The sequence below is a fragment of the Heterocephalus glaber genome, unplaced genomic scaffold, assembly GCF_053883595.1.
Source record: "Heterocephalus glaber isolate CG9 unplaced genomic scaffold, H.glaber_assembly_v1.0 deba00001719, whole genome shotgun sequence".
Taxonomy (NCBI): Eukaryota; Metazoa; Chordata; class Mammalia; order Rodentia; family Bathyergidae; genus Heterocephalus; species Heterocephalus glaber.
In genome coordinates this window covers 2070037-2313829 of record NW_028258432.1, presented here as the reverse complement: position 1 = coordinate 2313829, position 243793 = coordinate 2070037, and the positions used below count along the sequence as shown (strand labels likewise).

Below are 243793 nucleotides of genomic sequence, written 5' to 3'. Positions count from 1 at the left end.
TAGCTAGGGGAAGGGATTATTTTGTTCTTAGTTGCTTGAAGTTGTAACATATTAAGTAGAATTATTAATTTATAATTGTGTTTATTTGGAGATTAAATATGGTTTAAGGAGATGTGTTTGGGTGTCAAGTTGACAAGGGGTAGGATTGATGTTTGAGCTTAATTGTGTCAACCTGATTGTCTTGGAAACTAACTAGGGGATTAGTAAAGCATACTTCTGGTGCATCCAAGTGGGTCATGAAGGTGTGACTTCAGGTACTATATATGGCTTCTTGTTACTTCCTCTCTAGTGATGTTACCCTGCTCTACCATGAACTAAGAAACTTTGCTCTGCCACACCCTTCCAGCATGACATTCCTGCCTTGGAGCCATCCAACCATGGACTGAATCTGGTGAAACCATGAGCCAAATTAAACCTTTCCTCCTTTAAATTGTGGGTGTCAAGTATTGTGTCTCTGTGATAGGAAGCTAACTAATACACTTCCCTCTGTCTCCTTTCCTCTCAAGTCAAAGTTCTACAAATGAGGATAAGCTGGTTGTGTTTAGGTCAATATTCCATGTTCTATAAACTAGGGAGCTCAAAGAGGGAGTATCTGTTCCCTTTAAACTTCCTCTCACCTATTTAGAGAGTCTCCTGAAATGGAAAGTGTGTTCAGATGTTGGGCATATCAAAATGATAAATGTCCACGATACCTCTTCTTGCTTTCCTCATTGGCCCATCCTGCCCTTGCCATATTTGAAATCGCTCAAGCCACTAGAAGATCTCATAACCTCTCTCACCTTCACACATGCTAATCCTTTGCCCTCAAATGGCCTGTCCTCCAGTCCTGGTAGGCTGGCCTGCCCTTCCTACAGGTAGTTTCCCTAGTCCCTCTATATTAGTTTGTGAGAGGTATCATTACAAACTACCACTGACTGGGAGGCTTAAACAGAAATTAACTTTCTCACAGTTCTAGAGGCTGGAAATCCAAGATCAAGGCGTCAGCACATTTGGTTTCTTGTGAGGCGAGGCTTTTCTCCTTGGCTTATAGATGGCTTCCCTCTTGCTGACTTTTCAGATGGTTACCTCTCTGTCCAGGGTATCCCTGGTATATTTCTCTTAATCTCTTCTTTTTCTAAGTCAGATTGAATTAGGGCCCAACCTAAGGACCTTATTTTCCTTTTTTTTTTTTCTTTTTTTTTTGGTACCGGGGATCGAACTCGGGTCCTTGCGCTTGTGCAGCAGGCAGCGAAACCCCTGAGCTAAATCCCCAGCCCGACCTTATTTTACTTTAATCACAGTAGTCCCCTTTATCCGGCCTTGCTTTTGTAGTTTAAGTTATCAATAGTCAGCCACAGTCCAAAAATACTACTTTGCAGTGAAGAATTAAAACATTTTGGAGGGAGAGAGACCACACTCACATAACTTTTTTTCACATTACTTTTATTACAGTGTATTGGTATAGTTGTTATATTTTATTATTAGTTGTCAATTTCTTTCATGGTTTATATCTGGAAGTCCCCCCAAAGCTTCATGTGTGCAGAGACGGGGCTTGTGGAAGGAGATTAGATTATTAGGAGCACTGTAGTAGCTTGGTGTGGTGAGTTGAGGCCTGGTCAGAAGAGGCAGGTCACTGAGGCATGACCTGAAAGGGTGGAAGGGTGTCTCTCCCTTTTCTCTCTGCTTCCCAGAAGCATGATGACTTAAGCAACTTTATACACACACACACATATATATATATATATATATATATATATATATATATATATATATATATATAATTTGTTGGTACATTTTAGGAATAAAATACATTTACATTTATCATTGAGTGTTTGTACCAGAACATGATGTATCTTAGTTCTTATTTTTTCTCCCATTACCTGTGCACCCTTCACCCCCTCCACCCTTCCCTATTTACACAGAGTTTGATGCCATTTTTTTTCTCATAATTTTTCCTTTCCCTTCATCCCTTTCCCCTTCCCCTCCCACCATCCCCAAACCCTTGGACCTTTTCTTATTTCTAATTATCATTTATTCATTTTAATCATTTTCATCCTTATTTACACTTTCAATTTCTCACACTAGAGAAACTATTTAGTATTTACACATGTGTGTCCTATTTATTTCACTTAAGAGTATGGCCTCAATATGCATCCATTTAGCTATACATGTCTCAGTTTCTCATTCTTTATGGCTGAGTAGTACTCCATTTTATTAAAAAAACACATTTTCTTTATCCAGTCTCCAGGTGATGGGCATTTGGGGTGTTTCCAAGTTTTAGCTATTACAAATTGTGCTGCTATGAACATGGGTGCACATATATCACTGTGGTATGATCCTTTTAATTCTTTGGGGAAGATACCCCGCTGGGAAATAACTGGGTCAAATGGGACTTCCAGTTCTAGCTCTTTGAGGTATCTGCATACTGATTTCCACAGTGGTTGCACCAGTCCACACTCCCACCTGCAGTGGAGCAGGGTTCCTCTTTCCCCACAGCCCCACATTATAAAAAAAAAATAAAGAAAAGGCCCAAATCCATGAAAATAGGAATGAAAAGGGTGAAATTACAATGGACCCAGCAGAAATCCAGAGGATCATCAATACCTACTCTGAGAACCTCTATGCCAATAAGATGGAAAACACAGAAGAAATGGACAGATTTCTAGATACATATGAATTACCAAAGTTGAACAAAGAAGACGTAAAAATGCTAAACAACCCAATATCAATCAATGAAGTTGAAACTAAATAAAAACTTACCAATGAAGAAAAGCCTGGATCCTGATGGCTTCACCGCTAAATTCTACAAGACATTTAGAGAAGAATTATTGCAACTATTGTTTAAACTCTTCAGTGAAATTGAAAGGGAAGCAAAACTCCAAAATTCATTCCTGGAAGCAAGTACCACCTTGATCCCCAAAGCAGAGAAAGACCCAACTGAAAAAGAGAACTATAGGCCAAAGTCGCGAATGAACAGACACAAAAATCCTCGATAAGACACTGTCAAACTGAATGCAGAAGATCATCAAGAAGACCATACAGCCTGACCAAGCGGGATTCATCCCAGGGATGCAGGGATGGTTCAACATACACAAATCAATCAATGTAATACACTATATCAATAGAGCCAAGGACAAAAACCATATGATCATCTCAATAGATGCAGAAAAAGCATTTGGCAAAATCTAACACCCATTCATGATAAAAAAAAAAAAAACCTACAGAAAATTGGAATACATGGTCTTCATCCCAACCTGATAAAAATCGTGTATGAAAAATTAAGAGCCAATATCATACTAAATGGTCAAAAACTGAAATCCTTCACACTAAAATCAGGAACAAGACAAGGATGTCCACTATCACCACTCTTGTTCAATATAGTTCTGAAAGCATTAGTCACCACAATTAGGCAAGAGAAAGAAATAAAAGGAATAAAGATAGGAAATGAAGAAGTCAAATTGTCATTATTTGCAGATGACATGATACTCTATATAGAAGACATCAAGAATGCCACCAAAAGTCTTCTAGACTCAATAACCAATTCAGTAGAGTAGCTGCATACAAAGCACACAACACAAACACACAAAAACAAACATATAACACAGAAAAATCAGTAGCCTTCCTGTATACACTCACTGAGAAAGGAACTGGAGAAATATCTCCTTTCACAATTGCATGTAAAAAAAAATGTAATACCTTGGAATCAACCTAACAAAACAAATCAAAGACCTCTATTTTGAAAACTACAGCACTCTGAAAAAAGAGATTGAAGAGGATATCTGAAAATGGAAAAACATCCCACAGTATTGTTCAATCCAGCAGGGCTCCAGAGAAAGTTCAAAGCAAGAGTGATAGTAAAAAGAAAGGGCAGAACAGTAATGAAGATGATAAGAACATGTGGGGTGGTAATAAAGGTAACCAGAATGTGCAAAGTGATAATGAATGATAAAGAAAGTGCAGAGCAAGAATGGCAAGAAAAATTTTTGGAAGAAAATAACCTTTGGCCTGAAGAAGGAAATTGTAGAAAAGCATCAGTGTGGTATTTGTGCAACTGATCTGGCCATGGAGTAAAAGATGGTGAAGTCAACAATCTTGACTATTTTGAAGAGTATAGATACCATCAGAGAAGCAATGTTAACCACGCAGAGGACACAAGGGCTGGAAAAATTTTTGTTAGTGTGGTTGAATGGCAAACAGCTGTCAGGTGATAGTGTTAGTGAAGCTATGACCTGTGAAAAAGCCAGGAAATATCCCTCTACAAGTGCAACAGGTGCTGAATTTAAAGCCAGTGGAGGGTGATTTGATAAATTCCACAAGAGAAGTGGCATCCACAGTGCGATAAGACACTGTGAGGCTTCCAGTTCTGACAAGGCTACTGCAGAAGACTGCAAGAAAGAATTCTCGGAATTCATGAAGACAGAAGGACACATTGCTCAACCAATGTTCAACTGTGATGAAACAGGGCTCTTCTGGAAGAAGATGCCAGACAGATCCTATATCATGCAGGAAGACAAGGCACTGCTGAGGCACAAGCCCATGAAAGACAGATCGACCCTTTTGCTGAGTGCACACGCAAGCGCCGATGTGAAGATTAAGCCACTTCTGGTATACCATTCCCAGACCCCTCATGTATTTAAGGAACAGAATGTGAACTAGGCCAGACTGCCTGTCATGTGGAGGGCAAATTCAAAAGCTTGGGTCACAAGCAATTGTTCATGGAATGACTGCATGAGGTGCTCGCACCCACCATTAAGAAATACTTTTCTGACAGCCAACTACCTGAAAGGTGCCTTCTTCTGATGGACAGTATCCTGGCAACCCTCCAGCTTTGATGGATGATATGGATGCTGAGTATGAACATCACGGAGGTCAAATTCCTACCCTTCAACAAGACACCTCTTCTGCAGCCCATGGACCAGCAAGTAATCTGCAACTTCAAGAAGCTGTACACTAACCCTAACTCTGAAAGAGTTCTGGAAAAAACACTTTCATGTCCTCTACTGCATCAGCTTCACTGACATAGCCTGGGAAGATGTCACATAACTGACTTTAAACTCATCCTGGAGGAAACTCTGACCAGAATGTGTCACTTAACATGACTTTGAAGGGCCTGATGCACAGATAGTGGAGGAGATTGTGTCCATGGGCAAGAGTATGGGTCTGGATGTCGATGGTGCAGACATAAAGGAGCTTGTTGAAGACCATAAGTAGGAGCTGATGATGGAAGAACTTGCTGAACTCTAGAGTGGGCAGCAGAAAACACTTGTTTCGGAGCATTCCACTGAGAAAGAGAAAGACAGGGAGGAGGTTAGCAGTGATGTGATAAAATCCATTACGGAAAAATGGAATGAGTGCCAGGATTTCTTTGAGAAGCACCAGCCCAACATAACTGTAATGAACAGAGTGGTGAATCAGATGAATGATGATATGGTCTCTCAGTTCTGGATGGTTATGCAGTGCAGGAAAAAACAAGTGACATTAGACAGATTTTTCATCAAAATTGACCCTGCAGCTAAAAGATGAAGAGAGGAAACACCTGAAGGAGATCTCCCTGATGTCCTTACGGAGGGGGACTCTCCCTCCAAACAGTATCCCCTCCTCGCCCACCTGCTTGTCCTCCACACTAGAATTCACCACCAGTAAGTTTAGTGTTCTCTCTCTTCATACTGTACTGTACTATACTGTACTTTGTTTCATATTTTTGTGGTTCAGAATGGACTAACCTTATTTACAGTGAACCTTATGGGAAATTTGATTCAGCTCCTGACCAATTCAGCTTCACAACCAGAATCGTGGAACAGATTAAGTTTGTGAACCAAGGTACCACCATATTCATTTACATTTTAGTCTAAGTTCAAAAGTGAGTGACATTACTCTCACTTTTAAGAACCGATAGACTGGTGTAGATTTAAGGTGATCCATCTATATTCAGTGTGAAAGGAGATCACTTAATAAAACGGGAAGGGGGGCAGAGGGGAAAAACGTGGAACCTACTCTACTAAATGTTCAGGCCACTTTTACCGATGGAGAGCAGCAAAAACTGGCCTGTGGTTCCCTTTAACTGCTGCCCACATGACCCTGCACGGACCACAGCGAGGATACATGGGGGTTTCCTCCACACGCACACATATGTCCCTTTCATGAGCCTGCACACTGCGCCCTTGTTGCAGCTGAGGCCCTGCATCGCCACAGAGCCCATTTCTGAAAGGGCTGTCTGTGCAGCAGAAGTACAAAGTAACTTTCCATTGCTCTGGCTTTCCTTCTGCTTTTAGAAGTGCTTGCTTATAAAAAGTCTTGTTCTCTAGTATAACACGCCCATTTTTTCCTGCTTTCTTGAGTCAGTAATTAAATAAGTTTCATCATAACACATGTGAATTTAGCTTTGCAATTTGAAAGTAGGATCCTGAAGGCTGAAATGTGGTTTGGAAATAAACCAGTCTGTCCTTTCCAACCCAAAGGAACCCCCGCCTTGACCAGCTTCCAAAATCACCAAAATCTGGGAATGTTCAAACAATCAAATGAACATTGTATGAAGAACTCTAATGATAAGAAACTGAAACTGGACTGACTAGGGGTTTAGCTCAGTGGTGCAGTGCTTTCCTAGCATGTACAAAGTCCTAGGTTCCATTCCTAGCACTGCAAACACAATGCAAAAGGCAAAAAACAAAACCCCAGGGAAATTAAGTTCATAATACTTTTGGTATTAGTCAGTTTATACACAAGGTCTAACAGTAACATGATCACTTAGCCATCCATTCATTCATTTATTTGGAGTCTCACACATGGATTAGCCAGAAAGAAGTTCCTGGCAGACAAAGGAGCATGTACAAGCTGTGCTGTCCAATATGACAGCTGCTAGCCACAGATGAGTAATCAACATTAAAGTTAAATTAACTCAAATTGGAAGTTCAGTTCCTCAGTCACACTAGCCAGAGTCAAGTGCTCAACAGCCATGTGGGGCTAGTAGTTGCTATAGTCAAGAGTGTGACATAGAACATCTCCATCAGCACAGAGGGTCTACTGGACAGTGCTGCCACAATGTGACAATACTAAGCACCTGAATACACTGTTGGTAAACGATTTTGAATCAGCCATCTTTGTAATCCTCAAATCATAGTCTGAAGAATCATTAGTGACCTGACAATATTTTTAAGAGATTTGTGAGGTAATGTCTTCTAAAGGCCTATGATAGGGCAATACAGAATTTTGGGAAGTGAAGTAATGTATTTACTGTGGTTTCAGAGAAAGAACTTAGATGCCTCTTTCACCTCTTTCAAAGTTGTTACTAGATAAATTTTCACTAGAAATTAAAAAGTTTGCTTTTTCTCAATATATATACTTGCCTTGGTTTTTAAAATAAAGAACAGTGATTCTAGGGCCAGGGATTTAGCTCAGTGGTTCTGGCGCCTGCCTTGCAAGCACAAAGTCCCAAGTTCAATCCCCAGTACCAAAAAAACCCACAAAAAAACAAAAAAACCAGTGATTCTTGAAGTAAGTGAACCATCCCAAAAAGACAAAAGGTACAGTAATGGTGTAAATGTGCCCTCCCCCAATCCACACGTTGGGAACTTAATCCCTAGTGCAACAGTGTTGAGAGGTAGAACAGTAAATACAAGTACTTTTCAAAATTCTCATGAAGAATTAGATCTCACTTCTTTGAAGCATTCTTAAGACTCCCTATTCATTCTGATGGTGTGAATGTCTTTAATTCCAGGGGAAAGTGGGAGTGTTTGGGAAGATAGTAGGTGTCTTAGTTTGTTTTGTGTTGCTTAACAAGAGTACCTGAATCATGGTTCTGGATGCTGGGAAGTCCAAGGCTGATGGCTGCATCTAGTGAGGACCTCCTTGCTGAGCCATCCCAGCCTGGCAGGCAAGAGGGCAAGAAAGGGTGACAGAGGCAATAAAGGCACCTGAACTCATTCTTTTATCAGGAACTCACTCCTGGCATAACTAATCCACTCCCCAGTATTGTCATTATCCATTCCATGAGGACTCCACCCTTATCACCTAATCATCTCTTAAAAGTTCTACACATGTGCGCGCGGGCACACAAACACACACACACACACACACACACACACACTATCGGAGATCATCCCAGGTGTTGATCTGAATTTTTGTCTTTCCTTGAGCAAAATTACATGCTTCTTGACAGCTTCTCAGCTTCTAATTTGGGGAAATTTCAAATTCAAGATCTCTATCACTCATTCCCATTCTTGTCTTCCTATTACTCCAAGAATCCTGAATGTAGACAAAGATAACATCCACAAATGCCATCTTCTCTAAGTAAATTGAGGAATCATCTGGAAAGATGCTACAGTATTTATGAATGGTTATTAAAAAAACTAATTTTCTGACAAAAAGTCACTATCTGTACATAGGTATAGTCAAGCACATCAGTTTCCCTAGACAATATGTGCATCAGAGCTTCTGTCATGTACGGTGGTATGGGTTGTACTCTGTACAAGGAAGACATATCTAAGGAGGTCTTACATTATAGACATTGAAGATTTGGTACTTATAATCATAATAAAAACAAATTTCCTGAAGGTGGCAGTAAAGTATCTTGTTTTCTAAAAGATTGAAACATTATGACAGTTTTCCACAGATTGGGATTATAGCATTTTAATGGAGCAGAACCTTCTGGAGATTTACTCCGAAGCATGGTGGGGCCTGTCACTAAATGACCCCCACAAAATCAAACCATGGAAATATATATATTATACTGTACTGAAGTTCTGTCTTCCAAAAGGCCAGAATTAATAATAACATTAATATTTTCTGTGTGTTATATAGTCTGTTAGTCCATTCAGGCTGGCTGACTTGTAAGCAACAGATACTTAATTGTCACAGTATCAGAGCCTGGAAGTTCAAGATCAAGGACTGGCAGTGTCTGAGGAGGGCTAGGTTCCTGATTCATACATATCTATTGTCTCAGTTACTTTTCTGTCATTGCTGAGACAAAATACCTGACACCCAAAGTTAAAAAGAGGAAAAACTTATTTAGCTCACAGTTTGAAGAAGTTTCAGTCTATACTTGGCTGGCTCCAATGCAGAGTGGCACATGACAGAGGGGCATTAGCTCATGGCAGACCGAAGGTAGCAAAGCAAAAAGGGGAGAGGGAGGGGCCCTCGACATCATCTTTCTGCACCTTTTATGCAGATTACTTAGGACAGGTAACACTCACACCTTCAAACCTAGTGCCCTTGAACCTAGCAATACACCATGAATCAATTCCAGAAAAGCCCCATCTATGACTGCACGAACAATTGGAGGGACATCAAGACTCAAGTCCTAACAGCCATCTTCTTACTGTGTCTCCTCACATGGCAGGAAGGGCAAGGGGATGTTTCTTGGGCCTCTTTTATACGGGCACTAACCCTATTCATTAGGTCCTTGCCAGCCTTTGGCCTTCAAACTAAACACATTCCAGAAGCCCTACTTGTAATAATATTGTACTCCACTGTCAAGGGGCTGTGCAGGTGTTTGCTCCTTGACTTCATACTTAGAGGCAAAGAGGCCGAAACAGGCACAGAGGATTAAGGGTTAGCAGAGAGACTAGTATTTGACTCTTGCCCAGGAAATCTAAAGACCATGAAGACTGGACAGCAAGAAATGGGCCAAATAACTGCTTTGTCCATAAAACCAGCAGATTGCTAGGCATTGGCCAAAACTCAGAATTTGTTTCTTATGAGCACAGATGTGGACTACTTTGGAGACCACTGGGGTGATTTGACACCAAATCAAGAGGATCAGTCAGGCCAGCAGTACTTCCACAAGGAGAGGCTGTGTGGGGCAGGCCACCAGGAAACCTGAGCTGAGGACAGGGCAGCAGAGGAATAGAAGGGACTTCCCCAGTCCGGCAATTTACAGTTCAAATGACCCAGATAGAGTCCCCTCTGATGATTCCACGAGAGCACCCAGGAAAGAAAGTCTGCTTTAAATATCCCTGACATCCAGAAATCCTGAAAGCCTCTTAAAACAGAACCAGTGGAATGAGAATCTTCTGCTTCCTCCTCAACACCCCTTCTTGCCTTCCAACCCCAGAGGAGTAGGAAGGCCACTGTGAGAGATTAGGAGGGGTAAATGAGGAACAACCTCATTTGGCCACCTTCAGGAACATTTAGCTACCTAATTAAGGCTGTATTTTCCACTTTATTTATCTTTCTGCCCTATCTGAGCTGCAGCCCACAGGCAGGTCCAACACACGGGGCTTGCCTGGGCCACTTTGAGTAAAGAGGAATTGTCTTGGGCTTGTATAAAATATGTAATATAATTAGTATATACATAACAAAAGTTCTTTTACCTTTAAACTTTTTAAAAATTATAACACAGGCCTGACCAACCCGTGGGTAGCAGTTTGGACAGAGTAGGATCCCCACCCTAAAATGTGGTGGAAAAATTAAGAAAAATTAAGGGCCCACTTGGGCTTTGCTTAATTAGGGACAAGGGTAGCACTTTTTCAGTGCATTGACTAGTTCTTGTGGGTTTTGTTTTGTTGTTGTTTTGTTTTGTTTTTGTGGTGCTGGGGATAGAGCCCAGGCCTTGCACATGCTATGCAAGTGCTCTACCACTGAGCTCCAATCCATCGACCCTCAACCTCCTCAACTGACTAGTTTTTAAAGCAGGAAGAAACAGAAATAGAGTTGGGTTTTCATATCCCTTGAGTTGTTTTTTTTTCCTTCAACATACCTTTATATATGCTATACAGAGTTCTTTATATTACTTAAGTAGTTAATTTCTATAAATGGATTCTATAGTTTACTTTTTTTTTTTGGTACTGGGTATCGAACTCGGGTCCTTGTGCTTGTGCAGCAGGCGGTGAAACCACTGAGCTAAATCCCTGGCCTATAGATTACTTTTTAAGTAAAAACAACCCAAAATCTTTTTGGGGGGGCAAGAATGGGGATTGAACCCAGGGCACTCTGAGCTACATGCTCATACCTTTTAATTTTTATCTTAAGAGAAGGTCTTGCTAAGTTGCCCAGGATGGGTTCAAACTTGTGATCCTGTGGTCTCAGCCTCCCAGAGTACTGAGATTATAAGTACTATGCCTGACTTTTTAAGTAAAAATCTTTTATTCATTAAGTTTATTGGTACATTTAGGTATACAATATGATGACATTCATCATTGGGAATTTGCACCTTTACATGATATATCTTGGTTCTTATTTTTTTCCCCAGTCCCCTGGCCTCCCTTCAATCCCTCCCTATTTACAAAAACCTTGCTCTGTTTTATCCTTTTCTCATATTTATTCCCTTCCCTTCTTTCCTTTCCCCTAGCCCTCCCACTTCCCCTTCCCCTTTGGACCTTTTCTTCCTATTTCACATTATCTATTATATATTTTGATCCTTATTTACATTTTCAGTTTCTCACACCAGAGAAACTATTCTGTATTTACACGTGTGCCCTATTTATTCCACTTAAGAGTATGGCCTCATTGTGCATCCATTTAGCTATAAACGTCTGTAGTTTCTCATTCTTTGTGGCTGAGTGGTACTCCATTTTATAAAAAAGCCACATTTTCTTTATCCAGTCTCCAGTTGATGGGCAATTGGGCTGTTTCCAAGTTTTAGCTATTACAAATTGTGCCACTATGAACATGGGTGCAAATATATCACTGTGGTATGATTCTTATAATTCTTTTGGGGGGATACCAAGCAGGGAAACAGCTGGGTCAAATGGGACCTCTAATCCTAGTTTTTTGAGGTATCTCCATATTGATTTCCATAGTGGTTGCACCAGTCTACACTCCCACCAATAGTGGAGAAGGATTCCTTTTTCTCCCTCAACCCCACCAACATTTGTTATTGGTTGATTTCTTGATAGCAGGCATTCTTTCTGGGGTGAGGTGGAATCTCAGCATTGTTTTCATTTGCATCTCTTGAATGACCAGTGATGTTGAACATTTTTTCGTAAGTTTATTTGCTCTTTCTACTCCTTTGCCTGAGAAACGTCTCTTTATTAAAGAGGCTATCTTTCCTCCAGTGAGGGTGTTTGGAACCTTTGTCAAAGATGAGGTGGCTGAGTGTGTCTGGAGTTATTTCTGCATCTTCTGATCTGCTCCACTGGTCCTCAGGTCTGTTTCTTTGCCAGTACTAAGCTGTTTTTAATCACAGTAGCTTTGTAATATAGTTTCAAGTTGGGGATTGTGATACCCCCTGCCATGTCTCTGTTGCCTAGAATTACTTTTGCTATTCTAGGTCCCTTCTTGTTCCAAATGAATTCTCAGATTGTTTTCTCAAGGTCTGTGAATTATGCTGTTGGAATTTCAAATGGGATTGCATTGAATCTATATAGCAGTTTTGGAAGTATGGCCATTTTCACTATGTTGGTTCTTCCTACCAAGGAGCAAGGGATGTTTTTCCATTTTCAGATATCCTCTTCAATCTCTTTTTTCAGAGTGCTGTAGTTTTCAAAGTAGAGGTCTTTGATTTGTTTTGTTAGGTTGATTCCAAGGTATTACTTTTTTTTTTTTTACATGCAATTGTGAAAGGAGGTATTTCTCCAGTTCCTTTCTCAGTGAGTCTGTTGTTTGTATACAGGAAGGCTACTGATTTTTCTGTGTTATATGTTTGTTTTTGTGTGTTTGTGTTGTGTGCTTTGTATGCAGCTACTCTACTGAATTGGTTATTGAGTCTAGAAGACTTTTGGTGGAGTTCTTGATGTCTTCTATATAGAGCATCATGTCATCTGCAAATAATGACAATGTGACTTCTTCATTTCCTATCTTTATTCCTTTTATTTCTTTCTCTTGCCTAATTGTGGTGACTAATGCTTTCAGAACTATATTGATTGAGAGTGGTGATAGTGGACATCCTTGTCTTGTTCCTGATTTTAGTGTGAAGGATTTCAGTTTTTGACCATTTAGTATGATATTGGCTCTTAATTTTTCATACACGGTTTTTATCAGGTTGGGATGAAGACCATGTATTCCAATTTTCTGTAGGTTTTTTTTTTTTTTTATCATGAATGGGTGTTAGATTTTGCCAAATGCTTTTTCTGCATCTATTGAGATGATCATATGGTTTTTGTCCTTGGCTCTATTGATATAGTGTATTACATTGATTGATTTGTGTATGTTGAACCATCCCTGCATCCCTGGGATGAATCCCGCTTGGTCAGGCTGTATGGTCTTCTTGATGATCTTCTGCATTCAGTTTGACAGTGTCTTATCGAGGATTTTTGTGTCTGTTCATTCGCGACTTTGGCCTATAGTTCTCTTTTTCAGTTGGGTCTTTCTCTGCTTTGGGGATCAAGGTGGTACTTGCTTCCAGGAATGAATTTTGGAGTTTTGCTTCCCTTTCAATTTCACTGAAGAGTTTAAACAATAGTTGCAATAATTCTTCTCTAAATGTCTTGTAGAATTTAGCAGTGAAGCCATCAGGATCCAGGCTTTTCTTCATTGGTAAGTTTTTATTTAGTTTCAACTTCATTGATTGATATTGGGTTGTTTAGCATTTTTACGTCTTCTTTGTTCAACTTTGGTAATTCATATGTATCTAGAAATCTGTCCATTTCTTCTGTGTTGTCCATCTTATTGGCATAGAGGTTCTCAGAGTAGGTATTGATGATCCTCTGGATTTCTGCTGGGTCCATTGTAATTTCACCCTTTTCATTCCTATTTTCATGGATTTGGGCCTTTTCTTTATTTTTTTTTTCTAAGGTTGGCTAAGGGTTTGCCAATTTCGTTTATTCTTTTGAAGAACCAACTCTTGGCTTCATTGGTTTTTTTGTATTGTTCTCTTAGTCTCCTATTTCTGCTCTGATCTTTATAATTTCCTCCCTTGTGTGAGCTTTGGGTTTGCCCTGGTCTTCTGTTTTCAGAAGGTTAAGGCTCAGCCTCAGGTTGTTCATTTGAGCTCACTCTGTTTTCCTGAGTATTCACTGCTATAAATTTCCCTCATAAGACTGCTTTCATTGTGTCCCATAAATTCTAATATGTTTATTGGGATTGTTTAATTGTAGAAACTGTCTGATTTCTTCTTTAATTTCCTCTGTGACTCATTGGTTGTTCACAAGTGTGTTGTTCAATTTCCTTGTGTCTATGAAATTCTTGTGGTTTCTTTTGCTATTGATCTTCAATTTGATTGAACTATGATCTGATAATATACAGCAAATAATTTCAATTTTTTTGTATTTATTTAAACAGGTTCTATGAGCAAGTATGTGGTCTATTTTGGAGAATGAACTGTATGAAGCTGAAAAGAATGTGTATTCTGATTTTTGGGGACGGGACACTCTATGAACATCTCTTAAGTTATTTCTTCAAGATTTTGGTTGAATTCTTGTATTTTGTTATTTTTAGTCTAGTTGATCTATTTGTGACAGTGGGGTATTGAGGTCCCCCACTACTATTGTATTAGTGCTTATTTGATATTTCATGTCCGTTAAAATTCATTTTATATAGTTGGGTGCAGTAGTATTTCGTGAATATATATTTATGACTGTCATCTCTTCCTCTTGGATTGTTCCCTTTACAAGGTTTTAGTGGCCTTCTTTGTCTCTCTTAATTAGTGTTGGGTTGAAATACATTTTATCTGCAAATAGGATAGCTACTTTTGCTTTTTTGTGGGTTCCTGTCATGTGGAGTATTGTTTTCCACCCTTTAACTTTAAGTCTATGAGTTTCTTTTTGAATTAAGTGTGTTTCTTGTATGCAGCATATTTTTAAGATATTGCTTCTTGATCCATTCTGTCAGTCTATTTCTTTTGATTAGTGAATTGAGACCACTGACATTGATGTTTATTACTGATATGTATTGACTTATTTTTGTCCTGACCTTTTCCTGTTGGATTCTCCCCCTTTGCATTTAATTTCTTGTCTTGCCTGATAGATTCATTCTGCTGTGCCTCAAGGGGTTGCAACTCTCATTGTCTTTTCCTAGGATATTGTTTAAAAATTTTTGGAGTGCTGGTTTAGTGTTCATGAAGTTCCTCATGTATTCTTTTTTGTGAAAGTATCTTATTTCTCCATCAATTTTGAAAGATAGTTTTGCAGGGTACATCAATCTAGGTTGGAGCTTGTTTTCTTTTAAGGCTTGAAATACTTCACTCCAGGCTCTTCTTGACTTGAGGGTTTGTGTTGAGAAGTCTGCTATGATTCTGATGGGCTTTCCTTGTATGTGATTTGTTTCTTTTCTCTAACTGTTTGTAGGATTTTGTTCTTCTGTTGGGTTTCTGGAATCTTGACTATTATATGCCTAGGTGTAATTTTTTTTTTTTGATCAAGGGTAGTTGGAGTGTTATATGCCTCACATATCTGTATGTCAAGTTCTTTTCCCCTGCTTGGGAAGTTTTCTGCCATTACTTCTATGAACAGTTTTTTATGTTGTTTGCACTATCTCCTGTTTTTTCATTGACTCTGATCAGTCCTATATTGTTCTTCTTTGCATCATGTAGCAGTTGCTGGATTGATTTCTAGTTGTCCCTTGCTATTTTTAAGAAATTTTTCTTTTCCTGGTCACTAATTGCAATCCTGTCTTCTATATCTGATATTCTGTCCTCACATTGCCTCATTCTGCTATGTAAACTTTCAATGGAGTTTTTAATCTCCTGGAAATCTGTTTGCATCTGTTTTATAGATTACATTTGTATCCTATGCTTGGATTCCCTCATGTTCTTCAGCTCCTCTAGTTTTTCATCTGTGTCTGCTCTAGAGTTATTAATCATGTCTTTCACAAAGGACACAATCTCTGCTGTTTTCTGAGAAATTATTTCTGATTTCAGTTTTTCCAGATCTTCTTTTGTTGCCAGTTCAGGGAGTCCAGGTGGTTGAGTTTCAGATTTTTCCATCTTGTTGCCCCTTGAAGTTGCCTTTGGTGATCTGGAAGCCTAGTTTTCAGTGCTGTTTAGGTGTCTTCTCATTTCAAACAATGCAGTCTGCTGCGCCTTTATTGAGGTGACTCTTTGCTCTCCCAGTGTGGTTCAACTGTCAGCAAGCCTCAGAAAGGCCTTCTCTCTGCTGCTCACCACTATGCCAATTCTTGAGTTCAGAATGTTGCCCTTCTGGATCCCCATGCTGGGGTGTTGTCCTAGCAGGATTCTGGCTGCAGCCTTTGGACACTTACTGATGATATCTGAGTGGGTCTCTGGCTGGGCCCTGGGTGCCTGTGCACCTGTTTTCCAGGTGTTCCTTTGGCTGGGGCCTGTGCAACCAAGCTGCTGGTGTCCAGGTGAGCTTCTGGCTGCTGTCTCTTAAGTAAAATTTTTATCATTATGAGAAAACTCCATAAAGCTTGAAGTTCTCATAATTCCATACCTCAAGTCTAAATTTTATCTGATATAAACAATTACATTTTTCTAATCATTTAAAAAATACTATGATGCATTAAAATGGGGTAATATTTTGGTCATATAATCTTTTTGTTCCTATCATTCTTAAGGCAACTATTGTTTCTAAAATAATTTCATTCTTTGTATTTAAGCCGAGCCCTGACAATCAAGTTTTTGTCCATCATTTTGCATTTTATTTTAACTTGTTTTTTGTTTTGTTTTGGTACCAGGGATCAAACTCGGGACCCTGCACTTGTAAGGCAGGCAGTGGCATCAGTGAGCTAAATCCTCAGCCATTAATTTGTTTTGAACGTAATGTTCTTTGCTCTTTTTCGGCTTCTCTTATTTCTGTTAGATATTCTGCTTTTGGGTTTGTTGGTTTGGTTTTGCAATCTATAGGGTGGGGGTGCTGTATGTTAGTTTAACATCTAGAGATGAATTTGGAATCCATGCTCTGATCCACATAGAATTAATATCAAACTGCCAAAATAAATATACTAGGAGAATGATGTGTTCTTTCCCTTGCTTTTGGAAGTAAGCAGAAGAAAGCTTCTAGATTATCATTAGTTTTAGGAATAAGCCTGCTATGTGCTTCATAAGGGAAAATGAATTATTGGGCCTTAACCTTACGTTTGTAACTTAATTGATGACTAACTATTAGGCATGTCCTAACAGTGACTTATGCAATAAAAAGAAACAAAACTGAGTAAATGAATGACTCAGTGAATCTGAGGGCTGCACCATGCAGTGCTGAAAATAAGGACACTAGGACCCCACATGAAAGCGCAGCCACCATGGCTGTAGTCATAACTGCAGAGAAAGTGGGGCTGTGCTATTAAAAGGATAGGAAGTTTCAGATAATTTGTGGAGAAGACAGCATAGGATTTGGAATGGCTATAGGTCTGTAGAGCAATTTGAATATCTAAAAATCTCACCTTGTAAAAAGAGGCCTTTCCCAACCATTTATTCCAAAAAGCATCTCCCTCACCCTCATCATTCTCCATACCCTTACCCTGTTTTATTTCCTATATGACACTTATCATGACCTGAATTTTAATTTTTTTATATATTATGCCCCTTATCTGTCTCCTTGTTTAGTTCCTGTATCTTTTACAAGCTCCATGAGGCTTGAGGGTTTTATCTGTGTTGGTCACTACTTTGTCCCCTCTTTCTAGATGAGATATCTAATAGAGTAGCCATGTCGCTACTTAAATTAGAATTAACTAAAATAAAAAGTAATTTCCTCAGCCATGTCAGCCCTATTTCAAGTGTCAATAGCCACATATGACTGGTGGCAACCATATTTAAAAGTAGGTCAGTCAGTTTTCCATCACTGTGAAAATAATTGCTGAGACAACCAACTCAAAGGGAAGAACATTTCAACCATAGCAGAAAGTTATCTTAGCACTGATTTAGAATAATGACTAGTTCACAGGCCATGCTCAACCAATATTTAATGAATGAATGTTAAATAAATGGAAGGTGTTGAATTTACCTTTTTTAATCTCTTGTTTTCTGTAATATGATGAAAACAAATATTGTGAGGATTCACAAATGTGGTTATGTAAATAGGAAGGACTCAGATTTCACTGGCTCTCCTCCCATCCCACATGACACACATGGCTTTCTTCAGACCCTTCCTTGACAACTGCCACTTGGAGACCCCTTATAGGCCACTTCTACCAGTGACTAACTTGGCATTGATGACAATCAGCCGACCAATGTGTCTCCAAAAGTATTCAGATTCACAATTAAAAAAAAAAGTCTGGAGGTCAGAATTCAACCAACATCAAAATGTCTATGGGACCCTAGAACACTTTGGTTGATTTTCTAGTCTTCATGGAGTCCCATACCAATTAATAATGTTCTCTTTTCCAGGTTTGGCCATGTGGGTAGCTCTCTGCCCTTTGGAATTCCTCAGGAGCACCTCTCTGTCACTTTGCAGCTGCAGCTACACCCACCAAACCTCTGGCCAGATGAAAGGCCACTAGACTGAGTCCTTCTATTACTGGAGGTTAATATCCTTATTGACCCTTGCTCCTTAGAAACATGGGAGACAATTTTTGATGGAAAGAATGGGTTTATTCAATGCTAGCACTGAAGGAGACTAAGAGGCCTTTGCTTCAAATCTCTGTCTTCTTGTGTTCATATGTGAAAGGGCTTGTATTGTGGGAAAAGTAAAGTGGAATACAACAAAATAATCCAGGAAATTCCCACACCATTTCATCTCCTGGTCATTCTCAGATTTCTTTCTGTCTTGTTAAAACAAAAGGAGAAGCCAGGTGCACTGGTTCCAGCACCATGGGACTCTCAGGTAAGAAGATCACAAACTCAAGGCCAGCTTGGGCAATTTATTGAGACACTCTCTTGCGAAAAAAAAAGAAAAAGGACTGGGGATGTAGCTCAATGCAAAGGCAAAAGCACAACAAAAAACAAAAAAAACCCAGAACAAAGCCAATAAATACCTCCTCCCCAAACTTCAGCCTCCTTCTGCCAACATCCACATTTTCTTTTCAAATGGATACAGTACTTTCTTGACAGATGTGTTACTTCTCCATCTATTTATCTGAGCTGAGGAAGTGATGGGAGTGGCTGTTTCAGCTCTCAGTCTGGGGAAGTTGGAGAAGTAGCTATTTCTTTAAAAAAAAAAATCCTAATTTTTAAAGATCCATCTCAACCTCTTGGTTATACTTCATGCCCACTTCACACCATCACACAAACTTCCTTGGCCTTTGCTTTTGCCTGTACAAATTATTTACAGGAATAGCATTTTCAGATTACAGACCCCATCAGTTCATTAGGCATAGCCCAGCCAATGGGCTTCAGTAATACCTCATCTCCAGCTTAGCAAGGTCTTTATCTTACCTGTAAATAACTTAGGGTACAAAATGGATAGCTGCTGATTCATTTCTTCAAATCTTCACCTTGGACTCCATTCCCGATTGTGCAAGCTGGCAAGGCTGAAGAAAGCTGAGTTGAGTGTCCTCACTGTGACTGTCTGGAGGTGGGGGAGGCAGCCTGGACTTGGGGTCCAGGTCTCCACTTGCTACAGGGACCTGGCTCTTTCACCTGGTCTTTTCTGCCTAGTTTTACTTCCTTTAGGCTGGAGAGCTGGACTGGATTCAACACTTTTTTTCTTCAAGCTCTTTCTGATTAAAGAGATTTACGGTATCTTTATCTCAAAGGCACTTCTCAGGGTTTGAGAACTTATCTTCTGGATTTATCCTAGTTTTCTACCATTGATAGGAGTTTGTGGTCATTTTAGTATATAGAAAAATGATTCAAGAACTCATTTTTTATTTAAATGATTATTATTCAATTTATTAAAATTATAGTACCAACACCTTTAGATTTTGAAAGTCACTGGCAAATCATGTATATTTTTTAAAGTACAGAAAAAATGTTAACAATCACCTTTAAGGGGTATTGGAATTTACTAAATTAATTAAACACAGGGTTTAGAAGATTTTTGGTTTTTGCAGTGCCCAGGATCAAACCCAGGACCTATGTATGTCAGGCAAGTGCTACACCACTGAGCACCCACAGTATTTTTAAAGTGCAACTATAAATATACTGCATTAAATTTCCTCTTTGTGCTTTTCAACTAGTCTGACTTAACAAAGCTCCTCCAAATACAAATAAGGCTTGTAATCTAATAAAACTTATAAATGCTATAAAAGTGATCTTAAAGTTCTCTTTCATGTTCCAAAACTATGCAAGATATTAGGAAGATCTAATTTAAAAATACTAAATATTGTCAAGTCAGTTTTTCAACTATACATTTTGTGGAAAACTGACTAACATCCATCGTATGAATGTATCTCAAATTGTTTTTCCATTTGTCAGTTGAATGATTGCTAGGTGTTTCTATTTTTTTATTATAAGTAATGCAAACACAAACATTTGCATACAGGTTTTTGTATAACCTAAATTTTCATTTCATTTGGTTAAATAATTAGGAGTAGGAGAGAACCAAAATAGCAGGGTAGTAATCAGCAGCAAAATTTAGCCTCTCTAAGACCCAGAATTTTAACCCTGAGAAGTTTAAGCTCAGACCTGGGGTTCTGTCCTCCACAATGAGAAGCCTGGACTAGTTAGTTATGTACCTCTCAGAAGCAGCTCGGTCGGAAAGTGCTGGCATTCAGTACAGCAGGCTGCTTGAACCCTTGCCCTATTACCTACATCCAGCACAGTTCAGAGATTTTATCTCTTCCTCCATCTACCAATGTGAGAAAGGACTCATCTTGACTTAAATTGTTGCCTCAACCCGGGGTGAATGGACAGAGGGCCCTCTGTAAAGCTAGGTGGAGAAAACCATGACTTGCTGGATTCTAAGACTATGGGTCCTGGAAAGAAACCACTCTTTCAAAAATATAAAGAATTTTTGTTTCTTTTTTTGGACTCATTTTTTTCTCTTTTGTCTTCACTGCTTTTTGTGCGGGGTGGGGGGTGGTTTGAGGAATTTTTTTTTCTTTTTTTCCTTTTAACCATTGCTTTTTCATTCTTTTTTCTTTTTCTTCTTTTTCTTGTTTGTTTTTTTCAGTTACACTTATATAATTCTATTAACATTCTTCTACTCCTTAATAGGATCCTTTATCTCACTTTTTTCCTCCTCCTTCTCATCTTCCACTGACTAATTTTTCAAAATGTTCTCCTTTCATTCTCCATGAAAGGATCCCTAATAGAAATCCAAGGCTACTGAAGTATGGGCAGCAGAAGTGACTAACGTGAGGACAAAGTGTCAGAACTAAAAGACAGGGCTGCTGTTGGAGACCAGTTATTCAGAGATACCTTAAAAACAACCACAGAACTTGAAAAATGGATCCAACTGGTGCTAGATGATGCAAAGAAGACTAAGATTAATTGGAATTAGTAAAAGACAGCACAAACGACATAAAAACCTATTTACAGAAATACAACAGTACCTCAGTTCATAAACTTAATTCTTTCCACCATTCTAGTTGCAAACCAAATTGGTCACAAACTGAATCAAATTTCCCCATAAGGTCAACATTGAACCTAACCATTGAATCTGATTTGGTTTGCAACCAGAATCATGGAAAGAATTAAGTTCACAAACTGAGGTACCAGTGTATAGCAGAAAACTTTCCAAATATAGGGAAAGAATTAAACATACAGATAAGCGAGGCATACAGAACCCCAAATAGTCATGATTAGAAAAGAACCTCTCCATGATACATTATAGTCAAAATCCTAGAAGTCTAATATAAGGACCAAATCATACAAGCTGTTAGGGAAAAGCAATGCATCATTTATAAAGGTAAACCCATTAGAATTACAGCAGACTTCTCAACACAAACTTTATATGCCAGAGAGCTTGGAGTAAAGTGTTTTAAGCCCTAAAAGAAAATTATTTCCAACCCAGATTGGAACTATCTTTCAAAATTGATAGAGAAATAAAGTATTTCCATGACAATGAACACTTTAAGGAATTCATGACCATCAAACCAGGACTAGAAAGAATTTTCAAGGATATCCTAGAAAGAGCCAATGCAGCCAATAATGACAAAAAGTCTTATAGGATGAATACACCTAAGGAAAGGGGGAAAAAACTCAAGGAAATCAGCAACAGGAAAATAATGCCATGACAGAAATAAGTCAGTACCTTTTAGTAATAATGTCAGTGATCTCAGTAACCCAATAAAAAAACACAGACTGGCATAATGGATCAAGAAACAAAACTAAATGATTTGCTATATACAAGTAACACAATTAGTCCAAAAAGAAATTCAGAGACTAAAAATTAAAGGTTAGAAAACAATGTTTCATGCAATGGGAAGTCCCTAAAAAGCAGGAATATTCTATATTCAGACTTCCAGCCAAAACTGACTAGAAGAGGCAAAGAAGGCCACTACATGTTGGTTAAGGGAAAAATTCAACAAGAAGAGATAACAATTATGAACATATATGCACCAAACACTGGCAAGCCCAACTTCATAAGACAAAAACTGCTGGACATAAAAATCAGATAAACACCAACCCAATTATCACAGGTGACCTCAATACCCCAATGTCACAAATAGATCAATCAGACATAAAATCAACAAAGAAATATCAGAGTTGGGCCAAAACATTGAACAAATAGATAATAGATATCTAAAGAGTGTTCCACCCAAGAACAACAGAATACACATCCTTCTCAGCAGCACATGGGACTTTCTCCAAAACAGATGCCATGCTAGACCATAAAGTGTGCTAAAAGTAAATGTAAAAGAATCAAAATAATCCAATGCATACTATCAGATCAAGGTGCAATGAAACTAAATATCAGTGGCTAAAGAAATCACAAAAACCATGCAAACACATGGAAATGAAATAGTACCCTCTTGAATAATTAATAGGTCATAGAAGAAATTAGACAGTTCTTAGAATCAAACAATAACACAAGTACAACATACTATGACCTATGGGATACAATGAAAGCAACCCTAAGAGGGAAGTCTATACCTGTGAATGTCCACCTCAGAAAAACAAAGTGAACTCCTTTAAACAACTTAATGATGTACCTCAAGGTCCTAGAAAAACAACAATAATCCAAATCCAAAGCTAATACAAGGAAAGAAATTAAAACATCAAAACAGAAGTTAATGAAATTGAGACTAAAATTACTATAAAGAATCAATGAAAGAATAAACAAAAATAGACAAATCCCTAGCTAATCTTACCAATCAAAAGGAAAGGACCCAAATCAATGCAATTAGAAATTTTAAAAGGTGAAATTACAATAGAGATGATCAAAATCAATATTATTAGTGACCGCTTTGAGAACTTGTACTCTAATAAATTGGAGAAATCAGAAGAAATTGATAGATTTTTAGATACATGTGAATTACCAAAACTTACCATTATAAAAATCCTAAAAAATCCAATAATAAGCAATTAAATTAAACCTTTACAAAAACTACCAACTAAGGAAAACCCAGGTCCCCATGGATTCACTCTGAATTCTACAAGAATTTGAAAGAAGACCTAATGCCAACAGTCCTCAAAATAACAAAATTGAAAGGGAAGCAGTATGCCTAAAGTCATTTCTAGAAGCTAGCTTTACACTGATTCTGAAACCATAAAAGGATCCAACCAAAAAAGAGAACTACAGGCCAGTCTCTTTAATTAACATAGATGCAAAAACCCCTAACAAGACACTAGCAAACAGAATGCCAAAATCACCAAAAAGATGACCATCATGACCAAGTAGGATTCATCCCAGGGATTTAGAGATGGTTCAACAACCACAAATCAGTAAATGTAATACATCACATAAACAAAAACAAGAAGAAAAATTACATGATCATCTCAATTGTCAAAACCCTTTGACAAAACCCAACATTCACTCATGATGAACACCCCAAAGAAAATAAGTATAGAAGGACTTTACCTCAATCTAATATGTCATTTATGACAAACCAATAGCCAATATAATATTAAATGGGGAAAAGCTGAAAGCCTTCCCTCTAAAATGAAGAATACAGTATGTCCAGTATCACCACTCCTATTCAATGCAGTTCTCAAAACATTAGACAGAGCAATCAGGCAAGAGAAAAAAATAAAAGGGATATGTATAAGAAAGAAAGAAGAGAAATTACTGTTATTTGAAGATGACATGATCCTTTACATAAAGGACCAAAAAATTACACTAAAAGACTCCTAGAATTAGTAACCAAATTAGCAGGATACAAAGTCAACACATGAAAATGAACAGCACTCCTTTACACCAGTAATAAACTCATAAAGAAAGAAATTAGGAAAATAGTACCATTTACAATAGCATCAAGACAAACATTGAACTTAGACCCATATATCTCACTATGTACTAAACTAAAATCAAATTGGATCAAAGATCTCAATGTTAAAACAGAAACACTTAATCTGCCAGAAGATAAAACAGATAAAACTTTTGAAGACCTAGGCATAGGTAAGAACTTTTGAACAGAACTCAAACTACGGAAGAAATAATACCAAGAATTAAAAAATTTAATAATATCAAATTAAAAATTTCTGCATAGCAAAGGAAACAGTCAACAGAATGAAAAGACAACCTACATAATGGGAAAAAAATTTGCCAGCTATTCCCGACAGAAGACTAATATAAAGAACTAAAAAAAAAAAAAGACATAAAAAACTAAAAAAAAAAAATTAGACTCCCAAAGTAAAAGACCCAATCAAAAAAATGGTCCAGTGTAATGAACAGACACTTATTAGAAGATGTAAAAATGGCCAATAAATACATGAAAAAATGTTCATCATCTCTGGCCATTAGAGAGTGTAAATTATAACATTGAGATTCTATCTTACTCCAGAGAGAATGGCTATCATCCAGAAATCAAATAATAACAAATGCTGGTAAGGCTGCAGGGGAAAAGGAACCCTTCTACAATGTTAGTTGGAATGTAAACTAGTACAACCACTATGGAAATCATTATGGAGATTCCTAAAAAACTAATAGTAGAAATTCTATTCAACCCAGTTATTCCCTTTCCAGGTATCTTCCTGAAAGATTTAGAAGACATAATATTACAGTGATACATGCATACCCATGTTTATAGCAACACAATTCATAGTAGCTAAAGCTTGGAAGAGATGTGATGAATAGATAAAGAAAATGAAAATAAGGTATTTATACACAATGGAGTACTACTCTACCACAAAAAAGAATAAACTTGAAACATTTGTAGGCAAGTGGATTCACCTTGAGACCATAACGTTGAGTGAAATAAATCAAACACATGAACTAAATATCACATGGTTTGTGCTGTATGAGAAACACAAAATATAAGTAAAGATCAGAATAAAAGAAATAATTGGAAGCAGGGAGATAGATCTTTTATAAATGGGAAGGAGACCAACAGATGGGGCGGTAAGAAAACAATTAAGATGTGTTGTATACATGTACCGACTCCCCATGAGGAATGTGATCATTATGTACTACAAAGATGTACAAATAAAAAATAAAAGTTGAAGGAAAAAAAGAATAGTTCTGGGTCACTGTGTATGTATAACTTTATAAGAAACTGCCAAAATGTTTTCCACATGGGATGTGTTATCCTACATTCCTAACAGGAATGCATGAGTTTCTGTTGTTTTACATTCTCTTCAGCACTTGCAACTGTCATTTTTGCTTTTTTAAATTTTAGCCACTCCATTAGGTAGGTAGCACATCGTGATTTTAATTAGCACTTCCCTCATAACTAACGATATTGTTTGGAGTTTTAAAATCTTGTTATTTCTTGATGGCAGCCATCTTAGTGGATATGACGTGTCATCTCACTTGTGTTCGTCTAATGATTAGTGACACTGAGCAATTTCTCTTATGGTTAGTGACCATTTCTGTATCTTCTTTGGAGAAATGTCTAATCAAGTTCTTTGCTCATTTTTAAGTCAAGTTGTTTTTTGCTTTTGTTGTTCATTTTTGCCATTTACTTATTTATTTTTGTGGTGCTGGGATTGAATCCAGGGGCTGACACACATCAGGCGAGAACAGCACCGACAATATTCACGTCTTTGTTTTGGTCATTTTAAATCTTTTTCTATTAAGAAGGCTTTATGTACTTATCATACAAGTACTATAACAGATGTCGTTTGAAAATATTTTTCCCAGTTTGTGGCCTGCATTTTTACTCTGTTGTCTTTGCAAAAGAGTAAGTTCTTATTTTTGCTGAAGTCAGATTTGTCAACCTCTCCAATGTTTATGCTTTTGGTAGCACATCTAAAAATATAGTGGTTTATTATAAGGTCACAAAGTTTTCTCCTATGTTTTATTTTAGATGTTTAGTGGTTTTAGGTTTTATAGTAAGTCTATGATACATTTTGAATAAATTTTTGTATATGGTGGGAGCTAAGGATCAATGTGATATGATTATTGCCTATGTATGTCCAATTGCTCCAGCAGTGTTTGCCAAAAAGACTAGCCTTTTCTCATTGAATTATCTTTGTATGTGTCTTAGTTAGCTCTGGCTGCTATAGCAAGTATCCACTCTGGCTGTTGTGGCTTATGACCACTAGAATTCTATTTCTCACAGTTCTGGAATCTGGAAATCTGAAAACAGGATATTAACAATGTGCAGGTCTGGTGTGCTACATGGGAGAAAGAGGGAAGACAGCCCCTTAGGGTCCCTTTTATAAGAGCACCACACTCTACTACTCTCAATACTTCACTTCAGACAACAGATGTGTGTGGGTTTCTCTCCCACAACAATTTAATTCATTTCTTCAGCAAACACTGACCAAGTACCCTAAAATTTAACTCAGTTTTGAAACTCAGTGTCTGGAGTCAACACAGGCTGAATAGGTTAAGGGCTTAGTCCACAAACTGCCCCTACTTCAGACAACAGTCACAAGGGTGTGAGGCACTCTGGCCAGGAACACAAGACAAAGACCAAATACAGTAGTATCCTGATATTAGCCCATATTCTATTGGTGTAACATATAGAAGCTGGGTGCTTTGTAAAGAAAAGGCTTATTACCTTAACAGTTTTGGAGCCGTGAGTATATGGCTGCATCTGTATGGCCTGAGCCCTCCAGATACATCACAGTATGGTAGAGAAGCAGGAGTGAAGGAGGACCGTGCAGACATGGCTGACAGAATGGCCTCCATTTACAAAAACCCCCTCTTGTGACAGTCAACCAGGAACCCTAGAAAACGACATTTATCCCTTGTAAGGGTGATGTCCTCAGTGCCCTAACCACCTCTCACTAGGCCACATTTCCACAAGGTTCCACCCACACTGCCACACTGAGAATGAAGATTCCGGCACATAAGCCTTTGGGAGACAAGCCACATTCTAACCAGAGCACCCCTTCCTTACTCACAGGATGCATTCATTCCCAGATGCCCATGGAGATCTGAAACGAGAGAGTACTGAAGGGCTGGGGATTTACCTCAGTGGTTCCAGCGCCTGCCTCACAAGCGCAGGGTCCTGAGTTTGATCCCTGGTACCAAAAAAAAAAAGACAGTACTGAACCCTACATATGTTGTTTGTTTCTATATATGCATACCTCCGATAAAGTTTAATTTATAAATTAAGCAGAATAAGATCAGGAATAACAATAATAAAAGTATAAAAATATACTTTAATAAAAGTTACTTAAAACATGCATTTTTAAATTTCTTGAACTTTGCATTTAATATTTTCAGACTGCGGGCAACTGAAATCATGGAAAGCAAACCGACAGATGAGGCTGTACAACTGATACATTTCTAAATTACAGTATCACAGGCTTGCAAAACTGAAACTTTATACCCACTAAACAGTAACTCCCTCTTTCCCCCTCTCCCTAGTCTTATGCGTATTTTCATACCACACTCTCTTGATTAGTTAGCTGCATGGAAGTGTTGATATCAGAGTTCTAAATTTTTTCCCCTAAAATCATTACATTCCTTTAAATACGATTGGATTTTGGGATGCAGTTAATTACTTGGCATCAGGCTGGTCCTTCTGAGGCTTGCTTTTAATCTTTCTTAGGGTGAAATCCATATAAGTTTTTAGGACTAATTTAGCCCCACTACTAAGGCAACATATTTCTGAAAATTTTGCTGAAATTCTCTGTCTTATGAGGTCTTCCAGATGGCTGGTGGGAACACAAATCTTTTTGGCCTTGTAGGAGCTCCGGGGATTGTTCAACCCACTGCTTTCTGGAATTATCCTGTGATCAGTTCCTCTCTATTCAAAGATCGATACTTAGCTGAAGGCTAGAGGGGCATGTTCTACAGAGCCCTGGAGCCCTCTCCTCTGACCATTCTCCTTCTGTTGATAATAGGCCCTGCAAATTCTGGTCATTTGGCTTTTGCACCTGTTACCCCACCTTGGCCAAAAGGAGATGCTCTCTGAAAATGTCATATTTAAACCCACTGCTCATTTGTATATATTAATCATGTTTTCAATATTTTCTATTAAAACTATGCTGAAGTAAGTACAGGATCTGAAAGACTGGCCTCAAATTCTTATGCTTATGTGATCTTCCTGTCTCAGCCTCCTGAGCAGTGGGGACAATGGGCATGTGCCACCTCTCCTGTTGCAGGCCTAGAACTTTATTAGCAAACAGAAAACATTGCAGTGGGCAGGAAATCATAGGGTTTTCATTCTGTGGGGCCTTGACCTATTTCACTGCCCATATGTGCAGCTACAGAACCAGCTGCACAGCCCTGGGGTGTGGAGCCCTCAAGCAGAACGTGCAGGGATGCTGGGGGCGGTGGTGAGTCCTTTCTCTACAAGACTATGACACTTCCTCAGGGAGGTCACGCAAATTTAAACCTGTCTTCAGTTGTGCAGAAAGAGTTGCACTGAAGACTCTGCTGCAGAAAAGGGAGTATTATCAACCTACTTAATTTAGCCAGTCTGGTAGGTGAATGACGACTTGTGCTTATTCTGTTACTTTTCATGTAAGTGAGGCTACCTTTTCAAATGTTAAAGTTTCATTTGTTAAACTGTTCTTTAAAACTCAGCCTCTCCTACTGAGGTTTCTCTGTCCCTAGCACTGGCTCTGGAGAAACGAAGGAAGAGCACCACCCATGTTTTGGCTGTCCCTGCACTGGAGAGTCCCAGCCTAGGCACTTATCATCCTGCACTGAAGGACTGTGACATTGTGCCCTTTGCTGTGCCGTGTGGACAGACTCTTATCATGCAGTATTAAGATCCCGTCTCCTCTCTTCCCGGTTCCAAAAGGGCCAGGTGTCAGGGCACGAGGGGCATTTCTTGGAAGGAGAAAGGTTTAACAGGAAGGAGAGAGAGGGAGGAAGAGGAGGGTGGAAGAGGGGAAAAGGGGGGAAGGGGGGAAGGGAGGAGGGAGAGGGAGGGGGTGGGAGGAGGAGGGAGGAGGAGCAAGTACAACCTACAATTGCTATTAGCTCAGCAGCCAGAATTCCACGTCCTTCCGCTTCTCAAGGCACCGCATCTGGCGGCTGCCGTTTCTGCCAGTCCAAAGCTCTGTGAAGCGGGGCCGAAGGGACCTTCCTTGGAAACGAGTCAGGGGGCAAACCCGGCAGCTGCTGCGCTTCCTGCCTGAGCCGGCGTGCGCTGCACAGCGCTGAAGTCTGCAGACGCGATAACTCGGGAACTTCTTCAGTGTTCGCGGCCGTGCCGTGCCAACCTGGCAGGGCCCTTCGAGGGCCACTGACTTTACAGCGCACAGCAGAGACAAACACACGTAGGACTGGAGTCCGAGCTTCGGCTTCCCAACCAGGCCCAGCGCCAAGCTCTTCACCGTAGCGCGCGCTCGCCGGGACCCACACCCCGCCCCGCTGGCGCGTGCGCAGTCCTTCGGCCCGGACGCCCCGCCCCGCCCCGCCCCGCCCCGCCCCGCCCGTAGTCTGGGTCTCCGCTCGCCAGGGTCCTCCCTGCTTAGGCTCTGCTGCTCGCGCTCGCGGCCATGGCGACATCGGCGGTGGGTGCGGTGGTGATCGTCGGCAGGTAAAGGGCCCGACGCGCGCTGTGCCTAGGCAGTCGCGGTCTTCTCGAGTCTCCGCCCCAGCCCGGCCGGGCCCCTCGTGCAGAGTCCGCCGCGTGCGGCGTAGCACCGGCTCCCCGCCCCCAAACTGGCCGGCAGGTGCGGCTCCGGCCCGGGCCCGGGTCCGAGCTATGCGAGCCACACGCCTCTCTGGGCATTGCCAGCAAACGACCTGCAGGGGTGCTGCGAGTGTCCTCATTCCCGCAGTTCGAACGCGAAAATGGATGAAGCCAGGGTCCTAGTGAGGGATGGAGTCCTGATGGCCCAGCAGGGAGGGTCCTTGGCAGCGGTTTCTAAAGTGTGCGCCCACGCCCTGTTATTGTTTGGAGTTTATTATTGCTACTGTTCTAAGTTTTTAAAAAACTGAGGTTTCTGTGTATCTTTCCATCAGCTAGCTATCGTGGCATTTCTAGCAACATGCTATACTTGCCATTGACGGTTAACAACACCTTTTGGCAGATAGCTAGTGATCCTGTGTGCCTTTGAGGCCCCCTGAAATCAGATCAGTTCACATCCCTGTCTAGAAACCAGGTCCAAGATCAAGGTTTTCCTGCAGAGCCCATGGGAGGAGAGCACTAGAACGATAGGTACCAGCTTAGTTTTGCTGACAGAGCAGTGGAAATGCCCTGGGCCTTTGTCCTTTCCAGGCCTGTCGGTGCCTGTGGTTGAACAGTGATGGGATATAAAAGTGCACTTTGCACTCTAGGCGTAATTCTGTCTGCCTTTCATTTTACTTAGAGAAGGTCCAGAGTTAAGAGTTTTGCATGTCTTCCCTCACACCTTGGAACCCTGTTCTGCCAGGATCTAATGGATGTTAACTACATTTGTGGATTAGACATCTGGCTTGTGAGTGGCACAGAGTCTCCTGAGGAGCTGCAATGGGCAATCAGTTTATTTCTGATTCCTTGAGGGGATTTGATGAAGAAGTGAAAGAGGGTTGGCAGACTTTTAGGATGACAGGAGTTATCCAAGCCTCAGCTTGTTTCCTTCCTTCATTTGAAATTCCTGTTTTTCCTTCACTCTCCACATCTCCACAACACCCAGCTCTGCTTCTGGGCACGCTGGTTTCTTGTGGTTGTCCTTCCCATTTCCCCTCCCTTCCCTTCCAGTCTCCTCCCCTTCCCAACCTTTCCTCTTTCTTGACCTTGACATCTGTCCCTCCTTCCCTCCCTCCCTCCTTGCTCTTACAATCTCTGTCTTTCTTGGCCAAGGAACACCTACTGTATTTAACAAATGGTGCTCAGAATGTAAATTAACTCCTTAAACCCTGGTTGAATTTCATTCTTGATTTCAATACACTAAAAAATATAGATTTCAATTTCAATTTATTGGGCCCTGAATTTCCATTGTATCAGTTTCCAGACTCTTTAAGTATACTTAATAGAAACAGTCTCCACTTGATTCTTTTATTCTTTTCCATTGTGTCCAACCCCGCCCCCCCCCAATAGGGCCAGCCACTTAATCCTACAAGCATCCCCAGTGAAGCACTTACTTGACTTGCTTGACAGAGAAAGAACGGATTTTGAGGAAAGGGCCGGTTACAGGGTGGTTTCTTTAGAAATGGTTCGCCAATCAAAAGTATTCCAGGTTCTTCCTACCTCAAACCAAGAATTGGACAAGACAAGACAATAATGGTGCCAAAAAGTTTATTTGAAAAGTGCAAGGGGCTGGGGATTTAGCTCAGTGGCGCCACACCTGCCTGGCAAGTGCAAGGTCCTGAGTTCGATCCCTGATACTGGAAAAAAAAAAGGGCAGGGTAAATGGGTATAGGAGAAACCAGCTTTGCAGAGCAAACTTGGGCTGAATAAAGAGATACAGTAAAAGCAGAAATAAAAGAGTACATACCACATTCAGACATGAAGGGGGCTACCATCCAAACTCAAAATAAAAGTATACACCACATTTAAATGTGGAGGGGGCAAACTCATGGATGATAGCTGCTTTCTGTGATGGCTGCTGTTTTTTCATGCTGTCCGCTTACGTGGGAGCTTGGGAGAAATCCTGCATACTGGGTCCTCACATTGTCTTGGGATCTTATAATTGACAGGTCCTGATCATTTCCCCAGCATCTTTGCCACGCCCTGTCTCCTATATCAGGCCCTTGGGTCTAGGGCTGCGGGAACAAAAAAGAGGGAAAATGACAACTGTTAATAAAGGCAGTAGAAATATTCCCTCAAATTTGCATTTGAGTAGTGTTCTGGCCTTTATTGTTAGCCTTACCTTGAAGAAAATTTGCGTCCCATAAAGTTTCTTATAAAAAATGTACATAATCAGGTATGGTGGTGCATGTCTATAATCCCAGTACTCTGGGAGCCTGAGGCAGGAGGATCATGATACAGTTCACTGTACTTGTGAATCACTAAAATTGGAGGTCTGTATTCATTTACATGCTGCATTGTGTTTATTGGGCCAAATTTTAAGCTTTGAAATTCTTTAAAATAGAAACCTCTCTGGGAGAGGACCCGCAATGTGCCTGTGCCTGACATTGCCCCTTCTAATGTTGCCCTTTTTAGGGACACATTCCTTCAGGGCGCAGCCCAGGGATCATCTTCTCCAGGAACAATTCTTCTAGAACCTTCCTCTTGGGGTAGAAACCTTATTGATTCGGACTGTCTTTCCACCACAGCTGATCTCAGTAGTCAGAGAATATATCTACAGTAAAATCTAGGTTTGTGAGCATAATTCATTCCGGAAACATGCGTGTAATCCAAAGCACTAGGATAACAAGGTGAATTTCCCCATGAGAAATAATGGAAACTCAGATGATTCATTCTACAACCCAAAAATATTCATAGAAAAATGATTACAGTTCTATAATATACTTCAAAATAATCAAGAAAATACAAAATTAAAGAAAAATAACTTTTCACTTACCTTTGAAAATGTTCCTGGCTGGTGTGAGGGAGACGAGCGAGGAGGGTCACTGTGCAGGACGACTTTCACTAACGGAATCACTGCTCCCTCTTGGCTCAGTGGGATCTTTTCCTCTTTGTGCACCCTTTGACAGAACACCTATCCAATGATACTTCCTTTTGACAGTTTTGCAGAAATGGGATATTGCCTTGTTATTAGGTTCATCACTCGTCCTGCTACAACCTTATTCGGTGGTGCTTTTCTACAAATTTTGCACTGTTTCTCACGTTTTACACATCTACCAAATCTCATTTGAAGTGAGGGATTCCTCTGCCTTTTTCTCCTTTTCCTCTGCAGAAGAGAAATCCTCTGTAACTGTAACCTCTTGATGTTGAGAGACAAATCACCCGCAACCCTGCAGCAAGGGGGTGGGGTGGGGAGGGGAAAGAAGTGGGAAGGGGGGGGGAAGAACTGTTGGCTTAGTTGTGATCATGTGATGTTTGGTGTCACATACTACTGGTATTGCAAGATACCATTCATTTATCAAGTTAAATTTTATTCTCCTTTTGCAGGACACTAGCAGAACAAGTTACTCATAGTCCAAGATTTTACATGTATGTATTTGAAGTGTAGTGTAAAGCTTGGGGAAATTTTTTTTTCCTATCAAGCAAGGTATCCTATACACTAGTGTCACCTTCATTTTTTTATTCCAAAATTTTGCTTTGGGGTGACTATGTACATTTTTTTGGTACTAGGGAATGAATCCAGGGCCCTCACACTGAGCTACATCCCCAGTACTTTTCTATTTTGTGACAGGATCTTGCTAAGTTGCCCAGGCTGGGCTCAAATTTGCAATCCTCCTGCCTCAGCCTCCCAGAGTGCTGGGATTACAGGTGTGCACCACCACGCCTGGATGACTATGTACTTTTTTTCATAAGAAACTCTTTAAGGCATGCGTTTTTTTCAAAGTGTTATAAAATACACACACGTGTGCCCGCGCGCGCGCGCGCGCACACACACACACACACACACACACACACACACACACGGGGTGGGGGAACCCTAGAATGTTCTGGTTGCTTCTTAGTCACCTCGAACACTAATGTGTCCTTCCTAGGAAATATTTAATAGCTTGCATTGGCACATTTTTCATAGCTGATTTAAATGAAAAATGTAGTAACAGTTTTACTGTACCTTTTGCCTGATAAGTAACTGTAGCATAGAATATGGTTGTCTTACTTTTCTTGTTGCTGAGAGAAAATACCAGACACCCAAAGTTAAAGGAGGAAAAGTTTATTTTGGATCACGGTCTGTAGAGATTTCAGTCCATAGTTGGCTGACTCCGTGGGAGGTGTCATGGCAGAGGAACATCACAGAGGAGAAACAGTTCATGGCAGGCAGAAGGCAGCCAGAACAGCAGGTGACAAGCCTAGCCCATGACCACAGCTCTTTCTGTCCCTTGTATTTCACCCAGGCCACCCACCGTTAGGGTGGGCAGCACTCACACCCTCAATCCTAGCGTTGCACCGTGAATCAAGCCCAGCATTATGTCCTTGATCCCAGCAGCACAAACCCTAGATCCAGCCACCTCCAAAAGGTCTCACCTATGACCCCATGAGACTTCGGGGGGCATCTAAATGCAAGAGATAATAACACTTTTCTAAGTGTTTGGAGTGGCTTTATTCAAAGCTAACTGGCATTAATATCAAAACTAGAATTGAACCAACTTTATTAAATTGTTTCCCTTCTCTTTTGCTCTAACTGGGTAACAGGGTAAATATCATCTGCACATTATCCTTTTCTAATAATTGAGATTTATAAACTTTTTTCAAATTTTTATTTATATTATACAGGTTTGCAATACAGAGATACATGAATTTTGAAGCCTTAAGGGATAAGTGAGTAGAAGAGACTTTAAATTATCTTTATCACTGGCCCTCAGTCTATGGTTCCCAGGTATCAGAAAGGTTAGTAAGATGTCACAGGTTCTAAGGATATGAAGTTAATTATATTTGGGTACAATATAAGGTAGTATTCGGGACAAGAAAGCTGAAGGAAACAAAGGCAGGGAACATTTCCTTTCTGGGGTGATGCCCTGTTGGTCAGTTGATCAGTCCTCTGATCTGCCTAGAGAGGGGTGTGGTGAGGGATAAAGAAAGACAAAGAAACACACTTTTGAAGTACGTGGGGGGCTGGGAGGTCAATGCCACAGTGGGCAAAGACAAGGCCCTCTGAAGTACCCACTGTTTATTGGGTGTACACAGTAATCAGAGGGAGTATTGGATGACTCAGAGGGCAGCAGTAATCTTATGTTGATGAGGATCTTAGTTTGATGAGGATCTTCGGTTGTTGAGGATGGTGAGATGGGCAAAGCATTCTTAAACTAGTAGGTGGGATGAGATAGCAGGCTAATAAGAAGTTTGTCCTTTCCCCCAGGCAAAACCCATTTTTTAAAATTACTACTCAGTTCTCAGGGAACCAGGATGTCTTCAGCTGATGTAATCTGGCCCTGGAGCGTCACAGCATCACAGGACCCTTGGGAAGCCTCAGCTGTGACCAGAGGCGCATCTGGAGTTATATTTCCCCATACAATAGTGGACTTGAAGGCAAGAAGACATGAGGCTTTAGATGAGCCCTAACCACAATTTAATTATGAAATGATTTTTTCCCCCAAATTATATAGAATGCCTCTCGACAGTGCCCTCCGATCTTTGTACCTCTCTGGGGATTAGTCCTCTGTAGAGTCCCCCTTGCTGTGCCCCTTCATGTTTCCTCTCCCTCTGCTTTATCTTGCACATGGCTGACAACCCTAACATATAAGCTGTCAGCTACGGTCTTTTACTGACTTACTGTAGTCTGTGTATTTTTAGGTTTGGGTTTCAGGAAAGGGAGTCTTGATTGGCCAGGCCCTCTCAGGTCATGGGTGCCAGCGGGCCAGTTGATTGGCTGCTTTGGGTCCAGTGTCCACTTCATGTCCAATCGTTAGTGACTGAGGGTGTAGGCTGTAGCAGATGGGAGGGGGAAGGAAAAGGACTGCAGCACTTTCCCAGAAGTTGGCTTTCTGCTGTTGGTTCTCCAAAAGGCAATACTATAATAAAAGTAAACCTGCTTTTCCATAATGCCTGTTAAATGTAACAGAACTAATTTTCTCCAACATTTTATTATAAAAATCCATAAGCACACGAAAACACTGAAATTGTGGAAGATTACCCACATACTTACCTCTCTATTCAAAAGTTGTTTAAAAATTTTTAAAAAAATTTTGCCGAGCTAGTTGATCATCCCTGAAAATCTGCAATCTGAAGCACTGTACTTCTGATCACTGATATGATGTTGTAAGTAGGAAAACTTCCATACCTGACCACAGTCACACTAGGTAATTTTGTATAAAATTATCTTCAAGCTGTATCTAGAAAGTGCATATGAAGGGAAATTAATTTTATGTTCAGATTTGGCTTCTATTCCCAAGATACCTCATTATGTATATGTAAGTATTCCGAAAATATGAAGCAATCCCAAGCACTTGGAGCAGTATAGGGTGTGTGTGTATTGTAGTGTATTATCCCAGGGCTGAAATGAATAAAAGAGTATGAGATTCAGTCAAATAAAAGGGAAAATAATACAATCCAGAGAAGGGGTAAACACTAGATAACATGAGGCTAGTGCCAACATGACACAGCATAACGTAGAAGGAATACAGTCTAAAGTAACAGCGAAAGGCATAGTAAGTTCATGAGCTAGTAACAATCATTATTATCAGGTATGTTCTGTACATAACTGTGATGTGCTTTTCTGTAACTGCCAGTGCAGTAGGTTATGCAGTCATGGACTGTGCTGTGACATAAGTGACATTAGGCAATAGGAATTTTTCAGCTCCACTGTAATCTTATGGGACCTCTGCTGTATGTATGATCTGTAGTTGACAGAAACATCACTGTGTGGTGCGTGAGTATATAATTTAACTGATTCTGAATATTAGATGGTAAGTTTTTAATTTCTTGCCCATATAAATTATATTTGTACATTGCCCATATTTACCTAAGATAAATTCTAGAAGTTCCTAGGTAAGATATTATGAACACTGACAGTTTTAATACAGCTTGTTTGACTGCCTTCCAGGTACTTATATTATTTTTTTTGTATGCTTGTCATGCGTTAATTTTTTAAATTACCATAAACAGAGTGACTAAAATCAGTTAATTTATTTGGCAACCAGTCTTTAAGCATGAGGACCATGGTGACTTGGGCATTGTAAAATGTTTTTAATGGAAAGATTGGAAACTACTGCTTTAATGTAAATCTCTCTGTCCCCCAAACCTCACCAAACCTGCCCCATTTGTAGATATGGAGAATAGGACCCTCTTGGGCATGTGACTAACTTCTGTAAGATCATAGTAGGAGCATAGCTGGGGATAGAACTTGATTTCCCATACCAAATCAACCATACACTAAGCTAAAAGATTGAATTATAGCACTACATAATTGCTTAAGTTACCCTGCCCATTAGAAAAATGTCACAAATGCAAGCCACGTATGTAATTAAAAAAAAAATGTTCCAGTAGTTGCATTAAAAAGTAAAAAGAAATAGGGAAATGAATTTTAGTAGTGTATTTTATTTAACAATATTTTCAGAGTGTTAGTTCAATAAACAGTATAAACTTTTATTGATGAAAAAGCATTTTTTGCATTGTCTTCAAAATGCAGCATGTATTTCACACTTGGCAGCACATGGCTGCCACAATGGCCAGGGCCTGTTTGAACAGTGATAGAACCTTTGTTAATCAAGAAGGCAGGCCATCAGCAAGCTTCCTTCTGTCCCTTTTTTTGTGGCTCCTCCTGAAAGGCAAACTCCTCTAAAAAGCACTTATGGGGCTGGAGAAGGGGCTGTGTGGGACAGTGCTTGGCTAGTATGCATGAAGCCCTTGGTTTGACCCAGAATACCATAGAAACAAAAACAAACAACAACAGAAAGCCAGAATGCACATCAAGCTACGGCAAGTCAGACTGTTGGAGGAGATGAACTTAGTGAGATGAGCCTGTTTTCTGGTGGGGAGTCTTTGACCTTCACCTTTCACAGACTAATGAAAGCCTCCGCCCTCTACCTTTGTGTGGCTGCCAACCCTTTCTGCTCCCCTCGCCTGGCATCTGCAGCCCTTTCCCCTCTGACCCCTCTCATTTTCACTGTACAGCAGGCCCAGAATGGAAGGGGACACAGTACCATGTATAGAGAGGTCTGCTTTGGGCTTGGGTGCCTGATCAGCATGTAGTGAAGGCTCTTACCAGTGGAGAACAGATAGGCCATTTTGTGGGTTTGTGATATTTTCTTCAAACTGGAAAAAAGAGAATGTTGAAAATTTTCTTTGTTTTCTTGTGCTGGGGATCAAACTCAGCAGTGCTGTACCACTGAACTGCAATCCTAGCCCTTTTACTTTTGTTATTATTATTATTATTATTAATTATTGTTATTATTATTATTTCCAGTATTGGTGATTGAATCCAGGTCTTTCACACTGAGCCAAATTGCCAGTCCTAATTAAACTTTTAAAAATTAATTTTATTGGTACATTTTAGACGTACCTAATGGTAACATTCACCAAAGGGAATGATGTGCAGGATGTATCTTAATTTTTTCCCCATGCCCCTCCCCGTCCTTCAGCTCCTCTTCCCCTCCTTATTTACAAAAGCTTTGTTTCCATTTTTTCCTTCTGCTCCTTCTTTTCCCTTCCTTTCCCCCTTCCCCTTCCCTACTTACCCTTCCCATTAGAACATTTTCTTCCTATTTCGCAGTATCTGTTATACATTTTGGTCTTTATTACCCTTTCGGTTTCTCACACCAGAGAAACAATGTGATATTTAAACCTATGTGTCCGATTTATTTTGCTTAAAAAGATGGTCTCAGGGTGCATCCATTTAGCTAGAAATGTCTCAAGTGTACTCTTCTTTATTGCAGAGTAGTACTCTATTGTATAGAAAAACCACATCTTCTTTATCCATTCTTCCATTGATGAGCACTTGGGCTGTTTCCAAGTTTTAGCTATTACAGACTGTGCTGTTATGAACATGGGCGCACATATATCGCTGTGATATGATTCTTATAATTCTTTTGGGGAGATACCCAGCAGGGGAATAGCTGGGTCAAATGGAACTTCTAGTTTTAGTTTTTTGAGGAATCTCCACAGTGATTTCCACAGTGGTTGCATTAGTCTACACCCCAACAGCAGTGAAGGGTTCCTTTCCCCCCACTTCCCTGCCAGCCATTCTTTCTGGAGTGAGGTGGAATCTCAGTGTTGTTTTCATTTGCATCTCTCGAATGACCAGTGATGGTGAACATTTTTTCATGTATTTATTTGCTGTTTCTACTTCTTCATCTGAGAAATGTCTGTTCATTTCAGATGCCCATTTTTGAATTAGTTCTTTAAATTTGAGAGGTCTGATACTTTCGAGTTCTTTGTATGTTCTCGATAGTAGTCCTGTGTCTGAGAAATAGCTGGTAAAAGGTTTTTCTGTGGGTTCTGTGAGTTGTCTCTTCACTTCGTTGGTGATTTCTTTTGCTGTGCAAAAGCTTTTTAATAAGATGAGATTCCAGTTGTTGATACTTTGTGATATTTCCTATGTGATCATGGTTCATAAAGTCTTTGTCTATACCAGTTATCTTCATGAGTTCTACCTGTTCTCTCTTCCAGCTGGTTTAGTGTTTCTGTTTTAATATTTAGACCTTTGATCCATTTCAATTTTAGTTTAGTGCATGGTGAGAGACATGGGTCTAGTTTCAATCTTCAGCATGTGCACAGCCAGTTTTCCCAGCACCATTTATTAGAGAGGCTGTCTTTCTTCCAGTGAAGGGGTTTGGCCCCTTTGTCAAAGAAAAGGTCAGCGCTTATTCAACTTGCTTTGAGTCCAAGTCTCACTAAATTGCCAGGTTGCCAGGCCGAGCTTGACTCTAAGAGCCTTCTGTCTCAGCCTCTGGAGTACCTGGAATTACAGGCATGTACAGCTCCTTTCTTCCCCTCCTTTCCTCCCTTCCTGTTTTTTTTCTTTTTCCCAGGCTGGCCTTGAGCTTTGGCGCACTAGTGATCCTCCCACCTTGTATTCCTGAATAGCTGGGACTACAATGAGCACACCTTTGCCTGGCAAGAATTTTCTTTCTTTTTTTTTTTTGGTACTGGGAATCAAACTCGGGACCTTGCACTTTCGAGGCAGGCAGCGACACCACTGAGCTAAATCCCAGGCCCAAGAATTTTCTTTTTAAAAAACATTTTTATGGATTATGTTATACATACATCAAAGTGCAGAAACTCTAAGTACACAGCTCAGTGAATTACAGAGTAAATGTACTACAGTAGCCCCACAGTAGGAATATTTTTTAGTCTATAGTTAGGCCACAGTAAGGGCTTTTATGATTACATAAGTCACACCATTGCAAGAATAGCAACAGTGAATAAAAGTGTATAAAGGTAGTGGCTGACCTGTTGGAGGCAAGCACAATGCTTATTGGCCCACAGGTATCCCTGGGTTTTCATGAGGGGTTGGTTCAAGAGTCCCTGTGGATCCCAAATCTGTGGATATTCAAGTCCCTTATATGAAGTGGTGTATTCTCATAGAAACTACACACATCCTTCCCGTATGCATCATCCCTAGGTTACTAATACTATCCAATGCAGTGTAAATGCTGTGTATGCAGTTGTTAGGGCTAGGGGTATAGCTCAGTGTAGAGTGCTTGTCTAGGCTTCATTCCCAGCACCACACACAGACACACACAGTTGCTGTATTGTATTGTTTAGGGAATAATGACAAGAAGTCTGTGCATGTTTGATACAGACACAGTTTTTTGTCAGTATTTTCCATGTGTGGATATAGAAGGCTGTCTCCATACCCTTACTGTCCAAGGTGGTAGGTGCTGTTTCATGTAGATAGTACTTGAACTTATCTAGCACTACTAATTAACTGGACTTGACCTATGTTTCATTGTAATTAATTTAAATTTAAAAAGCTATACATAGTTAGAGTCTACTATATATTTTTTTTTTGTACCGGGGATCGAACTCAGGTCCTTGCACTTGTGCAGCAGGCGGCGAAACCACTGAGCTAAATTCCCTGCCCCATATTTTTTTTTTTTTGCTTAAATTCTTTTATTGGTACATTTTAGGTATACAATATGTTTACATTTATCATTGGGTGCTTGTAGCTGTACATGATGTATCTTGGTTCTTATTTTTTCCCCATTCCCTGTGCTCCCTTCACCTCCTCCACCCTTCCCTACTTACAAAGACTTTGTTTCCATTTTTTCCTTTTCTCATAATTTTTTTGTACCGGGGATCGAACTCAGGTCCTTGTGCTTGCGCAGCAGGCGGCAAAACCACTGAGCTAAATTCCCGGCCTCTCATAATTTTTTCTTTCCCTTCTTTCCTTTCCTCTTCGCCTCCCAATTCCCCTACCTCTTTGGACCTACCATATTGATCAGTGCAGGTCTAGAACCCTGAGAGCTTAAAAAAATCGTATGTATATACATTTTGCATTAATAGTAGAAAATTGCAGTATTGCAGAATAGGGAATAAAAGCCAGGCAACCATACTCTCTTATCCAGAGTTTGAGTAGAAGTGATTTTTAACTGCATTCACAACCAGTGGCTTCACTTGAGATACTTTGAAGCAAGATGGTCATCCTCTCTGTGACCCCTTAAATATATTGGACACTTAGATCAAGTGAGCATTGTGTGAGAGCTTTGGAGGCTGGCCAACACTTCTGTGGCATTAGGGGCTTTTCAAGTCCACAGGAAGCTCACCAGGCTCTTCCTTCAGCTTGGGCCAAGCCTAACAGAAGCTTTGGTCTCTGATACGAGGCTGTTCCTGTGCCCATGAGTGCAAGTGTGGATTAGCTTGACAGGAGATGAGGTGGGGATGATAACTTCTTGGAACGCCCTCCTGGCATGACTGCTCTTGCAAAGAGCAGCTTCTATAGCTGCTGGACTGTCATTATTCCCTAAACAATACAAGCTTGCCTTCTCTCTTCCACTCTGATGTGTACTGTATACTTGCATGCTAATAACTTAGCTACTGGTTGCTTGCAGAGGGCGTGAGACTTCTGGGTCAGAGACAAAGGACTTCTCTTGTAGCAGAGCAAGTAGTATAAGCATCTTGTAGACATACCCCGTGTTACTGTGCTTTGTGGAGGTTGAGTTTTTTAGAAATTGAAGGTTGTGGCAGCCTTGTGTGGAGCAAGTCTAATGGCCATTTTTTTCTAGCAGCTCATATGATTGTTAATACTTTTTATCAATAAAGTATATATTTTTTTCTTGAAATGTGGTTTTGTGAGACCTAACTAACTCCATTTTAAAGTTTGACTCCATCTTAAAATAAGATAGTAAAGTGGCCTTGACATGAATTCCACTTCACTGAAGTCAACTATTCCCCTAGTCTCCTTTGTGCCCATAAAATAATGATAAAATGTCCTTGCTGTGGGACAACAGATAAAAAAAGGACACAGCTCCTAACTCAATCCTCTGTCTGTCCAGAAAACAGATGCTCCCAGGCCCATTATCTATAGAACATTCTGTCAACGTGCTGATTGTTCCTTTTTCCCATAAACTCTACATGCAGCCACCCCTCAACCCCCCATGCTTGCTAAATATCAACCAATCATGTAACTGCTGAATGGAACATCCCCAAACCTTGCGGTAGCCCCAGTAAAAACCCTGCTGATTTGGAATTCGGGGCTCTCAATCCTGATCCGCTGCGTCGGTGATGGTTGAGTGCCCCTGCTCGAGCTTGAATAAACGACCCTCGTGTGTTTACATCGGAATCGGCTCCTTGGTGGTCTTTGGGGACTTTGCGATCTGGGCACAACAGTTTCACTATGTTGCCCGAGCTGTCCTTGAATTCTTGGGTTCAAGCAGTTCCCCTTATCCTCCCACCTTAGCTTCCTGGATATCTGGGACTACGGGTGTGTGCTGCTGTGCCCAGTTCAGTCTTTTAATTAAGGGCCACCAAAGCTGCTCTTACCATGGCATGGTCCCAGCCCGCATCCATCTGCTAAACCCAGTGGCCCATTCTTAGTCCAGATCTTACTTTATCATCCACTTTTGACCCCGCTGGGCACTCTCTTCCTGCTCTTCTTCAAGGCCCTTCCACTTTCCTGAACCTCTCATCGGATTATTTTTTACCATAAGGGTTGGACTATTCAAAGACTCAATTTGTATTCCCCCCCTCTTTCACTTTCTCTCTCTTTCATACTAGGAATTGAACCTGAGGCCTTTGTATTGAGCTACTTCCCTAGCCCCTTTGATTTTGAGACAGGATCTCAGTAAATCACTAAGTTACTGAGGCTGTACTTGAATTTGCAGTTCTCCTGCCTCAGCCTCCTGGAATGCTGGGATTACAGGTGGATGCCACCATGCCCAATTAAAGTTTTAATTCTGTAACTGTCATTATTTACTTCCTTAGCTCTCTTACCTCTCTCATACTTCTAAATGCCATGTCTTACACAATATATAATTATCACATTAATATTCCAGAGCAGACATAGCCCTGAGCCAAAGACTTCTATCCAGTTGTTTGTTAGACCTAATTATCAGACACCTCACACTTAAAGGGTTCCCCATCTTCTCTCCTATGGTCGTTCCCAGTGAAGCTAATGGCATCTCCATCCTTCTTTGCTTTTCAAAAGAAACTTGGCATCATCCTCAATTCTTTTTCTTTTCTTTTTTTTGGTACCAGGGATCAAACTCGGGACCTTACACTTGCGAGGCAGGTGGCGGAACCACTGAGCTAAAGCCCCAGCCCTCAATCCTTTTTCTTTTCATACCTTACATGGAACCTGCCAGCTGTTATTTTGGGGCATACTTTGAAAATGCTGTATTTTCAACCCTCAGCTGACCATTTCTCACCATCTCTTCCATTTTCATCCTGGTGTAATGTACCATCATATCCTGCAGCAGGCTGTGGATTGCTAACTGGGCTCCTTCCTTTCATCTTTTCCTGCCTCCAGGACAGATGTACCTTGACTTACTGTGGGGTCATGTCCTGACAAATCATCGTAAGGCAGAGATATCGGAAGTGGAAGTGGGCTCTGTACACCCAACCTATTGAATATCCTAGCATTGCCACACAGCACACTGTAGAGTGTTGGTTGCATCCCCCATGATTCTGGGGCTGGTGGGAAGCTGTTATTACTGTTTCTGTACTGCCTGACATCTACAGAGCTCATTGGACTGCCTAGTGCCAGCCCAGGAAAAATCCAAATTCAAAATGCCATGTATGGTTTCTACTCAGTGCCTATTTTTCTTGCACCATCATAAAATCAAACCATTTTAAAATCGAGAACTGTATGGTCTTAAGAAAGCAACTACAACATTCCTTTTAAAACTTAAATCAGTTCGGGCCGGGGATTTAGCTCAGTGGTTTCGCCGCCTGCTACGCAAGCGCAAGGACCCGAGTTCAGTCCCAGGTACCAAAAAAAAAAAAACCAACAAAAAACTTAAATCAGTTCATGTCTTTCATTTAAAACCTCCAGTTAGCCACCCGTGTCGCTCAGAAAAAGCCAAAATTGTTCGTGGCCTCAAGGGCACTGTCCCCGTAACTAGTACTTCCCCATCGTCCCTCTCTGGCTTTGTCCCCCAGCTGTCCCTCCACTTCCGCTCCAGCCTTCCCGTCTTGTCCATGTGGACCTTGCAAGCACGCTCTCTCTGCTGGAGCCCTTTTCTCCCAGAGACACGGGTCTCCTCGGTGCTTTTGTGGCCAAGCTACTTAGCTCTTTCTGCCCTGCTAAAAAGTTGCTTCCCCAGCGAGACAGTCCGTGGTGTGCACCTAAGATTTCTTTGGTTCTCAGTCCCCGCTCCCTCCTCCCTCCTCCTCCTCACTGTCCCTCTTCCCTCTTCGTTCTTTTCCTAGCACTTTTACTTATTTTCTTTATTGCCTGCCTGACAACGGTAAGCCACGTGAGGACAGAAACTGGAATAGTGCCTGGGACATAGTAAGCACTCTTCAGTATCTCTTCAGTGAATCATCCTTGCCCTCGCGTTAACCCCGTGGGAAGAGCCTGCAGGCCATTCATTATCTTGTGTTTGTCACCAGTGCACGTCAGCGTTTTTTTGTTATCAACAACTAACATTTACCAAACTCTACAATGTGCCAGAAATACAAAGGTGAGTAAGATAGTTCTGATGCATAGAGCTTACCCTATGACTAAACAAAGCATAGATTAATACAGCCTATAAGCCTTGCCTTTCCCCTACTTCCCTGTGCAAATTGACTGTGGTTTTATTCATGCACTTAGATGTCCACTATGAAAGATATAACAGTTCGCAACAAGCAAGAGACGTGTTTAACCTCCCAGACCTAGAGATTAAGATGGAAGCAGGGTTTTGCATTTGTTACTTGTTTGTCCAGTGCCTCCGCTCCCTCTCATACGTACCTGCACATATGAGATAGGCAGCATAAAAATTTGTCTAGGATAGTCCCAGGGGAAAGACTCTTACCAAGAGGGAATGTGGGTGGACCAGGGTTATCTTTTGAGAGCCATCCCCAGGAGAACAAAAGGATGGGGAGGAGAGTTGGAGAGGACCACTGGAGCTGAGATCCAAAGAATGTTCAATCTGTGTGTTTTTCCTCGTCAATAAGAAGGGGCCCAGTTGCCTGCTGGTGGAGTAAGAAAACCTTGCCCAAACTCAGAATCAGCCTTTTTCAGGATGAGTCAGTTATTCATTTATTTTAAAATGTGCATTTTAAAATTTTTTTAATGTGGTAAAATATATATAGCATAAAATTTGCTGTCTTTTTTTTTTTTTTTTTTTTGGTACCGGGGCTCGAACTAGGGTAAAATTTGCTATCTCAACACTTTTTATTTGTACAGTTCAGTAGTGTCAGGTACGTTCATACTGTTGTGCAACCAATCACCAGAACTTTTTCACCTTTCGGAACTGAAACTCTGTACCCATGTCACGCTCCCCTCAGCTGGCAGCACCCTTCATTCTACTTCCTGTCTCTATGAACTTGCGGTCCCTACTCTAGGTCCCTCATAGGAGCGGGATCGTACAGTTTTTGTCTTCTTGTGACCAGCTTATTTCATGTAGCATCATGTCCTCAAGGCTCACTCCTGAGATGGCATGTGTCCTTCCTTTTAAAGGCTGAGCATCTTAGAATTTCTTAGAATGTGAGGTGCTGCATGTATACGGCTGTTCTTTGCATCTGTGCTTGAAGATGACCTTACATAACGTCACGTATGATACCTCATTCTCTTTTGCCTTTCTTTCTTTTCTTTTTTTCTTTTTTTTTTTTTGGTACCAGGGATCACACTCTGGACCTTGCCCTTGAGAGGCAGGTGGCGGCACCACTGAGCTAAATCCCTGGCCCCTCTTTTGCCTTTCTACTCACCCACGTTTAAGTCTTACTGCTTTATATTTGTGTAGCAGTTGGTTTTCAAAGCATGTTCACATTTATTATTGTTGTTATTATTATTACTATTACTATTTTGCAGTATGGAGAAAGGAATCCAGGGCACCACCCATGCCGACCAAGTGCTCTACCACTGGGCTACATTCCTGCCCATGCACTAGCAGTTTTATTGAGATTTAATTCACAGTGTGGTTTTTAGTATGTGCAGCACATAGAATTGTATGCCCTTCACCACAGAATCAGTTGTACAGCATTCGTATCACCTCGCCCTCAAATCTGCTAGCCGTCATTCCCCTCTCTTCCTCTCCCAGCCTTGGGAAACTGCTAATCTACTTTCTTTCTCTGTGGATTTGCATATTCTGGACATTTCATGTAAATGGAGTCATATAATTTGTAGACCTTTGTGACTGATTGCTTTTACTTAGCATGATGTTTTCAGCATTCATCCATGTAGCATGTATCGGTTATAGGTGGATAACTTGGCTGTAAGAGTACACACCATTTTATTCATTCATTCATTAGTGCAAAATTTGTGTTTTTATATGCATTCATGTACAGAATTTTTTTTTTGGAGGCGTGCTTTGATTTCTGTTGGGACATACATAGGAGTGGAATTGTTGCTACATACATTCGTTTGAAGTAAAATGATTTCTAAAATATGTTTTAGATTTACTGAAAATTGTGACTGTGTTAGTAGACAGTCCCTATATACTTCCTCACCCAGATTTCCCTATTGTTAACTATCTTACTTTCTCATTGATGGGACAGAATACCCAACAACCAAAAGTCGGGAGGAAAGGTTTATTTGAGCTCACAATTTATAGAGGTTTCAGTCCATAGTCAGTGGCTCCAAGGCAGGGCAGCATGGTAGAGGGGCACGGCAGAGGAGAAACAGTCCATGGCATGGCAGGCAGGAAACAGCAAGCCATCCTTCTTTCTCATTTTATTCCATCTAGGCTACAAGCCTGTTGGTTGGGTGCCACGCACACCCAGAATTGTGCTAAACTAATATTATACACTGATGATTCGTTTACTCCCAAAAGCCTCACCTATGAGCACATAGGCTTTGGGAGAACATTAATATATAAGATAGAACATTAATATCTTACATTAATATGGTATAATTTCTTATAATTAATGAACTAATAAATCATCTATTAATAATATTGTTCATTAGTGATTAATAATAGTATTGACTATTAAAGAACCAATATGTTATCATTCTTATTTCCTTCATTTTTACTCAATGTTCATTTTCTGTGCTAGGATCCCATCCAAGATACTAAGTTACATTTACTTGTCACTTTCTTTTTTTTCTTTTAAAAGTTTTATTTTATTTTTTATTAGTACATATTTGTAGGACATAATATTTAAATTCCTTATGGGGAAATGGTACGTGTACATAACACACTTTGATTCCTGTTTTCATTCCCTTTCCCTCTCCCTCATTGGTTGATCTCTTTTCCCTTTTAGGAAGATCTACCTCCCTACTTCCTGTCAACTATCTTTATTTATATTTTGGGTTTCTCATATAAGAAAAACCATGTGATATTTGAGCCCTGTGTGTCTGATTTATTTCACTTAACATTATGGTCTCAAGGGGCATCCATTTTTCTATTAATACTCAAGTGTATTCTTCTTTATGGCAGAGTAGTACTCCATTGTATATAAATACCACATTTTCTACTCATTCATCTGTTGGTGGACATATAGGGCACTTCTAAGATTTATGTATTATGAATTGTGCTGATATAAACATGGATATGTATATATCACTATAATATGATGTCTTTAACTCTTTTGGGATGATACCTGCAAGGTGAATACCTGGGTCAAATGGAATTTCTAGTTTCAGTTTTTGAGGAATCTCCATACTGACTTCCATAGTGGTTGTAGTAGTTTATATTCCTACTAGAAGGGTGGTGCAGAAGGGTCCCCATACCCCGCCAGCATTTGTTATTTGACTTCTTGATGACGGTCACTCTTTCTGAGGTAAGTGGAATCTCAGGGTTGTTTTAATTTGCGTTTCTCTAGTGGCCTGTGATGTTGAGCATTTCTTCATATATTTGTTGGCCACGTCTGTGAAGTGTATATTCATTTCACTTGCCCATATTTTGATTGGGTATTTTATTTTGGGTGTTCTAATTTTTTGACTTCCTCATATATTCTAGATCTATATCTCTGAGGAGCTGGCAATTTTTTTTCCCCATTCTATAGGTTGTCTTTTCACTCTACTGGTTGTTTCTTTTGCTGTGCAGAAGCTTTTTATTTGATATAATCCCATTTGTTGATTCTTGGTACTATTTCTTGTGCAACTGGGGTTCTGTTCAGAAAGTTCTTACCTATGTCTATGGCTTTGAGAGTTTTATATATATTGTCTTCCAGCAGGTTAAATGTTTCTGTTTTAACATTTAGTTCTTTTGTGTGTGTGTGTGTGTGTGTGTGTTTTAAAGATTAAATTTATTTCAAAAGTACTTATAAATGAGTGAGACATAACTAAAGCATTTACAGTGAATTTTTCAAATAAATTCATTTTAATACCTACCTCTTTATAGGATAACAATAGCATTACTGTGGTAGTATTTATTTTGTTTTTATTAAAATCAGTTATTTTCAAGATTGATTATTACTAACAAATAATGAGTTTTAGTACAAGTAAAGTATCCTTTATCCAAAAGACTTGGGCCCAGCCAGGCATGGTAGTGCTCACCTTCTAATCCCAGTACTCGAGGGCCGAGGCAGGAGGATTGCTGTGAGAGTGAGGCCAGCCTGATCGACTGCAGAGCGAGTTCAAGGCCATGCTGAAGTCACAGCGAGACCCTGTTCCAAAACACCAAACCAAACATTTAGTTCTTTGATCCATTTTGATTTATTGCATGGTGAAAGATATTCAGTCTTCTGCATGTGGACAGCCAGTTATCCCACCACCATTTATTAAAGAGGCTGTCTCTCCTCCAGTGTATGTTTTTGGTCCCTTTGTCAATGATCAAATAGTTGAATGTGCTTGGGGTTGTTTCTGTATTCTGTATTCTTTTCCATTGATCCTCACGCCTGTTTTTCTGACAGTATCTTGCTGTTTTTGTCACTGTAGCTTTGTAATATATGTAACTTCAAGTCTGGGATTGTGATGTCTCCTGCTTTGCTCTTTTTATCAGTATTGCTTTTACTATTCTGAGGCTCTTCTGCTTCCATATGAATTTTAGGATTCTTTTCTCCAGTTCTGTAAAGAATGCTGTTAGAATATTGATTGGGATTGCATTAAATCTATATATCAGTTTTGGAAGTGTGGCCATTTTGACTATATTGGGTCTTTCTATCCAGGATCAGGGGATATCTTTCCACTTTCTAATGTTCTCTTTGATTTACTTTTTCAGAGTCCTATAGTTTTCCCTGTACAGGTCTTTCATTTCCTCAGTTAAACTATTACCTAAGTATTTAAATATTTTTAGTGCCATTGTGAATGATATTTTTTTCCTAATTTCTTTTTCAGTAGGTTCATTATTAGTGTACAGGAATGCTATTGAGGTTTTGTATCCTCTTGTATCGCTGAATTTGGTTATTAATTCTAAGAGTCTTTTGGTGGATTTTTTGGGTCTTTTGTATAGAAGATCATGTCACCTGCAAATAATGATAATTTGACTTTTCCCTTGCCTATATATGTCCCTTTTATTTCTTTTTTCTGCCTAATTACTCTTGCTAGTGTTTGAGTACTGTATTGAACAGGAGTGGTGATAGTGGACACCTTTTCTGGTTCCTGATTTTAGAGGGAGACCTTTCAGTTTTTCCCGCTTAAAATGACATTGGCCGTCATAAATGACTTTTATCAAATTAAGTTCCTTTTACACCTGTGTGTTCCTCAGCGTTTTTATCCTGAAAGGATGTTGGATTTTGTCAAAGGCTTTTTCTGTGTCTGTTGAAATGATCATGTAATTTTTGTTCTTGCTTCTGTTTATGTGATGTATTACATTTATTAATTTGCATATGTTGAACCATCCTTGCATCCTTGGGATGAAGCCTGTTTGGTCATATGTGTAACTTTTTGATGAATCATTATATTCTGTTTTACAGTATCTTGTTGAGGATTTTTGCATTTATATTCATTAAAGAACTTAGTCTATAGTTTTCTTTTTTGGTTGGATCCTTATCTGATCTTGGGATAAGGATAATGATACCTTCCAGGAATGACTTTGGGAGTACACTTTCCCTTTCAGTTTCGTTAAAAAGCTTGAGGAGTATTGGCATTAGAACTTCCCTAAATTTTTTGTAGAATTTAGCAGTGAACCCATTTGGACCTAGGCTTTTCTCAGTTGATGGGTTTTTTACTATTGCTTCAATTTCATTGACTGTTATTGGATTAGTCAGGGTTTTGGTTTTTTTTGGTACCGGGGATCGAACTTGGGTCCTTGCGCTTGCACAGAAGGCAGCAAAACCACTGAGCTAAATCCCCGGCCCTAGTCAGGATTTTTAAAGCTTCTTGATTTGGTTTTGGTACTTCATATGTATTTAGGAATCTATTTGTTCTAATTCACCAATTTATTGGCATATAGTTTTGTGAAGTAGTTGTTAATTATCTTTTGATTTTTGCAGTGTCCATGTGACTTTACCTTTTTCATTTTAATTGCATTGATTTGAGTCTTTTCTCTCCTTTTTTGGGTTAGATAAGCTAATGATTTTTCTAATTTGTTTATTCTTCTGAAGATCCAAGTCTTCAATTAATTAATTCTTTGTTTTCATTTATTTATTTATTTTTGGTCTCAATTTGATTGGTTTTTGCCTGTATATTTATAATTTCCTTCTTTGTAGTAGCTTTGCATTTGTATTGTTCTTGTTTTTCTAGGATTTGAGGTACATTGTTTATTTATTTGAACTTGCTCAGTTTTTATGATGTGGGCATTCACAGCTATAAACTTCCCTCTTAGGACTGATTTCATTATGTCCATTCATTCTGGTACGTTGTACTGGACTTACTGTTTAGTTCTAGAAACTGTCTTATTTTTTCTTTGATTCCTTCTGTAACACACTGTTTATTTAAGAGTGTATTATTTAGTTTCCATGATTTGGAAACTTCTGTGTTTTTTGGTCACTAATTTCTAGTATCATTGTGCTATGATCTGACAATATGCATGATATAATTTCATTTCTTTTACATTTACATAAGCTTCCTTCATTGGCTTCATTTGCTACTGAGAAGACTGTTGTTGAGAAGAACACTACTCTGTAGATATCTATTAAGTCCATTTGTTTGAAGGTTTTGTTCAATTCTGATATTTCTTTGCTTTTTTTTGTCTAGTTGATCTGTCTATTTGAGATAGTTGGGTATTGAAACCCCATACTATAGTTGTGTCTTTGCTTATCTGGTCTTTTATGTCTAGTAATACTTGTTTTATAAAGTTGAATGTTCCATTGTTTGGTGGATATATGTTAATAATTGTTATTTTTCTGTTGGATTTTTCCCTTAACCAACAGGTAGTGCCTTCACCTCTTTTGATCAATTTTGACTTAAAATCCATTTTGTCTGAATATAGGATAGCAACATCTGCTTTTATTTAAGTTCCTGTTGCATGGAATATTGTTTTCCATCCTTTGATTTTTAGTCTATGTGTTTATTTTTAGATTAAATGTGTTTCTTGTATACACCACACTGTTAGATTTTGTTTCTTGATGCATTCTGCCAGTCTGTGTCTTTTGATTGTGGAATTGAGACCATTTGCATTGAGAGTTCTTACTGATAGGTACTGACTTATTCCTATCATTGCCTTATTTTCCTGTTGCTGATTCTCTCTTTCCCTTCTATTTAACTGCTCACCCTACCTGGTGTATTCATTCTATTAGAACTTTTGTCATTGTTAGCTTGTCTTTTTCTTGGGTATCCTTGAGAATTTTTTGGAGTGCTGGTTTGGTGGTCATAAATTTCTTTAGAGGGCCTTTATTATTAAAGTGTCTTATTTCTCTCAATTTTGGAAGTTTTTGTAGGATATATTAACTTGGTCAGAGATTGTTTTCTTTTAGGGCTTGAAGCTCTTCACTCCAAGGTCTCCTAGCCTTTAAAGATTGTGTTGAAAAGTGTAATCTAATGAGTTTTCCTTTATAAGCAATTCATTGCTTTTCTCTAACCACTTTTAAGATTCTATCCTTATGTTGTACTTCTGGAATTTTGACTCAGATGTGTTACGGAGAAATTTGTTTTTGAATGTGCCTATTTGGGGTTCTATATGCCTCATGTATCTGTGTGTTAAATTCTTTTCTCCTTATTTGGAAAGTTTTCTGCTATTATTTCAGTAAATAACTTTTTTAATGCCATGTGTGTTATCTTCCAATTTTTCACTAGTCATAGTTAATCTTGGATTAGTCTTCTTTGTGATATCCAGGAGCTGCTGGATGCGTTGTTTTTAGGGTATTAATTGGTCACTGACAATAGCCCTGCTTTCTAATTCTTATGCTCTATCCTCACACTGGTCACTTCTGCTGCCCATACTTTCAATAGGATTTTTAATCGCCTGAATTTCTATTTGGAGCCTTTTTGTGACCCTAATTCTTTTCTATACTGGTCATGTATATTTTGCATTGTTTTGTTTAGCTGTTCTATCTTTTCATTAGTGTCTTCTTTAGACTTGCTGATCATTTTATATCACAGTGTCATATTACTTATATCTTCTGTGAGCTGCCACATGCCTTACTTATCTGGTTTTTTTTACTTTCCCCTGATACCATTTCAGATGTTTTGTGTGTGTGGCTTTTGGTGTTCCCCCTTCACTGCTGCATGGATCAGCTTTGGGGGAGATGGGAATTTTTGTTAGGCATTTTGTTGGCTTGTCCTCTCATGTTTCTGTGTGTGTGTGTGTGTGTGTGTGTGTGTATGCTGAAGCTTGTGGGTTGGTTGTAGTAGAAAGCTTTGTTTCTAGTATGGAGACTTCCTTAGTTAATCCCTACCTTTTGGTGGTATCTGAGCATGGCTAACTATTAGCCTTTGCTTCTGTCCTGGGATCCAACCATTTCCAGTGAACAAGAAAGAAAAGAAAAAAGATAAATACAGAGCCAAAACACGAAATAAAGGTAAGAAGGAAGAGAAAGTTGAAAAGGAAAAAGAGAAAAGGCAATAAAAGAAACTAAGAGGGAAGAAAAAGGGCAAAAACCCCCAAACAAACCCCTAAACTCCCAGAAAACCCAAGGAAGGAAAGACAAAAGTAATATAAAATTTAAAAATCAAAAAAAGAGACTGGGTCAAAGAAAAAATTCCTATGTTATTGATTGAATGGTTTCCTCCCAAGACCTGCAGTCTTCGGATCCAGCCAGTCATGATTTTCTATGCCTAGCTTTAGGGGCTATAGGCTTTTGAGGTGCCCTCGCTGTTCCAGAGGGCCCCTCTGTTCGTCCTCCCACATTATTGTTACTGTTCAAGCCAAGTTGTGTCCTTGCACCTATTAGTAGACGGGTAATGCGATCAGTCAGCCCTCTGGTCTCTGCTGGATGTAGCCCTAAGGGGGTGGGCGTTTGAGTGGACTGCTGGACTTAATGTCCACAGTTGAGGGGTGTGGTTGCTCCCTTCTCTTACCAGTTGTCCTCATCCAGGATTAGATCGGTCTGTTAGTCCTCACCTCCGCTTCTGGGGGAAGCAAAATGTAGGGCCAGCTTGGAGTTGGTGGGTGGTGGTGCCCTTGATTCCGTGGGTTGGGTACTCTGCTCCAGGGAGTATCTGCTTGCTTGTGTGGGGAAGGGGCGCCACTCCTCCCACATGGATCTCTTACTTTTGTGACTTTCTGAGATGAAAAGCAGAAGACTTCAGATTTTTCACTTCTCTCTAAGGGCGTTAGCCTCTTCCAAAGTCAGGTTGGTCAGTTGGTAGCCTCCTGCAGCCCAGGCCTGAGCTGTCCAGGGAGGATGGAGAAGCATCCACTGCAGGGCAAATCCCTTCTGGAAACACCTTAAGAGCTGACCTTCCTGATGTCTGTGGGTCCTCTTCACCTCCTTGTTTTAGGTTCAGTGCTGGTTCTCCAGAGACTCTCTGGGAAGGAGCAAAACCCAGGACACAGGAGTTGTGCATCCAAAGCACAACACACAGGCTTGCAGGAGGAAAATGACTATTATTTCTCTTTTGACTCCTCTTGACAGAATAGTTTCTCATACCTACCTTGTTTTCAGTGACCTGGATAGTTCTGAGGAGTTCTAGTCAAGTAGTTTATTGACTGTCCCTCTGTTGGGCTTGTTTGATGTTTTTCTCATGATGAGACTGACACTACAGGCTTTTGAAAAGACTACACAGGGAAATTGTCATTCTTATTATGTATCAAGGGTACATACCATCAATAGGATCACTGGAACACCTGGCTGAGGTAGTGTGTCTCAGGTCTCACTGGAAGGTTACTCTGATCTTCCCTGCCCCATTTCTATGTTGGACTCTTTAGAAAGAAGGAACTCTGCAGAGCCTGCATTCAAGGGCTGGGGAATGACACTCCACTTCCCTGAGAGAAGATTATCTGAATAAATTATTTGGAATTCTTCTGAAAAAGAAATTTAGCTTCTCCAGCATTTATTTATTTGTTCAAACATTTATATCACTCTGGACTGATAAGTATTTGTTTCTACACTTTGTCTTATAACCCCATACTACTTTATTGCTGAAGTTGTTTCAACTTTGGCTATTGGGAGCTCATCTAGTGGGCTCCTATACACCTGCAGCATGCTGTCAGTGTAGGTTCTTTGTTTGCTTGGTTGAGGTTTTTTTTTCCCCTTCCTTACTCCCTGATTTTATGGAGCATTACAGGCTCATCTTGTGTTATTCCTGGCTCAGCCCTATAATTAGTCATTTTCCAGGGAGTGCTGCTTCCTTTTATTGGAGGATGGTATTAGAAACAAATTTAGACTCTAGATGTTTTGTGTATTTTTTAAATCTCTTTTGAGCAACCCCATGTAAACTCTGATTTTATCTTTTCATTTTTTAGTAAGTCCGAAACAGTGAGTGAAGTATAGGGCTTAAAACTAAGAACTCAAGAGTCATGGGCCAGGGATTTAGCTCAGTGGTTTTGCCGCCTGCGCAAGGACCCGAGTTCAATCTCCAGTACCAAAAAAAAAAAGAGTCAGATCTCTTGGCTTCATCTCCTAGCTTTAGAAAGAATAGCGTCTGTGGACTTCATCCCTCGCTGCCTCAGCTTCCCCACCTATACAATGGAACTTGAAAAGTGTTTAATGGTGCCTGGCACCTAATCCATGCTCACATGTGAAGGGGATGACAGTAATTATTTGAGGCCAAAGAAAATCCTTCTGTATTCCATAACCCTGCAGGTAACAAAATTCATGGATGCTCAAGTCCCTTATATAAAATGGGTAGTATTTGCCTATAACCTATGCACACCTGTATACTTTAACATGTTCACAGTGGCCGTAATTCATATGTCTTGCTGCCAGGTGGCTTGAACCACCAGTGGTACATGCATGACTGTCCCTTCCGGCAGCCTTTTATTAATTTTATTAGTCAAAAGACTGATAAAAGCGATTAGATCTGTTTGTACCACCGGTGGTTCAGGCTGTCCAATGAGACAGTTATGCATGTGCCACCGGTGGTTTAAGCTGGTGGGAACATGTTAAATCATCTCTGAATGACTTATAATACATAACACAATGTAAATTCTTTGTACATAGTTGTTAAATTCAATTGTTCAGGGAACAGTGACAAAAGTCTGTTCATATTCAGTACGGATGCAATTTTTCTCCCAAATATTTTCCATCCATGGTTAATTGAATCCCCGGATGTGGAACTTGCAGATACAGAGGGCCAGTTCTACTAGTTCTATAGCTCAAGTCAAGTGACTTCCTTAAGGCAGTCAAATGGGGCTTCTCGGGTTCATTTTCCTTGTCATCCTCTGAACTATAAAGTTTTGTTTTAGTTTTGAACTAATGATGAGTGTGCCTGATGTGTCACTGGTTCCATGTGGAATATTAGTGCTTACCCGGGAGTTGCGGGCTCAGGAGCTCCTGGTGGGAATGGACAACATTTTAAATTAATACATTTATCAAGGTGTGTACTTTGAAGAGATTATCAAGTATTTTAAGAGTGATGTGTTGTATGGTTTTTAAGTTTCTTTTGGATGAGGAATAAAAAGCTGTTTGATATTAAGTTGAGCCCTTTCTTAATTTTCTCTTTAGTGGACTCATTGGACGAAGCTGGGCTATGCTGTTTGCCAGTGGAGGCTTCAAGGTGAAACTCTATGATATTGAGCAACAGCAGATAACAAACGCCCTGGAAAATATCAGGTGGGTCAGCTGGTGCCTTCCTGGAGGAATTAAATGGCACTATTTCTCTTGCTTGCTCTTTTCTATCACATACTCAAGGCTGTAAATATTTGTGATCACACATTTCATTTGATGGATTTTCCAGTGTCTGGACTTAGAAAGAGCAGGGCTAAGGTGGCTGGAACATGAATTCAGACTACTATAATTATCTACTATCCTCTTGATAAATACTGTAGCTTTTTCAAGTTTTGGGCTATTGTAAACAATGCTAACATGGTTATATTTATTTCTCCTCTTAAATAAGTTTAGGAGTTTCTACAGATCATACTTTGCAGTGAAACTGCTGGATTTGTTTCACCAGAAGAGATTCTGATGGCTTAGATTTTGGTTCATCTCTTTCGACTTTTCTATCTTTTAATCTCTTTATGTTTTCTTTCACCTTGTGTTTTTAGAAATATATTCTGGTTACATTTTTTAGATTTTTCTTCTAGTTCGTCAGTTCTCTTTTTAGTTGTATTTAATCTGCAGTTTAAGCGATTTACTGAGGTTATTTGAATTATTTGATTTTTTAAAAGTTTGATTTGCCTCTTCTCCAAATATAGTGTTTATTTACATAGTCTCTTCTGATTTACTTAGGCTTTGTTTTTCCTTGTTTTTCAAATCATTGAATAGTTAGTACACAGTTGTTTTGTATTGTATCTGACAATTCCAGTACTCGAGGTTGTCTTAGATCAGATTCATGACAATCAGATCCTGAAATGAGAATTCCTGGGCAAGTGATTTATTAAGGGAGCATTCCCAGGAGAAACCAATAAGGAAGTACTAACGATAGGATAAAGATGTGGAAGAAACCAGCTAAGGATGTGGCTTCAGAAGTCCAAGCCTCTGCATGTTTCCTTAGGAGTTCTGGAGGGTGTGCTTCGAAGTTGTTTCTCCTCAAGGCAAAGGAGCCAAGCCTTTGTGTTTTTATATCCACCGTTGACATTGCGTCTCCCTGGGTGGATATAAACTCCCAGGCATTTCCAGATCCCTGGTTTGGTCCAGAGAATATTCTGAGGAAAGGCGTACTCTGAGAAAGACTTTCAGCCTTTGGCAGTGTAGAACTATAACACCTGGTACTGGTGAGAAGGATCAGAGGGTTCTGGAGCACCAGTGGCCTTCACTATCACACTTTGCCACTAAATTGGGGGCTTTAAATTAAAATTTTATATTTTCCTGTATCTAAAAATACTAGCTGACCACCTACTATGTGCTGGGCATATTTAAGCACTGGGGATTAAGCACTAGACACAATAGAATTAAGATCTCTGACCATGAAGAACTCATTCAGTGGGGAAAGGAAGGGTGGAAGAGTAGGGAATACAAAACAAATCACTCAGATGCATGATATGTTAGAGAATGGGCTGACAAACCATGGCCAGGTGGTCAGATCTGGCCAGTGGTATTATGTATTGCCTTTTCAGTTTTTAGGCTTTTGGGTTTTTGAAAAGAGCTTTTAGTTTTTAGAGCACTTTTAGGTTTACAACAACAAAGAAATGTATAGAGATTTTCTACAGAACTTCTGTCCCAATAAGTACCTAAGTAGTATATATTTATTGAATAGCACATTTGATATAATAGATGAAATTCCACTGACACATCATTGTCATTCAGACTCCACAGTTTGCATTAACAGTCACTCTTGACATAATGTTCTGTGGGTTTTGACAAGTTCATACCGACTTGTGTCCATTGTTGTACTGTAGTATCATATGGGACTTTGAGCCCCCTAAAACTCCTCTATACTCTTTCTAGTCATCCTTTCTGCTATGGCAATCATTATTTTTCTACTGTCTCCATAGTTTGACCTTTTCCAGAATGTCCTATAATTGGAATCATATCGCTCATATAGATTGGATTCTTTCACTTAGCAATGCATTTAAATTTCCTCCGTATGTTGTCGTGACTTGATAGTTCAGTTCATTTTGGTGTTCAGTCATATCATGTTGGCTAGAATACCCCATTTTATATATTCTACTGAGGGACACTGTGGTTGTTCTAATAGTTGGCAATTATGAATAAAGTTGCTATGGATATTTGTGTGCAGATCTTTGTGTGGACATGCTCTCAACACTTTTGAGTAAACCCTAAGGATCATAATTGCTATATTGAATGGAAAGAACATGTTTAGTTTTATAAAGAACCGCTGAACTGTCCTCCAAAGTGCCTGCACCATGTGCACTTTTACCAGCAATGAGTGAGAGTTCCAGGCGCTCCACACCCTTGCCAGCATTTGGTATTGTCATTGCTCTAGATTTTAATTAGTCTAGTATCTAGTTTTAATTTGCTAATGATATATTAGCAAATCTTTATATTTTCCTTGATTATTTGTGTGTGTGTGTGTGTGTGTGTGTGTGCACGTGCACGCACGCGCTGAGGATTGAACCTAGGACCTTGTGCATGCTAAGCATACACTGTATCATGGAGCTATACCCCAGCCCCAAGTTCTTCTGTTTTTAAATTTAAAAATGTTTTTGACCAAAGGAGGAACCTTGAAAATTTTCCTTACGTACTATGACTCCTTGATGCATAAAAACTATTCAAATTCGGGATCCTTCAGTGATTCTTGTTCACCATTGTGCTGAGAGTACAATGAAACAGCCAAAACCAGGCATGGTGGAGCATGCCTGTAACCCTAACACTAGTGGAGTCTGAAGCAGGAGATTTACAGGCTAGGCTCAAACTTAGTGAGATCCTGTCTCAGTAATGGGGTTGAATCCCCATTACTGAGAAGAAAAAAAAACCAAAAGCCAAAAGCCATACAGTCCTTCCTGTTGTAATTTAGGAAAATATATGCTGGTACCTTTGAAAGACTACTGATTAAATATGAAAAAGAAACTGTGAGGCAAAGGATTTCCTCAGGTCAAGTAGAGTGTTTAAAAAAGGTATCAAGATAGGAAACATGGTGATACAAACAGTTTAACATTTGGCTTAATGGAGATTCTTTAAGGAGCACTAGAAAATAATGTATCGATAGTCAAAAAAACCTTTAGGGGGAATAAAACTGTAAAGAACTTTAAGGAATTCATGGTATTCCTAAATAAGAAAAATTATATTTAGAGTTGTCTCTCAGACTCTCCCTACATGATACCAAAATCTGCAAATCCTGAAGTCCTTTATATGAGTTGGCATCATATTTGTGTAGAACCCCTGCAGTCCTCCTGTATATTTCACATCTCCTGTAGAGTACCTATGTAAGTATTTATTGTATTGTTTAGAGATTAATGACGAGAAAAGTCTGTACTTATTAAGTACAGATGAAAAAAAAACTTTTTCATTTATTTTCCATCTGTAGTTGGTTGAATCTGAGGATACAGAAGCCATAGACAGGGAGAAATATCTGTACTTTGTTAAAATTCATCTTTTCCTCCCACATTAAGTAGATTATAGTAAGAGCTTTGCAAATGCACTTTGGAAATGGTTGGTAACAAGTCCATGCCTCACGCCCTTGGATGGTGACCCTGGCTTGTCAGCAGGCCTGGCCCTTGCCCTGGGTTTCTGGTGAAGGTGTTTGTGGCCAGCAGGTCAGATCTCAGCCACATCAGCCTCAGAGCTGGCTCAGTATTGGAGGAGAGGGCAGCTAGGGAAGTGGAGACCGCCAGTCTCTGATTAGGGAGCTGGCAAACTTTCTGTAAAGCCAGAGAGTAAATCTTGTAGGCTTTGGGGGTTATATGATCTCTGTCTGAACTTCTGGTGTTGAGTGAAAGCAGTCACACATAACCTGTAAACAAACAGGCATATCTGTGTTCCAGTAAAACTAGTTTATGGCATAATAACTGTGCCTTCATGTAATTCTCACGTATCTCACATTAATCTTTTAATATTTAAAGACCATTTAAAATTGTAAGACCACCCCTCTCTCACGGGCTGTAGAAGAATAGGTAGTGGGCCAGGTTTGGCCGTGGGCAAATGGGCTTTTCAATTCTATCATTGTTTCATCTTTTAATTTGTGAAACCAGCTCCAACTCAGCTTTTCATTCGGGTTTTTTTGGGGGTACCGGGGATGAACTCAGGACCTTGTGCTTGTGAGGCAGGCACTAGAACCACTGAGCTAAATCCCCAGCCCTCCAACTCAACTTTAAAAAGAGAAAACTTCAAGATTCCTAAATTGAAAAGTCCTTCATTTTATTTCTTGGGGTATTTGTATTTTAGGCCTTATTTTTGGATATATTATTAAAGGGTTTGGTTACTTTTTAAAGTCCTTTTAGGCACCAAGGAGTCCATGAGAGATTTCTTTTTCTATCTTTTTTTTTTTTTTTTGGCAGGGGGTGGCAGGTGCTAGTGATGGAACACAGAGCCTTAGGCATGATAAGTAAGTGCTCTGCCACTGAGCCACACCTCCAAATATATCTTTTTTCTTTTAAAAATGATGGGCCATGGATTTGGTTCAGTGGAACCACTGCCCGCCGTGTAAGCACAAGGTCCTGAGTTCAATCCCCGGTACCAAAAAATAAATAAAATAAAAATGAGATTAAAGGCTTTCCTGTTATTCTATTTTGCTTAATTAAGAGCTATCTCTTAGTATTATTAGTGCCTAGTTATATTGAACTTTTACTTACAAGTCTAAGATTTTTGAACCAGAGAAACCAAAACAATTTACTACTATTAGCAGCCATATTATAGAAGGAATAAATGTACGGAATTGTTTATGTAACTGAGATTTTTAAAAGGGTACACACAAAATTTTCCTCAAGGGCATTACCTTTATTCTCATAACCCACATGCATTTGAGCTGAATTAATGTAAATAGGCAGAACTGGTTATACTTCTTTGGCAGGAAGGAGGGATCTTAGGTATCCTGTGACCTACCACTTCATTCTTCCCATATATTGCTAGCAAAGCACGTGGAGCTGTATCATATTGTCCCACCACACATACAAGGCACACTAAATTCTTGGTCTTGAGGGACTTTTAAGTAAAACTACCTGCGTCCTTTCTTTTCTTTTTTTTTTTTTTTGGTATGGGGGATTGAACTCAAGACCTTGTCCTTGCAAGGAAGGCCCGGTGCCAGTGAGCTAAATTCCTGGCCCTGCCTTCCTTTCTTGAACCACAAGATGTTCAGATATGCCATTCCTATATAGAGAGATTAAGTTAAAAGCACAGATACCACGCCTTATTTTTGTGACTATTTTGGTCAGTGTGATAAATTTTTTTCAGCCAGGGAAGAGTTATTGCTGCTTCTCTCGGTAAGCACACTGTGTCAGGCAGCTGGTTAACAATGACTGTGTGTGTATTCAGTAGCCATATCACTAGATGTTTAGGAACCTAGGGCATAAAAGTTCCTGACCACCTTAGGCAATGCGAACATAAGGTGAGCTGGGTGTGTTGGCACATGTCTGTAATCCCAGCCACTTGGGAGTTTGGGACCGTGATTTTGAGGCGAGCCTGGATGACTTAGTGAGACCCTGTTTCAACATAAAAACTATAAAGGGCTGGGGATGTAGTTCAGTGGTGCAGTATCCCTGGGTTCAGTTCTTAGTACCACACACACAAAAAATAGACCCTGGAACCACAGGTATTGTAGTACTGAACCCTGTATATACAGTTTCCCTCCCATATACTCATATGTACGATAAAGTTTCATTTATAAATTAAGACAAGTAAGACATTAACAACAATAGTAGAAGAATATTGTAATAAGAGTAAAAGTTAGGAGAATGTAGTCTCTTTGCAAAGCGTGAAGACAAGTATTGATATTTTTGGATTGTTGACTGCAAGGAACTGAAATCACAGAAAGCAGAACCTTGGACACAGGAAGACTGCTGTGTCCAAAATGTATCCTTGGGATGAAGCGACTGCTGGGTCAGAAGCGTGCGTGGCCAGTGGGCATCCTTCCTAACACTGCTCTGTGGTCTCCATCTACTGCTTTAGGTTTGGGGACCCTGAGGTCGGAGACTGCGTCACAGTCTCAGTAACCCTCACTGTTGGATGCCATATGATTTCTGGACTAGGCATTACAGATGCAGAAATAGGCACCGGGCATCCTTCTTGTCCCCTGAGCCTGGAATAGAAGAGTACTACCTCAGTAATTGTTTTAACTGAAACGCAAGAAAGTTCTGTAGAGTCTGAAAGGTAATTCTCCTGGCCATATGTTCATAGGGCCCTATGTTCCTGTGATCTGACCCACCCTTGCAGTTTGTTTCACTTCCCATATTCTAATTCTGTTTGACATTTCACAGCAGAAAATATGTAGTTGAAATTTTAGTACTTCTCATAGAAAAATCCTGTATATGTTGACTGCTAATTTTTTTCAGTATTTGTGACTGGATCCAGGGCCTTGCACATAGTAGGCAAGTTCTCCACCACTGAGCAACACAGCCAGCCCTTTTCAGTATTTGGAGGCAGGGTCTCACTAAGTTGCCTATGTGGGACTCGAACTTGAGATCTTTTTGGCTCAGCCTCCCGAGTAGCTGGGATTATAGTAGAAATTATATCTTGATTCTGAACTTTTAAAAAGTGAATATAAACTGGGTGAAGTTGATGTTTTAAAATATTAGGGCCAGGCATGGTGGTGCATGCCTGTAATTCCAACACTCTGGCGGCTGTGACAGGAGAATCACTGCAAGTTCGAGGCCAGCTTAGGCCACATAGTGAGTTCAAGGCCAGCTTGAATTACACTGCAAGACTTTGTCTCAAAAACAAAACAAAACAAAACAAATTTAAGACATTAGGAGATTAAAGAAATTATCCTTACAACTCATGTTATGTCAAAGAATCTCAGGGAATCAACAAAATAAAAAAGCTGTCATTCAAGACTAATCTTTTTCTAGCAGAGCAGTACAATGAGAAACTTAAAACTTAGTATGTTTACATCTCATACTAAAAGGGCAGTTTTGCCTGTGGAAGCCCTGTTAGCAGGTGCTTTTCTGCTCTTTTTGTTCCCTATCAAGTGCCCAATGTTTGGCATGTATTACGTCTTAAGTTATTCTCAGATGACAAAAAGAGGCATTTAAAAAAGAAAAACTGAAATCAAGTGAACAAAATTGTAACATGATGCATAGACCTGGATTCGGAGCTGGTCTTGTTTCCATTTATTGGGTAGGCCATCCTAGCCCTCACGGGACCAGGACATTCTGACAGAGACCTTGTGAATGTCTCGGTGACCAGCCACCCCACCCCAGGGATGAACAAGCTGCCATGTCTGGCTTGAGTCCCAATCTGAAATCATCATCTCTGGTGTCCCTGCTGCCATCCCAGTTTCTCTCCTACCATGTTTCGACTAGCTGGAAATGGTCACTCTGGTACTCATCTGTTTGACAATGACTCAGCTTTTTAAATTGGCTGGGAGTTAATAAACCACCAGATGTGATCTCTGATATAAGGTAGCTGCCCTGTACTTCGTCTCTTAAGTAACTGAACTGGCCCCTGAACTCTGATGTTGCCAGTGACCACGTCTCTTGTTTTTAACTTGTCACCTTCCTTTCTGCCCTGGCCTAAATTTTGTCTTGAACTCTGTTTTGATCTGGATGCTGCTGACTTAATTCTGTTCTGCTTTGAAACTTACTTTGTTTTCCCACATATCTTTCACCAGAGTAACTGGAACAATGGACTATAAAATGGTGACAGATCACTCCCCTCTCTGTCTGCTGTCCCCTTGGCAATGTGATTTTGCTGCTTTTAGCCACAACCTTGCCCTGGCCGTGGACTTGCACTGGCTAGTGGGACATTAATCAGAGTGACTCTTCAGGAACTGGAAAAGTGAGATCCCCTTACCTGCTGTTGGAAACTTCCTCCCACCTCTGTCTAGCCAGCCAGAGACATGAGCTCAGCTGCTGGCCAGCACCAACCAACATGAATTACTAGACAAATAAGCGAAGGCCCCAAACAACTGCCCTCTGACTGCAGCCACATGAGTGAGTCCTGCTGAACCCAGCCAAGTTTACCAGCCCTCAGGACTGTGACTAGGAATGGTAGGTAACTGATACAAGGATCCTTGGCTGGACTTCTAGGGTTTGGAACCACCACTGTGTTCTAAGGTTTGGGGTTTTCTGGATTTTCTTTCTACAGCTTTTGTTTCACTGGGGGCATTCCACTTCTGTAGAAAGTCAAATGGAGCTTTCAGTCCCAATTCTTGTCTTAAAGGAACATGCAATAAATAAAGTTTTATTGAGACACACCCAGTTCCGAGAAGTAGATCAGTGACATGTAAGTAATAATAAACATACTGTCAGATTTTAGGAGAAGTGGAACAGTTTAAGCCACACTGATTGTGGAAAGGGCGGATCATGGAAAAGGCCATGTTTTAACATAGACTTTGTAGTTAGGGTGAAGAAAACATGCCAGGTGAAAGAAAAATAAATCAATTGTATTTCTATACATTGGTAACACACAATTAGAAAATGTAATAAAAAGTTTACTACAATTAACAACAAAAGTAAATAGGCATAAATATAAGGAAAATGCAGAAGACATTCATGGAGAATTTTCTTCGGATTTATGGAAGGACAGACAGATACCCCCTTCTCGGGCAAGAGCCAGACATTAGTAGTTTGATTACCTGGAAGTAGGGTGCAGCAGCTGATGACTGGATTGGGGAGTTTAGGAGTAACATGAAGTTGTGTGGTCAGAAGTTCAGGCGGTGGTCACGGGTTTGGCTGGTCATTCAACCCGACCGATCTGTGTGTTCACAGATTCTGCTGTCACTTGGCTGTCATTAGGACAGTTCAAATCATTGCTTCATTTCCTTTATTTATCTTTCTTCACAAACAGAAATAGATTTGCCTTATCTGATTTGTGAAAGGCTTTTTTTTTTCTTCAAAGAGAATTTTAATGTGAAAAGCAGCAGCAGAGATTTGGCCTTCACAAGAGTCTAACAAGAGTGTCCCAGCCTTTTCAACAGAATATACTATACATAAGGGAAAACACTTCAGCTTCATCCGGTAAAAACAGATTCTGTGGTCAGCTTACAGGCATCTCATCTAGTTGGATTTCTAGTGTATTTGAGTTAAGCTAATTCCTGAATACATGCTTCATAGAGTATGACCAGTGACACTGTTTCCAAAGGACCCTGCTTCATATTACTTTATTTTGAAGCCAGAGTTCTCAGATCTTATATTGAAAAAAGTTGAACTGTTTGAATTATGTGAACTAGTCATAGAAACATCCTGAATTGGATTTTGGAGAGGAGGCAGGGAACAACCTTTAGCCAAGGAGTAAAAACAAATTGCTCCCTAAGGACTTTCACACAAATGTGGCCTGTGGAAAAATGTGAAAGTCTTACTACTAATTTGTAAATGCTTGTGGGGCCCGGGTAGGGGGCTGAGAATCCTTGGCTTTCACTAGATGCTAGGTTTAGGAATGACTTCCGCTGAACGCTTTGAGGACATATGCTTCTGTCCCAGCCTTTTGTACTTCCGTGCATATTGCTTAGGTGGTATTAAGGATGTGGGCTTGAGAATGGAATGGATCCTGCCTCATCTCATTGCCTGTGTCATAGTCTGTATTGTGATTCTGTATCAAAATACCTGAGAATGGATCCTTTAATAAAGAAAGGTTTATTTAGCTCACAGTTTTAGAATTGAAAGTTCAACATTTGGTTGACCCCTGTGCTCTGGCTTGGGTGAAGGCCTGTAGCTATGCCACAAATGGCAGAGCATGTCACATGGTGGGCAGGAGAGGGGCTGTGTCACATGGCAAGACAAGAAGTGGGAAACTGGAGAGGAGCCAGGCTTGCTCTTTTGCAACTGGCTCCCATGGGAACTGATCCTGCAAGACCTAGCCCACTCTTGACACAGCATTAATTACTTCCTGTAGGTGCTCATGACCCTGTCACCCCCCTGCAAGCCCCACCTCTTACAGGTCCCACCACCCAAGTACCACCACACTGGAGGTCAGGCTTCCAGCCCATGCCTTTTGGGGAGCAACCGAGTCTCCCTGTGAGGTGTCTGACAGTGACACACGAGATCTCACAGTAGTACTTCTATTAACTGGGCTTGAAATGGCGCTCAGAGGGCAGGCAGACCAAGGAAAAGAGCGCCACTCAGAGAATTGAAGGGAAAGGCAGGTTTATTTGCTAGCTAGTGGGCCCAACAGAAGTCACCTTCCAGAGTCTGGGCCCCATTTCTAAGTTTGTTCTCATATTTATCATTCTTTAGTCAGGGCAGGGGAACAAGCAGAATTTTGTAGAAGCAGAACTAAGCAAAGGGTAGGGAGGTGGAGGTAATGTTGCTTCTTACAGTTTACCTCTAAGACCTAGGGAGGTGGGCAGCTCTGTTTCCGCAGTTCATCTTCCAGGAACAATGACCTTCATGGGTTTAGCAGGAGGGGCAAGCCTTAGACTGTCAGCCTTGAGACCGTCAGTCTCGGCCAAGCCTTGAGACTGTCAGTCTCTGCTCTGTCTTTTGTTTTTCCCATTTCAGGCTGGTGCCTGAGACTTTAAACTTTCATAGAATTGATTACCTGAGGCTTCTGCGGTCCTCTTCTCTGGGTTTCCCCTGCCCTTCTAACCTCAGTGTTCCCACCTGCAGGGAGAAGTCAGGGTGCCCAAAATAGGAAAAGGGAGAAGGTAAGAGGGTGCAGCCCCTGCCAGTGGTCAGATCCACCACCCTCCTGTAGTTCGGATAGAGGCTGTTTTCGCTAAGTTCCACACCTTACTTAGAGGTCTTCAGGTTCTGAGGGCTGGGGTTGCTGGGCAGGTAGTGGATATGAAGAATTTGGTGGAATGGAGCCCTGGACAAACTGCAGATAGTCTTTGGTGGAAGACCTTCATGACATAAAAAATACTGTGCTGCCAAACGAAGTCTGGAGCTGCTTTTTAAAAATTCTGTCTTTGTCTGCCATTTCAAATATTGTAGTATGATTTGTTTCTGCTGTGCCCCTGTAGTATATGGGCCTCACTGTTGGACAGGTGTTCCCGTTCTCTGCTTTGGCTTTGGAATAGTGTAATGAAGTTGTGGAACATCCACTTTTCTGCCCTTGTGTAGACAGAGAGATCCATGAGGCCCTCAGCATGTGGGATGAAATCATGGGCGTCATCTTGAAAGCAAGTGGCACAGCACATTCAGCTTCTGAGAAAGAGATGCCAGCCTTTCTCTTTCTCACTGACCTCTGTGTTCTAGAATTTCTGTGGCTCCCTTGAACTTAATCTTATTCAGTGCTCCACGTCTGCCCCCTTGTCCCTATATAGCTGTCTCAGATCCTCAGGACTTAGGGGTAGGTGGGAGGTGACCGTCCCGAAATTCCCTTGGGAGTTCATGATAGGGGTACTGAGCTTCATAAAAGAAATGTAAGCTTTGACCTTTATTCATGGGAGCTTGCATTTTATGCCAAGACGTAATGTAGATAAAAAGCAGGGAGTAAAGTATGAAAGGAAATCAGGGGAGCAGAGTGAGTGAGGTCAGTGTAGCTCAGGGATCAGATCACAGGCATTAGAGTCAGATCTGATGTGACCCTTATTACTGTGTCTCCCTTTCTTCCTCTGGAATATTGTACTGATCAGCTCAGTGTTCCTATTAGGAAATGTCTGAGATACTTAACTTTTGAGAGAAAACGTACTTTGGAGTTTGAGTACACGATTGAGTGGCCCCAGTCTTTGGGCCTGTGAGATACCAGATGGCAGCAGCAGGGAGTGTGTGGTGAGGAAAGCTGCTGACGTCAGAAGGCTGGGGGCGGAAGAGAAGAAGAAGCTGTCCCGCAGCTCCCTCCAAGGCCGCGCGGCCGGGGACTTACTGAGCCCCACGTGGCCCTGCTCGTCAGGGTTGCACCACCTTCCACTGGCATCATCCTGGGGACCCAGCCTTTGACACGTCAACATTTGGGGGACACTCCACATCTAAACGATAGCAGAAATGGAAACGTAATAGTGCCTTCCTCCTAAGGTCACTTGAGAATTAAGTAAGATAACACCTTCAGAGTGCTGAGTTCTTGATCTATGCCCACTTCAGTTCCCAGGTGTGCAGGGAGTAGGAAGAGGGTGTCAGCCTTGAAGAGATGAATTTTGATTGGGTACTGATGTTTGTGTGATGTTCACATTGCCTCACAGGTAAAAAAGAAGGATAGATAGACGTGAGCAGGAGACTAGGAAGCAGCATGGCTTATTTGGGCGATCAGAAGAGCACCTGGTTGGAAGGAGCACACACCTCCAGGCAGCATTAGGAAGGACTGTGCTAAGAAAGTAGGCTGGAGTCACCGGAAGGAGACTGTGACTTCTTATCTGCTGTGGCCTGAATGATGGTGCCCCATTCAAAACTCAGGTTGGAACTTAGCTCCCAAGGCAACAGCATTGAGTGGTGGGACATCATGGCATCAGCGCCCTTACACAAGGGCCCAAGACTGGAGGAGCACTCTTAGGGCACTTCCCCTTTTCCACATGTGAGAACACATCTCAAAAGCGTTCACTTTACCCTGGAAATGCTTACTCATTTGAAAGATTATTTTGCCAGGTAAGCACCATGCTTGGTCTAAGTGATGTGAAACCTGTGATCCCTTTTGTGTAGGCTGATAGCATGATGTGGAATCTTATAGGAAACATAGGTAGACTGGAAGAGAGATAGAAGCCACCACTTAGAGGTATAGGGTAAGATGCTGCAGATGGCAGCAGTGAAGATAAAGAGCAGCATCGAAGACCCTGGCCAAGAATCTCGATCTTCGGCAAGGCAATACAACACAAGGTGAAAGAAAGACGTAGAAACAAGACTTAAACAGAAAGTGAGGACCTGGGATGGACCACCTTGCATGTGGTGAGAACCCCAAGCAACCAGGACCATCGGTATTTTTTGATTGCACAAGCATGGGTAAGAATAGGGTGGGGGGGATTCATGTGGCTTCCAGTGATATCAGCTGACACTAGTAAGGCTCTGTTCCTCTTGCGAAAGGAACAGAACTGACCAAAAGCCAGTAGTGGTTAACTAGTAAGTCACTGAAACAGTTAAGGGAGGATTAGCTCTATGAATAGAATGTGGTTTGGAGCCATATGGTCCTCAGCTCAACTGTGATATTGTCTCACTTAGGAGCCCTGCAACTTCACAGACCGAGAGACGGGAGACTTAGGTCCCTCACAGCCAATGGCGGGGGTGGGGGAATGGGGTTGGGGAGTGGGGATTAGGGGTTGGGTGGGGGGTATGTTAGCTCATGTACTATTCAGCATGCTCCTGTGAGTCTTGCAGGCCTAAGTCCGGTTCTGAATTCCAAATGCAATGTGGCCAATTATAAGGAAAGAATGCCTGCTCCATGTTACAGCCTGCTCTGACTTTGGTCAGGAGGGTCTGCCACAAAGTAGGGATAGATGGAAGTGCCACCTTGAAGGAGGAGTAACTAGGTAGCGATAAGACAAGGAAGGTGTCAGGATGCAGTGTAGGTTTTAATCGGGGTGCCTAGGAGTTTGGTGCTAGCAGTGATACAACTTGAGATGTTAGGAGGAGTGTCTGATTGGCTAAGAAAGTACTTAGGTTTGGGCACCTGCGTATGGGTTGTACTTTACTGTTTGGGTGTCTGATTTTTTTGTTGTGTTGAAAACTGGAGTTTAAAATAATACAATGTTGCCACATTAATGTTGCCCTCCTCCCGATGGTCATCATTGGTGCTATATGCTTTTTAATCATTTTCCTAGATTACCTCACTGCCTCGGGTGGCTGCTGGGATACCGGAGGAGTCGGGTCCCGGCTGGACTCAGTCCTCCAGCCGCCCGGGGAATACCTCTAGTTCTTCCTGCCTCCTCCGCCCGCCGGTCCCCTTCGCCCGGCCCGGTCTGCGCCGCGCATCTGGCCCACCGGCGGGCCTGCTTTTCTCGGGAGCCCCCACCCAGGCGCATGGCTCCATGAAGCAGGAGGAGGAGGAGGCAGAGCTCAAGAGGTCCTGTCCGCTCCGGCCGCATCTGGGCCAGGAGAAAAGGTTCTGTAGCGTTCCAGACCAAGGGCACCGAATCAGGATGGGAAAAAGACGTTGTGTTCCTCCACTCGAGCCCAAGTTGGAGGCAGGCTGTTGGGGGTCAAGAAGCCCAAATTATCTGGAAGTGGAACGCACAGTCACGGGAACCAGGCCACTACTGTCCCGGGCTCTAGTTCAGGACCTCTTCAAAACCTCCAGCATGTGGACAGCAGCAGTGGACGGGAGAATGTGTCGGACCTAACTCTGGGACCTGGAAACTCTCCTATCACATGAATGAATCCCGCATCGGGAGCGCTGAGCCCTCTCCCCCGGCCCAGTGGAACTGCCAGTACCACTGAGAATTTGGTGGTGACTGCAGAGATGTGCTGCTACTGCTTTGATGTACTCTACTGTCACCTGTATGGCTTCCCACAGCCTCGACTTCCTGGATTCACCAGTGACCCCTATCCTGTCTTTGTGATGTGGAAGACAGGGTGGGACAAGCGGCTTCGTGGCTGCATCGGGACCTTCTCAGCCATGAATCTTCATTCAGGACTCAGGGAATACACGTTAACCAGTGCACTTAAGGACAGCCGATTTCCCCCCTTGACCCGAGAGGAGCTGCCTAAACTTTTCTGTTCTGTCTCCCTCCTTACTAACTTTGAGGATGCCAGTGATTACCTGGACTGGGAGGTAGGGGTCCATGGGATTCGAATTGAATTTATCAAGGAAAAAGGCGTCAAACGCACAGCCACGTATTTACCTGAGGTTGCTAAGGAACAAGACTGGGATCAGATCCAGACAATAGACTCCTTACTCAGGAAAGGTGGCTTTAAGGCTCCACTTACCAGTTAATTCAGAAAAACAATCAAACTCACCAGGAATAATTACCTTGCAGTGGAGGAGTGATTACAGTGGGAAAGAGACGGCTCTGGGTACCGAAGTGAGAAGGTGACAGTCAGCTATGCAGAGTATATTACTTCTCGACAGCACTGTTTCCAGAATGGCACTCTTCATGCCCTGCCCCTCTACAATTATTACGCCTGACACACGGCTGCATGACCAGTCCCACCCCCCTGTGGCCACCAATGGCTCTGACATCATTGGAGCAGATGCCTCCTCTTCCTGGTCCAGTTACTTCTATTCCTGCACCATTTTATGATGCCAGCTTCCCTTGGCAAGGCTGCCTCCCACTGACTGAGGGTTGTGGGGTTGCACTGAATGAAGCAGGACTTGAGGGTCCAAGCCTTATCTCAGCCTTTCCTCAGTATGGGGTTCCGTTGGACAGGGCTTCTCCATGACTAGTGAGAATCACTGTGTGGGTGCTGAAGACCTTGGTCTGGTGATTTGCCACGTGTGGTGGCCACACACTGGGATTAGAGTTGATGATCCATGGAGGTTTACCACCCCCCCCCCCTCAGCCTCCCAGATCAAATAGGTGTTCCCCTGGTAGTCTGGGCAACGGAGACCAACAAGAAACATTTTTAGGTTGTTTTAAATTCCTTTTTTTAAACTTCCAGTTTATTGCATACCAAGAGTTGATCACAACCTTCATGCTTCATAAGTGGACGCCATGTCAGGGTTGAGCGTGGGCACCATGAGTCCTCTGAGGCTCTTGGACAGAGACCCACACCAAGACCGGAAGCCCTTCAGATGGCGTTGCAGATTTCATTGCTCAATAAGCTGCGAAGGTTAAAATTCTCACCCCACTCTCAGTTGGACCGTCTGGCACTCTTCCTGCAAGAAAGTCTCCTGCTGTTACATGGAGCTCTGTGGTGTGGCCTGCGGAGGAATGGAGTGGAGATGCCCGTGGGAGGTCCTGGTGTCATCGCTATGTGAGGTGTGAAAGGAGAGAGCTCTTCCTCACCCCCGGCTACCTCACTCCCACTGGGAGCAGCGCCTATATAGCTGGATCTGGGTTCTCAGAAGCACAGGTGTGCAAATGGGTGGCTGGGATGGGCTCATTGTCACTGAGAATCCAGGGTCTCTGAGCTGGTTTTCTTTTCAGGCAAACATCCTGAGGGACCTTTAAGCACGCAAGTTCATTTTTCTAGTTTGCCTAAAGTAGGAAGACTGTTGATGTTTCTGTCCTTTTATAAGACTCTAGAGCAAAGCTGTGTAATTCAACAAGGTGAATCTTTATCTTGCCTACCATGCTGGGAGTTTTAACCCCACCATGGCATATTTCCAAATTGTACTTTTTCCTCTGGGTCACTTAAACTTTAATGTGACTTTTCCCTTCTCCTTGTTTGCTGATTTCCAGATAGCTGTCATTTAGTTTTTCTGTCTTGCCTCTTCACTCATTTGGTGGCAAAGTTCATAGAACTCGGGGATTTGGCAGAGGCTTTGAAAGCACTGTCTCAAAGGCACTGCTAGAGTGACTCACAGGAAGAGGTGGCCAGCTGAAGAGAGGGTGACCCTGAGGACAATACACTGGTTCCCACAACATGCTTAGGGAACTCTTGAAGTGGATCAGGTGTCAGCCCAGTGAACACGTATTTTCATTTAATTTATTTTTTAGTTTATATGTTGATGATGTGGCTTTCTAAAATGGGCATATATTCAAGTTTAAAGATCCTTTGAGCTTTCTTCTGCCAGGAAGTGAGGAGGCAAAGTGGGACACAATCTAAGAAGGCGTTGCCCTCCAGTTTCTGGGAAGGAATCAGTCAGGGAGAGCAGGTTTGTGCTGCTGGCAAGGACCTGGGGTACATGGGAAGACTTGGATGACATCAGGGTGCCCAAGCTGTGCCCCCCTCATTTCTGTGCTGGGTTGCCATGGCCTGCCATGATCCCCTTGCAGTGTAGATGAAGGTGAAGGGGTCGTCTCATTATGACCTGCTCCTGAGGATAATGTCCTGTTACAGATGTGACAACAGATACTCTTAGGTGCCATGGATTGATGTCAGGGTGGTCAGTTCTGGACTAAGCCACCCGCCTCCAATTTGTACAACAGTATTGATACCTAGGGCTACACTGATTACTGTTCAAGCGTTCTATGTTAAAAGTTGTGTTTGATTTCTAAAGATTTTAAAAAGCAAAAATATTGGTGCTAAACTTTCACCCCTGAGCACGCTGAGACTGGTCATGCAAGCATTTACAATGCCATGCTCCTCAAGCCTATTTTTCTTGTAGAAATGTTGCCCTATTTGTCTTCCCTGATGTATAGTATGTATTTTATTTTATTTTATTGAGGGTGGGGTAGGATACCTGCCATTTAAGAAAATAAAAAATTTAAACCCCCCAAATGGGGGAGTAAATCAGTGCACAAGAATAGGGCTGGTGAAGCCCAGCATCACACTGAAGCAGGCTCAGTGGTTTTGGAGCGAAGAAGCCTTACTCCCTGCACATTCCCTCATGCTCCCAGCAAGTCCAGCAGTGGAGATGTGTGAGCTCCTCTTGCCTTGTCAAGGGAGTTCAGAAGTCAGCCAAGGGAAACTACATGGGCCCTGTCAGAGTCCATCCTGAGCAGGGCGTAGTCAGGAAGCGGTCTGGAAGTGTGTGGTCACAGGGGCCTCATGGACACGTGGGACTGGTGGCTCAGGAAAAATGCTGAGTCTTGGGTCAGCCACGCAGCAGCTTTGCATCGCGAGGTGACTGACCCAAGACTCCGCATTCCACTTGCTTGACCAAAGCAGTAACAAGGGTGGCCGGTACATGCAAACAAGTGGGAAGTGGAGAGAAGGGGTGCTTCCTGCCCACTGTTTCTTCCATCCTTGGACCACTGAATAGCAGGTAACCACTGTTGTAAGGAACCAGCCCAACTTCCTGGCTCGGTTTGGAGTTTGTTTCATCCCTAGCTGTGAGTGCCTTTTGGTCTGGAAAGTTGACTTGTCTCTTAATACCCACAGCTAGGACATTTTTCCTGTAATTATGAATTGTCCTTGTTTTACTTTAAAAGAGAGTGTCTTTGATTACTAGAGTTTGTCAGTGTTGGATTATTTCCACTGTGAGGTTCTTAAACTTTTTTGCTTCATAATATTGAAACAGCTCATGTTAGATACCCTTTCCACATGAAAGGTTTGTACTTAAAGCATTATATATATTTTACTGTTTATAATAAAAACCATCTATACATGGGGGCCGGGGATTTAGCTCAGTGGTTCCGCTGCCTGCTGCGCAAGCTCAAGGACCCAAGTTCGATCCCCGGTACCAAAAAAAAAAAAAAAAAAAAAAAAACACACCCATCTATACAAAAGAAGTCCTGGGTGTTAATTTTAATATTTTGCACAAGATCTGTTTTCCATATGTTAACATCTACAATTTCACTAACTGTTGATGTTGTTTTCTATCGAGATTTCTGGAGCCTAGGGATCTACTTGTTTTTGATTATTTTTGTTCTTATTTCCCTGAAGCAAGAGACTGTATGGCCTTCAGTGCAAAGATTTCAGACCAATTCTTTGTATTACACTTGGTTGCCTCTTGGCTATATAACTTCTTGAGTGCAAATCATTGAACTCTTTAATGAAGTATTGTAGAGAATAAATCATAATGGGTAAAAAAAAAATAGTTTTCCTAGACTGATTCTGCAAAGTGTATATTCTTGTTAGTGTGTGGCCCTGAAAGCTCTCCTTGCTTCGTTCTGTGTTCATCTTATAATTATACAGAGTTCCTGAAAAGCCTGGAACACGTGAGCCTTGTCTCTGTAGAGGTCGCTGCAGTTGTATGTAGGTAGGAGTCCTGGCTCCCGTGGGCAGTCTGCAGCTCTGCCTTGGCCTCTGCTTCCTGCTGGTTCACAGCCTGTCTCAGCTCTCATGGATGCGTACAGCCCTGAGGGATGTGGCCTTCTCAGTGCTCCAAAGCATATCAAAGCTTTTCAGAGCTCACTATAACATCCCATTTCTCCCTCCTCCCTCCCTCCTTCCTTCCCTTCCATTTCTTGAAGGGGTGGGGGTGGGGGTGGGGTTCTTGTCAGCCCCAGCTCGGCCAGCTGTGATGTTAAACAGTTGTCACTGGCTGTCATTTGTGACAGACACTGTGGGATCGGCCCATTCAGGCAGTCTGAGCTCCAGTTGTGCCAAATAAAGACTGGCCCCATGAGTCCAGCTTTTCTGTGGACTTGCTAGATCACAGCCACGGTGTTCTGGAGAAAGGGCTTTGCAGGAATTCCACCTGGGAACTGCCCCCTCTGGAGGCTGCTGGGTCACTGATTTTCAAGCCTACAAGTAGGGCCAGAGAGAAGAGGATAAGGGCAAATGTGGCTGTGACAAGTTAGAGACCCACACATCTGTTCTATTGAGCGCCAGCCATTTTGCTTTCTTTTCTTTGTTTCTTTTTTTTTTTTTTTACCTTTACATGATACATCCTGGTTGTTATTTTTTTTTTTGCACTTTATTAAATTCTTTTATTGGTACATTGTAGGTATACAACACAACTACATTTCTCACTGGGAATTGTACCTTTACATAATGCATCTTGGTTCTTATTTTTTCCCCATTCCTAGCCCACCCTTCACGCCCTCCACCCTTCCCTATTTACAAAGACTTTATTTCCATTTTTTCCATTTCTCATCATTTTTTCCTTTCCCTTCTTTCCTTTCCCCTGCCCCTCCCACTACCCTTACCCCTTTGGACCTTTTCTTCCTATTTTGCATTATCAATTATTCATTCTAGTAATTGGTACATTTTAGGTATACAATATAATGACATTCATCATTAGAAATTTGCACCTTTACCATAATCTCTCTTGGTTCTTATTTTTCACCCTTGCCCAGCCCTCCCTTCAACCCCTCCAGTCCTCCCTATTTACAAAGCTTTTGTTCCTATTTTTCCATTTTCTCATATTAATCCCATTCCCTTCTTTCCTTTCCCCTAGCCCTCCCACTTCCTTCCCCTTTGCCCCTTTTCTTCCTATTTCACATTACCTATTATACATTTAGTCCTTATTTACACTTTCAGTTTCTCACACCAGAGAAACTATTCGGTATTTACGCATGTGTGTCCTATTTATTTCACTTAAGAGTATCGCCTCAATGTGCATCCACTTAGCTATAAATGTCTCTAATTTCTCATTTTTTATGGCTGAGTAATACTCCATTTTATATTAAAAAAAAAAACACATTTTCTTTATCCAGTCTCCAGTTGATGGGTATTTGGGCTGATTCCAAGTTTTAGCTGTCACAAACTGCACTGCTATGAACATGGGTGCACATATATCACTGTGGTATGATTCTTTTAATTGTTTGGGAAAGATCCCCAGCAGTGGAATAGCGGGGTCAAATGGGATTTCCAGTCCTAGTTCTTTGAGGTATCTCCATACTGATTTCCACAGTGGTTGCACCAGTCTACACTCCCACCAGCAGTGGAGCAGGGTTCCTCCTTCCCCACAGCCCCATCAGCATTTGTTATTGGTTGATTTCATGATAGCAGCCATTCTTTCTGGAGTGAAGTGGAATCTCAGCATTGTTTTCATTTGCATTTCTCGAATGACCAGTGATGTTGAACATTTTTTCATGTATTTATTTGCTATTTCTACTCCTTTGTCTGAGAAATGTCTGTTCATTTCAGATGCCCATTTTTGGATTGGGTCTTTAAATTTGGGAGGTCTGATCTTTTTAAGTTCTTTATAGATTCAAGATAATAGACCTTTGTCTGAGGAAGAGCAGGTGAAGATTTTTTCTCAGATTGTGGGTTGCCTCTTCACACTGCTGGTGGTTTCTCTTGCTGTGCAGAAGCCTTTTAATAAGAAGAGATCCCACTTGTTGATTGTGCAGTTCACGGGCAACTGAGGTTTTGTTCATAAAATCTTTTCCTACACTGATGTCTTCAAGGGTTCTACCTAACTTCTGTTCCACCTGGTTCAGAGTTTCTATTGTAATATTTTGATCTTTAATCCATTTCGATTTTAGTTTAGTGCATGGCAAAAGATATAGGTCTAGTTTTAATCTTTGGCAAGTTGAAGCCCAATTTTTCCAGCACCATTTATTAAAGAGACTATCTTTCCTCCAGTGATGGTGTTTGGCTCCTTTATCGAAGAGGAGATGGCTGAGTGTGTCTGGCATTGTTTCTGCATCTCCTAATCTGTTCCACTGGTCCTCAAGCCTGTTTCTTTGCCAGTACCATGCTGTTTTTATCACAGTAGCTTTGTAGTATTGTTGCAGGTTGGGGATTGTGATACCCCCTGCCATGTCTCTGTTACCTAGAATTGCTTTTGCTATTCTGGGTCTCTTCTTGTTCCAAATCAATTTTTGGATTGTTTTCTCGAGGTCTATGAAGTATGCTGCTGGGATCTCAATTGGAATTGCATTAAATCTATATAGCAGTTTTGGAAGTATGGCCATTTTCACTATATTAATCCTTCCTACCCAGAAGTAGGGGATGTCTGTCCATTTTCTGATATCATCTTCAATCTCTCTTTTCAGAGTGCCATAGTTTTCAGAGAAGAGGTCTTTGATTTCTTTCGTTAGGTTGATTCCTAGGTATTTCAGTTTTTTGGATGCTATTGTGAAAGGAATTATTTGCCCTATTTCTCTCTCAGTGAGTCTGTCATTGGTGTAGAGGAAAGCTATTGATTTTTGTGTGTTGACCTTGTAACCAGCTACTTGACTGAATTTGGTTATTAAGTCTAGAAGACTTTTGGTGGAGTTCTTGGGGTCTTCTATATAGAGTATCATGTCATCTGCAAATAATGACAATTTGACTTCTTCATTTCCTATCTTTATTCCTTTTATTTCTTTCTCTTGTCTAATTGCCATGGCTCCTGTTTCCAGAACTATATTGAACAAGAGTGGTGATAGTGGACATCCTTGTCTTGTTCCTGATTTGAGTGTGAAGGATTTCAGTTTTTGACCATTTAGTATGATATTGGCTGTTGGTTTTTCATAGATGGCTTCTATGAGTTTGAGGTAGAGACCATCTATTCCAATTTTTTGTAGGGTTTTTATCATAAATGCATGTTGGATTTTGTCAAATACTTTTTCTGCGTCTATGGAGATAATCATATGGTTTTTGTCCTTGGCTCTATTGATATAGTGTATTACATTGATTGATTTGCGTTTATTGAACCATCCCTGCATCCCTGGGATGAATCCCACTTGATCAGGGTGTATGATCTTCTTGATGATCTTCTGCATTCTGTTTGCCAGTATCTTATTAAGGATTTTTGCATCTATGTTCATTAGTGAGATTGGCCTATAGTTCTCTTTTTCAGCTGGGTCTTTCTCTGCTTTGGGGATCAAGGTGATGCTTGCTTCCAGGAATGAATTTGGGAGTATTGCTTCCCTTTCAGTTTCATTGAAGAGTTGAAACAGTAGTGGCAGCAGTTCCTCTCTAAATGTCTTGTAGAATTCAGCAGGGAAGCCATCAGGGCCCGGGATTTTCTTAGTTGATAAGTTTTTAATTACATTTTCAATTTCATTGTTTGATATTGGGTTGTTCAGAATTTTTAGGTCTTCTTCGTTCAACTTTGGTAATTCATATGTATCTAGGAATCTGTCCATTTCTTCTGTGTTGTCCATCTTATTGGTGTATAGGTTCTGGAAGTAGGTATTGATGATCCTCTGGATTTCTGCTGGGTCTGTTGTAGATTCACCCTTTTCATTCCTAATTGCATGGATTTGGGCCTTTTCTTTCCTTTTTCTGACAAGGCTGGCTAAGGGTTTGTCAATTTTGTTGATTCTTTCGAAGAACCAACTCTTGGCTTCATGGATTTTTTGTATTGTTCTCTTAGTCTCCATTGCATTGATTTCTCCTCTGATCTTTATAATTTCCTCCCTTGTATGAGCTACCAGCCATTTTTCTTGAATCAGTGCTCCCTGGATTCTTCCAAGCCTTGAGTTGATTTCTAAAGTTCTATAAGTTAATCTTGACTCCCCTTTCCCCCCAAGTTCTCATTTCTTTTATGGAGAAGTGGATGTTTGGAGGTGCTTACTTTGCCATTCTGAAAGTGATCTCTCCCCTAGATTATTTTTGAAGCAAATCCTAGACATATCAGTATACAGTTTTCTGATAACACAACAGAGCTAGATAGACTTGCCCCCCTCCCCTCCCCTGGAGGAGACCGGCAGAGCCTCCTGCACCAACCACTAGTACATGGAGTCCTGGTTCCTCCCCAGTGAGTGATCAAGGATGGAGTAGGAGGCAAGTGTGGTCCTCGAGCACAGATCCCTGGAAGGAGAACCAGCAACCAAGGGAAAGCAGTTTCCATCTAGATTCCCACCTAATGTTCCCACTGGAGTAATACAGAGTAAAGGAAGGACTTCTATATGGCAAGAAACAGACAAGAAGCCCAGTTTCTTATATTGAGAGAAGTAGTAAATAAAGGAAGGCAGCATGTATAGGTGGATTAGACATTAAGCAGGGAGGAAGGAAAACGGATGCTGAGAAGGTTTGAAGATGGTGCAATCATGTGCTTATTGGAAGAGAAAATAAAAGTTCGTCAAGAACAAGTGATAGGAAATTATCGTAAAAATACCTCTGGATAGTTTTGAGGGGATAGGATCCAGGGATAAACAAGTATTGACTTTAGAACAAAAGAAAGCTGCTTTAGTCTGTCATCCTGTTTCATATCACATTTCAGTATTGGTGTGGTGAAGATTTGAGACATGCGTCTAGGTATTGGCTCATGTGTACAGTTTAAATTCTTATTCCTTCAGCTGGGGTTTAGGAGCTTTCTTAATATCAGGTGATACTAGAGTTGACTCACATCACTGCAGTAGAGTCAGTTGTCTTCTGGGATTATAGGAGAGAGTCTGTGTGACATTGTAGATAGGACATTGGTGCTACTCTGAAAGAGTACTCTGGTTGGGCTAAAGATACAGGGTGTTATACAGACTGAGTATCTCTTAACTGAAATGCTTGGAATCAGAAGTATTTCAGATTTCAGACTTTCTGGATTCTAGAATATTTGCAAAATTCATATCTATGTATATTTCTATCTATCTTTGAAGCAGGACCCAAGTCCTGACATGAAACTGATTTATATTTCAGGTATATCTTATATGCTGACAGTTGTCTAACACAATAGTTCATGTAATTTTGTGCATGAAACAAAGTGTCATGGTGTGAAATTTTCTACATGTGGCATTATGGCAGTCTCAAAACATTTTAGATTTGGAGCATTTTGGATTTGGGAGTTTTAGATGGAATGTTCAATCTGTATTTACATTTTAAAAAATTAAAGCAGTACTTGCATAAAGATAATGATCACTGTGAGGTTTACACCCTAAGCCTGCAGCCTCTCACTGGCTCTCTCAAACATCAGTATCTGTGTGTCTCCTTTCTTTGACTCTTCAGTTTCTCCAGAAAAAGAATCTGCTAATCTGTCTACCATTCCGGCTGTTACATTTCCAGGCCTGGAGTAGGTGTGTGTGTGGTCAGTGCTATGTTTATGTGGTATAGTGTGGTGTGTGGCGTAGTGCAGTTGGTGTGTAATGATATCTGGTGTGCTATAGGGTGTGCATATGTGGTATGTGGTGTGTGGCAGAATGTGTGGTGTGCATACATTGTGGTACATACTCTGTGTGGTGGGAAGCATAGTGTGTGTGTGTGATGTGGGGTGTGGTATGTGGTAGTAGTGTAGTGCCTGTGCAGTAGGAATTGTATGTGTGCACGTATTGTGTTTATGTGATGTGCTATGTGATATGTGTGATGTGTGTAGTGTGTGGAATGTGGTATATATGTGTGTGTGTGTGTGCTGTGCCTGGAGGGGCCTCCCCTTTTGCTATTACACCTTATCTTACACCTCTTCTGTGCCCTGCAGCATGTCTGGCCTGTCCAGGTGTAGTTTCTGTAGGAGTGAATGGGCGGGGCTGTGCGGCTCTCAGCACACACTGCCCAGCGCCTGCCCGCACTCACTGTGCCCATCCTGTCTGGCTCCTGTGGCTTCTTCCCTGCCTGAGCTCTGGGGAGTTGCTCTGACTTGCTCCTCCTTGGTGCTTTCCTGTCTCCAAACTTCCCCTTCCACCATACCACTTTGCACTATTTTTCATCTTCCAGACTATTAACACCTTTTGTCTGTTTTTTTATAGTATCTTTGACCTGGTTTTAAGGTTTCTGGAGGGAGTAAAGATAAATTCATGTGGGGCTGGGGATTTAGCTCAGTGGTTTCGCCGCCTGCCTCGTAAGCGCAAGGACCCGAGTTTGATCCCTGGTACCAAAAAAAAAAAAAAAAGATAAATTCATGTGTATAAATAAATATATTTACCATGTGTAAATAAAGTCCAAGGCCTAGATTATTATGTGAACCAATTGGAATATACTAGCCAAATTGATTTTCTAACTCATTATTTAAATATCTATGAGCAGTTATTCCCTAAATCAATTAACTTCTGAGTTCTCGTTCACATGGAGTTTTACCATCTTGCCGCTTTTAAGTGTACAGATTGGTAATGTTAAGTACATGCACATTGTTTGGCAACCAGTTTTTGGAACTTTTTCATCTTCTAAAACGGAAACTGAATGCATTAAATAACAACGCCCCATCTCCCCTTCCGCCCTGCCCCTGGTAACTACCATTCTGCTTTCTTTTCTATGAATTTGACAACTCTGGGTGTTTCATGTAAGTGAAGCTATGGAGTAGTTGTCGTTTTGTGACTGGCTTCATTCACTTTGTGTGGCAGCTTCCAGGTGCACCTGTTGTGTCCATGACAGGATCTTTTTCCTCTTCAGAGCTGAAGACTCTTCGATGTGTGCATGTGCCATGCCTGGTTTATCCATTCATGTATCTGTGAACACACAGGTTGCCTCCATCTTTGTTCTATTCAGAGCAACACGGCTGTGAACATGGGTATACAGATACCTCTTGGAGATTCTGCTTTCAATTCTTTTGGATACATACACAGGCCAATGGTAGATTTAGTTTTAGATTTTTGGGGAACCACTCTACTATTTTCCTTAGCAGCTGCACCATCTTTCGTTCCTACCTTCAGTGCACAAGGGCTCTAATTTCTCCATAGCCCTTCTCTTTTATGTATTTATTTTTTTGCCCTTCCCTTTTAAATGAATAAATGAACCTTTTGAATAAAACTTCAAAATGGAAATATAACACCATTCATGCGTATTCTACCTTACAGTGAGAATTGTAAACATTTTTTCCCTTTCATTTTAAATAGAAATTTAATTTTGCTGGGTTGCAAGTGCAGTACTGTATTCTGCGTTGTAGGGTTAGGCTGACCCCTAGAGGTAGAACTGGCATATCACAGCCATTGATCAGCACGCGCTCATCTGTTAATGTTAGGGCAGCAGGCACTGCAACTTTCCAGGGTGTGTGCAGCTTTCTCTCACCTAGAAAAGTATTACAAAAGCAAAGACAAAACAGATGAACAAAAAACCCAAATCTCAGCAAGAGTGTAAAGAAAAAGGAACTGTAACGCTGTTACTGGGAATGTAAACTAGTATAGTCATCAGGGAGAACAGTATGAAGATTACTTAAAAAGCTAAAAATAGATCTGGCATATGATCTAGAAATTCTACTTCTGGGTATATAATCAAAGGGAATGAAGTCAGCATACCAGAGAGCTACTACATGTCAGTTTATTGCAGCATTATTTACCATAGCTAGGTGTACATCTGCAAGTGAATGGATATAGAAAATGTAGTAAAAATATACACAGTGGAATATTATTCAGCCATAAAAAGAGTGAGACGTTATCATTTGTAGCAAAATGGGTAGAACTAAATGTCATTATATTAAGTGAAATAAGCCAGACACAGAAAGACAGATGTACACATTCTCATGTGTGGCAGCTAAAAACAGTTGACCTGAATATAGAATAATGGTTACCAGAGGTTTGGAAGGGGCCAGTGAGAAAAGGGTGGTTGGATTGATTTGTGCATATTGTATTTATGTATAAGAATATCACACTGAACCCCATTAATATATGCAATTAATGTGTTAATAAAAAGTGAATAAAATCCCATTTGATGGTACTCTATTTTCCAGATGATTATGTATGTTTTCTTCAATGCTCAAGATAGAATTCCTCCAAAATACTCAATAAAAATTGGAATTAGTGTGACTAGGACAAAAGATGGCCAAATGGCTGGGTTTGATGTGTGGCACATAGATTTGACGAATTTGAGGAGAACACGGGGGTCTGTCTGGATCTGTCTGGACCCTCTGAACCTTCATGGGGTTTCCCTCAGGATGCCTGCATCAGGGTCCCAGAGTTGGCAGCCATCCAACAGTAAAGCCACATGGCTGGCGTACCGAAGCTCGGAGCAGGCCCGGGGAGCAGGCTGGCTCCAGATGTCGATGTCCTTTCCCATCCGGTTGCCAGGCCTGGACCTTTAGAAACACTGTGTGGGCTGAGACTGTGGCCGCGTGGTAGAGCATTTTCCTGGTACTCACACGCCCTGGATTGGATCCATTTTGCTGCAAATGACAAATCTTTGGCACTAAATAAACAAATGAATGAATGTAAAGTTGCTATATGAGTTCAGTAGAAAGATGTGAGGCAGAGTGGTGGCTAAAGAATTATCTGTGATGTTGTATTTACTCAAAAAATGACAAGAAGCAAATATGACAGGATTAATGGTGGGTAGCTCTGGATGGTAGAAGTAGGCGTATGTTTCTATGTTTTTGTTTCTAAAAACATGAAAAGAAAATAGTTCTAGTATCTTGAATATTCAGATCTTAAACCAATAAATTGTGCCGGTCAGTCCTATGAGTAAATCTCATTGGAAAGGGTTTTTTTTTTAATGAGAGAGACAATGTGGCTCACTAGGCAGAGTAAGGAAGTAGAGGTTCCTATTAACCATGCTTTAAGAGAAAGATGTTTTTTTGCCCCAGTCCTTCTCCTGGCAGCTCATATCCTTGGATGATTGTGTCACCCATGGACTGTGCTTTCTTGGGCACCAAAATGAATAGGCAAGATTGAAAAAAAAAGAAAAAAATAAATTTCTTTTTGTTTTGATGTATTTCACAAGTATCTGTAGTTATTTTTAAAGCTAAGTTGATTAGATTCAGGAGGAGTTGGGTATTGCTTTTCTTTCTTTCTTTTTTGTTCAAATGGCAAAACTGGGTTTCAAAAGAGTTGGCCATAGCATTGACAACCGTTAAATCAGCAATGGTTTCCTTCTCTGTACATGTTAACAAAATCCAGGATGTAATTAATTAGTTAATACTTGTGTGCTATATATTTATTTGAATTGTGTAAATCACGTAGTCACATTGAATAACTTATCACGAAAACTTTACTTTTTCTATAAGATATAAAACCTGCACTGTATCTAGGAATATCAGACCTTAAAGTCTAGATTCTAGAGTTCTGTTTCTGGTAACATGGCAAAGTAAGTATCTTGAAAAACCCTTTCCACTTCAAAATACTTGAGAATACTGGGCAAAAATATGTAGTAGGCTTTTAAAAATAATGCATAGCTAATGATACTGAGTATTTTTCATATATTTTTGCCATTTCTATTTGTTCTTTTCTTTTTTTCAGTTTTTATTTTGTATTAGTACATTTTGCAGTACATAATGATTACATTCCTTGTGGGGAGTTGGTCCATGTCCATAACACTGTTATGGCTTGTGTTTAAACGTCCCCAAAAGCCTCTTGAACTCCTAGGTGGGGCTTTTCAGAGGTGGCTGGATCTAGAGTGAGTGATGCTGGGATTGATTTAGGGTGCAGTGCCAGGATTGAGAGTCTGAGTGCTACTTGCCCTAAGGGTGGGTTCCCTGGCTGAGATACACGGTACAGAAATAGGCTTGTCGTGGGTCACTGGCTCGCTTTTGCTGCCTTCTGCCTGCCACGAGCTGCTCCTCCTCTGTGGCATCCCTCTGCCGTGCCACCCCGCCCTGAAGCCAGCCTACGTTGGACTGAAACCTCTGCAAACTGTGAGCTAAAGAAACCTTTCCTCCTTTAACTTGTAGATATTGGGTATTTTGTCTCCGCAATGAGAAAAGTAACTAAGACGAATACATGTTAATTCTTTATTCGTTCCCTTTCTTTTTTTATCCTTCCCTCCATCTTGTCCCTCTTTCCATTTGTATTAGTTCTTTTGAGAATTGTCTATTCATATCATTGTTTCATTTTTGTTTTTATTTTGCAGTACTAGGGGCTGAACCCAGGTTCTTGGTACATACCAGGCAGGTGCTGTATCACTGAGCTACATCCCAACCTCATTTGCCCATCAAAAAATTGAACTTTTATTTGCTAATTTTTTTTTTAGTTCCTGATATATTCTGGATATTAATCCTTTGTCAAATAGATAGTTGGCAAATATTTTCTTCTATTTTGTAAGTTATCTCTTCCCTCTGTTGATTTTTTCCTTTGCTTTGCAAAAGATTTTTAGTTTAATATAACCCAATCTGTTTATTTTTGCTTTTGCTCTTGTGCTTTGTGGTCATGTAAAAATCATTCCTTATATCAACATCTTGAAGTATTTCCTCTATGTTTTCTCATAGTGTGTTTCAGGGTTTAGATTTAGGTCTTTGATCCATTTTTGAATTGATTTTTGCACAGAGTGAGAGATAGCAGTCCAGTTTCAGTCTTGTGCATGTGGATACCCAGTTTCCCCAGCACTGCCTGTTGGAGAGGCTGTCCTTTTTCTACTGTGAAGATACAGTGATTGAGAGGTTGTGTTAGTTAAAGTGATGACTCCTTAGATTCTGGAAAAGGAAAGTATCCCAAGCAAGGTGAATAAAAAGTCTGTCTGTCTACCTAGATACAGCATGGTGAAACTATGAAACACCAAGAAACAAGATACAGGTCATATATGCTTCTAGAGAGAAATGACAGCATACTTATAAGGAATGACAAATTTCACTACAGCCAGCAGAAGCCAGAGGAGGATGAAATGATATCTACAGAGCACAGAAAGTTTATCATAACTTAATTACCTCATGGAGGTGGCTTTATTAAATCCTCTTATTGTATAAGCATAATTTTGACAGTAATTTATACAAGAATTCTATATACATTACATGTTCTATTTGTTCTGAAGGCTTTTAAAAAATGTATGTCAAGCAGAATGATGGCTTCCCCAAAGATGTCCATGTCTCCTTGCCTGGAATCTCTGATTATGTTACCTTACAGGGTTAAAGATACAGTTAAATTAAGGATGACAAGATGGGGAGATTATCCTGGATTATCTAATGTGTTAGTCAGCTGTTCATCACTATAACAAATACCTGAGACAATCAGTTTATAAAGAAGATTTTATTTTGCCTTGCTGTTTTGAAGGTTTCATTTCATGAAGCCCAGATGCTTTTGCCTGTGTTGGCACAGCATATCTGGGCAGGGGTCATGGCAGTTGGAAAGTGAAAGGGAGAAGGAAGGGCCTTTGATCCTATTATCTTCTTTGAGGATATACCCACAATGACCTAAGACTGTGCTCCACCTCTTCAAGTTTCCATCCTTCTTTCCTTCCTTCCTTCCTTCCTTTCTTTCTTACTCTCTTTCTTTCTTTCTTTTCCTTCCTTCCTTCCTTCCTTCCTTCCTTCCTTCCTTCCTTCCTTCCTTTCTCCCTTCCTCCTTTCTCCCTTTTCTCCCTTCTTTCTCCCTTTCTCTCTTTCTTTCTTTTTTTTTTGGCGGGGGATTGAACTCAGGACCTTGTGCTTGCAAGGCAGGTGCAGCACCACTTGAGCTAAATCCCCAGTCCTTCACTATTTCTTTTTGTACTGGGATTGAACACTGAGCTTTTGCACTGAACTACATACTCAGCCCTTTTACATTTTTTTTTTATTTTTGAGACAGGGTCTTGCTAAGTCGCTAAGCTGCCCAGGCTGGGCTCGAACTCATGATCTTCCTGCCTCAACTTCTCAGAGTGCCGGGATTACAGGCATGCACCACCACACCTGGCTAGTTTCCACAGTTCTCAATAGTACCAAACTAGACACTAAGCCTTTAACACATGGGGCTTTGGGGCACACTTGAGACCTAAACTGTAGCATCCAGGTTGGCTCAGTATATAATTACAGAAGCCCTTATATGGAAAAGGAGGAGGCAGGAGATGGAGGAGCCCTAAGCTATGGAACGCAGCGAGCTTCTGGAAGCTGGAAAGACAAAGAACAAACTCTTCCTGTCAGCCACTAGAAAGAGCTCACCCTGCCCATCAGATGTTAGCCTAGTGGAGATTTTGATCTCCAGAACTGTAACATGGTACATGTGCATGTGTATGCCACAAAACAAGTTTCTGGTAATTTGTTCAGTAGCCGTAGAAAATTAATACAACAGCTTTATTCAAATGTAATTTCCATACCATACAGATAATTCATTTTAAAGTATGCAAGTTAGTGTTTTTATTATATTTACAAAGTTATATAACTAAATGTTTTTGGAAGATGAGTCAGAAGTGTTCTATGAAATGAAAACTAAGCGCTCTTCGGGTCAGGGAGAGCTCTGTGCAGGGTGCTGATACCGCTAACCAGTGCAGTCTTTGTCCGCAGAGCTTTGTGGCCCGCACCTAATGTCTGCTCACAGGACTGCTGCAGATAGTCAGCTTTGCCTTTTCTTTCTATCTTCGTGGGGGAGCCTTTTCTTGTGACCTTTTTTGTTGTGTTTCCCTCAATAGTATTTCAAATATGTATTTACTGGATTTACCTCAAACTGGTTCTTCCTTGATTTTTAACTGTTAAACATATAAGTCTCTAAATTTGAAATCTGTTGCAAAGATGCTGCAGAGCCTGTCCAGCTTAAATAAACAACCTGATAAATGGATAAGAAATATATTTTTTGTGCATTTTTTTCATGAACTGGCTTTATAACCCTCTGCTTCAAGAAATCTGTTCTATATGAAAAAATAGCTCCACATTGGGGTGGTGGTCAGGGATACTCAGTAGGACTACTGTGAGTTGTTTTGTGTGTGCTGACATCTGAGGAGCACTTCTGGTCCTTCTGATCATCTAAAATAAGCCATTTTCTGGCCTGTTTTATTTTTTGTGGTGCTGGAGGTTGAACACAGGGCCTCACACATGCTAGACACGTATTCTACTACTGAGCCACATTCCCCTTATCCCATTTTAACATTTTAAAGTGTACGTGTATATAGATATAGACCCCTATCTATATATCCTACACACACACACACACACACACACACACACACACACACACACATCTTAGTTGATATACTACAGATCTTCCAAATGACTTATATGAGAAATATCTAATGCTTTCTCTCCCTCCTAAAAAATTCCAGTCCACATCACCTGCCTCCCAAGCACAAGGTCCTGAGTTCAATCCCCGGTACCAAAAAAAAAAAAAATTCAAGTCCAAGCCCCATTGACCTACCTTGTCTTTGCCCTTAGGCAGGAGACACTTTGCCTGGTCAGTGGGGGACTCATGATCTTTTCCGCAGATTGTTTTTGCTTAAGATAATGGAAACTCATTCATACTTTGGCATGTCCCCTTTTCAGTAATGACAGTGACCCCTGTTATACTGAAAAGCAAACACAAATGCACAACAGTAAGGTAGAGAAGAAACTAAAACCAAAAGGAAGAGCATCCTTGTCTGTGCCATGGCGGTCTGCAGAGCCTAAGTGGCCTCACAGACCAGCACCTTCAGACACGTTGGTCTAAGCTATGACAGGAGACAAGCAAGGCCATTTCATAAATCTAAGCATGGGCAAAGAACAAGGTCACTGTGTGACTTATAAATACTAAACACCCCTTTCTGGGTTCCAGCTTTGTCTTGTCTAGCCTCCCTTCCATCTGGAGAAGATTTAGTGAGATACTCAATATTCCAGTTGCCCTTACTTTCTGACAGTATCTCAAGCAGTGAACCTCACTTCTTCTGGTCTCTTGTTGATTTCTCTGCGAGCCCATGTCTGGTGACAGGTCCTCTCTGGCACCCTCTTCCTGAGAAGCCTTGCTGAGAGCCCTGTGCACATCTGCCTGACTCTGTAGATCCAGTGTCTTCTCCTGGCTTTTGGCTGAAGGACATACACAGTTTTAAGAAAAACCATCACAGGAAGCTAAGCATTAAATGGCCTCACTCTTATGAAACAATTGTTGTCATAGAAGTCAACAGAATGGCAGTCACGAGAGTCTGGGGAGAGCGGGAGGCGAGAAGAGAGGCTGGTCAGCAGGTAGTGAGTTGTACTTAGAAACAAGAAGATCTGGAGTGCTAGTGCATAGCAGCGTGAATACAGATAACATATTGTATATATTTTTTAAAGCTAGAGGGATTTTGAATGTTTTCACTGAAAAGAAATGATAATTGTTAGAGAAGATATATTTATGCTGATTTGAACATTTCATATTGTATACATGTACCAAAACATCACATGATACCCCATAAATATGTATAATTTTATCTATTAGTAAAAAAAAAATGTGATGTGAAATGATGTAAAAACTACTTGGCTTACTGATAAAAAATCCACTGAATATTTTGGAAGGCACAGCTGTTGTTCCTTAGGTAACTGTGTATGTTTGTGTACAGATTCTGCCTGATTTATTTAGTGCTTCTTGAATTAAAAGCAGAATTGGCTACATAATTTGTGTCTCAGTGCAAATTCCAATGTGGGACTCCTTATTCAAACTTTATTGAGAACTTTAAGATGGTGACAGCAAAATATTAATCCAGCTGGGCCATCTGAGCACAGGCTGTGGGTGACTGCATTAGTCACATACCAGGAAATTGGCGCTGATTATGAGACGCCCTCTGTCAACTCTTCCATTCTAGGGGACTGACCCAGGGATGAGGACGAGGAACCAGTGTTTTCTGGTCCTCTTAGCCCTACCCAATGGGCCTTGTTTTATCCTTTATTTTTTTTTACAAATTTAAACAGTTTTAAATTGTAGTAAAGTACATATAACAAAATTTATAATCTCAACAATTTTTAAGTGCACAGTTGAGTGGCATTAAGTACATTCACATTGCTGTGTAGACTTTACCACTGTCCATCTTTAGAATTTTTGGTCTTTTCAAACTGAACTTCTGTACTCATTAAACACTAACTCTCATTTCCCCAAACCCTCTGGCCCGGGAAACCATTATCCTACTTTATTTCTCCATGAATTGGACTACTCTCCATGCTTTTTATATATGTAAAATCATACAGTATTTGTCCCTTTGTGTCTGACCCTTTCACTCAGCATAACATCCTCAAGGTTCATCCACACTGTGGCATGTGTCAGAACTTCCTTCCTTTTTAAGGCTGAATAATATCCCATTGTGAATATATACAACATTTCGGTTGTTTTCTTTTATTTTGACTGTCCATAGACTCTTACAGTGCTCCTACTCTTGACTGTTGTTAGTTGTGCCGCTGTGAACATAGGTGCACCAGCGTCTTTTTAAGACTCTGCTTTTGGTTCTTTTGGGTCCATACCTGAAGTAGAGTTTCTGGATCATGGGGTAATTCTATTTTTAACTCTTTGAGGAAACTCCATAGTTTTCCATAGAGGCTGCATCACTTACAACTGCACCAACAGTGCACAAGGGTTCCAGTTTCTCTACATCCTCACAATGCTTGGTATTTTCTGGGGTTTTTTGGTTTTGTTTTTAATAGTATCCTAATGGGTGAGGTGGTATCTCACTGTGATTTTGATTTGCATTTCCTTGATAAGTAGTCACATTGAGCTCTTCTTCTAAATTTATTTTTGATTACTGACAACAACTACTCTATTTCTCTTTCCAAGAAAGGAGATGAAGTTGCTGGAGCAGTCCGGTTCCCTGAAAGGCACCCTGAGTGTGGGACAGCAGTTGTCACTCATCAGCGGTTGCTCCAACATTGCAGAAGCAGTAGAGGGAGCCATGCACATTCAGGTGAGCGAGGACATTGGCACCCATTCTGTGGGGCTGAAATTGCTTCTGTCCTATCTGGAAGGACCTGGCAAGATAAAAGGGAGAAGGTGGTGTGGACTTTGTGAGCCCTCAAAGTCAGAATTTTGTTTTGTGTGACAGGAAGCAGGGTCCTCAAAACATTCCTCATAGAGGTTCTCAGCAAACTACTATGATAAGGTTATATCTTAGAGGTGTTATAATTTTGAGCAGAATTAGATATTTTGGACTGATGATACTATTTTATTTTGTTTTATCAACTTCAGAAATGAAAGATTATATTCTTGTTCTCCCATATAATTAGATGAAAGCTTAAAAAAATCTAAAAGCAAACCTTTCATTTGTGTTTAGCCTTTTCAACAATTTTGCTTAAATAAAGAGGAATCCTCATAAGAACTGTTACCTGGGCTGCAGGGGAAGCTGGGATAGCTCTGGGGGCTGGGTTGGAGCTTGGTGACCCTCCCAGGAATCTATCCTGCAGATCCTATGCCCATAGATGTCCCTGTCCTGTCTTAAGAACCCAAGATATAACATTGTCTTCTGGAAGGGTACAATCACTGCTATAGGGTTTAAGTAAATTTACCTAAAGCTCAGAGTCATTATTTCCAGTATCCTTCCTTGATATTTTATATTCTGAGAGTCGTACATTTCATGTTGTTCTTAGGATAATATTCTAACTGAGAATTCAGGAGCAAACCAAAAAGGCTCTGCATGTTTTATGGTCAGCTGCTGTTCTGTGATTGAGGTCAAAATAGAGGAGATAGAGGTTCTAGATCTTTGTGGCTCTAAAGTTTCTCTAGCCTCTTTAAGAAATATGAATAAGATATGGTCAAGATAGAACATAAGGCAAGGACTGTGTTTTAATTCCTTTTGTCTTTCTAGTACACAGCAGTAACCCTTATCTGTATTGACCTACAGTCAATGCAGTCCAAAAGTATTATATGTTTTGACTCTTTCAAGAAAGAGACCACATTTGTATAACTTTTACAATAATATATTGTTATAGTTGTTTTATTACTTATCATTATAAATCTTTTACTGTTTCTAATTTATAAATTAAACTTTATCATGAAAATGTGGTATGTGTAGGGTAGGTACTACCTCCAGTGTCAAGCCTATCCTGGAGGTTTAGGACACGTCCCCTGTGGATAAAGGGCTAGCGTCCTGTCTTTCCACTTGGTGAAGGCAGCATGAGACTGTAGGCCCCTACAGGGGATTGGAGGGCTCCGTAATGTGACCTTTCAGATGCGCCCATTCCCACATCACTGAAGTCGTGGTTGTGGCTTTCTGGAGAGCACAGGATCTGTCCAGGTCTGGTCTGGGCAGAGAAGCATCTTCACATGGGTTTAGCTTTTAAGGCAAGTGTACTCTTCTTACATCAGGCCACCAGGGGCAGTGGCAAAGGCAAATGGGCATCCCTTCCCCTGGAGCACGTGTTCAGACCCGCTCTCACATCAGGTGGGCTTGGGGCACTTTGCGTTTAGCACCTGTGGGGCTTTGACAAGCTTCGTACCTGGTAAGACTCCACCTCCTGATCTGTAAAATGAACTGATAGCTGCAGCCGTGGGATTTCCATCAGGGCTCATATCTAAGGTGACTCTCTTGGAAGAAGCCTCCATTTTTCCAATTTTTTTTTTCCACTACTGGGGATCAAACTCGTGACCTTGCACTTGCCAGGCAGGAGCGGTGCCACTGAGCTAGGATTTTTATAAGCTCTATTAATGGTTAATTGGATACAGCCACCCTCCAGTACCCAGGATACTAAATCAGATGCTCAGGACCCTTACGTAAAATAGTGTAGTATTTACATAGATCCTATGCGCATTCTCTTTGAATAATCTCTAGGTGAATTATAATACCTAATCCAGTGTAAATAATTGTTAGTACTGTATTGTTTAGGGAATAATGACAAGAAAAATTGTCTATACATGTTCAGTACAGAGTCAATTTTTTCCCTGAATATTTTCCATCCATGGTTAGTTGAATCTGTGGGTACAGAACCACAACATGAGGGGCTGACTGCATATATTGAAATGATAGAAGTGGAATATATGTATATATATGTCTTGTTTAGTTATGGAGTGTGGTCTGAAATACAAATATGTCATGAATTACTGTAATATTCACAGGATACTTTGGTTCAGACTCTAGTCTGGCCTCTTTAACTCATTAGAGTAGTTTCTTGAGTCTCTCTGAGAGAGGGACCCCCTCCCCCATTTTAAAAGGCCTTCAGAAGTCATGACTACAGCTACTCTGTAAGTTCACAAGAGCATAATGGTTTTGGAAAGCCCTGCCTAAACTTCCTGCCTACCCCAACCACAGTCTCTGCTTGTATAACCTTGCCTGCTATTTTCCCCTCCAATAAGAGGAAAGCCCCATAGAAACATAGACGCATAAAAATGAAGCTAAACTTCTGTTCATTGCTCTTGAGGCAATATAAATCCCTGTTGAGCCGCCAGCAGTAAAGCTGCTTTTGCTCCTGCTTTGTGTCTCATGGCTCTGGCTGGGTATCCCACCTTTTCACCTGCTTCATAACCAGTTTCTCAGAGCAAAAAGTCTTTACTTCCTCAGAGATACTCAGTACATGGGGTTTTTTAATCCATCAGTGATGTTGGCGTTGGGAATTTTATCCATATTCTTAATTACGAACGCTCAAATATGTAGGTATATTTTTCCTTCGGTAATAGGATACCTGTGGTTCCAAAACATGACAGTTTGCTGTGCTGATGACTTTTTTTAAAAGTCATTTTTATAAAGCTTATTTACAAATTTTCTATCACTAGCAGGTGTGAAGTCATGCCCCAGGAATAATGAAAATATCTGTGTTAGTTTTTTTTTTTCTTTTGAGACAAGATCTTGCTAGGTGGCCTGGGCTGGTCTTGATCTCTGGGCCTCAAGTGACCCTTTTCCTGCAGCCTCCAGATGCTGAGACCAGAGGCATATACCACTATGCCCAGGTTATGTTAAATTTCTTTGCCCTTCCTATTTTTAAAAAATAGATTATCAAATGATTTCTGTAAACATCTAAATTAGCATGATTGAATTAGTTTAGGTTAATGTGTCTTCCTCAAATAGTATATTGTTTTTCAAAAAATGGAAAACCTTCCATAATGAGAGAACATCAAAATGTCTTGAATATAAGGTGAATCTTTCTTTTAAGGGATAATTTTAGAGGGGAATATGCTACTTTATAAGGTTTTGAAAGTGTTTAGCACAGTACTTGGCACATAAATGGTCATTATTTTATGATATGGCCTTTTGTGTAGAGTTTTGGTAATGAACAAATGTTTTAGTAATGAACAAAATAATGGTGTTTCATGCACAGTAGGGGCTGAAAACTGTTTAAGACCTGTCTCTGTTTCATAGGTTAAGTGAATGTGCTTACATATTGAGCTTCCATCTGTTATGCAGAACAGCACTGAGCCAGGTAGTGAGAGAGGAAAGAAGAGAAGGAGGGTGCAAATTCTACTAGGTTAGTGCCTATAAAAAATTGTGCTCTACAGAAATTGCTCTCTACTACCATAGAGAAGAATGGGGACAGAGGAGCAGTTCTGACCCACAAGATTGGTAAGGTTTAATAAGTGTAGGATTAGAGCTTGCCTTGGCCTTTGGCTGGTAGATTTGGGGGAGTGGAAGAGTGACAGACGTGGGCACTATGTCTCAGATGTGAACAGGGATGATGAGGGACCTGTGCATGTGTTCTACGTACCTTAAGAAGATCAGCGAGGTTAAGGGTCAAGCCCACTAGATGGAGGAAAAAGACTGTAGCTAAAGGGGGAAGCTAGTTCAAGATGCTTTGAATGGCAACCCAAAGGGCTACATAAATAAAATGAATTAATATTTACAAAGTGTTTAGAGTAATACATGACACATAGGAGCACTATTGAAGTGTTTCCTAAAAGAAATTGTTCAGCTATCAACCTGTATCCTGATTAGAATCCTCCAAGGAAGGAGTTCAGCCATGAGCAGTGTTGCTCTGCAGCCTTGGTAGTATCAGTGTGGGCTTAGCCCATATTTTTTTGAGACAGGGTCTCACTGTGTAGTTCAGACTGGCCCTAAACTCACTGTATAGCCCAGGCTGGCCTCGAACTTGACCTCCTGCCTCATCCTGCTGAGTGCTGGGATTACAGGTGTGCACCACCACGCCCAGCTCAGGTTTACGCATTCTACTGTGTATGTAAAAATGTGTCTTCTGGGCTTGGTGGCACTTGCTTGAATTTGGGGAGATAAGGTAGGAGGAGGCAAGTTCAAGTCCAACCTAGGCAGCTTATCAACTCAGCAAGACCCCGTCTCAAAAGAAAATGTAGTTAAGGGCTAGGGATAGCTCAGTAAGAAAACCCTAGGGTTCAATTCTTAGTATCATAGAATTGTTTAAAAAAGTTGTTTTTCCCATTTCTGAGTTTTGAGAGTGCTTTATATATTATGGATAAAAATCTATACTAGATACGCATTTGAAACATTTTCTCTCAGTATTTTTATGATGAGATTTTGCATCTGATCTGATCTTTGAAAAACAACAATTTAAACGTTTTTTTTCTTTTTTTTTCTGTACCGAGGTTTGAACTCAGGACCTTGTGCTTGCAAGGCATATGCGTTACCGCTGAGCTAAATTCCTGGCCAGCTCAGTGTCACAGCCAAGTGCCACAGCTCTGGGTCAGGTCTATCACAATTTGAAGACTCGAAAATCTGATGGTCACTTGAAGGGGTGTAGAACCTTTATTATGCCAGAGGGCTCAGAGGATTTCCTACTCTGAAGGCTGAGCAGCTCACCAGAAATGAAAGCCTCCTTATATAGGGATCTACAGGGTAGGTGAGCATGCTCACTGAAGTAGAGGGGTGGAGTTACAGAACATTCCTGAAAGGCATAGTGGGTGAGCATGCTCACAGAAGCAAGGAGGCGGGGTTACAGAACATTACTGAAAGGGGCAGAGCTGACGGAACATTCCTGAGAGGGGTGGAGCTAACAGAACATTTCTAAGAGGGGCGGAGCTAACAACCTTCCTGATAGGGGCGGAGCTAACAGAACATTCCTGAAAGGGGTGGAGCTATCGGAACATTCTTCAGAAGGGCGGAGCTAACAACAGTCCTGAGTGAGGTAGAGCTAACAGACCGTTTCTGAGAGGGGCAGAGTTAACGGAACAGTCCTGAGAGGGCACATTCACACAGTTACAAAACATTTTGTTACATTGGACAGGAGCCCTGCCAAGCAGCACAAACTGTTATACTTCTGGAACAAAACATTCTGTGGGGAAAAAAACATGGAGGCAAAGCAAGGACCTGCCTTATTGTTCTATGAGAATTATGCTTTTTCTGACCTATCTTTGGAATATTTGTCTAACCCAAGGTCACAAAGATTTTTCTCCTATGAAAGAGATCGAATCTGTAAGCTTTGGATTTTATACAAGGTAAAAGGTCATGATATAGTCACTGTGTTGTTTTGTAAAAAGGTTGTCTTTTCCTTAGAAGTGTTGTGAACATTTGTTAAAAATCAATTGCCCATGTATGTGAGGGCTTCTTTCTGGATTGACCTGCATGTCTATGAGACTTTGTTTACAGTAAATCTTGAAACCAGATAGTGTGAATTTTCCAAATTTGTTGTGACTATTCTAGTTCCTTTGCTTTATGTTTTAGAATCATCGTGCCAATTTCTAAAAAAAAGGGGGGGAATAGTTCTTGCTGAGATTTTGATTGGGGTTCCAGTGAATTTATAGATCAGTTTAAGTGATAATTGGCATCTTCAGAAAATTGAATTTTCTTTTTTTTTTGGGTGCCGGGGATCGAACTCGTGACCTTGCGCTTGCGAGGCAGGCACTGGAACCACTGAGGTAAATCCCCGGCCCAAATTTTCTAATGAACATATTATACCTCTCCATTTACAGTAGTCTTTAAGAATTTCTCTCATTGTTTTATATTTATACAGATCTTGCCTGTATTTTGTTAGATACATACATATGTATTTAGTGATTTTAATAAATAGCACAGTAAAAATAGTCAATTTCCAGTTTATCACTAGTATATAGAAATACAATTAAGCTTTGTATATTGACCTTGTATCCTATAACCTTGCTAAACTCACTCATTAGTTCTGGTGGGTTTTTTGTAGAGTTTTTGGATTTTGTATATAAACAGTCATGTCTGTGAATGAGTTTTATTTTTTTTGTTACAATTGATATGACTTCCATTTATTTATTTAGCTTATTGAACTGGCTAGGCTGTCTAGTGCTATTGAAAAGGAATATAAAATCAAACACCAGCCTTATTTCTGATTACTACAGGAAAAGTGTTCTTTTCACTGCTGATTGTGATGTCAGTGTTCCTTTTTTTTAATGCCTTTTATCAGGTTAAGGATGTCCCCTTTAATACCTACTTTGTTAAGATTTGGTACCATGAATAGACGTTGAAACTTTGAATTTTGTCAAGTGTGTTTTCTTTGTCTACTAAGATGATCATATGGTTTTTCTTCTTCTGTTGTTATGGTAATTCTTTTCTCCCAGGTGGTTGGGATCCAACCTAGGCTCTTCCATATATGGTGAATATTACTGGCTTATTCTAGAATCTTGAAACAAGCCACACCCAGAATCAACCTTATGTGATCATGATGGTTTATCCTTTTTGTATTTTCTGGGTTCATTTTACCAATATGTTTATGAGAGATATTGGTCTGAAGTTTTATTTCTTTGTCATTTTTTCAACTGGTTTTCCTATATGACTGGTCTTACATATGAGTTAGAAAATATTATTTCCTTTTCTGTCTTCTGAAAGAGCTTGTGGAAATTTATTTTATTTCTTTTTAAATGTATTGTAGTATTTACTAGGGAAACTATCTAGGCTTCAAATTTTATGAGTTAGAAGATTTTAATGAATTCATTGTAGATGCAGCACTGTTTGAGTTATCTATTTCTATCTGAGTAACCTTTGAAAGTTTGTATGTCTCAAGGAATTTTTCCATGTCATCCAAATTTTTTAATTTATAGGGATAACAATTTTTAATGTCTAGAATTTGTATTGGTATCTCTTTTTTATGCATGATATTAATTTGTGTTTTCTTTTTTTCCTAAAGTAGTTTATCAGTTTTACTAATATTTTCAAAGAAGTAGCTTTTGGTTTTATTGATTTTTCTCTAATATATATATATATTTCACTGATTTCTCTAATATATATGTATATTTCACTGATTTCTGGTATTAGCTTTATTTTCTAATATATATATATTTCACTGATTTCTGGTATTAGCTTTATTTTCTAATATATATATATTTCACTGATTTCTGGTATTAGCTTTTTTTTTCTTCCTTCTGTTTCTTTTGGATTTGTCTTCCTTTTATAAGGTGTAACCTGACAAAGTTTTATAGGTTTGAGGCCTATTTTTTTTAATATAAGCATTTAATATACATTTCCACTTTGGAGCTGCTTCCTACAAATTTTGATATATTACTTTTACTGTCATTGAATTAAATGAACTTCCTAATTTCCCTGTGACTGACTTACTCTTTTACTCATGGAAAACCTAGAAATATATTAATTTATAACTTTTGGGTGCTTTCCAGATATCTGTTATTGATTTTTAATTTATGGTCCAAGAACATGCTTTATATTGTTTCAATTCTATCAAGTTTGTTGAGGTGTGTTTTATAACCCAGCATGTGACCTATCATGGCGAATATTCTATGTACAGTTGAAAGCAATGTGTATTCTGTTGTTATTGGATGGAGGAAACAATAATATCTAGTAGGCCAAGTTACTTCATAATGTAGTTCAACATTTTCTATCCTAATGGATTTTCTACTTGTTTTATGATTGAGAGACAAATGGTGATGTCTTCAGCTATAACTATGGATTCATTTTTCAGTGAACCAAAACCAGGGATGTAGTTGGGTCTTGATTCTATATCCAATCTGACAGTTTCTGTTTTTAAATTAGTATTTACTTCATTAAGTTTAATGTAATTATAGGTTAGGTTTGATTAAAACATACTATCTTGCTTAGTGTTTTCCATTTTTTTTTAAAAAAAATCACTAGTGCAAGGTCCTGAGTTCAATCCCTGATATTAAAAATAAATAAATAAATAATAAATAAATAATCACCCCATTCCTCCTTTTTGGCTAGATTTTAGATTGAGTATATTTTATCTTTCCACTGTATTTTATTGATTGACTTGTTATTTATACCTCTTGATTTTTTTGAATGATAAAAACCATAGGGTTTATAACATTATTTTTAAATTAACCACAGTCTCCATGTGTTACATAAGAACCTTACAACAATATGCTCTCAATTTCTTCTATATTTTGTACTAGTGTTATCAGATTCTCCTTTTACGCATGCTATAACACAACATAGTTTTTTTGACACAGGCAACTTTTAGCACAGTTACAATTAAACTTTAGGGCTGAGGATTTAGCTCAGTGGTTCTCTCGCCTGCCTTGCAAGTGCAAGGACTGGAGTTTGATCTCCGGTACCAAAAAAAGAAAATTAAACTTTATATTTAGCTGCATTTTCACCATCCCAACTTGCTTTTTTATTTGTGTAAATTGAAATTTCTCTTGGCATATTCCTTCTTCCTGAAAGACTTTACTGCTTCTTATAGTGCAGGTCTGCTTATAAAGAATGCTGTTTGCTTTTGTTTAAGAAACAATTTTTCCTTCATTTTAAAATGACTTTTTGCTCTGTGTGGAATTTTCTGGTGAAGTTTTTTTCCTATTTCAGTTCTTTAAAGATGTCACTGGATTGTCTTCTGGTTTGCATAGTTTCTGACAAATTTGCTTTAATTCTTATCTTTATTTCTCTGTATATAATGCATCCTTTTTTTTCTGTCTCACATCAAGATTTTCATGTTAGGCTTTTAGCAATTTGAATGTCCCCCCCTCCTCTCCCCTCTCCCCTCCCTCTGTGGTATTTGTCCTGCTTAGTGTTCTTGGATGACCTTGTTAGATTTGTAGATTTGTTTTTGTTGGAAATAATCTCTTCAAATTTTTTTCAGCCTTATTTTTTCTTCTTCTGGGATTTCAATTACGTATATATTTGCATATTTATATTTGCTGAAACCTTTGGATGCTCCATCACTACCTCCCTTGCTTTCTTTCTTTTTTTCTTTGTGTTTTGGTTGGGTCATTTCTATTGACCTGTCTTCATTTTTGTTGAGTCTTTCCTCATCTCTGTAGTCTGCTAATGAGCCTGTGTGGGTTGTTTCTGTGTAACAACATACTTAGTGGCTTGAAGTGACAACCTATTTTATGTTGGGAATGTCTTGATTGAGTTGGTCTGGCTTTAGGGTTTTTTTGTTTTGTTTTGTTCTGGTTTTTTACATTAATGCTTGCCAGGACTGCTATTAATCCAAGGCTTGGTTTGGCCAGATGGACCATTCTCAGGATGAATCCTTCAACTGGCTACCAGATTAGTAGGTGGGAGTTCATGGCCCCACTCCTTGTGGACCTCTCCATAGGTCTGGAGCTTGTGGTCCCAACCCCTACAGACCTCTCCTAAGGATTGGATCTCATGATATTGCCCCCTGTGGACCACTGCATAGATCTGCCTTAATGTCTTCATGACATGCCCACAGATGAATGACCTTGGAGAACACATGGCAAAAGCTGCATTGTCTCCCATGACCAACTCTTAGAAGTCATAGGGGTCATTCCTACAGTATCCTGTAGGTTACATTAATGAGGCCAATTCAGCACTGCAGGGACATGAATTTCAGGAGGTGAGGATCGCTGAAAGCTATCTTGGAGGCCAGCTACCACACTGTCAAACCAGTGTTTATCTTTCCTACTGGCATTATCATTTCCTGCATTTTTGTTTGATTTTTTTCTTATACCTTCTATTTCTTTACTAAAACTCCCTGATTATTCACTTTGCCACTAGACCACTTAATGCATTGACTTAATTACTTGTCCGATAGTTTTAATGTCTGAGAACTTCTGAATCTAGTTCTATTGATTGTTTCATTTCCTGACAAAGGATAGTTTTCTTGTTTGGTTTATTTTTTGCATTTCTTATAAATCTTTATCAAATGTTGACATTACTTTTCCTGTTAGATTGTTCATGTTGGGGACTGAATCAGTCTATTTAAAATGTTTTTCATGGTTACTGTAGACCCCACTACTGGCTTCAGACATTTCTGTATTATCTTGTGCTTTGGGAAGGCAGGATTGCTGGAGAGTTCTCATTATTTCTGTTCTCTCAGCTTCCTTTTTTTCCTTTGCCATCACCGCATAGAAGGGATCTCTACCCTGGCCCTTATTTCTCCCCAAAGGGAGGGTGCTGCTGCTTATTGATCCAGCTTCTGTCTTAGGCAACTACTGTATGCCTTGACTTCTGGGGTGGAGCCTTCTTGGTAGTTCTGCCTCTTCTGTCCATGAAACCTGTCTTAGCTAATTTTCTATTGCTGGATATAATACCTGTCACCTACAACTTAAAGGAGAAAAGGTTTATTTTGGTTCAAGTTTTAGACAATGTTCAGCTTCTTCCAAAGCAAAAACGGGATGGGAGAGGAGTATGGCAAAGGAAATGTTGGTCAGTCTGTGGAAGCCAGGAAGCAGAGAGAGAAGAGAGGAACTGGGATAAGAATATACCTTTCCAAGTCACATCCCCAGTGACCCACTTCAACAAAGGCCCAGCTCCTAAAAGTACATTTAGCTACTGAGCTAATCAGTAGATGAACCTACTGATGAATATAGAACCCTCATGACCTAATCACCTTCTGCACATGTGGGACTTTTGGAGATATTTTAGATCTAAACCATAACATTCTTCCCCTGACCACCTAAAAGACTCATTTCCATCTCATCATACAAACTGGATTTGTTCTATCTCTAAGAGCACCAGTCTTAACAGTTCCATCATTGCTAAAAAGTCTAAGTCCAAAGTCTCTTCTGAGACACAAGGCAAACCCTTAGCTGTGAGCCTCTGTAAAAATCAGAATGAAAATTAAACATTTTCAGCATATAATGGCACAGGGTAAACAGTCCTATTCCAAAAGGGAGATAGAAAAGAATGAGACCAAAGCAAGACCAGCAGGACAAACATTAAATCCTATAGTTCCATGTTCAGCACCTGGTGCAATTTGGAGTGAGGTGTGAGCTCCAAAGGGCTTGGGTGGTACCACCTCTACAGCATGGCCAGTTATAATCCTCATAGCCTCTCTTTTAGGGTGTCTCCACTCTTTCCCTGTGACTTTTCTCAGCTGATGTTCCACATTACTGGCATCTCTAACTTCCCAGAGTTTCTACTCCACTTTTGACTTCATTTGCATAGCTTCACACATTGCCCTGTCAGAGGCAAATTGCCTAGCTGCTTAGGTCTTCTCAAATCTGGCTGAAAACCTTCCTGACCCTCCAACTCTTGCATTTTATATTCCTGTAAAATCAGTACCACATGGATGATGCCAAAGTCAGCTGCCAGCTCAGGCAGTAGCTTGGCCACTTTGTCTCCGAATGCCTGCTTGTCAAACTCCAAACTCCAAGAAATTCTTTCCTGAATGAACTGGGCTTCCTGGGTGTTTTTCTCAAAGTGAACTCTTTCACTTCTACACCTTTGAGCCTGCAAAGGGTGATGTCTTGCTGATTTCTGAGATGCCCTCAAGCCATCTTTTCTATTGTTCTGTATGTGGCTTCTTTAAAAAGCTAATCTTTTTTTAGCAGCCATGTTTGCCATGGCCCCAAATTTGCAGGTGCTTCCTTTCTGATGAAATTCTACACCTTTACATTTGCTTTGTGCTTCTGATTGTCACTGAAGATCTGGCTAAAAGCAGCCAGGAGTACCCATATCACAGCCTGAACACTAGGCTGCTTTGAAATTTCCTCTGCCAAATTAGTCGCCATCTTTAATCTCAGTCTCCCACAAAAGTCTTAGGATATAGGCAAAATGTAGGCAAATTTTCTGTGAAAGCATAACATTCATGGCCCTAGTTCAACTGCCAATTGAGTCCTTGTTCTAAACTGAAACTTCCTGTACCTGGTCCTTACTGACTGCACTTTTATGAGCATTCTAGTTTTCTAAGCTCTGACCAGAATTTCCTGTCAAGCTTAGTTTACAACATTCTAGGGCTTCTCTAGCCAGCATATCCAAAACTCTTCTAAACTCCTCCTGCAAACCACTTCCAAAGGCTTCTGAACCACATGGCCAGATACACCTCACAGTATTGGCCCTTCTTCCATATCAAAATCTCTTAGTTACTTTCCCATCTCTGGACACAGTACCCAACACTCACGACTTAAAGGAGGAGAGGTTTATTTTGGTTCATAGTTTTACTCTATGGTTGGTTGGCTCCAAAGCAAAAAGAGGATGGCAGAGGAAAAGATGCTTAACCCATAGTAGCCAGGAAGCAGAGAGAGAAAGGAGGAGCCATGGATAAGAATACACCCTTCCAATTTATACCCCCAGTCACCTACCTCCTTACATCACATTTAGTTACTGAACTAATCAATAGATGAATCCACTGATGAGTATATGCCTTTATAATCCAGTCACATTCCATACAGGGTTTGGGGGGACATATTAGATCTAAACATAACAGCAGCCAAGGTCTACTTCTTGTGTTGGGTAAGTCTTGTACAGGAGAAAGTTTCTTGTCTTACCAGCAGTTAGATTTATCTTGACTTCAAGAGAGACTACATTCACATAACTTTTATTACATCATATTTTTATGATTGGTAGTTGCTGCAGGTTGAGCCTGAAGATGGCCCTTCACCTAATCCCTACTCCCTTTGTCCTCTATAGACTAGATAGTTAAACAGACACAAAATTGTAGACCCTGGATGGCACAGCCCCAGGAGACAGTTACATTATGTATCCTTTTACCTTGTTCCCTTTCTGCGCATGCCCCGATCAGAAGGCAGTTATGCTAACGTTCAGCCTAGGCCACATAGCCCACATAGCACTAGTTACCCTGCTTTCTGTTCCTGTGTGTCTTACACTATAAAGAGCACACTGGACTCCAGGTGGCGATTAGCCCACCAGGCTATGGTTCCATCTGGTCCCAGCTTTCAAGCATAATCTTGGTATGTCTTTCTTGTTTCCCAATTTTCTCCACCTCTCACTGCTCTGCCCAGCTTCAGACCCTTCGCTCTGCAGGTCGCAGCAGATAGTTGTTATTATTATTAATATCTTACTGTCCTGAACTCACGGGAGACAGCAGTATGTATGGGGTTTGGTATTATCTGCAGCTTCAGGCATTCACTGAGGATCTTGGAACTTATTCTTTGTGGATAAGGGAGAACTGCATTTGATTTTTCTATGCCTTCAGCTCTAAGGAGTTAAAGAAAAGTTGTACTTTTGTAATTTATCTGACTTTTTCTTGATTTCAGGGTGGGGCAGTGCTCTTCCATGCTCTCTATATCCAATATTGAAATAGAATCCTATGGGTTCTTTATTATCTTTAATTTTATAAACTGGAACATAATTTCCATATTTAAAATACATAAGGCATTCAAACATTTTACTGTCTTAAGAGTTCCGAAAATGGTTGAAGATGTTTAAAAAAGTAAAAGATGAAGTACCTTTTTCCTTTACCTCCCATTTTCAAGGTGAACACTGTGAAGAATTTGGAGTTTATTCCTCTAGAACTCTTACAATATTACAGACTTACATATATGAATAATAAGAATCCTATAATATATTTTACAACTTAAATTTGTATTTAACAATAATAATAATAATAGTAATGTTATAACCATTTTCTCCATGTCACTACATACTGATTTATGTATGTATTTCTTTAGGTTGGGAAATCATTTACACACATACCACTCAATTATTAGCTAAAGAATATACATTTACAGCTGAACATTAATGCCTAGGAAATAAAATCATTTAACATATTGAGATAATCTTTATGATTTGAAGACTAACAATGAATTAAGATAGTATTTGTTGGCCTATAAATGTTTGTGTATTAAAATAACTTAATGGGAACCTGGGCTTCTATATAAACAAAATGAAACAATCTTAGCCAATCCTAAAGGGGCACTGAGCATTAGTTATATACTCAGAGACCTTCCACTGGAATAATCCCAATAAAGCAGGTGCTCAAACTTTAACCCAATCAAATTATTTCATTAATCTGCTTCTGTGTTCATCTTATAAAAGCCTTCCTTTCAAACTCCTTGGTTGGAGCCTTGAACATTGTTTGGTTAGTAAACCAAACATTGATTCATGAATTGCCTTTTGCTCAAATCAACTGTTTAAATGTTTAATATGCCTCAGTATATCTTTTTAAAATTAATTATATTGGTACATTTAAGGTATACAATATAGTGACATTCATCATTGGAAATTTGCACATTTACATAATCCATCTTGGTTCTTATTTTTTCTCCAATGCCCTGGCCTCCCTTCAACCCCTCCACCCCTCCCAGTCTACAAAGACTTTCTTTCCATTTTTTCATTTTCTCATAATAATTCCATTCCCTTCTTTTTCCCTACCTCTCCCACTTCCCCTTCCCCTTTGCCCCGTTTCTTCCTATTTCACATTATATATTATACCTTTTAGTCCTTATTTACACTTTCAATTTCTCACACTATAGAAACTATTTGGTATTCACACGTGTCCTATTTATTTCACTTAAGAGTATCGCCTCAATGTGCATCCATTCAACTATAAATGTCTCTAGTTTCTCGTTCTTTATGGCTGAGTAATACTCCATTTTATTAAAAAAAAACATATTTTCTTTATCCAGTCTCCAGTTTCCAAGTTTTAGCTATCACGAATTGTGCTACTATTAAAATGGGTGTACATATATCACTGTGGTATGATTCTTTTAATTCTTTGGGATAAGATACCCAGCAGGGGAATAGATGGGTCAAATGGGACTTCCAGTCCTAGTTCTTTGAGGTATCTCCATACTGATTTCCACAGTGGTTGCACCAGTCTGCACTCCCACCAGCAGTGGAGTAGGGTTCCTCTTTCCCCATAGCCCCACCACCATTTGTTATTGGTTGATTGCATGATGGCAGCCATTCTTTCTGGGGTGAGGTGGAATCTCAGCATTGTTTTCATTTGCATCTCTCAAATGACCAGTGATGTTGAACATGTTTATTTGCTGCTTTTACTTCTTTGTCTGAGAAATGTCTGTTCATTTCAGATACTCATTTTTGGATTGGGTCTTTAAATTTGGGAGGTCTGATTTTTTAAAGTTCTTTATAGATTCTAGATATTAGACCTTTGTCTGAGGAACAGCAGGTGAAAATTTTTTCCCACATTGTGGGTTGTCTCTTCACACTGCTGGTGGTTTCTCTTACTGTGCAGAAGCTTTTTAATAAGAAGAGATCCCACTTGTTGATTGTTTGTGCTAGTTCACAGGCTACTGAGGATTTGTTCATAAAATCTTTTGCTACACCAATGTCTTCAAGAGTTCCACCTAACCTCTCTTCCAGCAAGTTTGGTGTTTCTGTTTTAATATTTAGATCTTTAATCCATTTCAATGTTATTTTAGTGCATGGTGAAAGATATAGGTCTAGTTTTAATCTTTGGCAGGTTGAAACCCAATTTTTCTAGCACCATTTATTAAAGAGGCTATCTTTCTTCCAGTGAAGGTGTTTGGCTCCTTTGTCAAAGATGAGGTGGCTGAGTGTGTCTGGAGTTCTTTCTGTATCTTCTATTCTGTTCCACTGGTCCTCAGGTCTGTTTCTTAGCCAGTACCATGCTGTTTTTATCACAATAGCTTTGTAGTATAGTTTCAAGTTGGGGTTTGTGATACCCTGTACCGTGTCTTAATTCCCTAGTATTCCTTTTGCTATTCTAGGTCTTTTCTTGTTCCCAGTGAATTTTTGGATTGTTTTCTCCAGGTCTGTGAAGTATGCTGCTGGGATTTCAATTGGGATTGCATTGAATCTATATGGCCATTTGGAAGTATGGGCATTTTCACTATGTTGATCCTTCCTACCCAGGAGCAAGGGATGTCTTTCCATTTTCTGATATCCTCTTCATTCTCTTTTTTCAGAGTGCTATAGTTTTTAGAGAAGAGGTCTTTGATTTCTTTTGTTAGGTTGATTCCTAGATATTTCAGTTTTTTGCATGCTATTGTGAAAGGAATTGATTGCTTCATTTCTCTCTCAGTGAGTCTGTTTTTTGTGTACAGAAAATCTATTGATTTTTGTGTGTTGAGCTTATAACCAGCTACTTGACTGAATTTGGTTATTAAGTCTAGAAGACTTTTAGTGGAGTTCTTAGGGTCTTTTATATAGAGTATCCTGTCATCTGCAAATAATGACAATTTGACTTCTTCATTTCCTATCTTTATTCCTTTTATTTCTTTCTCTTGTCTAATTGCCCTGGCTAATGTTTACAAGACTTTATTGAACAGGAGTGGTGATAGTGGACATCCTTGTCTTGTTCCTGATTTTAGTTTGAAGGATTTCAGTTTTTGACCATTTAATATGATATTGGCTGTTGGTTTTTCATAGATAGCTTTTATCAGATTGAGGTAGGGTCCATCTATTCCAATTTCTTGTAGGGTTTTTATCATAAATGCATGTTGGACTTTGTCAAATGCTTTTTCTGCATCTATTGAAATGATCATACGGTTTTTGTCCTTCTTTCTGTGAATATAGTGTATTACATTTATTGATTTGCATATGTTGAACCATCCCTCCCTGCATCACTAGGATAAATCCCACTTGGTCAGGGTATATGATCTTATTGATGATCTGCATTCTGTTTGCCAGTATCTTATTGAGGATTTTTGCATCTATGTTTATTAGTGAGATTGGCCTATAGTTCTCTTTTTCAGTTTGGTCTTTCTCTGCTTTGGGGATCGAGGTGATGCTTGCTTTCAGAAATGAACTTGGAAGTATTGTTTCCCTTTCAATTTCCTTGATGAGTGTGAAGAGTAATGGCAGTAGTTCTTCTCTAAATGTCTTGTAGAATTCGGCAGTGAAGCCATCATGACCCGGGCTTTTCTTAGTTGGTAGGTTTTTAATTACATTTTCAATTTCATTGATTGATGTTGGGTAATTTAGAATTTTTAGGTCATCTTTGTTTAACTTTGGTAATTCACACGTATCTAGGAATCTGTCCCTTTTGTCTGAATTGTCCATCTTATTGGCGTATAGGTTCTCAAAGTAGGTACTGGTGATCCTCTGGATTTCTGCTGGGTCCATTGTAATTTCACCCTTTTCATTCCAAATTGCATGGATTTGGGCCTTTTCTTTCCTTTTTTTGATATGGTTGGCTAAGGGTTTGTCAATTTTGTTGATTCTTTTGAAGAGCCAACTCTTGGCTTCATTGATTTTTTTTGTATCATTCTCTTAGTCTCCATTGCATTGATTTCTGCTGTCATCTTTATAATTTCCTCCTTTCTGTGAACTTTGGGCTTGTCCTACTCTTCTTTTTTGAGAAGCTTGAGGTTCAGCATCAGGTTGTGTAATTGAGCTCGCTCTGTTTTCCTAATGTGAGTATTGACTGCTATGAATTTCTGTCATAAGACTGCTTTCATTGTGTCCCACAGATTCCCATATGTTGTACTGACATTGTCATTTAGTTGTAGGAACTGATTTCTTGCTTAATTTCCTCTGTGACCCATTAGTTACTCAGAAGTATGTTGTGCAGTTTCCATGTGTTTATGAAATTCTTGAGGTTTCTTTTGCTATTGATCTCCAATTTCATTGCACTATGGTCTGACAGTATACAGGGGATAACTTCAATTCCTTCGCACTTACTTAAACATGTTCTATGACAAGTATGTGGTCTATTTTAGAGAACTACCCATGTGCAGCTGAGAAGAATGTGTCTTCTGATTTTGTGGGGTGGAACACTCTGTAAACATCTGTTAAGTTCATTTGTTCAGGAGTTTGATTGAGTTCTAGTATTTCGTTGCTTATTTTTTGTCTAGCTGATCTATTTGTGAGAGTGGGGCATTAAAGGTCCCCCACTACTGTTGTATTAGTGCTTATATGATTTTTGATGTCTGTTAGTATTTGTTTTATATAGTTGGGTGCACTAGTGTTTGGTGCATAGATATTTATGATTGTCATCTCTTCCTCTTGGATTCTTCCCTTTACAAGGATGTAGTGTCCTTTGTCTCTCTTAATCAGTGTTGGTTTGAAATCTACTTGATCTGCCAAGAGGATAGCTACTCCTGCTTTTTTTTGGGTTCCTGTTGCATGCGGTATTGTTTTCCACCCTTTAACTTTCAGTCTATGAGTTTCCTTTTGAATTAAGTGTGTTTCTTGTATGCAGCACATTGTTGGATTTTGCCTCTTGACCCATTCTGCCAGTCTATTTCTTTTGATTGGTGAATTGAGACTGTTAACATTGATGGTTATAATTGATACATATTGACTTATCCTTGTCATGACTTTTTCTTTTTGTTGGATTCTCCCCCTTTGCTTTTTAATTTCTTGTCTTGCCGGATGGATTCCTTCTACAAGGCTTCCTGGGCTTGTGATCCTCATTGTCTTTTCCTAGGATATTGTTTAAAATTTTTTTAAGTGCTGATTTGGTATTTGTGAAGTTCCTAAGGTGCTCTTTGTCATGAAAGTATCTTATTTCTCCATCAATTTTAAAAGATAGTTTTGTAGGGTACATCAATTTGGGTTGGATGTTGTTATCCTTTAGGGCTTGAAATATGTCACTCCAAGCTCTTCTTGCCTTGTGGTTTTACACTGAGAAGTCTGCTGTGATTTTGATGGTTGTGATTTTGATGGGCTTTCTGTTGTGTGTGATTTGTTTCTTTTCTCTAACTGCTTGTAGAATTTTTTTCTTCTGTTGGGTTTCTAGAATCTTAACTATTATATGCCTATGTGTAGATTTTTTTTTTTTTCATGGCTAGTTGGAGTCCTATATGCCTCACTTATCTCTATGTTAAGTTCTCTTCCCTTATTTGGGAAGTTTTCTGCCATTATGTCTGTGAACAGTTTTTTAATGTCATCTGCACTCTGTCCTGTTTCTTTCTTGACTCCAGTCAGTCTTATCTTATTCTTCTTTGCATTGTCTAGCAGCTGCTGGATTGATTTCTCTTACTTTTCTGAAGCAATTTTTCCTTTCCTGGTCACTAATTGCAATCCTATCTTCTATATCTGGCATTCTGTCCTCGCGTTGGCTCATTCTGCTGCATAAACTTTCAGTGGAATTTTCAATGTCCTGGAAATCTGTTTGCATCTGTTTTATGGATTCCATTTGTTTCCTGTGTTGGGATTGCATCGTATTCCTCAGCTCCTCTATTTTCTTTTTATCTGTGCTTGCTCTAGATTTATTAATCATGCCTTGCATTATGGGCACAATCTCTGCTGTTATCTGAGAAATTATTTCTGATTTCATTTTTTCCAGGGCCCCTTTCGTTGCCAGTTCAGGGAGTCCAGGTGCTTGAGTATCAGATTGTTCCATCTAATTTCCCTTTGGGGTTGCCTTAAGTGATCTGGAAGTGTGGTTTTGAGACTTATTTGTGTGTCTTCTCATTTTAACAGATGCAGTCTGCTGTGTCTTTGTTGAGGCAACTTTTTGCTCACCCAGTCCTCTTGAATTCTCAGCAAGCCACCAAGCAGCCTTTACTCTGCTGCCCACCAGTACACCAATTCCTAGCTTCAGAGTAGTGGCCTTCTGGATTCCTGAGCTGACCCATTGTGTGGGTGGGCTTCTGACTGGGGCCTGAGCACATTTGGGATGGTATCTAGGTGTGCCTCTCACTGGGGCCCCTATGTAGCTATTGTCTGGGAGGGCCATTGGTTGGGGGCTGTCCACCCCAGTTTCTGTTGTCTGCTTTGGCTTTGGCTTTGGCTAGGGTCTCCTCACACTTAGCAATGGTATTGGGGTGAGCCTCTGGGTTTTGCTTGTGTACCTGTACATCTCTTCTCCAGGTAGGTCCATGGCTGTGGCCGATGGTATGGCAAGTTTCTGGCTGAAGCCCGTGTGCCCATGCACCCCCTTTCTGGGTGGGCCTTTGGCTTAGGCGGGTGTGCCTGAGCCTCTGAGGTCCGGGCAGAGCCCCAGCTGGGTTCCACCCAAAGCTGCAGTGCCACATAACTGCTCCCCGGAACCTGCCCACACTTAGGGATGGAATAGCAGGCCTCCAGTGGGAGCCCGCATGCCCCCAGTGGGAGCCCGAGTGCCCGTGCAGCTCCTCTCTGGGCAGGCTCCTGGCCTGGGGGATGTGCCCGATCCTGTGGTATCGGGGCAAACCCCCAGGTGGGATATGCCTGCAGCCTCACCGGTCTGGGCCACAGTTGCTCCCTGGGATCTGCATGCACTCACCGATGGAACGGCGGGCCTCCTGCGGGAGTCCACATGCCTGTGCAGCTCCTCTCTAAACTCCCAATTCTTAAGACTTGATCAAAGTCACACAATAAATGGCAGAGTCAGATTTAAACTAAAGGATTCATCATTCTTAAACTCCTCTTTCCTCTGTACAAATATGCTTCTGTCATTCTGGATGATCTGGTTGGCCCGACTGGGTAGCTGGCCAAGGACACTTTCTGCCAGGGGCTGGATCACTTAAAGCCAATCTGAAGGCAGTGCCTTAGTATATCTTTTAAAGTGCGAATAAAACTTCCTGTAAGACAGGGTCAGCAAACCTTTCCTATAAAGTACTTGATCATAACCAGTAGTGCATAGTCTTATTTGTTCTTAATTGTTTGTATTTCATATTCTTTCAAAATTATAAAAATCCTTGCTAACTTGTGAGCCATACAGAAATAGGACATGGTCTAGATTTACCCCAGGGGTCATGGTTTGACCCAGGATCCCTGCTCCAGTGTGTTGGGTGTGCTATTTTTTCCCAGCACTCTCTATACTCTGTCATGCCCTTAACAACTCCTTTCCAGTTCACCACTTTTATTATATATTCATCATGAAAAGTATAAATTCTGGTGTAAGTCAGTAGTTATTAAGTTACTAGAGTACCTTGACCTCTATGCAGAGGGTTTGATTCACTAGTCTGGACACCCAGTTTTCAAAGTAGGAACAATGTCTACAGTATCATTTCTAACAATGCAAACAAGTAGAGAATGAGGAATTCATTTTTATTAATAAATTACACCCTCAGGAGTTATCACCAACACCTTAGTATAAAAATGTTCAAGTTATATACTGACTTACACCACTCCCATTTCCTTATGCTGTATATTTGTGGCCTACAGTGTTACATGTTATTTATCAAATTGTGATTGTTTTCTTGTTAATGCCAAATGTTAACTGCCAAGCTTGGAGTGATCTGAAGCAGTTTTTAAAAGCATGACTAGATTTACTTGAAGATAAATTCTTCTGAAAACCAAATTTGAAAAGCCACAGTGTTGATTGTTATAAAATGACATGCTGCCATTCTTGTTTGCTAGAGCTTTTGTCAGCACTTTGGATGCAAATGAAACTATGCTCTATTACATGTGCAAAGCTTAATAAATTCTGCCTATCAGTAGTTAAAAAAAAAAAAGTATAAATTCTGGCTAGGAATTTAGCTCAGTGGCACTGTGCCTGCCTCGCAAGTGAAAGGTCCTGAGTTTGATCTCTGGTACCTCCCCCAAAAAAACTTTTAAAAAGTGTAAATTCTGATCCAGGAGGGGTGGCACACACCTGTAATCCCAGCACTCTGGGAGGCTGAGGCAGGAGGATTGCAAATTTGAGCCCAGCCTGGGCAACTTAATGACTTAGTGAGATCTCATGTCAAAATTAAAAATTAAAAAAGGACTGGGAATGTAGCTCAAAGAAGAGGCCCTGGGCTTAGTCCCCAGGATGTAAGAAAAAAAGGGGAAGTATAAGCTCTGGAATTCAGGTCATCTCAGCCCTCCCACTCAGTAGTGACCTTTTCCTGGAACTAACTTCTCTGCCTTTCACTTTCACCCTCCTAAAATAATTATGCTTTTATTCACTTAAAAATTTTATTTTCTTTTTACAATACTGGGAATTGAACCCAGGACCTTCTCATTGAGCTACATTCCAACCCCCCTTTTTTATTTTGAGACAGGGTTTCACTGAGTTGCTCAAGCTGGGATAAAACTTACAGTTCTCCTGCCTCAGCCTCCTAGGGTATGGGGATTACAAGCATTTGTCACCACCCCATCTATCGAGAATATTCCTGGGCTGGGGATTTAGCTCAGTGGTTCCACCGCCTGCCTCACAAGCGCAAGGACCCAAGTTAGATCTCCAGTACCAAAAAAAAAAAGAATATTCCTAATAATCTATTACAGTTATTGCTCAGCATCAGTGGAAAACTAGTTCCATGACCACTTACAAATACCAAATTCCAGGGGTACTCAAGTTCTTTATATAATATTTGCATAGAACTTTTACGCATCGTCCTACATACCATCTCTGTATTTAAACCATTAGTAACAAATAAAATGGGAATACTATGTAAGTAGTTGTACTGTTTAGGGAATGACAAGAAATAAGTCTTTACATGCTCAATATGGACTAGTTTTTGTTTTTTTCAATGCTGGGGATTAACCCCAGGGGCTTGTACATTTTAAGTAAGTGCTCTCCACCACTGAGCTACACACCAGCCTTGTGTATTCTTGATCCATGGTGACTCCATGGATGGGAAATCAAGGACTATAGAGGGCTCTGGCTTGTGAAAACAACCTCTTTTAGACAAAATTATTAAATATGGAATATAGTTGAATGCCACAGCAGAGCAGCAAATATCTCCCCATGCCACTGATGCAGCTTCTTCTTGGTGAGTTTTGATTCTGTGAGATTGCTCTGATTCCTAGGTGAAGCTTAATTTTTCTAGGCATTATCTTTCATGTATCTTTTAATATGAGGAAAAGTTCTGCTTGTTTGACCCTTCTGAATTTGTTTCCTCCAGGTTTAGGACTGATTCAGATGAACTGATGCTGGGAGGGTGTGTCTGAGGAGTTAGGCCTACACTGTGTGGCTAGAAAGTGTCAACACTGAAAAGGTACAACAGAAAAATATATCTGCAAGTATAGGAAATTTATTCAGAAATGAGAAAAAGGCTTTTAATCCATAGGAACACCTAAAGAGGAGAGGGTCAAAGGGAGAAATTTAAGTAAGCTGCTTGGGTTTCAAGTCATTGGTTTTGAAAAATAAACTTTGTTACAGAAATCTGAGGGTGAATCAGGCAAGGTGGTGCACACCTGTAATTCCACCAAACTAGGAGGCTGAGGCAGGAGGATGGTCAGTTGGAGCTCATCTTGGACAACTTTGCAACTTAGTGAGACCTTGTCTTAAAATAAAAAATAGGCTGTGGTTGTAACTCAGTGCAAAGGCCCTTGCTTCAATCCCCATTTCGACCAAAAAAAAAAAAGAAAAAGAAATCTGAGCATACTTGGAAGGTAAGCACAGCATGGGGAGGGGGGAAGCACTTTCTGGTCAGGTGTTTGAGCCAAGTCCTTTGAGACAGTTCTTATTCTAAATGGGAAGGACATGTTGTCGTGTCCTGTCCCCAACACCCCCCATGCCTCCTGGGCTCTGAGGCTGCCTAAGCAAGGCATAGCAAATTGTGAGGTGCTGCGCTGTGTGCAGAGGGCTCGGAGTTGGGGCTGAGGTATTAGGGTGCCACCCTCTATAGGTAACCAGGTACACTGAGGCTTCAGAGGCATGTTGTGATGAAAGCCACTTCAGGGAAGATGGTTCATTTGGCTTTGTTGTGCATCATAGTTTGGATATGATGAAAGAGGGCAGTATTGGGTTTTGTGTTGGTGGTTGCTCTAAATGGTGGAAGAGGGTGATGGTAGAGAGCTGCTGCTAACCGCAAGTAGCCCTGGCAGCTCTCGGAGCAGTTGCGTCTCACAGGGCACAAGGTTCTAGTCCTAAGGAGCTGGGATTCCCCATGGGCTGGGTGCACCCGACTTGTGCTCACAGGGACATCTGGAAGCAGGCAGTTTCTCTGTTTTTACTTGAAAAGAGTGAAAGCATTCTTTCCTTCTTCCTTCTTGCTATAGCCCATACTTTTCTGATGGTCCCCTCCTGCTCACAGACAGTATGTTTGCAAAACTGGGCAGAAGGTTGTATTTTTTGTTTCTGTGTATCTGCATTTTTATTTGCTTATTTTCTGGCATGTGCAGCTTCAAAGATATAGTACAAGCAAGGAATGAGATATATTACATTGCAGAGACAGGCAAGTTTTTCTTTTAATCTGTAATTAAGGTGCATAGTCATATGCTGTATAACATTTCAGTCAACAATGGATTACATACACTAAGATGGTAGTACTCATAAGATTATAAAGAATTGAAAAATTCCTGTTGACTAGTGATGTGGTAGCTGTCCTGACATTGTTAGTATAGTTTGTTACCTGTTTATTACTTGTGTTAGTATATAGCTCTTTATGTGATGTTGTGTAAACACACCTCCTGTATTGTCAGTCATAAAATGTATAGCACATACTATTCTGTACGGTATGCAGTTCTTTTTTTTTTTTTGGTACTGGGGATCAAACTCGGGACCTTGCACTTGCAAGGCAGGCGGCAGCACCACTGAGCTAAATCCCTGGCCCTATATGCAATTCTTGATCATGATAATAAATGGTTGTGGTAGTATTTTATGTATTTACTGTATTTTTTATCATTTTAGAGTATATGCATCAAAAAGCTCACTGTAAAATCATACATGTGACACTAGCAGCAGCCTCATCCATGTCCTGTTCATTCTTTTTTTTGGTACTGTGAGTTGATCCCAGGCCTTGTGCTTTACCCCCGAGCTGCACCAACCCTTACCAGGTCTCTTGATCACATTGAGAAGCCCAAGGAGTGTTGGACCCTGGCCTCTGCGTGTGTGGAAGTGCACTCGAGGATGCTCACACAACCATGGAATCACCTAACGGTGCAGTTCTCACAATATATCCCTGTCATTGTGACTGTATTACACTTTTTCTCAATAAATAGATTTGAGAATGTGATAGCCAAAACAAACAAATGTAAAGAAACTAAAATCAAGTCCTAGACGGGGAGGGCGTCTCATTGCATTCTGTCTGATCGCAGGAAGGGTGCAAAGACCAGAGTGGCCAGCTCCCTCAGAGTGTCGGACATGTAATCATCAGCCTCCCAGGCCCCACAGCAATGAAGGAGGCAGGGACTTGCCTGTGTCCCAGAATTCAAGGGGTCTGCAGGATCATCAAGGAAACATTCTACCTGGTCTGTTCACTTTGGCCTCTGCTTTCTGGGGTGGAGAATATAGTTATATATGCTGGGGCCAAATGTCAAAGGCAGCAAGCTTTGATCTTAGCCAGAAAACCTAGTCTAAGGTCAGCATCACCCTGAATTTTTACTTTACTTTGGCTTTTTCCCTTCATTGCAAACTGCAAATGTGTGTGTGTGTGTGTGTGTGTGTATTTTGGTTTTTTTGTTGTTGTTCTGGGGATTGAACTCGAGTCCTTGCGCTTGCGAGGCAGATGGCAGAACCACTGAGCTAAATCCCCGGCCCTGCAAATGGTATATATTAAACATATTTAAAAGTTAAACATTGTTTTCTCATAGGCACAGGTAAAGATTTTCCAAACGAAGCCCAAATTATATAAGAAATAACATAAAAAATAAACATAAGATATCAAATTTAAAAGCTTCTGCATAGCAAAGGAAACAGCTAACAGAGTGACAAGGCAACCTACAGAATGAGAAAACATTTTTGCCACTGTCCCTCTAACAGAGGACTATCTAGAGTATACAAAGAACTCAAAAAATTAGACCTGCAAAACAAAATGAAAAAATGGGTGACTGAAATGAATAGACACTTCTCAGAAGAAGTACAAATGGCCAATAAATACATGAAAAGATGTTTTAACATCACTAGCTGTCTTAGAAATACAAATTAAAACAACACTGAGATTCTGTCTTAGCTCAGAAAGAATGGCTATCATAAGAAATCAAACAATTAAAAATGCTAGGGAGGCTGCAGGGGAAAAGGCACTCATGTGCAGTGTTGTTAGGATTGTGAACTAGTACAACCATTATGGAAATCATTATGAAGATTCCTCAAAACACTAAAAATATAAATTCCATTTGACCCAGCTATTCCCCTTTTAGGTATCTTCCCAAAAGAGTTAAAGACATCATATGACAAGGACACATGCATGCCCATGTGTACAACTCATAATAGCTAAATCTTAGAAGTAGCCTGTATACCCATCAACAAATGAATAGGTAAAGAAAATGTGGTATATATATACGATGGAATACTACTCTGTCATAAAGAAGGATACACTTGAATCATTTGTAGGAAAATGGATGTATCTTGGAGCATAATGTTAATGAAGTGAAATGAATCAGACATACAAGCTTAAATATTGTATCACTTCTCATATATAGTATAAATAATTTAAAGAGCAAAAGAGATAGACAGTAATAAGAAGGGAGCTAGATCTTTTGTAAATGGGAAGGGGATCTAGAGATGTTGGAAGAGGAGAGGAAGGGGAATTTAAAAAATTAAGATGTGCCATGCCCATGTAACCTACTTTCCCCACTGAATGTAATCATTATATATTACAGACATGTGCAAATAAAAACAGAACAAAATAAATGTTGTCTTTTCTATTAAGGTCTTTAAGTCTAGAGGTGGGGACCTAGCTGTGTTTTGACTGTAAGACTTTAGGGCATGGCTGTAGTAAGGAGCGATGGTGAGGTAACCTGCTAGTGGTGTCAGGGAAGCAGGGGTCTTATCATCTCCTGGGCCTGGGTCTGGGAGCAGCTCAGCATTCCTAGGACCAAGCGGCCAGTGTTCTTCCAGGGTGCTTTAGTATACAAATTATCCCTTTAAAAAGCATTAATTAGGAATACAGCATTAACAAAATTCAGATGTGAGAAAGGGAAAAGCACACTAATTTGATTATCCCAATACCCATTATTCCATTTTACATATTTACTTCCTGTATCTTTTCACATATAATTTTTTTTTTTTTTTTTTTTTTGGTACTGGGGATCGAACTTGGGTCCTTAAGCTTTTCACATACAATTTTTATACTTGTAATCATGATGTGTTTTTGTAGTTTCATGTTATGCTTGTTTTACCTAACATGTAATGATTTTCTGTGGGAGGGAGTAGATGTATCTACTAAATCAACTAGGCTATAAAGATGATATTCCTTGGTGCTGTTTGCTAGATAGCAGGTAATATGTGCTTACTTGCTCATCCCTGTGCATCATTCTTCCAGGTTTTGGATTTCTGTTGTTTTGTTTTGTTATACTAGGGATTGAACCAGGGCCTTTGTACTGACCTGTATCCACAGCCCTTTATTATTTTTTTATTTTGTGACATAATCTCCCTAAGTTGCACAGGGTGGGCTCGAACTTGTGGGTCTCCTGCCACAGCCTCCCAGAGTGCTGGAATTACAGGCATTCACAACCACATCTGCCTCCACATACCTGTTTGGAAAGGACCTGCAAAACTCTTTTTGAAGGGTGGGACAGGGATTTTCTGACATATACTTTGACTTTGTATTGTTTGTATAGTAGGTCTAGATCAAAAACTAATTATTTCTTATGGTTTAGAAGTTGTAAGTTGTTAAATTAATGCCTGCAGTGAAAATAAGCAGGTATCCAACATAAGCATTTTTATTTCTTGTAAAATCTATGCAATGGAGCACATAAATAAAAACTAAGGAAATAGTTTGGTCATATCACTAGTTTGAAACATAAGCCCATTTGAAAGTAGGTATGGCATATATATTTAATGCTTAGAGACAGCAAATACTTTAGCAACGATAATATTTGCTTCTAGTTATTTTTCCCAAAGTATTTTCACTCTTTGCTGTGCTTGGGGATGGGTGTTGCTGATCAAGACCATCTGATACTGTGTTCTCTGCTGAGTGCAGCATGGAAACTGCCTTTTAAAATTTGTTAGAAGGGAGATTAAGGAGGCTATGTGGGGATTTAATATTAATAACAAATAAGGAGCCCTGGGGTGGAACTCAGTTCTGGGCCAGGCCTTGGTCCAGTGTTGGCGTGAACTGGGGCATCATCCCTCCCCCCTCACCAGTGGGCTGCCCCTGCTTTCAGGGTGGCGCATTCCTCACCCCATGGCCTCTACACCCTGGGAGTTGCATCTGCTGACTGTACTGCCTTGGTTGTGTTTATTTTCATTTGAAAGTCAATGCTCAGAGACTTGTTGACTGCTAGATCTGTTTGAGCCTCTAGGGAGAGGGGTGGTGTCACAAAGCTTCTTTTAAGTTGGTGGCTTCAGCCTTTCAGGAGTGGTTGTGCCATGTCAGGCCGGCTGCCTGGTGGAGGCCTTCTGTCATTCAGGAGTCCTGGCCATTAGCCAGCACAGAGTTGCATACATGTAGGAGGATGTGTGTCTAGAACAGGAGTAGCGGTTACCTTTCCTCCGAGGGACAGTGTATGAGTGAGGTGAGGTGTTGACACCTGCCTTGTCCTTTCCAGACAGTGCCAAGTGCAGAAGTGTGGGTGATGCAGGCCAAGATGGGCCCTCATGACAAAGCCTGTTTCCTTACACCACTGCCCTGGCTGAGCACATTTACACAGGGTCCCTGGCTTGGTGTGTTCATGTGCTACAGGGATTTGTCCAGGTGTTTATGTTGTCTTGCTTTGCTTGTAGGTTTGTATGGATGCCCTATCAGGAGTAGGAATCTTCCTGCTCCTGGGGCTCTTCTGGGGTGGGGTGGTTTGACATAGCAAGCCACGAAACCCAGAGGGACTCACCTGTGTTCCCAGGTCTCCCCAGGGACTGCATGGCCCTTTTTCATACATACTAGTGGCCTGCTGCTATTGGTAGCTACAGTGTGTTGGTCCCTTTCCACGTGCTGGGTCCTGTGCAATATACTATGAATCTGTGAGTAGATTCTTGTTATTTATTCTGTACCTGTACACTCCCTACACTCCCATCAATTGTCACCTCCATTTCTCAGGAATATTTTTGATTGTTGTATTTATTACTATTGTTTCCTTAGCAACTAAAACAGTACCTGACATGTGGCAGGAACTTAATCATTTTCTGATGGCTGAATGGATTATCTGCTCATAGACAAGAGGCTTAAAGTCTGTCCTAACAGCCTGCAGGTAAGACGTGGTGGGGACAGAATCTAAATTCAGGTCGTGTGGACTCCCAGTGGTAAGCTTGATCCTTCACAGCTCCTTCCAGGGGTGGGAGAGGAACTTGGGAAGACCCTTCTCATTGGCCCTTCTTTCTCCTTGTCTGTTTTGTGCTCTTTCCCCATCCCCTAGCCCAGGGCAGGCTATCCAGGCTGCCAGACAGAACTCGTGAATTAACACTCTGTGAATTAAGCATAGTAAGAGAACTTTGCTGCCGCTTGCCTTCTTTGTTGTGTGCATTGGAGAGAAGACATGCTTGAAGCAGCTGGAGAAAGCAGAGCAGGGGCTCTGAAGCGGGGAGGCAGTGTAGAGAACCTGGGCTTCCCTCTGAAGGTTGGTGATCAAGTCTGCTGGAAGCAACAGACCACAAGCAGGTTACAGGACTGAAAGCATGTAGGTTTAAGGGCACATGTGCATGGGAACCACAAAAACATGAAAGTTGGAGAAAGCCAGATGGTCAAAGGGTGTTGAAACTTTATTAATAGAGGAGAGGGGGTGGGGGAGACCTATAGGCAGTTTCCAATGGGTGGAAGATGATTCCAGGAGAAGTGAATGAGCCTGGAGAACAAGCAGTAGACTGGGACAGGTTCCTCTTGGCTCTGGGAGAAGTGGTGACAAGTTATGGGAAGGTGGGAGGTCTGAGCTGTGCAAATCAGTCTCTTAGTCTCTGGGAGCTGCTGTCAGAAGAATGGGTGAGAAGTCAGCCTACAAGGGTAATGACTTCTGGTCTCTTCTTTCCTTGTTATTCAATGAGAGTCTTAAGGGAGATTTAGACAGTTGAATTTCTCTTGGAAGAAGATCCTTCAGTCTGATAAGGGACCTTCAGAGAGCTCTCTCTGTACTTGGAGGAGAAACAAAGGAAGGTTAGAGAGACCTGGATTCAGGGGCAGCATCTAAAACCTTCCAGTTTCCTTTAATTCAATGTGTTCAGCTTTCCAGAGCACCATATTCTGGGGTATAGTTTTCTGAGCCCCATCAGTAGCCTTGGGTCTTTGGGAGCTTACTAACAAAATCCCATAGTTGAGGAGATCCAGGTGGTTGAAAGAAAGCCAGCTCCTCCCTTTACCACACAGGAGTTGGGCAAGCTGAGGCAGAGGTTTCTCCTGCAGACCTTTCTGGGCTGGGGTGTTGGCTATGAGTGACTCAGGAGAAAGTGTTCCCATCTGGGGCAGGCTGAGCCGTAGCTGCCCCTGTTCTGAGAAGCCTGAGGACACCACAACATCCACGGGGCCAGGAGCATTTATTCCTTCTCAGATATTCCTCTCATTCTTTCTTCAAGCCAACCCTGGACATGCTTTATTTGGCTGTAGAAAAATATTGCTAGTTATAGTCACTTACATGATCAAGAATCATTTGCGGTAATTACAAGTATTGTCAAACATGGGCTGGGCTGGCTCTTGGTAAGCCCTTCAGTTGCAGCATACATTGAGCTCTTCATAGGTTTTTTGCTTTATTAATTTGTTGCCCGTGGAACATGTGTTGTCCTCATAACTTACGCCTTAGAGGGAATACCTAAGGGGAAACATTTCGTTCCTATGTCACTAAGAAGGGGCCCAACAGGGCAGATGGGCACTGTGGGGCCACCCACTGCTGAAACCAGCACTGGACTTGAGATACCTAGTGAGCACTTTAAAAGTTACTAGTATGGCTGAAATTGGAAGAAATTATGAAAAAATGTATTGTCACTACCTCAAAACTGACTGTGGCCTGCCTTTATGTGGAGCAGTTTTCTGTAGCTATAACTGATATCCAACTGTGCTTTTCTGTTTGTGCCAGATATTTTTATTCAGTGTCTGCTGTCTCCTCACCCTACAAGTAGGGAATCCCCTTCCTTAGAGATTAAGAATTGGGAACTGATACCTTTCATTAATAACCATTGTGAGTGATCAGAAAAAATTACCCCGTTATTTCCACTTCATTGATTTGTATTTTAGGTACTTTCCTAAGATGTTAAAATAGGTGAGACTCATTGCTTTATTGTGTAAGCAGTGATAAAATGCAAAATGAAAAATGAGTTATCGAGTCCTGTTGCCCTCACAAATCACCTGTGTGTAGTTTTCCTGTCTTTTTAATCTTTATGGGCTTTTACATCATTTTATATTGTGCTTCCCATCCTTACCTTAGCCAGGGTGTCATTTGGTGGCATGTTTGTTCTTTTATAACAGAGACAGTGTTATCATGCTGAGAAGGTGGCCCTACAGGCCTGGGCAGTGACCTCGCCAAGCATTCTGTGCTACTCCCCCTGCTACCAAAAGCTGGGGCCCATGAAATAATGAGGACCCTTTAGCCCCCCAGTGTAGGGCTAGTTCAGAGGTCTCTGGCTGGTACCAGAGGCTGTATTTGCTTTCTGGCCCTCCCCAGAGCTGAATCTTGGCCCCTCCAATCTGAACACTGCCAGAAAGAAACAGCCCAAGACTGAGGGTCCACGTCCCAGTGCTATGCACACAGTGCTCCAGTTCCTTGCCAGGGTTCCTCCCTCTTCTCTTAATCCTGAAATTTTTCAAGTGCTTTGTTTCTGCATGAACCCAGGATCTGTATTGTCCTGCCTGCTTGGACCTGGGAGACAGAAAGCATTCTTGTTGAATATCCCTAGGAATAGATATCAGCATCCTCCTCACCGCATCTGCCTTTGTGAGCCAAGAACATGGCTTGAAGGACCCAGCTCTGTCACTGGTTCTACCAGAGCCCTCTCCTTTCATATGCAGGCAATGGGGAGGACACTTCCCAGTTGGCCACCCACTCACTTGTGGATATACAGCACGGCCAGTAATTGTGTAGGAAGCTCAGAAAACAGACATTTTCTCACCTGTAAAAGGTAGATTGTAGTAGAAACTACCCCATAAGGCTGTAGTGAGGAGGAAATGGCTACCACATCTCAGAGCTTAGAAGGGTATGTAGATACTGCTACCCTGTGAGCTGTGGTTGTCCTTGTATTATCCAAGGTGGGAAGGAGCACTGAGTGAACTTGTTTCCTCCCATAGCTGGAGCATCTGTGATCTAAAATGCTCACATTTCAGACTTCCAGGTTTTTGGATTAGAGATTCTTAACCCTGAAAGTCTATATAAATATACCCCAAATCCAAAAATCTCTGAAATCCAAAACACTTCTGATCCCAGCCACTTAGGATAAGAAATATTCAACCTGTGTAACCATTACTTTTAGTTTTCAGTTTCTTTCTCTCTGTCTCTGTCTCTCTCTCCTATTTGTGCAGTTGTCATCAAAGTGAACAAATTATTGAATGTAAGTGATTTTTTTTGTATTTGTATTTAGTTGACATCAAAGTAAAATTTATTGAATTTCAGTGTTCTATGTTACTTGATAATACTCACGGCCATGTGATAATATTCTTTCGTGGTATTTCCCTCACACAACTATTACAATACTGTGGTACATTTGGTTTGATATTTCACGATTATGACACCTTTTTGGTACCTGAGACAGTTTCTGTGTATTGAAGGTCATTATTTTGTTTAGGAATGTAGTGTTTGTATTTGCCTCCCTAAAGTGAGACTATTGACCCAGATGATATGAGCTCTTATTTTGGAAAAAAAAACCCAAAAAACCTCTTTAATCCTGTTTGCTTTTCAAAGGGGTGTGTGCAATGGTTTTATTGTTTTTGCCTTAGGACTCCAGGAGAAGTGAAGTTTGAGGATTAATGGAGTTATTCAAAGTGTTCTTCTCCTTCCTTTCCATTCTTATCTGTTAGTAAGAACAGTGAATTGGCTTTTTGTGTCAATCCTGAGGAGGCTGCCAGTGTCATTGCACTCTGAGAACTGGATGGATTATTCCATGATCACAGCTTTTGCTCACGGCCACTGAGGACCTTACGTGGTCATCCCTCAACCTAGACAGCCGCCCAGGCTCGTGGAGGCACACTGTGTGCACCGCAGTAGACCAGCACTCCAGCCTGTGCTTAAACTTGCATCTAGGGCTGTGCCTCAGTTGTACCACTGGGAGAGGCTTCCCAAGTGTCAGAAGGGAGGTCTTAATGCCTTTCCTGAGGCCTTTTTCTTCTCTCTTGCTGCTGCATTCAGTTTTGGCAATAATCGGCTGCTGAATATATTTGTGTTCTTTAGCATATTTGAGAGAGGAAGAGAACACTGATTTAGCTTCATATCAAAACTCTAGGGCATCATGCTATTGATAGCTTTCTAGACATCCACTAGGTATAAGAGATCGACCTTGATGTGTGTGGCCATCCTCTGGCAGGGGTTTGAAGACGATTTGCCCACTCTAAAACGCATGCTGAAATTCAGTCCCCTTTTCTCATGTACTAGGATATGAGACCAGGTAACACCTTGAAAGGGTGACTAGGGCTCTGTCTTTGTCCTCCTGGATGGACTAATCCCTTCATCGCATTCATGAGTTACTTAGTTATCTTGAGAGGGGTCTGTTGCAGTTTGGCTAGGTTTTGTACCCGCCCCTTCTTGCCATGTGGTACCCTGTGCTGCCCTGTAGGTCTGCCATCAAGAAGGCCTTGAGGGCGGGGAATTTAGCTCAGTGGTGCTGCTGCCTGCCTTGCAAGAGAAAGGTCCTGAATTCCGTCCCAGATACCAAAACAAAAAAAAGGAGGAGGAAGAGGGGGAGGGGGAGGAGGAGGGCCTTGACCTTGGAACAGAGCATTCACTGAAATAAACCTCTTTCCTTATGACTTCTCTAGTCTGTGGTACTATGTTACTAGCAACAAAAGATGGATGCAGACACCCCTCAGCGTCCATTTTACCTCACTTTGTTCCATTGGTATAAAAGGAGTAGCTTTAGCTGTAGGGATGGGACTTACTTGGTCTCTGCCTAGCCAGGAACCTTGTCAACCTTGCCACCTCTTTCCTGTGGGGCCAGGTGTTGGTGCCAGGAACACAAGGCTCAGTCCAAACCTGGACGGGTTTCAGGACTTTGGGTTCTTTCTTCTCCTAAGAAGGGCATGGGAAGAAATGAGATATTATCACGCTTGCCATGAGGATAAGGAATATCACAGCTATCTTGCTGCTGACCTTGAGATGAGATAGAAGGAAGAACATACATAGAGCCATGAAAAGTCCCAGCTGCTATGTGAATTGAACCCTGAGCCTCCCCTACTGTGGCCTTTGCGTGATATGAGCAAATCCATTTCTCTATTGTTTAAGGCAGGTTGAATGAGGTGTTTGATTACTTGTAGCTGAAAGCGTCTTGACTGGTAAATATGATAAATTACATGCTGACCTGGACTTGAACTTCTGAAGGCTTCCTGGTAACTCTTGAAGCCTGACTGTAGGTTTGGAGGTATAAAACATTGCCTGTTTCATCAGCAGATTCATATGAAAAGATTAAAGTTGTATTTGTAAATACCATTGGGCCTGAATTTGAATGATGTAAATAAAGGAAATGAGAAGAAAACTTCTAAATTTGGACTTGCTTTTTCTCCTTGACATCTCCATATATGGTTCATCTCTTCAAGAAATGACATATTAATTTTAAGACTTCTACAACTTATTTTAGGCAGAAGGCCCCCCAAAGCCTCAGAAAGTAGGTTATAGTTATGTGTCTGATCAACATTAAGAAAGTCAGGTTAAGAAACCTGACTATGGACAGAATTATAATAGGGAGGCTGTCTATGGGAGTAGAGTTTACAATCAACAATCACATCTTCCCTTGAAGTTTCTGGAAGCCTAGGATGTTACTCTCTAACTCATAGCATGCTAGAAACTGGAAAACAAGGGAGAAGAGATATTGATGTCTCTGGAAAGGTTTATTTGCTCCATCCATGGAGTGAATCCTGCCAGTGGCAGTTGGTTTATTTTAGGGAAGGTTGGGTAGCTAAGTCACAACTTCACATAAACACTGAGTTTTGAGGAGAAATAGGAATCAGAAATGTGCACTTACTGATTACAAAACTAGAAAATAACAGGCATCTTTAATTCTCTCTTCAAAATTCAAAGAGTTAACATGTGTCATTGTAGATGAAAGAAAGCACCCAAGTCAAGGTATTGATGCCTGTCTTTCCAAGTATATTTAAGATGAGTCTTGTATCATTTTTAATGAAATATTTTAGGTGTACAAAAAGATAATAGAATATAATGAAGACCTCCCCTGTATGTCTACCGAATTTAAGGGAACCCCCTCAAATTCACAAATACAGATCCCCTGAAGTCATCACTATATGTAATTAGTTATTTATATATTTTATGTGTGTGTCTGTGTGTGTGTGTGTGTGTGTGTGTGTGTGTCTGTTTTATTGCAGTGCAGGGGATCAAACCTAGGACCTTGCACATGCTAGGAACTCTACCACTGAGAAACATCTTAAGCCCCTACATGTACTTTAATTACATGTTAACAGTATGTAGTATTGTACTGTATGATTTTGAACTTTATTTAAATACTTTTCTCACTGTGTGACTTGTGCAACTGGTCTTCATTCATCGTTATGTTTAATACATATATACCATAATTTATGCATTGGTGCCACTGTTGATAGATGTATAAATATTACCAACAATCATTACATTATAAAGAATTCTGCAGTATTCATGTGTGTGTATATATGTGTGTATCTTCCTATATTTGCATGCATAGTTAGGACATGTAGTTAAGCGCAGACCCTCTGTCTTGTACAGCAGGTACAACTTCACCTTTACATGTGTGTGTGCAAACACACACATACACACACACACAGCTTTCCTAATAATGTACCAATTTATTTTCTCATCAGAACTATCTGAAAAATACTTAAATTTTTGCCATGTGGTCAGTATACAGTGATAACTTGTGCTTTCGCTTACATTTTCTTGATTACCTAAGAGGTTGCATATTTTTGCTGCTGCTTTTTCTTTTATTCTTTTTTGGAAGTGTGCAGTACCTGTTATACACTTTTGGCTGTCTTTGCCCATTTAAACACTCTTAACTTTCTTTTAACTGATTTATAGCAATTCTTTCTAAATTTTACATACTAAATCTTGTTTTTTAGGGGATTGTTTTGTTTGTTTGTTTTTTGTTTTTGAGTCGGGGTCTCACTATGTGATTCAGGCTGACCTTGAGCTCACTATGAAGCTTGAACTCGAAGTGATCCTCCTGCCTCAGCCTCCGAAGTGCTGGGATTACAAGCATGCCCCACCACACCCAGCTAAATCCTGTTTTAATGTTTGATCACATATGGCAAGGTATCTGGCTTTGTTTATGGTATCTTTTTATACATACTTTTTTAAAAAGTTCAGTGCAGTCCAAATTTTCAGTCTTTTCCTTGAGTTTTTGTGCTTTTTGACAATTGTTTAAGAATTCCTCATCCCCTCTACAGATGGGGCATCCAAGTCCAGCTGTGCCTGTGGGAAAGCACATTGTACTGTGGCTGCCAGTGCTCTGGAAAAGTCTGTGTACTGATGCCTGGTCTTTACCAAGCAGAGGATCTTCAAAATAATGCTGCACAGTAGGAGGTGATGTGAACCCATCCTCTTGGAAGCTGCAAAGCTGGTTATGACAGATGCCTACCATTTCCTCTGACTTTTGCTCAAGGTACTAATTGTTGTCCCCTCTGAGGTACAGCAGTGATGTTCTCCAACTGCCTTGCTTGTGGCTCTTGCCTTTCATAAGGGAGAAAACAAAACCCAACCTACTGAAAAGCCCTAGCAGCTCCAAGGAAACCCTTGACACCTTCTGTTTTAGTTCATTGCTAAATCACTGCGTGTTTGTTTCTGTGACGCTCAGGGGTCCAAAGAGGTCCAGTGACTTGCCTGAGGGGTCACACAGCAGGTCAGCAGGGAGTAGGAGGTAGTTAACAGGTTTCTGTGTCTTCTGGTTTAGTTTTTTGCTTCGATCAGGCTATTCCCTGCTGTGAAACCTTGCTTATTTATCCTTTGAGCCACAAAGCTTAGTGAATAGTTGGAATATTTAAAAGTCTGATTTCTTTTAAGTTGTGGATACTGTCCAGTCATAAAATGTTTGTAACGGATTTTTAAAGAAATTATTCTGAGGTGGGCATGGTGGTGCACACCTGTAACCCCAGCTCTCAGGAGGCTGAGACAAGAGGACCACTGTGAGTTTAAGGCCAGCCTGGGCTACATAGTGAGTTTAAGACCAGCCTGAACTACATAGTGAGACCCTGTCTCAGAAAAATAAACAACAAAAAAAGAAATTATTACGCTCTTGTACATAATCTACTAAATTGTTGGTATAGGTCAGATACCTCGAATCCAAAAATATAAAATCCATAATGCTCAAAAACCTAAAAATATTTGACATGATGCCCTATGTGGAAAATTCTCCTGTATGAAACTTCATGCTCAAAATTATTTAAAATTATTTTTACATCATGTGTAGAGGGTGTATGTTAGGCAGCTTTTTGTTACTGTTGCAAAATACCAGAGGCTATCAACTTAAAAGGAGTTTATCATGGCTCATAGTTTCAGAGATTGCAGTCCATGGTCACCTGGCCCTATGGCTTTGAGTTTGTGATGGTACAGTGCATCATGGTGGGACTGCGTGGCAGAGGAGGCTAGTTTACTTCGTGGCAGCTGGAGAACAAAGAGGGACAGGAAGGGTCAGGGATCCCAGAATCCCCTTCAAGGGTAGCTCCCCAAGACTCACTTCCTCCCATGAGGTCCCACCTCCAGGTTCCACCACCTCCCAGTAGTGCTACATGAGCCTTTGGGGGACACTCTGGATGCAAACTATAGCAGGGTATTTATGAAACATAAAGGAATTTAGACTTGGATTCCATCCTCAGGATACCTCATCATGTACATGTAGTTATTCCAAAATCTGAAAAACCCCAAATCCAAAATACTTCTGCTCCCAAATATTTCAGATGAGGGATATTCAACCCATATATCTTTTCTCTAAATAAGAGCAAATTCAGTGTGAAGAAACATTAAAACCCTTCTAATTACCTAAAGGCTTCCTATGGAAGGACTTCTTGCATCATAAAGTTTTTTGAAAAAGGTAAGGAAGTTTTTTTTTCAGGGCTCTGGCAAAGGTGGCATCAGGAGGGAATTTCTGTTCTGAAAAAATGTTCTCATACTCTTAAAGTTGTCTGGATTTTCTTAATATGAAATGGAATCTCAAGCAAATGTGACAAATCATGTTAGATTAAGGCATTTCTTTGAAGCAGATGCTAAGCAAAACCAGAAAGCAAATGGCAGATTTGGAGAAAATTTATAGCAGTAAAACATTTTTGGATTAATTTGTAAAGAACTACTATAGTAAATAAATCTCAAAACCAGACTTCCAGATCACCTACAGCAACCACAAAGGGAAATGAGATGGAGCACTCTGATACTCAACCACCTGGACCCACTGAACTGGCAACAAAAGGGGATCTGGAAAAAATGAAATCAGAAATAATTTCTCAGGTAACAGGAGAAATTGTGCCCCTAGTGCAAGACATGATTAATAAATGTAGAGAGGAGCTCAGGAACATGATGGAATCCCAACATAAGAAACAAATGGAATCCATAAAACAGATGCAAATAGATTTTCAGGACATGAAAAACTCCATTGAAAGTCTACACAGAAGAATGAGCCAATGTGAGGACAGAATTTCAGATACAGAAGATTGCAATTAGTGACCAGGAAAAGAAAAATTGCTTCAAAATTATAAGGGAACATGAGAAATCAATCCAGCAGCTGCTAGTTGATGCAAAGAAGAATAACATAAGACTGATTGGGCTCAATGAAGAAACAGGAGAGAGTGCAGATGACATAAAAAATCTCTTCACAGAAATAATGGCAGAAAACTTCTCAAGCAGGGGAAAAGAGCTTGACATACAGATAAGTGAGGCATATAGGACTCCAAATAGCCTTGATCAAAGAAAATCTACACGTAGGCATATAATTGTTAAGATTCCAGAAACACAACAGAAGGACAAAGTTCTCCAAGCAGTCAGAGAAAAGAAACAAATCACATACAAAGGAAAGCCCATCAGAATCACAGCAGACTTTTCAACACAACCCATCAAGGCAAGAAGAGCTTGGAGTGACATATTCCAAGCCCTAAAAGGAAACAGCCTCCAACCCAGATTGAAGTACCCTGCAAAACTATCTTTCAAAATGGATGGAGAAATAAGACACTTTCATGACAAAGAGCACCTTAGGAACTTCGTGAATACCAAAACAGCACTCCAAAAAATTTTACACAATATCCTAGGAACAGACATTGAGGATCACAACCCCAGGAAGCAAAGCAGAATGAACCCATGTGGCATGACAAGAAATTAAATGTAAAGGGGGAGAACCCAACAAAAAGAAAAAGTCGTGGCAATGTCAAGTCAATATGTTTCAGTTATAACCATCAACGTTAATGGTCTCAATTCACCAATCAAAAGAAATAGACTGGCAGAATGGGTCAAGAAGCAAAATCCAACAATATGCTGCATACAAGAAACACACTTAATTCAAAAGGAAACTCATAGACTGAAAGTTAAAGGGTGGAAAACAATACTGCATGCAACAGGAACCCAAAAAAAAGCAGGAGTAGCTATCCTCTTGGCAGATCAAGTAGATTTCAAACCAACACTGATTAAGAGAGATGAAGAAGGACACTACATCCTTGTAAAGGGAAGAATCCAAGAGGAAGAGATGACAATCATAAATATCTATGCACCAAACACTAGTGCACCCAACTATATAAAACAAATACTAACGGACATGAAAAGTCATCTATGCACTAATACAATTGTAGTGGGGGACCTCAACACCCCACTGTCACAAATAGATAGATCAACTAGATGAAAAATAAGTAATGAAATCCTAGAACTCAATCGAACTCTTGAACAAATGAACTTAACAGATGTTTACAGAGTCTTCCACCCCACAAAATCAGAATACACACTCTTCTTAGCTGCACATAGGTCATTCTCCAAAATAGACCACATACTCACACATAGAACATGTTCAAGTAAGTGCAAAGGAATTGAAGTTATCCCCTGTATATTATCAGACCACAGTGCGATGAAATTGGAGATCCATAGCAAAAGAAACTCAAAAAATTTCATAAACACGTGGAAATTGAACAACACACTTCTGAATAACCAATGGGTCACAGAGGAAATTAAAGAAGAACTCAGACAGTTCTTTCAATTAAATGACAATGACAGTACAACATATCAGAATCTGTGAGACACAATGAAAGCAGTCTTATGAGGGAAATTCATAGCAGTGAATACACATATTAGGAAAACAGAACGAGCCCAATTAAACAACCTGATGCGGAACCTCAAGCTTCTAGAAAAAGAAGAGCAGGACAACCTCAAAGCTCATACAAGGGAGGAAATTATAAAGATCAGAGTAGAAATCAATGCAATGGAGACTAAGAGAATGATACAAAAAGAATCAATGAAGCCAAGAGTTGGTTCTTCGAAAGAATCAACAAAATTGGTAAACCTTTAGCCAACCTTGTCAGAAAAAGGAAAGAAATGGCCCAAATCATGCAATTAGGAATGAAAAGGGTGAAACTACAACAGACCCAGCAGAAATCCAGAGGATCATCAATACCTCCTTCCAGAACCTATACGCCAATAAGATGGACAACACAGAAAAAATGGACAGGTTCCTAGATACATATGAATTACCAAAGTTGAACAAAGAAGACCTAAAAATTCTGAACAACCCAATATCAACCAGTGAAATTGAAAATGTAATTAAAAACTTACCAACTAAGAAAAGCCCGGGCCCTGATGGCTTCACTGCTGAATTCTACAAGACATTTAGAGAGGAACTGCTGCCACTACTGTGTAAACTCTTCAATGAAATTGAAAGGGAAGCAATACTCCCAAATTCATTCCTGGAAGCAAGCATCACCTTGATCCCCAAAGCAGAGAAAGACCCAACTGAAAAAGAGAACTATAGGCCAATCTCACTAATGAACATAGATGCAAAAATCCTTAATAAGATAATGGCAAACAGAATGCAGAAGATCATCAAGAAGATCATACACCCTGATCAAGTGGGATTCATCCCAGGGATGCAGGGATGGTTCAATATACACAAATCAATCAATGTACTACACTATATCAATAGAGCCAAGGACAAAAACCATATGATTATCTCCATAGATGCAGAAAAAGCATTTGACAAAATCCAACATGCATTTATGAAAAAAACCCTACAAAAACTTGGAATAGATGGTCTCTACCTCAAACTGATAGAAGCCATCTATGAAAAACCAACAGCCAATATCATACTAAATGGCCAAAAACTGAAATCCTTCACGCTAAAATCAGGAACAAGACAAGGATGTCCACTATCACCACTCTTGTTCAATATAGTTCTGGAAACAGTAGCCATGGCAATTAGACAAGAGAAATAAAAGGAATAAAGATAGGTAATGAAGAAGTCAAATTGCCATTATTTGCAGATGACATGATACTCTATATAGAAGACCCCAAGAACTCCACCAAAAGTCTTCTAGACTTAATAACCAAATTCAGTCAAGTAGCTGGTTACAAGGTCAACACACAAAACTCAATAGCTTTCCTCTACACGAATGACAGACTCACTGAGAGAGAAATAGGGCAAATAATTCCTTTCACAATAGAATCCAAAAACCTGAAATATCTAGGAATCATCCTAATGAAAGAAATCAAAGACCTCTTCTCTGAAAACTATGGCACTCTGAAGAGAGAGATTGAAGATGATATCAGAAAATGGACAGACATCCCCTACTTCTGGGTAGGAAGGATTAATATAGTGAAAATGGCCATACTTCCAAAACTGCTATATAGATTTAATGCAATTCCAATTGAGATCCCAGCAGCATACTTCATAGACCTCGAGAAAACAATCCAAAAATTCATTTGGAACAAGAAGAGACCCAGAATAGCAAAAGCAATTCTAGGTAACAGAGACATGGCAGGGGGTATCACAATCCCCAACCTGCAACAATACTACAAAGCTACTGTGATAAAAACAGCATGGTACTGGCAAAGAAACAGACTTGAGGACCAGTGGAACAGATTAGGAGATGCAGAAACAATGCCAGACACACTCAGCCATCTCATCTTCGACAAAGGAGCCAAACACCCTCACTGGAGGAAAGATAGCCTCTTTAATAAATGGTGCTGGAAAAATTGGGCTTTAACTTGCCAAAGACTAAAACTCGACCTGTATCTCTCACCATGCACTAAACTAAAATCAAAATGGATTAAAGATCTAAATATTAAAATAGAAACTCTGAACCAGTTGGAACAGAGGTTAGGTAGAACCCTTGAAGACATCGGTGTAGGAAAAGATTTTATGAACAAAACCTCAGTTGCCCGTGAACTAGCACAAACAATCAACAAATGGGATCTCTTCTTATTAAAAGGCTTCTGCACAGCAAGAGAAACCACCAGCAGTGTGAAGAGACAACCCACAATGTGGGAAAAAATCTTCACCTGCTCTTCCTCAGACAAAGGTCTACTATCTTGAATCTATAAAGAACTTAAAAAGCTCAGACCTCCCAAATTTAAAGACCCAATTGGAAAATGGGCATCTGAAGTGAACAGACGTTTCTCAGACAAAGGAGTAGAAATAGCAAATAAATACATGAAAAAATGTTCAACATCACTGGTCATTCGAGAGATGCAAATGAAAACAACGCTGAGATTCCACTTCACTCCAGAAAGAATGGCTGCTATCATGAAATCAACCAATAGCAAATGCTGGTGGGGCTGTGGGGAAAGAGGAACCCTGCTCCACTGCTGGTGGGAGTGTAGCCTGGTGCAACCACTGTGGAAATCAGTATGGAGATACCTCAAAGAACTAGGACTGGAGGTCCCATTTGACCCCTCTATTCCACTGCTGGGGATCTTCCCCCCAAAATTAAAAGAATCATACCACAGTGATATATGTGCACCCATGTTCATAGTGGCACAGTTTGTAATAGCTAAAACTTGGCAACAGCCCAAATGTCCATCAGCTGGAGACTGGATAAAGAAAATGTTGTTTTTTAAATAAAATGGAGTACTACTCAGCCATAAAAAATGAGAAATTAGAGACATTTATAGCTAAATGGATGCACATTGAGACAGTACTCTTAAGTGAAATCAATAGGACACACATGTGTAAATACCAAATAGTTTCTCTGGTGTGAGAAACTGAAAGTGTAAATAAGGACTAAATGTATAATAGGTATTGTGCAATAGGAAGAAAAGGGGCAAAGGGGAAGGAAGTGGGAGGGCTAGGGGAAAGGATAGAAGGGAATGGGATTAATATGAGAAAATGGAAAACTAGGAACAAAATGTTTGTAAATAGGGAGGACTGGAGGGGTTGAAGGGAGGGCTGGGCAAGGGTGAAAAATAAGAACCAAGAGAGATTATGTAAAGGTGCAAATTTCCAAAGATGAATGTCATTATATTGTATACCTAAAATGTACCAATGATTAGAATGAATAATCGATAATGCAAAATAGGAAGAAAAGGTCCAAAGGGGTAAGGGTAGTGGGAGGGGCAGGGGAAAGGAAAGAAGGGAAAGGAAAAATGCTGCGAAATGGAAAAAATGGAAATAAAGTCTTTGTAAATAGGGAAGGGTGGAGGGCGTGAAGGGAGGGCTAGGAATGGGGAAAAAATAAGAACCAAGATGCACTATGTAAAGGTACAATTCCCAATGAGAAATGTAAATGTGTTGTATACCTACAATGTACCAATAAAAGAATTTAATACAAAAAAAAAAGAACTACTATAAATAAAGACAGAAGCATCCCAGTGGTGAGATGGCTAAACATTATGAATGGCTGGATCTTACAAGCAAAACATACACAAAGGGCAACAACTGTGAAAGTCTGTCAGTGTTTTTTGCCCTATCAAATTAGAAAAATGAAAGGTTGATGAAATAGCTTTGGTATATATTTAGACAGTCTGGATGACACTGTACTGGTAGGGGCGATTAGGGCTGATTTCCCCTGTGTCAGGTCCCTGGGGCTGTCATGAAGAATTTACCACAGATTTGGTGACTGAAAACGCAGAAATGCATTTTGTCTGAAAGTTTGCAAATTGAGGTGGCAGTAAGGCTGTGCTCCCTCTGCAGCTGTAAGGAAGAATCCCTGCTACCCTTCCCGACTTCTGGTGTGGCCCTCCATAGGAGGCATTCTGTGGCGGGCAACCATACTGCTTCAATATACCTCAGTCTGCATAAGGCCTCTTTCCTGTATGTCTTCTGAGTCCGAATCTCCTTCTGCTTTCTCATATGAAGATGCCAGTCGTTAGATTTAGGGTCTGCTCTGACCCATGACGACAGAAGCCCTGTACAAGGCCTCATCCTGACTCTGTTGTGCAAAGGCCCTGTTTCTGAATAAGGTTGCATTTACAGGTATGAGGATAAGGACCTTAGTTTGGGGGGGGCACAGTTCAACCTACAACACCCCGTTTGTTTTAAATGTGCCCTCATTTTAATCTCATCCCTAGGGGTTCTGCTGTATATAAATAGTCTCCATTTGCACAAAAGTGTACATGCTAGAATGTTTATCACAGCATTGTTTGTAATGGCTAAAAAAACCTGAAAACAATCTTAAATGTTTTCTGAAAGGAGAGTTGGAAACTTCACATACTAGCATATCATACGGAAGGAGGTAGTCCCATCCATACTGACTTAAAAATGTCACTGAAAAGTGACATTTCAGAGAGCAAATTACAGATCTCCATCTGCATCTCTGTATCTGTCTTCTTGGTATGTCACTGTTTAAGGCTGGACAACTACATGCATATGTGTAGGTAGATATGGTGTGTTATGTTTGACCACAGAAAAAAAATGGAAAAAAACACTCCTTATGATTAGAAGTAGTTAACTCTCAAAATAGGATGAGGAACAGGGCCAGTTTTTATGATGTTCTTACCTGACCTTCCATCAGACTTGCTTTATAGAATAGGTTGAGAGGCTTTCTATATTTTTGTCTTGAGATATTGATATGATGAAGAAATTATGTTTTGAAGGTATGTTAATTCTCATCCATAAATGCTTTATTTTACCCTAATGTCTATATTTTTTCATAAATTACAAAAAATTTCAAAAACAGAAAAGTATAAAGAATGATGCAGTTTCCACATATCTACCATCTTGAACTAACAAATGCCAACATTTTTTTTTTTGCTCATGAGTCCTTTATTTCATTAAAACAAAACGCTGTAAATATAAATGAAGTTCTCATTGAACTCCTTGCCAATACCATTTTTCCTTCTTCCTCTTTAAAGGCAACCATCACCACAAAATTTAATGGGTGTCCTTTCTGTCCATACGTTTATACTCTTAGTACATATTTCTGACCATCAGTAAATAATGGCAGTGTCATTTTGTGTGTTTGAAATCTTAAATATTACATGTAACTGCATATTCATATATGCAGAAATGTACATCATATTTTTGAAATTTGCTTTTTTCATTCAGTCTTTTGCTTTTGAAATCTATTCTTACTGACATATTAACTGCTTTTTATTCATTTTTTTGTCAATTGTTGGATTGTAATGTATACAATCTCCATTTGATAGACACTTAGGTTTTCCAACCTCCTATAGCTTTTATGTGGACATGCCAGAGACATGCCATGTATGTGCTTAGAGTTCGTATAACTAGCTGGGAGGATTGTGTGTTTTCAGCTTTCATGGATGTCATCCTATGGCATAATGTCATATTGTTGTAATGTCCAAAATGAGTCATTTTATACGTTTCCAACTGTACTAACTTTTCATTTCTCCACATCTTCTTAAACGGATTCTTTAGTTTTTGCCATTTATTGAGTAAGAAATGACAGGCTTTGGTTCTAATTTACATTGCCATGGTTAACACTAAAATTAAACAACCACTTCTTATTCAAGGAAAGGGTAGGAGTGGGCTTTCAAGGTACCAAGTGCTTGGGTAGCTTTTGTATTTGAGAATCCTCTACCTCCCTTAGGAAATAAATAGGATTTGAGATCAATTTATGCCTGACTTGGAAAGGGGATGGTAAAATCCCTCCAGCCTGTTGGAGGCTGAAGTAAAAAGCTGCTGTTATTGAGTCTTTATACTAATTGATGCCCTTTGCAGTTACATACAAGAAAGAGGGGGAGTCATGTTTTTTTCCTGAATAAAATCAAGCACTTCACTAAACTTCACTTCAAGTGAACTGTTGATGCCACAATGATGGGAAAGTGGCAGATTAAAAAGGTGTATGTACAGTGACCTGTTTTTCCAAAGAAAAACACTGGGAAGAAAACATGGGTCTTTGATGAGTAACTCATCATGGAGGTGGAGTTTGGGTGAGTTTTGTCTAAATTTTGCACAATGAACATAGATCACTTTTGTAGAGATACAAGCATGCTTATTTTTTAAAAGGCTTCATGTGCAGGATGCCTGGCAAGTGTGAGTGACATGCAGGTCCCTGAAGTGCTGGCTGCATTGATGGGAAGTTGGGCAGTGCAGTGGTCCAGATGGAGGCTTGGGCACCAGACAGGTGTGGCTTCAAGTTCCATTCCTGTTTCTTCCTTAGGTGCATGAGCTTTCTGAAACATTTCTCATTTACAAAGCATGGGAAATAGAAGCATGTGGTTTACATTAGCTTTCCATTACTATAACAAATACCTGCAGCTTACAAAATGAAAGCTTATTTTGGCTCAGAGTTTCAGATGTCCCAGTCCATGATCAGCTGGCCCTATTGTCTTTGGGCCTGTAGCAAGGCAGAACATCACAGTGAGAGTGTATGGTGGGCAGGGAGCAATGAGGAAGAAGAAGCTACATCTCACAATTTCCACTGAGGGTATCCCCTGGCAACCTGAGACCTTTCATTAGATCATGCCTCCCCAAGGTTCCACCACTTTCCCAGACCTGGTCTGAGCCTTTGATACACAGGCTTTTGGGGGACATTTCAGACCCAAACTCTATCATGATTCCTCTGAAAATTAAGTAAAAAGACACGTAGAGTACTTAGCACATGCCAAGTACTGCGAAATGCTTGAGAGTGACTTAGGCCAGCTGTTTTATTCTTTTTCATGTTTCAGTGCAACTTACATATTTTTGACTATGTTTTTGATTATGAAGGCTACATACAAAGGCACATTTCCTATAAGAATTAGGAAAACTACACCCTAAGCCCATTGCTTTGAGAAGGATTAAACTCAGTACTCTCTTTCCCTGTAGTTGACCAGAATTCAAAGAACTGCCAAAGGCGAGGCTCCCTTGCAGTGAGACCCTTGGGTGGAGGCCATAGCCACAGGCCCAAACAAAGCCCAGTGCTTGAAACGTATGACCTCTCCTTGAGAATGTGGCCAAGAATGAAACAACTGTCTTGATATTATTTTAAATGTGGGCTGCTAAATGGTTGGTTCTGGTGTGTAATGGCTTCCCAGGTGGAGGAGGTGCCAAGAAAATTTTCACACCGGAAAGTCATCAAAAGTGTTCTCTTCCTGAGAGAGGCCTGGCTGTGTTCCAGAATTTTCTTTAGGGCAATGCTCAAACGTGTCATAGCAAATGTTGTAGTTTTCAGGCAACAGATTTGGTCATTGCTTTTACTTTTTAAGTGCTGCAAATGTGTCCTGATATCCACCTACTCAAAGATATTCATCTGCATCCTGAGTCTTGAGCAACTTCCAGGGTCCCATCGCCCTCCAGTTCACATGAGCCAGTTGTCTGGGAGTTGACCTTGGCTGCAGACTCCCTGCATCCAGCCAGCCACCCTGGCATGACCCTACTGCCTGGACTAGTTATGGGTCCAGTTTCCTCTCTCTCTTTTACCATCAGCCATGCTGATTCAGTCCTCCACAGTTTCAAACTCTTTTATCTTTCCCCTATTGATAGGACATAGGGTGGGCTCCTCAGCATGGCACTGCATGCAGCCCTCTGAGAACTGGTCCCTGTGTCACTGTATCTTCTCACAGAACTGAGCTCTGGGAGCTGCGACACAGATCCATGTTTGAGTTTGATCTTCTGTCTTCAGAGAGGTCCTATACTTTCTGTGAGATCTTTTTTGTCAGTTTTAAACAAAACTACTTAATAATAGTAAATGTGTGAATGGTTAATAGTGAATGGTTTCTAAACAGCATTTTATATTTTTTAAAAAGCAAAATTTTCTCTACTTAGAGACTTGGGAAAAGTCCATTCTTATTGTGTTTACATACTTTTAAAACAAATCAGGTTCTATCCCACCACTAAACTCTTTCCATGATCTTGTTATGGGATGGATCTTGCTATGCTGTGATAAATTGTTAGCTGGCTGCTTCTCTGCTTGATTCTGAGCTGCCTGAGGGCAAGCCCAAGTCTGCTTGACATTAGTAACACCAGTATTTTCATAGTGCTGAAGCCAGGTGTATAGAAAGAGATAGGTATCCAGAACTGCTAGGTCTTTTTAATAAAGATTAATACACTTTACTGTGTTTTTATGTAGCTAAGAATGAAAAACTAAGCACAAAATAGGTTAAATAAACATTTAAAAACACTCAAATCTTCTGGAAGAAAGGATGGTTCCTGCATTTTGGAGGTAGAAGAGATTCACAAAGTGAGATCTAAAGCCAATGGACCAGAAGAACAAATTGTGGGTTTGTAAGGATTAAAGTTCTATAAGGCAAGAGACACTGTGAACTATCAAAAGCTAAGCACCAGATCAGGTACAAAAATACTTGCAATGACTAAATCCTGTTAAAACAGTATAACTCAATGAGAAAAAGACAACCCAATACAAAAAAATGGCCAAAGGACAGGAACAAGCAATTCACAAAGAGGAAAACCAAAGTAGTCAGTGAACATAAAAAAGGTGATAAACCTTAAAATATTCAGGAAAATGAAGACTAAAACAACAGTTGACTGTGAAGGGCAGGCCAGTGCCCCATGGTGGGTCTGGGGGAGATGTCCATGTGAGGCAGGTGAAGGGGACCACATGGTGCCAAGATGACTCTGCTGATCACACTCTAAGAACACATATGGCCTTACACTCATTATGTATACACTCTACTGTACATATGCTACTCTTCAATGCATTGTTGAATTGACAAACTGTTAGAAAAGAGAGAACAGTTGCCTAAGGACGTAGTGAAATGGGCATTCTTTACAATGTCTTTGGGAGGGTAAACTGGTACCACCAAGTATCTTCCCAAAAGGAAGGGTAATTTGGGAATGTGTAATGAAAAAATAAACTGTGCTCTAGCCATCTGTGTTGCAAAAAATTCTCCATGTATATACAAAGATTTAATCACAGAATTATTGGTGATAACAAAAAATAGGAAACAACCTAAATGTCCACAGAGATGCTTGTCCCAATACATCCACCCATGAGGGTCCATATAGCTGTTAAAGACGTTTAGGGATATTAAAGGGTGGGAGCAAACTTCTGAACAATATATAAAGTAGATATCATTTTGCTAAAAGGAAAAAACTCCATTTTTATATGTGTATAAAATAGAAGAAATCTAACAAAAATGTTTTCAGTTTACACTTTTCTAATTGTTAATGGTGAGAGTCTTCCCATGTGCTTGACATCTATCTAGTTTTTGTAATGAATTTTCTGTTTAGATGTATTGTCCACCTTTTACAAACTTGACTGCTTATTTAACTGGTAAGTTTTGAGAGGTCTTTATGTATTCTAGACACAAGTCCTTTGCCAGAAATATGATTTGCAAACATTTTCTCCTAATTTTCTGTGATTTCTCTCTTCATTTTCCCTCTATATATAGAATATATTCCTTTTCAATTTCATTGATTAATATTGGGTTGTTTAGAATTTTTAGGTCTTCTTCGTTCAACTTTGGTAATTCATATGTATCTAGGAATCTTCCATTTCTTCTGTGTTGTCCATCTTATTGGCGTATAGGTTCTGGAAGTAGGTATTGGTGATCCTCTGGATTTCTGCTGGGTCTGTTGTAATTTCACCCTTTTCATCCCTAATTGCATGGATTTGGGCCTTTTCTCTCCCTTTTCTGATAAGGTTGGCTAAGGGTTTGTCAACTTTGTTTATTCTTTCGAAGAACCATTCTTGGCTTCAGTGAGTTTTTGAAATACCTAGGAATGAACCTAACAAAAGAAATCAAAGACCTCTTCTCTGAAAATTATACCACTCTGAAAAGAGAGATTGAAGATGGTATCAGAAAATGGACAGACATCCCCTGCTCCTGGGTAGGAAGGGTCAACATAATGAAAATGGCCATACTTCCAAAACTGCTATATAGATTCAATGCAATCCCAGTTGAAATCCCAGCAGCATATTTCATGGACCATGAGAAAACAATCCAGAAATTGATTTGGGACAAGAAACCCAGAATAGCAAAAGCAATTCTAGGTAACAGAGATATGGCAGGGGGTATAACAACTTGAAAACAACTTGAAACTACACTACAAAGCTACTGTGATAAAACAGCATGGTACTGGCAAAGAAACAGACCTGAGGATCAGTTGAACAGATTACAAGATGCGGAAAGAACTGCAGACACACACAGCAACCTCATCTTTGAAAAAGGAGTCAAACACCCTCACTGGAGGAAAGATAGCCACTTTAATAAATGGTGCTGGAAAAATTGGGTTTCAACTTGTCAAAGATTAAAACTGGACCTATATCTCTCACCATGCACTAAGCTAAAATTGAAATGCATTAAAGATCTAAATATTAAAATAGAAACTCTGAACTGGCTGGAACAGAGGTTAGGTAGAACTCTTGAAGACATTGGTGTAGGAAAAGATTTTATGGACAAAATCTCACTTGCCCATGAACTAGCACAAACAATCAACAAGTGGGATCTCTTCTTATTAAAAAGCTTCTGCAGACCAAGAGAAACCACCAGCAGTGTGAAGAGACAACCCACAATGTGGGAAAAATTGTTCACCTGCTCTTCCTCAGACAAAGATCTACTATCTCGAATCTATAAAGAACTTTAAAAAATCAGACCTCCCAAATTTAGAGACCCAATCTGAAAATGAGCACCTGAAATGAACAGACATTTCTCACACAAAGAAGGAGAAATAGCAAATAAACATGAAAAAGTGTTCAGCATCACTGGTCATTCAAGAGATGCAAATGAAAACAACGCTGAGATTCCACCTCACCCCAGAAAGAATGGCTGCCATCATACAGTCAGCCAATAACAAATGATGGTGGGGCTGTGGGGAAAGAGGAACCCTGCTCCACAGCTGGTAGGAGTGTAGACTGGTGCAAACACTATGGAAATCAGTATGGAGATACCTCAAAGAACTAGGACTGGAAGTCCCATTTGACCCAGCTATTTCCCTGCTTGGTATCTTCCCCCAAAGAATTAAAAGAATCATACCACAGTGATATATGTGCACCCATGTTCATAGCAGTGCAGTTTGTGACAGCTAAAACTTGGAATCAGCCCAAATACCCATCAACTGGAGACTGGATAAAGAAAATGTGTTTTTTAAAAAATAAAATGAAGTACTACTCAGCCATAAAAAATGAGAAATTAAGAGACATTTATAGCTAAATGGATCCACATTGAGGCAATAATCTTTTTGTTGTTTTGTTAAATTCTTTTATTGGTGCATTGTAGGTATACAACACAATTACATTTCTCATTGGGAATTGTACCTTTACATAATGCATCTTGGTTCTTATTTTGTCCCCCATTCCTAGCCCTCCCTTCACCCCCTCCACCCTTCCCTATTTACTAAGACTTTATTTCCATTTTTTCCATTACTCATCATTTTTCCTTTCCGATCTTTCCTTTTCCCTGCCTCTCCCACTACCCCTACCCCTTTGGACCTTTTCTTCCTATTTTGCATTATCGATTATTCATTCTAATCATTGGTACATTTTAGGTATACAATATAATGACATTCATCATTGGAAATTTGCACCTTTACCATAATCTCTCTTGGTTCTTATTTTTCACCCTTGCCCAGCCCTCCCTTCAACCCCTCCAGTCCTCCCTGTTTACAAAGATTTTGTTCCTATTTTTCCATTTTCTCATATTCATCCCATTCCCTTCTATCCTTTCCCCTGTCCCTCCCACTTCCTTCCCCTTTGCCCCTTTTCTTCCTATTGCACAATACCTATTATACATCTTAGTCCTTATTTACACTTTCAGTTTCTAACACCAGAAAAGCTATTTGTTATTTATACATGTGTGTCCTATTTATTTCACTTAAGAGTATCGCCTCAATGTGCATCCACTTCGCTATAAATGTCTCTAATTTCTCATTTTTTATGGCTGAGTAGTACTCCATTTTATTAAAAAACCACATTTTCCTTATCCAGTCTCCAGTTGATAGACGTTTGGGCTGTTTCCAAGTTTTAGCTATCACAAACTGTGCTGCTATGAACATGGGTGCACATATATCACTGTGGTATGATTCTTTTAATTCTTTGGGGAAGATCCCCAGCAGTGGAATAGCAGGGTCAAATGGGACTTCCAGTCCTAGTTCTTTGAGGTATCTCCATACTGATTTCCACAGTGGTTGCACCAGTCTACACTCCCACCAGCAGTGGAGCAGGGTTCCTCTTTCCCCACAGACCCGCCAGCATTTGCTATTGGTTGATTTCATGATAGCAGCCATTCTTTCTGGACTGAAGTGGAATCTCAGCGTTGTTTTCATTTGCATCTCTCGAATGACCAGTGATGTTGAACATTTTTTCATGTATTTATTTGCTATTTCTCCTTCTTTGTCTGAGAAATGTCTGTTCATTTCAGATGCCCATTTTCAGATTGGGTCTTTAAATTTGAGAGGTCTGATCATTTTAAGTTCTTTATAGATTCGAGATAGTAGACCTTTGTCTGAGGAAGACCAGGTGAAGATATTTTCCCACATTGTGGATTGTCTCTTCACACTGCTGGTGGTTTCTCTTGGTCTGCAGAAGCTTTTTAATAAGAAGAGATCCCACTTGTTGATTATTTGTGCTAGTTCACAAGCAACTGAGGTTTTGTTCATAAAATCTTTTCCTACACCAATGTCTTCAAGAGTTCTACCTAACCTCTGTTCCAGCCAGTTCAGAGTTTCTATTTTAATATTTAGATCTTTAATCCATTTTGATTTTAGTTTAGTGCATGGCGAAAGATATAGGTCTAGTTTTAATCTTTGACAGGTTGAAACCCAATTTTTCCAGCACCATTTATTAAAGTGGCTATCTTTCCTCCAGTGAGGGTGTTTGACTCCTTTATCAAAGATGAGATGGCTGAGTGTGTCTGGCATTGTTTCTGCATCTTTTAATCTGTTCCACTGGTCCTCAGGTCTGTTTCTTTGCCAGTACCATGCTGTTTTTATCACAGTAGCTTTGTAGTATAGTTGCAAGTTGGGGATTGTGATACCCCCTGCCATATCTCTGTTACCTAGAATTGCTTTTGCTATTCTGGATCTCTTCTTGTTCCAAATCAATTTTTGGATTGTTTTCTCCAGGTCCATGAAGTATGCTGCTGGGATCTCAATTGGAATTGCATTAAATCTATATAGCAGTTTTAGAAGTATGGCCATATTCACTATATTGATCCTTCCTACCCAGGATCAGGGGATGTCTGTCCATTTTCTGATATCATCTTCAATCTCTCTTTTCAGAGTGCCATAGTTTTCAGAGAAGAGGTCCTTGATTTCTTTCATTAGGTTGATTCCTAGGTATTTTAGCTTTTTGGATGCTATTGTGAAAGGAATTATTTGCCCTATTTCTCTCTCAGTGAGTCTGTCATTGGTGGAGAGGAAAGCTATTGATTTTTGTGTGTTGACCTTGTAACCAGCTACTTGACTGAATTTGGTTATTAAGTCTAGAAGACTTTTGGTGGAGTTCTTGGGGTCTTCTATATAGAGTATCATGTCATCTGCAAATAATGACAATTTGACTTCTTCATTTCCTGTCTTTATTCCTTTTATTTCTTCCTCTTGTCTAATTGCTGTGGCTCCTGTTTCCAGAACTATATTGAACAAGAGTGGTGATAGTGGACATCCTTGTTTTGTTCCTGATTTGAGTGTGAAGGATTTCAGTTTTTGGCCATTTAGTATGATATTGGCTGTTGGTTTTTCACAGATGACTTTTATCAGTTTGAGGTAGAGACCATCTGTTCCAATTTTTTGTAGGGTTTTTATCATAAATGCATGTTGGATTTTGTCAAATGCTTTTTCTGCATCTATGGAGATACTCATATGGTTTTTATCCTTGGCTCTATTGATATAGTGTAGTACATTGATTGATTTGCATATGTTGAACCATCCCTGGATCCCTGGGATGAATCCCACTTGATCAGGATGTATGATCTTCTTGATGATCTTCTGCATTCTGTTTGCCAGTACCTTATGAAGGATTTTTGCATCTATGTTCATTAATGAGATTGGCCTATAGTTCTCCTTTTCAGTTGGGTCTTTCTCTGCTTTGGGGATCAAGGTGATGCTTGCTTCCAGGAATGAATTTGGGAGTATTGCTTCCCTTTCAATTTCATTGAAGAGTTTACACAGTAGTGGCAGCAGTTCCTCTCTAAATGTCTTTTAGAATTCAGCAGTGAACCCATCAGGGCCTGGACTTTTCTTAGCTGATGAGTTTTTAATTACATTTTCAATTTCATTGGTTGATATTGGGTTGTTTAGAATTTTCAGGTCCTCTTCGTTCAGCTTTGGTAATTCATATGTATCTAGGAATCTGTCCATTTCTTCTGTGTTTTCCATGTTATTGGTGTATAGGTTCTCGAAGTAGGTATTGTTGATCCTCCGGATTTCTGCTGGGTCTGTTGTCATTTCATCCTTTTCATTCCTAATTGCATGGATTTGGGCCATTTCTTTCCTTTTTCTGATAAGGTTGGCTAAGGGTTTGTCAATTTTGTTGATTCTTTCGAAGAACCAACTCTTGGCTTCATTGATTTTTTTTTTTTTGTATCATTCTCTTAGTCTCCATTGCATTGATTTCTACTCTGATCTTTATAATTTCCACCCTTGTATGAGCTCTGGGGTTGTCCTGCTCTTCTTTTTCTAGAAGCTTGAGGTTCAGCATCAGGTTGCTTAATTGGGCTTGTTCTGTTTTCCTAATATGCGTATTCACTGCTATGAATTTCCCTCATAAGACTGCTTTCATTGTGTCCCATAGATTCCAATATGTTGTACTGTCATTGTCATTTAATTGAAGGAACTGTCTGAGTTCTTCTTTAATTTCCTCTGTGACCCATTGGTTATTCAGAAGTGTGTTGTTCAATTTCCACATGTTCATGAAATTTTTTGAGTTTCTTTTGCTGTGGATCTCCAATTTCATCACACTGTGGCCTGATAATATACAGGGGATAACTTCAATTCCTTTGCACTTACTTGAACATGTTCTATGTGTGAGTATGTGGTCTATTTTGGAGAATGACCCATGTGCAGCTGAGAAGAATGTGTATTCTGATTTAGTGGGGTGGAAGACTCTGTAAACATCTGTTAAGTTCATTTGTTCAAGAGTTCGATTGAGTTCTAGGATTTCATTACTTATTTTTCATCTAGTTGATCTATCTATTTGTGACAGTGAGGTGTTGAGGTCCCCCACTACAATTGTATTAGTGCATAGATGACTTTTCATGTCCGTTAGTATTTGTTTTATATAGTTGGGTGCACTAGTGTTTGGTGCATAGATATTTATGATTGTCATCTCTTCCTCTTGGATTCTTCCCTTTACAAGGATGTAGTGTCCTTCTTCATCTCTCTTAATCAGTGTTGGTTTGAAATCTACTTGATCTGCCAGGAGGATAGCTACTCCTGCTTTTTTTCGGGTTCCCGTCACATGGAGTATTGTTTTCCACCCTTTAACTTTCAGTCTGTGAGTTTCTTTTTGAATTAAGTGTGTTTCTTGTATGCAGCATATTGTTGGATTTTGTTTCTTGACCCATTCTCCCAGTCTATTTCTTTTGATTGGTGAATTCAGGCCATTAATGTTGATGGTTATAACTGAAACATATTGACTTGTCATTGCCATGACTTTTTCTTTTTGTTGGGTTCTCCCCCTTTACATTTAATTTCTTGTCATGCCAGATGGGTTCATTCTACTTTGCTTCCTGGGGTTGTGATCCTCAATGTCTGTTCCTAGGATATTGTGTAAAATTTTTTGGAGTGCTGTTTTGGTATTCACGAAGTTCCTAAGGTGCTCTTTGTCATGAAAGTATCTTATTTCTCCATCCATTTTGAAAGATAGTTTTGCAGGGTACATCAATCTGGGTTGGAGGCTGTTTTCTTTTAGGGCTTGGAATATGTCACTCCAAGCTCTTCTTACCTTGATGGTTTGTGTTGAGAAGTCTGCTGTGATTCTGATGGGCTTTCCTTTGTATGTGATTTGTTTCTTTTCTCTGACTGCTTGGAGAACCTTGTCCTTCTGTTGAGTTTATGGAATCTTAACAATTACATCCCTATGTGTAGATTTTTTTTGATCAAGGCTATTTGGAGTCCTATATGCCTCACTTATCTGTATGTCAAGCTCTTTTCCCCTCCTTGGGAAATTTTCTGCCATTATTTCTGTGAAGAGTTTTTTTATGTCATCTTCACTCTCTCCTGTTTCTTCATTGACTCCAATTAGTCTTATGTTATTTTTCTTTGCATCATCTAGCAGCTGCTGGATTGATTTCTCATGTTCCCTTATAATTTTGAAGCAATTTTTCTTCTCCTGGTCATTAATTGCAATCTTATCTTCTGTATCTGAAATTCTGTCCTCACATTGGCCCACTCTGCTGTGTAGACTTTCAGTGGAGTTTTTCGTGTCCTGGAAATGTATTTGCATCTGTTTTATGGATTCCATTTGTTTCCTATCTTGGGATTCCATCATGTTCCTCAGCTCTTCTCTAGATTTATTAATCATGTCTTGCACTAGGAGCACAATTTCTCCTGTTATCTGAGAAATTATTTCTGATTTCATTTTTTCCAGACCCCCTTTTGTTGTCAGTTCAGTGGGTCTAGGTCATTGAGTATCAGAGTGTTCCATCTCATTTCCCTTTGTGGTTGCTGTAGGTGATCTGGAAGTCTGGTTTAGAGACTTATTTACATGTTTTCTCATTTTGACGGGGGGGGGCTGGGGGTGCTGTTGGTGCCCACTCAGATTGCCTCCTCTGAGCTGGGAGAGGTGGGACAGGGGCCAGGAGCAGCAGTAGGGATCATGGCCCAAAAGCCCTTTCTCTGGGCTGGAAGCAGGGGGAGGGATGGTGGCCGGTAAGCCCCTTCCTCTGGATCAGGAGCAGTGGGACGGCGGCTCAGAAGCCCCTACCTCTGGGCCTGGAGCGGTGGGACCCAGTACCGTTTTCTGGTGGTCCGATGTCCTCTGCTCCTTTGTAGTGTGGAACCAGGTGGCTGTACAGAGGAGTGGGGGAGGGGGAGGTATGCAGTGGATTGCTGCCGGGGCGTGGACTGATTCGGTGTGTTCTGCACTACTTCTGACCTTGGTAGGGCATCTGCAGACCTGCCTGTCTGCAGCGGGCTGGAGGCAATAATCTTAAGTGAAATAAATAGGACACACGTGTAAATGTCAAATAGTTCCTCTAGTCTGAGAAACTGAAAGTCCAAATAATCTGTTAGTCAACAGATATAATAGATAATGTGAAATATGAAGAAAAGGGGCAAAGGGGGAGGGGAAGTGGGAGGGGTAGGGGAAAGGAAAGAAGGGAATGGAATTAATATGAGAAAATGAAAAAAATGGAAACAAAGTCTTTGTAAATAGGGAGGGATGGAGGGATTGAAGGGAAGGCAGGGGAAGTGGGAAAAATAACCAAGAGAGATTACGTAAAGATACAAATTTCCAATGATGAATGTCATTATATACCTAAAATGTACAAATAAAATAAAATTTTAAAAAATGAATATATTCTTTTGCAAATAAGAATATGTTCTTGTTTGAGCATCCATTTATTTTCTCCTAAAATAATTTTCTATCCCTTAAGTTGCCTACAACCTTCACCTCTGTCCCCAATGAAGACAGTGTAGAAGCTTATAGCTCTCACTGTGTTTTTGTTGTTTTGTTTTGGTACAGAGACTTGAACTCAGGACCTTGGGCTTGCGAGGCAGGTGGCAGCACCACTGAGCTAAATCCCTGGCATCTTACTGCGCTTTTGGATATCCATTTTTCTTTCCTGTGACGATGCCATGCACATAATAAATCTGTATTCTCTTAAATACTCTAGCTTTATAGTAAGTTTTGAAATTAGATAGGGAATCATCCAACTTTGTTGTTTCTCAAAATTGTTTTGGCTTTTCTGGATCCTTTGACTTTTTTCCCTCTAGTACTGATTGAACTCAGGGTCTTTTGCATGCTAAGCAAGCATTCTACCACTGAGTTATATCATCAGTCCTTTTTATTTAATGTTATATTTTGAGACAAAGCCTCACTAAATTGTCAAGACTGGCCTCAAATTTGTGATCCTCCTGCCTCTGCCTCCCAAATAGCTGGGATTTACAAGCACATGCCACCATGCTCAGCTCATTCCTTTAACTTTTCTTTTTCCTAAATTTTTATTTAAGTTGATACATAAAAACACAAAAATTGTGCATATTTATGAGGTGCCATGTGATGTTTTGATATATGTATATATTGTGTAATATTTAAGTAATCTCTTGACAGCACCTCCCAGGAGAGATGGAAGAGCAATCTCCTGATAATGAGCTGTATCTTCTGCATCTTATAGTATGATCAATGAAGAATGAATTTGTCACTCATTATTTCTTATGTGTACATGACTGTATTTGGCACCGCTAGACATCCAGCAGCAGCAGCATTAATCATGGGCATGTGAGCAACAGCTCTGGAGAGGACATTGTGCCACTTCAGAGGTCACTCTGCACCACAGTAGTGTGAGCGCTGTCTTTACACACTTGATGGGTTGCCTGCATGGCATCTCCACTTTACACACAATGGGTTCCTGATTGTTGCTGAACTGAATCGTGCATTAAAGTCTCCTTGATACAGTTGCTGCCCGAGTTGGAGCATCATTAAGGCTCCTGGCCTGGACTGTTGGAGCAGCCTCTCACCATCTCCAGCCTCCCTGCCCTGCGCTCTCCCTGCACAGGGTCAGTCTCAGTAGTTCTTGGTTCATGACCTGCCCGTGCTCCTCTGTAGGACCCAGCCCTTTTCTCCATGTGCCTCTACTCTGCCCTCTTCCACTCATTGTACAAGCAAGCATGAAAAAACTAAGCACAATCTGGGTAAATATTTTTTAAAACAGATAATCTAGAAGAAAGCACAGTTCTTACAACTTATAGGTAAAAAAGCCTCACAAAGTGAGATATAAAAACCCATGAACCAGAAGATCCATAGTCTATTGGACTAATGTATTTTGACATGTATCCATCATTCTAATGTCATTTTTCCTGTCCCTCTGTACTTGTCTATCCATCTTCCTACCCCAAGCTCTGTTTTTAGGTGCATAAACATTTAGAATTGTTTTAGTTCTTGAAACACTGGCCCCTTTATCATTATGTTTGTTCCTCTCCATCTCTAATAGTATTCCTTATTCTTAGGTCTGCTTTATCAGATATTGAAGTAGTCAGTGCAGGTTTCTTTAGTGTTTAGAAGGAATGTGCTTTGTATTAGCTTGTTTCCCATTGCTATCACAAATTACCAGAGTCTGGGAGCTGTGTGAAGAAAAGACATTTAGCTCACAGTTTTAGAGGATGAAAGTCCAAAAAGAATTGCCCTGGTTCTCGTGAGGGCCTGCTTGACTGTGTCACATCTTGGTGAATGACATCAAGGCATGCGTATATGTGAGAGGGAGAGATCACATGAGAAGATAAGAAGCCAAAGAGAGACCAGAAAGAGCTATGATTGCCCTTTTAAACAACCTTCTTTTGAGAAGTAGCCAGGGTCTCGTGAGAGTTCTGAGGGTATGCTACCAGCGACTCACTTACCTTGCACTAGGCTGTGCTCTGTAGCCCTCCAACACCACCACACTAAACACTTGGGAGTCACGCCACATCTAAACCATAGTGGTTTTCCCATTTTTTAAGCTTTGGACCTAAGACTAAACATTCAAAGTATATATATCTTAGATAGTTTAGAGTTGAATCTTAGTGTTTTATCCAGTCTGAAAATCTATGCCTTTTAATTGATGTGTTTAGACCATTCACACGCAATGTGATTATTGATTGAGATGGCTTAAATATAACACCTTGTTAGCAGTTTTTCAGTTTATCTCACCTAAAATTTTTTTCTTTTTCCTGCATTTGTGTTAATTGAACATTTGCATGATTCTGTTTCATCCCAACTATTCCTTCATTATTTATGCTTCCTAAAAAAAAAAACCTTACTAGTGTTTAAAGTATACAGTTTTAGTTCCTCAGAGCCTGCTTTCTAATATTACTATACTGCTTCACATTCTTTGTACCATGTTATCTTATATTTACTTTTACACGTGCATTTATAATATATTGCAACTATTTTAGCTTTGGCTTATCAGTTATATTTTAGAGAAAACATTTGTTTTACCTTTAATCATTCTATTTCTAGTATTCTTTGTTTCTTTATGTTGATCCAGTTTTCTGTCTGGTGTCTTTTTTTCCTTTTGCCCATAGACTTTCCTTTAAACTTTTTTTTGTAGCTGCATTAACCATGCTGAGAATGAGTTCCCTAAATTGTTTGTTTTCTCTGAAACATTGATATTTCTTCTTCATTTTTGAAAGATATTTTTACTGGGTATAGAATTTTAATTTGACCATTTTTTCAGTCTTTATTTTTATTAATATATACTTATTTTACATAATGATACCTTCCTTGTGGAGAGTGGTTAATGTACACATATATAACACATCTCAATTCTTTTTTTTATCCCTTTTCCTCCCCACATTCCCTCCATTTCTTGATCCTTCTCCTGTTTGAAAAAAATGTATCTCCCTACTTCCTTTTATCCATCTTTTATTTTGCTCTTTATATTTAACCATGGTATATTTAAGCTTGTGTGTCTGATTTATTTCACTTAACATTATGGTCTCAAGATGCATCCATTTTTCTACAAATGACTGAAGTTTATCCTTTATGGTAGAGTACTACGTACACTATTGTGTATAAATATCACATTTTCTGACAGTTTTTTCTTTCCACACTTGAAGATATCAATCCATTGTTGTCTATCTTGCATTATTTTGAAGAAAAATTCTATAGAATTCTTACCTTGTTCTTTTATATATGTAACTTTTTTTCTCTAATTGTCTTCAGTATTTCTCTTTGTCTTCTGCACTCAGTAATTTCAATATAATATACCAAGGTGTATGGGAGTTTTTAGAAGGGTATAATATTTATCCTCCTTTGTGTTGTACTAACTTCCTGGATCTGTGACTTGGTGACTTTCATTAGTTTTGTAATATTCTTAGACATTATTTCTTTTAATTTTTCATCTGATCCATTCTCTGTCTCTTCTCCTGGGATGTTAATTACACATGTGTTAGATTACTTGATTTTTTTAATGGTGGTTTTAGATCCTCTCTTCATTCAGTCTTTTTGCTCTCTGTTTTTCATGCTGGATACATTCAGATGACTAATCCAGCCTTTAAGTTACAGATTCTTTCCTCTCCTGTGTTGCCTCCATGGATGACTGGTCAAAGACATTCTTTATGTCTGTGACTTTGTTTTTCAGATCTAACATTCTCCTTAGTATTTCCTAAAGTTTCTGTTTGTCTGCTGAAATTACCCACATGATTTTACATGTTGGCCACACTTTTTATTAGTGCCTTTAACATATTAATCGTAGTTATTTAAAATTTACCATCACATTGTTCCAATATCTGATTTTTATCTGAGTCTGCTTCTGATGATCACTTTGTCTTCTGAGTGTTGTTTCTTCTTGCTCTTTCCATATACCTTACAACTTTTTTGGTTTTGAATCCCAGCCATCCTGAGCAGGACAGTAATGCTGAGGTAGAGTTTTTAATGTTTGAGAATTGTCTTGGCTTTCCTTCTGCTAGGCTTTCATTGTGGGGATTTGAGTTAATCTAGTTAGAAGTTGGGCAAGGTTTAAGGTTTGTGGTTGCTATGGTTACCCTAGGTGCATTAAAGATTTCCAATACTGTGTGTTTCAGATGAGGACTGGTTGGCTAGAGCATCTTGTGGGTTTTTCTCCCTCTAAATGAATTCTACCTTTGGCTTTTGGTTTTCCCTTTGCATTTTCCTCATAGAGGATCTTGTTCCATGCTCTCATTCTCTCCCACTCCCAGAAGTATTCTACAGTTACGTAATACATACAGTACTTGTCAGCCTGGAGAGAGGTCTGGTTTAGCCTTCATCTTAGGCAGGGATCCTCTCCCTGGTGCTTCAGAGTGCCCTCTTCAGTGCTCTGGATTTCCTGGGGCAAGTAGTATACACACAGGTGTACAGGTTTTTAGTTCAGTTCCCTTTATTTCAGCTCAGTAAAGAGACTTTTATTTGACGCCTGTCTCCGGTCACGTCAGTGAATTAAAACTCTGGTATTTATACTACATATTGAAAGTTAAAATTTGAGTTGACTTAATTCCTTAATGTCACAAGGAACCTCTTTCGTACTTAGTAGTTTTTCCTGTTTGAGTATTGTATGGCTTTTGATAGCAATACTAAGTGGACTAGGAAGTCACTGGGCCTCATTCTGTACTGGAAGGGTTACCTGTGGCCAGGGTAACCAGTCTGTCCTCAGCACCAATAGCACGTGAAACATAGAACAAAACACTTCAGCTGCTAGTTGTCCTTCTGGAATATGTAGCACCTAAAACAAATGATCATTAAAAATATTTCAAGCTGTGTTATAAATGGTTTTGCCATTCAGCAAAGTCTTCTTTCTTTTTTGAACTTCACAGTTAATTTTTAGCTGGCTTACCATGGGAGTACCAAGGAAGTTTTCTGGCACTTATTGGATTAAATGATGGGCAGATGTGTGGATATTAACTTACCAATTGGTCGAGTCTTTGAGCTTTCCTAGAGATCTTCAGCCAGTAATATTGCTGAGTGAATGCAATGAGACACATGTAACTACATATCAAATTCCACTTGTATGCTATATGAAGCTTCAAAGCAACTTGGTTTGCTTCTGCCTCCCAAAAAGCTGGGATGTGGGCACATACCACATGTCCAACTAGTTTACTAATCTTTAAACCAAGAGCTTTTAGTAGATTTTGTTATTTTCATTTTTAGTCCTGTAGTGGACTGGTTTGATGATGTACATAGCTGGGAAAAAGACCCTCAGTGATTATATATTTGTACTTGTACATGTTTGAAAGAAGAGAGATTATTCTTTGTTGAGGGAGTTGAGCTCCCCAACTTAGCAGAAATATTAGAACTAACTAGACTAGCAAATGAAGTGATGACCAATGGCAAGGTAAAAAGTTGCTGACACAAGTTCTCAGTTCTCAAAATAGAACTCATCCTCTTTAAAGACTTGTGACTCATGGCTTCAGAAGTTGTTGTATTTCTAAATCTAGGGTTGTAATTTTGTTCACCTAGAAGCTCTGACTAATACATACCTGTAGGTGGGGTATGTGTTCTCAATTGTTTTGCCAGGATGAGCTTTGCATTGATTAGAGTGAGCGCTTGGAGAAACCCTTCAAATCCTCAGTGGGAAGGAAGTGCTTTCCTTCCTTAGACTAAAGATTTAGGACTGTCATAGAATTTTAGTTTATCCTCAAATTTATCTATGGGCCAAGACTATCATTTTTTTTTTTTTTAGTCTACCTGGGTAAAAGAGCCTAGAAAACACTTTTTCTCAGGGACATGGAGGGCTGGCTGATTGGAAGCATGGCATGATGGTTCTTCATAGTGAGTCTTGGGTTTCTCACTCTTGTGAGCAGAGGTGCTGACTGTACTTTGGTTTAGGACCATCTTTTCAGGGATGTTTGTGTAACTAACAGCCTTAGAAGACAAGCTCCTTCTGGGCCCAAGGGCAGGTGGGTTTGCTTATAGTCAGTTATAAAATATCTGTGTTCTCTAAGCTCAGAGTTCCTTAGCCATTACACAAACCCAGGATCTCCCTTTCACATAACTCCCATGGGATTTGGAGATGAGGGAAACTAATGCGAATGGGAAACTCATGCTGCTCAATACCCTGTACATGATAAAGCCCTTGGTCTCAGACCCCAGAGTCCCATGATTTCTCCCATGATCCATAATACTGTGGCAGGCTACCCACCTAGCACATAGGTAAGATAGAATCTCAAGCCCTCCATTGTGTTTGACACTGTTCTTAATCATTGCCCTGCCTTAAGGTTAATATAAAAAGTATTGAAAAACAAGAAAAAATAACTTAATCTCATCATTCTAAGACTATTTTCTTGGTAGTTTTGGGTACTTCTTTCCATTCTTTTCAAATACAATGGACCCTTAAATTTTGACCAGCCTGACATATGAACAAGTGGGGTTAATCAGATTAATGGAAGATTCATCTGCCTCTTGTTAGCTACTGTGTAAACATCCAGGTACACATCCAGATTGCAGCTGTACTGATTTATAACCAACTTGAGTTACAGCCAGCCCTTGGGAACCAATTGAGTTCATAAGCCAAGGGTCCACTGTACAGTCAGTCCTCTGTATCCATAAGTTACACATCTGATGATGCAGCCACAGATCAGAAATACTTGGGAACTACAATGAATGTTACTATTATGCATGCCTAAAATGTACCAATAAATATTTTGCTATTAAAAAAAGAAATAGTTGGAAAATAAAGTGTGTCTGTGTAACAAGCTGGATTTGGATTGTCATTCCCGAAACTATATAATATAATAACTATTGGGGGGGGGTACTGGGCATCAAAGTCAGGACCTTGCGCTTGTGAGGCAGGCTCCGGGACCACTGAGCTAAATCCCAGCCCTATAATATAATAACTATTTTGATAGACTTTACATTGCATTAGGCATTATAAGTAATCAAGAGGGCTGGGGATTTAGTTCAGTGGTTTGGCCGCCTGCTGTGCAAGTGCAAGGACCCGAGTTCGATCCCTGATACCAAACAAAACAAAACAAAACAAAACAAAAACAAACAACTATTGTAAGTAATCTAGAGATTATTTTACACAATAGGAGGATGTGTATAGGGTCTATATAAATACCAAGCCAGGGCTGGGAATTTAGTTCAGTGGTTCCACTGCCTGCCTCACAAGCACAAAGTCCTGAGTTTGATCCCCGATACCAATAAATAAATACCAAGCCATTTCATAAGAGGAAACATTCACGGATACTGGTATCAATAGGGGTGCTGGAACCCATTCCCCCATGAACACTGAGGAGTGATTCATAAAATTATGTACTTTAACATAATTTTAATCTTTCCGTAATACAAAATCATATCCTGCTTTTAAAAGTCAGCATTTTTTCTGATTGTGTAAGTAATCAATGATAATTGTAGGAACTTGGAAAATTGAAAAAAAAATAAGGAAAATTATTAGTATACCTATTGCCCAGAGATGGAGCCTCTATTACTATTTTGTGTATTTTCTTCTAATATTTTATGTATATTTTATAAAATTTTAAGGAAGACTATTATATTCTATATTCACCTAACATTGTGTCTTGTGTACTTTCTCATCTGTTAAATACTGAATAGGTTGGCTGGTTTTAATGACCACTATATCTTATCCTCTGAATGGTTAAGTTCTCATATTCATTTTACAATAATTTCTTTAATCAGTTTTGGAAATTATCACTTCATTGCTTCTATTCCATTCTCACAGATTCATAATATTGCTGTCTTTCTCTTTCCCCCTCGACCTCATTCCCTTTCTCCCCCCATGCCTTTCTTTCTCTGTCCTTCCCTCTTGCCCCTTTTCTAGGATTGCACTTACTTATATATTAGAACTTCTCAACACATCTATGTGTTTCTCATGCCCCTTTGTTTTACATTCTTTCGTCTCTCTATTCTTCAATCTGAGTATTTTATCCTGATGTGTCTTCCAGTTTATTATTTCTTCAGCTAAGTCAAACCTGCTTTGAAGTTCATCTTTTAAGTTACTTGTCTTTCTTCAGAGATACTCTACAGGAAGGCAGGTGGGCTGGGAGCATAGCTCCTTAATTCAGCTGTGAGTGAGAAGTGTTGAGGCTGGGCTCCGTGCTTGGGAGGACAGATTTGTGTCTTGTTATCTTTATTCCTAGAGCAGAGTCCATGACATTGGAAGCCTGGAGCAGTTCTCCGGCCTGGAACGCTAAACATTCCTCCAACACTCAGAATACATTAAAAACCAGCCATTTTAACCATTTTTTCTATGCCATTGCCTCCAAGGGAGAAGTCAGGCAAGGCTTATCTGTCTTTGGGTTTCCCTGCTATCTGGGTCTTGGCTCTGCAGTTTTTCACTGTTTTTGATGCTTTATGTAAATTAATTTTTACATATTTTCAGTTATTCCCAGCAAAAGGATTTGTCTAAAACAATTTAGTCCTCCACTACCAAAAGCAGAAGTCTGTGTACAAGCACTGTGCTCTATACCCACTGCTGTGTGCAATGCCAGCCCAGGCCTGTGGAGTAAATGAGACCTGTCTGTTGGAGACACTTGAGTTCCTTCTATTACTGTTGGTGAGAATTTTTTCTTCCAGAAATTTTACTTGAGTTATTTTTGATTCGATGTTAGTCTTCTAGGTGAGACCAGAACTCATTCTAAGTTAGATGAGTGTTAGATGAGTGTTGCTGTCTGGCCTTCTCTTACTTTTGTTACAGCACACGGTGCCTGCACTGTTACAGTGACTTGTCCTGTGTGTAAGTAACAGCCCCTCAGAACATGGTTCTTAACAAGCAGAGTGTGGCTTGTTCATTTGACCTGGAATAGTTCCTTGGCATATGAATGCATGTGTTGATGCCAGGGTTGGTGTTCTGCCTGTCTGTTTCAGACTCGGGCCTTCTCAGGGTCTATTACTGAATCCATTTTATATGCTCAGGTCAGTGGAAACACAAGGTAAAAGAACAGACTTTCAGTCCATGGTAAAGAAGAGTTTATTTTAAACATGTGGGTTCAGGATTGGCTGGGAATACCCTGCTGGCTGCTTGAAATCAGAGATGTGTCTCATGGTTCTTCCTCCAGCTGACTTTAGCCATTTCCTCTAAAATAATGTCATGGTAGAGGAGACTAAATGAATAAAGTGAGCAAGTCTAGGAGCATTGCATGAAACCAACTGCTACAATCACAGAATTTTTCATTAATTAATTCATTAATTGATCCGACAAGTGTGTACTGAATATCTTGTGTCAGTTGATATCCTGGGAACTACAAATATAGCCACAAACAAAAAATATATATATAATTATGTATTTGAATTCTGTTTTATAGTACTAGTGTTTTATTATATCTAACCATTTTCTTCCTATCAGTTCTAAATATGGATTATATTATACTCATTTATTTTTTGTTATGCTGTACTAGGGATTGAATCCTACATTCTGGGAAAGTGCTCTAACTCTGAACCACACCCATGGCCCTCTGCTAATATTTTTATTTTCTATTGTATATGAGATAGAACCTTTTAAAATACAGAAATAGAAAACTTCTCCAGTCCTGGCATTTGTACCATGTTTATTCATAACCCAGTATACCATACATGCAATCATACTTTATTGGGGTAGCTAATGACCTTAAGATAGCATTAAGTATATAATAATCAGTAAGTAAGCAGAAAAATGATTTTCAGTAAAAATGTGTTGCTTGGCATTAAGATGATAAACTCCATATTGCTGGTTACAAGTTTTTAATCTCATGACTTTAATGTATAAACATTTTACAAAATGATGAGACTTACTAGTACAGGCCTAATATTTTGTGGGCAAAGGACTAGAATTATAGTGTTGTTTTCTTGTAGGTCATTAAATTAATACAGTACTTAAGGGTTTGCTTTCTCTATTGGGAATTTTATATACCAGGTGGTACCGGAAGTGGGCATCGGGTTAGGTAAATTCGAGGTGCCTGTGAAGGATCTCCATGAAGACAGTCTGATCGAGGTCGGTCAGTGGTTTAAACCACAGGCTTGGTGGAAATTTCCCAGGGAGAGAGGAGAGTGGAGGAGAGGAGCAGCCTGAGACTGAGCTTCATGAGACTCCTAAACTCTGAATGGCTAGATGGAGGATGCTTTTCCAGAGATTTGCCAATCTTATTAGTCTTTTTAAAGAACTATGGGTAATGATCCCTTGCATATGACATATATTCTTTTGATTTCTGCTCTTCAAATTTTGATAAACAGTATTTTGATTGTTGTTCAGTTATAAGCATATTTTAATTTCTAGGATCACCTTTGATCCATGAGCTATTTAGAAGTTTATTTTTAAATTTACAAGTATAAGGGATAATTTTTAAGTATTAATTTCTGTCTTAATTGCATCGCGGTTATAGAGCCTGGTTTGTGTGATATGAATCTTTGAAATTATTGCAGTCTGAATTATGCCCTATTATAAGCACTCTTTATAAATATGCCTTGAATTCTTTTTTTTTGGTACCAGGGATTGAACTTGGGACCTTGTGCTTGCAAAGCAGGCGCGGGAACCGCTGAGCTAAATCCCCGGCTGCCTTGAATTTTTGAAAGGAATATATTTCTTAGTAGATGGGTCACAACTCTTTCTATGTCCAGTAGCTCAAAGCTCCTGTGTTCTTCATTTTAACCATGCACTCACTGAATGCTTCTATGCTTATACTGTCAATAATTACGGCATGTTAAAATGTTGTACTGCAGTGATGGATTTCTTTGGCTCTCCTTCTTGATAGCAGTTTTTACTATACATATTTTGTCTTTGTATAGTTTCCTTGACCCTATTTTCTAGTTAGTAATTTGTTCTTCAGCTATGCTTTTTCAATTGATTAACCTATTAAATTTTTAAAATTTCAGTGACTTTCATTTCTAGAATGTTCTAATTAGTGCTTTTTCTAATCTGCATGTCTTCTGGGTTTATTCCTTTTGATATTTTTTTTACTCTAAGACTCTCCCTTTCTTTATAGCTATCTGAAGTTCTTTGTAATCAGATCCTATCTTTGTTCTGTCCAGGTGGTTTCATAATTTTGGTCGTGTGTTTTCCTCAGTGGGGCTCTTACTTTGTGAAACTGAAGAATGAAGTGGCCTCTTTCAGAAATTATCCCTCTACAGTCCGAGTTTGTGTCTACTAAGCATGTCAGTAGCCTGAGAGCAATTTTTGTGTTACTTTCTTGACTTGGGAGTGTCCAGGCCCCGTGTGTAGTGTAACTCTGCATGCCACACTGGGTCAGATTCAGGCACATATCTTAATTTACTCCTCCTCTACCCTGTGGCCTTCCCAGGTGGAGCTCAGATCTAGACCAGCTCGTTCCACCCTCATCGGGTGGGCTGTCTGTTTAAACTCCTGGACCAGCTCCTTGAAAATGCAGTGTTTGGAGGGTCCGGGGTGTGTCCTACAGGTCTGGTTCCACTTCCTTGAGTCGTGTGACCCATGGTTTCAGCCCTTCCTGAAGGCTTTAGATCCCTTACCCAGACACTGGAATCTCCTCCCTCTCCAGTGGCCCTAGCATGGCTCTCAGGCTGGCTGCTTTGGTTTTCAGCTTCCTTGTTTACCCACCTAGTGCTTTTCCTTACTTTTCCTGACAACTCAGCTCTTCATTTCAAAAGATGACTTGTTTTATACAAAAGTATCCAGCGTTAGTAGAGGGAGAACTTTAGTTTTCCAGTCTGTCCTAGTGCTAGAACCAGAAGTCGCCATCAGTTTGTGGAAGAAAATGTATTAGCGCACTCTGCCTCTGCTGCTGTCTCTGTCTCTCTCTGCTGCTGTGTCTGTCTCTGTGTCTGTCTCTCTGTCTCTCTCTTTCTCTCTCAGCATTCATGTGGAATTGCATGACCACTTTTGTTCTCAGAGTCATATGCATTTTCTCTTTTTCATAGCCCGTGGTAACCTGTGGGGAAAGCTGGTAAAGTGCTAATTCTAGCTAAATTCTATTGTAGGCTAAAGGTCAGTTCTCAATAACTTTCTTTCTCTAAATTTATCCATTGCCTTTCCTGATGGGAAGTGAAATATCAGGACTGTTGTTAAACAGTATAGTATCTGTCACAAACAAGGCATGTGTTTTTCCTCTGCTCTCAGGGGGCAGTCACTGCTCACTCCAGATGTGCCCTGCCCCAGCAAGCAGTCCATACTGCAGCAGTACGGGAGATGCCAGCTAGTGCCTTCTCACCTCCATCAGGTCTGACACTACCTACCCAGAGGCAGCGTTCAGCCCCGGGGTGGATGGCTCAGTTCCCCAGGCCCGTGCTCTGCTGGTCCCAGGTCCAAGTTGTTTTTACCTGAACCAACTGCCTACATATCTGGGTTCTTACACCCCCTCTTTAGAGTTTATTAATTAGCTCAATACCTCATAGAATTCAGGCAAACACATTGACTGGCTTATTATAACGAGTGTCACAAAGGAGGCAGGTGAAGAGATGCACGGGGTGAGGTGAAGGGGGCAGGGAAAACATGCAGAGCTTCTCCACCCTCTCCAGATGGTCCTCCTCCAGGACACTCCCCACATCCCACTGTCCAGACGCTCTCTGAACCCTGTCATTTGCACTTTTAGGGTTCATTGTATGGCATCATTGGAGCATGAACAACCATGTAAAAATGTGATCAGACAAAAAGGGTGTGATCCCATGCTACCAGCCTTCTGCTCTGCCTCCCTGTTTGTCCCTCTCCCTCCTGGGCATGAAGCAAGACCCCACTGGGATGAGAAGGGCCTTGTGACCTAGAATCAGACAAGGTAGGTCAGACAGTTTCTTTATGGCCAGCTCAAGGCAGGGAAAGATTAGTTTTTATGGCCTGCCTTGCAGGAGAAAAATTCTGATTTTTACAACCTTTTTTGGGGAAAGAGTTATGGACCAGGAACCGGTCAAAATTCAAAATGCTTGCATGATAATGTCACACAGAGCAATGCCACAGAATCCCAGATGCCTCCGTTTTATTAGCCCATGTAAGGCACACCTTTGAGTGGGGACCCCACCTTATGTGTCCTTCAGCAGACTCTGTGGTTTCAGGGCAGGGAGGACTCAGTTAAGTACCTTGGGCAGTAGATTGTGTCTCTTCATTCAGCCCCTGGTATAGAGGAAGAACAGGAAGGGGTGATCAAAATATCCATTAATTCACTTATGACCTCATGAACAGACTCATATTGCTGCAGACCAGAATCATATTGAAAATTGAAGGCTAGATTGTTTGTATTAGAAACTCTTGACCTACAGAAAAGATCAAATAAGGACCATTAAAGAAAAGTCAACTTGATTGCGTTTTATAAGAAGAAAACAATTTAAGATAAAATGAAACAAATGTTTATTGTAATAGGCAGAATTAAAAACCTCTTTTTAAAAAGGACAGCAAGAGTTTGGGTTTTTTTTAGTGAGATGGATAAAGAAAGACTGAGCAGATAAGAAAAGAATCAGGAAAAGAGGAAAACATAACATCTCACTGTCATACCTAAATAAAACTAATGCTGTGGTTAAAAAGATAATTATGTAGATTTTTTCAAATAATGGAAATAGCTAGAATGTCTTCTAGAAAAAGCTATGAAATTTCTACCTGAAGCCTGTAAGTACGGCTAAGCCTGAAAATCTCAATACTTAAAATACCAGTTTTCCCTTTACTGCAGACTTCCTATCCCAGCATCTAGAGAGAGTGTATCACTTTAAAATGAGGAAAACTGCCTTTAGAGTAATTTTTAAAAAATAAAATGTTGCACTTTTGCGACTATAGGCATAAATGGATTCACTCTTCTACTGTGGACAGATGGACTGAAGGTACATACAGCTATTGACTTGAAGATGTTATTCTTGTGGAAAATAGGGTACAACTTTTTTATGATTATTATGGTTGCAAGTGAAACTAGTGTTATGGTACCAGTACTAGAAAACAAACCTGAGTTTTCTTATCCTAACAAAATACTGTATATCAAATACAAACAGCTGTTTTATACAAAGCAATCATAAGTTTATTAAGGCTCTGAGTTTTGGCTAAAAACACCTAGTTAAATTTCTCTCAATGAGAAGAGTGTCTTTTTTTTTTCGGTACCGGGGATCAAACTTGGGACCTTGCGCTTGCAAGAGGAGAAGAGTGTCTGTTAATTTCTGTTTTTCTCCCCAAAGCACAAGCAGCTCACCCTGTGCTCTTTGTAGCTTTGTGACTTGCCTTACCATGAACAGAAGTCACTGATGGAAATACATCAGCCTGCCCAGTCTAGAGATAGGAAAACAAATCACATAAAAATAACGAGTAACCCTCTCAGCGTCTCAACTGCCAACCGCAGCTCAAAGCTGTTGCTCGCTGAGAATAGTGATGACTGGCCACTCTTACCAAAATCCTTCTCCTTCTTAAAAATCCATTCCCTATGTCAAGAATCTTTCCCAGTTTTGTGTTTCATGCTATTCCTCGCACTGTGTTTAAAAGCAAAACAACCCTGGCTTTAAAAAAAATGTAACTTCTTTCTCAGAATTATTAGAAATTCAATAAAACTATATGATGATTGCAGGCTTCAGTACACTATTTTAATTCTGTTATTATTTTGTGTCAAGCATTTAAAGTCTAAATAAATTATTTCACAAAAGATACAGACATATCTTTGGAATGAAGATGATATCCCAGAATATCATTGAAATGAGGAAAATATGGTGGGATAGTCACATAAGCAGGTGGCATTGACACCTGGGCACACTGTCCCTTGTGGTCCCTTGCGGTCACCGAGAAAGGGCTGCTCTGGAAAGCTGATGGCAGTGATCCCCCTGGGCAGAAGGCCTAAGCCTCGGGAAGTCAACTCCTGAATACACTCAGCACTGATCTTTGGTTCAAAAAGGGCTCTATTTTTCCCCTTAAATTCTTTTATTGGTACATTTTAGGTATACAATAGGTTTACATTTATCATTGGGTGCTTGTACCTGTACATGATGCATCTTGGTTCTTATTTTTTCCCCATACCCTGTCCTCCCTTCACCCCCTCCACCCTTCCCTATTTACAAAGACTTAGTTTCCATTTTTTCCTTTGCTTATAATTTTTCCTTTCCCTTCTTTCCTTTCCCCTTCCCCTCCCACTTCCACTGCCCCTTTGGACCTTTTCTTCCTATTTCAAATTATCAATTATTCATTTTAATCATTTTCATCCTTATTTACACTTTCAATTTCTCCCACCAGAGAAACTATTTGGTATTTACACATGTGTGTCCTATTTTTTTCACTTAAGAGTATGGCCTGAATATGTATCCATTTAGCTATAAATGTCTCGTTTGTCATTTTTCCCCCCATTAAGTTTATTGGTACATTTTAGGTATAAAATACAGTTACATTCATCATTGGGATCTTGTACCTTTACATGAGTATCTTGGTTCTTTTTTTTCCCTCTTCCCTTGCCCTCCCTTCACTCCCTCCACCCTTCCCTATTTGCAAAGATTTTGTTTCCATTTTTCCTTTTTTCATATTTTTTCTTTTCCCTTTTTTCCTTTCCTATACCCCTCCCACTTCCCCTGCACCTTTAGACCTTTTCTTCCTGTTGCACAATATCAATTATACATTTTTAAAATTACCATATCAAGATCTAGGAGACATTACCACAGATTTTACAGAATTTAAAAGGATATAGAAAGCATATTTCAAAAATCTGTTTTGAAATAAATTTGACAACTTCTAAGAAGTACCTTGGAAGACAAATTAATGAAACTAACTCGGGAGGAAATATACAATTTGAATAGCACCTATTAAAGAAAGTATATTCCTAGCTTGAAAACCTACCTATATGACAACAGCAGGCTCATATACATTTTAACTGATAAATTATATCAAAGCAGAAAAAAGAAGGAACAGTTCTCCCCTCATTTTAGGAACTCAACATTGTGCTAATCCTGAAACTGGATAGATAATAGAAGAAAAAAGTATGAACATAGATAGAAATTTGTTTAACAAAACAAACTATTAGAAGTCAGATCTGGCAGGATATAGAAAGTGGTTTTGTTACAGGGATGGCAGAGTTGGTTCAGCATTGGAAGATCCACCCCCAAAAGTCATCATTTTAACAGAGGAAAGGGAAAAGCCATATGATCCTGTCACTAGTTGGAGAAAAAGTATTGGACTAAATTCTACAGCTATTCATGGTAAAAGCTATCAGGAGACTAGAAGTAGAACAGAACCTTCTCAACAGATTAAAGACGTGTACTCTGTACTTCCAGCAAAAATGCCTTATTTGAATGGAGAAGATACAATGCTTTCTCCTTAAGGTGGGGAACAAGGGCAGATATGCTTACTCTTTATCTGTCCATTAAACTTTGAAACCTAGGCCCCACCAAAATAGTCGGGCAATAAAAATGACACAATTAGGATAGGATTGGCAAGGTAGAAGCAAAATCTTTATATGGAGATGAAATGATCTTCTACAGAGAAAATACTAAGAAATCTCTAGGAGGCCCTAGAACTTGTACTTGAATTTAGCAGCATTAAAAAACACAAGGTATATATAAAAATTCAGGTCTGTGTATACTTGCTATAAATGAAGAATTGGATATTGAAATTTAAAAGTTATGTAGGAGTACAAAGGACCTAGAAAAGTTAAAAAAAAAAAAACACAAAAAACAGTGTTGGAAGATGTTTAGTACCTAATTTTAAGACTTCTTCTAAAGCTACAGTAATCAAGACAGTGTTGGTGTAAGGAAAGACATATAGATCATTGGAATAAAACAGAGAATCTAGAAATAGAACCACACATATATGGTCCACTGAGTTTTGAAAGATTATTTAACATTAGCATTTTATAGAATATAAACTCAATTCAAGAGCTGAGGAAGAGATAGTGTTTTTAGCAAACAGCACTAGAACACCTGGTATCCATATATAAAAAATTAACCTCAACCCTTTATTTCCATACATGAAAATAACTTGAAGGGATCTATGAACCTAAATAAGAAAGCCTAAAAGTATAAAACTTTAAGAAGAAATTATAAGGGAAAATGTTTATGAGTTCAGGGTAGGCAAGAACTACCTAGGATACAAAAGACATGATGTATAAAAGAAAAATATTGATAAATGAGATTCCATCAAAATTTAGAACTTTAAATGACATCATTAAAATGAAAAGTAGTCCTTAAACAGACCATATTTACAATGTATATAACCTATGACCAGAATATATAAAGAATTCTTAGAGCTTATTAATAAACAACCCAATTGAAAAGTAGACATAAGAAGATGATAAATAGCCAGTACAGCACAAGGAAAGGTGTGCAATTCTAGAATCAAATACTAATCGGTACAATAACAAGATTGAATTATACACTCATTAGGGAGATGAAGTCAAAAGTTTTAAAAGCCTTGTCATGACTTTTTCTTTTTGTTGGATTCTCCCCCTTTGCATTTAATTTGTCATGCCCAATGGATTCATTCTGCTGGGTTTCCTGGGGTTGTGATCCTCATTGACTTTTCCTAGGGTATTGTCTAAAATTTTTTGGAGTGCCCGTTTGATATTCATGAAGTTCCTGAGGTGCTCTTTATCATGAGAGTATCTTATTTCTCCATCAATTTTGAAAGATAGTTTTGTAGGGTACATCAGTCTGGGTTGGAGGCTATTTTCCTTTAGGGCTTGAAATACATCACTCCAAGCTCTTCTTGCCTTGGGGGTTTGCATTGAGAAGTCAGCTGTGATTCTGATGGGCTTTCCTTTGTATGTGATTTGTTTCTTTTTTCTCACTGCTTGTAGAATTTTGTTCTTCTGTTGGATTTCTGAAATCCTAACTATTATATGCCTATGTGTAGATTTTTTTTTGATCAAGGCCGTTTGGAGTCCTATATGCCTCACTTATCTGTATGTCAAGTTCTTCTCCCCTGCTTGGGAAGTTTTCTGCCATCACTTCTGTGAAGAGTTTTTTTATGTCATCTGCACTCTGTCCTCTTTCTTCATTGACTCCAGTCAGTCTTATGTTATTCTTCTTTGCATCATCTAGCAGCTACTGGATTGATTTCTCATGTGCCTTTACAATTTTAAAGCAATTTTTCTCTTCCTGGTAACTAATTGCAATCTTTTCTTCTATATCTGAATTTCTATCCTCACATTGGTTCATTCTGCTGCGCAGACTTTCAATGGAGTTTTTAATCTCCTGGAAATCTGTTTGCATCTGTTTTATGGATTCCATTTGTTTCCTATGTTGGGATTCCATCATGTTCCTCAGATCCTCTATTTTTTTATCTGTGTCCTCTCTAGATTTATTAATCATGTCTTGCACCATGAGCAAAATCTTTGCTGTTATCTGAGTAATTATTTCTGATTTCCTTTTTCCCAGATCCTCTTTTGTTGCCAGTTCAGAGAGTCCAGGTGGTTGAGTATCAGATTGTTCCATCTCATTTCCCTTTGGGGTTGCTGTAGCTGATCCAGAAGTCTGTTTTTGAGGCTTGTTTATGTGTCTTCTCATTTCCACGGCGGAGTTGGGGTGGGGTGGGTTCTGGCGCCCGTGCAACTTACCTTCTCTGCCCTAGGAGCTTGGGATGGCAGCAGGGAGCTTCCTTCCGGGTGCGCTGGGACCGGCCCAGCTTCTCTGCCCTAGGAGCTTGTTATGGCGGCGTGGGAGCTTCCTTCCAAAAGGTGCTGGGACCGGCTCAGCTTCTGTGCCCTAGGAGCTTGGGATGCTGGCCAAGTTTGTCATTCTTTATGGCTAAGTAGTACTCCATTTTATTAAAAAACAAAAAAACAAAAAAATCACATTTTCTTTATCCAGTTTCCAGTTGATGGGCACTTGGACTGTTTCCAAACTTTAGCTATTACAAACTGTGCTGCTATAAACTTGCATACATATATTTCACTGTGGTATGATTCTTTTAATTCTTTTGGGAAGATACCCAGCAGGAGAATAGCTGGATCAAATGGGACCTCTAGTCCTAGTTCTTTGAGGTGTCTCCATAATGATTTCCACAGTGGTTGCACCAGTCTACACTACCAGCAACAATGAAGAAGGGTTCCTTTCTCCCCACACCCCCGCCAAGATTTATTATTGTTGATTTCTTGATAGCAGCCATTCTTTCTGGGATGAGGTGTAACCTCAGTGTTATTTTCATCTGCATCTCTAGAATGACCTGTGATGTTGAACATTTTTTCATATGCTTATTTGCTGCTTTTACTTCTTTGTCTGAGAAATGTCTCTTCATTTCAGATCCCCATTTTGGAATTGGGTCTTTGAATTTGGGGGGTCTGATTTTTTAAAGTTCTTTCTATATTCTAGATAGTAGACCTTTGTCTGAGAAACAGCTGGTAAAATTTTTTTTCCCACATTGTAGGTTGTCTCTTAGCCCTGTTGGTGGTTTCTTTTTTAGTGCAGAAGCTTTTAATAAGATGAGATCCCAATGGTTGATTCTTTGTGCTAGTTCCCATACTACTGAGGTTTTGTTCATAAAGTCTTTTCCTATGCCAGTGTCTTCAAGAGTTCTACCTAACTTATCTTCCAGCAAGTTTAGTGTTTCTGTTTTAATATTTAGATCTTTAATCCACTTCAATCTTAGTTTAGTGCATGGTGATAGATATGGGTCTAGTTTTAATCTTTGGCAGGTGGAAAGCCAGTTTTTCCAACACCATTCATTAAATAGCCCATCTTTCCTCCAGTGAGGGTGTTTGGCTCCTTTGTCAAAGATGCGGTGGCTCACAAAGAACGAGAAACTAGAGACATTTATACCTAAATGGATGCATATTGAGGATATACTCTTAAGTGAAATAAATAGGACACACATGTGTAAATACTGAATAGTTTCTCTGGTGTGAGAAACTGAAAGTATAAATAATTATTAAAATAAATAATTGATAGTGGGAAATAGGAAGAAAAGGTCCAAATGGGTAGGGAAGTGGGAAGGGTTGGGGAAAGGAAAGAAGGGAAAGGAAAAATTATGAGAAAAGAAAAAATGGAAACAAAGTCTTTGTAAATAGGGAAAGGTGGAGGAGGTGAAGGGAGGACAGAAAATGGGGAAAAATAAGAACCAAGATATATCATGTAAAGTACAGGTACCCAATGATAAATGTAAACGTATACCTAAAATGTACCAATAAAAGAATATAAGGGAAACAAAAAAGATGAAATGTCTGAGTGTGTCTGGAGTTGTTTCTGCATCTTCTGATCTATTCCACTGATCCTCAGATCTGTTTCTTTGCCAGTATCATGCTGTTTTTATCACAGTAGCTTTGTATTATAGTTTCAAATTGGGGATTGTGATACCCTCTGCCATGTCTCTGTTACCTAGAATTGCTTTTGCTATTCTGGGTCTCTTCTTGTTCCAAATGAATTTTTGGATTTTTGTCTCCAGGTCTGTGATGTATGCTGCCGGGATTTCAATTTGGATTGCACTGAATCTATATGGCAGTTTTCGAAGTATGGCCATTTTCACTATGTTGATTCTTCCTACCCAGGAGCAAGGGATGTCTTTCCATTTTCTGATATCCTCTTCAATCTCTTTTTTCAGCATGCTGTAGTTCTCAGTGTAGAGGTCTTTTACTTCCTTTGTTAGATTGATTCCTAGATATTTCATTTTTTGGATGCTGTTGTAAAAAGAATTGTTTCCCTAATTTCTCTCTCAGTGAGTCTGTTATTTGTGTATAAGAAGGCTATTGTTTTTTGAATGTTGACCTTGTATCCAGCTACTCTACTGAATCTGTCAATTAAGTCTAGAAGTCTTTTGGCAGAGTTTTTTGGGTCTTCTCTGTAAAGGATCATATCATCAGCAAATAATGACAGTTTAACTTCTTCCTTTCCTATCGTTATTCCTTTTATTTCTTTCTCTTTTCTAATTTCTTTGGCTAATGTTTCCAGAACTATATTGAACAGAAGTGGTGATAGTGGGCATCTTTGCCTTGTTCCTGATTTTACCATGAAAGTTTTCAGTTATTGACCATTTAGTATGATGTTGGCTGTTGGTTTTTCACAGATAGGCTTAATCAAGTTGAGATAAAGACCTATTCCGATTTTCTGTAGGGTTTTTATCATGAGTGGGTGCTGGATTTTGTCAAATGCTTTTTCTGCATCTATTGAGATGATCATATGGATTTTGTCCTTAGCTCTGTTACTATAGTGTATTACATTTATTGATTTACATATGTTGAACCATCCTTGCATCCCTGGGATAAATCTGACTTGGTCAGGGTATATGATCTTGATGACTCTCTGTATTCTGTTTGACATTATCTTGTTGAGGATTTTTGCATCTATGTTCATTAGGCAGATTGGCCTGTAGTTCTCTTTTTTGGTTGAGTCTTTCCCTGGTTTTGGAATAAAAGTAAAACTTGCTTCCAAGAATGAATTTGGAAGTATTTCTTCCCTTTCAGTTTCCTTGATGAGTGTGAAGAGTAATGGCAGTAGTTCTTCTCTAAATGTCTTGTAGAATTCAACAGTGAAGCCATCAGGACCTGAGCTTTTCTTTGTTGGTAAATTTTTAATTACATTTTCAATTTCATTCATTATAATTGGGGTGTTTAGAATTTTTATATCTTCTTCATTTAACTTTGTCATTTTGTATGTATCTAGGAATCTGTCCATTTCTTCTGTGTTTTCCATTTTATTAAAGTACAGGTTCTTGAAGTAGGTATTGATGATCCTCTGGATTTCTGCTGGATCTGTTGTGGCTTTACCTTTTTCATTCTTAATTGCATGGGTTTGAGCCCTTTTTTTCCTTTTTTTGATAAGGTTGGCTAAAGGTTTATCTATTTTATTTATTCTTTTGACAAACCAACTCTGATTCATTGATTTTTTTTTTATTGTTCTCTTAGTCTCCATTGCACTGATTGCTGCTCTGATCTTAATAATTTCCTCCCTTGTGTGAGCTTTGGGTTTGACATGCTCTTCTTTTTCTAAGAGCTTGAGGTTCAGCATTAGGTTGTTTATTTGAGTTCTCTTTGTTTTCCTAATATGGGCACTCACTGCTATGAATTTCCCTCATAGAACTGCTTTCATTGTGTCCCATAGATTCCTGTATGTTGTACTGGCATTATCATTTACTTGTAGATACTGTATAATTTCTTCTTTAATTTCCTCTGTGACCCATTGGTTGTTCAGGAGCGTGTTATTCACTTTCCATGTGTTTGTGGGGATTTTGCAGTTTCTTATGTGATTGAACTCCAATTTTATTGGACTATGATCTGATAATATACAGGGGGTAACTTCATTTCTTTTACATTTACTTAAACATGTCCTATGAACTAGCATGTGGTCTATTTTGGAGAATGACCTGTGTGCAGCTGAAAAGAATGTGTATTATGATTTTGTGGGGTGGAACACTCTGTAAACATCTACTAAGTCCATTTATTCAGTAGCTTGGTTCAGTTCTGGAATTTCTTTGTTGATTTTTTTTGTCTAGATGATCATTTGTGATAGTGGGGTATTTAGGTCCCCGACTACAGTTGTATTGGTGCATATTTGGTTTTTCATGTCCATTAGTATTTGTTTTGTATAGTTGAGGACATTCGTATTTGGTGCATATATACTTGTGATTGTCATCTCTTCCTCTTGGATTGTTCCCTTCACAAGGATGTAGTGACCATCTTTTTCTTTCTTAATTAGTTTTGGTTTGAAATCTACTTTGTCTGCAAATAAGATTGCTACCCCTGCTTTTTTCCGGGTTCCTGTCACATGGAGAACTGTTTTCCATCCTTTTACTCTCAGTCTATGAATTTCTTTTTGAGTTAGGTGTGTTTCTTGTATACAGCATATTGTTGGATTTTGCCTCTTAATCCATTCTACCAGTCTATTTCTTTTGATTGATAAATTGAGGCCATTAACATTGATGGTTATAATTAATAGATATTGACTCATCCTTGTCATGATGTTTTATGTTGTTGGCTCTTTTATTGTTTATTTTTCTCCCTTTCCCTTTAGTTTCTTGCCTTGCCTGGTTGGTTCGCTCTGTTGGGCCTCATGGAGTTGTGACCTTCACAGTCTTTTTCTAGGATATTGTATGGAATTGTTTGGAGTGCTGGTTTGGTGTTCATGAAATTTCCCGGGTGTTCTTTGTCGTGAAAGTATCTAATTTCCCCATTGATTTTGAAAGATAATTTTGCTGGATACAACAGTCTAGGTTGGAAGTTATTTTCTTTTAGGGCTTAGAATACTTCACTCCAGGCTGTCCTTGACTTGAGGGTTTGTGTTGAGAAGTCTCCTGTGATTCTGATGGGCTTTCCTTTTGTATGTGATTGTTTTCTTTTCTCTAACTGCTTCTAGGATTTTATTCTTCTGTTGGGTTTCTGGGATCTTGACTATTATATGTCTAGGTGTAGAATTTTTTTGGTCGTGGCTAGTTGGAGTTCTACATGCCTCACTTATCTGTATGTCCAATTCTCTACCTCTGTCTGGGAAGTTTTCTACTATTACTTCTGTGAACAGTTTTTTTTATGTCATTTGTACTTTCTCTTGCTCTTTTGTGGACTCCTATCAGTCTTATGTTATTCTTCTTTGCATCATCTAGCACTGCTGGATTAATTTCTCATGGTCCCTTACTATTTTTAAGAAATCTCTGTTTTCATGGTCACTAACTGCAATCCTGTCTTCTATGTCTGATATTCTATCTTCACATTTGCTCAATCTGCTATGAATACTTTCAATTGAGTTTTTAATCTCCTGGATATCTGTTTGAATCTGTTTCATGGATTCCATTTCTTTTTATGTTGGGTGATCATGGTTTCCATTTGTTTTTTTATGCTGGGCATTCATGGCTTCCAGCATATTTCTGAGCTCATCGATTTTATCTGTTTCTGTTCTGGAACCTCTAATCATGTCTTTCACTCTGCTCACCATCTCTGTAGTTATCTGGGAAATTATTTCTGTTTTGAATTTTTCTAGAGCCTCATTCTTCTGTTTTGTTACTTCCTGTGCTCTCAGGGCAGGGTGTCCAGGTGGTTGATTATCAGACTTTTCTACCTCCTTTCCCCCAGAGTTTGCCTTTGTTGGGGTGGAAGTCTGGGTTTGTGCCTTGCTTAAATGTCTTCTCATTTTTGTTTTTGGTACTGTCCTTGGTTTAATTCCTGGGCTGATACTTTGAATTTGCTTATTGTAAGTATCTTGTGTTGCTTGTATTTAGAACCCTTATGGAATGATTGCCTCTCAGAGGTGTCTTCCAGATATAGGTGGTCTTTAGGTTTTGAGTCTCTAATGACTCTGAGGCTATCTCATTTTCATTATACCAGGAAGGACAACTAATTAGATCAATCACAACACCTTAGCCCAAGTGATACAATGACCAACACCATAGCATCAAGCACAGCTTAGAGAATGACAGTTTGCGGTACTTATTAATCTATCACCTTTAACTGTGTGAATTAAATCAAAATCGAGGACCAGCCCAACATATGTTTATAGTGAATAGACTCTTCAATATAGCAACTTTACCCTTTTGGATGGGGAGGGGGGCTAAGTGGGTTGCTTGGGGGCAGGGCTTGGGCAGGAGGGAGCCCCTTTCCAGCTGCCAAGGTCCTCACCGTCCACTCGTGGGTCGCAACCAAGAAGTTCTCTCTTGATTGGGTATAATTTGTTCTGAATATCTGTAGAGTTATCTTTAGTGTTTATAATAGGTTTTACAGGGCCAGGGATTTAGCTCAGTGGTTCCGCCGCCTGCCTCAAAAGTGCAAGGTTTCAAGTTCAATGATCCCCAGTACCAAAATAATAATAATAATAATAGGTTTTACATTTTTTAAATTTGATTTTTAAGGAAAGAAAATGAACTTATAGTTCAGGTATGGTGCCACTGATTACCTGTGATGTTGAAAACTAATGTATCCTCTCCCTTTCTTTTTTCTTAACACATTATACTCTTTCTTCTGGACCAGAATGGTCCCTTCTTCTTCTACTTCCTCCCTGCTCTGCTCCCCCTCCCCTTAATGTCCAGTCATAGCAGTCTATTAATCTGATAGAATTTTAAGATTGTGCTCTTAGGAGAAACTTTGAAAAGGAATGCACAATGTCAATGAGACAGATTGTGGTCAGGGATTTAGCTCAGTGGTTCCGCCATTTGCCTTGTAAGCGCAAGGACCCGAGTTCGATCCCTGGTACCAAAAAAAAAAAAAGAGAGATTGTTATAGAGATTAGGCTAATGGAGGCTGTAATGCAGATTGCTTTCATCCTCTACCTGAGAGCGAATTTCCTTCTGCTATGATTGCAACAAGAGTATAGCTTTCCTTTCCTTTCCTGCCATGTCTTCCTCCCCCTTTAAAAACTGGCCACTAGAACCTCTTTGCATTTTGATGCCTTAAGCACTGAAGTCTTCCAATTTGGGTTTTCTTTCTGGACAGCACACTGAAGATAACTTCCAGATATTTTGCAGTGAATGTAGATTTTCTAGTGATAGGATGCCTATTTAAAATGCCTAGATTGATAGTAAGGGCTCAACACATTTTTTTTTTCCTTGGTACTGGGGATCAAACTCATGACTTTGCGCTTCCAAGGCAGGCGTGGTGGCACTGAGCTAAATCCCTGGCCCCCATACAATTTTATTTTTACCATTTATTTCATACACTTTTGGAAAATATATGTTGGTTAGCAAGCAGGTAAACTTCCAAAGTGTTTCCTTAATCTGGGGATGAGTAAGCTGACTTGCCATAGCTGCACTGATTTTCCCAAGCAGAGTCCTTATGAATTAAAAACTATATGGGTACTTTTAATAAAACATGGGCATTTATTTATGACTTACTTTTTAAAAGTTAGAATTAATAGTTATACTTGTCATATCATCATTAAGTTTCTTTCGTTCTGGAGGAAGGGAAAGGGAATGTGTTGAAATTTAACCTCACGTGTTAGCTACTGCTCCTGCTGAGCCAGTGAGAGGGAGGAGGAAGCTCCTTTTCATACACATTAATACTTGGGAAATTTTGTTGTGCTTTACTTCCCAGATCTTTGATTTGCTTGTCAAAACCTGGTCATGCTTGCGAAGGTAGTTGCATGTGTTGCATCTTCCACCCCCAAAACAAAACCTAAGCAAGCGAACAAACATCAGCGCTTTGGGAAACACTGCTGAAGTTTAAGGAGGTGAAGGCAAGCTGACTGCTGCCTGCAATAGCTATTACCAATGTCTCACACTTGGTGGCTTTCTCAGGTAAGGGCTCCTGAAAGACCGTTGAGATGAGAAGACAGGTGGATTCCCAACAATGGGTTAGAGAGCCAGAGCTGCACTGGTCTCCAATCTTTGTGTCTGCTGTTCTTCCTGGCCGTCCTCCCAGGCCCTTAGGGACAGAGAGAAGGACAGCTCCCTCTCCGCACTGAATGATGTACTGCCGGCCAGGGACATGGTTCTGATTTGTGTGGCAGACAGCCATTCTCAAGCAGAGTACCTGAGTGAAAAGTAAGGAAATGACCTCAAGGTGTGATGTGGAGAGGCATGACAGCCCTGGCCTGGCACATCCCACACAAGTGGGTTATCCTTAAAAACAGCAATAGGAACAAGCAAACTGCATGCCAAAGTGCTACTGAAAACTCTTACATAATTGTAGCAGGGTTGGGTTTCCTCTGGTTCAAGTTTTCTTGCCTCATTGATAATCAGACGATCTGAAGAAAAGCATAGTATTTCAGGGGAGAATCTGCATGACAGCCTCACAATGAGGCCATTCACCACTGCCCTTTCATTAGCTCACATGCGATCTGCATCGTTCTCAGACCCTGGCATGGCTACAAGGCTCCATTTAAACTTAACCCAACTTGCAGACTTAACTGATCCAGGAATGACTCAGTACGTCCAGCCAGCTACTGTAGCTCTTTTCCTCTCTTGATAAGGGAATTTAACACAATGGGCTTTACAGTTCTTAAATGACTCCATTTTTTTCCTTGTCTTTGAACTGTGGTGCTTATGTGACCTTTTGTTTTTAATATAATTTCTCTTGGCTTGATTATATTTTTTGAAAGTCTACACAAACATGATATTGACCACCTCTCCTTTGAATAAATCTTTTAAAAAAATCTTACAGGTGATATAGACGTAAATTCATATGTCCTACATCCACATTGCTGGTTTCACTATGTTAGGTACTACAGTATTATGAGCTATTAGATATAGTTAAATCAAACTTGGAAAGATTTTCTTTATTTTTGAGGATTGATTCTGATTTGAGGATTGATTGAATTACTACAATTTATAGTAGTACTGAATTTCTATTATTGCACTCTTCTGGTTATTTTCACTACCTTATATGATATGTAAATTTAACATTTCAGTGAAATTGTCTAGGTGGTGAGAAGCCATGAAGTGACCACGAAGCTAGTAGACCTCTGTTTCCCCTCAAGGCATCATTGGTGGAGGAGGGCACCCTAACAGGACAGAGGAGAGGAGATCCTGTTGGGTACATTTGGTGGCACCAAATGTGGAGAGTACCCACTTTTTTCAAGGGTAGTGAGAACTCAGACTGGATTAACAGCTGAGAATACTGCTTCCAAAGCTTTGGGAATCACCGGGATGCTTGTTAAAAATGCGGGTGCCCGGGCTCCACCCTCAGCCCACCCCGCAAGATCAATTCAATAGGCTTGGGATGGAGGCCTGAGGAATTGCATTTTATTTATTTATTTATTTATTTATTTATTTATTTATTTATTGGTACTGAGGATCGAACTTGGGTCCTTGTGCTTGCGAGGCAGGCGGCAGGACCACTGAGCTAAATCCCCGGCCCGAAATTGCATTTTTAGATAAGCACCCAGTTGACTGGTGGGTGGTTATTGGAGCATAGTGAGAATCATGATGCAGAAGTCACCAGGGAATGGTGGGAGTCCAGGCTGCCTCCCCTCCAGCTCCTGTTGCCCCCAGGTGAGCAGGGACCCCACTCTGGTGTGATCCCCAGAGATAGAGGTGGCAGAGCAGCAGGACAACCCTAGTGCTTCAGGGTCTTGGAGCTGCATGAACATCCACCCCTCTTTGCTTGCATCCACATCCACCTGCCAGCACATCACATTCCCAGCACCGTGCCACTCTGTGGGCCTGTGCTGGCTGTGTGAGGCTGTCATCTCCCTCTCATCCAGCTTTGTAAATAGAATTCCCGGGCAGCTGTTATCTGCAGTAATTAATCCAAATGTATTTCTCTATCCCCACCCCCACCCCTATTAAAGTAGTTTTCAATTATTAGAAACAAAGGTCTTTTTCTAAAGGACTCTCAATTAGAGATGGGTTGTCAGGAAACCTTTTGGGAATTATATATCTTTATTTCACGAAGATGAGATTTTTCTTGAAGACCAGTTGATTTGATGGTCAGAACAGATAGGAGAAGGTAGGAGAAGTATGATGACACTGTTGATGTTTGCAGCACTTTTCTGGGAGTGCTGTTGTGGGCTCTGTTGTGGGCTCTGTTCCCATATAGCTGGCACACTTTTTATGGTGAGAATTTTCTGTTGGCAGACTTCATTGCTGTATTTATTTAGGTATTTACTTATTTGTGATGCCAGAGGTTGAACCTAGGACCTTGCAAGTGCTCTACCACTGAGTTATACCCCAAGCCCCTCAGCAGGCTTTTGGTGGTGAGAATTTTCAGGCCTATAAAAAAATAGAAAGTACTGATACTGATTACTCCCTTTCCAGAGGGCTCAAGATGTTTTCAGTGGCTTTTTGTATTCTTTTTTTTTTTTTTTGTATTAAATTCTTTTATTGGTGCATTGTAGGTATACAACACAATTACATTTCTCATTGGGAATTGTACCTTTATATAATGCATCTTGGTTCTTATTTTTTCCCCATTCCTAGCCCTCCCTTCACGCCCTCCACCCTTCCCTATTTACAAAGACTTTATTTCCATTTTTTCCATTTCTCATCATTTTTTCCTTTCCCTTCTTTCCTTTCCCCTGTTCCTCCCACTACCCCTACCCCTTTGGACCTTTTCTTCCTATTTTACATTATCGATTATTCATTCTAATAATTGGTACATTTTAGGTATACAATATAATGACATTCATCATGGGAATTTTGCACCTTTACATAGTCTCTCTTGGTTCTTGTTTTTCACCTTTGCCCAGCCCTCCCTTCAACCCCTCCAGCCCTCCCTATTTACAAAGATTTTGTTCCTATTTTTCCATTTTCTCATATTAATCCCATTCCCTTCTATCCTTTCCCTTAGCCCTCCCACTTCCTTCCCCTTTGCCCCTTTTCTTCCTATTTCACATTACCTGTTATACATTTAGTCCTTATTTACACTTTCAGTTTCTCACACCAGAGAAACTATTCGGTATTTACACATCTGTGTCCTATTTATTTCACTTAAGAGTATTGCCTCAATGTGCATCCACTTAGCTATAAATGTCTCTAATTTCTCATTTTTTATGGCTGAGTAGTACTCCATTTTATTAAAAAACCACATTTTCTTTATCCAGTCTCCAGTTGATGGGCATTTGGGCTGTTTCCAAGTTTTAGCTATTACAAACTGTGCTGCTATTAACATGGGTGCACATATATCACTGTGGTATGATTCTTTTAATTCTTTGGGGAAGATCCCCAGCAGTGAAATAGTGGGGTCAAATGGGACTTCCAGTCCTAGTTCTTTGAGGTATCTCCATACTGATTTCCACAGTGGTTACACCAGTCTACACTCCCACCAGCAGTGGAGCAGGGTTCCTCTTTCCCCACAGCCCCGCCAGCATTTGTTATTGGTTGATTTCATGATAGCAGCCATTCTTTCTGGAGTGAAGTGGAATCTCAGCATTGTTTTCATTTGCATCTCTCGAATGACCAGTGATGTTGAACATTTTTTCATGTATTTATTTGCTATTTCTACTTCTTTGTCTGAGAAAGGTCTGTTCATTTCAGATGCCCATTTTTGGATTGGGTCTTTAAATTTGGGAGGTCTGATCTTTTTAAGTTCTTTATAGATTCGAGATAGTAGACCTTTGTCTGAGGAAGAGCAGGTGAAGATTTTTTCCCACATTGTGGATTGTCTCTTCACACTGCTGGTGGTTTCTCTTTTTGTATTCTTTAATTTTATTGGTGGTTTATAGGGGAGAAAAAGTAATCTTTTCTCTACCCACTTCAAGGTTCAAGCCTGAGGCCCATATAACAAATTTCAGATTAATAAGAGAAAAGTGTACAGTTTATTTAAAAGAAATTTTATATGACATGGAACATTTAGACACGAAGACCCAAAGAAACAGGAATCCTTTGTCCTTTATGGTGAGGTTTGATGAAGAGTGGACAGCTGTGCAGGAATGTGATTACACAAGGGCATCTGACCTAATGGCCACAAGCTGGGAGGAAAGCCTCGTTTGGATTCTTCCCTGTGACCCTGTGTCTTCAGAGACAAGGATGCTCATTTCCTCCGTGTACAAGGAGGACACTGCTCACATAGGGTCCTGTGACCTGCTTTAGGGGCAAGGCAGTTAACTTTTTTGACAGCTGGCTTCAGGGAAGAAGGGTGCGAAAAGTTCAGGGAGACCTTCCTGTTTCAGCTGTTTTCTCACATGCAAAAATGCTTCATGTTGGGGTGGTATGTCCTGAACCCTGTGCTTTTCAAGCTGGGTCCCTTTACGAATGCATTGAACATGCAGTGCCTTGCTTGGAGCCTTACTGTGTTCAGAGATCTTGAGTTGTGCTTTGAATGTGTTCTTTCAGGAATGTGTTCCAGAAAACCTAGAACTAAAGAGGAAGATTTTTGCCCAGCTAGATCGCATTGTGGACGACAGAGTCATCTTAAGCAGTTCGAGCTCTTGCCTCCTGCCTTCCAAACTCTTTGCTGGCTTGACACACATGAAACAGTGCATCGTGGCTCATCCTGTGAGTATAAACTCAACAAACTGGTGTGGTGGAGAGTGCTTATAATCTCAGCTATTCAGGAGGCTGCAATTTGAGGATCACTTGAGCCCAGGAGTTTGAGGCCAGCCTGGGTAACGTAGCAGGCTCTGTTTTTAAAAAACTTGTAGACCTGTTTGGGGGGGGGCAATAAATTCTAACAAATTCCTCTGTATTTTGAATTGTTTTGTTGAGATAATATCAGCATTTTAAGAGAGAATATATTTAAAATTTCTTGGATTTTTGTCTGCATACATAGGATATCATGGAATGAACAATATCTGAGGCCTTCAGTCCTTAAGTAACTCATCATGCAGCCAAGGAGGCTAACTACCAAATAAGTAATTCCACCACCAAGGTAAAAGTGCTACCTTAAAAATGTATATACACCAAGAAGGAGTTTGTAGATACCTCATTTATCCGCTGTAATTTCTTAACCCACTTCAGAGTAGGATTGAAAATCGTTAACAGTCAGATTCTGGGTCTCACTCCTGAGATTCTGATTGAGGAGATTTGACTTTCAGCCATTGTTCCCTTTCCCTGTCCACTGGAATTAACTGGGCAGACTTTCTCCCCAGGAGAGCCTGGGCAGTGGGTTTTAACTGTCATGGGAGCACTCTGAACTTTTTTGAGGTTAATGTATCAGTGAAAAAAAGGGGGGCCCAGGGATTCAGCTCCGTGGTGCTGCCACCTGTCTCGCAAGTGCAAGGTCTCGAGTTCAATCCCCAGTACCAAAAAAAAAAAAGGGGGGGTGGGGAACGAGGGCAGAAACTCAGGCTCAGTCAGTCAATAAAGTTGCAGTTCCAACTGTGTAAGCTCAGCTTGGCCATGGAGAGCCAGGACAGCCTGTTAGGACAGGAAAGCCAACTCATCCCGAGCCCTGATAAATAGGGGCAGGGGGAAATGGCATCCTCACCTTGCTACCACCCAGTCACCAAAGGCTAAGGTTAGGGAGAAGCCACACGGAGTAGTGGGGCTAGCCTGGCTGGGGTCTGGCTGGGCTGAAGAGGGGAAGAGTGGAGATATGGAAGGGCATAAATAAAACCCCAAGCCCAGAATGTCCACAGGGCCACCGTATGGTGAGGAGATAGCATCACGGGGAGAGCAGGTATGCTTGGGAAGCAGAAGAGGAAGGCTGGAAGGCTCAGGAATTCAGGTCGCACATCCCTTATCCAAATTCCTTGGGACCAGGGGTGTTTCAGATTTGGGGAGGGCTGGATTTCAGAATATTTGAATGGACTTTATCATCTCAGCATCCTTAATCCAAAAAACCCAAAATTCAAAATGCTGTAAAACCCAAAATTTTTTTTAGCATTATGTCAGTGCTCAAAAGTTTAAGGTTTCTGAAACATTTTAGATTTTCAGCCTAGAATGCTCAATTTGTAGCCAAATTATGGAGAATTCTGAATTATTCTAAAGAATCGGGACAGGCTTAGGTATAGGGCAGCCGTACTGTGGTAGAAACATTGCTTTGGGAAGGTAACAGGAAGGGACCCTGGCAACCCAAGATATGCAGCAGTATCTGCAGCATGAAGGGCCAGAGCCCAGGCTTGAGAGCAGGAACATCCTCTTCTGAGCAAGAGCAGTGGAGAGGACAGTGAGGTGGGGTGCGCCACACGTTTCACGTTCCGAGGAGGGGCGGTCTGGAACGCTACTCGCACAGCTGTGTGGGCCTGCACATCTTCTGCATATTGAAGTCTAACGGACAGGATGAAGAATGGTTACTGTAGGGACACAGAGACCCACAGAACACCGGAAGAGAACCTGTTACATTTCATTCTCCTCCTGTGTAAGGGAGGTCAGCACACAGAGGGACCCTTTTGGAAAGTGTCCAGAGAACAAGTCTGACAAACCCTGTCATGTCTTTGCTTCTGTGACAGATACCTGTCTGCCAAAAGGGCTCTTGGAAACTGGAAGTTCCTTATTTAGATTGCTTCCGTTTGCTTCTTGGAAAGCTTCCCATGTCTCAGAAATATTTTTCCTTCTAAGTAAGTTTTTAAAAACTATTCAGAAACCATCGAATTGTTCAGAAACTACATGTTAGGCTCCTTGACAAGGTAAATCTCCACATCTCAGGGGTTGTTGTTGTTGTTGTTTGGTACCGGGGATCAAACTCAGGACCTTGCAGGCTTGGTGCCACTGAGCTAAATCCCCAGCCCCTCCATATCTCAGTTTTAAACTACCTGATGGGTGAGACTACTCCAGATTCACTTTCTTCTCTGTCATCCCCAGCAACATGGTCAGTTACGCGAGTGATGACATTTCTGTCTCTCTCACACCTCTTGGGCCATCCTGGTACTATTTAGTAAGCACCAACTTTATTTTTTAAAAATTTGTTACTTTTATATAGTATTTTAAACCAAAACCAATGTTAACTAAAGCAAATCAGATAACCTGTTATTTGTCCCTACTTTCTCCTGTCTCCTGTATTTTTTCTGTACTTGAACTGATCATTTGCAGCCTTTGGGGATAGCCATCTTGAATAAGGTGGCAGCCCTAAACAATCAAGAACCATTGATAGCCTTTGCGGATCCCAGAAATTCCCTCAGTCTCCAAGGCCAGGCTGCAGAGCTAAGCACTCAGCTCTCAGCCCCAGCTCTTCAGTCCTCTGATCTTTGCCTGATCAGGAAATAGGATAAAGGAAAAGGAAGTTTGCTCATGTCCCCGAAGGGCCCTGGCAAAGTGGATATTAAGTAATTGTAAAAGATTGCAGTCTCCACCCCTACCCAGGGAAGCCTCTCACCAGCATGTTGTGACATTCACATGTTTTCTTGGGCACCTTTGGCAGGGGTGGGAGCAGGATTTCTGGTCACCTCCACACCTGGGGGTGAGCAGAAGGCAATACCTGGTGGGTGTGTGCTGTTTGCTCTGGAGTAGTTCACATGGGGCCTTAGTGTGGCTTCCTAGGCTGAAGCCAGCAAAAGTGGCATAGACACTGCCATAGGGAAGGCCAGAGAAGAAGGGTATTCATGTGCCCATTTTCTCTGTTCTGAGCATTTTCCCTCTTAAGTGTTTTTTTGTGGTAGCTTTCCTTGTCTTCCTTGTGTCTGGAATTCTCGTGTAGAGGAGCTTAGAGTTGACAGTGTACCCCATGGGGTGTGTTGGTCAGAATTGTCTGAATGTTGCCTTCAGTTGTAGTCTGTGTTTGGCATCAATAGCAGCCATTGGTCAGCGCAGCAGAGGGTTCCCCTGTTAGCCACACTTGCCCAAGCCTTCCCTTCTCTTTCCTTCTGGTCTGTTTTTGGAACACGGCGGTCTGGGGGAGATGCCGGGGGCGGGGGGGGGATTCTTGCTGTGTGAACAAGACTGCCTGCAAGGGTGCAGCCCAGGCAGAGGCACACATTCCCAGTGGCTGCTATGTACTGGCGCTGCCTGGAATCAACCCAGGTCTGCTTTCCTCCATACTGCACCCAGAGTGTCCCCACCACCCCGCCTGCACTTGTGCCTTTTCTGACTCATCTTCCTGTCAGACATGGACGACATTCAGCCTGGTGTTGGTGATGACTTGCATGCTTGACTGACGGGCTTGCTGTTCCTGGGGCAGGTGTGTGTCTGCCCGTTCCTTGTGCATCTGTATGTTGCTGCCTGGTCCAAGCCTGTGTTGCTGCTGTTGAGAGGATTCCTTTCAGCTCTCTCTGTGGGATGAGAGCACTGGCCACAGAAAGTCTCGAAACATAGGGTATTCAATATTCTCCACCCAGTGTCTTTAGCCTGTGCTTTGTCCCTGGAAGGGGAAGAGGACCTGCCTCACCCCCCATGCCATGTGGATGAATTGTCAATGGCCTGGCTGTCTCCTGGGAGGGCCAGCCGCTTCCCTGTGGGGCTGGCTGGTTCCATCCGCAGAGAGGGGGTGAAGGAAGCCTCTGTTGGCGCACTGTGCTATCTGCAATCACATGCACCGGGCTCTGTTTCAGATCCCCAGTGGGACAAAGAATGCTCTCCTTGTGCTGGCCCAGCCTTGGTTCCTACAGATCCTGGCGGCTGCAGCCCCTTTCTATGCCTCCAGCCAGATGCAGCTTCTTGGGCTGAGCCAGGGACCATCTCCCTGGACAGTTCAGAAGTGCCTCCTTCCTTTGGTGCGTGTCTTTCCCCATTTCTGGAGGGCATGTCTCCTTGCAGAAGGCCCCATAGAAAGGAACAAGTGTCCCAGGGAACCTCTCTGTCCTTTAACCTGTCCAGCAGAGACCCTTCAACTTTGTCCTCTCTCTATTGTGTGACATTAAGGGGCACCATCACCATTGTCACACCGTTTCTCTGAGCCTGGAACAGGGATTGGCCTCATTAGTCAAGGCCATCATGTTCTGGCCAGAGTGGCATCAACTGTAGGGAACAGGGGAAGGGAACATTATCAGAACCTCTGCAGTAAGTCCTAGTCTCCTGTGAGCCATGGCAGCACAAGGCGAATTACAGGAAAGGTAGACAGACAAATGAGACTGAGAAGAAGCTGAGCTTTGGGTCTGATCAGCGCTGCTCTGGGTGGCAAAGACGAAAGCCCCCAGGTTACTTCACCTTTTATTCAGTACTCAGTACATCGGGAGAAACAGATGTAACAAATGACTTGCAGAGAGTTCAGTACATCCTTCGTAAATAAGATGTAACAATCCAAGAACGATGAGGAACTGAGTAGATGAAGATCTTGTTCCTCCCAGGATGTCTTCAGCTGTGTAATCTTGTCCTGGAGAATCACAGCATCACCGGATGATTGAGGTCTCAGCTGTGACCGGAGGCCAAAATGGAATTATGTCTCGGAATTCCATAGCTGGGCTGTAGCAGGAGAACTAGGCTAACCAAATGATTTTTCCCTAAAATTATGTAGCGTTGCTCCCGACAATCACCCCAGCTGAAGACACCTTGAAATTTTTCTCAGCAGCCCCCTGCTTATCTACAGGGACACAAAAGTGTGGGTTGAGGTTCATTTTGTAGAGTGCAAAGGGCCAAATCATCAAGAGCCCCAAGTGTTCTAGTTAGCTGGGTCCCTTAGTTAGTGGGTGGTGGGTGATTACTACAGAATTTTGAGTTGGAATGAATTGATCAGAGACTGGTTTTAATTCATTTTTTAAAATTGTGATAAAATACACATGCCATAAAGTTTACCACTTTCATCTCCAGAATGCTTCAACTTCCTGAACTGAAACTTCATTCCTGTTAAAACATCAGTCTCCCTCATTCCCAGCCACTGCTGTCATTCCTGTTCCTGTGGTGACCAGGTTGCTGTGGCCTACTGGGCTCAGTGGTGAGGCTGGTCAGACTCTACTAAGCAGTGTTTTCTTTGACTGTTTGATAATTCTCGGTGGGGAATCACTAAGAGTTTCTCAAAGTGGACCAAGAACCAGAACTGAAAGGTTAAGTCCTGGACTGTGCCAGTGTGTCCGCTGGGCCCTCCTGCAGACAGTCACCCCCTTCCTCACTCAGGTCATGCCGGTAGGAGGCTGCTGAGGTGCTGATAGGCCTGCTGACTGCTATTGTCAGCATTAGGCTGGGGAGGCAGACGTTTGAGGTGCAACATGAAAGAAGGAAAGATATACCAAGTTTTGGGAGATACTGTTATCTTCTTAACACTGGCGTGGAAGATCGTCAGAGGCTGCAGGGAGGCAGGGTCAGGAGAAGTTGTGACAATAAGACAATTGCTTACAGAGACCTTTCCTGGGGAGGCCAGAGCCTGAGGATTAGCCATAAGCATAGAAGATGGGAGCAGAACTTTGCATGTTGGTTACAATTTTCAGTTACGATTTTCTTTTTATAAACCACAGTTCTGCCCTCCAGTTCTGTCTCCTTTGTGAAGGCATTTCTTTCTCCAGTGTGTTGTCCTTGAACACTGCATCTAAGGGTTTTTCCAAAGATGCACTTCCTCACTGACTGCTTGAGGTAGAGTGACACCCCCCACTGAGAGCCACCTCCCTGACCTTCCTCCTTCCTTCCTTGCTCAGGTAAACCCACCATATTACATCCCACTGGTGGAGCTGATCCCTCACCCTGAGACGGCCCTTACCACAGTAGACAGAACCCACGCCCTGATGAAGAGTATTGGACAGTCCCCTGTGAGAGTCCTGAAGGAGATCGATGGCTTTGTCCTGAACCGTCTGCAGTACGCGATCATCAGTGAGGCCTGGAGGCTGGTGGAGGTTGGTGCCCACCCACCCCCTTTCTTCCTTCCACAGTGAGCAGGCCAGCGGAAGTCACTTCCAGGCACCATCAGCATTCGATGCTCCTTGCTCTATTTCAGGGACACAGAGCAAGCTTAGAGACAGAATGTAACCTAGCAGTCCATTGTCTGTTGAAGAGATTGCTCTCCTAACGTTGTCATTTGATATCAGCATGATGACATACCTCTCTCTGCCCTTTCATAACATTTCCACATAATTACCTGTGTGTGACATGCAGTAGTTTCCCACAGACTCAGCTTTTACCATCCCCATTGTTAAAAATTTTTAGTAGGAAAAATTATATTTTGTACAAGCTTTTATTCCCGGGTGTAACCCAACTTATCTCTAGAACCTGTGAAATAAAATTAATAAACATTAAACTTACTAATAATAAGCTTATCTTATATACAAGTAGGACCTATATTCTTATATACATATTATACATCTTTGGCCATAAATATCCATAGGTTCTACATTCAATGATTCAATTAACCTTAGATCGAAAAATATTTGAGGGGCTGGAGCTGTAGCTTAGTAGTAGAGCCTGGTACACATGAGGCCCTAGGTTCAATGCCCATCACCCAGAACAAAACAAAAAATTGAAAAAGAAGGGGGTCTGTTCTGAGCATGTACTGACTTTTTTCTTGTCATTATTCCCTGAACAGTATAGTATAACAACTATTTACATAGCAATTACATTGTGAGTATTTGATGTCATCTAGAGATGATATAAAGTATATAGGAGGGTGTATTTCGGTCCTAAGGAAATACTATACCATTTTATATAAGGAACTTAAGTACCCATTGGTTTTGGTATCTTGGAGGGTCCTGGGACATGTCCCCATAGATACCAAGGGATGACCTGTGTATTTAGCCTCATCTTTTAATTAAAAGACTTTACATATGAGGACATGTCTAGCTGTGTATGTTCCCATGCACATTTGTGCAAGGCACCCTGGTTCCTAGCAGAAGAGAGGTCCGAGCAGCCCTAAGATGTGGAGTGAAAAGTCACAGAGTCTGGGGGAGAGGCCACCTGGCTCTTGTCCAGCTTCTGCAAGCCTCCAGCAACACGTTCCCGGCCATGCTGCAGAAACACGGTGCAGTACCTGAGGGTCTGCATAGTACAGTCAGGGAAGAAATGCTCGGCTAAACCCGTCATGGCCCCACAGTTCCTTGTAGTGACTTGCAGGGCTATGTACTGGGCCTCACCGGATACAGGAACCAGGAAGCCATCTGTGCCTCTCCTTCGGTGGGCATTGTATTGCAGCTGTTCAGCAGTTCCTCCAGATCCCAGTAGATGTGTATGATGTACGTGACACTCGCTCCTTCCTCCTGTTTGATTCATCATCCAACCTGCCTGCCCTGTGTGGCTGACTCAGAGAGGCTAATGCGACTCATTGCTTAGATCTGCTTGTTCTCCTACACCTGCAAGATGTGATGCTGGAATTTCCACTGTTACACTGGTAGTTTAAATTTCCTAAGGTGTACAGAACATTTTCAAGTCCTAGTCAGAGTTAGGGTATTTTTAAAAGTTCTGAACTTCAAGTAGCTCCTTTGAGAGCTTCTTAGAATATTTCCACCTATCTGGAATAAGACAACAATTTGATAGAGCATGAGAATAATTCAGTAGTTCAGTTATACCTTGTGTGGGAGAATGGCAATTTTAACTTTTTACTTGTAAGATATTTATGTGCTATGAGTTTGAGTCATGTTTTCTCCACTCTGGAAGATGTGGGCCAATATTAGGAAGCATTTGGAGACTCATATAAGAGAACTGTGCAGCACACAGTATTACAGCTGGAGTGTGATACGTATAAATCAGTCCTTGCAGAAACAGAAGGAATTTTACAGAAGCTACAGAAAAGTGTGGAGGAAGAGGAAAATAAATGGAAAGTTAAGGTGGATGAATTACAAAAGACAAGCAGCTGAGAAGAGAATGAGAGCATTTGGAAATGGAACTAGAGAAGGCAGAAATTGAATGATCTACTTATGTTACAGAAGTGAGAGGGTTGAAGACAAAGTTAAATGAAACATTCACAAAACTTAAAACTGAACAAAGTGAAAGACAGAAGGTAGCTGGTGATTTGGATAAGGCGCAACAGTCACTGAATCTTATCCAGTCAAAAATAGTACAAGCTGCTGGAGATAACTACTGTTATTGAGAATAGTGATGTTTCCCCAGAAATGGAGTCTTCTGAAAAGGAGACAATGTCTGTAAGTCTAAATCAGATTATAGCACAGTTACAGCAGTTGCTTCAGGCTGTAAACAAACAGCTCACAAAGGAGAAATAACACTACCAGGTTTGGAGTGAAGTAATTGGGAAACTTCAGGTGAGGACAGCAAGAAGGCATTGTATTATATTTTGCCAAATTAAAGCCTTATTTATGTTTTCACCCTTTCTACTTTGTCAGAAACACTGAACAGAGCTTTGTCTTTTCTAATCCTTGTTAGACTACTGATTTAAAGAGAAAAATTTAAAAAGCCAACTCTGTAGACACCTTCAGAGTTTAGTTTTATAATAAAAACTGTTTGAATAATTAGACCTTTACATTCCTGAAGATAACTGTGTAATATTTTACCTTATTTTGCTCAGTTCAGTTGTTCAGAAGATCAAAGTGGTAAAGACAATGTGAAATTTAACATTTTAATACTGATGTTGTACACTGTTTTACTTAATACTTCAGGGGAATAACTGCCTCTGACATCAACTCAAGACACTTCTGATGCTAGTGTAATCAGTTTTTGTAATGGCAGGCAGCAAATAAAGGGATGCTTATTATTCACAAAAGAGAGAGAGAGAGAGAGAACTGTGCGGAGGCACACGTGCACTCTGACCTCTCAGTGGAGCTGGCTGCAGCTAGAGAGACCTAAGGAGAATTTTGGTGTCTTCTTGCTGCTGGAAGGGGCAGGCTAGAAAAATCATTAGATTTGCTGTTCTGAAGTTCCTAGTGGCATGAGTTTGTGCCCTTTTTTGGATTGTCCTGATTCCCAGGTACATGGCAGACTGAGTGCAGTTGTGTTAAGGGTCTAGCAGAATGTCCTTACTGCTGGCTTTCAGGATAACAGACCTAGACAGTGACTCCTGAGTGTGACCCTGTGTTTGACTCACTCCTCACATTCCCATAAGGAGTTGAGTACTAAAATCTAGCAGGATAAATTGGTACTAACATGAGGAGAAGCCAACTGAAATGGGAAGATGAAGGATGTGAGATGAGAACCCAAAGATTTGCCTTACAGGAAAGTCTGGAAAATAATCTGTCCAAAAACAAGGATGATCTGCAGAAAATGAGAACTAAGACTCATCCAGAAGTGCAGGTGTGTCTGTCCAAGTTGGATGGGAGCTGGGGTGGGAACAGAGCTCCTGGTGATGCTGAGCTCCCACAGGGGTGAGGTGCACAGAGCAAGATAGGGGAGAGGCTGAGACATCTGCTTCTGCTCCTCCTTTTACCATCTCGGCTCAGCAGCAGCCCCTGAGTTGGCCACCCAGGAACTTGAGTCAGTATGGGAGGGCTGAGGACACTGGCACACTGGATGCAGCCGCATGGACACCTTGATTTTCACAATTTCTGTGCCAGGTGCAAAGCATTCCCACTGACAAGGCAGTGTGTGCCTGGCACAGCACCCACTAATGGATTGGTGTAGGGACACTTGACTGCTGCATGACTTTCTTGTAAGACAGTCCATGCTATTCGTGGGCTGTTTTCTCTTCAGATACTGCAAGTCAGCAAAGGGTAGCAAACCTGTAAGAGCTCCACCCTCCCCTGCTGTGAATCTCCATGCATGCCCAGAGCCATGTCTGGGTGAGGGTTAAATGACTCCCCTCTGACTCACAGCTTCAGAGCCAGTCAGACTTGAATTTGCATTTGGGGGTATTTTGACAGTTGAACTTGAGCTGAGATTTGGGGTGTTCCAAGTTTACCTCAAAATTTTTAAGAGCTCCAGGCATGGTGTTACACATCTATAACCTCAGCTATTTGAGAGACTGAGACAAGAGGATTGCAAATTCAAGGGCAGCTGGGCAAATTAGCAAGACCCTTTCTCAAAGTAAAAAATCCTTAAAGAGAGCTGGTGACATAGCTCAGTGGTAGAGTGCCCCTGGGTTTGATCCCCGGTACTACAAAAACAACAACTAAAAGCAACTTTGTAGAGCAACTTTAATATCAAAAGGAACAGAACTGGAGGTAGTTTTACTGTACGACTAAAGACTGGTACACGTTTTAAGTTCAAGAGATCTACAGGCCCTGCAGGGCTTCCCTGAAAGTGAGGCCTAGGGTGGATTCCACCTGCAGCCAGAAGCAGCTGACACTTGAGCCTGGATCACAGCAGACTGAATGAGCTTCCAGGTGAGGGGTTGCCCCCAGGACTCCCTGTGGATGCTCTGTCTCTGTCTTCTCTGGATTCACAAAGCATACTGGAAGTGGGCAGGCCTTTTCTGCTTGAGCCAAGCTTGGTGCATTCATCGGTTAGGGCTGTTAGATCCACAGTTAGATCTAGCAGATCAAATCCAAGTGTGACTTTCTCAGGGTCTGACTCCAGACTGGGATCTGGCTGGAGTACGACAGGCAGTGGGCCTGGCGAGAACAAGGGCTTGAGGTTCCACTGAGCATGGTGGCGTCTTGATGCTGATGTGGAAAGAGCAGTGTTATGCTCGCTCACTGTTGATTCCGGAATTACACTACACTGGTTGATGGGTGTTGAACCAGCCTTGCGAGGACTAAATCCCTGTTAGTCATGGTGTCCTTCTTTTGTTTAAAATTTAAATATTTGTGGTTTTTAAAAAAAATTTTTGGTACCAGGGATCAAACTCAGGACCCTGGACTTTTGAGGCAGGAGTGATGTCACTGAGCTAAATCCCTAGCCCTAAATATTTGTTTTAAATTGGCAAATAATAATTGTGTCTATTTACAGTGTACTCTGTGATGGTCTGGTAAATTTGGGGATGATGATATCAAGCTGACTAGCATACCCATCACATCAAACACATAACTTTTTATAGTGAGGATATTTAAAATCAATTCTTTTAGCAATTTTCAGATATACATTATTATTAATCATGGTTACTGTGCTGTGCAGTAGGTCTTGCAAACTTACTCTTCCTTCCTAACTGAAACTCCATGCCCTTTAGCCAGTGTCTCCGAATCTGTCCTCCCTCTCCCCTAGTAACCACCCCTTACTCTCTGCCTCTGTGGGTTCAGCTGTTTTAGACACCCCATATAAGTGAGAACATATGGCTTTAGTTTTCCTGTTTTGGCTGATTTCCCTTAGTGTAATGTCCTCCAGGTCCATGCATGTTACAGATAACAGGATTTCCTTTTTTCTAAGGCTGAATAGAATTCTATCCTCTACATAAGCTGTTTTCTTTATCCGTTCATCCACTAATGGGCACGTAGGGTGATTGCATGTCCTGGCTAACATGAATAGTACTGCAATAATACTGAAATGCCGCTATCTTTCCAACATGCTGCTTTCAGTTCTTTTGGATATGGACCTAGAAATGGGATTGTTGAATCACATGATAGTTCTAGTTTTTAGTTTTTTGGGGAATTTCCATCCTTTCTTCCATAATGCCTGTATCATTGTACTCCTACATTCCCACGTAGTGTGTTTTAGACATTTAGACATTGTTGTACTTGCTTATGTTTTATTGAGATTACATTTAAATTCATAGGAGATACTCATCTATAGTTTTTTGTGCTTTCTTTGATTTTGATATCAAGATAATACTGGCCATATAAAATGAGTTGGGAAATTTTTACATCCTCTCTGTTTTCTTGAAGACTGTAATTTGCGGGGGGGGGGGGGGGTAGGGTCTTGCCAAGTTGCCTGTGCTGGCCTCAAACTTGTGATCTTCTTTCTTCATCTCTTGAGTAGCTGGGATTGCAGGCATGTACCACCCTGCCTAGCATCTTTTTCTTCATTCTTCATAAATGTTTGGTAACATTCTCCTGTGGAACCGTCAGGGCCTGGAAATGTTTTTGAAGCTCTTTTTCAGGAGCTTTAAAATTACAAATTTAATTTCTTTCATGGCTATAGAACCATGTTGGTTGTCTGCTTCATCTTGATTGAGTCTGGATGATTTGTGGTTGTTGAGAAATTGGTCCATTTCTTCTAAGTTACAAAATTTATGAGCATAAATTTGTTGGTAGTATACTTTTTAATCCATTTAATGCCCACAAGGTCTGTAATGATATCCCTGGTTTTTTTCCTAAAAGTGATTATTTGTGTTTGCTTTGTTTTGCTTGTTATTATCATGTGTGAAGCTTATCAGTTTTACTGATTTTTTTGAAAAGTGAAACTGTGTTAGTCACTTTTCCACTATTATAACAAAATACTTGAGATAATCAACTTAAAAAGAGGGAAGGTTTATTTTGGCTCATCACTTGGGATGTTTCAGTCCATGGTTGGTTGGCATTGTTGAGTTTGGGCCTGTGATAAGACAGCACATCATGGCAGAGGAAATTGTTTGCTTCAGGGAAGCGGAAAGAGAGCAGGGGGAACGACCGGGTCCCATTATCCCCTTCAAGGCCACACCCCAATGACTTGAAGACCTCCTGCTAGGCCCCACCCCTTAAGAATTCCATCACCTCCAAATAGCACCAAGCTGGGAACTGAGCCTTTAACACATGTGCCTTAGGGAAATTTGAGATCTAAATTATAACAAAACTTGTTTATTTCATTGATTTTTCTCTATTTTTTCCTGTTTTCCATCTTACTCACTAACTCTAGAGGGCATATTTGAATACTTTTACAGCCAAGCATCAAAGACAAATTCTAGAAAAAGGCAGAGGCAGGGAGGGAGGGATGCCCCTGGAGTTCCCCAAGGGCTCATCAAACCTGGGTCAGAGAATGGTGGTGCTGAGCGTGAGAAGCACGGTCTTGTCTGGTCTCTGGGCACCCTGGGCCCTGCCACACACAGTCTTGCTGCTGCGCATTCCTTGACAGTCTCCACACAGCCCTGTAAGCACCTCAGACCATCTGGAGCAGAATAAGCACGAATATCCATGGGAATGAAGGTGCTGGGATCTGCTGCATTGTCTCACAGATGTTTACTGGACTCCTTCCTCTTACAGTTCAGCCTCAGGTTTGAGACAGATCATCTCTTTATGAACTGGGCAATACCACATTGCATGTCTGGCTGTAGTCTAGTAACACTTACTTCCCTGCCAAAGGCAAAGTCACTGGGTGACGAGATCCTGTTGGCTGGGAATGTGATTTCAAGTTCCTGGGAAGTTGTGTTGTGATGAAAAACTCTGGCTAAACAACAGCTGAGTTTGTTGCTCATAAATTCTTATCCAGTTGAGATACGGTAGGTGAGGAACCAGGCATGGAGCCCTTAGCAGGTTCTCAGCTATTGGCATGTTTTGGTGATGAACTTTGGAAATTGCTTACCTCAGGTTTTATTTATCCAACTAAGCGACATAATTCCTAAGAAGAGAAAGCTTCCCTTTTGCCCTGGATAGTTTTGCTGAAATGAACTGACAATAGACAAATTAACAGCAAACAAGGCATACAGTGTTATTAACATGCATGGGCATAATCATAGGGCAGTGAGTACCCAATACGCCACAAGGCCCAGAGGCTTATATGCCCTTCTCCAAATGGGAGAGAGAGATGGGAAAACATAGACCATTTTTGAGGGCTAGGGAATGATTTTTAGGGGGAATGAATGGCCTGAGAATCAGACAATAATTTGTAAACAATTCTCTTCAGAAGTTGCGTAGGCCCAGGAGACAGAGAATAGCTTGTGACAAAGTCTGTCCAGATTTGGTGTCGTTCTCCATCTTCCTTCCTGTGATGTGAGTTCAGTGAATGAAAACTCGGGGAGGGATTAAAGACGTTCACTTCCACTTTGGTGAGTCCTGTCTTTAGGCAGATTAGGGAGTGTCATAGTAGAGCCTTTCCAAGCATTTGCTGGTTCAAAGGCTTTTAGTTTCAAATGACCAGCATTGCAGAGACTGTGCTGTGGGGAGGCATTCCCTGGATCTCTTTATCCCTGAGTTGCAGAAATAGGTTCTTGGCCTATTGACCTGCTAGGAAGGGTGTGATCTGCCACTCTTGGATGGGACTTCTTGAGATTCCAGAACTTTGTCACTGAGCTTCATTTCAGGTATGAACGCCAGTTGTTAAGAGGAGCTGTTCCAGTTAATAAGGCACTCAAAGACCATGTAGTCTATTCTCAGACAGAGCTTCCCATGGTAAATTTCACAGCTTTTGTTGAATATCCTTGACTTGAGGCTGCTGCAGGAGTCAGCAGAGCTGCCCAAGGAGAATCAGCTGCCCATCATAGTCACCGCGCTCTTTGTAGCACTTCAGAGTTTGCAAAGTACTTTCCTTTCCATTTTGCATGACTTTCAGACATTTTCAAATCAATCAAGTCTTAATACCAGGCAAGGCACATTATTTTTTACTTTAACACATCAAGAAACCTCCCAAGCCCAGTGACGTGGTACACACTTGTGATCCCAGCACTAGAGAGGCTGAGACAGGATGATGGTGAATTCAGGCCCAGCCTGGGCTAGCGAGACCCTATCTCAAACAAAACAAACAAGAGAAGCCTCCTCAAAGAGAGGTGGCTTGGTCCACACTCCACACCCTGAAAGACAGTTCATGCCCGTGTCTGCCCTGCTACGTTTCAGTGTCACCTTCATGAAGTAGAGAAGATAATGGGCCTATTTCTTACCAGGAAAGCATAAGGATAGATGGGGGTCTGTGTGCAAAGGGCTTGCCTGCCTGGCACAGTGTTTGATGATGTTATTTTCAAAGCCCATTAATCTTTCTGTGTGCAATGGCTGTCCCAGCAACTCTGAGCTGAAGTGGTGTGAGTCCCAACTGGGAGCGGGTTAGAAATGCAGCCCACCAGGTCCTGCCCCAGACCTACAGAATCCGACAGCGTGTTACAAGCCAGGAGATTCTGGTGCACAGCAAGGCTGGAGAAGTCCTGGTTTATGTGACTTCCCTGAGGCCTGGCCTCAAAATATTGATGTATTAGTTTCCACTGTTCTGAGATAAACTCTTTTAGGGGGTACATTTTAACATCTCCCAAATCAACGCACATACTGTAATTTATGGTGTATCTCTTAGTTGTATTGTCAGCATTTTTTTCTTCCTTAATGGAACGTTAACTAACTTAGCTTTCAGTTGATGGAATCGTCATCTCAATGAGATATAGTATATTTAATTCACCTCCTTTGATATTTGTCCTTCTGCTTCTTTGTTATTCTCTGCCAGCATACATGTGTCTGTTTTCTGGGACTCAGGCTCATAAGAGCCACACATGTAGTGCTACCCTGCTCCTACTGAGGTGAAGACTCATGAGGTCATGATATCACTCTGATGTCCAGTCCTCGTTCTGATGGCCTCAAAAGAGATGTGAAAGTTGATTTTTTAAATAAAAAATGTAATTCACTTTTCATTATAGCACAAACGTAACAGAAAAAACAAAATATAAGTTAATGTAGCTGTCCAGAGGCTGAGAATTGCTTTTCTTAACCATAATAAGCTCCTGCCTGGACCCTTTCCTCCTTAGACCTTTGTGGAGGGCAGAACCCTGCCTGTTGTATTCACACCCTTAGCATCAGCCACATTTTGATTTCCCAGTCAGCCAGTCCTGGAGCTTCCTGAGCTGGGCTGCAAATTGCAATCAGGTTTTCCTGTCAGGGTCATGGGCCTGTGTGAGCAGAGCGGCTCTCTGGGGGAACAGCAGCTGTGAAGCACCCTCCCAGCTGTGGGCTGGCTGTGACTGGGCCTCTCCTACGTGCAGCCAGGAGAGATAGAGACACCTGTGCACTGGGCTCCTGCCCTTGTGCTGTCACTCAATTGGATGAGTAGCCTGCACGTCATGAATCACTGTGCTTAAGTTAGAATGTTAATTAGAAAGCTCCTGTACAGACTGGGAAGTGACACCAAGGGGAACTCGAGAATGAATATATTTTAGTGGGGAAGATGGCCTAAAATTTATAAATGTACTGCTGCAATTACTCTTACATTTCTCTCACAAGTACTGTGGTCACTGCAAGGTAGATGGTCTTTTGATTTCTTCTCTCCTTTTGTAAACCACTATTGCTATAGGACCAGTTCTTTACGTTTATCCTTCAGAATTTTCCTTCCACAGGAAGGAAAGCTTCCTTTAGCAGGAAGCTGTCTCAGGAAGTGCCCTGCGTGGTCTGTACTCTTTGGACATCATTTCACTGATGGCTTTTCCCATAAGACAGCCTGATGCTCTGGGATGGAGAACAGCAGGGAAGACTCAGCCAAATCCCTAGTTTTTCAGGCTTTGGAGTAAGAAAAGTAACAACAGTCTTGGGGATGGAGGCCACAGAGGCATGGGGAGAGGAATCTTGTTTCTGGCAGCGGCCTCCAGGTCCAGGAAGGCAGATCTACACTGGAAATTTTCTTTGGAGAGAAAACATTGGAAATGCTATAGGTGCTTCAGGTTATGTGTCTTAGTTACTTTTCTCATTGCTGAGACAAAATACCTGACACTCAGAGTTAAAGGATGAAAGGTTTATTTAGCTCACAGTTTGTAGAGATTTCGGTCCAGAATCAGCTGGCTCCAAGGCAGGATGGCTTGGCAGACAAAGCGTCACAGAGGAGAAACAATTCATGGCAGGCAGAAGACACCAAAAGCAAGCAAGCAAGAGACCTTAACAACATCTTTCTGCCCCTTTTATATTGTATCTAGGCTACTGGAATTGGGGTAGTGCCAAACCAATTGGTGGACTGATTTAGTAATCACACACCCTTGATCCCAGCATCTCACACTCTAGATTTAGCCACCTCTGCAAAAGCCCCACCTATGACTACATGAGGCTTTGGGAGGACATCTAGATACAAGTCTTAGCACTGTGGCTCACCTGAAATGTATCCGGGGGGGAAGTTAAGGTTTGAGTAAATCAGTAGGGCTCAGACTGTGGTGACGCGTATCAGGGTGGCTGGCAAGAAGAGCCACGTAGAGCCATAGGCTGGAACAAAAAGGGAGTCAGAGGAGCAGGACAGGACATGGGCCCTGGTCTGCCATGCCACACCCTCAGTTGGAGGTTTTCTGCATTTTATGTATATTTAAATTTAGCCTTAAAAGGTTGTGTTTTTTCAAAGAAATAATATATAAAGTGTTCCACTGAAAACAGGCCTGGTGGTGCATGCCTATAATCCCAGCACTCTGGGAGGCTGAAGCAAGAGGATTGCAAGTTGATCCCAGCCTGGGCAACTTAGAGACATATGAAGATCCTGTCTCAAAATGAAAAATAGAAAAAGGGCTGGGATGTAGCTCAGTGTGAAGGCCCTGGTTTAATCCCCAGTGCCCCAGAGATGTGTCCAAGTGAGCCTGCACGCCTCTGGTTCTCTCTCTTGGAGCTGCTGTGACCCTTGCTTTCTTCCAGGAGCAATCAGTGTCCCTCATTTCTGCCTGGCCCTGCTCACAGCTCAGAACAGAGTGTTCTGCCCCACTTCTCCAGCACCTGGCTCCTCTTGCCTCTCCTGCCCAGCATTCTTTCCTTCTCATCTCTGCATCTGCTTGCTGTTCCCAGTGCAGGTGTAGTGTAGATGGAGGCTGCTGACTTCCCGCCTCACACCTCCAGTGTGCCATTCCTTCTCACCTGGTCCCAGTCCTCCCAGAAAAGTATCTTCCAGGACTTTGTCCCTGACATTTTTGCATTACTTATTCCATCTCCTGAAAACATCACCCAGGGAACAGTAGTGTTGAGGCTGGGAACCTGGTTCGCTCCCCTTCTGCTTGTCTCACACCCTCAGGCCTCCATCCTTCTCACCCCCCAGAGTTGGGGTGGTCAGCATGTCTGTGGCACTGAAGCCATCACCAAAGGGAGCCACAGAGTTGTCTTGGGTTTAACCCTTCTCACTCTCTCACCCCATGAAGAGAGCCCCCAGTAGGCAGAAGCAGTTCACAGCTGACGTGCAGCCTGGCTCCTGAAGATCTCAGTGGAATACGAGCAAGCTGAATACTGACAGCGGCACATGGAAAGGATCATCTACATGCTTAAGTGGGATTTATCCTGAAAATGCAAGGATGGTTCAGTATACGCCAGTATGCACTGCATAAATAGGATGTACAAATTAAAATGAAGGACAGAACCACACATGCAGTAGATTCAAGAAAAGCATTTGACAGAATTCTGTAACCTTCCTTGAGAAAAACTCTCAACAAATTAGGTATAGAAGGAGTGCATCTCGACACAGTGCAGGCCCTGTGTGACAGACCCACAGCTAACTTCATGACTTATCTATCATACACCAACTCGAAGCTAAAAGCCTTTCCTCCAAGATCAGGGACACCACAAAGATGCCCACTCTGGTTCCTTCTCTTCAGCATCATGCTTGCCAGAGGGACGAGGCAAAAGAGAGAAGAAAGAAGTTAAATAGTCTCTGCTGCTGACATGATTTTACATGTAAAAAACCCTAAAGACTCCTAAAAACCAACTGAACTGATAAAGTTATGATTCACAAATAATGAAGTTGGAGGGCCGGGGATTTAGCTCAGGGGTGCTGCCACCTGCCTCGCAAGCGCAAGGTCCGGAGTTCGATCTCCAGTACAAAAAAAAAAAAAAAAAGAAGTTGGACATTCAGTAAAGTTGCAGGATGCAAAATCAACACATGAAAATCATGCCGCCTGCCTCGCAAGCACAAGGTTCTGAGTTCAATCCCCAGTACCAAAAAAAAAAAACCATACAAAAATCAGTAGCATTTCTATATGCTGACAACTATCCAAAAAGAAATTTTTTAAATTCTGTAAATAAAATAAAATATTTAAGAATAAATAAAATATTTAAGGATAAATTTAATCACAGAAGTGAAAGATCTGCACAGTGGTGCTATAAAACATTAATGAAAGAAATTGAAGACATAAATGGAAAAATAACCATGTTTAGGGAATGGAAAATCGGTAGTATTAAAATGTCCATCCTATCCAAAGAGATGTACAGATTTAGTGTAATCCCTATAAAAATTCTGAAACTTTATTTTTTTTCTGTGTGGGGAATTGAACCTAGAACCTTATGCATGCTAATCAAGCACTCTACCACTGAGATACAACCTTGCCCTAAAATCTGAAACTTTTTGAGCATCATGTTGGAATCTAAAAAGTTTTGGATTTCAGATTATCAGATTAAGGATACTCAACTGGTAAAGTCTATTCAGATATTCCAAAGACCAAAAACCTCTGGAATACTTCTGGTTCCCAGCATTTTGGATAAAGGTTACCCAGCCTGTGTCACTGCCTTCATGAAAGGTAGTAAACTTACATTCATATGTATTTTTTTTTGTACCAGGGATCAAACGTGTATTATTTTTGTTACTGTGTTTGCTTTGAAGGTCATGACCTTCCCATTCAGGCTCTAGTATACTCTAGTATTTCTCCTTCAGTCCTTAGTACATTGTTATATGCACAGTGTACTAAGAAAAGACACCAAAGAATTATCACTGGACCCAAAGCTCTGGGACACTCCTTTTATTGGAACAGAGTCTTTTTTTTTCTCTTCCGTTTTTTTGATTTGTTGCTATTTTAAAACTTTAAAGAAAATTCAAAGATAATAATACCACATGTTTGCCCCACTCCAAATCAAACTTCTTTCCCTTCTCTGTGTTCTTGTCCAGTCTCTGTTACGAACACTTTGCTCAAGTTTTCCTCCATTGTAGATGGCTTTATGACAGATAATTCCATTGGTTTTTCAAGGAATCTACCTGTTGGGGCTGTGTTGAGTTAACTTCCCATTTTCTGCTGTGGTGCTGCAGTACTCAGCGACCTTTTTCCCCACAGAAGCTCTTCCTCTGGTTGTTTGCAGAGTCATCCCCTGGAATGGGCATGCCCGGTCAAAGAGCAGTATCTGTATGATTCGGTAGATGTGGTCAAATCATCTCCCAGAGGGGAGACCAGACTCTCCTGCTGCTTGCAGGCATGGGGAGTGTGGGCTGTTTCCCAGCAGCCTGGCCAGCAGAGTCCGCCTTGTGTTTCTCATCTTCTCCCCCGAGCTCCAGCTCCCAGCCTCCTCTCGGCAGACTCTGGATGGGACAGGTGTGTTATGGGCATGATTCAGTGTCCTGCTGCATCAGTAAAATGTGGTGTTTATTCAGATCTCACAGAGTTAGCAAACTCTGCCCAAGTCATTCTGCAGGAATGTCTGTTCTGCTTCCAAGAAAATTCATAGGTATTGGCCAGAGGCCAGGCTGCTCACAAATCTGACCACAGGCCTGTGAGCAACAGTAGGGCAGAACTTAGCCGTCTCCTATTTTCTCCTTATTAAGATCTATTTGCCTCACCTCCTGGAAGGTAGTGTGGGTGGGGATGGTTGGGTCAGGACTTTCTCGCCCTTCCTTAAGAGTTAGTTCCTGTTGCATGGAAGAGAAGCAAAGCATGATAGAAAACAAGTGTGTCAGAATATATCAGTGAGGGAGCTAACTCATGGTTCTAGTTTGTTTCTTATAAGAACCTCATGAGCCACTGAGGTAATTCTCAATTTAAACTCTAGAACTGGACTGTACAAAGGCTTCAGGAGTGGATGTGTCTAAGAGAGACAGTCTAGTACTCCTGGCTTATGCTCGAGTTATTTCTGTACTAAAACTGTTTTCACCTGGCTAATCCTTGAACATTTCTGTAGACAGGGAAATCACTGAAGTTTAATCAGTTTCATTCTTGCTCTACCCAGGGATGGCAGTGGGCCCTCTGTCTGTAATCCCTTTTCCTGTCCTATGACCAGGGCCATACAAATAAGCCCAGACCTCCCTTCCTGTTCCCCTCAGGTTACCGAAGATAGCAGAGTCCCCTCTGACTTATTGTGCATTTCACTATCTATAACTTACCTGGATTTATCCTTTCTGACTGTTTGTTTTCCTGTTGTTTCTCAGTTAAGACGATAAACTTTTCACCTAGCATCTCTGGCTGAGGGGGCTGAAGGAACTCATAGGGGATCTCATGCGTGTTCCTAGGTAGCAAGACTGTGCTCTAGGTGAGAATGGTGGTGGAAAAGTTACAAGAGTGCACACACACATACACACAGACACAAAATGCGAACCCAGGACCAATGTGAGAAAATGTAAAACGAAACAAAATACAAGAACAAAAGCTGGGAATTAGTTTTTTAAAAAATTAGACAAAGGAAAAGGCCTGAAGAAACATGTCAAAAGCAAATGAGAATAGTGGCATGCAAAAATACATGGTTTGAAAGAAAATTATATGTAAGAATAGGATGACCAGCAAGAAGGAAGATAATTCTGTGCAGCTGGTAATCAGTAGAGGCAGCAGCCACCAAGGATTCATTCATCAACCATAAATCAGGCATCTCTACCATGTACAACCTCACTGCCTTCCCCTGCTCCTAGGTCTCTGAGAGGCCAAGTTTAGGCACCACAGAATCCATTATATTAATCTTTTCCTTATTGCTAATCATTAGCTGTGTCTCGCCCCTTCTGCCCCTCCCCACAAACAAACAAAAGTACAGAATCCCAGACCCCTGAGAGTGAGCACCGTGCTGTGAGCTTCTGTCCCATGTGAAGATGTATTGGGTCAGGTAGGGCACTCAGCTCTTCAGTCATTTGCTCTCTAGATGTGGCTGTGGAGGTGTTTTGGAGACCAGTTAACTTTAAAGGAGATTTTTCTCTATAATCTGGGTGGGCCACATCCAGTCCATTGAAAGATCTGAAAAGCAAAATTGATGCTTCCTTGAGGAAGAAAAATTCCACCTATGGACAGCAAGGTTAGTTCCTGCCTATCTGAGATCTATCCTATGGATTTCAGACTCACCAGCCCCACAGTCACATAAGCCAATTCTGTAAAATAAATACACACATACACACACACACACACACACACACACACACACACACACACACACACATGGTGGGCTGTTTATCTCTATGGTTCTGCATCCATGGATTCAACCAACTGCCAACTGAAAATATTCAGAAAAAAACTACATCTGTACTGAACATGTACAGACTTTTTTTTCTTGTCATTATTCCCTAAACAATATGGGATACCAACTATGTACATAGATGTACACTAAATTAGATGTTATAAGTCATAGAGGTAATTTAAAGTATATAGGCAGATGTACATAGGTTCTATGCAAATACTATAACATTTTACTTAAGGGACTTGAGCATCTTATGTGGGGAGGGGGGTGTCCTGGATCTGCTCCTCACAGATGCTGTGGGACTGATATATATATATATATATATAATTTGTGTGAGTATGAGTGTGTTTAACTATGTGCATGTCCTCCTGATCCTGTCTTTCTGGTAGAACCCTGACTACTACATCTTTAAACCCTTAATTATGTAATTATCATAGAAATTGAGCACTTCATTTACTATCTTGAGTTTTCTCCTTATTTCATGGATGATTATCTTAGGGCCCCACAGCCTGGGCGTTTATTCCCAGTGCACTAGGTGCCAAGCATGTTCTCCAGGCTATGCATATGTGTCAGTTAATGTGGTGAGTCCCAGACTGTAACTAAAGAAAGTAGAAGCGAAGAGCTTCTCAATGAAGGGGGTTCCTTACTGCTCTCTCTGGGCCCTCCTTGCCCGGCCATATCTCAAGACATGGTACAGAGCCAGGTTTTGAACTAACAGTGATTTTAGTGTTCATTGTTCCGTATGAGTTTTGGGGAAACTTTTAACCACTTGGGGTTTTTCTTTTGTACCTGCGACTTGAGAATTTTACCACAGAATGGAGAGAGTGCTGATAGCTGTTCTGATAAACGTTAAAACTACCCTGAGGTAAGGTTGCATTCCCTGAACATTCATTTCCCAGGAATCATCTGTCGGTCCAGTGTTTCAGGGTTAGCACTTGTTTCTGCCTGTTCTGCACCATGATTATTTATTGTAATTATTATGATAATTTTAGGTCACAGATGCCACAAAGCCCTGGGTGAAACTGAGCTCAGGAGTAAAACTGAGCTTCAGTACATCCTAAATGAAACCTTTAGTTCAGAGCTAAGTGCAACAGGGAGAAATTCCAGGGTCTGCCTCAGTCATCTGAAATTATAGTCAGCAAGGAATTGAATTGAACTGCATTACCTGGACCATTTTCTTGCTCTAGATTTAGCTTCTTGGTAAAAGCACAAGCTTTGAGAAAATTACCTTATGAATCCCAAATTGGGCAGAAAAGAGTGAGGAAATGAGGATATCAGAACATTCTTTTCTTTTCTAACTTGTTCTGCTGGGGAACAGTGATTTATAAAAAATAGAGAGCCCTACCCTGCGCAAGGTAGGAAGGAGAGGAGAACACCTGAGAATTGTCCCTCTCAAGCTGTCGTCGGGCACGGTGAGCTCAGATGGTGTGAATCAAAACTACTCTTGGGCTAGGGCGACCCTTTGTTGTAGAGTGCTTATGAGACCCAGGGTTCAATACCCTAGCAAAACAAAACAAAATTTAACTATTCTGGGTGGCTCACTTTTTGTGTATTTTGAAATCCTTTTAAAATCAGCTCTAAAAATATTAAATCAAGCCAAGCAAAATAGCATTGCAAGTATAGGGTGGCTTCAGTGTTCACATCCTTCACAGTTTGAAAGCTAAAATGAAAACGGGATTTTTGGAATGTTGACCTGGAAACCAGTGCTGAGGGAGAGTCAGCGGCTCCTGCCTGGCCTCCTCTCACTACGTTCTGAGCCCATGGGCCTGCTGGCGTCCAGGAGAGAGCTCCTGAGCCAGTCTTCCCACCCTGGGTGCTTGCCAGGTAGGGGAATGCAAGTGGGCATGACCCTTCCTGATCTGATTGGTTTCTTGCTGGTTCTGACCATTACTGTGGGCCCGCTATGGATTATTTCCTCCTTAGTGACATCCCTCCCTCCTTACAGCTTTGTTATTGGAGGTGAAAGGAGGGAGCACTTGTCAGCATTTGAGTGAACTGAATACATTATTTCGTTCTCCTTTGCAGTCCAAATGAACATGTGGTGGGAAACCCAGTAAGACACCATTACACCCTGCAAGGTCAGCAGAATTTTGCAGCAATGACAACACCACACCACCCATGTAGGAACTCTTTTGCCCAAGGCACTGATCATGATGCACTGCTTTGGAGAGCACCTCAGCATTGTCTAATAAAGGCAAAGAGGGAGCATTTCCACCTGTAGGCCCCAAGGGTTCGACTCTAATGGGGCCAGAGGGATGCGCTAGAATGTTGTCTTTATGCTGGGTATCAGAGCCCCACATTAGAAACAGCTGAGATGCTACTGAGCAGAAGGATGAATGAGTAAGCCATGGTTTTATGCATCAATAAGAATAGACAAACTATAGCTACCCACAACATAGGTGCTCTCTGTCTTGCTCACACCCTCTTTCTCTCTCCCTCTCCCTCTTCCTTTCCCACTTTGCTTCCCCTTGGCACTCCCCTTGTTATGCCTTGTGTGTAGATGTCCCCCCAAAGCCTCATGCAGTCTTCAGTGGGGCTTTTTTCTGAGGTGGCTAGATCTAGAGTGTGTGATGCTGGAATTGATTCATAATGGGGCTAGGCCCGAGGGCACTAGGATTAAGGGCATGAGTCCTATCTGTCCTAAGTCATCTGAATAAGATAAAAGGGGCAGAAAGATGCTGTTAAGGTCTCTTGTTGCTTCTGCTAACTTCCACCCGCCATGAACTGTTGCCCCTCTGTCATGTGCCACCCTGCCTTGGAGCCAGCCAATTATGGACCAAAACCTCTACAAACTGTGAGCTAAATAAGCCTTTCCCCCTTTAACTTTGTCTGTCAGATATTTTGTCTCAGCAATGAGAAAAGTAACTAAGACATCTCTTTTCCTCCCTCCCTCCCTCCCTCTTTCTTTCTCTCTATGCTGGGGATAGAACCCAGGGCCTCATGCATGCTAGGCAAGTGCTCTACCACTGAGCTACAACCCCAGCCCTTGGTCCCTCATAAAAACACAATACTGAGGAACAGAAACAAGTCATATGAGAATGGATATCATATGATTTCATCAACCAAAAGATTAGAAATGGGCAAAAAGCAAGCTCTGTTGATGAGGAATGTAAACATAGATGGCCAATCTCAAAAGCCAAGAGTTGAATTGCTATTATAGAAGCCAAGGTGTTTATCTCTTGGAAGGAGGGGCAGGATGCTGTGGGGAAGCTGAGTGTTTACTTTGTAATTACTCTCTATGCTATGTGGCTTGTGCATGTCTTTGTGTGTTTATCTCCTACACATACCCAACGAGATGGAAAATGGTTCTTTAGAGTTGCTCAGTCAGATGTGGCTCATACTTGCCATTGGCAGGTCGCAGGGTCTTTGTTTCGGTTTTAGGAACCATCCTCTCAAACCTGCCTCACTACAGGGCGTCTCAGATGGACCCAGGCACCCATGCAGCCCTGAGATCACCTGTGTGTCCCTCAGCCATGGTGGTAGGTATCATAGGTCCCCTTTCTCTCCCCACTCCTCAGGGACCTCTTTGGCTGCCTTGAAGTCCCAGGAAGCTGGGACAGCAGGGGGAGCTCCAGCTCTCCAGTGCCCAGCCTCCTGAAAGGCAGGGCCACCTTGTAGGGTAGAGGACTGCCCTTTGGCCAATGAGGGTTCTGAAGCAGGACTCTAGATAACCTTTTAGGGAGGCAGAGGATCTGCCATGATCTGACCTGTGTCTAGTGGCCCTCGCCTGCACCCTTCCCTGGGAGCTGGACGCTGGGCATGCAGCTGTGCCTCTGGTGTGGGGACCCCAGGGCCCTGGCCAAGGGCTAACAGAACCACCAAGGCTGCCAGTGGTTAGTGGCCTCTCATGGATGGACTCACTGTGGCAGAAACCACTGGGGGAAAGACCCGGAGCGCAGACCCCACAGTAATGCTGTGGTCTGACCCTTGAAGGGCTGAGGGAAATACTTCAGCCCCTGTCCACCCTCTTCACTATCCACCCCCCACCAAGGTGCAGAGGTCCTCAGGTGGGAGTGAGCTGCATTCTTCATGCATCACTGCTGCTACTTCCCAAAGCCAGTGTGCAAGGCAGGGCCAAAAGCAGGCCAGGAAACACAGCCAGTAGCTTGGAAGGCTGAGCTAAGCACATAACAGCTTCCCTTTTGCCTTACAGAAGAGTCAAGGCCCCCACCTTGGCAGATAAGGTCATGGTTTTAGGCTACATTCCATCAAAGAATAAACATTTCTTACAGACGCATTAATAGTGGAACAAGGCCAGACATGCAGGCAGGTGGAGCTGTGAACACCTTCCCATTCTCTGAATAGCACAGGTCCTACCCCCCACCTCCTACACCAATGTCCAGAAAGCCTTTCTGGCCCTTCTCCTCTGATACTCCATCCTTACTGCTCCCTGGCCCTTCGTCCTCTCTACCTCCAAAGCTGTGTGTAGCCACACACTGTAGGGTGCGAACAGGGGGCAGGGGAGGCAGGTGCAGATTGATCGCAGATACTGAAAAGGTGAGTATTTGACCATGTCACAGAATATTCTCCTTTCAGGACCCAGGTGTATACAATATTTTTGTGGTGCAATATCTGATCAAATTTCAACAGTGAGTGCCTTGAGCAGTACTTGGAGATCCCGTCCTAAAGGAGTCAGGGTGGGAGTGCTGGTTAGTTCCAGGGAACTCATCTGTGTGCTGCTCCTTTCCCCACATAGGAAGGAATTGTGTCTCCCGGGGATCTGGACCTCGTCATGGCTGATGGACTGGGCATGCGCTATGCATTCATCGGACCGCTGGAAACTATGCACCTCAATGCAGAAGGTATGTGTCTAGGCAGGGCTGAGTACTGAGGTTCTTCATTATTTCTCTGGGTTTGGTGAACACCCATAAGTTGCCCTCTCATTTTTAACTGCTGAATAGAAACAGCAGCACCTGTGGGAGACAATCAGCAGTCTGGGAGATTCACAGGCACAGACTGGGACACAGAACACTGTGCACTGAAGTGTAAACCCACGTGGAATCCATGATCCACGGGCTGTGAGTAGTGACAAAACTGAAAAGAAAGAAAGAGGGACATGATATAATGGAGACTCTTCTGCATTTCCTCCTGCATGGCAGAAGAAAAAGTGCTATTTCCCTGGAGAAGATGAGGAAATTATTTAGAGGCAAGAAGAAAGAAAAAGATGAAAAGGTGTGAAAACTTATCCCTCTGCTGGAGTGCTACCTAAACATGGTAGCACTAAACATGGAAGTGTGCTTCCTCTAGCTGTAGGTCTACCTTGCAGAAGGCCCAGGAGCTGTGAGGCAGTGGCTTCATGGAACAGGAGCCGGTGCAGACACATGGGGTGGGGAGGCGAAGACATTCACCCAGAGCCAATCTCAAAGCTGACCTACGTGAGCCACCATCTGGTAACTCTAAAAGATAACTTGAGGACAAGAGTGAAATTCCATAAACCAGATTTTGAATGGTGTAAAAGAAGACATCTGTAAAACAACCAACCAATAAAGCCTATACCAAATTAAAACAAAATATATCATAAAAGCTATGTATCAAAATCTTGGCAGATGCTACCTAGACGTATGGCTGTCTTTTAGTATTGAAATGATAGGTAACTTATTATCTTTTGTGGTTTTTTTGGTACTGGGGATCAAACTCAGGACCTTGTGCTTACAAGGCCGGCAGCAGCACCACTGAGCTACATCCCGGCCCTAACTTACTGTCTTTTCACTTCTCTGCATTGTCATAAATTTCTATAATTACTCTATATAACTTGAACAGTGACATCTTTAACTGTTAAAACATACTTAGAAAGAAAAAGGAAACATTGTATCTAACTCCATGGTCTACGTTTAACCATGGATATTGAGAAATGGGCTCTTCCAGAAAAAGGTGACTATAGTTATGCATGCGTGTTCCTGTATTTGAAGGGGTGGAACCAGAATGAAAAACTAGAAAAGGCAGGCAGACAAGCTTGGGCTCAGTGTGTGCAGGAAGAACTTTCTAGTAACTGGAACTTGTGTCTGGGAGAGGGCAGGTTGTGAGCGGTGAGCTGGAGAGCTGTGTTTAGGTGTAGAGAGGAAACTCCTGGGTTGACGTGGAAGGGGGAGGTGTGGACCTCTGGGAATCTGTTTGACTTCAGTTTTGTAATTCCATGACACCTTGGTTATTAACTATTGTTCAGTCCATTTTCACCACAGTCGTTCATGAAATACTTTCCCATGAATAATTCTAGGCTGTTTTACTAGACATGTTCTTGCACACAGAGGGTATACATAGGATTTGGGGAGTGGACTGGCTGTGTGTGCCACATAAATGTCCAATAGCTGGTGTGAGTCTTCCTTAAAGTTGAGTGTGGCTAAGAGTAGCTGAAGGCCAAGAGAGAGGACACTCCTCAGCCACTGGCATGCAGTTTTGCAGAAAGATGTCCACTGACCATGGAAAGCTAATGTAAAGAAAGATGCCCACATACAAGTGAAGCAAGATACTTTAAAAGTATCGGGCCAGGGATGTAGCTCAGTGGTGCCATGCCTGCCTGGCAAGTACAAGGTCCTGAGTTCGATTCCTGGTACCAAAAAAGGGTATCATTAAATTAGTCTTGGATAATTTCAGATTTTTTTCAACCAGATCTTGTAAGTGGTGAAGATATTTAAACATTTGAAATGTGTATAAACACTGCCTGATAACTACATATTTTTCTTTCTTTCTTTCTTTCTTGAGAAAAATAAGATAATTGAGGTATTATGAGAAATCAGTAGGGAGAGAACTGAGAACAGCTTTGAGTCTCAAACAAATAGAAACAGAAACCAGTGACACCAGAAACTCAAGAACCAAGTGGGGTGGCAGACAGGAAGGAGGCCTATAGCGATTTTTCAAACAAAGCCGATATGATAAGCAAACCTAATTGCCTTAATATGATAATGCAGGACGGATGTAGTTTTCAACTTCAGAGCATTCCAGAGCCCAGAGTTAGACAGTTATAAGATCTGGCTGGGAATCAGTGGAAATGTCCATTATTCTCCACAGTGTCACCCAGAATATATCAAGATTGGAGAAGGAGAGTTTTTCTCTTTTGGCTGATACTGTTTTCATAAAGTTAAGCCTCTCGGGTTAAGGGGACTCTTTAGTCCTAGAAGTTGCCATTTATCTAGAACTAGTGCAAATATTTTAGAATTTGTTTTTAATCTAATAAAATAGTACCTGAAAAACAGGAAGGCCGTGTGCTTACTCTACTGTTTTGGCTACTTTTTAAAAGCATTGTCCTTGAAGGACAAGCTCTTGGTTCAGTCCTTCTGACCTCAGGAACCAGTCAGTCAGGTCCCTGTTCTGGCTTCCCCCTCATTAGCTGTATAACCTTGAGTCAGTACTTTATTCACCTCAGCTTTCCCATCTGTAAAATGAAATGACAACAATAACCACCTCCTGTGGCTGGTGTGAGAAGTAACCCTGATGGTGGCCAGTTGGTTGGCACAGATTAATCCTTAATAGAAATCTTCATAGAGTTTTGCCTCGTTTAATTTACTGTTCTTCCAAGTTTTTGTTGTTAATTTTTTGTATGTTTATTTGCTTTTCAAAATTTTCCCCAAAAGATTCACATGTGTAGGAGGGAGAAATGCAGACTACAGATTGACTTTTCTTGCTCTGCAATAGGGAGACTTCAGAGTTAAGTGCACGGTTTAACTGGTGTGCTTTGCTGATCTGGGCTACCTCGGGACATCCCTTGAGGCTACTCGGGCTGTCCTCCTCTACTCTTCTCTCTGTAAAATGACATCTCAGAACCTGGTGCCCTGGAATTCACCTCTAGGTGAAGTGGTTGTTACTCTTAAGTGTAGACACTTATCTTTTTTTTTTAATGGTGCCTGGAGGGTTTGGATCATCTCTGTGGAGCTGCTGTTTATCAGAACAAGAACCCACACAGATGGAGCAGGGTCTGGTGAGAGATGGCCCCGGGTGGTTCTGTCTCCCTGGCCTTAGGGATGTCCTCCCTTAGGGTTGGGAATTTGATCCTGGGAGGAGGAATAGATAGTGTTGCTCTGAGCTTTCAGGCCTTTCTGATCTGCTTCCATAAGTCCTGTGAAACCCTGTCTCTTACAGCACATGGGTTCATGTAGATGTGGGTTCATACACTGGGTGAGTACCTGGAGCCAGGCATGTGCCTCCCTGTGAGTGTCAGCCCTGCGGGCATGCCGGGGCGAGCCCTAGGTGGAGTCTGATACTGCCCCACAAATGTGACAGATGGGAAAGTTTTCTGGCTGTGCATCTTGGGGTACCTGTAGGTTTAGGATGACCCTCCTCTTGTCTTTGGGGCCTCACAGCCGAAGAATCCTGAATTAATTCAGAGGTAAATGTGTCACTTGAGTTGAATCCCACGGCATTGCTGTTCACCAAGGAGAGGTTGAAGAGTTGGCTCCTGAGGGGGTCTAGGTGCTTCTGCCCTCCCTAAAAGGGTAAATATTTCCCACTTCCTCCTGGTATGGTTTGGAATTTGAATGTCTTCCAAAGGTCCCTATGGAGCCTTGGTCTTCAACTTACAGTGTTATTGGAAGGTGGGGACAGCTTTAGAAGAAGAGGCCTAGTAGAAGGACATTAAAGGTGGCTGCCCTTGAAGGGCTGTTGGGACCCCAGCCCTTTCCTATCTCTCCTTGCTTCCCAGCTGCCATGAGGGAAGCAGCTTTGCCCCACCATGCACTCCCCGACACGATTACTGCCTCCGCACAGGCCCAAAGCAACAGTACATGAACATGGGCTGATCAAATGTTCATAAAGTGCCAGGGTGGAGGCAACAAGCCAGGCCCAAGGGACACCGTGCTCTTCAGGGCTGCAAGGTCAGAGAAATAATATGTGCCTACCATAGAATTCCTCTTTGCCCTGGGCCATCAGGTAATACATCTCCCACCTCTCTCTGGAGAAGACCAGAGATAACCCATCCCTGGGGCAAAGCCCTCTGAATCAGTGTCTTAATTTGTATTATAGCTGCCCTTGCTGATATGGTGGATTCTTGTTTTCATGCCATTTCAGGTATGTTAAACTACTGTGACAGATACAGCGAAGGGATGAAACGTGTCCTGAAGACTTTTGGACCCATTCCAGAGTTTTCTGGAGCCACAGTTGAGAAAGTTAACCAGGTGTGTGGACTCATTGCTGATGACCACTCTGGCTGTCACCTTCCCCTCTGCCACCTGCCAGTGGGACTCTGTCTGCAGGAGGAATCTTGCCCCCTTAATTTTGGTGGTTCCTTTTTCCTGACTTTGCCCATCCAGGTCACCGGCAGACCTTACAAGCAGTGTGACCAGTGAATGAATGGAAACTTACCTTGGTGGCCTCTAAGATTTGGAAAACATATGTTAATTGGGGTTTTCTGTTTCTTGGGCCTTTGAAAGCAATGTAGAAAAACTCGGGATGAGTAGGAACCATAAGTATACTCCTGGTAAGTTCTTTCATTAATGCTTCACCTCCCCTCCTTTTCTTCCCCAGGCCATGTGTGCGAAGGTTCCCAATGACCCAGGGCACTTAGCTGCCAGAAGGCAATGGAGAGATGACTGCCTTATGAGACTTGCCCAACTGAAGAGACAAGAGCAACCCCAGTAAATGTTTCCTAATGCTACTGTCGCTCTTCCATTGAAGCCCTGTTTGGGAAAATTGAAAGTATTCAATCCAGTGTCTCTAAAGCAGAGAGCAGCCTGGGGTGCATGGCCTGAAGATTCAGAGCCCTCTCCCTTTTGTTTAACCACTGAAATGTCTATAGGCTGTGTCTCCTGGTAACCTGGAACATCAGCCTGGACTTAGGTGTCACAGCAGCACTTGGGTTTGATTTCCTGCCTCCTGGGAAAATAGTCTAAAGATTTTAATCTTTTCAGTACAATTACTTATGGCTACATTTTATAGTCAATGATTGTGGCTTCCTGTTATTTTAATCAGTGGCAAAAATATTCTTGTAATCAATTTTCTAATCCCTTTCTGTGTACTGTGTGGATCTGCATTTATAAGGCAATTATCTTCATTATACTAATCTTTATTGTAAATAAAAGTTTTTGATTCCATAAAGACATTCTTTTTCTTCTGCTCTTCCTGAGAACAACAGCACTCAATTCTGGTTATTGGCATGTCTTGGAGTGACCACGACAGATAAGTAATGAGCAGATACTTTGTTCTGGGTCCTTTGTCTGTTATTCAGCAAAAACCATTTAGTTTGGGTCAGTACTTCCCATAGTTGGTTCCACAGTGCCCCGTGACTGTCTGGTCAGATATATTTGAGAAGTACCATTGACTGCCTACCCTTGAGGACCTCCATTCCTACAGCAAATCAAGGGCTGCAAAGTTCTACAGAAAAGAGACCCACTCTACCCATCGTATTCCATTGCCTCTTATAACATGGGGTCTTTTCTAGCCCTGGTCCCCAGAACACTGGGAAATAGTAGTTCTAAGCCACACACATCACAATGACTTTGAGCAGCAGATGCCACTGTGGGGCCCCTGGGCCTTGCTGTTTTGCTGACTGACACCTCAGCTTTACCTGGAGGGAGCTGCCTTTCCTCCAGGCTCTCCTGGTGCCGAAAGCAGCATCACTAATGGGGAACCATTTGGAAGTGGCGCTTTCTGCTGACAGACGATGTATGCCAGCCGTCACAGTCACATTCGTGTAGTCCCACAGGATATGCTGAGCAGCTGAAAATGCCAGGCAACAGCCATATGATCCCTGCTTCTGCAAAGGTTACAGAAGATAACAAAAAGAGACTTAAACATAATTGGTGCTCCAGCGGGGCCACACACGTGGGGCTCTGGTACCTGGGAGATGAGCCCTAGAAAGATTTGAGGAGGTTGCTGAGGAGCTGCTTTGGGTAGGAGTCAGCCAGCCCTTCTAGCAGGGGAAGAGTTTAAGAGGCCTGGGCTGTGCTGGAAAGACAGGCTACAGAAGGTGGGGCTTGACCTTGGGGAGCTGTGAGGCCATGCCAGTAGCTAGACCCTCACTTGGGACCAAAACCTTTTGTGGGTAGGAAGTGGCCTGCTCAGGTCAGGACTCAGTAAGTTCATTCTGATAGCAAAAGAGATGGAAGTGGAGGTGGAGATGCTGTGGAGCGGGCCGGAGCTGTGAAGCAGGCTGGGCCTGGCCATCATGGACAAGCAGTAGTGCCAGCAGGGCTGGACACTGCACTCTAGAGGGCCAGGAATCCAGGAGGAGGGGCTGGAAGTGTGAACATCCCAGATGGTAAAACCCCACTGGAGAGAGGATGTGGCAAGATGTGAGGGAAGGTCTCAGCCCAGAAAGGGCTCCTCCTTCTCCTTGATTAAGTTTTAGGTACTCCCTAAACTCTGGTGACTCAAGCCCTGTGTTTCCTACCAGGGTTGCTTCACCATCCTTGGGGTTCCCTGACACTTCTGCTTGTTTCCAGTTTTTCCTTGTGTCCAGTTCCTCCTTGCTTCCAGTAACCTGCTTTAGCCTACTCCGTCTCCTCTGCTGAGTCCCTGCACCATCCTCTGACAGGTGAGCTACTTGGGCATGGGGCACAGGTGAACCCCATATACGGTCCATTTGGCACACCGCACCTGTGAGCCACAGGAGCAAGGACCAGCCACAGAGCGAAGATACGGCAGAGACCCCAGATAAGCTAGGCAGGAGCAGCCTGGGGGATGGAAGTGGGCACCAGATGGGAACATGTTCATCTCCAGGCCGAGTTCTGTTTTCCCACTTTTGCATGAAGTATTTTTGTGTGGATTGTCAGGCACATTCTGAGGTACAGTCAACCTCCCATATTTGCAGGTTCAGAGTATGAGGATTCAACCAACTGAGGATCAAAAAATATGACAAATTCCAGAAAGTTCCAAAACATTACATGTATAGACTTTTTCTTATTAGTCTCTAAGTAAACATTGTAACAGCTATCTGGATAACACATTGTATTAGGGCTTATGAATCATCTAGAGATGATTTTGCATACGGGAGGATGTGTGTAGGTTCTATGCAAATGCTATGCCATTTTTTAAAAAAGGATTTAGGCAACTGGAGAGTTTGGTTTCCTCCATCATCCTGGAACCAGTACCCTAAGGAAACTTAGGGATGGCTATATTAAAACAGCACAGGGGCTTCATGGTTTGCTTATCACTATCATAACACATAATGAGGAAGAATGAAAGAAATGATGGGGTAGAACAACAACACCCAGAGATTTTCACCTAAAAGCTGAAAAAAATATTAGGCATCTCAAGCCTGAGAACAGTGGAAAGCACATCTGTGGCTCTGGACCAGCCAGCATTAGGAAGATGGCTCTGCAAACAGCTGGAAAGAGCTGGAATTGGTCTGACACGCGGCTGCAGGGAGAGCCAGGGATGGGAGCCCAAGCTCACGTGCAGCCCAAGCAGTCACGTCTGAAGAAAGCAACTCTGATGGAAACGCGATCACCAGGGCTTACAGGAGGCCTCTCTACTCTGTCGCTTCTTGTTGCCAGGAGTTGCAAAATGCTTAATGTCTCTGAGGAGTGGAACAGCTGCACAATGAATGCTGTGTACCCATTTCCTATGTCTGTCCTTCTGTCCAGGGTTCCATCCAGGACACTACTCCACGTGTCACTATGTCTCTCTGAGTTCCTCTCATCTGGGCCAGTTTCTCAGTCTTGTGTTGCTTTTCAGTCCTAAAGAGCCTGGGCCTAGGACCCTGGAGAATGGCAGCAGTCTTGGTTTGTCTGGCATTTTTCTCACGAGTAGTCTGGGACCAGGTTTTGGATTAGATGAGTGTCCTTGTTACAGCACATCAAGCACGTAATGTCCAACTAACATTACTAGCTAGGGTGTTGGCCTTCACCACATGAGTTTGCCAGGTTTTTCCCCTGTGAATTCCTATTACAAAATAGGAGTGGATTAGGAGGACCAGCCTATTAGAGATGGTTCTGACTGGTTTCTGAGTCATCTTCTCAGCAAAGTATCTTCTCAGCAAAATGTCCAGCCTCATGGTGATGCACATCTCTGAGCCCAGTGTCTACTCAGAGTACCCACAGTGCTCCCTGTGTACCAAGATCAGAACGATTTCCCAGTTCTGCACACTTAGCTTTGGGGCATGCAGTTCCTGTGATTCATATCTGGTTCCTACTTGGTGTGAAGGTAAAATTTTGTTTTTGTTTTTGTTTTTGTTTTTGGTACCAGGGATCGAACTTGGGTCCTTGCACTTGGGCAATAGGCACCAAATCCACTGAGCTAAATCCCCAGCCCCAAGGTACAATTTTTTAAAAAAATAAAGGCCACAACTTGTGACTGGGAAACAATTTGCTAATGCATATAATGCATGTACAGTTCATGAATGATAAGGGAATTTTCTCATACTAATCCAAATCAAAAGACTGATGCCAAAACCAGAGCACCAATCTTATTTATTTAAATAGACTCATCTACTCCAAGTGTTGAGGTCAGAAACACAAAAACAGGGAAAGCATACCTGCTCTCATCAAGCTACACTATAGTTCTAGTGGGGGAAAGCAAACACGATCAATTGGCAAGGTGTAGACTATATCAGAAGATGGTAAGCCATGGATGAAAGCAGCCGAGGAGAGTAACAGGATGTGTGTCTCTGTGGGTGCACAGTTCGAAAGAGGTAATCAGGTAGGCTTGAGAAGAGAACAGTTGAGCAGAGACCGAAAGGAAGTGAGATTAAGTCATGACAAGATCTAAGGAAGAGCACTGCATGACAAGTTCCAACCTGGTGATGAAGAGAAAAATACAGACAACATCAGGTTTCACGAGTGGAGAGATATTGGTGCTCAGGGTGTCCTGGGGCAATAGGAAGCCCAGCTGAGTTGGTAGGGGACAGGGTTTCAGCAGGTGTGTCCTGAAGGAGGTGACATCTGCGACATCAGCATTAAAAATGAAGGGAATTAGGGTGGCAAGGTTAATTCCTGTCCCCTAGAAGAGTACTCATGCATGGATGGGACTAGGAAATAATTGTTGAAAGAAAGCACAAATGAAAGAGGGCAGGGAGCAGAGCTCCCTGTGGCAGAATTATGGCATTGTGCACTGGAACGGCCTGGCCCAGCAGTGGCTCCGCACAGCATCCTCTATGTATTTGAAAGACATCCTGCCCCAGGGAGCCTGTCCTGCTGGTGTATGTTCATACAGTGCTCCTTTCATTTCATCATGCTTGGCTTTCATCACCTTCCTGTCTAGGACAGAGACCTCCTGTTAAGTTCAGGGGGAAGCTCACTATGCACTGATTGAGTCACCATGCTGTGTGGCCATCGAAGATTTTCACTTCTGTCGAAAACCCTCCTCACCTGGCTGCCATCCAGAGAGTTTAGTATAGTTGGTGGGTTGAATATGAAAGATGGCGGTCATTTGGGTTCAGTGTCTGTCAATACGATTTTCTCTTTAGGGCTTTCTCTGAATGTAACTTTTTGCCTGCATTGCTCTTACTTTTTTTATATAAAAACAAAAGCTAGAAACTTCTGTAAATATGGTACAAAATATCATGTATGTAAATATGGTGTGAAATAACATTGTTGGTAAGACATATGCATGTCGTAAAGACATCTAGAAAAGACCAAGCAGCTTCCAGGTGCAGGTCACAAGCATAGAGGATCAGGCAGAAAGTCTGACAGAGGGCTTCGAGCCCAGGAGTTCTGCATTTTCCCTGTCCCATCCCTGGCACTATGCCTCAGTGCTGAGAGGTAGCACATGAGACCAGATAAGGGAATGGCGCTCCTGGAGAGGGATGTGTGGCATTCCCTTACCAGGCTTGGTGGGAACAGTGGGGAGCCACCCACCTGCAGCCTACAGAGGTTCACACTGAACACTTGAGTGTAGACTGTGTGAGAGGTGTTTTCTCAAGTGGGAAAAGTTGGTTAAACCGCTGAAGGAAAAAACATTGTGTCCATCTCTCAGGGCCTATATAATCTAGAGAGAGGGCCTTAATCTGTTGAGTAAGGACAATAGGCCATTAGCTCACATGTGGATATTTACATAGAAAACACTTGGAAAAAAGTATAGCAAATCACTAAGCTTGTTTATTTTGTATAGTTCTGACTTTCTTTTTTATGGTTTTCTTTATATTCTGGCTTTCACCATAAGCATGCTATTATTACATAAAGACCTTGATGTTATTCTCATTGAGTTCTCTCTAACTGCTGTGGGTCTTCTGAGTGGATAACAAGACCAGAGTTTGGAGGAGATGAGCTTTGGCATATTCCACCCACCGATGTTGGGTTTGACAGGCGCCTGCATTTGTAATTCATCCTTTGGTCCTGTAGAGCCAGAGGTGGCTGTTTCCCACAAAGAGCATCATGATGTGCACCAGGTGCTTTCTCTGTAGGGAGCTGTGTGTTCCCTGCCTGAGATCGGACTGCACATCTGCTCACCCACCATCTCATCACTACCATCACATCAGTAAATACAGTCATGACTATCACTACCACCTCCACTGCCATCAGTGCCACCCTATCACCACCACCACTGTCACGACTGCCATAACCATCACCATTGCCACTACTGTCACCACAGTGTTCTCGGCTACCGCCACCTATTCGTCAACCGTCACTGAGGTTCTGCTGTCCTGTGTGACACAGCACTGGGTCCCTCCTTTCGTGGTGCTTATGTCCTAAATGAGGGAGGCTGGAAAGAAGAATAAACATAAAGACATGAAATGACAGAGTAATAGGTGCTGAACAGAGAGTTCAGTCAAGCATGTGACAGTGCATTGCCAAAGGCCTGCTCCATGCTGGATGGCCGGGAAGCGCTCCCTGGGGTGGGAAGGACAAGTCCAGCCTGTGCTGCTGTGGGAAGGCACAGTGCAGAAAACCCACAGCCAAAGCCCAGACTGGGAAGGGGGGAGCTCCTCTGAAGGAGTAGAAGGCAGTCTAAGTGGAGGAATGGAGGAGGGAAAGCTAGGGAAAGAGGCGGGGCTTGATCGTGTGAACATAGGCAGGATTGGATACAAATGCAGAGGGAAGTCCTGGGAGTGACGCGATCCAACAGATTTTCATTTTGAAAAGATTCCTGGCTGCCTTTGAAGCCAGAAGTCAGCAAACTTTTCTTTTAAAGATTGGGATAGTAAATATTTCACATTTTGTGGGCCGTACTCAGTCTCTTGGTATCTGTCACAACCTAGCTCTCTCTTGTATCCCCAGAGTAGCCAGAGGTAATGCCTGTGAATGAGCTTGGCCATCTTCCAACTTATTTATAGACAATAACATTTGAAGGATATAAAATCACAAAATACTCTTCTAATTTCTCCCCTAACCATTTAAATATAAAGCCCATTCTCAGCTCACAGGCTGTGCAGTGGCACATGGCAGGTGGAAAGGTCTGAAGCGGGCAGGTGGGGCATAAGGAGAGGGTCTGAGGTACATGGTGGTCCAGGCCGAGTGCTGGTGGGATGGGAAAGGGACACAGAGGTGGCATGGATGGAAGGAGAGGTGACAGGATGTGCTACTATGTCCTATGTAGGTTGGAGGAGGAGAGTAAAGTGGCTCATAGTGACATTGCCATCCAGGTCACAGGTCAGTGCTGCTCTGGCTCAGCATAGGAGAGGGTTGGGCTTAAATTGCTGTCTGAGCTTCTTGACAGAGCTTCCAGCTTGTGAGACTCAGACCTCCAGGACATGCTGGGCCTGGCTGCGGTTGCTGGGTCTGATACTGGGCTCAGGCATGTCCTGTGTCCTTGTCACACACCTGTGACTTCTGCAGAGAGGACACAGCCTAGCCAGTTGCTCTCTGAGGGGTAGCTGCCCACCGCCATGAGTTTCTGAAATCATTGTGTTATTTCTTTTTTTAATTTATCATTTAATTTCATGTCCTTAAATGAAGCCTGCTATGTGTGTGTGTGTGTGTGTGCGCGCGCACGTGTGTGTGTTGGCTTGGTTTCCACCTCATTCCCCAAATAACTTCACTTCTACTCTCTATTGCATTCTAGGACCTGACCGTAGAAAAACATATATTGGATCAAAATTTGTCTCCTATTCATTAGGCCTATTATTAGAATTAATCGTAAAGAGGCTTCCCAGAGAGATGAGACAATAGTTTCTTGTTGCACTTTACATTTTCGTGTAGAGGCTGGACTACTTGGGCAGATGGTGAAATACTAGAAATGCAGCTAACAGGTGAGGTCCAGAGCCCTTTCTTGGAGGTGCTCTCCCGGATGTTCCCCGTGTCCTCTGCCGAGTGGATGTCCCAGCCACGGTCTAGCTGCTGGGTGACGCCTTCTCCTGGAAGCCCACCCCATATCTCTACAATTTCTTTGAAATTCTGCTCAGGCTTGCATGCATCATGTCTTCATTCTGCCCAGCAGCCACAGTGTGACTCCCCCAAATGCCACAAAATTCTTTTGTATCTGTTTCATTTTCTCATTCCTCATAGCATCTAGGATAAAGTAGACTCTTGCAAATATTTGTTCAATAAACTAATGAATGGGTCTCAGTTTCTGGCCACTTCTGCTGATGGGTATATAGGTAATTTGGATCAAGGCCTCACTGAAGACAGACAAACAATGAATATATAAAAATTGTAAAGGCATAGAAGAGCTGAAACACGACTGTGAGAAAATACTTGGCTGCAACCTGAAGGAAAAAAAATAAAAACAAAAAAATGGAAAGAACAGACCTTTAAACAAAGAAGTTCCTAGACCACTGGGCTACATTAAAACAACTCAGGAGCCAAAATAAAGGGTGTCTTACTAGGCAAAGATGTAATTGTCAGCATTGAGAGAAAAAATAACTGCAATATACTAAAGCATCACCAATGTATCAACATACCTGAGTTTATAAAGAGGCTAATAGACTAACTCATTGGTCATCTTTGGACCAGTTAATCTAATTCATTATTCTGAAAAATGGCAAATGAGGAAACAGGCTCAAATATTTAACCTGCTTTTCTTATATGAAATATGCCTCAGGGTAACCAAGTAGCCGAGAAAGATATACTTTCCTCCATGTATTCAAACTAATAAATTAAGAATGATTGGGAGGCTAAATATATAGCTCAGGGATAAAGCCCTTGCTTAGCATATGCAAGGCCCTGGGTTCAATTCCCAGCACACTCCTTAAAATTGATGACATTATAAAACTACCATTTTACACACACACACACACACACACACACACACACACACACACACACAACCTGAATGCACAAATAGATGTAGGCAACAATAACAAGGGTCCCACTAGCATTACACATATCCTGAAATGACTCACTCCTGATCTTACAGTCATTTAAAAGATAAGACAACATTATGAACAAGTTATATTTGCCAAATAATTAGAACATTTGGGGAGAAACAGTTTTTTAGAAAAAAAATTTTTTAATCAAAATTCATTCTAAAAGACAAAGTAAAAAAAATACCCAAATGGCTCTCTAACCATTAAAAACACTGCCCCAGTCTTCAAAAGCTTTCCCAAGTGAGAAACAGCAGGCCCAGGAGGCTTCTCTGGGGAACTGTATCAACATTCATGAAAGGATTAATTTCTATGTTATAGAAAGTATTCTGGAGAAATTTTGTAAGGCTAGATAACATTGATACCAAAATCTGATAAGAACAGTATGAGAAAATAAATTTTCTGCCAATGTCAGTACAAAAATATGAAGAAACCAAGCCAGTGCTACAAGAAAAGGGAATACACTATCATTAACTTATCATTAACTTATCATTATACTTTACATGCAAGGTTGGTTAGAAAATCAACATGTGTTATTTTCCATTGACTTCATCTATTGCCTGTTACTATAACAAAATGCCAGAAACTATGTAATTTATAAAAAATAGAAGTTTAGGGCCAGGGATTTAGCTCAGTGATTCCGCCACCTGCTTCACAAATGCAAGGTCCAGAGTTCAATACACCATACCAATCAAAAAACAAACAAACAAACAAACAAAAAAAAAATAGAAGTTTAAAGGCTATGAAGTCCACTGGCTTCTGCTCTGTATCTGGTGAGGGCCTCACACTTCATTATAAGATGGCAGAGGCATCACACAATGAGACAGAGCCAGCCTGCTCTGGGCCTATTTTCTCATAAAGCCACTAGTGCTGTTATGCGATCCATCTTCATCTAAGCCTATTTACTCCCAATAGCCCCATAAATACCATTAACATGAATTTGGGGTTATAGCAATCACATTAGCATATGAAAGAGGAAAAAGATCCTCTCAATTGTTGCAGAAAAGGTGTAAGATAAAGTTCTCTTAGCAAAAAAGGGGTATTCAGGAACTTCCATTAAGAGATCACCAAAAACCTGCAGCAAGGATCCACAACAGGGATAAAGGTTGAAATGTTCCCACTGAGACAGGAAAAGAGAGGAAGCTGAAGGAATTTGACCGCTGCCATCCTAGACTGACCAGAGACTGCTTTAAACCCTATCCCCAGCACAGTTGCATCTCGTAACTCCCATCATTTTTCAACCCTGCTATTGATAGCAACCACCACCCACTGTGCTTTCCCAAGACTCATCTTGGGTAACCACTACCCTCTGTGCTTTCTTAAGCTTTGTCCTTGGTAGGTAGGCACAACTCCTTTTCATTGAACTCTCCCCATCATCACCCTGTAAAAAGACCTTATAGTCTGTACAGGAGAACTGGACAGTCCATCTCAGGTTTATTGTGAAATAGACCTGTCCTGTTGAGCTCCTGCCTTTGTTTTCTTCCTCCTTTTTTCCAAACATTTTGTTGGCCAATACAAGGAGGCAGATTGAGGGGACTACTCCAGTATCCCCCATCTATTCCTTTTGTGACTTGCCTCTCTCTCTTTCCCCATGCCTCTTCCTCACAAGCTCCAGGAGGTCATTTTCCATTTCCTTCTGAGCCTCCACTCAACACTGGACACTCCATTATCCAGCCCAGGACTGACAAGATGGGCCCCTGACTCCTCCAGGCACATATGAAGTGTAGGGCCACTGTTCCAGATCCCTAGGGATTCACACAGGGCTAGGCTCTGTGGTGAACTTGCACAGAAATAGGAGTGGGAATGCCTGCCCAATCTCCTGGGAAAACTTTCTTTGACATAGCTGGGCCACATCCGTAAGAGAATCTCTGGGTCCCTAATCCTGTCTGGGGGATGCCCCCACACAAGGCTACAGACTCTTGGTCCGTCTCTTACCAGTTATTAAGGCCTCCCAAATTTCTATGCCTGTCCAATCCCCTGGAAAAACCTTCTCTGACATGAGTGTGCCATATAAAGAATCCCAGACCCCCAGATCCTACAGGGCCAGACTTTGCAGTGGACTTCTGGAGATACTGGAGTGGGGCTTTAAAAGGAGATATTCAGCCTAACGTTCTCATACTTCATTCTCTCACGGCTTGGACTAGCTACAAGCCAGACAATGGCCTAAACTTGGCCCATTTGATTTTCAAATTCTTTATGGCCCTGATAAGTACCTACAGAGAAGAAATAGCAAGTGACAGGAAGTCCCTTATGACCAAGCTTTCTTCACTCTCCACTCTCATCCCTCTCTCTGTCAGAATTGTTCTGCCCACCCTGAAGATGAAGCCCTATTAAGGACAAGTAAACAAACAGACAGAAGTTACACAGAGACCACTGGGAGAAACGACAAGGGGGCTCTACATTACAGTACCACATGGCAATTGGTAAATGCATTGTCTTGTGTACGCTTTTCTGTCTGTCTGTTCAGCCTGTGCTAGTAACCAGTTACAACACCTGCAGCTGTTTTGTTTGAGCTCAACAATCTTTCCTCTTTTTGGCTCTTTTTGAGATTTCCATGGAAAACTGTTTATATAGGTTTTAAAACTAACCAAATTTGAGCTGGTATTTTTGTTTAGTTGACATGCTTACAACATTTCTTTTGCTTAACCAATTCTTAGGCTACAATTACAGGATTAATTTGTTCTGCTGCTGCTTCAGTAAAGATAAGGGTATAAGGCTACTTGGAGAGTTTTTTGGGCAGCTGGTCAAATTTAAATATAACGATCTGAGAACACAGGAGGAAAAAAGGAGAGAAGCAGCAACTGCCAGGGTTGTTATCAAAAGATGATGGTATGTAAAATAAAGAAGATAATATGGGGAAAGCTATAAGTTTAGAGATATTTTTGATGTGAGAGGATTTTGTATGACAAAGTTAAGAAAATGAAAGAAATGACAGCAAAACCAGAAAAGGCTCAAATATATTGAGAAAAGGTTTGTGGAAGATGAAGTTTATAGAAAGAAATATGTCTCCTGCTGGTTTGGTTGAGCCCAGGCTGTTCCTTCTAAAATCTCCTTGTTGCTCAAAGAAGATTAGGGGACTGTGGCCCCAACTCTTAGATCATCAATCACTCCTCCCCAGTGCCAACTCTTTGATCTAACTGATGCTTTCAGATAAAGGCTTTAACACTCATTTCTGAAATTGGTACTGGACAAGAGCTATTTTTGAATGACTAACAGAGATGCCTAGACTGGTGATGGGAAACAGGACAGAGCTGCCTCCTTGGGCAGTTCCAATCTGGTTTGTGACACTCAATATTGCTGACTTCATTATGTATTAAATGTATTTATGTTTCCCAAGTGTACAGGTATTCAAAGATGCAGAACTGAAAAAGAATATCTCATCATACTGGTGAATTCCAGGCTAAAGTTATTTATGATGGTAAACTTTCAGGCTCAAGCATCAGGCTTTCTCTTGTTTTCCAGCTGCTTTTGATGAGATGTGCACATGAATTCAACATAAGACAGCCAGCCAAGTTTCTTCATGTCATTTAATATAACGATGTCATAGTGATTGCTATGATAAAATATTATGTTGCCCTTGATCTCATTTTCTCAGTGAAACTTCATAATTATTATCAGTTAACATCCTGCATAGATTCAACTTCTAAGACAGCCATGATTTATAAGGAAAGAATAGTTTCCTGGTCATATTATATATTTCAAGGTGCTTGATATATAGATAAGATCATAAAGTCAAACCTACTGCTCCCACTACTATAGCTGATCTCCTGAATGTTCAAAAACTAAGGTTTGAAGACCAGAGTTAAAAAGATAACTGGGCTAAGAGGATAGCCAATATTTTGGCCCTGAGTCTCCAAGGTCAACAAGAACCCAGGACATGAGGGGACTTTATCTATAGGATCCTACGACTTTGGTGAGACCCCCACCTCCTGAACAGGAAGATTGTTGGAACCCAGAGGACAGAAGTCAATCGATGTACTGTCTGCTAAAAAGGGGGACCACCAGGGAGAAAAACATCTCCCATGTTTCCATGGGAAACCACATGGTCAAGCAAGGCTGTTACCCATCCTAGTGGCTGACATTGACAGAGGAGCTGAGAGGCTGTGCACATGGTTCCAAAAGTAATACCTTGGAACCTTAACTGAACTTGATAGATAGCAAGAGATTAATTTTGATTAACACAGGTCTCACTGTAACCTGGTTTTGAACACCTATCAGAAAAATATAACCAAAGAAAGAAAAATATATATATATAACCAAAGAGATGTAAAAGTTATAGTAATATAGACTAGAAATAAAAAAGAGGCTCCAATTACTGACCCTTGCTGAAAATTTCCAGCTACATCTGCAGACAGATCTATTAGACAGTGGTTAAAATTGCTATTCCAATCCCTTAAGAACAGTGTCTGAACATAGCTCCTTCCCCAGTCTGTCTTTTCATTCTGGCACTCATGCTTTGATCATACATGCTTCAACCTTTTGGTAAAGTTTCTTTATTCTTTCCAAAAGACTGCCAAACCCCCAGTGATCAAGCAGATGGAACCAATGATATATGATAAAGGTGCCTGAGGTCCTTTGCCCCCACACAAAGTCCACAACGTCTTCCACTGCTGGGTGTGTGCAGAGATTCCCACAAGTGTAGAGGGAGATCTTGCTCCAGTAATGGCTAAAAATTGAACAGCTTTGTCTCTCTGAAACATTCAAGGGCCTAAATGGGAGGGACACCATAAGGCCATAGAAAGTCTGTTCCAAGAAGAACCCCCAAATTGGGATGCTATTTACCACAAGTGGCACTGTGTAAAACATAGTCCCTAATAGTTTTATCCCCTACTTATGACCCTTCCAGGAGTAGCTGCTATTAAGGTAGACGCGGATGTGGAGGCCTTAGTCCAACACCTAGCCCATGCATTAAATGCCACTTACTAGGCTATAACATTAATAATAGATGAAACATACCAAATGGAAAAGGTAGTTGTACAAAGTTGGATCACTTTAGATCTCCTTACAGCTGCCCAAGGGGGTACACACACCATACTTCATACAACATGTTGTACTCTTCCTCCAGATAATCATGATAATGTAACTGCAGCTCTGCAGGAGATAGACACAGAGGTTCAAGCAGTGCATTAAATGTCTTAGGACTCCCTGAAGAGTTCATGGGATTCATGGAAGTCCACTATTCTATTCTGGATCCTTCCCTTTATATTGGCTGGTCTCCTCTTTAACTCACCTGTTCACTATTGTCATGCCTAATCAATCTATTTCAAAGATTTCTCACCAACAGGATTGTGGCCATTTCACAGACAGTTGCTAAAGATCACGTCAATACAGTCCTTCTTCAGTCCAGATAAAACCTGACCACTGCCTCTCCTAATCAGCAGAAAGTAGTTAAGAAAGAGATGCACTGCCCACTTTCCCTATCTAACCATACAGTCTAGAATAAAAGAATCCAGTCGCTGCCCTCCTAGGCTGACCAGAGACTGCTCTAAATCCACCCCCAGCTCAGCTGCACTCCATAAACTCCATCATTATTCAGTCCTGCTCTTGATAGCAACCACCATTCCCTGTGCTTTCTCAAGCTTTGTCCTTGGCAGGGAGCCACAACTCCTTTTCATTGAACTTATAGCTGATACAAGAGAACTGGTCTGGTCTAAAGGCTGGGACAGTCCCTGTCAGGTTTGTTCTGAAATAAACCTGTCCTGTTGAGCTCCTACCTTTGTTATCTTCCTTCTTCTTTCTTTTTTCCATCACGCTGCCCAACATTTCTCAGGAGAGCCTAGCAAATGCAGCTGGTCAAGAAGAGGAAAGAAGAGGTATTAGAAGTGAAACAGAGGGGCAAAGCATCATTAGTCACAGATTGTAGAAAATCTAATAAGTGTATACATATACTTTTGGAATTAATATGAGGGTTTAGCAAGCTTGCTGCATATAAAATCAATATACAGAAATCAGTTTGTTCTTATATAAAGAGCCAGAAATGGAAAAATTAGCAGAAGAGATACTATTTGTTGTACCAGGAAAAGCAAACTAAAGATGCAAAGCAACTATACTGTAAAAATCATAAGCCATTATTGACAGACATTAAAGAAGATGAATATATGTAGATGTACACCATGTTCATATATGAGAAAACAATGACCTTATAATCATACCAGTTCTCCCTATGTTAGTCAGCTTTCCACCGCTGTAGCAAAACCCTGAGATGAGTCATCTTATGAAGAGATAGGGTTTTGGAAGTTTCAATCCTTGATCATTGGCCCTGTTGGCTAGGGGCCTGTGCAAGGTTCACATTGTGGTGGGCAACGTGTAGTAGAACAAAACTGCTCACCTCCTGGCTGGGGATGCAGAAAAAGAGAGGGAGAGACTGGGGCCCTCCTCATCCCTTCCAAGGGCATGCCCACGAGGACTAAAGCATCCCGCCAGGTCCCATCTCTTACAGGTTCTACCCCCCCCCACTACTGCCACCTTGGGAGACCAAGCCTTAATTCATGGGCCCATGGGGGACCATCCAGATCCAAAGTATGGCACTTCTCAAATTGCTGTCACAGACTCAGTGTCATTCTAGGGTGTATGTGTGTGTGTTGGGTGTGGCTTGGTAAGTTATTTTCAATAATTTTGGAGATGCAAATAGCAAAAAACAGCCAAGTCATGAAGAAGAAGAAAAAGAAGGAGGTGGAAGAGGAGGAGGAAGAGGAGATACACCCCAATTCTTTTTTTGGTGGGGGGCAGGTCTAATTTGGCTGGATGGGACTCAAACTTGCAATCCTTTTGTCCCAGCTCCCCCAGTGCTGGGATCACAGACATGCTCCACCATGCCTGGTTTCTTTCTATTTTGATAATCAGAAATTCAAAATGTTAACTAATCAAGCTTAGAGATTTTTCCTGTATTGTTAATATTTTGGGTATAATATTTGGGAGGAGGAGAAAGGGGAGGAAGAGGAGAAAAGAAAGAAGAAAGGAAGGAAGGAGAAAGAAGAAGAGGAGAAGGAGGAGGAGGAGAAATAGGAGGAGGAGGAGAAAAGAAAGAAGGAGAGGAAGGAGAGGAAGAAGGAGACTCAGAAGACACGACCTGCTTTACCAGATGTCAAGATGTATTATAAAACTTTACTGAAACAGTATCATTTCGGTACAAAGATAGATCACTGGAACTGAATAAGGAGCCAAGGAACAAATTCAAGCAGCTGTATACATCGGATTTATAGTAGGGATGGTATAAAGGAATGAGAGAATAGCTATCCATATGTAAACAAAAGAAGAAAAGAAAGAACTAGCTAAAGGGGTATTATAGACCTCAGTGTGGAAGCAAAACAATGAAACGTTTAGAAGGAAACGTAAGGTGGATGTGTGGCTCAGTGGCGTAGCATTCACTTAGTGCGCATGAGAACCTAGTTCCATACCCAGCACCAAGGGAAACAAAAAGTAGTGCAAAATATTTTTTATCTATTGAGATTAAAGATCGAGTGGGGTTTTTCTTTCCTTTCTTTCTTTCTTTCTCTTTCTTTCTTCTTTCTTTCTTTCCTTCCTTCCTTCCTTCCTTCCTTCCTTCCTTCCTTCCTTCCTTCCTTCTTTCTTTCTTTCTTTCTTTCTTTCTTTCTTTCTTTCTTTCTTTCTTTCTTTCTTTCTTTCTTTCTTTCTTTCTTTCTTTCTTTCTTTCTTTCTTCTTTTCCAGTACTGGGGCCTGAACTCAGGGAGCACCGAGCTGCATTCTCCGCACATTTTCAATTTTATTTTGAGACTAGGCCTCACTAAATTACCCAAAACCTGGGATTCTCTTGCTTCTGCCTCCTGAGTAGCTGGAATTATAGATATGCACCACCTGGCCAAGGATGACTGTTTCTTGACAAGATACCCAAAATATTAACAATAAAGGAAAAAACTCTTAATCTTGATTAATTAACATTTGAGTTTCTGATTATCAAAATAGAAAGAAACCAGGCATGGTGGAGCATGTCTGTGATCCCAGCACTGGGGGAGCTGGGACAAAAGGATTGCAAGTTTGAGTCCCATCCAGGCAAATTAGTGAGACCTGCCCCCCACCAAAAAAAGAATTGGGGTGTATCTCAGGGCAAAGGTCCTGGGGGACTCTTACGTTCAACTCCTAGTGTTGCCAAATATTATACTGTATTATGTAATATCAGTGTGTGTGTGTGTGTGTGTGTGTGTGTATATATGATATTCATATCATAAAGACAGTGAAAAGATAAGGCCCACCATGGGAAAAGATGTTTGCAACTTGAGCAGTTGACACAGGGCTTCTGCTCAGAATTAGCCAACTTACTTCTGGAAATCTCTTTGTAGGAAGGATGAGCGGAACACTTCTAGGGACGCCACTATCTCATTTCTTGACTTGGGCAGTGGTCACAGACCTTTAAGTGATTGATAATACTAAATAGGCATTTATAGTTTATGAACTTCTCTATCTGTAGATATTTCACACCAGGAAGTACTGAGTGCATCTATGGAGTTAAAAACACTTCACTATGGAGAATTTAAATGTGTACAACAGTGGAAAGAACAGTGCGATGAGCTGCCTGCACTCCCCGCTGGACTCAGCTCCAGTAATCACCAGGATTTCCCTATCTCTCCCTTCATCCATCCTCCCCTGCTCTCTTTTCTGTCTGTTTTGGGTGACCTTGGCCATCAGAACCCCTTTTCTTCGATGCTGTCCACCTCCTGCCTGTGTAACCCTCTGATCCAATCCCCTCCCCCAGTCTTTCTTGGATTGCTGTCTTCCTTCCCCCCACTTCCAAGATAGTTCCCTCAATTGTCTCTCTGCCTGTGGATCCTTCCATCTCTTCATTGGGTTCTTCCTTTGAGACAAACACACGTCTCTCTTCTATGCTTAACCATTCTTGCCACGACCCGCACAGCGTAGGATTGGAAGGTTGAGAGAGCAGCGGGAGATGAAGAGAATTGAAGAATAACTAGAAGGAAGGACACGTAGGAAGCTTATGCTTGAAAGGCGGGACCAGGTGGAACATTAGCCTGTTGAGCTACTGGTCTTCTGGAGCACCGCGTGCTCTTTATTTATAGTGGAAGCCAAACAGAAAGAGAAGCCAGGGCAAATAGCGCTACATGACTTACGTGGCCTAGGCAGAAACATAGCGTGATTGTTTCATGACTGGGGCATGCGCTGGAAGGGAACAGGGAAGGATACACGACAGAACGGTCTTCCGGGGCTGTACCGTCCGGGATCTACTCTCTAATCTATGGAGGAGAACGGGAGTAGGGTGGAGAAAGAGAGTAGGAAGGAGGCAAAGGACCATCTTGAGGCGCAGCCTGCGGCGTGGTTTTTGGGTGGGGTGTGGTTGCTCACGCCTGTAATCCTGGCACGCAGAGAGGCTAAGGCAGGAGAATCCCAAGTTTGCGCCCACCCTGGACAACATAGTGATTTATCAAGACCCTGCCTCAAAAGTTAAAGAAATAGAAAAAACTTGGGATATAACTCAATGCAAAGGCCCTGGGTTCCCCCAAAGAAAGGCCCAGTAACATCAAAACAAGTAAATAATAGAAATTTTTAAGAGGCCTATTGAGCCGGGGATTTAACTCAGTGACACCACACCTGCCTTGCAAGCGCATGGTCTTGAGTTTGATTCCTGGTAATGGAAAAAAAAAAAAAAAAAGAGGCCTATTGATGTAGCTCAGTTGGAGGGCCTTGGTTCAATCCCCAGTATCACAAAAAAAAGAAAAAAGCCACAAAAAACTAGAGCCCACGTCCCAGAGTGTTGGCAGTATGTACTGTGTAGCCACCCACCCAGTGTACACATGGCAAGAGGCCTGGGTAGCAGCTCTGAGCAGCCTTGCACGTGCAGTGCCCACTGTTATGCCCAACACCCTTTCCCAGATGCTCTGGGCCCCAGGATGCTCCTGCTGACCGTGGGGCAGGTGTGCTGGCCTAGCAGTGGGCCGGAGCCAGCTAGTCCTCAACACGGGGCCAGCTGTGCAAATCTCCTCACGGTGTCATGGACAGCGGTGTCACAAGCTTGAAATCAACTGTGATGTGTGCTACACCTTATGTATGTGTTTGAAGCCTCTGTGATTTGACCAAGTCTACAAGGAGAAGTCAGTAGTTTAATTTTGTCATGGATGGTGTTGTTAAACACTGACCAGACACCACAAGCTGGCACCCATCTGAGTGGTTGTGCCTCTTCTCCTGTGCCAGCACCCCTGCCACCCACCCACATTGCTTGTGTCACCAGCTGAGAGGCTCTTAGGCCCCGTTCGATCTCCCCCACCACTAATATTCCTGCTATCGGGAACAAAAGGTCTCAAGTCTGTGACAGGTGGAGAAGAAATGTGCGAACTAAGTGGGTGAAGCTTCCTCTCAGGGTGAATGGGATCCATCTAGGGTACTTGTTAAAAATACAGATTCCTGTTCTCCCAAACCTGAATCAGAACCTTCAGGAGCAAGGCCCAAGAAGTTAAGCAGGAACTCCAGTAACTTTAGTGTGCAGGGGCACTTGTCCAGTCATCCATCTGATAACCTCTCTGGACATTTCTGCAGAGACGAGTTCTTCCTGCCTCCAGCCCATCTGATCTGTGGGTGACCTTGACCTAGGAAGTCCTTTCTCAAGCTGAGTCAAGGCTGCCTCCTGGACCTCATCCTCTAGCACCACTCCTGTAAGTGTCCATCAAGTCTTCTCTTCAGTCCTTTACATCATTCCTCATACAGTGATACCTCAGTTGTGGAATGACTCTAAACTTGAACTTTCTACTACTCGAACAGCAAAGTTTGAAAAAAACCTACTCAGTGTTCATAATTTTTCTTGATAGTTGAACCAAAACTCTAACTTGAAAAAGACCTGTACTGGTTGAGAGGCAGTCACGCCTCACATGTTGCCCATACACACAAAGGGGTGCTGCTTCAGTAAATGCTACTCTTCCCCGGACAACCTAGAGTTCTTGTGTTAGTGAGTTAAAACATTCATCATTGTGCATCTTTTTTTGCACTTTATTTGTGTAAAATATTGTAACCACGGCTCCAAAGAAAGTTAGTGATACCAGCAAAAAGCTAAGAGGAAAACTGAGAACCACACTAGAGTTAAAGAAATCACTGCATAATTTGTTAAGGTCCTGGAAAAAACAAATTTATAAGTGTAATTTTTGGGCCTCAGAATCAATGATTTGGTTTTCCATTATTTCTTATGGGAAAAAATGTTTAGTTCTCGAACTTTTCAGTGTTCAAACACGAATTTAAAATGAATTGAGTTCCACAACTGAGGTATCACTGTATGAAAAATCTCAGAGTTCTCCTCGATCTTGTGGTTTTCATTAATGCAATTTGAAGAACAATTGTGTTTCCGGGGCATGGTACTTTTCCTGAATGAGGGGAAAAAGGGAATCTTTCAAATATGCGATAGTAAATGGACTCTGTTGAAAACCTTGAGTCGTATGTTGAACTTGCCATGAAGGGCTTAGCCAGTCGGATCTGATTTAAATTTGGATGCACGTAGGGCCAAGAGACTCCCGTACGCTCCCACATCATTTTAGGAGGGAGGAGTGCAAGAAAAGTCTTTATCAGTCTGGCTCCGGAAACTGCCGACCACGTGCCTCACTAAGGAAATGGTTCGAACAAAGTACGCGAGTTTGCTTTTCAGAAGGAAAAGCTTATCTTTGATAGTAATTAGCCTTTGAAAATTGAACTGGTAGTTCTTGCACAATATTGAGATAGAGAAAACTGTTTCTGACATGACGTAGGAAGATACAAGGCACCCAAATGGGGCATCCTTCCAAGTACTAGGACTACGGTTATTTTTGGGCTTAAAATAATAATAACAATTATCCTTTATAAAAATGCTTACTCTACTCAAATATTTCCTTTTTTTTTACATATATCAACAATTTATAATAAATTAGAGTGAAGAGTTCCATCACAGCATATTTGTGTACAAAGCTACTAATGTGAATAGTGAAAGAAATCTGTCATATAGATCTTTAATTTAGATTTAATAACGATTGTACAGTATCAAATGATATCAAAAGTCTAAAAAAATAAGTTTTTATAGCATGTTTATAAATTATTGTTTTATATACCATAAAAAACATAAGGTCAAAAGTACAGTTTAAAAAAAAGTTGAAATTGTTACTTTTGATAATTGGGAGAAAAATTTACTGTACCAAGAAAGAAGCAATTTAAATGTGCACATAGTTTTTCAGAGAATTTTCCTTTAACTCTCCTACAATCTTGGTTACCATATGCCAAAAAATGAACAGAAAGGAAGCAAAGTAATTGTTTTTACAATTAATTCTTCCATTTATCTTGAAATACATTAAGGAATTCACACTAAAGGAAACCCTATGTGGATAAGGTGAGATAGCATATTGTGATTCCCATCATCTCAGAAAATGTACGGAAACTCTCAATGAAAATTAGTATAAATACAAAATGTGAGAAGTTTTCATTTTTAGTTGCCCTTTCATGAAAACATGGGCCTGCATTGTGCAGAAACTGGTATCAATGTATATTTCATGGGAACATCTGTAACTATTTTGATGTTATTTATATTACAAATAAACACAGGACTGTGAGAAAACAGTTAATAGAAGTATTGCACAAAAGTCTTGAGTTGTCCTACATGTCAGAATGCATATTGAATCAAGTCCCTGTGAATGTACAATGTCAGTTATACCTCCTAATTTCAAAACCTGAAAATTTCTTACATAGTTCAAAACCTATAGTAAGTCATATAAAAATAACGTTTGATTTTTTCCCCCAAAAATTCACAATCAGATGAGATATGTTAAATATAAATAGTCAACTCATCCTTAAATTAGGTCCTTCGATTAAGTGTAGGTACGTTCACATGGAAGAATGAATATTGTGCTCACATAATTCTTCATGTTCTTGTAAGCAATAGTACACAAGTTTAATATTGTATTTTAAACAAATTAAGTGATAACTTTTGAAAATTTATTTGCACTGGGTTAGATACACAGATGAATTGAATTATATTTCTTATATTCCAGTAGGCACAATATTTTTTTAATTTTTTCTGTACTGGTGATCACACTGAGGACCTTGTGCTTCTAAGGCAGGTGTGGTGCCACCAAGCTAAATCCCTGGCCCAGGCCCAATATTTTTGCAAGTTATTTTTTGTTTCCTTTGTATTTGGGGGTTTTTTTCCTTTGTTTTGTTTTTAATAATTATGGTGTAACATCATCTTAAAACCAAATTTTTGTTAATTGTCATCTTCCCACTAATTTCTATTTAAAGGTTTGCCTCACATTGTCAATTTTTCCATTATTGTAACAAAAGTTTTTAATTGGATTTTATACTTTATACTTATAATGCCTATTTAAAGAAAATTCTGTATATGTTTGCATAGAGTTGAAATGTTTTCAAACAACTTGCAGACCAGGAAATTTCATGTGTTCTATATTCTGAGGTGGTATCTGTATATATCCCAAAATAATTAGAGATCGAAGTAAAAGCTTGGATTGTAACTTGTTCAGTGAATATTCTGCCAAACAAACAATCATTTCTAATAAATTTTAACTTGATTAAAAAAAAAGAAAGCATGTGTGTTGCTCTGATGAAAAACATGGGAAATTGCATTCAGGCAGACACGCTTGCTTACTTCATCAGAAACATCTGGTCATCTGCAACTAATTCACACCTAGATGGTGTTTCTGTGGACTCTTATATGTGAAATAATTACAGCATAGGTAGACAAAGTTGTGAAGCTTGAAAATTCCTGAATTAAATGCTTGCTCTAATGTCTCGAGATTTTCAGGTAAAATTCCTTTCTTGGTTTTAAATTTGTCAATATTGTCTAAATCTTTCTTAGTCAGGGGCTGGGGATTTGGCTCAGGGGTGCTGCAGCCTGCCTCGCAGACACAAGGTCCCAAGTTCGATCCCCGGTACAAAAAAAAAATCTTAGTCAAATAATCTAAGCAGTCCACATTTTTTTTGTATTCAATTCTTTTATTGGGACATTGTAGGCATACAACACAATTACATTTCTCATTGGGAATTGTACCTTTATATAATGCATCTTGGTTCTTATTTTTTCCCCATTCCTAGCCCTCCCTTCACGCCCTCCACCCTTCCCTATTTACTAAGACTTTATTTCCATTTTTTCCATTTCTCATCATTTTTCCTTTCCCTTCTTTCCTTTCCCCTGCCCCTCCCACTACCCCTACCCCTTTGGACCTTTTCTTCCTATTTTGCATTATCGATTATTCATTCTAATCATTGGTACATTTTAGGTAGACAATATAATGACATTCATCATTGGAAATTTGCACCTTTACATAGTCTCTCTTGGTTCTTATTTTTCACCCTTGCCCAGCCCTCCCTTCAACCCCTCCATTCCTCCCTATTTACAAAGATTTTGGTCCTATTTTTCCATTTTCTCATATTAATCCCATTCCCTTCTTTCCTTTCCCCTCCCCCTCCCACTTCCTTCCCCTTTGCCCCTTTTCTTCCTATTTTGCATTACCTATTATACATTTTAGTCCTTATTTACACTTTCAGTTTCTCACACCGGAGAAACTATTCAGTATTTACACATGTGTGTCCCATTTATTTCACTTAAGAGTATTGCCTCAATGTGCATCCACTTAGCTATAAATGTCTCATTTTTTATGGCTGAGTAGTACTCCATTTTATTTAAAAACGCACATTTTCTTTATCCAGTCTCCAGTTGATGGGTATTTGGGCTGTTTCCAAGTTTTAGCTATCACAAACTTAAGCAGTCCACATTTAACTGAGGTAGATCAGATGTTTCTAATTCAGGGTCTCACAGAATCTTCAGCAAGTAAATACATCATCTTGGTTAAAAGGATTTAGTTTTTAAGCAAGTGAGTTATTCGAAAGGTGACAGCTTGCTCTAAAGGCCAAAGAGAGAGAGTGTGGCAGAAAGCAACAGAGCCATTCTGCTGTGTAGTTTTTGTACCTGCACCTTTAAACAAGCTGCACTGCTTTTTGCTGTATTTTGATGACAGCCACTCTGGGGATTAAATGTCTCCAAGAGTACCACTGGCAGCAGCCATGCCTCTGGGACTGGTGAAAGAGAGGGAAGGAGGGGCCCTTCATTCTGGCTTCCACCTGGAGCCCAGCTACAGAAGCTAAGGTGCACTGGGACCTCATGTGCAACAGCCATTTCCCAAGGGAAGTGGGGGTGCTGATTATAGTTCTGCCCTCTTTTATCAAGAACCTTCCCCCAACTTACAACCCTACTACAAAGCTACTGTGATAAAAACAGCATGGTACTGGCAAAGAAACAGACCTGAGGACCAGTGGAACAGACTAGAAGATGCAGAAACAACGCCAGACACACTCAGCCATCTCCTCTTCGATAAAGGAGCCAAACACCCTCACTGGAGGAAAGATAGCTCCTTTAATAAATGGTGCTGGAAAAATTGGGCTTCAACTTGCCAAAGATTAAAACTAGACCTATATCTCTCAACATGCACTAAACTAAAACTGAAATGGATTAAAGATCTAAATATTAAAATAGAAATGCTGAACTGGCTGGAACAGAGGTTAGGTAGAACTCTTGAAGACACCAGTGAAGGAAAAGATTTTATGAACAAAATCTCAGTTGCCTGTGAACTAGCACAAACAATCAACAAGTGGGATCTCTTCTTATTAAAAAGCTTCTGCACAGCAAGAGAAACCACCAGCAGTGTGAAGAGACAACTCACAATGTGGGAAAAAACCTTCACCTGCTCTTCCTCAGACAAAGGTCTACTATCTTGAATCTATAAAGAACTTAAAAAGATCAGACCTCCCAAATTTAAAGACCCAATCCAAAAATGGGCATCTGAAATGAACAGACATTTCTCAGACAAAGAAGTAGAAATAGCAAATAAATACATGAAAAAATGTTCAACATCACTGGTCATTCAAGAGATGCAAATGAAAACAACGCTGAGATTCCACCTCACTCCAGAAAGAATGGCTGCTATCATGAAATCAACCAATAACGAATGCTGGTGGGGCTGTGGGGAAAGAGGAACCCTGCTCCACTGCTGGTGGGAGTGTAGACTGGTGCAAGCACTGTGGAAATCAGTATGGAGATACCTCAAAGAACTAGGACTGGAAGTCCCATTTGATCCAGCTATTTCCCTGCTGGGTATCTTCCCCAAAGAATTAAAAGAATCATACCACAGTGATATAGGTGCACCCATGTTCATAGTGGCACAGTTTGTGATAGCTAAAACTTGGAAACAGCCCAAATACCCATCAACTGGAGACTGGATAAAGAAAATGTGCGTTTTTAAATAAAATGGAGTACTACTCAGCCATAAAAAATGAGACATTTATAGCTAAGTGGATGCACATTGAGGCAATACTCTTAAGTGAAATAAATGGGACACACATGTGTAAATACTGAATAGTTTCTCCGGTGTGAGAAACTGAAAGTGTAAATAAGGACTAAAATGTATAATAGGTAATGCAAAATAGGAAGAAAAGGGGCAAAGGGGAAGGAAGTGGGAGGGGGAGGGGAAAGGAAAGAAGGGAATGGGATTAATATGAGAAAATGGAAAAATAGGACCAAAATCTTTGTAAATAGGGAGGAATGGAGGGGTTGAAGGGAGGGCTGGGCAAGGGTGAAAAATAAGAACCAAGAGAGACTATGTAAAGGTGCAAATTTCCAATGATGAATGTCATTATATTGTCTACCTAAAATGTACCAATGATTAGAATGAATAATCGATAATGCAAAATAGGAAGAAAAGGTCCAAAGGGGTAGGGGTAGTGGGAGGGGCAGGGGAAAGGAAAGAAGGGAAAGGAAAAATGATGAGAAATGGAAAAAATGGAAATAAAGTCTTAGTAAATAGGGAAGGGTGGAGGGCGTGAAGGGAGGGCTAGGAATGGGGAAAAAATAAGAACCAAGATGCATTATGTAAAGGTACAATTCCCAATGAGAAATGTAATTGTGTTGTATACCTACAATGTACCAATAAAAGAATTTAATACAAAAAAAAAAAAGAATCTTCCCCCAACAAGTCACTTGGTTCTGCCCCTGCGTCACCCAAACTTCTGGGTGTCCACTCCATCTGAGTGTGCCTTAAAGGGGCTGTGCTCACTCATCTCATCGCTGTCGTACTGAGACTCAAGCTGAACTGGCAGCTACAAAGGTTTCCTGCTCTGCATTCTATCAGCTCTTCTCTTGTGGCCACTGGCAGGACCAAGGGGTCCTCAACTTCCACTAATTTTTACCGCCCTTTAGCTTTCTCCCTCTCCCTACCTTTCTTGGGAGAGAAGGGATAAGAAGGGGCTTGAGGGAGGATTGGGAGAGGATTGGAGCCTTCATAGGGGAGAGAGAGAGAGAGAGAGAGAGAGAGGGAGAGAGAGAGAGAGAGAACTTAATCAGTGTCCTTAAGTAAGTCCTTCTTGGCTTGAATCCAAAGATTTCAGAGAGGGAGAGAAACATAGCCTTACCTCCTGGCTCCCCTGTTACTTCCTGGCTGGCTCGCCAAGAATATTTTCTAGTAGAACAGAGACCAGCAATGTTTTCCAGGTTCTTATTGTCCCATTCAATGAATTGGTCAGGACAATTGGTGAATGTGAAAGATTATTGTTTAGTTTAGGGCAGACATAAAAAGAAAGGGAAAAGAAAATGAGGTGTAAAAGATGTATTCAAGGAGGAAAGGTTGCTTTGAAGGAAAAAAAGAAGATACATCTTGCAAACAGAATGGACCACTGCAAGAACAAGGGGGCAATGGCATAAAGTCAACTGCTGCTGTCTTTTTATGTCTTTTTGATAGTTGATCTAGGTGGTCTCACTTGATATCATGCTAGAAGATTGGCAGCAGGTGCTAGGCTTGGCTTGTTCTCATGCCAGAATATTGATATCATGTGTCAGGTTCACTGTGTTCTCATGTCAGGAGATTGGTACTGGGTACAGGGCTTGGCTTCATGTTATGTCAGGCTTGGGAGCAGTTACTCTATGCCCATGGTTAATAAATCTCTTCATTTGGCAGACATGCCCAATTGCTCCAGCCACATTTTCATGCCCTGGTCTCTTACTTCACTACTCCATTTGTAATTGTTATTAGCAGGATTGTTAGTCCAAAACAAGATACTATCTCATGACTAGAATCAGAGACCATATAAGGAGTTTCAAAAATTCTGAATGTTGAGTCTACACCACAGACCAATTACACTAGAATTTCTGGCTGTGGAAGTCTAGCAGCAGTAGTTCTTAAAGGCGATTTCTGTGTGTAACCAACGTTTAAAAACCAGCACTCTTTGTTACACGTTTATTATGTCAGCACTTTTCATCAATTTTTTTCTTAACTCTATAGTAGTCTTATTTTTCATACAGAAGAAAACTAAGGGTTAGATGTATGGTAGGCACATGTTCCAATATCACAGGCTGTTCCAAAGCTAGGAGTTGATGCAGCCAGGCTGATTGAAGATCTACAACCTAAGCCCTGTGCTTCATCAGCCAGGTATGGTAGCACACACCTGTAATCCCAGAACTGCGGGAACTGAAGCAGAGGATTGCTGTGAGTTTAAGGCCAGGCTCAGCCACACAGGGAACTCAAAGCCAGCCTGGCCTACATAGCTAGCCCCTGTGGCAGAAAAGGAAAAGGAAAGAAAAGTAAAGAGAACCTAAGCACTGTGCTTTATTACAGTATGTGGTGGAGATTTAGAAGGGAAGATCTTACATTTAGTTTTGTATAAATAGTAATTCTATCACTTCATCATAATGTATTGTAAAATTCCCTATATTGTTGGTTAGTTAGGATGTTGAAAATATTTTACTATAATAAATTGTTTTGCATAGACTTGTATGTGAAGCTAAATAAATCTATTTAGGACAAATCATTAGAGGAGGAAGATGTTGATCAATAGACAAGAACTTTAAAAATCTTGCTACATATTGCCAAAGACATTTTACAATGTATATGGGTGCCGGACATGCTCACACTGGTTAAACTTTTCACTAGGTGATAAACAATGGGATTGTTTTTATTTGAACTTTCCAATCTGAACTTTGGGGTTTGACTTCTATGTTATCTTTCTGTTCACTAACACTATATTTATTGAGCCTCCTGTCTGTCCATTGGAATGTGTCTGGTCCATTTGCTGGTTCAAGGTATGGGGCAGTGGCTAGAAGAGGAAAGGCGATGCCACTGACCCCATTACACAAGCTCACCTGTCCTGGAGTGAGACAGGTACTTCTGCACTGCAGCTGAGTCACAGCCATTTCCCAGCTGTCTCTTGAGTCACCCTAGAACTTCCCTGCTGTATTTACTTTTCATAATTCCTTGCCATATTTACCTTTGGAGTGATTTGTGAGGACAGGTGAAGAAAGGCATTTAGCTTTATAGAAAACCACTACCAACAGCATGTGCTGCCCTTTCTAGGTTGACTGCCTATCTGTGTACTGTACTGGTGAAAGGGCAGAGATGCAAAGGTGAACATGTGATGGGACATGCTCTTGCTTTTTAAAAACATGTTTACAATATAGTATTTTCAGATATTTCCAAAACTTTCTTTCAAATAGAAAATACAATGTAAATTGAGGTGAAAGCTTCAATACACACAACTCTATAATGCAATGTCTTGAATTTTTCTTCTATTTAAAATGCCCTTTTCTGAAGAACTATTGTGGCAGATCAGATGTTCCTCCAAGTCACAGCAGTGCTGCCTGGAAAATTTAAATTATTGCTTAAAATGAATACTTTCGGGGTTGGTTCCTCGGCTCTATTGAACAATGTAACTTCCTGACTTCCAAGATGAGTATACTAAAAGGAAATAAAAGTGAGTTATGAGCAGTATTATTATAATGTGAACTAAATCTTAAAATGAATGAATGTCCTGTCCATAGGAAAACTGGCCTCATTGAAAGAAATAGAGCCTTTCACGGGCCACTGATTCTGCAGAAATCTTTGCTTTATGTGCTAATCAACTAATTTACATACAATGAAATGTATACATTTTAAACATGTGTTTCAGTGAAGTTTTTTGTTTTGTTTTTTTCAGTGCTATGGATTGAACCCAGGGCTTCATGCAAGTGAGATAACCACTTGCCCCTGAGCCACACCTCGATCCTGCTTCAGTGAATTTTGACTGAAGCATTTGCTCTTGTAACTGCCATCCTATCTCAGATAGGGAATGTTTCCCTCACCATGTGAAATTCATCTCTGCTCTCTGCAGTGAATCCCCACCCCCACCCCATCTCCCAACCTCTGGCAAATACTTACCTGACTGCTGTTGTCAGGGGTGTGTTCTGCCAGCTCTAGAATTTAGTGCAAAGGATGCCATCCTGTATGAATTCTTTTGTGTCTGGCTTCTTTTGCTCTCATCATCATGATTTGAGAGTCATCCACAAGGTTATTTCATTACATGCATGTAACACAGGTTTTTTCATTTACTTGGTAAAAACTTGGGTTGGATTTTTTTTCTCTAAATTTTGGCTTTTGGGAGTGGAGCTTTGGTGAACAGTTGTATGCTGTTGGGAGCAATTCTACATAATTTTGGGGGAGAATCATTTCACAATTAAATTATGATGAGGCCTAGGCTTCTTGCCTATAGGTAAGTTTATGACATGCCAAAATATAACTCCATTTTAGCCTCCAGTCACAACTAACACCTCAGTGGTCCCATGATGCTGTGATACTCAAGGGCAAGATTAGATCAGCTGAAGACATCCTGGTTCTTTGAGGACTAAGTAGAAAGTTCTCATCTGGAGAGGGACAAATTCCTTATCAGCTTAACTCATCCCACTGACTGTTGTAAGAATAAAGAACATTGAGTGCCCAGGAGAAGGCTCCCAGACCACCATAGCACCACTCCCAGTGCAGAGGGGGTGAGCTTCATGGCACCAGCAGCACCACCACCATCTCCACTACCCATCGAAATGAGAAGACATGAAAACAAACCTCAAAACCAGACTTCCAGATCACCTACAGCACCCCAAAGGTAAACGAGATGGAACACTCAGGTACTCAACCACCTGGACTCCCTGAACTGGCAACAAAAGAGGCTCTGGAAAAAATGAAATCAGAAATAATTACTCAGATAACAGCAGAGATTGTGCCCATAGTGCAAGACATGATTAATAAATCTAGAGAGGACACAGATGAAAAAATAGAGGATCTGAGGAACATGATGGAATCCCAACATAGGAAACAAATGGAATCCATAAAACAGATGCAAACAGATTTCCAAGAGATTAAAAACTCCATTGAAAGCTTACACTGCAGAATGAGCCAATGTGAGGACACAATTTCACATATAGAAGATAAGATTGCAATTAGTGACCAGGAAAAGAAACATTTCTTTAAAATTGTAAGAAACCATGAGAAATCAATCTAGCAGCTGCTAGTCAATGCAAAGAAGAATAATGTAAGACTGATTGGACTCGATGAAGAAACAGGAGAGACCGCAGATGACATAAAAAAAAAATTTCACAGAAGTGATGGCACAAAACTTCTCAAGCAGGAGAAGAGAACTTGACATACAGATAAGTGAGGCATATAGGACTCCAACTAGCCTTGATGAAAAAAAATCTACACATACGCATATAATAGTTAGGATTCCAGAAACCCAACAGAAGAACAAAATTCTACAAGCAGTTAGAGAAAAGAAACAAGTCACATAAAAAGGAAAGCCCATCAGAATCACAGCAGACTTCTTAATGCAAATCCTCAAGGCAAGAAGAGTTTGGAGTGATGTATTGGAAGCCCTAAAGGAAAACAGCCTCTGACCCAGATTGATGTACCCTGCAAAACTATCTTTCAAAATTGATGGAGAAATAAGATACTTTCATGACAAAGAGCACCTTAGGAACTTCACGATGACCAAACCAGGCCTCAAAAAAATTTTACACAATATCCTAGGAAGAGACAACAAGGATCACAACCCCAGGAAGCCCAGGAGAATGAATCTGTCAGGCACAACAAGAAATTAAATGCAAAGAGGGAGAATCCAACAGAAAGAAAAAGTCTTGACAATGATAAGTCAATACATATCAGTTGTAACCATCAATGTTAGTGGTCTCAATTCACCAATCAAAACAAATAGACTGGCAGAATGGGTCAAGAAGGACGATCCAACAATATGCTGCACACAAGGAACACACTTAATTCAAAAAGAAACTCATAGACTGAAAGTTAAAGGGTGGAAAACAATACTCCATGTGATGGGAACCAAAGAAAAAACCCAGGAGTAGCCATCCTCTTTGCAGATCAAGTGGATTTCAAACCAAAAGCTGAAACATTTCTGGTCCCAAGAATTTCAGATAAGGGGCAGTCAACCTGTATGTAGAAATTTATTGTGAACATGTGTTTTCATTCCTCTTAAGTAAAATCTTAAGAACAGAGCTGTTGGTTCTTAACAGTAGTACAAGAAATTTCTATGTTGTTTTCCAAAATGGTTTTATCATTTTACATTCACATTAGCAGTATTAGACAGTTCTAACTGGTTCACACCTAAGCTGACATTTGTTCTTTTAAAACTTTTAAATTCATCTCCCTAATGAGTGTATAATACAATCTTGTTATTGTACTGATTAGTATTTTTCTGATTCTAGTGCTGCACACCTTTCCTTGTGCTGCACTGGCTATTTATCATCTTCTTGTGCCTCCTTTTTAATTGGGTTGTCTATTAATGAGCTATAAGAGTTCTTTATATATTCTGGCCATAGGTTATATATATTATAAATATGGTCTGTTTAAGGACTACTTTTCATTTCCTTAACGATGTCATTTAAAGTTTTAAATTTTGATGGAATCTCATTTATCAAGTTTTTTCTTTTATACACAATGTGTTTTGTATCCTAGGAAATTCTTACCTACCCTAAATTCATTCTTGCCTACCCTAAATTCATGAACATTTTCCCTTATAATTTCTTCTTAAAGTTTTATAGTTTTAGTCTTTCATATTTAGGTTCTCTGATCCTTTCAAGTTATCTTTATGTATGAAATAAAGGGTTGAGGTTAATTTTTTACATACAGATAACAACAGTTGTTCTAGTACCATTTGCTGAAAGCACTATCTTTTCCTCTGCTCTTGAGTTTATGTTCTATAAAATATTAATGTTAAATAATCTTTCAAAACTCAGTGAACTATATATGTGTGGTTCTATTTCCAGATTTTCTGTTTTATTCCAATGATCTATATGTCTTTCATTATGCCAACACTGCCTTGATTACTGTAGCTTTAGAAGAAGTCTTAAAATTAGGTAATAAGGGCTGGGGATTTAGCTCAGTGGTTCAGCCACCTGCCTCACAAGCACAAGGTCCTGAGTTTGATCCCCAGTACAAAAAAAAATTAGGTAATAAATGTCTTCCAAAACTGTTTTTTTTTAATTTTTACTTTTCTAGGTCCTTTGTACTCCTACATAACTTTTAAATTTCAATATCCAATTCTTCATTTATAGCAAGTACACACAGACCTGAGTTTTTATATATACCTTGTGTCTTCTAATCCTGCTAAATTCAAATACAAGTTCTAGGGACTCCTAGAGATTTCTTAATATTTTCTCTGTAGATGATCATTTCATCTACATATTAAGATTTTACTTCTACCTTGCCAATCATATGCTAATTGTGTCTTTTTATTGCCAGACTATTTTGGTTTGGGCCTACGTTTCAAAGTTAAATGGACAGATGAAGAGTAAGCATATCTGCCCTTGTTCCCCACCTTAGGGAGAAAGCATTGTATCTTTTCCATTTTGCTGAAGTGTGGAGTACATGTCTTACCTGTTGAGAAGGTTATATTCTACTTCTAGTCTCCTGATAGCTTTTATCATGAACAGCTGTAGAATTTAGCCCAATACTTTTTCTGCAACTAGTGACAGGATCTTATGGCTTTTTCCTTTCCTCTGTTAAAATGATGATTTATGGGGGTGGATCTTCCAATGCTGAACCAATATTGCCATCTCTATAGTAAAACCACTTCCTACCTACTGCCAGATCTGACTTCTAATAGTTTGTTTTGTTAAACAAATTTTTATCTATGTTCATACTTTTTTCTTTTATTATCTTTATCCAGTTTTAGGATTAGCACAATGTTGATTTACTAAAATGAGGGGAGAAGTGTTCCTTCTTTTTTCTGCATTAAATGTTTGATATAATTCATCAGTTAAAATGTATATGAGTGTGTTGTTGTCGTATGGATAGGTTTTCAAGGTAGGAATATACTTTCTTTAATAGGTGCTATTCAGATTTTATATTTCTTCCAGAGTCAGTTTCATTAATTTGTCTTCCAAGGTACTTCTTAGAAGTTGTCAAATTTATTTCAAAACAGATTTTTATAATATGCTTTCTAAATCCTTTTAAATTCTGTAAAATCTGTGGTAATGTCTCCTAGATCTTGATATTGTAATTTTTAAAAATGTATAATTGATACTGTGTCATAGGAAGAAAAGTTCTAAAGGAGCAGGTGAAGTGGGAGGGGTTGGGGAAAGGAAAAGAGGGAAAAGAAAAAATATGAGAAAAGGAAAAAAAATGGAAACAAAGTCTTTGCAAATAGAGAAGGGTGGAGGGGGTGAAGGGAGGGCAGGGGAAGGGGAAAAAAATAAGAACCAAGATACATCATGTAGAGGTACAAGATCATAATGATGAATGTAACTGTATTTTATATCTAAAATGTATCAATAAACTTAATGGAAAAAAAACAAAAACAAATATAAAACCTCTTAAACTCAAGGTCATATTTAGCCAAACCATGATGAATGCTCTGCCTG

General features: G+C 40.8%; 1 protein-coding gene, 2 long non-coding RNA genes and 1 pseudogene across 6 annotated transcripts; 2 read left to right on the top strand and 2 right to left on the bottom strand.

The window, feature by feature from the left end:
• Positions 1 to 1260: 1260 nt before the first annotated feature.
• On the bottom strand, positions 1261 to 29241 carry LOC147821728 (uncharacterized). The gene is made up of 4 exons (XR_015446604.1): positions 29106 to 29241; positions 27152 to 27202; positions 2740 to 2782; positions 1261 to 1624 (listed from the first exon to the last, which is right to left on the bottom strand). It is a non-coding gene; the product is annotated as an uncharacterized LOC147821728 (long non-coding RNA).
• Cryl1 (crystallin lambda 1) lies at positions 29140 to 211057 on the top strand. Of its 4 annotated transcripts, XM_087199402.1 has the most exons (9): positions 29603 to 29679; positions 56098 to 56205; positions 63755 to 64133; positions 90551 to 90677; positions 178854 to 179015; positions 184958 to 185152; positions 205731 to 205836; positions 210032 to 210138; positions 210488 to 211057. In XM_087199402.1, the coding sequence occupies exons 4-9, from the start codon at positions 90558 to 90560 to the stop codon at positions 210599 to 210601; spliced, it is 804 nt and encodes a 267-aa protein (XP_087055528.1). In that variant the 5' UTR covers positions 29603 to 29679; positions 56098 to 56205; positions 63755 to 64133; positions 90551 to 90557; the 3' UTR covers positions 210602 to 211057. The 4 variants fall into 4 exon arrangements, with proteins under 4 accessions (XP_021092033.1, XP_004854932.1, XP_087055528.1 ...); XM_004854875.4 differs by lacking the exon at positions 63755 to 64133 and having other exon boundaries at positions 29141 to 29679; XM_021236374.2 differs by lacking the exons at positions 56098 to 56205; positions 63755 to 64133 and having other exon boundaries at positions 29140 to 29679.
• Positions 31349 to 32989, bottom strand: LOC147821727 (uncharacterized). Its single transcript, XR_015446603.1, has 3 exons — positions 32591 to 32989; positions 31562 to 31829; positions 31349 to 31451 (listed from the first exon to the last, which is right to left on the bottom strand). It is a non-coding gene; the product is annotated as an uncharacterized LOC147821727 (long non-coding RNA).
• Positions 69330 to 71540, top strand: LOC110343924 (AMMECR1-like protein pseudogene; annotated as a pseudogene).
• Positions 211058 to 243793: the final 32736 nt, after the last annotated feature.

Bases quoted from the DNA above. Each gene is read 5' to 3' on its own strand.
- Cryl1 (XM_004854875.4), top strand. From the start codon at position 29,639: ATGGCGACATCGGCGGTGGGTGCGGTGGTGATCGTCGGCAG. The intron at 29,680-56,097 runs GTAAAGGGCCCG...TTTTCTCTTTAG, and splicing joins GCGGTGGTGATCGTCGGCAG to TGGACTCATTGGACGAAGCT. The intron at 56,206-90,550 runs GTGGGTCAGCTG...TCTCTTTCCAAG, and splicing joins AACGCCCTGGAAAATATCAG to AAAGGAGATGAAGTTGCTGG.